Genomic DNA, 277,265 nt, shown 5'->3' with positions numbered 1-277,265 from the left:
CTGATAAGACATTTTCAATGGATTTTAACAAATGCTTCGGTATAGAGACTGGTTTTAGAGTTACTCGACCCGGATGGTGCTTCGGCTTAAATTTGAGATGGTCAATTTCGCTAGGGATACTGGAATCAAGTTGAACCACTGGTCTCACTGCTGCAAACTAGAAATCAATGGATACAATATTTACACATAAAAATAGACTGAACTGATAATTACCTGTCTGATCAGTTTAATACTGATATTCTTAATTTTACTCTTAAACATCTTTAGAACATTTCCAATTACTTAACCTTAAAAACTAAAAAACATAACCTTTAAAATCAAACCAAAATAAATTTCAATTGTCATACATGGCACTTTTTTCATACTACAAACTGCATTGCGTATACACCTTAACGTTACTCGTCAAGGTACCAAAAAATGTAGCTAAGGCTCTAGTCCTGCCTCTAAAATTCATAGAAAGTCGACTTATGTAAGATCGAAAAATAATTAATTTACAAATAGCGGTTTATAAACATTTATTCTTGCAGGTTTTTAAGTGAAATTGTCCTAATTTGAAAGCGAATTGTTTTTACCTTGCCGTTTTAAAGACAGGAACTCGAGGCTGTCTTGCTTGAATTAGCTTGAACGCGCAATTAACTTATTTTTCTAATTACAAATAAAGATCACAATTTATCATTCTAGTGCACTCATACAAATTTAAAACAACTTACCGATATTCTCACTGTGTGTTAATCTGAATCGCGAGTAATGGCACAAAGAAATATGATACTTTAAAGGTTCTAACGTTTAGCACTGTGGCCCTGAGGTAAGCAGGTTATGCGTCTAGAGGGCACTCTATACTGAACTTTCTTTGACTTGATGCCATTAAACTATTAAACCCTCTCAGAATCCACCCATTTTTTTCTTGGTCTTACCCTGCTGCATCAGAGCATCCCAAACGTGAAACGAGCCTCCTTTTTTAGTCCTTGCATTTCACTTTCTCCTGTTATGGAAAAGTTTTACGAGGTGCTGTCGTGCCATCAAAGTCTAACAACCACTTTAATCGCGCTGCTCTCGGCAACACTTCACCCCCTGCTTTTTTACAATCCAATAAACCTACTTGTCGATTTTAAATGCTAAATTTTGTTCTGCATCAGTATTAATCGACATTTACCTCAACATTTCTTAATGTAAACAAAAAAATTCAAGAATACCCTCGATCTCCCCTTCAACGCATTTCTTTTACTTGATTACTGAAATGTTGCACCCTGTATATTATATGGTACTAAAGCCACAGATATTCAACTCGTGTTTTAAACCCGCCAACTTCAAGTAAAAAAGCTAACCTCTAAAGTTTAAATGTTTGGTAATCGGTAAATTTAAATATTTTCATAAAATTTCTTCAAAATCATGCAAAAGCTAAGGTAAAATTAACTTAATCATGGCACCAATTTAGTATTGTTAATTTTCAGGCATTTGAACACATCGAAATTACAGTTCCCATATAAAAAGGATGTTGTAGTGAATTCTAACTGCGAAAAGTTGAAATACTGCATATTTTGGGGTTCTGTTAATGTAGTTCTGGTAGCAATAATCTCATTTCATATGTAAGTAGTACTACTCTGGGTTTTGGATCAATTAAATTGTTTTTAGATGGAATACGATTCCTAATTATGTTCCGGCAATTTTGTATGCAGAATGTGTATTACTTCTAATTTTTTTATTAAATTTACTTTGTTACATTAAGCGTTATGTAAGTGTTATTGATGAAACGTCCAAGATAGAAAGTAAAAAAGTTGAGTTATCTTCATCGCGGGAAAGAGAAAGTAAGTGTTGTCATGTTTGCCATACCTATTTATAACCACAGCTTCGTAGGTGACCTGTCTTTTCCATCGTATAATGTAGTTAAGCACACCCATTTTAGTAAAACACTACCGACATCCAGTACACCAATAGACCGATCTGCTCGGCATTGGACATCAACTAGTAAGTTTATCAAATTTGATTTATTGTAACCGTTTGAATTTACAGATGTAAATACGTCACTCGACTTTATCCGCAGCTCTCCGAACAATTCCGCATCGAAATTATTTTTTAACTCTTCAGAATCGAACTTAATCAGAGATGAAAACTCCTTAAATCATTATTTGAAGAGATATGAAACCCATATCGTAGCCCCCAAGGCAAATTTTTCAAATGAACAATCCTCAAATTTATTAACTACATTTTGGAGCGATTCCTCGTCAAAAGCCTTAGAAGGGTCACCTATTCTAACAAAATGTAGTTATCATTTATCCTCACTACCACCAGCGAATTTGAGTAGTCAGTCCGATAGCAAACTCATTTCATCCCCCGATAATTGCATATCCGATCCATGGAAAAGGTATGATATAAACAACGAGACACTCACACAATGGAACGCAAATATTCGAAAGGTAACTATAATCGCCTGTTATTCCAAACCAACGTTATGTTTCAGTGGCTTTCACAAAACATACTAGACTGTTTATCAAAAGAAATGGACGAAATCGATAGTTCTTTACAAAAACACGGAGTGTCTGATGTACAAATGGGGTACGTTGGTCTGGATCGCCTTCGCCAAACGGCACAGTCTAATATGATTCTTCAATTTTTACCCAATTTGTCAATACTGGTACCGTTTTTAGAAGTGACAACGAATCAAGAGTATTTAGTGAATCGAATAAGGCAACTTGCCCGAGGTGGTTGTATGAGTGATTTTAAATGGAATGGAGGTGGCAGATTTAATGATAAAGAATGGAACAATACTCTACCATCTGATAGTCAGGTTTGTTAGGAATCAGCGATACCAATTTTCAGTATCTCTTACAGATAATGATGCATTTGTTCATTACATACATGGACACACAGCTATTGCCGGTCCCGAATCATCCCGAAATAAAGCCCTTCAGTGGTCATTATTACATTAAATTGAACGAAGAAGTTCCTTCTGGAGTCAAATTTGCTATCCAGCATTGTCGTGAGAATCCCCCACATTTTCGAGTGCATGCAGGAGGAGAAGTTTACGAAATAGCTCAGGTTTGTATGCAAGATCTTTCGCAATGATCTTACTGAATAACATTTTTAGGGTTATAATAACCTATTCCATACCATTTTATTTTTTTTGCATCGCGTGAATGAAATCGAATATGGAATGTTGGGCGGCATTAATTTAGGCAGGTCTGGGGTGAACATACTGTGGGTTATTGATAACTAATTTGCCATTTGTTCTTCATTGTGATAACTGATCAATAAATTGAAGACTGTTCGGACTTTATTTTTTGTTCATACATTTCCCTTTCCCTTATGTACCTACTTATAAGTGCTGATGTAGGTTGACCTTAAGTAAAAAGTAGATGTGACCTGTGTTAATAAAATCTGCATTGGTTTTATTTGTGAATAGTTGATGAAAAGTCCTGCTGTATGTATTTCTACACATGTAATTACAATTTCTTAATTTATAGCAGATTAAATGACATTATAATAGGTTTGAATGAGTAGGTTAAGTCATCCTTTTAAGTGTAGATAAAGTGAAACCGATGATTGTGCATTCTTGGGACGCGGAGCACGAAATAAAATAAAGTTACCTTTACCTTCTATATCTTCAACTCCTAAGACCAATACTTTTGCAACGAAACGCCAACTTAAAACGCTTCTAGATACCGGGTGTTCACATACAGAGTGATCACTAAAACTTTAAGGCGGAAAATAGATGCTTCGTTACATCAAGAAAAATAGATGCAGATGACTGATGAAGCAGCAAAATCCCTCTCCAATCTCCTGGTGTGAGTACTCTAAATGTTGATATATGATAAAAAGCTTTAAACCAGTGGGGAACCATAGTAGATATACATTGGCTAAATTTTTTGTAACTACCTATTCTAACCACATCTAGATATACAGCTGAAAAATGACCACGTTTCCATAACAAACAACAAAGTAGGTATAAAAACTGTACATTTGTGTTTAACTTTCTTATACTGTAATCATCCGTCCGTTTATCGTCTTGTATAATAAATAACTATTAATGTTATTTGAAATCTTTAAAATGCTAATGATGTGACATTTCCTTTGTTGAGAATGCCTTGACATAACAGTGGTGGCAGCACACTACAGGCCCTGCCTTCAAAAGGGAATAGAGAGCACCGAAAGGCAGTTATAAACTATGCTCTAAATCCTTCTATAATTCAAGGGTATGGAAAGTATTTAGCGCACAATGGCAAATGTACTATTGCATAACAAATGCTCAAATACACAGTGTCGTGTATGTAAAATATACAAATTACTTAAACTTCATGTGATATTAATGTCTTAATTTCATTGTTGGGAAGGTAAGTACAATAAAGTGTCATTCATCACACATGTCAATATCCATCAACAATAAATTACACCTTTCAAACCGCGACTTGTTACACAAAAATTACACATATTGACATACCTACAGGAAATAAATTTTTTTTCTTAATGGTAGACATATTAAGTGATTTGCACATACAGATGGAAAAGTCGTTAGAACTAAGCAGTGGTAATTAACCGTTTGTTTGCCTTACTTAGTATCTCATACGGATATTCTTCTTCATCACAATCCATAGGCGACGTTTCATCTACAACATAACTACAAAACAACAATTTCATAGATACATGTAGGTACAATTCAATACATACTTAATATTCTTAAAAAATATGCTATGTTCGTTATTCTTTAATACAGTTAATACGACTTTCTTCATGGTGTTCGTAAATGCCACTAACTCCAGTATTTGCATCATAAATTTGCCTAGGCCTTTACGTTGCACTTCAGGTTCTAATTGCAATTCGTAACTAAAATTATATCTCACAAATGCGAGTATAACCACGCGATAAGTATTACCAATACAGAACTTCAATACCCTCATCCAAATCAAACCGGAAATGCGAAAATCCTAGCAATTTGCCATTTGTTAATTGTGAAACTAAATACCAAGCGGATTCGTCCATTAGTTCCTCATATTTCTTCTTATCATTCCAACCCCACGAACAGCTTTCGTAGTTCTCCTTCATATTTCTCTTAGTCAAGTCGTATATCCAGTCCTTTACGTCTTTGTCTAAATGTGTCACGCGTTTAACGTACAGCGTGGCGTCAATACCGTTCTTCGAAAATCGCTGAAATACGGGAAAGCTTTCTAACGGATCGTTTAGCGAATTTGCGCAGTCTACGACTTGCATCGCCAACTTTATCCTGTGCTGTTCCTCCTTACGTTTTTGGCGTTTCTCTTTATTGCTCGGGTTCGATTTTTTCTATAATAGTTTTTCGAATTAAATGAAGATACAATTTATTTACTTACATTCATTTTCGTGGGGCTATCCGTGACAAACTCAAAGACCAAGAAATCTTTAAGCAGATCACAAACACAAAGTTCCCTCCAATTTCACAAATCAGCTGTGATACCGGGTTTTTAGACACAACCGCTGCTTCAGTGTGGTTAATTATTGTCTTAAGGCGAATTTACACTGTCTGTACACGCGTCAAAGGCTTAAAGTGGGTTCATAGCTTTGTTACTATTGTTGAGGATATGTGTTTGAACGATTTAAAGATTAGGCAACCATTTCTGCAACATTAAGAATTCATGACAATCAGATAACAAAGTGTTCTTACTTTCATACATTTCTACAAGAGTGGGTTGATGAGTGCAGTACAAAATAAAATTATTAGAATATGATTATACCATTTTAGACCATACGATACATGGACTGCAAATTGCAAATAAAATATGGCCAAGTACACTGTCAGATTAAATTTCAATTTAGCTTTACCCATTTACCAAACTTTAATCAAATTGATTATAATTTATAAATCACAAAAATTGCCAGGATTGAGTCCTGCTATTAGCTCTGTGCTTTCCATACAAAATAAGTGATCACGAACGGGAGGCACTGTAACAATGGATATATTATGTAATCTGTAATCAAAGGGTATATGAGGTTCAGGGTAAAACAAGTCTGTCCGAAGTTATCCGATGATTCACGATTTGAGACTGTCAAGTTTAAACTAACAAACGTCAATTAATTAATCACATATATTGAAAAAAGCAAAAACTATTGTTATATACTTATGTAATCTACATCAAATTCTCTACACAACAGAATCTATGCACTTTTTCGCTGTGATCAATATTTAAAAAGATATTTAAAGGGGGGAAAGTTAATTATAATAATTTAACGCATAATGAATATAATTATACATGGTAGGTACGCATTATGTATAGAATATATAGTATATATTTCGGTAAATATCGACTGTGTACAATATTTTTCTATATGAAAGTTGTTTAACATTTTATTTCACATAATAAGGCGGAATTCAGTTGTTTTTATTTCAGAAAACACATGAATAACGAAAAACAATTGATTTTTTTAAAATAGCAAGGCACACTTTTATTCGGCTCATTTGATAGAGATTTTTTCCCTGTTCATGCATTTGTGCATTTCTGCATCTTTAAAAGACCTGTTGTCCCTGTTCAAAGCTATTTTCATGAAGTCTTGCTATTTTACATGAGGTTGCACCTTACGACGCCGAAGTATGTTTATTTATTTTTGAATACAGGTGCTGTTCTGGAAAATTGGTTCACTTAAGCCACAAAACACGAATAGCTTGAAGACGTTTCAAGCAGGCAAAGTAACTCTTATCTTGTTCGTTGATCTATTCTAAATGCATTTGCCCCCCAAGAAATTCTTTGAAAAAGTACTGGTTTGAAAAGAGCTAGAATGAAGTTACTTTTCGTTTTCGAACAAGAAAATTCCTCCATATACCTACATATAATTGCGTACAAAAGAAGAGCGCATGAAGAGCCAACGCCAGTAGTGAAATTTGCATTCTTGCATTTATAGTTTTTCACATTCGTGGAAATTTTACATTACAACATGAAAGTAGTTACTACAGCTACTGCCGTTTTAAATTTATCCAAAAAGTTTAAATTAAAAAAACAACCGACGAGGATGGGATTCGAACCCACGCGGGCAGAGCCCATTGGATTAGCAGTCCAACGCCTTAACCACTCGGCCACCTCGTCTCATGCACATCTCTTTTCTACTGCCGACTATTAAATATGACATTGTTCATTGAATTTATGTAGTTAAAACTAATTTTCAATATAATATTACAAACAAAAATAAAGATAGATTATTAAGCAACTATCCTTTAATGCAATACAAATAACAAAATGTATATCACCTCATAATTAGGCAACCCATCATGCTTGCATTTGAAAAAGAAACCAACCACAGATAATATAGTTACTTATTTGAGACTAGAGAAGAAAGTGGAGTTTTTCAACTTGAGTTCAAAGTCAATTTCAATTGAATGACAGTTGAAAAACCCTTTTCTCAAGTTTTACACATTTTTTCTGAAACTACAAATTGAAAAATTTATGCAATAATAAAGTTTGACACATAGCAATCTAGATACAAAATAATGTTTCAATTTTAAATGTCATTTGTTTTTTACTTTCCTCACTAGAGAGGAAAATGACATTCTCTCCACTCTTTTTAAAGACGAAAGTATTTGTTTAACTAGTTTTAGAAAGAGGATAATTTTATCTGTGTAGTGATTACCTCGACTACCTAATGGTAAAGATAGATAAACTCTACGAAAAAGAGAATTACTTAGTTATATTACAAAATAAAAACACACCAAGCTCATTCCTCGTCTCCTAGACCTGATAAACAATTTCAGAAATTACTCAGTAACGGAAGCACCCAACTTAAAACGCTTCTAGATACTAAGACACCGGATGTTCAGTAAAGATGTTCGACCTTACAAAAATGGGGTGCGGTTATAACTTCGGGTATGAACTTCAAGGCGGAAAACGGGTACTTCGTTACAAAGAAACTGCAAAAACAAAACACTTAAAACTCTTTTTTTAAGCATTGTTGTTTGGTATTAATGGCAAATAAATGACATCACTATCTTTTCATCGTCATATGCTAGCATTTAGGTTGTATAAATTACAGGTGCATACATTCAATCTCTAGGCAAAAAAGGGCCGCTTACAATTCAATATTCAATACGTACGTAGTTAATAATTAAATGTTCATTTTCCACTCAGTGTGAACGTAATGATGGTAACATTCATAAATTTTTCATTGATTATTGCATTAAGTCAATAATGATAGAAATGATGATAATGAAATATTCATGAATACAGTGTACTTTTATTCAAAGTTGACCATATCAGACGAGAAATTTTTATATCCGTTGTCCATAATGACTATCTTAAAAGAAATAAGCATATTAATTGCTATTGGACAACACTTAAACATAGAATTTTGCACGTTTAATGAAAATGCACAAATATTCCAAAGTAATTTCGGAATAATGGCCAAAATACGAATTTTAATTGGTGTAATTTTCTCTACTTCGTTGGTTTATATGGTCTTACCAACGTCGACAAATATTTTATTGCAAGTTTCCCAAATTGCCTTTTGGATCAAAATGGTGACTGTGGAGTTTACAATCGTAATTTACTTGATAGTAACTTATACACATCAAGACGCCCAAGTGGAAGTTTACAATGGTATACTGGACATTGATGAAACACTGAAGAGATTCATTACAATTGGCGAAGGTACAACAAGAAAGCGATTAGTTTTAATAACGATTTTATACAGTTCCATCCTTACTGTACTTTACCTGATTGCTTGTTACGATGGTTGCGGTGCAGATTTCGCCATAATTACTTATTTTATTCCGTCCGTCTTTTCTATTTACAAAGTCGTGTCTACATCGTGGACAACGCTTGTATTACAAGAACGGTTTGCCGCTCTAAACAAAATTATGGAAAATTTGGGTGCAGAAAATGTTTTAAATGTTGGCAAGTGCAACAGACTTAGGATAAATACTTCTCATGAAGGTTTTGCAGACGTACCGTACACCACCAACGTCCAATCACCAATGTCCATACACGGACAAGATGTAATAAAGTTTGTAATCTTGAACGAGGGGTTAAAGATGGAGATAAATCTGTAGGTATTTCAGGTGTATTCGTCCAATATACGAAAAAATCTTAGCCACCTGCGCAAGTTTAAGAAACTCTTCCAAGTATGTCCAATCAGCTCATTTGTGTTGGGCATTCACCGTGGTTTTGCACGAATGTCTAATTTGGTACGAAATCCTAAATAATCACACTGTAGCACACAACCGCAAAATGGTTCTGAATATTTTTGGGGTTATCAGTACACTATCTACCACGTACATACTTGTGCAAGCAAATAATTGGACCATTGATGAGGTTTTGAGGTAAATATCTACCGGCTTTTATTAATTTCTCAAACTGCAGAGTGGAAAAATGAAAACCATCGTATATAGATGTTATCGCAACTCGAAAAACAAGACGCGTCTTAGGGAAGATGTCAAGTCAATGTTGCTGCACACGATTCACAGAAAGTCGCCATTTGACGATTCTGGAAACAATTTTGTGTCGTATAATCTACTGGTTGACGCTGTTAGCGCATTGGTGACTATTTTTGTATTTGGAATACAGTACAGCTTACCTAAAAGTGAAGGAATGACAAACGTCAAAAATTGAACTAATTTTCGTTTCGCAGTAGATTAAATCGGCATCATTATATTTGGGCAGTAGAGACACACTCAGTCTGGAGTTCAAAAATAAAATATGCACTAAAAAGAAACTCTTTAATTTAGTAAAAATCTGGAAAAAATAAGAATCCCAAAAATATTTGGTTCAAATGAATGTATAGCCAAAAGTAAAGTTCGGAGATTTGATAGTGGAATTGTAAAAATAAATAAGCGAGCAGTAGTGGAAAAGAAACCCGTCTTTTCTGCGTCATTGCTCTTTTAATGGATTGCGGATGTCAGGAGATTAAAATAGATTAGCTTCGATGTCGGAAATTTGGATCATATTCAGTTATCTTAATTAGGTCTATTTGGTTACAACTGCGAATTCGGTATGAGATCATTCGGTAGCGGGAACGAAAGAAGCGAATAAACGATTAAAGATGTCCGTCTCCGTTAATAAGTCGTCATGTCGCAGGAGTTAATTAGTTAAAATAAATTGAGAAGGGGATAGAGGAAGAATTTTGTTGGACAAATTCTTGCTTGGACAACAAGATAAAATCTTAATTCGAGCATAAAAAGAAATCCGGTAGTGAATAGGGGTATTTTGGGTTTTATCGTAACAAAAAAATGGAAAGCGCAAGTTCCGCTAGTTACAGTTCAAAGAGAAAAAAAAAACTTCAAAATGAATTAATACACAATACGGATTATAGCGAAATTAAGAGTATGTAGGTAATAAATGGTTAACGTCGACTAAAAATTCCTCCGTAGGGAGCTAAAAATAGCCGTCCTCGACTAAGGACAAACTAATTAAGCGCGCTTGTACAATTTTATCTACCATAAGGCAAAGAAGCAATTCAGTATAGCGGTTTGTTGCCCAGGAAACCAAAGAAGGTGGTTGAATCCTGTCGTCGGAATCGTAAAATAATTATAGTAATCGCAGTAAAAGAAACAATAGTAAAAATTCAAGGTGTAAAACTGTTTCTTAGCGAAATTTCTTCCTATTGCATTAATATCAGAAAAATTTGGAAATTTGATAAAACTTGCACGCTCGCGATCCAAAAAACTACCGGGATTTAACAATAGACATAGAACAATTGAGTTATTTAAAAATTCACCGTCCGCAAGGTTCCAAGTCTACAGTTCCGTTGCCTATTTTTACCGAATCATTGTCGCTGTAAGGGGAATTGTCCCCAGCCTAATTTTGTATCAACATCGTGACCTGCAGAAGGGCAGTCTTGTATGACGTGCCTTTTTTTCCATTTATGTAAAATTAAAGGTCGTTTGGTTTAAATAAGTCATCAAAAATTTGATTGAAGTAAAAAACTTATTAAATAGAATTAGAAAATACTGTAACATTACAAGTCCAAAGCAACAAGCTTAGGTTCTTCCGTCGTTTCCATAGAAACAATATTGTATTCTGTTCTGATCTTCATTTTATATCGTGCTCTGCGTCCCATTTTTAATAAGAATGACATGTCATTGCAATGCACAATGATTTGTTGTACTTTATCTACCCTTATCCTGCTCATTCAAACCTATTAAAATGTCAATTTAACATGTACTATAATATAAAATAACTTACTAATACGGTTAGAATAGGTGTTTTTTCTGCAAGGAAATTAATTGTTTTATTTATTGTGATCTAAAAGTTGGTATTTTATGTAACTGTAAGGAATTAGCAATACAGAGTAATAAACGCGGTTAGAAATGCAATTTTATTTCAGATATAAATAGAATAAGATAGTAAAAACTGCCTTACGTATGTATATTCGGAATGAGGTAAATGAAGTGAGGCATTGTAATTAAAATGAAAGGAGAGGGGAGGAGTCATTAAATACGTCTGTTCAGTACTGAGATCGAACTAACAAAAGCTGGTGAAAATGTTGCGCTAACATTGTGTGTGTCCCAGGTTGAACGCACCATACGCAAACAGAATTAATGTATTATTTTGCGAAGGATCCACGATGCCTTTTATATTACCTATTTGAAGTTCAATTGAAGCGTTCAAAGTACGTTATTGCTAGAAAGAGATTAGAGTAGTACGTTGAATTCCATTTTCAAAGGCCTCGTGAATTCGTCGCGCAAAATAAATTGCCGTATCTCTATGGTGCGTTCTAGCTCCGACACACTGTATACAAATCTGTACAGTACAATAGGCGCAAATGAATGACGGTAGATAAACTGTGGTACGTATAAAAGTGTAAACAGCAAGAAGTAAACAAAGATACTTGAACTCGACGGAACATAACCAGCGGATTCTGTGACCGGTCCGTGCAGATTGCAGAGCACATCTGAGAAGCCAACTTCAATTGGATCATCGAAGAAACAATCAAGGAGAAACCGCGTTACAAACCATATCCAATATTTTATTCCCACGATATAAGTTATGTATACCTATAAATACCTGAAAATTATATCTTACAAATTTTTCCATTTTTTTTTTCTGGAAAACAAACATCTACAATTTATCTTCTATACATTTTTTCGTATCTATTTCGGTTTGCAATCTTTTTCTTACGCTGTACAACCCCTCGAAACATTTGAAGGAGTAGTTCATACCTGTACACCGCAATCCATTTTGCGTTAATGTCCAAAATCGCAAACTATTTAAACTAAAAATGCTAAAACAGAGAGAACAGACACTGAAATTGAATGGACCAATAGTATAAAAATATTTTTAATCAAATTTTGTACAAAACTTCCATAATATTACAGCGGTCACAACTAAAAGTAAAGTACTAACACAAACTATGGCTATAATAATACCTACATTTAACACTCCTTTCTCTACCGGGAGCGCAGTCGCAGCTGCTATATCCTCCTGAAGTGCATCCAGGCCATACATTCTGCCATATATGCCAAATGTGACGAGAGAGTCTTGAGGAGATGTTATCGCCATTTTGATCTTCATTTTCGATTCGCTAATCATTGTTTCACAATAAACGTAATCTGAAACGGGCGTTAAATCCGCTTTCAGTGTGGAAGGTTGATTGTGGGTATCGTTAGTTATGTCGACGACCGCTTGTATTTCGATACTTTTAAATTTGGCTGATTTGTGTGATGTATTAGTTCTAAATCCGCAGGACTCTTCCGTTTCGTTCAGGCAAGCAACTAGGGCACACACTCTAATGCCACCGAGAATTTTACTTCCATAAGAGGTGAGCCCTTTGTAAATTGTTATTCTGTAATAAATTTCGTGTACTTATTTATTAGCTTTAGACCATCTAACCTGTGTCCATAGTCTGGTTTTGGAACTGAAGAATTATCCACGGTTATATTGAAAATGCAGCAGAAGTCTTCGTTATCTGTACAAACACGTGTCAATGTCTTTCCACGTTTCCCAAGCGATTCGTAAATATAACCAGTTGTAGTATCTCGCTTTAATGGAAAATTGTCGATATCTCTAAATTCCTCCTTCTGTGAGGATTTCTTAATTGTTTTATTGAATGTCTGTAAAGTCATCATGTGCAATTAGTATTTGCGCTGAATTTTTACCTCGCATGTACTAGGCGCTCGTGTCTTAACTATAGGCACATCATGAATCAATACTCTGCTTTCGCGCTTATTTGTAATAAATGCTTCGGCGATACTGCCATCGCTCAGGTAAATGGCGCTACCTCCGTCCGAATTGTCAGGTTCTTGTAATGCAGAAACTAACATATTTACACCTTTCGATTTGGCATATCCGTGCTGAATGCTCAATCCTACAATTATTTTGTTAGGGTAAAAAAAAGTTACGACATTTTGCAGTGGCCAAGACGAAAGATATTGGGTAGTTTTTTTTTGCACGGAAATACCAACGAAACGATTGTAACGGTCTTTATAGAACATTTTTGAAGCGCCATCGCGTCGATAAAAGATAAGTCATCGGCGATAAGCAATGAAAGCGAGTGTTTCTCATAAACAACTTGTTTAACCTTAGTCTCAGCATCAATGTCAAAGTGATAAATATTAAATAATTCGTGCTTGTGTTATAAATGTCACGGAACGGTGTACTACTGACTAAACTATTAAGTCCAGTACTTTACTATCGCAAATTCCGTTGGTAATAAGTTCAGGATGCTGTTAATCGTTGATATTTCCGACTGTACAAAAACAGCAATTTTCGTTTTCGAATGGTGGTAACTTCTGTTCCAGCCACTACAAAATGTAACGCGAGATCCTAATGGATTGGTGTATGTCGCAGTTCCTTACACTCAGAAAAAATGTACTTTCTTACCCTGTATGAATGGCGTTTTGGAATACCAAGCTGTTGGAAAGATGATGTCGGTGACATTCGTACCGGACAATATATCTAGTGCCGGATACTGAAAAAGTAAATCAAAGCACGTGAATATGCCAAACGTTACATTAAAATCTGTCGTAAAAGTAACTATCTCTGTGCCAGGTTCAAAAAAAGGTTCTTCCGAGAGGTTTATTTTACGAAATCTACAACGTAACTGGATACAGTACCTAGATACGAAATAGTTACCTACTTTGCTATCACAGTTCCCGATTTATCCAAAATGGCATTCGTGTTATAAAACTCCATTTCACCAGTATCCTTATTAATCGCCTTTTCTGGAAGATTAATTACAGTGTAAATGGCGTGAATACGTGCCGCACAAGAAATCTCCACCAATTGCTGAAAACATATACGTTCAGCTCTCGAAAAACAGCATCACCCTAACCGTCCGTGTACCTGCTCATACTTTTGGTACTTTGAATCTTCGCAAGGAACGACTTTTTCCGACGGTTCAGGTATATAAGAACTGTATTTTTCCAATTCCGTAATATTTTTATCTACCGCCGAGTATATCGTGTACAAGTCGACCAATCCATATTCTGGGAAAACTATAATATCAGCGTACTACAAAGATAAATACTGCGTGTAAGTGTGTATCTGGATGTTTTTAAAACTATGCTATAATTATTGGAACACATCACTAAATTATGCGAAGTACATGCTACTAGTCTCTATACATAGATACACTGTGTCCGAGATAAGGGTAAGAGATACAAGAAGTTGGTTAAATGAGAGAAAAGTTGCGCAATCAAGTGTCTAAGAAGATAACGTGCAGAAATACCTGAGAATTTTTTTGGTTTTTGAAATATTTTGAAAAAATCGGATTTTAATCTTTGACCTAGAACAAACCCCTGCTTCACAGCATCTTTTAGTGCTCTTTGAAGTGGAGTTTGAATCAAACTTTCGTCTTTGCTGAACTATCACCAACTTCATTTTTTAAATACGATTCTGGCATTCCCTTATCATATTCTTAAAGCTGTTTTTATTCTAAATTCAATTGCGATTGAGCTTTTAGCCTTGTATGGCGTTCCCAGAACTTTTTAAGTCCTTTCCCAAAAACATAGTAACTTTATAAGCGCACCGAAAGTTCCGATTAGGCTCCCACTGCCTAAAAGAAACCGATCATTATAAATTGGGTGTAATTACAAAAGTCCTTATTTCTTTTTGGAAGATCTAATGTAGTTTTCTTTTATCGTTTTATGGATGGTTTAAGTTACTGTTGTTATTTCTTGTGCGTTCCTATATAAAATTTACTTTACTCACTAATCTTCGTCACCAAATGTTAGTTCTTGCAGTTCGAAGAAGAAATGCAAAGTTATGTTTGTTTAATATCGAACACTAATTAACATGGAGTTTGTGAGATGACTCTAGAACTAAACCTAATTGGTAGATATTAAACGAATCAGAACAAATGGCCGATTTCATTACTAAAGCGCCATTTTGGAGCGCTAATTAATTAGGATAGACAGGTAGAAGTTTTTCGAGATTCTGTTTTTGGCCGTCGGTCGCACAGTGGTTCCCAATCCCAAAAAGCTGGACAAAAAATGAAGGTATTTAGCGATTTTTCTAAAACTGTATATATCGGGATTTTTGGGTGCGCTGATTAAGAATCTGATGTTGGATTTTCAAAAAACAAAATGGCGGATCCAATATGGCGGATGAAATCAAGAAAAATTGTCGTTTTCAAATGAACGTTTATGTAGTTGGGGTTTTGGGTGCTCTGATTACGAATCTGATGGTAGGCTTCCGAAAAACAAAATGGCGGATCCAATATAGCGGACAAAAATTACGAAATTTTTTTAATAAAAGTCGGTATGGTGGGGGTTTTTGGAACCCGCCAATTAAGAATCTGATGTTAAATTTTTAAGAAACAAAATTGCGAATTCAATATGGCGGATAAAATTAAGAAACAGTCAGAGTCAGAATTTGATGGTAGATTTTCAAAAAACAAAATGACGGATGCAATATGGCGGACAAAATTGACGAAAATTTGTTATTTTCAAATGAAAGTCCGTATAGTGAGGTTTTTGGACGCGCTAATTAAGAATTTGATGTTAAATTTTTAAGAAACATAATGGCGGATCCAGTATGGCGGATGTAATCAAGAAAAATTGTTGTTTTCAAATGAAAGTTTATGTAGTTGGGTTTTTGGGTGCTCTGATTACGAATCTGATGATAGGCTTCCGAAAAACAAATGGCGGATCCAATATGGCGGGCAAAAATGACGAAAAATGGTTTTTAATGAAAGTCGGTATGGTGGGGGTTTTTGGACCCGCCAATTAAGAATCTGATGTTAAATTTTTAAGAAACAAAATTGCGAATTCAATATGGCGGATAAAATTAAGAAAAATTGTTGTTTTCAAATGAAAGTTGGTGTAGTGAGGTTTTTAGACGCTCTGAGTAAGAATCTGATGGTAGATTTTTGAAAAACAAAATGACGGATGCAATATGGCAGACAAAGTCCGTATAGCGAGGTTTTTGGACGCGCTAATTAAGAATCTGATGTTAAATTTTTAATAAACAAAATGGCGGATCCAGCATGGTGATAAAAATTTCGCAAAATTTTGTACTTAAATGAAAGGTGGTGTAGTGGGTTTTTGGGTGCTCTGATTAAGAATCTGATGTTACATTTTCTAAAAATAAAATACCAAGTTGAATATAGTGCTAATTAAAAACGGTGAAAGACTTTCTATTTAGAAATAAAGAGCGGGTTTGAAGTAGTAGGAAAAATATCGTCTGATGCTGATAATAAATACCGAACGTTCAATGCCCGTGGAATTACTCCAAGCTTGTCAATTACCCATTGAAGGCAACAGTCATCTCTCAGAGGACCGATTTGCCGTCATACCTAGGTCAATTCAGTCTCATCAAGTGGCCCACCTACTCTGGACGACCTGTTCGTCCGTTGCTCGTCCATAAAAGCGTGTGTGTTCAACAGCGATGAGAAGGACGGATGAAGTTCTTATCATAGTTATTAGTAATTAAATTTCTATAGGTAATATAAGTACATAGACCAATGCCTACGTCGAATGTTGGTAAAGAAAGCCGTAGAAGACGGTACAAACTATATCTACTAAGCCATGCAGCATAAAAATGTAAAAATTTTCAAATTTAAATACTTTCTGCGATTTTGACTTCAAAATTAACTATAGTGGTAGGGTGCAAAGCCAACTAAATTGTCTATACATACAGGATGGTGACGTTCGTAACGCATCATAGGGATTTTAATGTAAAATTCATAACATGCGATTATTGGCTCCCCAAATTACTTTAGAGCAAAAATGTATTAAAGTTTTTTGTAGAAAAATTTTTTTTACGCCAATGAACCGTATTAGTTTTCAATTTTTTTCATATACAGACGGAAAAATGTAAAATAAAACCCGCATCTTTTTCAATAATCTGCCATGCTATGGAATTTTCTAAAAAAAAAAAGATATCCAGTTATCAATTAGCAGCAGTTCGAAATGGATTTTATGATCGACTTGGTTACTGTATTGCAGTTGATTCGAACATTTATTGTAAATTGTTATATTAGGAAACCGCTTTTAGTAATTTGGTCTTTCTTTATGTTGAATGCGCTGTTCTAAATATAATACTTTTTGATAGAATTTGATTTGTTTCATAGCAGACATTCCATGGCATGACGGATATTGGCGTAGTTTTTGTATTATAAAATTCCATGGCATCACAGATTATTGAAAAAGATGCGTGTTTTATTTTTTCAATGTTCGGTCTTTATTATGCAAAAAATTGAAAACTAATACGGTTGATTGGCGTAAATAGTTATTTACATATGAGTATGGTAAATCAAGGTTTACGTTAACGAGTGAGATGTTTACTGCCGAAGCGTAGCTGAGGCAGGAATTTCGAAACGAGTAACGTTAACTGATTTAACATACAAATAATGTAAAACATTTTATTTCATACTGCTCTTTTTTCTATTAAAATGCCATACAATTTTTGATTAGAACGTGTACGCGTTCAATTGAAAGCAAAAGTCGATCACTTGATTTGTTTGATCTGACAGTAGTTTGACACATTAATACATAGGTTTAGATGGATGTCAATTGATGTTGCTGGGCAACATTTCCAGTCTGGTAAAAATTTTCAGTCTGGTAAAATACGATTTACCAGACTCAAATCAGTCTGGGAAAGCGGCGATTACTAGATAGTATGAAATAAAAAATTTTTCCACAAAAAACCTTAATACACAATTTGCTTATATACTAGAGCAAAGTTCTTTAATGTTCGATTATCCCTGTAACTGCTTATGCTATACCTACCTATGTTAAAAATGCGTGGTTTCCACGACCAGTTCCCTTAAATAAATCAGCTGTTTATAGGGGAGCAGCTAATTATAAATAAGTTTACCACAGGAATTTTTTTTACAAACTATTTTGAACTAATAAAAACCCCTACTCTCTATTACACAATGATTATATTTATCCAAAGACATAATGAAACGGTGGATTTACCAGTAAAGTCGCGATCAAGTAAAAAATTAGTTCTTCCAAAAATAATATTTAATGTGACTATTGCTCTGCATAATTATTTTCTGCATATTTTGGGGTCGATGGCTAAAGGCATTATTTATGTCTATGGAAGCCCAGGTGCATGGCTCCTCTCATGGTAGCATTTTATTCGCAAGGAAATGAACACAAAATCCAAGGGTTAAGTACAGTTTAACCTAGGCCACCTTTGATCTGGTTAACGTTAAATGTTAATTGCATTTATAGTTCAAAAAAATTGATAGATACCTCTCTGGAAGCGTTTCGCATCAAATTAACGTACTGTTCCACATTTTCCTTAAATAATTCTTTGGGATAATCGGCGTATATGTGTAAATAATTGACGACTGCGGCGGTATAAGAACTCTAAAACATATCATTTAATTAGATATTAACAAGCAAATATCCGCGCGTAAATTGAATTAAATTACGTAAAAGGAAATCGTTAACATTTTCAAAAATTATAAAAATGAGGTCAGTAATGTCTGATGAGTTTAAATTAGATCGCCAATTCTATTTAAAGAGCATTTTAGTTTGAAATCCTAAAGTGTGAAGTATATAACAATATTTACCCTTAAACTGTAGCATCGGCTAATGAATACGATAAATACAAAACAACTAAAACCGGCCATATTTTCGCACGTTACCCACTACGAATTTAAACGGCACAAAAAGCGTCTCGCTAAAAATATTTAAGGTTGATTTGGAGAGGGGCATTCACTTCGCCCGACGCAATATTCTATAATTATAACATTATTAAATTTGAATTTCTCTATCATTGTTTTTTGATTCAAACGCTGGTGCACGGCAATCATAGAACATTTGCTTACGTTAGTCAAATAATTTATTCTCGCGTTAACAATTTCAGATTAGATTATGTCAATTTATTAAGTGATGTTGGCCTCCCATTTGAGGGTTTCCTGGGTCGATTTTGAACGCTGTATAGCTATAGACCCTCTTAATCGATCTTATAAAAGTCGAAAATTACAGACTTTTTGTATTCTTTATTCTTCATATTTTGCAAAATTTGAAGAATCCGGAAATCCCTACGATTTTTACTCAGCTTAGGCATAACAAAAACGTAGACTAGGAGCATTATACCAATGCCCAAGATATGAATTTGATGCATTTTTGACGACCACGTGGATTTTGATCAAAACATGTCAAAATCGTTATTCTTGCACCAAGAACATTGTGAACAAGATTAAGAGCATTATCTCAATGCCCAAGACATGAATTTGATACATTTTTGTTAACTATAAAATGTACTTTGTAAGATTGAAATAAATTGTCGTTAAAAGTGATTGTAATACTGATGATGCTTCGATATTTCGTTGTATCGGTTTATTAATTTGAATATTGTTGCTTTGGCTTCACAGAAACTCTTAAGCTCCTTTAACTGTTACCGGCACTATTATAAGAATTGGAAATATCAACTTTTTCTTTAGTTGAATACATCGCACACGAATGACAATTAGAAGTCAAAGCGATAATATTCAAATTAATTAATATGAAAGGCAGATCTTCATTTGTTGTACGTAGTTATTTTGGTTGCATAAAGCTAGGCGTCCTTCAGAAGACTTTTTATCATTTAAAAGTAGACATAGGAAATTCCTATGTGATGAATATTAAGAAAATAATTTAGTTAATGTATAAACACTCTTTCTTCCCAACACCGGGATAGGTTTCTTCTGTTCAATTTTATAATTTATAGAAGTATGTATAATATTACTTTACTAGTTTGTACAGAAGTAGGGAATACATTATTATTATTAATACACTTCTATATTCTGTGGTCGTTAGGCTAACGCTCGGCAACCGAATGCAAGCTCGGCCCGCTCGCCTGGCTCACAACTGCTTAAAGCGCAGTGGTCAATTTGAAAGGAAATATGGCATTAAAATCGTCGACGTGTCTGAAAGGCGTATTTAATTTTGAAGAATGAATTTAAGATTATTGTTAATTTTATGTATTACTTTGTCGCTTAATAAGAGATATGTAATGTTTAATTTATACCTTTCAATTATATGAAGAAGCGGGTTCGGGCCCCTCGAACGGCCGCTTTTTTTAACATTGAAAATACAATACCTACAATTTTGTATATGGGTATAAAGTTACCAGTTTCGTTCAACCAGAAAAGACAGTGGTGTCAAATCCAGTACTCACTCGGCCGCAACCAGTAGGTTAAGAAACAGTTGCGGATACGGTCGATACGGTACTTATTTAATAGTGCGCAATTGTTTTGTTAATTGCAATCTAAAATTCGCGCACATCTCCTTTATTTATTTATTGTCCCTCTTGTTCTAGACCCCCAATAGGCTTACGCCCAATTACAGAGTGACCCGTATAATGCATTTTAGAGGTGCCCCTGCAGAAGTTGTTCTATACTACTCCGGTATTTACCTTACGAATTAGGAAAACTGCAGGAAAACCTAATTCAGAGTAGCCGGCAGAATGCTCGAAACTGATCTAAGGAAATTCCCATTTCTGCCACAGATGAAAAATTCCTACCGCAGCCCAGGTTCGAATACCCGACCCCCAGGTTCGTAGCCCAACGCTCTACCACTGAGCTATAAAGCCGTTCTAATCTTTCATGGTACTTTAATGAAAGGTCTCAACGGAAGGAATCAATTTCTACCAATCATAGTCCTCCTCCTCGACCCCTTAATCGTGGTCGTTTATAATTCCTTATACTCGTATTTCAAGAGCGGCGGAACGTACTTACAAAGGGCGATTGTCGGAGGGGAGTACTTTAGTGAAAATATCTGCAGAACGGAGTATCGAAGGAGGAGGGTGAAAAGATCCAGTGACGATGTGAAAACTTAATATGAATAACTCGAAAATGTTGGAGGAAGGCACCTACACCTACTCTCTAATTCTCCTAACTCCCCTAAGTTGCGGCGGCATCCTCGTAGGTCTTAAGATTTTCGAGTTACACATTATTTACGGCAAAAAAAAACAAGAAAACGGAGGTTTAACTAAAGTTTTTTTTTTAATTTTTCAAGAATTTTCGTCTACTCCACATTGCCATCTATTTAGCAAATTTTTAAACAAGTATAAATTGTGCAAAACCCTTGTGCAGATAAGGCCCATTTTTTAACAACCGAAGTAGCTTAGTAAATAGTTGGGTTACAAGGTGCTATATTTACCCAAAATCGTCTTGAAACCTTCATTTTCATGCCTACTTTCTGTCAGGAAATTTTAGTTTCCATGACAGAGGCAGAGCAGACTAAGTTTCCTGCCGCTTGTCACTTTACTGGCCGCACCTGTCACTTTACCGGCCGCACCGTCACTGTACCGGCCGCATTTGTGACATTTCCAAATGTCTATAATGACTCCTGTCATCACTGACAGATTGACATTAATCAAAATTGAAATTTTATATTCAAAGACGATTTCGGGTAAAATTTAATACAAAACTCGTCAGTAAAATGTTATTACCTGACTAGGAAATTACAGTACTCGGCCTCAAAGGAGCCTCGCACTTCAATATTTTCTCGCCAGTAATGTATCATTTTCCTGACTTTTATGTAAATAACTATTACCTACCTTATTGGCAGAGTATGAGAAGGATCTTTACACATACACATTTAAAGGGCCGCCTGGCAGACATTCTCTACGCTATACAGGGTCAGTCTTGACGAGCGTCAGTTAGAAAGATATGGAAAACCTTTGAAAATTAAGCTCAACTGATAAGCCCTTTAAGGGTTTTGGCACATGTTCAATTGAACTAACATATTTTCAAAATGGCACCACTTCCGGAAATACCGGAAGTAGCCATCAACTTTGTTATTTTAAATAGGGACCCCCTATTTTTTCTACATTTTCGGATTCTACGTCGAATTTGGAGTACAACGATACCCATAGTTGACCCTTTGCTCCAAGGGCTTCGCCGATATTCAAGTTTTTGTGTCAAAAATTGAATTTGCAGGGGTAACTTTAAAAATTTATTATTCGAAAACGGTGAGAGATATTGCAAAACAGTTTTCAATGCTTTATTAAGGAAAGATCGAATTTTCTTATGGTATGCGTAACAGTCTAAAAAAGTGAGACTACGTCACTTTTTCAAAGCTCTCAACTTTTAAACTTTTAAATATCCGTAACTCCATTTTTTCAAATGGCACCCCCCATTTTGTTCTTCACCCTTGTTTTCCTTTTTCCCAGACCTTTAATTTGATGCAAAATTTCAAAAGCTGCTTCAAACGGTTTCCGAGATATTCCATGTTTTAGTTACTTCTTGTGGAAAGTTGATAAAAAAATTAAATCGCTTGATGTTATTCTTTTGTTTTTATTATGATAATGTTTAAACGTCAAATTTTCGCTGCTTGAACTTATACTTCTCGTCAATAATGGCTTGTTTGGGTTACACTAATGAAGATTTTTTGAATTTAATATTAATACACGGTGAATGTAATCGAATAGCTGCCAGGAAAAGCAGCGAAAATTTGACGTTTAAACATATCATAATAAAAACAAAAGAATAACATCAAGCGATTTAATTTTTTTATCAACTTTCCACAAGAAGTAACTAAAACATGGAATATCTCGGAAACCGTTTGAAGCAGCTTTTGAAATTTTGCATCAAATTAAAGGTCTGGGAAAAAGGAAAACAAGGGTGAAGAACAAAATGGGGGGTGCCATTTGAAAAAATGGAGTTACGGATGTTTAAAAGTTTAAAAGTTGAGAGCTTTGAAAAAGTGACGTAGTCTCACTTTTTTAGACGGTTACGCATACCATAAGAAAATTTGATCTTTCCTTAATAAAGCATTGAAAACTGTTTTGCAATATCTCTCACCGTTTTCGAATAATAAATTTTTAAAGTTACCCCTGCAAATTCAATTTTTGACACAAAAACTTGAATATCGGCGAAGCCCTTGGAGCAAAGAGTCAACTATGGGGTATCGTTGTACTCCAAATTCGACGTAGAATCCGAAAATGTAGAAAAAATAGGGGGTCCCTATTTAAAATAACAAAGTTGATGGCTACTTCCGGTATTTCCGGAAGTGGTGCCATTTTGAAAATATTTTAGTTCAATTCATCATGTGCCAAAACCCTTAAAGAACTTATCAGTTTATATTCATTTTCAAAGGTTTTCCATATCTTTCTAACTGACGCTCGTCAAGAATGACCCTGTATAATGCAAGAAGAATCACGACCTTAGAGAAATTCTTAGAAATATTGCATTTTCTCTTTGTACTTGCCTTCCTCCAACATTTTCGAGATATTCACAATTAAGTTTTCGCATGGACAGTAGAGGTGTCTCGTCTAAAAGATCTTTTCACCCCTTGAGAATATAACCTCCTCCGCCACTCCGTTCTGCAGATATTTGCAATGAAAGTCCGCCCTTTGTGAGTACCCTCCTCCGACAATCCGCTCTTGAAATATAAGGAACTATAACCGATCGCAATTTCTTTTGTTGAGACCTTTCATTAGAGTACCATGAAGGATATAAAACCAGCCCCCCCCCTCCGATAAAATCAATTTCCCCCACCCTCACCCTCTTCATCCGTTATCCCACTCGAAAAGAAATCGCGCATGAAACCTATAGTAGAAACCAATTCGTTTCAATGAGACCCTTCTACAATACCATGAAAGGTGGAACGTGCCCGCCCTCCCGCCCGCCTCCCCCATTTTAAAAGTTTATTTGGAACGACTAAAAGCATGCGAGATCAATTAACTGTCGCATGCAATAGTTATGTATGCACGTTTTACTTTCAAAAACAGCATCTAAGGAAATAATTCATTGGAGGAGGGGGGGGGGCGTAAGATAACCGAATGTGATGTCTGCCTGCCACACCTTCAAAGTAGGTATAGCCTACCTATTGCAAAAAATTCCAGGACTCTAGGATCATTATCATTCTTCTAAAAGTACATAGTTCAAAACCGCATACGGACAGACGGACCGACAAAACGCAAACAATAGCTCATTTTTTTTAATTCTTAAAAAATGCGCTAAAAAGTTAAAATTGCACATAAGTGCGACAGATTTTGGTCTTTCCATAAAAAGATCCTGGCATACATTCAAAATCCTCAGACACTCCATTCTGCCGATATTTGCACTGAAAGCTTTGACATCGCCAAGATATATCTCGTCCTGCCGTTCCACTTGCCTTTTATGAGTATCCTCTTCCAATACTTCGTTGTGTGGGTATTTGCTTCCACCTCACGAATAGGTATGTCTCGTCCGATCGATTCATTTTGCCTTTGAGAGTGCTTTCCTCTGACAATACGTTTTCGAGATATTCGCTCTTAAAGTTTGATATGGGCCAACTGTCTCGAAAGCAAGTCCCATAAATATACAATCTTTCTCTAGATCTTGGTTTTTTGTGCCTCTTCTGTCGTTAAAGCTAACTTTATAAGAAAAAAGATTATGGACAGCCACAGGACCATTACAGAATTGAAATATCTATTGTACACGTACGACATGGTTACATACTGTTCCTTAAAGTTTGGAACGTCCAGGGTTGCCATATAACAACCCTTACAGTACCAGTCTGCTATATTTCATTTACATACTCGTACTATTCAGTTTGCTAGTGATCTATCTGAAGTTACAAGTATACAGTCATAATTGCTTGTGGTGATCATGAGCTTTGATCGCCTACAGTTTTGTTAATTGGCGGCTTAAAAGGTTACTTTAATGTCTGGTATCAACGTTTCCAATTGTAAACACCACGACACTTATCAATAAATTTCGTCGAATATAATTGGTTCAAAGATTAAATTATAAATGCGTAATTTGTTTGTGTATTAATTAGTATTCAGTACGCGGAAATACGTTTTGTACTAATACTATACTATAAATGCAAATAAACTGGTTTATAAAATATGTTTGAGAGGCGCGTGGAACATGGTACCAAAAAATTTTGCTATTGTTGCTAATTGAAGCGTGTTGGATTGTTGTTCACTTCAATCGGGCACAGGAGTTCTGTAGTAGTTTTGCGATAGGTATAGCTATTTGTTTGATATGTTCGTATTGCTTCATGTCTATTATTTTCTCTAGGGTTTCCATTGGTGTTCTCTTTGTCGTGGATTTTCAAATTTTTGGAAAGAGGTTGGCCGTGACGGTCCACAACATTTATCAAATATCCCATACTTGTAGGCAATACCTAGGATATTACGCAAGTAGGCGTAAATTTCCCCTCTCCGCACTACGTTAAATATTTTTGGAGACACGCATTAAAAACACCTTTAATTTATAACTAAACGCGAAGATGATCAGTTGTGACTATTTTGTATTTATAATTACATTATCGTCTGCCACTTTATGTTACTCTTTCAGGGTAGGTAAATGTACATTTTTAATTAACATTTATCTACTAACCCATTCCGTTAATCTTAAAATAGGACTGAGAATCTAAATTAATGTAATGATTTTGTTAATGACCTGTTAAAATATAAATATTTTAGAATTCCTACACCGCTGCGGTTGTTGACTACTTACACATTTATGAGGACAACCCTGAAGATTTGCTCAAGAAGAATGTGGACCAGTACCTACAGTTCATGCGTAATGCATCCAGTCAGGTATTTTGATTCCAGTTATTTATCGAACATCTTTACCTGTCATGAATGAAAAATTTACTTTTTTGAAATTTATTCAAAAGTGTATTTGTGGTACAAAAACTGTCACAAGGTTAATTAGAGGCATATGTTCCAGCTTTCACCATAATAGATGAATGAGAAATTTGACAGATGTTCATTGTAAACATGCAGTTTCTAATTATAAATCTCTTTTAATTAACCTATTGTAAGTACTGAAAATAATGGGTTAGACCACTTACCACCATTAGTATCTACCTATCGCGGACACTAGGTAAACACCAAAGTCCTTTAGCTCTTACGTAGCCCACGCATCATGCAATTTTCTTTGAAAATCTAAAGGGGCCATAAGAAATGCATTTCTACTCATTTCCAATCTATTCCTGAATAGCAATCAGCAGATCCGCGCGGGGATAAATGGCTTGGGGCCCATGCGTATCCAAGGAATCCGACTCCTTGATTTTCAAATTGTTTTCTCTTTATAATAAATTGCGGTACGTGTATGAAAATTATTCATGTGTGATGAATTTGTAATCAGAGGAACGGTAAACAAATATTTCCGGGGCTTATGGAGGCTAATCGCTCGCCTGTAAGTTAACTAAATCTTTCTAGTTATGTCTGACCTATTCGATGGTTTTTTAATTTAAAAAAATGATCCAGTATAAGCGTTTCTGTATATAAGTGTGTTTAAAAGCAATCTTTAAAAGAATTTCTTTTACACGAAGTACCTTTTTTGTAATCCTTGCAGTTCTTTAAACACTTTGGAAAACATTAGCATCCACCCGCTATTACGTTAACAAAATGTACAATTTTATATTCGAAAATGATTTATCTTTAATTTATAACGTGCTTTTTTCTGCTTAAACATTTTTATTAATTTTAGTATTCTTGCGTCATCTATGTATTTCCTTTGTAATCCGTTTAGAATAGATGTTAGTTCTGTATTAAATTGGTTATTACCTTAGTTCTTTGGTTCGCCGCTAGAGAGTGTTATAGGTTTCATTGACCTTACTTTTTTCTCTTGTCGCTAGAGTTCACGGTTTGTCCCTTGCTGCACAATCCTACCCCTTCTTTAATTTGGTCTTGCGTACAGTTGAATTTTTCCGCGCAGAGAATATAATAATAATAATATTATAATGTCACTTGTTGATTATTACGTAATAAAAAGGATAAGATTCGGCAAATCCGGTTTTCAATTCTGCCTAAAAACCTGCCATTTTTCCTGGACACACTAGACAACTGTATGATTTTGTTTATACATGCAAAACTAAATTAAATATAGTCACAATAAAATATAGGAACCTATCTATACATAAACAGCAAACAACGACAATGGAGCCTTGTAAATTAGTTTTTGAAACCGATATCTACGATTTTTTAGCCACACTTAATTTGTGAATCAATTTCAGACAAGTTATTTTATCGATTTTGCACACTTGATAGATGTTACAGTGTTTTAGCCGTATGTCTGAAATTGATTTACAAACCAATCACGCAGGGCCACAGACATTTCAAGTGTACGTTATTTGTGTCACTCCGAAGAATTTGTTCATAGTATTTGTGCATCGTAAAGTAGTTTTCTTAAAGTTAACGTCACGTTTATAACTGACTGTACAGACGATTCGTTGGCGAGTCAAAATTTTGCTAATGTAAAGTCAATCAAATTATTGATTCTTGTTTGTTTGTTTGTTTGTGTTGTTATCTGTTAGAGATAAGGGAAAAAATCGCTCTTCTGAGCTCAAAAGGTCGTTACAACTAGAGCTCTAAAATAATTTTTATTTTCGACGACTCCTTAATATAACGTTTGATTACATACTGGTTTTAGATATAACCGATTGGTAATTAGTCATTTAACAATTATAGCTCCATTGTTTTCGGCGGAAGCCTGTTTTGTTATTGACCCAACTACGAATTGATCCCCTTTTTGTTAACCATTTAGTTTTCTTCTTTGAGTGATTCGTTATTCGTGCCCACGAAAAAAAACAATTAATTAAATCCGACTAAATAATAGAACTCATTGTATCGCTCGTGTACAATTACGCTGGCCAAATTCAAGGATAAATTCGTACCGTCCTCTTTGAAGAAACTTTTTCCTTTTATACAGTGTTAGTTAAATTATCAGTGAAATCTGATAGCGTTCTGACGCTTTGACTGAATAACCAGTTGCGTAGCTATATAATAGACACTAAAAAAGACGACTCCCGAATCATTGTCCGAAAAAATCATCTTAGGGAGATATTGTTTAAACAAGTATAAAGGTTTTCGCCCTAAGGCGAGTAACTTCAGCGCATTTTCCATAAATTGAAAAAAAGAACAAACTAAATATCTTGAAAACTGTAGGAGTTAATTCCTTGGACAGACGGACGGACAGAGAAAGTGGCTGCAATAGCGCACCCAACATCGTTGGAAAATGCGCTAAAAAAGTGTATTGTTCATTTTTCACGTCCTTATTGTGAACATTTCATTGATTCTGTCCGTCCGTTCATCTGTGTACCTCATAACTCGTGAACGGTTTCAAATGTTCCAATTCTGTTTGCAGTATAGATAGACAATGGTCAAGGGACTAACTATTGAAATTTTGGTTAAAGCTCATCACCCGGAAGTAACTTTGTCGCTCGTTGTCTATATTGGTTCAACTTATTATTAGTTCAAGGATATTAATCGAGATAATACGAAGAAAAAATGACTTGACTTGGATTGTGGATTGAAGTTTAAAGTCGTTGAAATCAGTATTATTAGAAAAGCAGTAACCAAATTCAGAGAAATATAAGTTTCCAGTAAAAAAGAGAAACGACCAGTTTCTCCACTAAGAGTCTTTAGTTGTATAACATCATTCCATTTAACGCTATCCGGGAATTAATCAATCAGTTCAATTAGACCAAAAATTAGATACAAAGTAGGAAGCCCATTACACTATCAAGGCAAGGTTTCGACCAAGTCATACGAAAATCGATAAGTACTGTGGTGTAAATAACGTCATGTAGACGATATTTCGGTGAACACACCAAATATAATAACAAGACACCCTATATATGATAATATTTTAATTTATTAAATGTAAATCTGGCGGATTATTTACGAAATAAGCACATAGTTGATTTACTGTATTTGAATTTGTTATCTCAGTGTTATTTTTCCTTTTTGGAATTGTTTGTAATTGCGTAATTTTTGTTTTTATCGCTCTTGTAAGTTGTTTATTTAGATTTGTGCTCTAGTCGTTGTTACAAGGTGCAGGTGTTTTACGATGTGCGACTTATTTCGACGTAAGTGGGGACGCTAGACGCGTTTCTTCGAAGATTGACATTGCCGGTTAATTTGAAGCCGAAGAAGTGTATCTTATGGTGGAATATGGAATATGTCCAAACAAGTTTTGTTTCATGTATTTCGGAATAAATTATTGTCATTATCAATTAATGCATTGTGTGTTTATTCGAATCCCTTGTGCGACCCAGATAGAGTGTTCATTTCAGATTTTTCTATTCATGTCCAAGATTTGTTTCAGGTGACGCCATTTCACACAGCGATACTTATACGAAAAACTCTCTGAGATAATTTTGAGTGCGCCATAATCATCATTAGTTTCACTACCATCATGCCCATTACTATCCTATATAATTAACAGTTTTATGCTTTCAGAATGCTGACATAATAGTTTTCCCCGAATATGGAATAGTAGGTCTAGATGCAATGTATATTGCCGAAGAAAAAAATTCATCGGAATTAACGAAATATGGTACTTACGTGCCTGATCCTACCCAAAACATCGCCCCATGCGATTATTTAAAATGCGAAATGTGCAAAGAGGTAACGCATGTCGATGTACCTACCATACGATCCACTAAAGTAGTTTCTTTTAGCATTTAGTAAATCTATCATGTGCTGCGCGAGCTAATGCCATTTATACAGTGGTGAACCTGCCGGAAATGGAATTTAATAATGACACTGGGGAGACAGACTTTCATAATACTAATGTGGTGTTCGATAGATCTGGAGCAGTTATAGCAAAGTAGGAGTATGTACAGAGCCATAAACAGGTTTTTAGTGTATTTGTAGATTTCGAAAAATAAACCTGTCGCAAGAGCCGTTTCTAAAGGCAGGCAGGAAAATAGTTACTTTTGTAACAGATTTCAACGTAACGTTTGGTATTTTTACTTGCTTTGATTTGCTGTTCCGATACCCTGCAATGGAAGTATTGTCAAATCCTGAGGTGACCGACGTTATATTTCCAACGGCTTGGTATTCAGAAACCCCCTTTCTGCAAGGTGTGACTTGAACGTGCTTGAACAAATTAAAGCTAATTATTCTAGGATTAAGTATTCAGCATGGCTATGCTAAATCAAAGGGAGTCAACATGTTAGCGTCGGCCTTACAAGAACCTTACTATTCCGATGGCGGTAGTGCGATTTATCTAAGCGATGGGAGTATTGCTGAAGCATTTATAACGAATAAACGTGAAAGCAGAATGCTAGTTAACGATGTTCCAATAATCCAGAAAAGAGCGATAGGCGCATGTGAGGTAAGCTAGGAAAGCTAATAGACCGCTTGCGCATACATTAAACTTATAGAACTTGAACAAAGGGATTAAGAAACCGTTACAGAAGGGGGAATATACAGATATTGACAATTTTCCATTAAATCGCGACGGTACCAAAGGTTACATTTACGAACCACTTGGAAAACAAGGGAAAACACAAACGCGCATCTGCACCGATAACGAAGACTTCTGCTGCTTTTTCAATATAACTGTCGACAGTTCTTCAGTAACCACGGCAGACTATGGACACAGGTGGGTTCAGTTAAAACAACTAAAAATAACGTGTACAGAATTTCAGAATAGCGATTTACAAGGGCTTGAGTCCCTTTGGAAGTAACGTGCTTGGAGCCATCAGAACGTGTGCCTTAATTGCTTGTCTCAATGAAACTGAGGAATCCTGCGGATTTCGAACTAATACATCACAGAAATCTACCAAATTTGAAAGTATTGAAATACAAACCATTGTCGATATAACAAATGACACGCATAATCAACCCTCAACATTAAAAGCGGACTTAACACCAATTTCTGATTATGTTTATTGCGAAACGAAGATTTCAGATTCTAAAGTGAAGATTAAAATGGCCTTAACGTCTCCAGAAGATTCTTTGCTTACTTTTGGAATATATGGCAGAATGTATAGTATGGACGCAATGGAGGAAGGCACGAAGACATCTCCACTTCCTCCCGTCGTTAAAGCTGAGTCAAATGCAGGAATCCTAGTAGCTGTAGTGTGCGTAAGTGCCGTACTGTTACTCGGTACTGCTTTCATATTATGGAAATTTTTTACAAAAATTGAATAAAAAAAGTATTTGCAAGTGTTTTTCCATCCTCATCTCGACATACAACTTCAGTCTAAGGTTACCGTATCCAGGACCTCCAGATACCTTCTGAATTGAAGAATCTTATTTTTCACAAATGGGAAAGTAGTGGAATTGCTTTTAAATCTATTTGAGTTGGCTACTTTTGTGAGCATACCAAATTTTGTATTAGATTAGTCAGATTTAGATTATTCAAATTCAAGAGTTATTTCCTCGGATTGTTAATTTTTGTACATTGCAGATATTGCGCCAAATTTTCCACCTATATTTACCCTCCGTGAACAATTGATTCAGAATTTTTTTTGGACTGTAATTGTAAACTGTAAAAAAGCAGGTGCATGGCCCTTCGTAAAACATTAGCCAGCATTTGCATTGCGCTTTTTACGTTTTATCTCTTCCTTTAGTAACGAATTGCAATTTGTTTAACAGATAAGCAATCGGTTCTCTATACCTACGAGTGAATTCAAAGGTTTTCATGTCAGGTTTTAACTATCCTCATCTGACGGCATTTGAATTTTTTGTATCATATATTGATAATATTAATATCTGGTGCAAATTACGATTTCTTGCGTTTCCTCTCACCTAAGGGGGGAGATGTAACGGTACTTTCCAGTATTGTCCTGACTTTTTAATTGTTCGTTGAAAGGTTAAGGCGCACGGCATTAGAGTCGTAGGATACGACGTGATTGGCTAAGGTTACAAGAAAATTTCAGTTTACGGCGCAAGCGCTGTTATCTGGTTGTTGCGCTATAATTAAGTGTGTGGGATTCTGCTGAATGGGGGAATTTTTTGATTCGTAGAAAAGGGTTCGTATCATAAGGGTTGTCGATTTAGAAACATGAAAGGAGAGGGAAATTGATGTTCTCGGAGAAAATCCGAAGATATACTTTCGCGGGAACAAGTGGAAGGTGCCGGATGATTTTTCTTGTGCTACTTTGGCGGAGGTGGAGTACAGTACAGAACCCGTACAAATTGGCAGCGCAAGGTGTTATTTTGTTTTTGAAACACTCTGATAAATTCTGGTGTACTCAAGCAAGTTTTGTGTAGAAATAGTCAATCGCGGCGTTCTAAGCTATAGAAACTATAGCAAAGTATACACGGTGTCCATTTTTCGAGTGCCACTATGGGGATCCCACTTTAAGAGATAGAAAGTTAGTTAAATGGGGGCAAAGTTGCAAATTTCCGTGCTGAATAAGAATCTGAAAAGAAATTTGAAATATCTTGAATAGTTTTGAAGATATCGCAAAACAACGAAAATTTCTGATTTTCGTTTTTAATTTTTTATGATAAACTAATCGTCGTAAACATTCCTAATGAACACATTATTCGGACACTTTTTAATGGAGATGACGGAGAAACACGTTGCAACTTGAGTTTTTCTTATGGGCACCATTTCGAATTTTCCCATTTTGAGATTACGTCTTTTTTTCTCTTTACAACGATATATCACACATGGTGGTTCAGTATCACATTTTTCCTGAAAATACATTTTTTAATTTTTTGGGAAGAGTGCGTTGGAAAAACAAAATGTGAAAATTCAAAATGGCGCCCATAAGAAAAACTAAAGTTGCCACTCCGTCATCGTGAAAGTTATTAAAACCACGATGCCATATTTGAAATCTCCATTAAAAAGTGTCCCAATAATGTGTTAATTAGAAATGTCTACTACGATTAGTTTATCATAAAAAAATTAAAAACGGAAATCAGAAATTTTCGGTTTTTTGCGATCGTCAAAACTATTGAAGATATTCCAAATTTCTTTTCAGATTCTTATTCAGCACGAAAATTGGTAACTTTGCCCCCATTTAACCAACTTTCTATCTCTTAAGATAAGTGAGATCCCCATAGTGGCACTCGAAATATGGACACCGTCGAGTTTAGAAGAGTTAAACAAGGTCAGTGTTTGGGAATTCCAGTGTAGACTGGATTTTTGAATTATTGACATTACAATTGAGATTTTATTTAACCTGTTTCAATCGAGAGCTTGTAGCGTGGCATTTGTCGCTGGTACTGTTTCCGATTTTTATTACAGCAATTTTAGAGTAAAGTTGTGTTTTGTGTAAAAGACCAGTTTCGTATTAGAATGAGTTCAAGTGACGATCCTGGAATCCTGGATTTTAAGAGTTTCATGTTAATTGTTTTTTGTGAGTAATTGAAATTAATTGAGTTAGCTGGTGTTTTGTGGGTGGCTTAGTGACGTTTGCAATTGCACACAGTAATATGTTATTTCATATTTAGTTACAAAAAATAGTTATATTATTCATATTTAGACACATATCCATCCTACCTGACGACAAACCAATCAGAGTAGTAATAAGAAATCTGCACCACTCCACAGATAAAAGGATATAAAGGAAGTTCTTGAGGCATTGGATCACCAAGTACCTAATGAATATCACTGGAGCTGAGCATCGCAAGAAGACCCCACTAAACCTATTCTTTATCGATCTCAAACAACAAACTGATAAAAACAAAGAAATCTACGAAATTACCACTCTACTAAATACTATCATTACTACCAATCATAAAAAAATGGCACAAAGTAAAAGATGTCAGTGTCAGAGTCACCCAAAACTACTGCACAAGACGATACCCATGTGTAAAATGTGCTAGAAACCATGACTACAGAATATGTTCCAAGAAGAAAGGGGACGGAAGCAAAGCAAAATGTGCACTTTGCCTAGGAGAACACCCTGGGAACTATCGGGGATGTTCAGTCTACACAGAAATTAGAAATAGACGGTTTCCTCCACTCAGGGATTGCTGAGTTATACCACCACAGACCCATATATACCAACAATACAACTAGAGGGAGCTCAGCAATATTAATTAAAAACCCATATAACACATGAAATGCCAGAACTCACTTTTTCGCCTGTCAAAGGGTCTGACAGCGTCTCTCAGAAAACTACTACTAAATATAGGTAGTGCTTTTATGAAAAAAAAATATATCGATACAGAATCATACAATAAAAGAGAAATATTTTTAACGTATGTAGGTTATTATCATTAGAAATAATGACATGTAAAAGATAAATCATACATTGATAAGTACTATAAATACGTAGGGATACTATCATGCGATCAAAAATGAGTTGCTGTCGAGTCGCCTTTGGAATTTTTGTTTACATGGGAAATCGTACTTAACTTGAACTTCCAAAGGCGACTCGACAGCAACTCATTTTTGATCGCCCGTTATTAGTGGTACCAAAAAATACTAAAGAGACTCAACACTATACTGATAATATGGGAAAATACTCGTTTTGAAAATTGATAGCCGGTACCTATACTGTCCTCTATTATGCTAGTGTTGGTTTCAGTATATTTATGTTTAGTACCCTTTTATGTTTTACCTTTTGGTAAGTCATTCATTAATTGGTCATCATCAATATCAACATTCTCTTTGACATTACCTAAAGCGCCACCGCAAAGTTTCAATAACATCTATGCACAGCCATAATGGATTAATAATCTAAATAAAATAGTAGGTAGATGTTAAAAATTCCAATCATAGTTATGGCGATTATGATAATTGTGTTTCCCACTCTGTTTCCCTAAGTATGCAGCAATCATGACAATAATTAAAAAGAATACACAAAATCCGTATGCGGCATATTTTTTCCGAACTGAAGTTGCCACCTAAAAGCCCTCCGTTAAAATGGCAAATTACGTAGGTACGTACTCACCGGAAGAACGTTTGGTGATGCAGAATTGAAAGGCATCCCAGATTGAGTGACTTTTCCAATTTGCGAAGGGCACGGGCTATAAGGTGGTGGATCCGGAATCGGACACGCACCGTAATTAGTTGAATTTTGTACGAAGGTATTATGATGCGAAATTGGTTTCATGTTAATCGCTTCATGGTAAGAAGGAGGACTATCAGGTTCGTCCTCAACTTGGAAAAATGTAGTTTCACTAGAAGGAGCACTAGGAGGTAACATTATTTAGGCCCCTTTATTACGTAGAGGTATCAAGAGTCACTGATGAAAATGCATCGTCTAATTGATTTAATTAACTATGTAAATTACGTACGTCCCCATAATTAGCTATCGTTATTGATAACCTACTGAACTGACCTACAGATATAAACATTATAAAAATTGCCTTTATCATAAATGTATTACATTGAAAATACACACAATACGCGAAAGGTTTGCGCAAACTTACAAAAATAATGAAACCAGGTAAAAGAAATAGATACCCTAATAAAGACAAGTCAGAGTAGAAACACACTATCCAAAAGCAATTGGTAGGTTATTAAAACAATTAGTGAAGTACCTATTTAGTAAACATTTTAAATAAACGCAAAATGGTAAATTTTTTTTATTATTTGCAACAATCTGTCAAAAGATGTCAATTTTGTTGATCGCATTTCTTTCCAATGGCGCTCTATCGGTATGGGCAATTTTCAAGCGAATTTCCTCCAAATTTTTCAGCATAGGTATGCAAATAAACATGGTACGTAGTATCATTGAATATGGAGGGGGGATGAGGGAAGGATGAAATCTCTTACATTCATCCCCTCAACAACTGCATAACTAAAGGGAGCAGCGCCCTCTGCGTACCAAGATGGAAAGTTATGGGGACAAGCATATTAGTATGGCCACCTACCTACTAAAACTGTTGCAGGTAAATAGTCCTATAGTTTTACCAAGTCGAAAAATGCCACTATAGGGTGTTTGATTATTAAAGCAAGCCACCGTACACAACAATTGTATATTGGACCAAAAGAAACATTTTTAGAAGAGGAGCCATCCGCCCCCCTCTGGCAGGGGAGGGTACCACCAAAAGTGCATTTTTTTAGTTTTTGGCATTTTACAGGAAAACTGTTCTTTTTCACCTTGCTACACCGCAGTCGCTACTATGAAGTTTTTCCAGAGCAAGTTCCAGGGGCACGTTGTGTCAAAAAAGGTACCTTCACTCAAGGGTGTAACATGGGTGATTTCTGTCCCCGGGTCAAGGCCAGCGCTTCTTAGCTGGGTACGGGTACCTATAGTAGGTGGCGTCCTTGGATACAGGCTTTTTCTTACAGTGTTACGATCCTCATTAGTGGGTGCGGGTGCGAATTTAATTTGATCTAGTAAGTTAATGCGAGTTATGGGAAGCTTCTTCCGAGTTAGGTTTTCAATATTAAAAGCCTTTTGGGCTTAGGCTACTGTGTGAAATAGGTTCATGTACGAATTAAAGGGTAGAATTATCCTTGTCTGTGTTTTTTCTTCTTAATAATGAGTTTAAGATTCCGGCATGACCGATTAAAATTTAATATGTACCGCTTCATACAAATAGGGATCGCGAGTGGGTTCATTAGCGATAACAAAGTATTTTCAAAAACGGGGGTTGAACAGAGATACCAATGAATCGTCCAGTTTCGTTGGTTCCATTTTGCATAGCGCTGCGGCAACAGATTAGATGAGAATGGCAGCTTCTGGTTGGCGGTAAAGTGCTGCCGATCGCATGATGGCGGTGGTTCCCTTTTGGTATAGTATAGCAGCAGGGGCGGCGACTTATGGGGGGCAACGGGGCCCATGTCCCCATGCAAGGTGATCTTAAGGATCCATTGCCCCCATGCAAATTATTTACATCATATTCACAATCATCGCCCTAATCTAATACCTATAGCACCGAGGCAAAGATGTTGGACCCGCCGCCCCTGTAAGCAGTACCGCAATATGGGCAATTGGAAGAGGACATACGGGGATCATAGTTATTAACTAGCAGTCTACAAAAAAATTCCAATCGCAGAAAAAGCAAACCTAGTTTATTTATTTTTTATTTTTGCCTTTATTTTTAAGTGGGCGGGGTTTCAGCCGAGGCTGCTCTACCAACCCAACCCACTATACATTTACAAATAACCATGCCCGAACCCGGATTCGAACCAGGGACCCTGTACCGCAGTCGAGCTTCCACTGAACTACGCTACACGGGCCGCCGTAAAAATTAGCCCAAAAAACGATCACGTCGAATTTCAAAGAGAATAGGGGGCGATTTTGAGGGGCCCACACGCGCAAAATATGTAGATCCGGCCCTGCACATATGTATAGTTATCTCGCTCACACTCAATAAGCGCACGTATAGTGATCTTTCGCTCTTACTCACGGCCGATGGCACTATAAATACGATTAGGCCCCTACGATTGGTCTGGCAGCTTACAAAACATAGTAAAATAGCCCCCTAAATATCATACATAAAAAAATCAAGTCTAAGACTGTCAGTATAAGGTTGTGTTTTTGGCCTTCGATTTAGTGTCTGGCCTGGCAGTATTAATTTCTAATTGTTTACAATATTCTCTACCTACAACATACCCTGGGAACTAGGACTATTTAGGCCTAATCGACGTTGGATAATGTTTCAACAATTTTTAACATAATAGGGAGCGTTAGGACATAGGTTCCCACATCAAATTTAAAGCTCATTCTAAAACCAAGCTTTATTTATAGCAATAACAAACTGCTTGCTAAATTGTCTAGAATATTCACAATAGCTTACTTTAACTAGTAAAAAGGTGGAATGGAAAGGGTACAGGACTACAGGTGCATTTATATGTACCTTCTTGTACCTTACATAGGTATATCTTTGGTGGACTGATTCACGGGCCAATTGAAATTTGGAAGTATCTAATTATACACATAATTAATTATTAAAGATAGCCGAAATCCTGTAGTACTTATTAATAGGTAGCTTGCACTAGAATGTTTTTTAACTTTAGTCTAATATTGCCCCAAAAAAGTCAACAAATAAGACTCACCTTGTAAAGTATTTTCAATCGCCGCCACGCGGGAAGGGGAGGGTGCCATCACAGGACCCATCGCGCACGTTGTACAGGAGTATGAATAAGAAACCTGCGCCTGCTATGCCGAAATAGGAACACCCGGCTTTCAGCGCAGTGAGTACCAAGGGCCCAAAAAGAAGACCTATGGGTGTGTAGACGTGAATTAGCCCTTTGCTCGAAATCCAGAAGTGTACTTACCTACATCTGTCTGTTGGTCTGTTGTGTTTTTGGCGCCTGGAGTAGTGGAGTCCCTCGGAACCAGGACCCTAAACTAAACCTTCGTGCCCATGCCTGCAGCAGTGTCCTGCATACAGAATTCTATTACACTTCTAGGTGTAGGTACAGCTTGCATATTTTTCTATCCCTCAATTACTCTGAAAACATAGATTCACCTATAAATAGGTACAACAATAGGATTCACTCATAATTACCTATCAAAATCAACTTGTGTGATGGATGCGTGCCACCTGACTGTTATGCAAGCCACAAAACACTAGTGTAGTGCAGACCCACATTTGCATATAATCCCTGTGTCAATATAAATGTTTACAAAGAGTATTGTTTACTTTGATGTTTATCAAGATTTCATTACTAAATTCCGCTTCAAAATATAAGCATTTTACAAATTGCTTGGGTATAATCCATTTTTCTTCAATGAGACAAACCACCATCCACAGTACATAACCTGTACATTGGTAAACAAAACACATTTGCAATTAGAGAGCAATTTTTCAAAATTTTCACATGGATCCCAACAGTATTCGAGACTTAATAAAAAGTACAACAAAGCCCCTACTTATAAGGAATCTTTTAAATTGGGAGATACTGCAGTGGGATCTACATCGATGGAAAGAAATCCTAGGAACCCAACCTTTACAATTTCGACAGGGCATCTACACTCACACAGATGTAAAATCAATTCCGACAGATCAAAAACTGAACCATTTGTTTCAGTGGCCGCAATTCGAAAACAGTACAAAGACTGTACAACTATCGTTTGACGAATTTCTGACATTCGTTCAGGAGACTCCTAATAAATGGTTATATTTCGATTACAAGTACCTTAAGGATTGGTTTCGAAACGTTAATGAGCTTCGTAAGGTAGAGATAGCTCCTGGATGTGAGTTTTAAGCAATTCAACTTTTGCAGCATATTTCATGGGACAAGTTTGGCTTTCCGGAGCGTGGCGTTGAGGATAGCACCTTTTGGTTGGGTTCAAAGGGTGCACATACGCCCATGCACATTGATACCTACGGTTGCAACATTGTCGCACAAATTTATGGGAGGTACCACAAACCTATTAAGTGTATAAATCAACTTGCAAGCAAACAATTAATGCTATCTGATCCTACTTCTTTCGTTATTATTTTAACTATGCATGTAACCAATAGGTGTAGTAGTGGCATATTCTAATTGAAAATTGGGATGTAACAAATTCCATATTTAACAAGTATATAGTCAGAATACTCTCTAGTGTTTATAGAGCCAAGAGAATGTCGGTACTTTCAAATTGTATTGCTGGTCTATACCAGCAGAGGGGGAGGGGTTACTGGGCGTGAACAAATAAATGCTACGACCACAATAAACCTTCCATTAAACTTGACCCTAGCCATCTAGGGACGTGTTTTTCTACAATTTTTGTTTTTTGTCAAAATTACAAATTACATGGAAGACCAGGGGGCCTGTAACCCAAACTACAATTGTAACAAGTTACACTCTGCCTGTAACTCTGAGTTGTAATTGTAAAATATATTCTATATGGCTTGTGTTACAGGCTCCTGGTCCCATATCAATGTCATTTTATTTTAATTCACTAGTTGCTTATTTCAGAAAACGCTGGCTTTTGTTCCCTTCCGGCGAAAATTTACAAAGAACTAGAATTCCATACGAAGAATCCAGCATCTACTCCAAGATTAATATGTTTAGCCCTCGCGGCGATGAATTTGACAGTAATACGAGCAATGGGTGCGCTGATGTAACGTCTTAGGTGTTTCTGATTGTAGATCTATCACCTTAAATCCTGGCGACGTACTAATCGTACCTCATAGATGGTGGCATTTTGTAGAGAATCTTGAAATTGCAATTAGCATAAATATGTGGGTGGACTTGGTAAGGAAAAAAGAACTAAAACTGTAATGCATTAATCGTTTGTAGCCTATAGATAATGAAGAACGTGTAAGTGAAGCAATTGTGCAAATGCTCGTGTCACAATTCGTGAATTCAATTGAACCTGAAAAACGTTTGCTAATTATAAATCCGCAGGTAAGGTTACACTGCAGGAGTGTTGTATGTGGTTTGATTGATTCACATCGACATCGACACATACAGTAAACAGGCACTCTACTTTTACTGTGTGAAAATACCCTTGGGGTTCTAATTTTTGGTTTTACCTTTTTTCTCCCTCTAACTGAGCAATTTAATTTGCATTAGCAAATTGGAATATCAGCAAGTAAGCACTCATTACCGGACCAGAGGATATGCATGAAAACATGTCAAAAATGCACAAAAATTAAATAATGCCTAAAAAAATTAATTTAATTCAAACTATTTAAACAGCTTGCATTTACATTAATGCTGAATTGAACACCGCTGACGTTTTATAATTTGACAAACGGGGGCGCCATATTTTTTTTGTATGTTATTTATTTTTTTATTCTTTGTTTTTTTTTATTTTTTTTTGTTTTCTTTTTTTCTGTTTCTATTTTATAATTTTTATTTTATTTGATTTATTATTTGTTTATCTTTATAATTTATAAATAAAAATATAATTGTTGCAATTACTACCACTGGAAACTTGTTTTGTAATAAAAATGGTTTAAAAAGTTAATAAAATGCTAATCTATCGTAGAACAAAAACCCCAAAATATGCACTATTTTCTTTCATCCCTCCAAAATGTATATGGGCCTTGACTCATGAAAATATCACCACTCAATTCGAAATTTATTTACTGGTTTAGAAATTAGAAATTTCAATTATAATTTGATTTTGATTAGTTTTTATATGAAAGTCTTAATTTAGAATTTAGGTCAAAAAAAATTCAAGATGGCTACTTTTGAGGAACATTTACAAACTTCCTAAAGTTAAATAGACGCCATATTGGATATTTAGATTACTTAATAGATTTTTTAATTCTCTTTTTAACGAGCTATCATTGCATAACATTGAAAATAATATAAAATAATTGTACTATTACAGTAGAACCTCGATATTTTGGATCTCTTTAACTTGTGTTTGTTGACGCGATGGGCGCTGGCCTACATCAAACTGCACCAACTGTACAGTTCCCATACCAAGGTCATCACCATGCCAAGTCGGTTCTCTGGTCTCAATTAGACCGAATTATCGAGGTTCGACTATTTTTGTATTTGAAAAGACTATTTTGTTTTAACAAACCAAGGATTCACAACATTCATTTCAGGTGCCACTACAACAAAACTTGATGGAAGCAATTTCCCTAACTGAAGTGTGTAAAAAGTACTGCAAGCAACAAGAGAAAGTAGCGAGTATCGATTGTGACAAGATAATTAAGAAGTCGAAATATATTACTGTTGTTGAATGTTTATCCAGTGAACAGTTCAAAGAAGTAATTGCAGATCAACGAAAAGAAGCTGCAGAAATCAAAGAAGTTGTGTGTCTGAATAACGATCAAAAATTACTTCAGGATTATGTGGATTCAATTTTGGATGAAGATGTAATTGCTATTATTAAAAGGAAAATATGGAAACTTTGAGTTGCAATACGTGGATCGGAACGGTTTAACAATTGTATTTATATACAAAACGTGACACCGTTTAATTTAAATTGTTTGTCCGCAAATTACAAAGCATTAAAAATTCACATAAAAAACAGTCTTTTACATCAAATTTAAAGTTTATCCATAAGACACCCTGTTGTGGTTGGTTGCGCTTTTTCAAAGCATGTGTCACATGTGTAGAGTGCACGACCTTACTATTTGGTTACAGAACTATTGACTATTTACAAACAGGATCCATATGTAAATATCCTACTTATTAACACCAAACTACAAGGTAATCGATATTTACAAATCACGATATGTGTTTACTTTAATATCACAAACAAAACTAGTGAGCTTAAGCTTAATTATTGTTAATCTATATCGTGATTAACTAATTTGTACTAAAAAATCACAAACAAAAAATTGTGATTCATTAATTAGTAATGAGAGCGTCTATTTTGGTACGAACAGAATTACTGTGTTTGCTACCATTATCAAATTAAGCTTCAAAAATCAGATCAACAATTAAATTAACTTAACAGTAACCGTGTGGAAAAAATGAGAAGATTTAGCATTTCACCTATCCAGAACATATGCTTGAATATCCATCGGACACATTTCTATGTCGCTATTTAATAATATTTTACTGCCAATATTTAAAAATGACAGAAGAGATTTATGCAACGCCACACCCTCAGGAAGTGGGGGAAGTAACGATTTGAGATTCACCTAAAAAACTGAATAAGATCAGAGTTTCCCTATAAGAAAAATCTTACCGTTCCGTGACTTAAAGGAAATTGCTGCAGTAGTACCCTATCACTAAAACAAACGTCCAAATGTTGACGCTGGACAATGACACCCACATATTCCTTCCCGTTCACTTCAATGCCCGTTCTTAAGCTGGGCACTGTGAAATCTACACCAAAATCGTGAGTAACTGGGAGATACGCAGGTGTCGGATCCGTTTCATCCTCATCATTTTTCAACATACGAATCAAAGGATTTAAGAGCGACTGCGACGCGACGTGCGCCGACAGCGATGGAAAACCTGAGGGATGATTATCGGCAGTCGTTTCACATTTATGAGTCTTCTTCTCCAAAATAATTCTAAAAATGTGTTCCGTCGGATGGTTATCCGTGACACCTTGTCCTAAACCTAAATGATCGTCTTGATTCAGTTTACGATCCATCATAACCTCAATCTGCCCTTCACGCAGGGACCCACAACCTAACGGTGTACCCGTTACCACTGTCAATCTGACATTTTTGTCCTCGATGTACGCCATTGCTGGCATCGGATAATAATTTGCTTGTAATGGGAGTTTTGAGAAACGTATGCGGCGGAGAATCTACAAATGTTAAGTATTTTTAAAATGGAAAATTATAATTAGTACAAAAATTTAAAAATTGACTATCATGTTTGTGAGTCGTGAATTTCTTGCTATTGTTATATTTCAGTTGTTCAGATTTGATTGTTCTTATAGCAGTAAGGTAAAATAATTTTTCAGGCAAAATTGTTTTTAGGTTTCTATTGGCTCTCAAAAATGGCAATTTTTAAAGAAATATTCTTATTTTTGGCTTTTGAAGCAATCGTTTTATTTGGAATGTCCTTCGAATCAAATGTGAAACAATGTTATTTTAGTGTTCAAATTATCTCGTCCAATTTTCACTATATGGGTCATTATCCACTTTGTGTTGTTTTTGATTTGTTTATTATTTATGCCAATAACTCAAAAACTACCGAATATAGGCATACAGAATGTTAATAAAAGGGCCCTAAAATTTAACTCTACATTCATTTCTGGCATTAGAAATTTGGGTTTTTGACATTTTTTGATTGCTAACTTTGAAAAATCGCAGCAACCTTGGACACTTTTTCAAGACTTTTGACAGTCACTGAAAAAAATCCTAAGAGATATGAATTTTTGAATGGACCCTTGCAATTTTTTTGACAAAAATCTAAATCCTAAAAACAACATGGCGCTAATTCCGGAATTTATGGAAGCGGTGCCACTTCCGGTATTGCATGCGCACATCTGATTTTTACGATATGCGATATGTTTGCCTTTACTAGACGCATTTATAGTAAAAATATTTCAAGAAGAAAGTTGACATTCCGCAGTCTGTGCATGCAGGGCCGTAACTAGATATGACCACGCCTTGGCGGCACTTCAAGTTTGCGCCCCCCCCCCCCACCTGCGCGTGGGGGTATGAAATACCCCCCAACAAAAACCTCCGAAAATTTTCTCAAGTTCAAGGTTTGAATCTTTTTCATCCGAGAATTTCGCTTCTTTAAAACATGGAGAAAAGATTACAAAATACAGTGTGTCCAAGATAAGAATGAACATCATGGACACATCGGAAACCATAAGAAGTACACAGTCGGTTAAATTAGAAAGAGTTGCGCATTTTAGGACTTAATAAAACGATGTTTTAAAAATGCGGAAATTCCGATCAGTTTCGAAGACATAAAAAAAAACCAAAAGTAACTTTTTAAGCTCACCATTTTACAAGATTTTCGCTGTGACGTTTCGTCTTTGACAAACCATCATCAACTTCCTATTTTTATATGGATCGGAAAAAAGTACATAATGTATTGAGTAGCATTTTTGATTACGGATACAATTATGTATGGTACAATATGTCATTTAGAAGAACAAATTATTTTGACATTTTGTCAACGTCTACTAAACCAAAAATGTTAAAAATTTAGTAACAAGCCATTTTTCTGAGCTAAATAATAAATAATTTTTAACATTTTACTGTAGTAGGCGTTGACAAAATATCAAAATAATTCATTGATTGTTCCTTTAAATGATATAGGTTATAAAAAATCTTATTGTGCCATACATTGTTGTTGATGGTTTCTCAAAGACGCCAATTGTACAGCTTAAAAAGTTCCTATGAGGAAGTGTTATTTGTTTTTTGGTATATTTTCAAACAGGGCCGCCAAAAAATAAAACCGAATATGATTAATTTCGTTTTTTTTCGGAACTGATCGGAATTTACAAATTTTGAAAATATCATTTGACTTGCTTGTCCTTCTTAAATTGGACACACTGTATATATTACATTGCCATAAGGAGGCAAAAGGGGGGAAGGGCAGAGATGAAGGTAATATCACTTTGTAACGACCCAGCTATTCACAGTCGCAGTATGTACAGTATTAACAATCTGGAATAACATTTGTTTAAATAAACTGATTTTTTTCCTAATAGGTACACTAATGTTAAAAGAAATTTTTTCATGATCAATTTTGCGCCTCCCCGGTAGCTGCGCCCTTGGCGGGCGCCCACTTCGCCACCGCCTAGATACGGCCCTGTGTGCATGCGCACATTAATCATCAAGATTTTTCATGACACAGGTGACAGAGCTACCAAATGCCAAAAACTAAATGTACTGAAAACCTGTGAAGTCTTTGGACGGACAGAAAAAGTGACTGCAATAGCACACCCAACTTCCTTGGAAAATGCACTAAAAAAATGTTGGTGGAAAAAAATCAGTAACAAATAAATGAAGGCTGGATTATACACAATAATATTTAAAACTTGAAATTTAAATTTAAAATTTCACCTTCAAAATTAAATACTTAAAAGGTTATTACTGTTAATTTATCTGATAATTAATTTCCACAGGAACAAACCTTTCAGGAAAATATCCGGAGAAAGCTAACATAGAAATGACCAGCCATAAACTATTAATCAGGTCAATTTTTACTGACTAATCAATTCGTTCAGATTTCAAAGTTCAATTTTCAATTTAAGTGAGACACCTCGCATGAGTTACCTGATATCCATTTAAGTCTGTAAAGTATTCATTTGTACTGTTAATATTTGTGGATAATCGCATTGCGATTTCAAAATTGGAAGTCCGTTCTATGTCAACTAAATTTTGAATCTCCAGACCAAGACCATCGGCTCCTAAAAACTAAGAATTAATTTCAACAGTCAATTGTCAATGACATACCTGGCGTGTTGTAAAGAGTGGTGGTGTGGTGAACATTAGGCAGCTGTACACTAACAAACGAAACTAATGGACCTTCGACAACTTTTACAACGGTATTTTCAATCGCTATTGGAGATGCGTCACGATCGGGAAGGAATAGATAAGCCCCACTCCTCTCTTCGCCGTACCTGGCGCCGTATCTGTTTAAATTTATGAAAACTTAAAGGAATTTCAAATATATACACTTACTTGACAAAATCTAAATGTACAGGTGTAGTAACTGTGGCTACCTTTATAGCTTTCAAAAGTCCCAAACTACTGAATGCGGCTGATATTCGAGCATTCTGCAAGACAAACTCACTGGCACTGGGAGAGACTTGTATTTTCGGGAAGCCCGTTGGAGACTTCACCTCAGCGTATTGATTAAAAATCTTAATTGTGGAATGTACGGTTTCCCTGCAATTGCTACTGTAGAAAGCATAATTTTATAACAATCGCCTTACTTTGGAACCTCATGTTCCATGATCGCATTAATTGTGTAAGAAACTAAAGCAAATGCGGGAATATTTGCGATAAAGAACAACTTATACTTTGAATTTGACATGGAACCATACTCGAATACTGGAGAAATTTGACATTTAATTTTTTTGCCTTTGAAATTTAGTACCTAAAACCAACTTTGTACGCACATATTATCGTGCAAGTGAATAGTTTACCTCTAGAAATGGTGTGGATACCAGGAATGAGACAATTTCGCGTCTTGCGTACGGTAATGGGTTAAAAATTACCAGTTTTTTAATGCTAAGTTCTGGTCCTATTGTGATAGTGTGCCGTTCACTTAACTTATCATGGCTATGCCGAACATCATCAACATTGTAGTGTATCACGTCATTTTTAGTAATGTCGCTCCGACTTCCCGTGAGTAAGAAATTGGTAGAGTGCTGTAGTATCTTTTGACAGTCCTGAATCGCTTTCAACATTCTGCAAGACAGTCACCATGAAGATGGAAAGAACCTAGGGGGAAACAAGTACCATTTTTTGTGTACACCAAAAATTCAAATTTAAATTAATTCACCTTAATTCAAATTAATTCACGTTAATTCAAATAAATTCACATTAATTCACGTTAATTCAAATCAAATTAATTCACGTTATTTCAAATGAATGCACGTTAATTCAAATTAATACACGTTAATTCAAATTAATTCGCGTTAATTCAAATTAATTCGCGTTAATTCCAATTAATTCACATTAATTCACGTTAATTCAAATTAATTCATGTTAATTCAAATTAATACACGTTAATTCAAATTAATTCGCGTTAATTCAAATTAATTCACGTTAATTCAAATTAATTCACGTTTAATTCAAATTAATTCAAAGGGGTGTACACCAAAAATTCAAAGTTGATTCCCCCTAGGAAAGAACTCACCTCGTGCCATAATCGACGACAACATAGTCTTTTGCTGTACCCGTTATACCATCATGATGCTGAAACAAAGCGAGTTCTCTCCGGGCATTTGACATGATTTTACCAAAACCACCCTGCTCGCTTGCGATTCCATTACTGCTAGGTTGTTCACTTAAGTGCGCCAATGTTAGTATAATTTCGGCAGCTCTAAATGGGTAAAAAATTAATATCAAAATGCAGCAAGTTAGTTTTACCTAATGTAAGATAATAACACTCTGTCCATTCGTTTATAAAATGGTCTGGAAGTGAAATAACCGCTCCAATAATGGTCGCCTCGATCTGCATATGTGAAGAAATCGCCGGACAGCGACGGAAAGTGATCATAACCCTTCTCTGCATGTACAGCATTGAAATAGTCAGTTAATGTGCCGAATTGTATCTATAGTCATTATTATAATACAAAATAAAGAATTGGTAGTTCAGTACCTGCACGAACATTTTGGGATTAGAATTCATGTGATCGAACAACTTTTGATAGTTTTCATACTGAACGTCCCATTCTGTTAAGTGACTGAAACGGAAATCATCACCCAACGGTATCAGCAGTACGTTGGATTTGTACAGCATGGACTTTTTACGATACTGATCCAACAGTAGCTCAGCTCTAAAAGTGAACATTTAGTGAGGACACAAACTGTATGGATGATTACTTTTGTGCTACATTATTGTCGGTTATTTGTTGAGGAGCTATCTTCCAAGGGCAGTGTAGCCCGTGTCCGGGTAGACGTTTGAAATCAAACTGACAACAAATTTTCGGGTCAGGCCCGCATGTATGCGGAACGTCGTATGAATAAAATGGCATCAATTGGGTAAATATTTCAGTTGTTCCCAGATTATCTGTAATGCAGAAACGACTGATTTTTACTGTTACAATATTAACAGAATACATCATGTAAGTACATCAAGCGCTTGGTAATCCGGCGCCCCCCCCCCCTGGTAAACCGGCATTTAGCTGTAGGAATCTACTTATTTTGCACATAGTACATGTAGGATGTAAAAAATATAAAAAATGATATTCCATACAAATCCCCTAATCCGGCATAGGAGAAAAAATGTGGGTGCCAGATTACCAAGCGCCTACTGTATACGGACTATAACAAGTATGCCAAAATATTTGGACAGTAGAGAGGACGAAAACCTGAACACTTTTTTGTACTTGCCAAAACTGATTACCCATAATCGTCTTAAAATTGTTCCCTCCAGATCAAGATTCCTTTAAAAACCCCTCAAAATTTTCTCATGATTCTATTAAAATTTTCTAAAAATTCAAGTTTCTTTAATTCTTTTAAGATTTTCAAAATTCCTTCAAGAGAATGTAAATTATTGTCAAGAGCATTTCAAGAAGATCTCAATTTCTGAAGTCCATCCTAAGATCTTCTCACAATAGTCTTAAGATCCGCTTAGGATATCTATAAGATTTTTCAAGATCATTTTAAGATTCTTGCAAGACTCTCACATACAGTGTATTCCTAAATACGATGTCAATACTGATACAAATACTAATTTTTTGGCTAAAAGTTCACATAAACATACGTACATAGGTCCGCAAACGCTTCATCATTATTGATCTACAGATTTTTAAATTTTTTTTCTTAATATCTCCCCAGTTTTTGAGGAATTTGTTTCCGTAATAAGTGTAATTGGACCCTGTACGTAGCATATTATAGTTTGAAACTCTCCACTACCATATTTTTAATTTTTTTGCAATACTTACCTGTAACATACTATTATATGATATACATAGGGTACAAACATATTTGATTGGAGTGTAATCCGGAATTTAGAATTGAGAGATGTGATTGGTTAATACCTTTGTTACCCAATCATGGTATAAACACACCCACTATACAACCAATCAAATGCCTTAATACTCAGATCAAAAATAATCGTGTCTTAACAACCAACTGTTTTTTGGTTTGTGCAACTGGATCATAAAGTCTTGCATTCTTTACAAATGCTTCTTTGACCAGAAAAAGGATCTTTTTTCCTATGAATTGTCTGGTCACATTGTTTACTCTCCAACAAATCCCACAACTCTAGCTCAAGTTGTGCCACTGCTAGTAATACTTGAGTTACTATTTGTAGTGATTTTTGTTAGTTATAGTCAATAGACATGTCAATCACAGTCAAAAATATTATCCGAAGTAATATCCCTCGATTATGTCTTGAGCTTTGTTTCAAAATGGGATTGAACTAAATCATGGAGGAACAGATATCAGTAGTTAGGTAACTGAGGACATTACTTTTGACCATGATTGTACTAATAATGAAACAAGAGCATACCCCACACTTGCTTCCACCGAAATTCTAAATTTGTATCACGAGCCAACTGCTTTTTAACTGAGTAATGTACTCTTTGTATTAGCATATTTTGCAATCCCATTTCTTTTAGTAAAAATGGTTGCGTGGCACTCATTCCAAATGGATCAATTGACCAATGACTTTTGGGTGTGTAGTTTAGATTCCGTTCCAACCACTGATGTCCCTCTGTTATTTGATGCAAAATTGAAATCCAATGAGAATTTGCCTCATCGTTCATAACCCATCCGCCGGTAACAATTTCCAATTGGTTATTATGAATAAGCCTAGAAGAACTGTAATCAGTATACACTCTAACATTGAAGAATTAATACTTTTTAACATTCTCGCGATCTGCGAGTTCTAAATCGTCCCACCACATTGAAAAATATGATATCTCAGCCCATATGAATTTTCTCCTAAGATCGCCGGTAAGTTTGGTAATCATGTTGTTGAGAATATGTTTTGTTTGTGATAGATAGTATTCGTCAACTGTTTTAATCCAACCTGGATCATTGTGCGAATGGGGTACAACAAACACTTTAAGTTTGTGCTGCTTATTCCAATCTGACGGATTAATTTCTATGTTCCATCCCTGTTTCCAAACCCCTCCATCTGGATTATCAAAGGATAATTTCTTATATAATTCTAACATCTGCAAAGTACACAAGTAATAACAAAACACTCTAGTCTGTAAATTCATACCTGAATGTCAGTTTTTGGATTAGTATTCACTTGGAATGGACAAGTCGCATCAAAAATAATCTCCGAAGACGGGATCTTACTAACCAAATGCTCTACTTTGAAACCGTCTTTTTTAACTAACTTTGGAGTGGTATTGGTTGCCGGAACCAAAACTTTTATGGCTTCCTTAATTTCCCCCACTTCTTCGTGGTGTTTGTTTAAATCGCTTTCCAACTGCTTTAGACGATCTTCAAAGTGTAACCATTTATTCTGAAATAATACGTCCGGGTATTTTGAGGAGATAGGATGACGAGTTTTACCTCTTGGTATTCTTCGTGTATGGAAGTTCTGCGATTGGGAAATACAGTCATGTCCATTGCTACGTAAATCATAAAACATGCCAAAAAAATTAGAAAAACACCTACTAAGGCTATGGCCCTTCGCACCCTCATTTTTGTTTAATTATTATATTTGATAAGTTCTAATATTTACATATTAAACGTTCACCGTTTACTTTACGGTTTGGAGTTTACTTAATACGTATTTGACCACATAATTACAAATAAACACAACTCAGAACACAATACGTGTAATAAATATTGATAAGTGTTATCTGACATGAGTGACAGTACCATATATATGGACATTGCGATTGCTGTCCGAAGCACATCCAGAAGTGACTAACATGGCTACCACTGTACAGGGTTATCCAAATTTACATCATTGTAAGCCAATATCCTGCAATCCAGGATCCGTGTTCAACATGAAAACCGCAATCCACTATTTGAGTATTTATTAGAATAAAATAATTGAAACAATATCTTTAGGTAACTTGAAATGAACTTAAATTCAAAGAATAAATTAACTCAACTAAGACAATAGGGTAGATTTAACGAACTAATAAACCTGGTTAGATTTTCGAAATAACTGAGATTAATTAAACATCTTAAAAGGATTAGCTCCTGCATTTGTAAACAGGGAAATTGGTCCGGATTGAGAATTGGTACTTGGTTGATTAGGGTTAGCCATAAATGACGGTATGTTATTAAAATCTGCACTGACATTAAAAGAAGGCATTTCCATATCTACACTACCACTAGGGGACATCATCATGAATTGATCTAAAAAAAAACTTACGTTAGGTTTCCTTTGAGTTTCAAGTGCCTACCGTCATTAAATGGAGAGTTCATGCACGGAGTGGCTGTGGGTTCCATAGGCATCGCTAAACAATTAAATTTATTATTGGATTGATGTTTATGATCAACGTGACCTCACCAAACAAATTGCTGGTTTCCGGCATTAAGTTGTGAGTTGGCGGTATTAAGTTTCCCGTTGGTGGCATTAAATTACCCATTGGCGGCATTAAGTTTCCTGTTGGCGGCAGTAAGTTTCCCGTTGGTGGGGCTAAATTACCAATTGGCGGCATTAAGTTTCCTGTTGGCGGCAGTAAGTTTCCCGTTGGTGGGGCTAAATTACCAATTGGCGGTATTAAGTTGCCGTTTGTCGGCATTAAGTTACCAGTTGACGGCAATGACTTGCCGCTGTTTGTTTGAAAAGCAATTCTATTCCTTATATTGGCAGCGGGTGTTTTTGGTTTATTAAAGAAAGTGGAAGTTACGACCGGGGAAAAACTTGAGTTTTTCGATTCTACCTAAAAGGTGTTAATTATATTTGCAAACCGTGTAAGATGTAGTACAAGATACAACCATATTGGGTTTGGGTATGTTTTGTGGCTCTACAAAGCGATCTATCAGTTGAGAAGGTGGCGATTCCGGTCCCTTTTTTGGGGACGTGCCAACTGGCGGTAGAGTAGCTGTCTTAATTTTTTTAACGCTAATGATATTTATTTTTTCATCTGCGCCCACTAATGATCGTTTTACATTCTGTGCGTTTGAAGCGTCTGGTATTGTTGAAAAAGATGAGCTTAATGATTGCCTCCATCCTTTCATCGTTTGCGTCATACGTAAAGTCATTTCGCCCCAGTTTATCCGTGGGAGCTCTGCAAGGGTAGAGGTGTGATTCCAATCCTGATCGTATTTGTACTTTGGTATTGCACGAGAAGCGGCCAATTCCTAAAAATTAATAACCATTTTGAAATTTTTATTTAAATAAATGGGAGTACCTCCAATTCAGCTACTCTACTCATTATGTGACCCTTGGCCGGTTCGTTACCTGCAAAATGTAATTAATACAATAGGTACCTACCTATTCAAATCATATACTAACGTGAATCGGTTAGATTGATAATTGGTTTTGGAATGCTTCGATCTCTCTTATTCGTCCACTTATAATAATTCAAACTTTCCCGAGCGAAACTCACAATTTTTTGGTTGTGTAAGCGATTATTTAGTTTTTTGCGCAACATCTCCTTTTCCTTCTCTTCTTCGAGCTTCTTTACCTGTATTTTCAAACGGATTGATGATTCAAAACACACCATGTTCGTTTTCTGATATTCTGCATGTAGGGGCGTAATATTTGCATGCTGCTTCCTTGTGTCTTCATGTTGGCGCATAAATTCCTTGATCGACTTATCACATTTTGCTTTCCATTCATCCATTTCATTGTGTTTGTAATGAATAAGTTGCCTCATACTTGTGTTTAGTTTTGGTAATATTTCCACTGTTTGAATAATTCTAAAATAATTTAACGATGTAATCAAACGCGCAGTACAATAAAAGTTACACAAATCAATAGCAGACAAACAATTGTTGTATTTCCTTGTGTTTTTTAAGTCGGTAGAGGTCCGGTAGACTTACCCCGACCCACTATACACAGTTACAAAAATCCATTACTAAACCCGGATTCGAACCAAGAATCCTCTGTGTCTAGGTTTATCCAAAGCTCTTATTTTAGGACTTTCTTTTCGTGAACGGTTTCAATTACATTTTGGGGCGATGTCAATTAGACATTCCTACATTTTAAACATGAAACCCCCCTTTCCAGAAAATCCCATCTTGCAAAGCGACCTTTTTCGCAGTTCCTCAGCACCTGAGGCCCCTGAGGGACGTTGAGCCCTCAAGATAACACTCCCAAGAAGGGAGGGCGGTTAATAACTGATGTACAGCGCACTCACCCTCAGCAAGGCAAGTAGAACTAGTAACAGAGTTTACTTTTCCATTGTTTATTAGAGTTGGAACGTTAGAATTTTGTAATTTGATAGGAAGCGAAAGGAGAGCATAATTTTGCATGGAAATAAGGAAGCCTCCTGTTTCCAGTACGTAAAATACTGATGAAACTGACGTGAAAATGCTAGTTGTCAGTGTCTGGCACTTACCTGTCGTGATCTTCCTTGAGTTGCTGAAGAATCATCACCAAAGTCTCAATCTCCTTCTCCTTTTCTTCTTTACCTTTCTTCTGCTTTTCTATATCTTGCTGTAACTCTAAGGTTTGCTTTTGCCCATCTGCAAATTGCAAATGTATCCTATTTACCTGCTATTAAATTATGCAGTGTCTAAATCAAACTAAGCTCACCCTCATAGCGATGCGAAAATAAAATTTTAGTGTGTAACACTATGCTTAACAAGATACGAAGAATCGCATACTTTTTGACACTCGGTTCTCATACGGAAACATGACTTTTAATCCGGCACTGATCCTCTCTCTTTTCATTTTCGAGTTAGACGACGAACAGACGGACGGATAAAACCATCACATAAGGGGATTTTTTTCTTTCGAAAAATTCCCTTGAAAATGGATTGAATACTATATAAATAGTAGCTTTTCTGTCACTTCCGGTTTGACTGCAAGAGACTATACGTTTCAAAATTTCATTGACACATCGTGTATAATTTAACTTTTCTGGATTCTACAGATAATTTTACACCTGATACATTGTTTTCGATAATTTGTACGAGGTTGATCAATAAAATAATTATATACGACATGCGAATAACAAAATAAAAAAATTATTTACTCAACATATTACCAAATGATTGTAGTAATTTGAAAGATATACAGGGCGGTTTCAAAGCACCAAAATTAAATACTTTTCCCGCCAACTCAAAAATGTAAAAATGTTCAGGGTGTGCCATTTAAATTTCGAAATTTAGGATCATATCCGCTTAAGTCGGAAGTGACAGGAAATAATAGCAATTTAAAATTTTATGTTCGCATAGCGTTGGGTGAACCTAATTTGATTTACACAGGCTATGTACTATACACACAGTATATGAAGGCTTCATCCTGCACCTGAGTAGTGTCTAAATCATTAATATACGCAGTAATATTTCGCAGCGGATCGAAGTCGTCAGCTTGGTCGATATTTGCCATCCTCAAAATCTGTTTAAAAAAAATTACGTTAGTCGCGTTATTGTGTGAATTATTTTTGATTATGTATATCTATGTTTATCAGGGACATGTTTGCACATCGCTAATCTCTAGATAAGGGAGAAATTGTCACTTTAGTCGACCGCGAGACTTTTCGAAGACTATTTCCTCGCACGGAAATGGACGATAAAACGTTTGTGGTGTAATTTTCTTTTAATTATTGCAAATGAGGAAAGTGTGAACAGAATGTCCTCAGTTTTGCAGCGTATGTTTAGAGATGATATCGATCGAAATGGTAGACCACGTATTCAAAGGCAAAGAAGTAATACATGGACGTCGAGTCAAATCGAAACTGTCTTAAGTCGTTCGCACAATAATACGGGGGGGTCCTTAAATGCACTTAGTAGGGTGAGTTTCCATTTCCCGTTTGTTGATACGCCACTGCGATCGTATCCAGGAAAGGATTAAAATTTCAAAAAACTAAAATGTGATGGATCTCTTGTAGTTTTTTGCTTAATCTGTTGTTATTTTAACGCAATTAGAGTCGTATAGATTTGTAGTACAATATAATAATTATTAGAGAGGTTAAGTACAAGTACAGAATTTTGACGTTTATCAGCAATCAGCTGTCGTCATACACCCTGTCGTTTTAAGTGTCTTTAATTTTGATTTTTAAATGGCTCGTTTTGGCCTTTAGAGAAGGTTGTAGATACATATTTTATTTTTTTTGATGGCATCTGATCAAATATACGGATATCTGCCACCTGTAGAAGATGGATTCGTAAGTTTCAACCGCTACCCATCTTTTGGAATAATGTTTGTTATCATAATTCTAAATTTTTGCCTGTTTTAGGGCGAGGAACCTACAAGTAAATTGCGTTTGAGGGTGATTAACGGGCATCAACTTGCCAAAAAGGATATCTTCGGAGCAAGGTAATTTATTGGTCGTTATTATGACTACCTACAACTTGTGTAATTGCAGTGATCCTTATGTTAGAGTGGATTTAAGTACAATTAATGGTGACGAAACAGTTGATTCGGTTCTTACAAAAACCCATCTTTTGGAATAATGTTTGTTATCATAATTCTAAATTTTTGCCTGTTTTAGGGCGAGGAACCTACAAGTAAATTGCGTTTGAGGGTGATTAACGGGCATCAACTTGCCAAAAAGGATATCTTCGGAGCAAGGTAATTTATTGGTCGTTATTATGACTACCTACAACTTGTGTAATTGCAGTGATCCTTATGTTAGAGTGGATTTAAGTACAATTAATGGTGACGAAACAGTTGATTCGGTTCTTACAAAAACGAAGAAGAAGGTAAAGTAAAACTATACAATTGGGTATGTTTTTAATAGTAGGTACCTTTTCAGACGCTTAATCCGGTGTGGGATGAGGAGTTTATCTTTCGGGTAACATTTGCCATTAATCCCAATTTACTAGTAACATTTAATGCAGGTTAAACCGGCAGAACACAAATTAGTTCTTCAGGTATTTGACGAAAATAGGCTGACACGTGATGATTTCCTGGGCATGGTGGAGTTGACACTCATTAATCTCCCAAAAGAACAAGAAGGCAGAGTAATACCGCCAAAGAAATATATTTTAAGACCTCGCAGGTAAGTTAAAATTCTAATGCAAGTGTTTCTTTCTTATTTATGTCTTTATCTACTTTTTTTTTAATACTTCATCTACATCTACGCTTATGTTGCTGTTTTGCATGCTAACTTTACATTATGGTTGCACCTGTGGTGCTGACGCAGTGGTTACAGTGCTAGGTCGAGGGTGCGTGGCCACTTAGAAATCTATCATGCCTACATTCGGGACGGGGGTTCAGATGTTAGCTCCGCCGAAGATCCCACGGACGAACGCGACTGGGAGGTACTCTCTAATTACACGACGGAATCAGCAAGTCAAGTACGTTAATCTGAAACATAAATGTCTTTCATTCGTACATACTTTTAGTCATTTGCGAGTCCTGCCGATACTCAAAGTGTTCCATTACCACCGGGCTGGGAGGAAAGACAGGACGCGAATGGACGCACATATTATGTTAATCATCTAGCAAGGACGACGCAGTGGGAGAGGCCCACATTCAGGTAAAAATGTGTTTTCCAACAATTATTTTTATAAAGCCAAACAAATTATCTGGAATCTTGCTACATGGTAGTTTACTTTGGGAAATCTTACAAAAAGTGATCATGAAATAAATTTGTGTGTTTCTGAGCAAAACTGCTAGTGTGGAATTGTTTTGTTATGAGTCATTACGCGGTAGATCGAAGTGTGTGAAGAGGCATGTGAGACCAATGTTTGTAAACTCGCATGAATCCGTCGTCTCCAAGCTCTACTGACGCGCATCCAACAGCTCTTAACAAAATAACTTCAACTGAATTGTCCTGGGTCTACATGTACAGGGTGCTCCTAAATACGATGTAAATTCGGAAGGAGTTAATTCTTTGGCTTATTTTATGCATAAAAATTTATATGAACATAAGTCCTTCGTTGCAAATCTACAGGGTGTTACCTACAATTTCTCCATACACTTTACACTTAAACCTTTAATTCATAAACATGCAAACACAATACACATACAATACAATTTAAAATGTGAACAGTCCAAACCTTAGACCATATAGTACATGGACTGCTATTAGCCCTATGCTTTCAATACAAAATGGGTGGTCACGGATAGAGGGCACTGTTGTCGTGGGTATGTGAATCTCAGGGTAAACTAAAGTCGTGTAAACACCACTCGAATCGCGTAAAGAGTAGCTTTTATGGTAACCGCGTAGTACAGGAAGCTTTAAATACTCTTGAGTATCTTCTATACGTCCACAAATTAGAATAGGTTTGCTTTTTTTGCCATATCTGGGCAATTAATTAATTGACGTTTGTTAATTTATAGGTTGACAGCCACAAATCGTGTCTCATCGGACAACTTCTGACAGACTCGTTTACCCTAAAACACACATACCCAGGCGATGTCCTTGACCATATTTTAGTTAGAATTAGCAGTCCATGTACTATATGGTCTAAGGTCCCAACTAATAAAAACAAGCGATTATCCAAGTAAAGCCAAGGCCTACTGACCAATTTTAAAAATTTTACTTTCATTTAGCCAACTACAGAAAATAAATTTTAATTTTTTTTCTCGATAAAAACTTAAAAAATCCCTTCTGCTACTCTAGTGAATTTTAAACAGTGTTTTATTTAATTGTTGTAATTAATTTTTTTCGTCGTGAGGGTACATCTTACTTAATTATCTTTCGTCATAGTATAACATTTAGAAAATGCCCTCTGCGCCTTTATTTTGAACCTGACGCAAAAAGTGTAGAAGGCTTTTTATAGATCTCATCAAGATACATATTGTTTGTAATTAACATTTTTCACTCTGATGCTTACTTGTAGAGAAAAATGCAAATTTAGAAAAATAAAATAAATAGTTTAACTTTTCAATCCAAAACTTCTCAAAAACAAAAGAACTCACAAAAAAATGGTAATGAACTTTTTTGTACAGTTTTTAAAACCATTTTGTCAATGTATGCAAAAAAAAATTTTCAAGCCGTTATGGCTCTTTTAATTTGACATCCTCAACAACCATGAAGATGGTTACGGATTAAAACTAATATAGGACGTTTTCGATTGCCCATATCAACCTGTATGCACCCCAAATTTCGTCCAAATCGGTTCAGGGGTTTTTTAGTTATCGTGATCACAAAAAGCGAACCACATACACACACACCCACTGACACACAGACGTCAAGCTAAAAATTGGGAGTCTGTGTGCTTCAAAACGTCCAGAAAACGCAATTTTAGCATATCGAAAATTTATCACGATAACAATACTTTCCCTTATACAATACTTCGTATGTAGTCGGAAAGTAAAAGGGAAGGCTTAACCTGGCTATTTATTTCAGTCAGGAGAAAACGGTCCATATTTTATGAATAACACTTTTTTAGTAAATTAAAGAAAACAAAATTCTGCGCCGATAAAAAAAAAACAAACAAAATTGGTCCAATAGAAAAATTTTTACAAGCGATCAAGAAACGCCCATTTTTTCCAACTTTTCTAAATAACTGAGTTAACCTTTTTTTAATGTGTTGTGGCTCCTAAAGGAACGATAAAATCCACTACCCCCCCTCCCTAAAGATTGTAGAACATCAATCAGAGAGTTCAAAAAGTACCAACAATTTAAAATTGGACTAATTTTTGAAATTCGTTGGAAAAAATGGGCGCTTTTTGATCGCTTGTAAAAAATTTTGTATTGAATCGATTTTGTTTGATTTTTGATAGACGCAGAATTTTGTTTTCTTTAATTTACTAAAGCAGTGTTATTCATAAAATATGGACTGTTTTCGAGTTTTAAGCGAAAAACTGAAAATTTTGGCTGCCAAAAGTTGTGGCGGGAAAAAATTTGTGTGCACTCTTCAAATACATGTTGTTTGGACCCAAATGGACCATTTAAAACAATAAAATCTTTACACCGTCTTTTGCAGGTCAAAATTATCTGCATGCTGGACTATATTGCTTAATCTTAAACTCGGCTTACATTCGGCGATGCAAACTGCCATAAATCTCGCTGCACCGTTTGTAATCAGCATTTTGGGCATGACATATTGTTGATATCTCCGTAAATTGTTTTTATTAAAATTTAATTTACTATCCCGATACAACTAAGGGACTCGAGAACAATGAAATTATAAAATCAACCAACAAATATAAATCTAATTTATGTAAATAAAGGTACAAGCATTGAAATTATTCATACAGACGGAAAATTTCGCATTGTGCAGTACTATTATGGAACTGTAGACATAAAAATTTGATAAATTTGTAATTTTGGTATGGAATTTGTATCTTATAGTGTTGCCAAGGTTATCGTCAGTGGTTGCTGAGGAGCCATTTTGATTGAATGCTATATTAGCGCTCACTGGTTTAAAACCATGTTATTGTTCCGAAAGTAAGGATTGTTTATTCCAAAATAATCACCTGCCTCTTTGGAGGTCAAAACTAGTAATTAGGAGTTTCCACTTTCCACATGGAATATTCAAAAACTCACTATTAAATGGGGAATTTGTCAATATGATTCATTAATAGGGATAGGTATTTTCGAGCTTTCAAATAGAAACCTTGAATGGTTTGAGAATGTATGAAAAATTCGTAATTTTTAAAACTTTGAGTTTTGCAACTTAACCTTTTTGAAATTTAAAATGAACTTTTTCTTCTACCATTTGAGCAAGATTGTTGTCAAAATCTCAATCGCAATATTCCAATTATAATCATTCTTCCAAATTGATAGGTACAATCTGACATAGATATTTTGAATGTACCAGATGACCTAATAAGACTGTTCCTCGGCCATATCTCGGGAACCGTTCGTCGTATGACTTAGGGGTAAAAACAATTGGGTAAATCGGTCAGGAAGAATCGCTGAAAAATATTTTCCAGTTCTAAAAATGACCACCAGAGGGCATCACTGCCATCTTAAATTTTAAAATTGCATTTTCTTTAAATTTCGCATAATAAACTAAACATTCTTTTTTCACATTTTTAAAGAGAACCAGTTTATCTATCATTTTCCTAAAAACAAAAATTCAGTTATTTCAAAAACAAAGATGGTGTGGCGGTGTTGTTTTCGCAATAACCTACTTTAACCTCTTAACCGTTTGACCGATTTTAACAAATTTGGTATCGTTGAAAAGAGCTTTCCTTGGGCAATAAGAATCAACCAAATACAGTTAATTTAGTTGAATCAGTTTATCTATCATTTTCCTAAAAACAAAAATTCAGTTATTTCAAAATCAAAGATGGCGTGGGGCGTTCAATTGTTTTTGCAATAACCTGCTTTAACTTCTTAACGGTGTGACCGATTTTAACAAATTTGGTATCGTTAAAACGAGCATTGCTTGGGCAATAAGGATCCCCTGGCGGAGAAGGATTCAACTAAATTAACTGTATTTGGTTGATTCTTATTGCCCAAGGAAAGCTCTTTTCAACGATACCAAATTTGTTAAAATCGGTCAAACGGTTAAGAGGTTAAAGTAGGTTATTGCGAAAACAACACCGCCACACCATCTTTGTTTTTGAAATAACTGAGTTTTTGTTTTTACGAAAATGATAGATAAACTGGTTCTCTTAAAAAATGTGAAAAAATTAAAGAAAATGCAATTTTAAAATTTAAAATGGCAGTTACGCCCTCTGGTGATCATTTTTAGAACTTGAAATAATTTTCCAACGATTCTTCCTGACCGATTTACCCAATAATTTTTTTTACCCCTAAGTCATGCGACGAACGGCTCTCGAGATATGGCCGAGGAACAGTCTTATTGGGTCACCCGGTACTGTTGTCATTTCAAAATTTTTTCGTGATTTTTGGGGCATTCCGAAAATGATTTTTGGAAAATGCAAGGAAGCAATCCAATAACAGGCCAATGTTACATGACGAAACATTTGTATTTATTTCGGTCCAATAGATTTTTTATAAATTTCAAAACAAAACAAGTATTAATTTGTTGAATCTAAAAGCCTCCCAACAATACAGAAGGTTGAAGGGTAGTAAATTCAATCATGTAATTTCAGTAACACATCTAACAGTGTTGAAGTGCAAGAACAACGAGTTTTAGACCAAGCTGCCGACTTCGAACGTAGATTTCACATCAGTGCAGATGACGAAACAAATAGTAGACGTGACTCTTTAGCGAGTGCCGGGCCGGTATGTATAAATTTTGTGTTTCTTGTAACCTCTAACTTATACCTACTGGTGAAATTGGTACTTGTGAGACTTTTGGCATGAATCATTAATTTCATTGTGTGACTATAAAAATTTTGCTCACACACTAACTCTAAGTTAACATCATAAGCATTGCATGTCGATGTATTTGCATGCTGGGCAGGGTGAAAGTGTAAGATCTGACGGATTTGAATTGGATCAACAAGGCGATAGTGACGGACATCAGCAATTAGAATCCACTCAAAACAATTTAAATGTGATTTCTAATCGCCAAAGTTTACTCTCTGATGCCAATTCTGAACGATACGACTCTGACTACAATGCATCGATTGAGAGCAATGCTAGTAGTCACAGAGCTTCGATCGGGTCTCACGATTCCGAAGATGAATGTGAAGAATGCCAGCATCGGTTGCAGGGGGTGCTGGGTTCACCTGTAGGTGGGCCAAACAATTCCAATCCCGAATTACTTATCGTTTTAAGAAGAAATGAGGTTGGTATTTTTGTGAACGTGTGCGCTTATTGGGTAGTTTTTCTTTTGTTTTCTTGTGTTTCATTCATTACGCTATGTGTGCGCTTCATTGTAGTGCATAGTTTTAATATGTATTTTAGAACGAAGACTTGACAGATAACAGCTCAACAACTGATTCTCGTAGAAATTCTGTAACATCCACCAATAGCGTTAGCCAAAGCAATGCGCAGGAAGGTCTACCGTCAGGTTGGTCGATGCAGTTGGCGCCCAACGGGCGATGGTTTTTTATTGATCACAACGAACGGACAACTTCTTGGATAGATCCGAGAACCGGGCGACCTAGCGCCCCCGCGGTTCCTAGTAGAAAGCTCGATGACGATTTGGGAGCTTTGCCCGAAGGATGGGAAGAACGGGTACATTCCGACGGACGTATATTCTTCATCGATCACAGTGCGTACAGTCTCACTTTTTGTAGTTGGAATAAACGCAGCGCATGTTTAACTAGACACACGGACTACACAATGGGAGGATCCTCGACTATCGAATCCCCAGATTGCTGGACCCGCGGTGCCGTATTCGAGAGACTACAAGAGGAAATATGAATTTATGAAAACGCAACTCAAAAAACCGGTAGGTAGAAATAGAAAGAAGCTTCTCTTCACATTGATTTTTGTGAATAAAATTTACTCAACTTTAGCGGTTTTTGACACGAAGTACAATCGAAATAAGATGAATCGTTCCCTCATGGAAACCACAAAGTTTCAACAAAATTTATTTCTCTACAATAGAAAATAATGAGGCGTATACAGTGCGTTGGAGATAATAGGGTCACCTCAATATCTCTTTTATTTGGCAAAATTTGAAAAATTGGTCAAATCTAATTTCCGAAAATCGATGAAACTTTTGTTTTTTAAAATAATGCAGTGCACAAACAAGTACGATACAACTGCATATTGAACGATCCTCGAGATCGTTTTTGGGCTGTAACTTTTAGGTTTGTTGGTCTACGTAGCTGAAAAACAATAGCGACCTTGCTTATATCCTTAAGAACATGTCTACTAATTTACAAAGTGATCGGACGTTGCTAAACATAGTGATCGTGCACATGAACAGAGCAAGGCTAGATAAAGTGGAACAGATGATTGTGCATTCTAATGACATCTGTCATTCTTTTAAAAAATGGGACACAGAGCACGAAATAGAATGAAGTTCAGGATCGAAAACCATATTGTTCCCTTGGAAACGATGGGAGAAGCTATAAGCTTACTATTATTGAGATCTAAATTAACTTCAGAATTTTTGAAAAGTTTTATAATAATTTATATGGCTTCTGCATAAATAAAGTTTTGTATTATTCACAACGATAAAGAAGAACTAACCATCTGGTAAAACATCCCTTTATAAGCTTTGTGCAATAAATAATTATTCGGGTAGCAAACTTGCTCATGTATCTTTTTCTGACGCACTTGAAAATCATATGTACTTACCACTTGTTTGTTAGGGAATTTTCTTAACTTGTTTTTGAATGTTCTTCCAACTCTTGAAAAGTAAGACTCTGCTTTCTTATGTTTTAGACAAACGTGCCCAACAAATTCGAAATAAAAATAAGAAGAAAATCAATATTGGAGGACTCCTACCGCGCAATAACGACAGTGCCTAGAGTAGATTTGTTAAAGACGAAGTTATGGATAGAGTTTGAGAGCGAGGTCGGTTTGGACTACGGCGGACTGGCGCGAGAATGGTTTTATCTACTTTCCAAGGAAATGTTTAATCCATACTACGGACTTTTCGAATATTCCGCGATGTAAGTTGTACTTGTTACAAACCGTAGTGTACTCGCTCGTTTTAGGGACAACTACACGTTACAAATCAATCCGTTTTCTGGCATGTGCAACGAAGAACACTTGAATTATTTTAAGTTTATTGGACGCATTGCAGGCATGGCAGTCTATCATGGAAAATTGCTTGATGGTAAATTGTGTTTAAAAACGCCGCAAAGTGATTGTTTCGGTTGTAGCTTTCTTCATTCGTCCGTTTTATAAAATGATGTTAGGTAAACCGATTGATTTAAAAGACATGGAAGCGGTTGATAGCGAATATTACAAATCACTACTGTGGATTAAGGAGAATGATCCGCAAGGCCTAGATTTGACTTTTGCTGTCGACGAAGATTCATTCGGTCATACGATGCAGTACGAATTAAAACCGGACGGTGTAAACATTCCAGTTGACAACCATAACAAAGACGAATATATTAAGTAATTTGAGTTGTTAATACGATAATTATGTAATCGGTTAATTTTTAGTTGTGTGATTAAGTGGAGGTTCGTTGAAAGGGTGCAAGATCAAATGAACGGTTTCCTAGAGGGCTTTAGTGATTTAGTGCCGTTGAACGTTATAAAAATTTTTGACGAAAATGAATTGGAACTGTTAATGTGCGGAATACAAAATGTAGACGTGAAAGATTGGAAACAGAACACCCTTTACAAGGGGGACTATCATGGCAATCATATCGTAATACAGTGGTTTTGGAGAGTTGTCCTTTCATTCTCAAACGAAATGCGATCGCGCTTATTGCAATTTGTTACGGGCACATCTCGTGTACCGATGAACGGTTTTAAAGAATTATATGGTAGTAACGGTCCCCAGCTGTTTACAATCGAGAAATGGGGTTCGCCTGATAACTATCCACGAGCACATACTTGGTACGTTTTCAGCGCAGATGTAAATATGCTACAGGTAGTTCATGACCTAGGGCCGTCTTACGGAGATTGAGAAATGTAAAACTTGTTGCTATTATAATTTTTTTTTAGTCTACACCCAGATGGCGCACACCTAAATAAGGGTGCGAAATATAATTCCAAAATTTAGATCTAAGTGTCTTTGAAGATGAAAATAACGACATGAAACAAAACTTAGATTTTTAAAAATTGAAAAAAAATTGTAGGCAACTAATCCCTGCCAGCACAATGAAAAAATCGTACGAAAAATACTTCTTCTTCTTCTCAAATCCCGGTCAACTTTGGGAACCACTGATTTAGTGGATCTTCCCCATTGTTGTAGATTTGTGTAGAACTCTGACATTTCTTCCTCTGCTGTTCCTTCGACTGGCCCATATATTTGTACGATGTTAATTGTTTCTTCTATTTTTATACTATTTTTTTAATAACATATAATTTTTTATTAATTATTTTTTAATAATAAATAATTTTTTACTAATTATTTTCTAATAATAAATAATTTTTTACTAATTATTTTCTAATAATAAATAATGTTTTACTAATTATTTTTTAATAATAAATAATTTTTATAATAGCTATTATGCTCGCGTTGATTGCCTTAAAATTCTTTTGTTCATTTCCTGTGTTACTTATTCCTACTCTCGAGTAGTATAGTATGTGTTTGATAAGTACATGCTTCTTTTACCATTTTTCTTAGTTTCACTCAACCCTAACATTTGTATTGTCTGCGCCGTCTATACTTGGGTATGACTCATCGATGTATATTGTAATAAATCACTTACTGTTCACTTTGTCTCTTACAGTCTGACCCATACTGCAGCTTGTTAGAAAAGGATGGCAATTCAACTTGAGTCTGCTGTGCAATTCTTATTGCCGGTTCAAAGTGTACATCATGCATTTGCATTCATTTTTCATCAATAAATGTTCTTTTCGCGGTTTTTTAAAATATTTTTTAAGCGTACTATCAACGTTTTCATTTAGTGCAATTTATAATAAAAAAAAGCATTTAGAATTCGTACCGCCAAGGGTACCGCAGCCTTAAATACAAAAACATTTAATGAACATACTTTAAAAAGATTCGGATTGCGCATGCGTAACTTTTTTTTTTAAAAAAAAAAGCTTGAATATGTTTGATTATTTTTGGGGGGTTTAATAAAATTAGTAACTTTCTTTGAAAAGTCGTGTGAAAAACTGTTCAAAAGTATTGTTAAGTACATGTATCCTGAGAGAGTAAAAAAACTGAGGGTGGTGTTTGTTAAATAATTGGAATTGCACTCCTGAATTCCTTGGAAATCACGCACGATGTCCTTGGTCATGTGCCTTCTCGCTCTCGTGGTGTAAATAAACCTACCTTACCGAACCCTAATAAAACATGATGTTTTCATATTGTACGAAACTCGGCCCGCATGCATAACAAGGTGTATTTACCAAAAGAATTCCTTATTTTCATCTCTCAAATACCAAATTTTGTTGTTGTTGGTTTCGTAACCCTGTTCAGGTGGTGTCAGTAAAAAAGTGCCCCCATTTTCAGGCATTTATATCAGTACATCCTTCAGTTTTACATTTGTCAAGATCGTCGCAATTTTTTAATGTCTACCTCTCATGATATTTTGAGTGGACTACTTTTTGTTAACTTTGATAAATTGCTCTTACATGTAGTATTGTTATAAGCGGGTTTGTAGCTGACTTCATACCACAGACTAACCAATTTACAACATGAAATGAGCTATTTGTAGTATATTTACATCATGTGCCTCTAACAAGTCGCAATTGCGAAATGTCGTTAATTATAAAATTTCAGTTTCAATCGGCTAGATTTACCCCCATACGACAGCTACCAGCGTTTACGCGAGAAGTTAATCCAAGCAATAGAAGGATCGCAAGGTTTCGCGGGTGTCGATTAAACGCGGGCGATTTTATTATTTTCAACTCTAAAAGTGTTGTTATTTATTCTGTCCATTTTACTTAGAAGTATTTTTGCCTTTTCGACATTCTTTAACCATTTAAGAAAATTTTTATCGCACTTTATAGAGTGACTAATAATATTGTACCTATCTAAGAAATATTTGTAAATATGTACGTGTTTTTTAGACTTGTTATGCTGTTCAAGAAGTTCACACTTGTATTTAAGAAAAAAAAGAAGATGCGCTTATGTAGTTAAGACAAACTATTGACTTTTTTCATAAGTTGTTGCTTAATTGAAAATGGTTAATGAAAAGTTCGCGTGTTACTTTTAAATCTTGCACGAATCTTTGACTCCTTATGTATGTATATATTTTTATTTGACGGTTAATTGGATGCAAACAAAAGCAGAGGTATAAAAATGGTTACGGTTTTTTTAGTATTTCGAGACAATGGACCAATATCCAAAATTTAGGTTAGATTCTTTTCGCAACAACTTTCTTGTTTAAAAATTAACCATTACGTGATATATGTTTTAGTTTTTAAAAGATACAAATCTATTTTAATAATTGGAGTAACTTGTATTACATATTAAACAATTTACGCAGTTGTCTGTGTGGAATACATATTAAAATTATATTTAAAACTACCTATTCTTATTCCTCATTGAAGAGTTTGTTTTCGCCATGGTTACAAAAATTGGAATTTCTGGATGATTCTTTTTACTTTTGTTTATTATTAACATTACAGAATCCTTATCCACAATAGTACCTATTTATTATTTATATAGTAAAGAAAGATGTGATGCCTTGCTGTGTAAGTCTTATGTAGCGTTGAATGATCGCACATCCGCTCCACATTAGGAGCTTGGTTGATGTCATCACACACAACTTCTACTGTTTTGCATCACATTTTACCACGATTACAATTGAAAAAACGTCTCTCCCACGAAGAGATTGACAAATGGAAATGCGCCCAAAAAGATTGTGCGACTGTGACTTCGTCAACAAATGAGAAGACGAATTTTCAGATTCACAGTGAATACTTATACATAATGATGTTTGAAAGGGTAATGTGGATGCATTTCCACACAGTTGCGCTACAGATCCCCGGTTTGAAATAGGGTTACCGGTGCAGTAATCTGACGGTATACATGCGAGTAATCTTAAATAAACTATTCCAATATGCGATTTATAAAAGGGATTTTAAACATTTGATTTAGCTTAGCAAGGTGGGAGAAAAGTTTGAAATTATAACAACAAAATGGCTTCCAGTTGCTATGATGTACGTTATACGTAAAATTGAACCTGTAGTAATCCACTATAGTTTAACGCTATTGATTTTCAATACGAGAACATAATTTATTCTCGTTTTCGTTTTATTACTACAACCGTTAATAAATAAATAAAGAAAAATTAATAAAAAACTTACCGTTGCTTTCGAAACGCCGAACCGGAAAAATAAAAGGAGTTATGGGAAATTCAACTAGGCGCAGTGTTGCCAGGTCCATAATTAATTTGACTACAAGGTGATTAAAAAGTTTGATCAAGACTGTTAATCTGTATAATCAAAAACAAAGAGCTTCTCGACCTTAAAGACTATGAAAGAAAGGGGACTGATAATATCCTTTCAAGGGCAATGCTGCGCGTCGAAGAAACATGTGGCGGAGCTAGTTTGTTTTTGCATTTTCGTGTTTATGCGATCATTAAGTCTCGAAGAGTGCGATTAAAAACATTATTAGACAATGGTACATTGTAGTGCACGGAAGGGATAGCCATAAAACACACGAAGGGATATCGTTTCACAGGTTATATACAGTTATATTATATTATAGGTTACTTTTGGGTGAAATAACAAACTAATTTGGGCTTCACTTTACGATCCTTATTGTCACTCCTCACTCTTTCTTTCTCAAAGTTTTGATTCAGACAGGGAGACAATATTGTGAAAAAGAGAGGAGATGTCTATGGTGATAATGAGCTTAATAATTAATAATAATAATAATATTTATTGACGGCCAAGCCAATTTATACATGCATTTTTAACAATTAACAAAAGTATTTTAATAAGTATAACAAGATATAAATATTAATAAATAATACAATAATAAATTACATAATAACAATGATATAAATAATACAATAATAAATTACACAATAGCAATGAAAAACCAACAATTAGTAAATATAATTTGTATAGCTTAGATTAGAATAATTTATGACTACCTATAATATATTTAGTTTATATTTATAATAGAAATTTAGATTTTAAAGTAGATAATTATCGCACCATTAAAACGGTGGAACACCTCATAGGGAAACGGTAATGTATTTTTTCGCGAACGTACGTTGAACGCTAACTTCATCCAATACATATATCAAAGGGCTCCTTGATTCTTCGCGAAAAAATATATTAACGCTGTTTCCCTGTATGGTGCGTTCTCATTGGGACACACGGTATATTATATTATAAGTGAGTGCTATGGACTGCGGGCTTAGTGTGTGGGATAGTTTTGCTTAGCTATCAAATAATTTCAAAATGGCTACTGTTAACGACGTTTTTCATCATTTTGTTGCTAGATTCCACCGATAGCTAACTCATCTGCAGACGATCCGGATGCATGTGACGATATTTCTCCATGCCGCTTCTTTAATTTCGTTATTTTTTTAATCTTCTTACACTCTCTATGATGCCATTTTTAAAAGCAAGTGACATTTGGTAGTTATATTATACTTAAATTAAAAGATACACCATTTTTAATTTCATTTTTAAAACCATCGCTTCGCAGTGGCACGGGATTATTGGCTAAAAAGCTTGTTTAGTCCTGTCTATCATCCAAGTTGCATTAGCGGCTCGTGGGTTCTGAAAAATGGTGGGCACAAGTAAAATCTTACCTACTATTTTTTGTATATAGGCAATTTGTTTGACAATTGTACAATAATTTGTTATGAGTGCGAACGTAGCTGAAAGTTGTTTTGGCAACGTTGCGCAAAACATCTACAAACAACTTTACAGCTGGTTTGTCTTTGACATAACCTTACATTACAATATATATAAAATTACGTTTACAAAAGATGGAAATAAATTTATTTAAAACATCGGCATTAACAAAGTCGCGGGTAATTAATTGTTATGTCACCAACACAACAATAGGACCTTCAATAAATATAACTGATAATCTTGAGGACTGCAGGACGTTTAAAGATGCCTGCACACAAACCATCATTCCTCTAATGGATCAAAAACCAAATTTGTCAACAGTACTCAAGTCAATACGACAAGAATACGAAAAAAATCGGCAGAGAGAAGTTCAAGAATCTGTTAAAGCTCGTATAAACTCCATGGCCGAATTTTCAAAGCGGAACCAGCTAGACACGTACAAGATTCTACAAGAAAAACAAAAAATTATTCTTAATGAGAGACATCAACAGGAATTACGTATCATACAAAAGCTGGAACAGCATGATAAGGATAGCGTTTCGTTACAACAACAACACCTGTTGCGATATTATGAGGAGATGAACGAACGTAAAAAGAAATTAGATAAGGAAGTAAAGGAGTATGAAAGGCATAAGAAGGTTAAAGCAATCATAGACAAAATCAAAACTGATCAAATCGAGTTTCGTCAAGTTTACCAAGAGATTAACGAAACTTTTCAACAGTGTAAATATCCTCACGAGCTGAAGATTGTGTTGGGCGACATTACTAAACAGTTAAATTTGTTACCTGATGCCATGGAAGAAATTATTAAACAGTGTAAAACTTACAAAGTTAGTGAACGCGAGAGTGTAACTTCCGGGCAGTTAGTGCAACGCTTAAAAGGTGGGTAAAGTTTCTTTTATCAGTGTAATTAAATTTGACCATTGCAGCTGTCTTAGAAGATTTAAAACGAAAAATTTCCGAAGTACAGCAGGCGAAAGAAACACGGAAGAAAGAGGAGCAAAAATCCAAAGTTATTGATACACAAAGTCGGACTGAAGTTTTACACACAAATATTAAACCAACCGAAATGGATAAAATTATAAGTAAAAATTCTTTGCACACCTATATGAATTTGCAAAAATTTTTAGTTACTTTTACAAGCTCGTATGACGGTCTTGTAAAAGATGAGCGATTAAAAAACTTCAAAAGAGATTGTAAAAATGCCGTTAATATACCTGTAAATGCAATCTCCGCCGTTACTTCTCAACATTTGCTCGATAAGTATTTGAAGTTATCACATTTGTTAGAAGGAAAAAGGGTGGAAGTTGGTGATACGTATATAACCGCAACGCAACATCCTCAAGGCATTGCGTATTGCACAAACCTACTTGCAAATAAATTCGTTTTGCAAGGGGATGTTATGATATCTAGCAAGCCCGATGCTGCTTTCGCTTACGGTGCAACCATAACAGCTCTGTGGTATGCTAACGAAAACTTTGGAAAATTACTTTTGGCACACTTCCATAAGCAGTGTCCATATTTGGTTCCGTTCTATCCTCCACAAACAGTCGGACAAGACGATAAAGATTATTACGTCACTTTAGGATATCAATACAAAAATAATGTGATTGAGAAACAAGACAAGTTTTTAAAACGTATGGCCGGTATAATGCGTTTGTACGCGGCTATTATAATTACTAGACCGAAAAAGGGACAGCGAAATTTACATGGAATATCGGAGGGTTGGAGGTGGTTGTCGGCGATATTAAATTTGGAACCGAAACCCGACATTACGGCAACTTTATTGCTCGAATTCTTCGAGACTGCAGGATCCACCATGGGAATCGCGTACGGCACTTCTTTTAGAAAGTTAATGAAGTTTGTGTGTAGTGTCTATTTCCCGTCGATCCAAAAGATCGACAAAGGTGGACCAGTTAGTCGGTTAGAGCTTCTTTTGCAAGATTATGTTAAACTAGGACGATTTGAGGAGCCTCAAGGTATTCTCCCCAATAATTTTTGGTAGTTTATTTAATTTTTTTACAGATATATATGTATATTTATTTACAATACCTAATGTCATTTAATTATAGATCGCCTTTAACTAAAAGTCTTTTACTTGTATCATTAGCGAGTTGTAATTCGATTCGGTTTACACTCCACTTGTCCAGCTCACTTTCCCGCTCTGCCCAAAAGTATAACGTTCCTTTCTGTTTTGCTCCTTTGACTGGTACTTCGTAGTGAGCAGACAGTGTTTTTGTCCAATTATTTTCAGTGTCAGTCACATCAATTTTACCCACTTTCAGGGGTTTCCCTAACAAGTAGACGACGCCAGGATGATTGTGTGTTATTTGCATTGCCTCTTTAAAATACTCGGTGTGAGATATGTTCTCATTTATTTTTGAACGGAGAGCATAACCCATTGCTGCTGTTGCGAATCCACCCAATGCAGCTATTTTCATTAATGTCCTATTACTTACCGGCATTTTATAAGTAATGGTAGAAATTAATTAATTGATGGGCTTTTGGAAAGTACGAATATTGTAAACATTGAAGTGTTGAGGTTATGTTGTATTTTGTTTAGCGCATATTTAACGTTCTCTCTTTCTATGGTAGGAGAGAACAACAATAAGAATTGTTTAACAGTTTATAAGTATAACTTTTTGGTTTACAGCTCTAGATCTACATTACTAATCATTTCATAATAGATATGATAGTTTCTAATAGATAGTTCCGAGGATAGTTCGATGCAACTTGGGGGGACAAACAATGCGAGATGGACACTGGTACAGTAAAGTAAATAATTAACATTACCATTGAATTTATAATAGAATAGTTTATAAATTCAATGACATTACCTACAATTTTTGTGGCTAATTAAACACTTCTTTTAGTATTGGTTGAAACGAAATACGGACTCAGAAGTAGTATCACTGATCTAATCACAAGAAACGCACAGGACTATTGAAGACTGGAGTTGACAACACAGGTGCGTATATCTTTACTTTGTGTTATTCGTATAATCTATACCTACCACTCGACCTACCAGTACCAGTTTGGTTGACCATGCCATGCCAGTTTGTATATCGTCCCGGTTAGAATTTATTTAACAACAAAAAATTTCATTTTGTGTGTTTTATATGCTGGTATTTGTGTTACACATGGAGTACTTGTATAACATGACGTTTTTAAGTTTTAGTGGTATTTAAAAATGTTAAAAATAAAACAAAAAAGTTAAATATTCTGAGAAACATTTGCCACTTTGGACTAAACATTTTCAAATTTTTTGAGAAGAGATCTGCAATTGTAATTATAATTCTGAAATGCATTTTTTAGCAATCTTAATATGTAAACAAACACATTGGAGATGGGTTGCCTGAAGAAATTAAGTCCAGAGTACCCTTAATTTAAATTAATGTCTCTCTCACTTCGATTCATACACCACGATCAACTGTTACCCTGCGTCCTTCTCTATCACACGAAACAGTGCGGTTGTCGCAATACTAAGTAGCGCGTGAGAGAGAAGCATGTGTATTGTTCCTTGTGAGAGAGAGAAATTTCTTATCGCAACAACCGGATTTTAATGAGATAACTATAACAAAACATTATTTCCAAATGTCCTTAATCTTTCTAAGTGAACAATCATAAGATACAATCAAAATACTAAGCGATTATTTAAACAAAATTGAGTAACAAATAATTCTTAAACAATATCACATTGACTTCAAATACCATGATCTCAAATTAACTACCACATTTACGTTTAAAGAAAATTGAAATTCACATACGGCTGTGATGGAACCGAATTAGCCCGCTAAAATTCGATTTAAATATTCCCGAAACCGACCCTGCCGCGACGTAAAGGTCATGATTGCCTTGACGGTTAACATTTTTGTTCGTGTAGGATTTGCCTACAAAAGGGGAAATTTAAACAGAAGTATTTGTGCTTTTGTTGAGACCAGAAGTAAATCTTTACGTTGCGAATACTCTGCGTGCAGCTTCGACAATTACAAAGGTGATGTACTCGTTTTTTATCTTTACGTCTATTGCATCCCTCTAATAATTATATGATCGTGTTCAATTATTTGCCGTTTCCCGTACCGCATGATTATCGCCATTTATAACACATTCTAGATACCAATTGCTCTTTTAATTATACTGGTTCTACTATGAATTACTGACCGATTTACGTGTTTTTATTTATATTTAGATACTGTATGTTCCCTTAGGGGCTATATTCAATACAAGTATGCAGAACTACATTTTAATTTATAATTGAATTTATTGCAGCACATTTAGCTTTTGTTTACCTGAATATGTTACTGTGTATTTACAGGGTGCCTTCATCTGGGGGCGAGTGACGTATGTTAGGTGGTTGATTGTTACATATTGCACTTGGCATTGTGAATTAATTACTTGATACTAAAGTTTACCACGACATGTTTCTTTGTGTTTGTTGTAATGTGATACTATCGTTATACTTCTGCTATTTGCGCAGGGATCTGCTAAAAGCGTACGGCGTGTTCCCGTTGTGCCCTTTGTTTTTTTGTATCCCTTGGGGTATCCTTCCTGTGTGAAATGCTCTTCTGAGAGGCCAACTCCTAGCGATTTCATACAATGTTGACATGTCATAACCAGAGCAACTAAAGACTACTCGGTGTGGGATTTGGACTGATCACCCAATATCCAAACTTATTATGTGAATTCATTGTACTGTTTTAATGATTGATTTTATGTTATGTACGTGAAATATTGATTCTTTAGGAATTCCAGCGGAGCCTGTGATTCAACATTGTATCGATTTACTTGACAACCATCATAATATGCATTCATGCCATTACAGACGACTAATTTTGCTATAAAGTTCAATATTAATTTGTTGGCTGGGTTTTTTCTTGGTCAGTTCTTTTTCCCAGCCTATTTTTTTTTTATTTGTTCTCGGTGAAATACCATTTTCTAAATTTAATCTTGCAATGCGACTTATTTGGATTAATTCTCCGTTTTTAAAGCATGTACTTGTTTTATTTGTATTCTTTACTTGATCCCCACTTCGACAAGCAACACATATCTTGTTGCGACTCTTAAAAATACAACGTAGTAAGTGGTCCTTTGTCTAGACGATCACGTGCCATGGGGGTCAGTTAGTTTGGGAGGGAAAGTTTTGAATTTTAAATCTCGAGTTGCGCAGTCCCTCGGGGCTGGCCTGGGTACTTCACACGGCATACAATATGTACCTTACTTGTGAAATATTGCACATCAGTAATTAGCAATACAAAATAGCTACAATCATTATTTATTTTATAATTCATTACAGGTCCCGTCAGATATCAATTCTTAAACAATGCATCAAGATTACAAGATTCACAAAATGAAAAATGGTGCCCATAGTGTACATCCTATAATTGGATTTATATTCATTCTAAGCATCTTTTGTTTATACGGAGTTGTTTACTTAATTGACGGTTGGTTACCAAAACCATTAACTGTTGCAGATGAGGTACGTGAAGGATTTATTACTTGCACTTTATTCTCTTACCCGACAATGTTATAGAAATATTACCCGTCGGATTTCATAACAGAAAGAGCCCAACAGCATTTGAAAGCATTAACATCCATAGGTCCTCGAGTAGTAGGATCTCGTGAAAATGAAATTCAAGCCGTAGAATATTTGACTGGAGCTATAAGAACTATCTGGCAGTTTGCACATACAAGTCATAATATTGAGCTGGATTTGCAACTTGTATCAGGTTCCTACTTCATTGAGTTTATGCCTTATGGAGTTATCAACGCCTACTCAAATGTGCAAAATGTTGTTGTAAAATTACATGCAAGACATGCTACGAACAATAGTCTTCTTGTAAACGCACATTTTGATTCTGTTTCAACCAGTCCAGGTAGGCAATTTGCTGTAGTTTTATTGAGAGCAGGACGTTTTCTAATGACAATTCAACTCATGTATAAAAAATCGCATAAGCCGCAGTGCAATTGTCACTTTGACAGCGGCAAAAGTTACCTGCTACTTTTCCAGCGACAAATGCACTATTATAGTGGTTTTTTCACTTATTCATTTTCGAATCAATTATCACATTATCATTTCCCATATGACTAGTTTGACGTCTGTCAATAATTGACTAGTTTGGTGAATTTCTTGTTCGTTAAATTGTCCTGCCGAATTACACTCGAGGTTTGTATTTAAACCGAGTAAATTTGGGTTGTTGCAATTCAAATTTGTTTCCTTTTAGCAATTGAACTCGAAAAACTGTCAACCTAAAAATGCTCCACCTTTGGTGTCCCATTTTTATTATAACTCTCGCCAGGAAAGATTGCCGGTCACAGCACACCTTGTGTCGATTTACAATCTTTGTTTTTATTAAGATGCTAATGTTGAACAAAAAGTCTTTTCGTTCAACACGATACTATCCCGGAAGTCGCTAGCACCTTACGAAAAACAGAGATTGTAGATCGGGATCAAGTGTTCTGTGACCGGCAATCTTTCCTGGCGAGAGTTATAGTTGACAGTTTTTCTCGTCTAATTGCTAGGCAACAGATTTTCATTACCTTAACAACCCAAATTTACTCGGTAAAATACAAACCTCTTGTGCAATTATAAGTGAGAAAATGCTACATGCACAACTAAAATTGCTATGAAAAACTGCATTACTTATTATGAAAATGTTTCATTCAAATAAGTACAGTAGGTACAGTTTAATTTAAATTTTAGGAGGAAGTGACGATGGAATTAATTGTGCAATCATGTTAGAAGTGCTCCAGAAACATACTCAAACGGTTAACAATTTACAACACAATATCATTTTCCTTTTCAATGGCGCGGAAGAAACAGGGCTACAAGCATCCCATGGTTTTATAACGCAACATAAATGGGCGAAAGAAGTTCGAGTTGTGATCAACTTGGAAGCGGCAGGTGCTGGTGGCAAAGAAATTTTGTTTCAATCCGGTCCGAAATCACCATGGCTAATAGATTATTATAAAAAGGTACCGCGCCCAAACGGACAGGTTGCTGGTGAGGAATTTTTCCAAAGTGGCGCCATTCCTTCCGATACTGATTTTAGGATATTTCGAGATTTCGGGGGGGCCGTCGGTAAATATGTCTTAATGTTTTCGTATGTGAAAACTTATAATTTAGGTTTGGATTTTGCGTATGATCGTAATGGCTACAGGTATCATACGAGCTTTGACGATTTTGAAAATATACCAATGGCTCGTACCAACATGGTGGGGATAACGCCCTTGCTCTAATCAGATATTTGGCAAATGCGCCAGAATTGGCTAACATTCATGGGCAGATTCGAGAAAGCGTGGTTTATTATGATTTTATGGGATTATTCATGGTCTCATATTCGGGTTCGACAATAATCATCCTCAATGTTCTTGTTTCTATCTTGTCATTGGCAGTGGCACTCAAAAGCTTCTACGACTTTAATCTAGGTACGTATGGTAATGGTATGACTATATGCCACAGTGATTATTTGTTTACAGCATTATCTTATGAATCATTCAAATATATCGGTCTATGCGTTCTTGTTATGCTGTCTAGCATTATCTTTGCTCTACTTTTTGTGCTTGGTGTTGCTGTTGTGATTGATTCCTTAAAATTTAGTATGAGTTGGTATGGTAATACGTGGATTATCTTGGGTTTATACAATGTCCCCGTTATTGTGGTATCATTTGGAATTGTTGCACTGTATAACAACTATAATACAAAGGTATGTACATATATAGGTACCATATCTACTTACTGCATGCTAAAGAGAGCAACAGAGAAAAAAGGTTTCACTGTATAGCTTTGTTTTTTATTATTTGTTACATTCGCATTTATATTCCTCTGAATTCATAAATGTTGTTTTTTGGCGCCGTTACTTCAGTAGTCATGGTTACTACCAATAACTGTATTATATTAGACACTAATGTATGTAGTCATATCTGAAGAATCATTTATGTTATCATCTAGAAATTTGGCATATCTACTGCTATTTCAAAACATAAATCATTGCTTGAAACCATAATCATAAAGAACATCATACAATTTTTAATCTCAGAGATAACATATGGGCTTATTATTCTGTGGAGAGATAATTGTTTTATTCCCATTTAAAGAGTAAGTACAATTTAATGCGAAAGTTGATAGTTGCAAAAAATCTGTTGTTTGCAACCATTTTCCGATAATTTGTGGTCATATTCAATATGCTCATTCAGTAGAAATGGCGGCCATTCTCTATAGGTTATAATTTATTATTATTATTTTTATTTTTGCAAGCTGAGTGATGAGAGTTGTAGGTCAACCTGGGAATAAGCATTCATGCTCAACTTCAAGCTCATATTTTACGTTTAATATGGACGCTTTTAGTTCTTATTGGAACCTGCTGTGGAATTAGATCTACATATGCTATACTAGTAATAGTACTTTTTCAAACAGCATCATTTCTTGTGATACATATATTTCGTCTACAATATTCTGGTAAGTATAAGATATTATAATAGTAATATATTTTCAAAAATGTCGAATTCGTTCGCCGTTGACACTTCCCTTTCTGTCTTTATCTTTCAACAAAATTGATACATGGAATCCCTCTTTAAACAACTGCTTTCTATTCAAAGTGTTGCAACTAAAATTTGCGCTCTAATAGATCACTGTTGGAACGACAAGTTTGTGTTGAAATACGATCAAATTATAAAGACGCGTGCCATGTGTGTCTTTTTGGTGTCTTCAGATTTCATGCATTAGCTGACGCAACTGAATTCTTGTGGCTCTTATCTAGTGAAGTTGAACTGTTGGATCGGCGAATGTAACTATATCCATTCTTGTCAGTTTTACTGCTTGTTTCTGCGGTGACAAGAAATTCGCGTAGCAATTACTGTGCAAGAAAAAGCAAGATCTATAGATACGGTGCGGTAAACTTAATGTAAAAGAAATGAAAACGGTCTGAATGCAAAAATAAATTCGCGGAAATCTAAATTTAACGTACTTACGACAAACAAAAATAGTAAAACGATCAAGATTTAAATGCGGTACAGTTTCGCAAAAATTATCTCGATAAATTAACGTTCTTACGGCAAGTAAAATGGCAAAAGATCCCCTCTAAATTAAGCGTTTACCTTATATAACGGCCGGCAGGAGTATCCTTGCCATAACGTTCGAAAATTAAAGCTATTTTTAATTAATTGCGTCCTTCCCAGACGTCTTAAAAATACGGGAGTGGTGTCGAAATACAAGTTAATTAAGAGCGCTTCTTTTGAGAGAGGCCCAGATCAATCAGACAGGTTTCTCCAACTCATTTAAATGCCATGGAATTTTATAATACAATAACTACGCCAATATCCGCCATGCCATGGAATGTCAGCTATAAAACAAATCAATTTCTATCAAAAAGTAATATATTTAGAACAGCGAATTTAACAAGGCCAAGACCAAATTACTAAAAACGGTTTCCTAATATAACAATTTACCATAAATGTTCAAATAAGTCACCATTAACTGCAAGACAGTAACCAAGTCGATCATAAAATCCATTTCGAACTGCTGCTAATTGATAACTGGATATCTTTTTGTTTTAGAAAATTCCATGGCATCGCAGATATCTTGAAAAAGATGCGGGTTTTATTTTTCCAATTTTCCGTCTGTATTAAGGTGGGTTCATAGCTCTCCGTTCATCCGTTGCGTTGATCCGTCAAACGGATAGTACATTTTGTTAAGGTTCATAGCAATCCGTCCACATTGTACATTTGCAACGTATAACCATAACCTAAATTTTATTTTGTACTGTACCCTTCGTGATTTTCAGTATGTAAAAATGGTACGAAAGTATGAACACGTTGCTATCTGATTATTACCGTGAAGAATGAACAGGCGAACACTGTTAACGTACCAAACATAACCTCACTCTTGTTAAAAACGGACCAACGGAAACGTAAATGTTCAACTTCAACCAACTTTTCCGTCGTAAACGGACGACGTACGATTTAAAAATTTGCTGTCTTCTGATGGCTAACGGACAAACGGAAACGTATGAACGGAGAGCTATGAACTTACCTTTATGCAAAAAATTGAAAACTAATACGGTTGATGGACGTAAAAAAATTTTTTCTACAAAAAACTTTAATACATTTTTGCTCTAAAATAATTTGGGGAGCCAATAATCGCATGTTATGAATTTTACATTGAAACCCTATGATGCGTTACGCAAGTCACCACCCTGTATATGTATATTTCTTACAACGCAACAAAAAAATGTCTTACTGGGAATTTCAATTTTTTTATATACCGTGTTCGGCTTTCAACACAATGGAACGAAATACTTACGTTCGGAGAGATCGTGGCAACTGCGCTCACTTTCTCCAATATGGTTCTTGTGATTGCCAGGCATACTTTTGTTCATGTTCGCATGAAGCGGTATATGTGTAAATTTTCTTATGTTAACAAAATACAAAATAATAATAATAATAAAAGTCTTGATTTCAGAAAAGACGCAGTTCGCTCTGTCACTTAACCTGATTATAGTGACATTTGCGACAAAAAAATAAAGTAATTATAAAAATATATTAAAATTAAAAAATAAACTAAAATCAATTCCAAATTTTTCAAACACCAAAGCGGCTACCAGTTACATCTGTACCATCTTGTATCACATAAGATACCTAACCATAGCAACGTATCTTTCGAAACTTTTTTTACGTGCTGAACGCTTACATATCTCTCACACGGATGTTTCTGATTATCCTCTGCGTCTTTATCTCGCTTGCTGTGCGGATCCCTAGGAAAAGAGTACCTACACTCCCTCTATCAGAGAATCGTTGATCGTTGTTTGTATTCTTCAGTTGTGTGAGCTACGGGATTTTGCGCGAATTTCTTGCCACTTTCGTCAGACACGTTGCGCGTCACACATAGCACGCGTCTTTATCTTGAGACACGCGCGACTCCGTTCTCATAGTTCCATTGCGCCTGCGCCTGCGCGAACATCGTCTAGCTTCATTTTTCCGAACTACTTCCTCTATTTCGACTAGTGGACCAGTCTTGATTACATCCCCTGAAATCGGTGCCACCCCCTTACCAATTTTGAATGGGGACATGTAATATATGCTATTTTGAATTTGAATAGTTGCATTTCCTGAGGATGTTCTCTGTATCTTCCCTTCCATATGTGTTAATCTGCAAAAATAACCTATGCAAGTACAGTAGGAGTTACCGTACTCGCAAAAGGCTTGCACTCTTACTGACTTTATATTACTACAACTAATTCTACATTAAAGTTTAATTTTAGTACATAAGTGGGCCATGGTATATGTTGTATTCACATTAATACCAAATATTTTTCTGATGAAGAGTGGTTTGGAGTTTGTCTCTCTGATGGTGCCTATATGTGGCCGTATTGGCTCTGAGAAAAATCCTGAAATTATTGTTGGAGTCGCCGTTCTAGTATTAACAATTCCAATTTCATCGTCTTACGTAAGTTGGTATTTAGGGGAAGGTTGTGCGTCTTGTTGTACACCTAAATATGTGTGTGTATCATAATTGTTGTGCACAATATTGTACAATACTGCTCGACTTTCTCCTACTGCTGTAACTGAGTGTATTTAAGCTTGATGTATTATAGGCACCACTTTTAGTACTACTTCGTAAACCCCACCTACTTCTGGCCACTTTGTCCGCTGTTTTTGTTATATTTTTCATTATCGTTTTTACACCTTTGGGATTTCCTTACAGCGGCACCGAAAACTCTCCCGCGCCTCAACGATATTGGATTTATGTATGTAGTACTGTTGTATTTCGCATCAATATTAAATTGTGACGTTTAGCATTTACAAAAACAAATACATTATGACAACAGCGGAACAAAGAACAAATCTGGCTTTTTCCTTTTCAATTTAGATCGCAACTCTCCAAATAGTATTAAGCAGTATGTCTCCGAAATGAAGAGTATGACTGAAATTGAAGACTGTGATGCAATTTTTTGTGGTCTTCCTTTAGCAAGCCCAAGAATGGTATCCACTTTGTATGTATCCACATAATTTAACATATTTCAATTGTATATACTTGCAGGTACCGAAGTACCTGGATACCTGCAGATCCTCCGATTTTACCTACCGATATTGATTTAGCACTTAATTCAAAAACTGTCGAAGATGGTATAATCGTCTTTAACTTCACCATATTAGGTATTCGGCTCATAGTTTACAAACGTCATAATTGTTATTATTCAGGTGCGGACTCTATGAGCATTTATTTATCACCAAAGAATGGTGCAAAGTTGGATGCGATTAGTCTAGTAGAAAATTTACCAGATCCAATTGTATGGGAAAAACGGTCTGTGTATCTGATTATGTACACCAGTGGGAAGGGGAAACCGCAATTGACATTTACAGTTTCCATTAAGAAACCAGATGTTTGGAATGCGTCTGTAGTAGATGTTGCAGTGGCTGGGAAATTTATGAACGATAAATACTTTGTTAAAACAAAAGCGTATGAATATTTTCTCGCTCAGTTTCCTAAATGGACGACACTGTATCCATGGTTGGGTATCTATAAGTCTTGGACTTTTTAGAAATATTTTATACAGTTATGGTGATTGGGAAATAAATAAACCATATTTTTCATTATCTCTTTTATTTAAGTTTAATTTTGTCTTTAAATAGATTGATTTATTACAGTTCGTTTATATAGCTTTATAGCTTATAATTCTCTTATAAGGGCCGCGCAAGGTGTTTGTTTAAGTGATGTACAATAAAGATACATATTTCAATAGGTAAGTGCATTTAATTAGCACGTCAAATCTTATCTTTTGATTTATTTGTATCTCTAACCTTGTTTAGAATAATACAGTATACAAGTGTAGATACCTAATCAGGATACTCACCTACAGTTGCGACAGTGCCAAATGATTATTAACCACGTATATAGTTTATTTACTTGAATACAATCTGATGACTATCATATACCAAATGTAGAACTTCCAACCATGGAGTGCAATAAGTTTAAAAAAATGAAAAATGGAGCTCATAGTGTATCACCTATAATTGGATTAATATTCATTATAAGCATTTTCGGTTTATACGGAGTTGTGTATTTAATTGATGGTATATTACCAAAATCGCTAACTATTGCGGATGAGGTAAAAAGTGAACATCGTGTAAATTGATTACTCAACTTTACTGTAGAAAGACTATCCATTACATTTCATAACGGAAAGAGCGCAACAGCATCTGAAAGCGTTAACATCGATTGGTCCTAGAGTAGTGGGATATGCAGAAAACGAAATTCAGGCCGTCGCGTACTTGACAGAAGCGATAAATAGTATTCGGCAGCTTGCTCATGCAAGTCATACGATTGACTTCGATTTACAGCTTGTATCAGGTTCTTTCATATACAGCACTATTAGTGCCTACTCAAATGTTCAAAACATTGTTGTAAAATTACATGCAAAAAATAGTACAAACAATAGTCTCCTTGTAAATGCACACTTTGATTCTGCTCCAACTAGTCCAGGTAGGTAGTTATTAAGTTTAAACGAGTGATACAAATCATTTCTAGGTGGAAGTGATGATGGAATTCATTGTGCAATCATGTTAGAAGTGCTCCAGAAACTTACCCAAACGGTTAACAATTTACAGCACAATATCATTTTCCTTTTCAATGGCGCCGAAGAAACAGGGCTACAAGCATCCCACGGTTTTATAACGCAACATAAATGGGCGAAAGAAGTTCGAGTTGTGATCAACTTGGAAGCGACAGGCGTCGGCGGTAAAGAAATTTTATTTCAGTCCGGTCCAAACTCGCCATGGTTAATTCGTTACTACAAGAAAGTACCGCATCCAAACGGACAGGTTTTTGGTGAAGAAATTTTCCAAAGCGGTATCATTCCTTCTGACACCGATTTTAGAATATTTCGAGATTTCGGGGGAGCCATTGGTAAATGTGTTTTGTGTAGTACGTATAAAAATCTTTGAATTAGGCTTTGATTTTGCGTACGATCGTAATGGTTACGGATATCATACAAAGTTCGATGATATCGAATATATTCCCAATGGCACCTATCAACATACCGGGAATAACATCCTAGCACTAATCAGATATTTGGCAAATGCGCCAGAATTGGCTAACATGCATGAGCAGGTTCGAGAAAGCGTGGTTTATTATGATTTTATGGGATTATTCATGGTCTCATATTCGGGTTTGACAATAACCATTGTTAATGTTCTTGTTTCTATCTTCTCGTTGGCAGTGGCACTTAAAAGCTTCTATGACTTTAATTTAGGTATGGTAATGAGTACGACTATGCCATAGTGACTTATTTGTTTACAGCATTATCTTATGAATCATTCAAATATATCGGTTTATGTATTCTTGTTATGCTGTCTAGTATTATCTTTGCTCTACTCTTTGTGCTTGGTGTTGCTGTTGTGATTGATTCCTTAAAATTTAGTATGAGTTGGTATAATAATACATGGATTATCTTGGGTTTATACAGTGTCCCCATTGTTGTTGTATCCTCTGGTGTGGTTGCACTGTATAACAAATATAATACAAAAGTAAGTACCACTTGTCGTTTCAAAATAAGGGTGCGCGTTAAATCTTTTTTTTCACTACTAGCGTCTGATGACATGATTATTAACCTTTTTTCCACTTGTAAAGTAGGCTTTCTCGGCATTTGTTCAAAGTGGTTAATAATGTGGACATTATTAACTCGTAGTCAATAATGAGAACTGTCACGCTGTCACTTTTAGAAAACACAACCCGAAATTTCGCTCAATAAACGTTTAGGCAAGTTCCCTAAAATGAATAATTGCCACCATCCGCCATTTCCACAGAAATTACATACCTAAAATTATCACATTTTGAAAAAATTCGAACGAAATTACTCTTTGAAAATATCTCAATGACAGAACAAAATACGTCCTGTTTGACTTGTACTTCTACGTACTTGATTGACATGTTAAATTAATAAACAAAAAATTCTGTCTAACCGTACACTTTCTTATCAATATAATATATTAATTTAGAGGATTTCAAGTGCTAGTAGTGAAAAAAATAGTATATATACCACGGTAGAGAAGTCTATTATTGCCTTCGCACCTTACACCCCTCGGCGCAAGCGCCTCGAGATGTAATCTTGGTGCTCAGGCAATAATACTGTACTTCTCTACCTTGATATATAATGTACTATTTAATATGCGTTAGCGCCTTTGATGAAATTATGCAAGTTGAATGTATTAGATATCCATACATCCTTATCTTGGACGCTTTTTTAAACATTTCCCTAGCAAACTGTACCTACTTATGCTTATAATTGTAGGTCAGTTTAGGAATAAGCATTCATGCTCAACTTCAAGCACATATTTTACGCTTGATATGGACTATTATTGTTATTATTGGAACTTGTTATGGAATTAAAAGTACATATATAATACTGATGATTGTGCTTTTCCAGACCGCATCATTTCTTGTAATACATATATTTCGTTTACAATATTCTGGTAAGTAATAATTAAACATCTAACTACGCACTAGGCTTATATTGTGCTTACTCTGGCAACCTTGTTCTTTTACTTTTTGTACATATTTCACAAACATCACTATTCCAGTGCATACATGGGCGATAATACACGTTATATTTACCTTAATACCAAATATTTTTCTAATGAAATGTGGTTTAGAGTTAATCTCTCTGGTCGTGCCTTTAAGTGGTCGTATAGGTTCTGAGCAAAATCCTGAAATTATTATTGGAGGACTAGTTTTAGCTTTAACAATTCTAATTTCGTCGTCTTACGTAAGTTGTAACGCTTATGTGGGTGTATGTCACATTAATCTTGCAGATCCCATTTCTGGCACTACTTCGAAAACCCCACCTAGTTCTGGTCAGCCTATTATTAGTTTTTCTGGTCTTTTTCATTATTGTTTTTACACCTCTTGGATTTCCTTACAGTGATAGCAAGGCGTCTCCAGCCCCTCAACGTTTTTGGATTTACGTATGGTACTATTATAGACATTTTATAGATCTTAACTGTTACTTTTAGCATTACCAGAAAGAACTGGATTATAAAAATGGAACACGCAACAAATCTGGCTTTCTCATTTTCAGTTTAGACCGAAACGCGATCAATAGCATTAAAAATTACGTGCCCGAGTTGAGTAACATGACGGAAATTGAAGATTGCGATGCTTTTTTTTGTGGTATTCCCCCTTCATTGTATATTTCGGTTATTATGCACGGGATATTCTTACGAAGAGGCTCTTCCTTTTATTGAAGTTCACAGGAGGTTTGAGTTTGAGTAATGAAACGATAAGATAATTATGCACGAGTTATTTATAGAAATGTTTTTAGCGGTACACTGTATATTTTGCATGGTTAATAATTATTTATTGTACAAGACGATAAAGGGATATTTTAACCATTGAGTGAAACTTTCACCAGATGGTTAGTTTCCCTTTATCGTCGTGTATAATACAAAACTTTATTTTATAACAGAAGACATATAAATCATTGTAAAGCTTCTGACAATTCTGAATTTAATTTAGAGACGTCAAAAATAGCAAGCTTAGGTTCTGCAGGAGCGATCGTTTCCGTAGAAACAGAATTGTCAAAGGTTTGGACTTATATCCTGCATTTGAAATAAGAATGACAGATGTCATTAGAATGCACAGTCATCTGTTTCACTGTATCTATCCTTATGGTTAAAAAACGGCGTAGCCTACTCGTTCAAACCTATTAAAATGCTAATTTAACATATGCTATAAAATAAAGTGTATAGTTCAACAACGATCAATATCTGTTGCCTCGTCCCTCTTTTAGAACCAAAGCAAAATATGCACTTCACTAATGACGTCTTTGTAAATATGATGCACGATTATTTCAGTCTTCTGCATCGTAAGCGATGAAAAAATAGCTACTCTACCTAAACTAATTTAAAAAAAGAGTAGCCTCTTTGTAAGAATAGCCTACGTAACGTGGACGTTATTGTTTGATATTTTTAGTCAACAACCTACATGGATACCCGGAGACCAGCCAATTTTACCAAGAAGTATTGGTTTAAGACTTAATTCACAAGTTGTTGAAGGCAGTATGATTACGTTTAACTTCACCGCATTCGGTACGTTTTTCATTTACACTTTAAAAAAATTCCTAACGTTATACTAAATAGGTGCGCACTCTATGGACATTTATGTATCTCCGAGGGATGGTATTGAGTTACAAAGAATTAGTGTTATAGAACATTTACCGCGTGCAATTGTATATCGAAGACGACTGGTGTATGTGATTCAGCACCATTGTGGTAAAGGGAAGAAGGAGTTAACATTTACAGTTTCGATTAAGAAGCATGATATTCGGAGCTTATATGTGTTGGATGTTGCAGTAGTGGGTCAATTTCTGAACGACAAATACTTTAAAAAAACAAAATCTTATGAACATTTTCTGGAGCAATTTCCGAGTTGGACAATAATTCAACCATGCTTGGGCAGCTATAAATCTTGGAAGTTCTAGATTAATAAATAAATCATTTTGTCAGGTGTTTTCATCATCCTCTATTCAGCTAGTATCCACTGCTTCGTATGAGGAAGAGTAGACGCCCAGATACATACACTGAAAAATGTATCTAGTTACAGATATCACATACATTTTTTCAAAAGTATCTTGGTACTTACAAGCTTTAAACAATGCTACAAGTATGTAAATAATGAAAATTGTGCCTAGGCGCTTTCTTTCGGTGATCCAAATACGTTTGGATTGTCAAATCATGTTCATTCGAAGTACGATCTTATGATAAGATTGCTAAAATCGTGAACAAATTGATCGTAAAAAGTTTTATGATTAGTTTACTGATTACGAATTTCTAACCTATACATATAAGGGTGTTTTCGCTCAAATATGTTAGTCATAAGCCATATAACCATGAATTCTGATAGAATATTTAATTATTTTTCATAAATCCACAAAAAATAGGTAATTCGAATGCAAATGTGTACTCCGAAAACTTAACTATATACTGTGATTTAAATTCAATAAATTCGCGAGAATCACGATTACAATAAGAAATAAATGACCCCTTCCATTCGAAATACGCCTATGACTTATAAAATGGATACGCCAATGGGAGGACTTGCAGATGTGTTGCATATTGACTCCCTCGGTACTGCGCAAACGCAAGCGCGCTGTAAATTTGAATTTGCTTTAACGCGCTCTAATTAATAAAGCCTTCGGTCATCACTGTGAATTCCAGTTACATTATAGCCCCAACGTCATGATCCTTTACAGCATAATATGGAATAAACAACAAGAATTGTAACGTTATTATTTATTATAATCAAAACCCTTCTACCATCATGGTGTACGGAAAATAAATTAATATATTCTACCAGATAAATCACTATAAACTATTGTGCTCCATTTTTTATAGATGTGATGATGATAGATGTATATGAGTGTTGGGAAACAAGGAGTAGCTTTTTGCAATAGTTTACTCACCCTGGTGCCACAGTGTTGATCAACCTCATAATCACATGTTATGTTAGTATCTTTCATTTCTTTCTAATTATCCAATATAAACAATATTTTTTTTTCGAAAACTACCCGAGACGTGAGATTGTAATTTCTATTCAAGTGAGATCTCGACTCAAGATTGCATTCATTAGATGGTAGTAGGCGAGGTAGCGAATTGAAATTTGTATATGGCCTGTGTTATTTATTTTATTGGACTGCAAGTGGTAGAAGTCTAGAGCAGCTACAATAGGTCTTGGTCAGCTTAAAGTAGAACTTGTGTGTACTTTCGTTTCGGTGTACATACCTAGAGTACTGAGGTAGCAGTATGTTGGTTTATTGCGGGAGTGATGGAAAAAATGTTTCTTAAAGAGCCCTTTACCACATTTTGTAACCCTGTGTTGGAATCGGTCTCTGGGTAGCTTAGGAGTCGCCCTTATACATGAACGCAGACGTTCAATTGTCCTTTTAGAATTCAACCCTACGGCATCTGTTCCAAACTGTGGGACCTTTATAGTAACTATTTTCATTTTTTCCTGAAGGCTCTGGATCCCCTGGCGGCTACACCATTGCAAATAACGCGTTATAATTTCCTTCTTTTTTTTTAAATCTGATGCCCAAATTTAATAACTAAATCATAAACAAATTATCTTTTTTTACTATGAATCATCATGCCCCTAAAATTTGTGGGGGTTACTTTTAAGACGGCAATTTCCGTCAACGGAATTTATAATTTGTTCTGTGCATTTCATTATAAGAATCACTGATTAGTTTTTCACAAAAGAAAAGTAGTTTTCTCCTAAATTGAAATCCGTGATAAATAAACAATGCCAAATTTTGTTTTAAAAGCGCTGTGATTTGACCATCTTTTTAAATCAGTCACGTGCGATGACGTCGTACCTACTACGTCATCGCGTAATGTCACGTGACCCAGTTTTTAGTTTATCGTTGAAGCCGCTTACGCGTCCTATGCAGCTTTTTTCCGTTTTCTTTGAAAATAAGAACGATCATAACAAAATAAACGCGAGAAAATTAAAACTAAACACTTGGAAAATTGTGGCACGTCGTTATTTTCGGCCCGTCGTTACATAAATCGGTGTTTTCAAACGTTTCAATGTTTGTGGTTATGATGGCGTCCCCTTTGAATTTAAACTCGCGATTGCGTGTTAGGTACCTCGATGTTTCTTGCATTGTTTTTCAAATTATAAAGTGTCGTGATATTAAAAATCAACTCTTTAAAGTAATAAAGCGAATTCGGAAAGCACATTGCTCGTTTCGGTGCCGTGTATAATTTCTTACCTAAAACTGGTGTTGTCTTGTGCAATTACGTGGGTTACTGTTTCTTGTTTTGGATCAAGAGGTCTATGATACGATTTCAAGAATATAGGTGTCGACTTGAGGTAAATTTTCAAACCTTTTAAAGTTCCATCATACTTCTTACCGTACGGCCTTAACCTCGAAATGCTACCACCTCCATCTCTTAGTTTGCGATATTCTACAATAAAAAAGCATGTTCAAAAGTTCAATATTTAATTTTCATTTTGGTGTAAATGATATAATAACGAAATATATAGTCTGACTGATCAATGTACGTATCTTTCGGTGAATTAAGATGGATGGCGATATGCTTGTTGATGTGCAGACCATATGGAAGATAAAACGGTAATTACATTGTACACAATGCGGTGGTCAAACACACTCATTTTACTACCTTCCTCGTAAATATAACAACATCCGCATCGTAGACTTTTGGAGTATAAGGTAGATTTTTATTACCGTCCAATGCCAATAATCGGTAGCAGATGTAAAAATTCTTTACGTTCACAACCTGTTGGAACGATCCGGATCAATTTATCTTGTAATACTAGTTCGGACTCGACGCTGCATTATGTACCGTTACTTTTAAAGTACTCCGCTCGAAATGAATGATAAGATCATACATTTATTTTATTTTGGTAGGTGTTTCTTAAATGGAGGAAATTCACAAACATGGGAAACCTGCTCGGAATTGTGAGTTTGTATCTCAATCTCCTTTCGGGTTTTCTCCCATTCTTTCAAGTACTATTGACAGTGCAATCTAAAATGCATTGCTGTCAAGTCACTTGTTTTGTTTACATGGGAAATCGTACTTAAATTGAACTTCCAAAGGCGACTCGACAGCACCTCATTTTTGATCGTCCGATATTTCTGTACTTGCAAATTCAAACCACTTTAGTTGTTGAATAATGTCAACGATAATATAAATTTTATTCGCATATTTACACTTAAAGTAAGTTCGTAAAAATTATAAATAGTAGACTTCTTTTCTTTCTAGTCTAGAGCCTCCTCCCATTCTATGCTTTGATGTTGAAGTATTCTTGCTACTTGGGTGCATATCCCATATTGTCTTTATGCTTCCCCTTTTCTTCCTATTTTGAATTCCGGTATTCCATATGTACGGTTTAGCAAGCTGACTGTTTTCCATTCCTCCAAGGCGTGCAAATAAGCGTCTCTATCAGAGCATCCACTTCTTTTTTATAATCTTACTAGGAATTCCACCAACTCCCCTTACCCTTCGCAAGTACTTCATTTCAGTAGCTTGTAGTCTGGTTTTTTGTGATTCGTTCAGCACCCAACTCTCTCTACCGTAGGTCAATAATTGGTCTGTAACGTTATTGCTGTAAGTACATTTCATTAACTATTTCTAAATAACTGTTACAGTACTTACCGAAACAGTTTCTTCCTATCGCCTTTGGCATACTCTAGGAATTCCTCGAGAAATTCGTAGCCATTTACTTGAAATGTAGATAACCAAATTCATCTTGATAATACCTACTACACCTACTTACAATAGGTAAGCAGGTAAACTAAATTTTCTTCAATTATAGCGTTTGGAGGTTATGTTTATTATTTACACTCTTTATTCATTGATTGACACCAATGAATAATCTTTATTCATGATTTACACATTAAACTTGACATTTTTACGCAAATTCAAATTTAAGCGCGCTTGCGTTTGCGCAGTACCGAGGGAGTCATGTGCAAAGTGCAACACATCTGCAAGTCAATGGAAGGTAAGGTTATGTTGGAATTTTAACCTCAAAATTTAAAACGATTGCGGTCTTCTTTTGGTCCCGAATTTAAGCAGAGAACAGCGTAGATATGACAATAAACGTAATAAAATGCTTATCTCAAATAGCTTCGTATTTAAAAGTCAATCCGGGAAAAATCACCTTGGAATCGAGTACCGTACGTCTTATGTTAAGAGAAAATCTGTTGAATGATATTTTCTAGGCACCCACACGTTCATTTAATTCCACAGTCATTACAGGCTTTACCTCTATAATATTTCAGTTTTTGAAAGAATCTAATTGCGATATAACGGGCTTAACAGGAGCAGAAATTCGTCAGTGGTTAGAGTATTGTGCAGTTTACATATTAAATGCGGATAGTGCACAGAGTGTGGAACAAATATTAAAGGTAGTTAAGTGATAGAATTACTAAATGTTGTAATATTTGTATTTCAGGAATTGAACGACTTATTGAGTTCCAAGACTTACCTTGTGGCATTTCAACCCAGTATTGCCGATGTTACACTGTTCTACTGTTTACATAACATTATGGTAAGTATTGTAACACTCACGATTGGTAAAATTTTTGCTGTATAATTTATAATGGTGGATGTGGCACTAGGTTTACTAGTCAACTGATTTCATATTACAGGCAAACTTGTCATATTTGGATAAGGAGAAGTATTTAAATGTGTCACGCTGGTTCGATAACATGCAGCAAGATGTCTCGGTCAGACAAAAAAATAAGGCGGTTGACTTCAGTACAAATTACTTAACTTGTGTAGCACCTGCACGTCATTAATAAACAATATACTCATACATATTTTTTATTATATAACTAATTTCGCTAAATTTGTTTTAATGTGAATTTCTGGTAAAGTTTCTGTAATAATTCCAGTAGCTACTGTGACATTATTCTCCCGAACTGTAAAAGGTTGCCCATTTAACATAACCATTTTCCACATCAAGGTAATGTACACATCTGCGTGCTCTCCAGGCATAACCATTTCAACATTATCGCCTGTAGAAAGACGTTATATTACAAACTATTAATGATGGACAAACCTAAGTCGATCCTAGCAGGGACATTCCATGTTTTACTAAACAACGGCTGTGTATACTTTGATTTAATTGGCTTTGCACGACCTCCCTCACTGCGCGATAGGAAGTAAATGTTTGCTTTGAAACGATTACTCATAACCTCGCTACCATAAGCGCATAATAACATTCCTCGTTCTACATTTTTAATTTTAACACCTCGTAAAAGTACCCCTATATTTTCACCAGCAGAAGCCTACAACAAAGAAATTCACATTAAATTCTATAAATCCCCGTGCATTAGTAGTGGACTTATTGATCACACAAAAAATCAATTAAGATCTATGCAATATTTCAAAAATCCCATAAACTATTTAGGATTTCAGTTTTGTTCTGCCATGACCTTACCTTTGAAACACTTTTTTTAAACACCTGTATATCGCCTACGCTAGTTTTTAATTTTGTATCAAAACCCAGCAATTCTGAATCATCATTTTTACGTATTGTTCCTTTTAATAGCGTCCCCACTACTACAGTACCACGTCCGGGAACTGTAAAAGTATTGTCAATTGGAAGCATAAATGGTGAATGTACATCTCGTTGCGGTGGGGATAAATATTCATCCAGCGTGTTTAAGAGGTTCTGTATTGAAGGTTCACCTATATTAGAAGTATCACCCTCCAGTGCTTTTAAAGCCGAACCATTAATCATGGGCGTGTTTTCACCATCATACCCAAAGTCTGTTAATAACTCGCGCATCTCTATCTCGACCAGTTCAAGTACCTACGAGGATATTGTTTAAATTAAGGCATTTAATGTTTAAAACCTGTAACCTCATTATCCACTTTATCCGCTTTATTAATATAAACGATAATTTTTTTGACACCAACTTGTTTAGCCAAAAGTATATGCTCGCGTGTCTGTGGCATTTGGCCATCGGTGGCGGCGACAACCAGAATTGCACCGTCCATTTGTGAAGCTCCAGATATCATGTTTTTTATATAATCGGCATGACCAGGGCAATCGGTATGAGCATAATCACGTTTCTTAGTACTGTAATGAATATGGGCCGCATTTATCGTTATTCCTACAGTGAAGAGTTATTTATTTTTAAAACACTCTCAAACGTACACCTCGTGCCTTTTCCTCCGGAGCTCTATCAATTTCATCGTACGACATATATTTGGTAAGACCTTCTTTTTGTAGCACTTTCGTTATAGCCGCAGTGAGGGTAGTTTTCCCATGATCGACGTGACCAATGGTCCCTACGTTGACATGTAACTTTTCGGCTTTCGTTGAGTATTTGCTCGAAATGAATGCAATGTCGTTCTTTATACATCCTGTTACTTTTCTAATTAATCCATAATGAGAAAAATTAATTAATTTATTGAAATTGTAGAAATTATGGAATATAAGCATCATAAATGTTAGGTTAGATTACAATAGGGGCATTGTGTACAGGGTGTTTTGTATGTCCTGTCCAGTATCTGGACGCACTCAAAACTCGATCCCACTGTATAATCTACTATGTGAAAAAAAAATAACTTGAGTCAACTTTGGAATTACACAATGAATGGGAAATCGTACTTGAGCTTCCAAAGGCGACTCTACAACAACTCATCTTTGATCGCCCGTTATGTAGTCTAGTAACATTGAATAATAATGCAGATTTATTATTCAATGCTAGTAACTACAACACTAACATCTCTGCCTAAAACACTGTACTATGTAGGTTTTGGCTTATTCCCAGTTGCAATTCATTGATTTCCACATATTCCTCCAAACAATCATAACAAACTTCACAAACGGTTCTTATTTCAAATGAAATTCGTGATGTGATTAATTATTATTCTTTGCTCAAAGTTGAGAGAAGACTTGAGGGTGTTCCATTAAAAAATGCAATATTGGTGTGCCACGCCTTTATGACCAACTCTGTATAATTAAAATTAGTACTGCATAGTAGAAATTAAAGAACCTCAAATCTTTTGTATAACACTTTTTTTTGATACCTTGTATATTTTCCCCGATAATCGACCGTTTACAAACTTTTCAGCGACCCTGTATTAATACCCTGTATATTTTCGAATTGAAGTAAACCCACCCCTGTAGTTTTATTGAATTTGTTTAAATTTAAAAGAAATTGGCTTGAATTGTGATGAAATGTAATTGTGCATGAAAAGATAAATTCGAAAATCTTTTAATCCATTTGAATTGCTTTGCCTGATTCGCACAACAATTTTTGTAGTTACGGTCCTGTCGAAGTTGATCGTAACGTAAGGACACCCGGTGGAAGGTTAGTCAAGTTACTCCAGAAAGGGCCTTATTTTAATTTGTATAACTTCGTGAACTTAGTGAATTAGTGTAATTTAAAGTATTTAACCGTAGGGTAGATATCATCTTATTTTTTTATTCACCTAACCTAAAATATTATTACATAATCTAATTTCTCATTTTTGCCATTTGCTTAACTTTTCAGTCAGTATGTTGGGCCGTGTTGGAAATCTTGCTCTTCTGGTGTGCCAAAATGGCCCTCAGTTACAACAACAATGTGGAATGGCCACCTTAAAAGCAATTTCGATCCGATTGAAATCGGTCAAGAACATCCAAAAGATTACTCAATCCATGAAGATGGTGTCAGCCGCAAAGTATTCACGTGCTGAGCGCGATTTAAAACAAGCACGGCCTGTAGGCGAGGGAGCAAAGATGTTTTACGAAAGAGCAGAGGTCGAACCTCTGGCTGAAAAGCCTCAAAAACTGTACATCGCCATTACATCAGATCGTGGTCTATGCGGAGCTGTTCATACTAACATTTGTCGTCAGATTAGAACAATTTTGAACGGACCAGATGCAGAGAACATTAAAATCGTCTGCGTGGGAGACAAATCTAAGGCAATTTTGCAGCGAACTTTTGGCAAGCACATAATCTTGTCAGTTAATGACATCGGTCGTTTGCCACCAACTTTTGCTGATGCGTCTAGGCTAGCGGCTGCCATTCTACAGTCGGGTTATGAATTTAGTTCCGGAAAAATTTTTTATAATCGTTTTAAATCTGTTGTATCATACGCTACCACTGATTTACCCGTCTTTAGTTTGGCTACAATCCAAGTAAGTTTGAATTGCTCATTGAGGTGTCTTAACTATTTATTTTGCAGGCTGCTCCAAAGCTGTCAATCTATGACTCATTGGATGACGAAGTTATCCAAAGTTATTTGGAGTTTTCGCTTGCGGCGCTATTATATTACACTCTAAAAGAAAGCGCTTGCAGTGAACAATCGTCACGCATGACTGCCATGGATAACGCGAGTAAGAACGCCGGTGAAATGATTGACAAACTTACGTTAACTTTCAATCGTACTCGACAAGCTGTAATTACTAGAGAATTGATTGAAATTATTTCTGGTGCTTCGGCTCTGTAAATACTTTATCAGTAATGTGTTGCAAGAATTTGGTTGATGTACGAAATAAGTAGCCACAGTATGTTTGTAGAATTCTTGTAATGCATTTGTAGTATCAACTGCAGTATGTAAGAAAGAAATAAGTTCAAAGTTTTCCAATTTCAAACATTGTTTTCTCATTGTTAATATAATATAAATTGTCTCACTGCGTACTTTCAATAAATCCGCATGTATTGGTTTACTTTTTTTTTAAACAGGAATTAGTCATGCCATGTTAATTCATTAATGTGGGGTGTACCAGATAGGCAAACACAAAAGAGTTATTGCTGAATGCTAGTGGAGATCATTTCGAGCAATACATTCGTTAATTTCAACCTTTTTGTACTTTTAAGTTTTATTAGCACGGAATTGGCCCCCTTGACAAATATGTTCCGGTTGTCAATTTTTGTCAAAATATTTTTTAGGGGTTACAAATTTTTTTTGGGACCCCTTGTATATAGTTAGTAAGTTAGGTTAAGTTTTCTGCAAAAAATGTAAATGTGTACAGTGTAATTGTTTCATGTACGTTGACCTCTTATCTCTCCATTTAGTTAATTTTTCTTTTATAGTCATTTTGCTTGTAGAAATCCCTATCCAGAAAAGTCTCAGTTGGGTACTAATGCTTAAACATTGAAAATGAGAAAGCGAATTACTACACAGAATGAATCTTCAATAAATGAATCTTTATTTAAGGAATATGATAGTAGTGACAAGTACAAAATTGGGGCGCATAAAATGCCATGGAGTTTTGGAATTATATTCATACTTGTCGCTTTTGCCTTATTTGGTTTAGTTTACATTCAAGACGGAAGGTTACCAACACCGTTGACTCTTCATGATGAAGTAGCTTGCTTCTATTACAATAGATATCTAACTCTCTTTTGTTTCAGAAAAACAATCCTGATTCATTCATAACAGACAGAGCAAAACACGACTTAAAATTACTAACAAGTTTGGGGTCACGCGTAACTGGTAGCTACGAAAATGAAGCATTGGCAGTAAGCTTTTTCCAACGAGAACTCGCTTTCATTCAACAGCAAGCACATCGTAATCAAAAAATTGAGGTAGATGTTCAGAAAGTATCCGGTGCCTTTTTCATGGACTTTCAACCGCACGGTGCGATTAGTACATATTCACAAATTCAGAATATTGTTGTGAAACTACACGGAAGCAATGATGAGAAACAACAACGCAGCTTGTTACTAAATTCTCATTTTGACACAGTTCCAACCAGCCCTGGTGCGTATATTCAGGTTTAATCTATTACTTTTAACGAGATTCGAGAACTGAAAGGTTCAATTTTGCGATAGTTAAGGGTGAGGCATGATATGTATTGGGATTTTAAACAAAATTTCTAAAGCTCTCATTTCATTCACTAAAACAGTTACCTATAATTTGTTGATATTTTGTTAGCAGTCATTTATACAGAAAAAAAATGATCAAAATTTTAACTGTAACAGCCAAGGTAACGGCTAACAGTGGGTTACTGTAATAATTCCCCGATCACATCACTATAATCTGTTCACCCAACAGATGCAGTTAAGCCACTCCCAATAAATTCTGGCCAATGTAATAACAGATGCCTTTCACAGTCACAAAATTATAAAAACCGGGAAATTTAAAATGTCACACTGTATGTTATAAAGTGTTATGTTTTTAATATTGACATATTGACCTTTAAACACACAGCAGTACATAGTTACAAATTGTTTATTAAGTTCAAAAAGATTAGTTTGTTCGTATAAATCAAATTAACGGCAAATTGAGGCAAGGCAAATACAAAACGCAGTGACAGGTTTGAAAGGATGTCAATTTAGATACGGCAATTATAATTCGAAGCAAATAGTTGCGTGTGTTACAGGTTTTGAAAATTCGGCCAATTAAAAATGTTCATTTAAATTTGCCGGGAATTTTTTGGGAGGAGCTTAACTGCATCTGTTGGGTGAACAGATAATAGTAGAAAACCAAATTTCATTATGCATAGAACAATATCCAGATAACATTGAAATATTCTCGGAAATATTGCTGTAATATACCAGGAATATTCAAAAAGGTATATTTGAACATGCATTAAAATATACCTAGAATATAATAATACTTTTGATATTTTGTTACCTATTGCTATGCAATTTCACTTTGTAGGTGGAACTGACGATGGAATTAATTGTGTTGTGATGCTGGAGATTTTGCGAAAGATCTCTCGTTCACCATATCGATTAGGTCACAATGTGATTTTTCTATTTAACGGTGCCGAAGAAACCGGATTAAGGGGAGCGCACGGTTTTATCACTCGGCATAAATGGGCGAAAGAAATTAGAGCCCTTATTAATTTGGAGGGGGCTGGAGCGGGAGGTAAGGAACTATTATTTCAAACCGGTATACCTTGGATGATTGATTATTACAAATATGTACCACATCCAACGGGGCTGGTACTGTCGGAGGAAATATTTCAAAGCGGACAGATTCCGTCCGACACAGACTTTAGGATTTTTCGTGATTATGGAAATGTATCAGGTAATTATTTAACGAAGGAAAAATGTTACATTGAAATTGTAGGGATGGACTTTGCGTTTGTCGAAAATGGCTATAGGTACCATACTAAGTATGACAATTTTGAAAGTATACCGGACGGTTCCTATCAGCATGTGGGCGATAATATATTAATGCTAACTAAACTAATTGGGAATGCCACCGAAATGGGGGATTCCCAGAAATCTGCGCTCAAGACTGTGTTTTTTAACTTTTTGGGATTTTTTATTGTTTATGATGAAAATCTGGCCACTTACATCAATATTTCCGTATCACTACTTTCATTCTTGGTTACTCTGTGCAGTTTCCGTAAATTTGGATTAGGTGAATGGTTACTCAATGCAATTGTAATACATAACAAATATTATCTAGGGTTTACTCGTCAATCGGCTGTGCATGTAGGTTTAACAGCTGTGTCGTTTGTAGCAGGTTGGATTTTATCTGGAATTTTCGTATTTTGCACTGCTTTCTCTCTGGATTTATTTAAATCGGCTCTGAGTTGGTACGGCACCCAATGGCTTCTGCTTGGTCTTTACACTGTACCAAGCATCGCATGCTGTTGCATCAGCAACATTCTACTCAACAACTACAACGAAAAAGTAAAATCAACGCAAAAAACACTAGAACAGTTACATTATTATTTTTTAGATGAACTTGAATGTTAACCTTCAATCGCTCTTACAAATTCACGTTGTTAATTTACTGTGGACTTCTCTTTTATTAGTTGGAACATTTTTGAAAATCCGAAGTGTATATCTCATCATGCTGCCTGTTTTATTCCAAACGGCTTCGTGTATAGTGGTTCAGTTGTTACAGCTACAGCATTCTGGTAACTATTGATAATCCTGGCAAACTTCAACATAGTTTGTTGTATCTTTGGGCTTTGCAGCTATTTTTTAATTTTTTTTTATTCCACCTTTATACCGTTTGTATTGTACGGACGATCAGAATTGCAAAATTTGTATGAAATTTAGTGATATGCATGGTTTATAAAAATTAATAAAATAAAATAGCAAGTGTCAAATAGGTACCGGGTGACCCAATAAGACTGTTCCTCGCCCATATCTCGAGAACTGTTCGTCATATGACTTAGGGGTAAAAACAAATTATTGGGTAAATTGGTCATGAAGAATGTCTGAAAATATTTTCAAGTTCTAAAAATGACCAACAGAGGGCGTAACTGCCATCTTAAATTTTAAAATTGCATTTTTTTTAAATTTCGCATAATAAACTAAACAATTCTTTTCACATTTTTAAAGAGAACCAGTTTATTTATCATGTTCGTAAAAACAAAAACTCAGTTATTTCAAAAACAGGTGGTGTGGGGGGTTCAATTGTTTTTACAATAACCTGCTTTATTGACCGATTTTAACAAATTTGGTATGGATGAATAGAGCAACGAGAGTCAACCAAAAGATAGCTGGTTTTTGTTAAGTTTTGATACTATGACCCAAAGTCCTAAAAAAATCAAATGGAATGATAACTTTTTCTTTATGATAAAGTAGCCAAATAACATCCAAAGCGGCCAGTGAAAACCGTTTTTTAAAATCTCGTTTTTAACCTCAAATATTGGGAAAATGAGATTAATTAATTAATAAAAATGCTTAAATTGTATCTTAAATTTACTTTTTACATATTTCCGGTATTTGTCGATGGTGCGAAAGAAAAGCACACTACACTTTTAGGTAGACCTTAGAAAATTAACAAATGAAACATGATGCATTATAAAATAATAACAGCCGTAATTTGTAAATTATTCTGCTGTGTTTACATTCAGAAAGTGCAGTTTTTTGAATTTGTAATCTTTTCTAAAACGCTGATTTCTAACCAAGAAGCATTTAATATGCTGGCTATATATTTTGAGTATTTTCAAAATGCAACCATCTCTACCCACATCTTCTATTTGGGTTATCCGAATCGACTACGAACCATCGCCGCCAGCATATTCAATCCTGTCATATCATTCCATTAGTTTTTGTTTTTACGAAAATGATAGATAAACTGGATTTCTTTAAAAATGTGAAAAAAGAATGTTTAGTTTACTATGCGAAATTTAAAGAAAATGCAATTTTAAAATTTAAAATGGCAGTTACGCCCTCTGTTGGTCATTATTTGGAAATTGAAAATATTTTCCAGCGATTCTTCATAACCGATTTATCCCATATTTTTTTATCCCTAAGTCATTCGATGAACGGTTCTCGAGATATGGCCGAGGAACAGTCTTATTGGACCACCCGGTACAGTGATGCATACATATGTAGATGTTTCTAGCATTGAGCAACAACAGCAACACTGGTCATAAAAGTACCAAGAAAATTTCAAATTGACATTTTGATATTCTGAAAAAATGCTTGTGTAGTTTCTATATGCTACCACTCCAAATATAGCAAAATTTATGGCTTCTAAAAGACGAAATATCGGACTTAAAATCTGAGCTTGGTGGGGAGTAAAAGATGCATTTGTTTTCAAAACTCACAAGAAATAAGCGAACTTCCATATTTGCCAGTTACCACTGAAAGTATTCGGAATTCCTTAAATTTTGTTTCACATTAGCGTTAGATTCGTGCCCTAAAATGTGCAACTTTGCCTCCATTTAACCGACACGTCGTATCTCTTACGATTTCCCAGATTCCAATGGTTACCCTCTAATTTGATTTGATTTACACGTCACAATTTTGTAATGGCGATAAACGGTATAAAAAAGGAAATAAAAAGCTTTGAAAAATAGCGAGGGGTGGATTATTGAAAACTACACTACAAATTGTTTTAGTTAAAACATGGCAACTGGTATACGTAATGACCCTAGTCATTCCAACTGTCTTTTTAATGCAGGTATTTGGGCTGTCGGCGCGAATTTTAATTCCAATGTGTGGACGGATTGGTCCCGAACGAAATCCTGAACTTATAATGGGCACCTTTACACTGCTTACTACAGTCTTACTTTCATCATTCTATGTATATACTTCGTAATGTTTATGCGAATGTTTAGTTTAAATTCTGATTCAGATACCGTTAATGACGTTAGTTCAGAAGCCGTGGAATGTGGTCAAAATTTTGTTTGTTGTGTTTATTATATTCTTTATAAGTGCGCTTACGCCTATTGCATTTCCGTACAGCGGTAATCCAGAGGCACCAACGCCACAACGATATTGGACTTTTGTAAGTAACCGTCTACGCCAAACTAATTTTGCAATTGCTGTTGCTTAGCACACAAGTCGAACGTTTCGAAATGACACCAACCATGTTCATAAGAAGAATGCGGGATTCTTTGTGATGAATTGGGATCGGAACGCACCTCGCAGCGTTCAAAATTTGGTAAAGGATTTTAAGAACGCAAAGCCGATTACTGACGATTGCGATACCAATCTTCTTTGTGGACTGCCGCTGATGTCCAGCAGGATTATATCAATTATGTAAGGGTTTAACTTTCATGGATTACAATTGGAATAAATTAATCGCATTCAACAGCCAAGACAGCACATGGATACCAGCAGGCCAACCAATCGTGCATGAACAGATCAATTTTAAAATGCTTGCAAAGACGCAGATATCGCCTACTGTAGTGCAGTTTAATTTTTCTGTTGCAGGTATGCGGGCATTTGTTTAAAATCTAATCGGGCAAATGTAATTTTAGGTCCGTCTCGTATGCACATTGCCATTTCCCCAAGATCAAATGCCACATTGTTGAAAACTAATCTTGTACCCGAAATTCCGAAACCGTTAATCTGGAACAAACGTTCGATATATCTTATTTTGCATGCATGGGGACTAGAGATGGATCCTTTGTTCATCTCATTAAACTTTCAAGTGTCCCCTGAATGGAAAGGACCCACCTTTGATATTTCCATAAGCGGGAAATGTGTACATGACCGTACAAATTTAAAAACGCCGCAGTATGTGCAATTTCTAAATAGCTTTCCAAAATGGGCGGATGTTGTGCCACATTTAGCAACGTATGATACTTGGGTTTACTAATAACTAATGTTGAATAACAAAAGTGTACCTTCAACTTTGTATTTTGATATATGCATATGCCAAAGAATTATATTTTGTAATTCAGTTTGACTGTATTGATTGATGAAGAGCTTAACCGTATCATTTTAGTCTACGCCTTTCACCACCCGCAGCGAATCGCCCCAGGAGAGCCTAGAAACAATACGTACTGTCAATGTATGATTCAGTATTGTTTGTGACCAGTTATGGATAACGCCCCATGGGATAGCGGAGTCTCAAACCTACAAAACCTGCCCTGTGGATCACACATATTTGACTAGCCTACTTGGGCGTTTCGCCCTACGGCATTGATTTTGTGAATCAAGTTCAGACAAGTTTTCTATACACTAGAATACAGAATTAGGAATCATGAACGGTTCAAAACTTACCTGAAATCGATTCACAATTAAGTCAATATCGCAGCGCCAAAAACTCCAGGCGAGAATATTTACAAATATATCTACGGCCAAACCGCTGAAGACATTTGGCTGAGGGGAAATGCCAAAATTATTAATGCCGAGTATTTTGTCAAGAGATGGACGTACAGGATGTAGCGTCAGCAACAAAAATCGACCGATAAGAGGGGATCAAGACAATTTTTCTGCAGCCAGCGCTAGAGGGATTTCGAGATCCATTCCATAACAGTTTCATATAACATACAAATTAAAATATTCAGTAAAAATAATCACATTTGGTAATATCACGGAAAAATATCACTGCAAACAAATAGGTACATTACCCCCCATATAAAACAAATAAAATCCCGACTCATCGTAATTGAATTTTTGTAACATACTGTAGCGAATATTCCAGAAATCCCAATAGACTTCGAGGCGCCATGAAAGATTTAGTCATAGGTGATAAAAAAACAAGGCGGATATGACGCAATCTTTCCGGGAAATACGAAGTGTTTGTGCTAGAACATTATGAAACGTCCTTGGCCACTCGAGAATATTCTAGAAAGATATTTTGCCACTTAATCTGACTCATATTCAATAACAAAGCAAGATGCGCACCCCCTCGCGAATCTTCGTCCTTGTGCAATTTGATTTATCTAAGATTCGCGCTAAAACATTTCTAGTGACGTACTTGCGTCTTTCTCCAGGTATGTTACATCACAATTTTGTTTTTCTTTTTTCGACATCGTGTGATGTAGTTTAACAAATTTAATGCCCTGAAATTTGAAATTTTCAATTAAAATTTCAAACATTTTACCGACCCTCTCTCTCTCTCACTGTCTTACCATTGTATATTTGTTAGTATAATGGGCGTGGAAGTTCAAGTTAAGTATGTTTCCCATGTAAACAAAAATTCCAAAGGTGACTTGACAGCAACTCTTTTTTGATCACATTGTATACAATGGTCTCGCCCTAAGAGGTACTAGCTATAACCTCTTTTTTACATTACTTACACCCTCCATGTGATTAATACCCCCACTCAAGCATAGTTGCATAGATGCTTTATTTCATAGCGGAACCTTTTTTATGTAAACCTTAATTGCCTTATTATTGTTAATTTTAGGACGGTAGAACTTCAGAACTATGCAGAATGACGAGCTGGTTTAAAATAAAAACTACAGGTTCGTATTAGAAAAATTAGGTAGATGGCCCAAAAAAATCAGAACGTCGGACTAGTAGGGGAAAAAAAGTTGCAATGAGGAAAATTACATTTGTTTTAATTGCCTATGTTCGGTTTTGGAATATTCACAAACCAACATGGAGTTCTCAGTCAAAATGAGAAATTAGTCACACCCAAAGCTGAGTCACCCGTACCAAAACTCCAGGAGATTACTTCACTGGAAGCCTACCTCCATCGTCCAGGCGAGATTTCAGCACTTGGAAGCGCTACCGTCCATCTCATCAAGGAACTATGAAATCTGTCACCATTCAAGAACCCTTGTAATTTATCTCTTTATGGACACCGTTCTAAGACGTTGCTGGGGTTTAACTGTCTCCACGATTTACGCCTTTAGAATCCAAATCGCCCAGGAAATTGAAAATCAAATCTGTGGATCACAAGTTAAAGCTTTTTCTGATTTTCTTCACTCGGTAACGCGACGGAGCGACTTAAGGTACGTTTCCTATGAAGCGTCTGACGCGGTGCGGCTGACGCAATCCACCGCCCCAATAATTTTTTTGAAGTTGCGAAAGAGAAACGGAAATTGCCCCGGCTTATGATCGGCTTATGGTTTTAGAAAATTCAAAAAAGGAATAAGTTGTGGAAAAAATCGTACCGGCCTTGGATTTAGTAAATCAAACTGGATCAACCTGCTTTTCTTGCGACAAAACGCACGTCAGTGCTTCATGTTCCATGGCTCCGAGAAAATTTTCATTAACATAAAACTAGCGCGTTTAGCATGGCGTCTACTTTTTAAACTAACGCGCGAGTACTTGGGTAAGCTCTCAGCTTTAATTTACGGATTCGTCTACTTGAACCTCTGGACGCGTCCCCACTCTTTTTTAATTTCTAACACGCCTACGAAATGGTGCTAGCAGGTTAAATCTGTTTAGTTGGTTCGTAACCAGATTTTAAGATCGCTTATATAGTTCTCGCGGAAGTTATGAAACTTTGCAGGTTTGGATGTCCAGAACTAAAATTCACAAAATGCACAATCTGAGACATGCCGCCTGCGCCGCCATCTTGCCAGGATGGCGCCCAAAAACGGTTTTTTGCAAATATCTTCAAAACTATGCGTTTTTCGAAAAAGTATTTATTTATTATCCCTCTCTTGTTCTCTAGTATGTTGAGAGCAAAATTGAATAGGCAGAAATTTCCTACAAGAAATGTTCTTAGCATATTTTTGCTAAAATAATTTACTAATCGGTACAGTCCTAGCATAAGTGCAGATGCCGATGTGCACACCTGCAATAAAGCGCCACCAGTGGGCGCCTCGAAGCAGATCGTTTGTCCGTGTCGCTTAACAGTTGTACTGATTCGGTAAAGTAGGTAACCATTTTCCTCGTTGAAGATATGGAAATCAACGAGCAAGATCCGTCTGGCCTTTGCCAAGTACCTAAGTGGATTAGGCCTACAGGGGAAACCACGTTAAAAAAAACGCGCCGTGTACTTTACCTCTTGGGTGGTGTGGAAACAAGTATAGCATTTTAAATCGAAATTAATTGAACATAAATTATTAACATTGATTAATTAATGAATTAATCAATTAATTGAATAAAAGATATGCCATTATTTCGTGTTGTTTACTAGGAACATATTTTATAGGAAACTTCCTCCTCGTTAATTTTGCGGTCTACATACTTTTTCGAAAAACGCATAGTTTTAGAGATATTTGCAAAAAACCGTTTTTGGGCGCCATCTTGGCGGAATGGCGCGCCGGCGGCATACCTCGGATTCTGCATTTTGTGAATTTTAGTTCTAGATCTCAAAAGTTTCAAAACTTCCGGACTTATTTCCTGGTAAAAATCCCCAATTACTGGCCTAAGCGGTTTGGTGAATCATGGAAAGATTTTATATGCCTATCTATACTTTTCCCCTTCTTGTCATTTCTAAATATGATTTCCGCGATTACCACTAGCTTCATGGCATTTATGATTAGAAAAGAGTTTTGTAAATAGGTACTTAGGTATATGATCCGAGTTATTTTGACAAGGGCTTCCTAGGAGAGCTATTTTGACAAGGCGGTATGGTTATGAGCCATTTTGTCGGGACTGTTGTGTTGGGATTCTTTTGTCGGGGTCTACGCGTCACGGCTTTTCACACCTGTTTCTATATTTTCTGGGTTAGATTGGCTTTGGTCTACTGGATTCTGGATTATGATAGGAGGGTGGACAGAGTCCACGCGTACCTAGGCCTCAAATTCGGGCCCTTTTTGTATGTTGGCTGTGTAGCATCCTCTACAAGATGGGTGATTCTATAGACCTATCTATCTATGGTCCTTTGAAGGCTTCTCTTGCATGGCGACAATCATGTTCCATTTAGCCCCCTGTGTTGGGTTATTGTTCTAATTCAGTTTTTGGTCAAGTAAGATTCCTAGATATTTTACCGACTGAAAATTGGAGGTGTTTTTGCTTCTTGGAATAGCATGGGAGTTCGAAGACCCTCCACTTTTCTTGTGAAGAGAACCAGCTCCATTTTTGTCGGGGTGATGGACTAGGAGTATTCCCTACACCATTCTTCGGTTAATCTAAGAGCTGATTGCATCAGTCTGCATAGAGTACAAGAGTAACCTCAAATTTGTCAGTTGTTAGTATGGATATATATCGTCCGCATACCCCAGGGGCGGTATGCTTTAGGCGGAATCGCAGCTTTGGGGTTATATAAAGACCCTCCATTGTTTGATACAGAGGAGAGGGGGATTCTATAGAGCTGCAAAAACTCTTCCATGCCTTATATAGCCTTTGGTTTATCTTATAGGCCTCCCAATCGCCTGAGCTTTGCTCTTCTTTGCCTTACTGAACAGTTTGCCCAACCGAGTTTTCTGCTTTCGAGCGCCCTGCACCATCAGGGACCATCCCTGGCAGTCTTCGGAGGAAATGGCTGCATAATGAAGTTGGTAAGGAGATCTACTTTCTTAGCAAGGTATTATAATCATTAGAAAACCCGAAGGTTTCAGATTGGCAAGCAGTCAAGAGTACCTAAAAGGATCTACGAGCATGGGTATTGTGTACAAACCAAGGTACAAAGCTGGTGAACTAGAGGCGTACCATGGAATCCGAATATATTGCTGCAGGTAAATGTGAAAGAAATGCAATCAAGCAATTACTAAGCGAGGTTACAGAACTCCAAGGCGCTCCATGCCTCAAAATCGACGCCAGTGCACTGCAACTACTGAAAAACCCAGAATTCCATAAACGGTAAAACTAGCACTCATCTTCGCTACTGCGTTGACGTCACAACTAACGGCGGCCGTCATCTCGAGTGCATGGAGTGATGCACTGTTCCCTACAGGGTCTTTAATTTAAGGTAAGTTTAACTTCTTGTTTTAATGTTGTATTAACTGTATTCAAACAGAAGAACTAAGAATATGCCAAACACGTGCAGCGTCCTTGGTTGCAAAACCAATTATAATACAACAGATAAAGTTACGGTTTTTGCAATGTATACACCGGGTTGGTAGACCAGCCTTGTCTGAAACCCCGCCCACTCAGGTAAAAATAAAAATTAAATAATAAAAAAAACTTTCGTGATTACTAGTTACTCCAGGGTTTTTATAAAACATTTCTCCTACAACTTATTATTCGGGTAGACCTTTAATTACGGTCTTGGTGGCAACTCGGGTCGAACAAACTGTTGCATTTGTTGCACATTTCGCTCACAACAATTGTTTTATTGCAGTAATAGCATTTTCAAATTAGGAGTAACTAGCTGCTCCCATGTTAGGATCACATAGTTCATAGAATATAACAATACTGATAAATTGAGTGAACTGTTTTACCTCACTCTGCCCTTTTAGGCCGGATAGGTATAAAAGTGACAAAAAAAAGAGTGGTAAGAGCTAAAACAACAAACATGCAAATTAAAAACGGGTTACAATTAAAAAACTGTATTTATATGAAGAGAGTACATTGAAATGTATGTAGGTATGTATTTTGATTACAAGATATTACACAGCAGTAGCTCATAAATATGAAAATTTTCGTAAATATTTTCCTTAAGCTTAAATCCCTACAATAACAAAGTTAACCTTAGCATATAATGATTGAATTTTCGAACAGTACAAGAGAGCATCGATTGAGAATTAATTAAGTTCTAATAAGAAGATTGATTCGAGCAACTTTTAATACTAAGACTATATGAATTACCCAATCACTCAATACACCCACGACTCGTATGTTGCTAACGCCGCAACGACATCAGTCCACTTAGGAAATTCTTCTAAAAATTGAGTAAACTTGGAAATCTTTACAAACGTCTTATCATTTATATATCTCGCAGTTAGAGCTACATCAAAAGTAGGGTTAGTCCAATTCGACGGTGTCTCGAAATCTATATAAAAGTTCAACGATGACCTTGATTTTAACCAAGAAAACAATATTATATAAGCGGGCCGTCCGTTCCAAAAGATCGGCTCCATTTGCGTTTTTGGAAATAGACGTATCTCGAATACATTAATGTTTCGTTTTGGTGAAATGTACACACCGACGTGATTGGGACCTAAATCACGAATTGCGTATAAAAATATACAAACATTTAGAATTACCTGAAAGAGTAAAATTATAACGAATAGATGTATCTGACAGATATGTTTTGGAGATAAGCTGCAAACTGATCGGTTCCGGAATCTTCGGCTCATCACTCGGTATCCATGTACTATCCCGTCTAAAAACATAAAGAGTGCTTATTCGCTCCTGGCAATATACATCAAATTTAAATACTGACTGTCTTTATAAAATTTCAGTTTATAAAATGGGATATTTAGTTTTTATTTTTAAGTCATACTAGATCCATTCGCTTCATTTATTTTATATTTAAGCGTTTCTTATTAATTTTAATCTTCATTAGTGAAACCATGCCTTACAACTTCAAACTCACAATGTAGGAATTAATTTAGTGTTCACTAACGGAAGTCCACAAAATAGACTACGATCACAATCCTCACTTAATGACTTAATGTCACTCAACTCTGTTATGTATTTCTTCAAATTATTCGGCGAATTGCGGTCTGAGTTGAGTAGGTAAAATCCGGAATCGTTTTTAAAAATTTCGTTTGAATCGTTACGAAATATCCTTTTGGTATGCTGTAATAGAGCGTTTATTACCAAATCGAGCAAAGTATCCAGACTTACATAGATATAATACCTCTGGGGTGCCGGACTTTCCGGATTGCCGCTATATGGGAAACCAAATGGAGTCATTAAGATTATAATGTATATTACGAATATTAATGTTAATGTCATCACTAATGCCATTGGTTTCCGCACTAAAGTAATTAGCGGCATCTATAATAATATTATTACGTTTTGCGCCTATACAGGGTGGTGACTTGCGTAGGGATTTCAATGTAAAATTCATAACATGCGATTATTGGCTCCCCAAATTAATTTAGAGGAAAAATGTATTAAAGTTTTTTGTAGAAACCATTTTTCTACGCCAATCAACCGTATTAGTTTTCAATTTTTTTCATACAAAGACGGAAAATTGGAAATCATCTTTTTTCGATAATCTGCGATGCCATGGAATTTTCTAAAACAAAAAGATATCCAGTTATCAATTAGCAGCAGTTCGAAATGGATTTTATGATCGACTTGGTTACTGTCTTGCAGATAATGGTGACTTATTCGAACATTTATTGTAAATTGTTATATTAGGAAACCGTTTTTACTTTTTTGGTCTTTCTTTATGTTGAATTTGCTGTTCTAAATATAATACTTTTTAATAGAATTTGATTTGTTTTATAGCAGACATTCCATGGCATGACGGATATTCGCGTAGTTTTTCTATTCAGTCGTAGCCTTTATCACTGAAAAAAAAAAAAAATTCCATGGCATCACAGATTATTATTATTCCAATTTTCCGTCTTTATTATGCAAAAAGTTGAAAACCAATACGGTTGATTGACGTAAAAAATTTTTTTCTACAAAAAACCTCAATACATTTTTGCTCTAAAATAATTTGGGGAGCCAATAATCGCATGTTATGAATTTTACATTGAAATCCCTATGATGCGTTACGCAAGTCACCACCCTGTATACTTGTCGTTCACTTACATAATATGATATGGTTAGAATTGTTAAGACAACTATAAGAATGCCCAAATGAACTTCAGAATTTTTATCTGGTCCCGAACGACCATAAACCGAGATTAAAATTATGACTATCTGTAAGGTGTGCTGCATTAAAAACATCGTTGGCAACACCATACCCAAAATGTATAAAATCAGCCACTTTTTCACTGAAAATAAACGTTTTATCTTACAATTAAATACGGATTATGCTCACTTGTATGACGTACTCCAAACATTTCGATCAACCCAAATGTAAATATTTGAAAAGTAATCGGAATAAGTATCACATAGATGAATCTAAATTGTGCCATAGTCCCTACTAATAACACCATTGTCCATATCAGTCTTAAAAGATGCAATTGAATTTGTGTGCGAGCTCCAATACTGAATGTGTTCTGTTGGCAGAATACTATAATCCGTGCCTGTAAATTGGTGCGCATACCTTATCATTAAAATAATTGAAAATCAAAGTAATAGAAAAAATACAGATGTTTGTCGGAATTACGTACAATCCAAAAATTATTAATCGATTGTTGTACCAGCTTAAATTATATTCAAATCCGTCAATTAGTAATGCTATAAACGCTATGAATATTGCGGCAGTGAACCAACCAGTTATAATCGCTGTAGACATTAATCCCAGGTAAATTAATGATTGTCGACATAATCCTAAAAATATATTTGAAATGGGCTCTAGTGATGTCCATGTAGTTAGCAGAGAAATATCATGCAGAATTAAAACAATTTAATAAATTGTTATAACTCAAGTGACTATCCAAAAAATCTTCCTTGAAACTTTCTTATCCTTTTTAAAAACTAAAAGATATAGGGAAATGTTATATTATATAGGATCCTTGGGGAAATGTTCATTTTTTTGCTTAACCCTGTATTAAAGTCGGCCCGTGTGGCGCAGTTCAATTAAAGCTCAACTGTGGTGCTAAGGGTCCCTGGTTCGAATCCGGGTTCGGGCATGGATATTTGTAAATGTATAGTAGGTTGGGTTGGTTGAGCAGCCTTGGCTGAAACCCCGCCCACTCAAAAATAAAGGCAAAATAAAAAAAAATGGATTGTGGTATGTGAGATATAAATCAAAATTTTGTGAAGTATGGACTATTTGATAGTTTTTTCTGCATTATTTTCTAATTGAGCACTGAAAGAGATAAGAATAAGCTTTCTAATGACGTCTTACACGACCTATGATGCTGTTTAAAAAAATTCAAGATGGTGACCGAACCCAAAAACCATGTGTTCAAAAAAATTTTAACCTCAGGATACCGTAAACTGGAGTTACTTTGACCAGAGGGGTAACTTTGAAAAAAAGTTGAATTTTGTTTTTTTGTTTTAACTGAAAATTCTTTTAGGAACGCTATACAATCATTGTAAAAATAAACGTACTAGAAAAATAGGACACCCAAACGCACTGAGTGATGCAGAGGAATTGAGTATTATGGAGAACGCGTTTTATCATCATGGGGATTTCCACTTGACACTATTGACGTTAGAAAATTAGTGGAAAAAACTGTTACGGCATTTAAAAATAATTATTATCCGTCTAATGACTGGACTCGCGGCTTTTTACAAAGACATAAAGATGAAATCACTCTACAGCCCTGTCAAAATATAAAAAGAAATAGAGCAGCTGTATCTACCAAAATGATTGAGGATTACTTTAAAAATTTACAAGTCTCTCTCCAAGGAATACCAGCCTCAAATATATTTAATTTTGATCTGATAACTCAGGATCAAAAAAATGCATATTTTAGAAGGGGGTTAAATATCCCGAAAACCAATCAAAAAGTGCCATTTCTATCATATTCTGTGGCAGAAAAGTCAATAATAAGTTCTTGTGGCCTCAGGTTTTAGACCAGGGGATAATACCAGGAATGAATTAATGAAGGAACTCACTGAACCAACTGCAGGTAGAAGAGATGCCTTACTGTTTAACCTTGTAGAAATTAAACCATATTTAAAATATTTGCAGTACGTTCACATGTAACCTTATGGACACTTTATTGATTTATGAAAACAATTTATTCTTCATATTTTTTGCTTGCTTTGAAAGTACCAATAACGTTTTGATAATCTAAAGTTTATTTATAGAAATCTGGAAAAATAATAAATTTAATTTTTTTAATTGAAAGTTATCATTCTACATTATAATCAAGATTGCGTATTGCTATCAATCCACAAACAATCGAAACGTTTTTGGTACTTTCAAAGCAAGCAAAAAATATCATGAAGAATAAATTTTTTTCATAAATCAACATTTAAAAAAAATTCTCTCTTGTATACCCCATCGCTTTACACACTGTATTTATTGTTTATTTGTGTTGGTGAGCACCCTGTATCTAGTTAGGTACATGTACCCTTACCCTTTTCAAAGAATTTTATTTTTGTTACCTAGGTACTTCTTGCCGTTAATGGAATTAGTACAGTTAAATTAAATACAATTTCCACGAATAGCGGAAGTAATTGAAAGAAAGCTGAAAATTGATATAGAGGTACATTAGGGCTTGTATTCGAACATACTAAAAGTCGGGACCGAAACTCCTAGGGCTCAAGCCGCCATCTTGGAAAAAAGGTACTCCAAATCACTTTTTCGTTTTTCATTTAAAAAAAATTCTCGTGCATTCTAGCAAGTAAAGTTTCATATAAAAAAGAAAACAACATTTTGTATAAAAAAGATGGTATGCACTTTTTTGTATTTTCGTTATTTACGACGATATTCCACATTGAATATAGAGCATAATACTTTTTTCAGATGTAAGTGCATTACTTTCAGCGCTCGCGTGCTTTAGACATGAATATGTTTAAAAAATTGATGTAGCTGACATTTGGGGGCCTGTTGACCAGTGAAGAGAAGGGCAGTTTTATCTAAAATTAAACACTTACAACATATTGTCACTCATCAGATGCGTGTTTTGTATTTCTTGTTAATCCAATCACTGTTAATGTATGGAATTATTGGCTGGGGATATTTTATGCTAGTGAATCCTTATACAGCGTTATACAGGGTGGATTTCAACGGTAATTTCTTTATAGTCAATTACTAGCTCCCCTAATTATTTTAGAGCAAAGCGCTAAAGAAGTTTTTTTTAGACAAAAAAATACTGCATCTGCATTTTTATTTTTATAAATCAGTGATGATTGGGAATCTTTTAACAAACTACAAACGCATCGCATCTACTATTAAGTTATTGTTGTTTGACGTCTAACGATTTTTATATTTAATTCTGTATTCTTGTACTGCTTGGAATCGGCCAATTGGGGTACCTAACACTAAATACACACGTTACTTGGCGGGCATTATTTCCAGCATAAAACAACTTTAACATTTCTCGTCAGTTAAATACGAGGTTAAATACATGATAAACAAGTAAGTGACAATAAGGAAATTACCATTGAAATTCCTATGCTGCGTGGCGCTAGACACCTCCCTGTATAAGGAATCAAATGTAATGAATTTACGCCAACTTTACTCCTCCAGGTCACAAAAAAATCCAAAATTACTGCCCAACATGCATAATATACTTTTCCCAAGGTCTGAAAAAACAATCTGTAAACGATGTGCTCAGTACATTGCTCCAAGGCTTTATTCCATTCTACGCGAAATGAAAAACAATACAAGCCCTCATGTACCTCTACACCAACTTTTCCGATTAGACTTCTCAATCAAAAGCTATGGACTACCAATTTCGAAAGAAAATTCAAAGGGTTGTAACTATTGATCTAGTAGCCCAATCTTGGAACTGTTTGAAATTATGGATTCTACAGGCCACATTCTATAAGAAAATTTTTTTTCCGGGTCGATCTGAGACAATTTTTTTTCGGGGCTCAAAAAAAGGCAGTGTATAACCTTCCTTTTTTACCAAAAATCGACTACACCAAAATTTCTCGGGAAAACACTTCTTCTTATTAATTTTGGTGCGTAGAATCCAAAACAATTCATACTTTTTCGATTAGACTTCTCAATCAAAAGTTATGGACTAGAAACCAATTTCAAAAGAAAATTCAAAGAGCTGTAACTTTTGATCTAGTAGCCCAATCTTGGAACTGTTTGAAATTATGGATTCTACAGGCCACATTCTATAAGAAAATTTTTTTTCCGGGTCGATCTGAGACAATTTTTTCTTCGAGCCTCAAAAAAAGGCAGTGTATAACCTTCCTTTTTTACCAAAAATCGACTACACCACAATTTCTCGGGAAAAAACTTTTTCTTATTAATTTTGGTGCGTAGAATCCAAAACAATTCGTACTTTTTCGATTAGACTTCTCAATCAAAAGCTATGGACTACCAATTTTGAAAGAAAATTCAAAGGGCTGTAACTTTTGGTCCAGTAGCCCAATCTTGGAACTGTTTGAAATTATGGATTCTACAGGCCACATTCTATAAGAAAATTTTTTTCCGGGTCGATCTGAGACAATCATCTTTCTTTCAATTATTTCCGCTATTTTTCCTACTTTGACTGGCCTAAATATACCTCATAGTGTTCAGGTCTCGGTTCAGGCTTTCTTTATTTCGCATGAGTGACTGACTTTTTTCGGAAACGATCCTGGTGTTTTTGAAAGAGTTCATTAGTCAGAACGGGGGGTAGTCATTTTGAAAAGTTCATGTAGATTAAGAAACATTACCTGCAATTTTTTTGGGCAATAAATTGTTATTGTCGAAATTCTTTTGCGCCCTGTATATTCGAAACAAAGCGCTCTATCAAAAATCATCGAAGGACAAAATATCCTTAGAATAGTCCAAGAAATAGCCCCTTAAATTTTTGCCGCATTTTTAATAAACACCCTGTATAATTTAGTTATTAAAAATAGATATTTTTCAAATCTACTAAGGCCCCACCTCCCCCGATACAGAAACGATCCTGGTGTTTTTGAAAGAGTTCGTGAGTCAGAGCGGGGGGTAGTCATTTTGAACAGTTCATGTAGATTAAGAAACATTACCTGCAATTTTTTTGGGTAATAAATTGTTCTTGTCAAAATTCTTTTTCGCCCTGTATATTTGAAACAAAGCGCCCTATCAAAAATCATCGAAGGACAAAATATCCTTAGAATAGTCCAAGAAATAGCCCCTTAAATTTTTGCCGCATTTTTAATAACACCCTGTATAATTTAGTTATTAAAAATAGATATTTTTCAAATCTACTAAGGCCCCACCTCCCCCGATACAGAAACGATCCTGGTGTTTTTGAACGAGTTCGTGAGTCAGAGCGGGGGGTAGTCATTTTGAACAGTTCATGTAGATTAAGAAACATTACCTGCAATTTTTTTGGGTAATAAATTGTTCTTGTCAAAATTCTTTTTCGCCCTGTATATTCGAAACAAAGCGCCCTATCAAAAATCATCGAAGGACAAAATATCCTTAGAATAGTCCAAGAAATAGCCCCTTAAATTTTTGCCGCATTTTTAATAAACACCCTGTATAATTTAGTTATTAAAAATAGATATTTTTCAAATCTACTAAGGCCCCACCTCCCCCGATACAGAAACGATCCTGGTGTTTTTGAAAGAGTTCGTGAGTCAGAGCGGGGGGTAGTCATTTTGAACAGTTCATGTAGATTAAGAAACATTACCTGCAATTTTTTTGGGTAATAAATTGTTCTTGTCAAAATTCTTTTTCGCCCTGTATATTTGAAACAAAGCGCCCTATCAAAAATCATCGAAGGACAAAATATCCTTAGAATAGTCCAAGAAATAGCCCTTTATATTTTTGCCGCATGTTTAATAAACACCCTGTATAATTTATAATTATTAAAAATACATATTTTTCAAATCTATTAAGGCCCCACCTCCCCCGATAATGGATAAATAATCATTTCCAAAACAGACGTGCTAATAAAAATATCAGCAGTTCAAGTCCAAAATTTTGCAAAGTAACCTCAGTTTACGGGATATTTCAAACAGTTTGAGCGTGAGGGCTTTGGTTCCATCTTTAATAGCAAACCTGTATAACTTATGTTATACAAATGGGAACTCCACCACTCATTATCAAAAATGTGTTTTTTTAAAACAATGTTTATACTTAGCTGTTCATTTTGCAAAAGTAAGCTACGATTCAGTATAAGAAAATTATGTTTACATCATTATATTATAATGTAATAGATACATGAAAAAGGAGTATTTTGATAATCTGTTGACACTATAATATTCCTAAATGGTCACATGTATCGATGGCATGCAAGCAAACTAACAAGAATTCAAAAAAATAACATACATTTTTCATGTGTGCAAAATTATACAAAAGCTTGCCCCCTTGAAACTTTTTGGAAACCTTTTTGTTAACTTTAAGAATATTTTTAAAATTCCTTTTCCTAGAGCTTATTTGTAAATGTTTGGGGAAAATTTTAATCAATCTTTTTAGGGATCTTCCTAGAGATATTGATCAGCTTAGAGGTCTTTAATAAAATATCTTCATAAAAAGCTTATTCTATTTGACATATTCATTGGGTTTGAGTTTTGAGACACCTGACAAATATTTTTAGAAACCTTGTGCGAAATATTCTAATTGTCTTGCAAATAGAATCTGTCCCTTTTGTAAATAACACCCCCATATGATATCTACTTCATCATAGCTTAGCTTGTATTGTTCTGCTAGTTACATGGACATAAAATTACGCAATTGACTTACTCAGACCAAAACTGTGGAGATTCCTAAGTGCCACGATTATAGATAAAGATGAGACGGCGATGTGGATTAATGAAGCAATTGCAACCGTGTAATGAATCACAAATAATTCAAAAAAATCGTAAAATATAACCTTGTCTACTGTTTGGCCTAAAGGCTTCAACTCCTGCGCGTCGGCTAACCCTTGAACTAGTGTTAAAAGATTATCTCCTACATGCTGAATTGACTCTATCGGTACACTAGCATAATCGTCAAACCTAGTGTGAAATTTATAACCGTTACGAAAAAACGTGAACTCCACACCGACTGTATTTCCATAATCTTTCATCATGTTAAAATCGGCACCTAGAGGTACAAAGCCGAACTGCAGCAATTCTTCGACACACGCTAAGGTGCGAGGGCGCGGTACCTTCTGATAGTAATACAAGAACCACGGACGATTTGGTCCAACACGAACGAGCGTCTCTTTTCCACCTACGCCCACCGAGTCCAAATTGATGAAAGCACTGACCTCTTTTGCCCATTTGTGTTGCGTTACAAAACCGTGCACCGCATGTGACCACATTTCGCCAGCACCATTGAAAAGAAACACTATGTTGTGCTCGTAAAGTTTTGTGGATCAGGATAATTTTCGTAGAAGCTCCAACATGGTTGCACAATTTACGCCATTGTCACCAGCACCTACATTTAGAAAGTGAGCGGTGGTCGCTACCACAAGAAATAGCTTACCGGATGTACCCGGAGCAGAGTCAAAATGTGCATTAATCAGAAGCGTATGTCGCGAGTGGTTTGAAGAGTGCAACTTTACAAGCACATTTTGCACTTTGTCGTAAACGCTCACAAATCCCTTGTCTACAAGATAAGAACCGGAAGCTACCTGTTCGTCCACCTCCATTTTCTGAACGGCATTTGCCTCTTGCTTAACCTCTTGTATTTTTTGCCGTAAATAGTCCACAGCCGTCACTTCATTCTCATAGCTACCGATAATACGCGGGCCAATCTCTGTAAACTCTTTAAGATCTTGTTGCACGCGTTCCGCAATGAACGCAGCGGGATTGTCTTTCTGTAATTGCCTTCGTGTGAGTTTGGAAAGGGGGCGAAACATACATTTACCTCGTCAATAATATATAATGGGTTGGGAAAAATACCATCAATCAAATAAACGATTCCATACAAACTAAATATAAACATGATAAAGATGATTGCAATTACAGGTGGAACTGTATGGCGGTTTGCGGCGTAATGTTCGGAAGGATCATCACCACCACCGTGCATTTTATTTAAAAATTTATAAAGGTACTTATATAAAAACTACTGTAAACGTTAATTTATTGGAAGAGGGAGCTCGGAAACTGGGCCTGGGAAGAACAAGATTGGCAGAAATCAGATAACAGCCGATGCAGTGACGCTCAACATTTTGGGATGTTCCATTAGGAAGACTCTCAATCAATGGGGTATACAGGGAATAAAAAATTTTCTGTGGCTGGCACACCCTCACCCTCAGACTTGTGCATGCGCGTTCTGCCCAAAAGGGTTCAGCTCGTGCCTCGTTCTTTTACTAGTGCAGCTGCAGGGTAATTAGACATAGACCCCGATATTAATAAAGAGCTAAATTATTGATTGATAATCCAAAATTCACAAAAAAATAATCTTGGAGAGAATGCGCCATTTTGAAAAAATCATTGCAATCTTGGATATGTCAAGTACGGCTAAAGCTGGATGGTCAATAGTTTGAAATGTCAAGCACATTTCAAATTATTGACCAATCATAAGCATTTCGGATGACCGTATCGTCGGATTTCGTATTCATGTGAATCCAGCTTAAACCGATAATCGGATTCATCGAGATAATCGGATTATATTCGTTTTTGCGCCAAATTGCTTCATTGCGCAAACCCCTCGACCAATGACGTTATCCGTGAATCCAATTACAAATACCGCGAATTCGGTTGAAGAAGATGGCCCATTATTGAGGTTATCAACGGTCCCAAATACCAAACGATTACCTATATTGCGAAAAAAGAAAAAGAAAGAGCTTTCTATGTGCATAGAAACGATATCTTGTTTTCCGAAGATACAGAGTGAACACTCCAAAAAAGGGCAATCTTTATAACTTTAAATGGTAATTTGATGTTACAGAATTGGGAAAGGTAAAAAAAAAGAAAGGGCATTCTCGCCTGAATACAGTTTTCCTATTTATATAAAACCCTTTACTTCCACAGGTATTTCCATTTCATTCTTGGAATAGTTATGTAATAATACCATTGAATTATAATACATTAATTAGTTGTGTTAATGCTTTAATTAGTGAACTTTATAGAAAATTTGCCATTAATGACGTAAGTATAGATTGCGTAAATAATTCTGTCTTAATTTTCGAAGCACGGTATTCCATAATGACTAATGAGACAAGGTATGCACAAAACGCAAAATTTTAGTAGCACCATGTACTTTGTTTACTACTTTATCTTATGACATCATCCTATATAAAACTGAACCTAACCTAGAAAATTCACGTTGGTTATTTTTACTTAACCTCAAATACTGTGTTTTGATCGCTTTAATTTTGTCGCCGCGAAATGAACGCAAATAAGCTATATTGCATATACGCCGGAACTGTTCGAGGAGCTGTAGCACGTAAGTGTGTCGTACGTAATTTCGGCACTATCTCGGGCTTTTCCAGATGTTGAATCTCGACCCGATTCCGATATTAACTTTCAACTCAACGATGTGGAGAAATCCGAAATTAAGTCTATGCACTGGGGCCGATCTGAGACGGAGATTATCATAGGCCATCAAAATGGTTCTGTGAGACTTTACAACACTTTAACAAACAATTTTGTACAATCGTTAAGTAATCTGGACGGGGATGGTGGTGTTTGCGGTTTAGGTGTTTTAGACAATTCAGTATTAGTGGCACGAAATAGTGGTGTCATTAATATATGGTCTAAGAATAATGTTGAAAGTTTTAAACTGAACTTACCTGATGATAGCACGTTAGATTGCATGGCTCAAAATTTTAATAACTACAATGTGATCGCAACTGGTGGGGAACGGAACGATTTAAAGTTATGGGACATTGAAACTAAATCATCTATATTCAAAGCGAAATCGGCAAGTAACTGCAGTTAATTAAACTTTGAAAAAAACTTGGTTGTTCTAGATGGGACATGACGAATTGAACTTACCTATACCTACCTCAGTTCGAGGTATTTGTTTCTTCAACAACGAAAATAATTTAGTCAGTTGTGCAACAAAGGAAGGCCATGTTTTGTTGTACGATGGTCGGGTTCAAAGGAGACCTATTGTTAAGTTCTTGGAGGTAAAGGCGAGCTACTCGGCAATTGCTTGCACATATCGTGATAGGTACGGATGTATTAGTTAATTGATATTAATTGGCACATTGTAGACAAATTGTGGCCGGAACTACAAGAGGTTATATACAGTTACTGGATTTAAGGGCTTCAAAGCGTTGTCTTCGTACTTATAAATCGTTTACTGGCGGAGTTACAAGTTTAGTATGTGACATATCGTCGCCTGTCGTTATAAGTACAAGTTTAGACCGATTTGTGCGCATTCACGATTTGGACACAAAGAATTTGCTGTACAAGGTACGGGTGTTAGCCAAATATTTAAATGTAATATTATCCCCCTTGTAGAAGTACATGAAGCAGAGTTTAACGCAAATTGTTATTAAGCCCATCTTTAAGGAGGAACCGAAGGAAGAAGAAAAGGATAGTAAATTTAATAATGAAAATGTAGATGCAGAATTTGAGGAGATGTTTGATCAAATGGAAACAATAACTGAGAAATCGGTAAAGAAACGAAAAAAAATAACAGAAAGTCAAGTCAAGCACACAAAGTTGAAGAGAATTAGCAATTAGTTATATAATTGACATGATAAGAAGTAAAAATTTATAATATGACTGTGGAAGATTTATTAACGATCCTCAGATCCTTTATAGTTTTGTATGGTTGTCCGCCTATTCGTCTGTGTTTGCTATAACCCTTAGTTAAGATCCTTAAATACTTTTTATAACATTTAATTTTTCTCCGTCTGTTTCTATGCGCTATAACTCTTGTTAAAAATGGCTGAAATTGATGTACGGGTACCTTTGACTTTAAGGTAGGAGGCTATTAATTTTCAGAAAGCCAACAGAAACATTAATTATAGGATTTTGAGTGAATCGGAAACACGAAAAGCTGTGGGATCAGTATAATAGAAATCTACATACATGGTGGTGACTTGTGTAACGCATCATAGGGATTTCATTGTAAAATTCATAATCATGCGATTATTGGCTCCCCAAATTATTTTAAAGCAAAAATGAATTAGTTTTTTGTAGAAATAGTTATTTGTTTCATTAGTACAAAAAATGTCAGTTTTCGGGACGAGGAAGATAGTTGCTGGACGACGCGTTAGCGGAGTCCAGCAACCTTCCGAGTTCCGAAAACGCATTTTTTGTACGAATAAAACATAAAATTTTTTCTCCAACCCCCTTTACTTCAAATTATATTCAAATTTAGATTCATTCACAGTTTCACTACTAGTATAAGAACTTCTGCTTTCTTGTCCTCACGTGTCATGCCACTCTATGCTTTTAGGTTAACTTATAACCTATTCGTTCTTACTTCTGACTTCTCACCTCTCGCGACTTTGTAGGGAGCAAATCTTGAGGTAGCATGTTCTGCCGTTTCTAAAATCTCTGGCGAAGTGCAATCCATGTCGCTATCAGTTTCAGTCATTTCTATTGTATACACAATTAATATTGTTATATTTTGTATTGAAATAAAAAACTTACCATACAGTTTTTTAATTAAAATTAAATGCAATTAACTTTTTCAAATTTTGAATTCAAAATGACAGATAATAGTGCAATGGGTCTGAAGTAGATGGCGTTACGCGCGACGGCGGGTTGTATACGTATTAAAATTACGTTCATCCAATAGCCAGGTTGCGGACAGCATTTTCCGTTATGTTAGACGGCCATTTTCCCTTATAATATAAGTTTATAAGTATAAAACATTTTTATAGCAAAGTTAAGTTGCGGTGTGTGCTGGGCGTGTTCAATTTTACTTATAAGTTTGAAGGAGTCTTAACCTCACTTTTATTTTACATTGTGTTAAAATGTCCAAAGTTCACTACTATGCTCTTAGACAAAAAGAAAAGAACTACCGCCAACATAAACACTGCACAATTGTAGGTTAGCAGGAAAATGTTATTTATGAGTGATTATGTACTGCGCAGTGACACATTATAAGAACTTCATTTTCATTGGTTCCGCTATTTATAAATATATCGTACAAAAAGCCCTCATACCGTAAATTATTTCTACAAAAATTTATATTTCTTATGTTATAAGAAAAAATGGCCGTCTAACATAACGGAAAATGCTGTCCGCAACCTGGCTAATATGTAAATTACATTACACATGGTTTAAATAAAAATAGCGAGCGTAAATCATTTTCAATACATGTACATACGTATAGGTAACATCATTATTTGCATTGAATAAGCAAAAATATTTGATTTGTATGTATAGAAATATCTTACAACCTGCAATGTAAAACGATGTCAATGTGACATATCTCCGTGATTGTAATTTTTTAATTGGCCAACTTTCAAGGTCAATTTCTTTTTGGTACTAGGACCAAAAGTATCCACTTTTTGTACAGTTGCCATGGTGAAAGCGATTAATCCGCAAAACGTCAATTTTACGTACCGAACACTGTCACAAAATAGCGTCTTATTCAGGTGGTTGGAGAAAAAAATTTTTTTACACCACTCAACCGTATTAGTTTTCAATTCAACCCGCATCTTTTTCAATAATCTGCAATGCCATGGAATTTTCTAAAACAAAAAGATATCCAGTTATCAATTAGCCGCAGTTCGAAATGGATTTTAGAATCGACTTGGTTACTGCCTTGCTGTTAATGGTGGTGGTGACTTTTGATTTGTTTTATAGCAGATATTCCATGGCATGACATATTGGCGTAGTTTTTGTATTATAAAATTCCATGGCATCACAGATTATTGAAAAAGATGGGGGGTTTTATTTTTCCAATTTTCTGTTTTTATTATGCAAAAAATTGAGAACTAAAATAGGGTTGATTGACGTAAAAGAATTTTTTTCTACAAAAAACCTTAATACATTTTTGCTCTAAAATAATTTGGGGAGCCAATAATCGCATGTTATGAATTTTACATTGAAATCCCTATGATGTGTTATGCAAGTCACCACTCTGTATATCATCGTATTATAGGTCATGTTATTGAGTTCAGACTTTTGCTCGATTATGACTAAGATATGTAACAATTCAATATCACTATTCTCTGTGGTCTAGGTCAAAAGTGTTAGAGAAAAATGTACCCAAAATAATTATTCTTTACACATGAATTTGGAGATATAAAAGCTTTCAAATGCATTATCTTGATGCTGAAAGAATACACTGCATGCACATTTGATTAAATTCTTTTTCTGACAACGTATTTTGATCAAAACATGCCAAAATCGTTATTCATGCACCAAGATGGTTGGGAAGAAAACTAAAGAGCATTATATCAATGCCTCAGACATGAATTTTGGTTGACCATATGTGTTTTGATAGGAAAATGGCAAAATCTTTATTGGGCATCATTGGAAAAAAAACCATAAGAGCATTATTTCCAGCTTTTTGCCAAAATGTTGGCACCTTTTTAAGTTTTTAGAAAGCAAGTGTTTTTTCAATCAGCCCATTCTATACAAAATGAAAATAGACCAAATCTCTTACATTTTTCATATATATCGTTTTTTTAAGACTAACATTTACATTTCCGCCGTGAGAGCGCACTAAAGAAAAACATATTCGCATATCTAGTCAAAAATACCGTTTTCGCGGAAATCGCCCATGGTATGATACTTAACTGTTAAGTTATACTAGTTTTTTATATTAATTTACCTTCTTTCTTGATATGGACTGTGGATGAATCAAAGAGTGTCGCAATACCTTAATTCTTTCGGTAACATTCTAAATGTACATTTGTTCATTATATTGTTATTAATATAGTTACCTATATCCTCACTATATTCACAAAAATTTACCAAAACCCCCACCTTGCCGATGTTCTAAGTCTGTTAAAAAACCTGTGGCCACCCCAAAAACCATTACAGCAGCCAGGAAGAGTTTACTGGTCAACGTTGGGTTGATTCTGTTCCAGCAATCAGCATAGCTTGTAAACAGGGGCGGACTGACCCAGGGGGGGGGGGCGGGGGGCGGTTGCCACCTGGCCTGTTGGAAATTTATAAGTATGTGCTGTACTTAGTTTCTTGCACTATTAATAAATTATTAACACGTTTCTCTAATATTGGGTTTGATGTTAGGTTCTTAAAAAATTCTGTTTTAATTGAAGTGTTTTACAATGAATTTATCATTTTTTGTCGTAGCATGAAAGTGCTCAAATACAATGATAAGCGACGCACCTCGTATGGATTGTATATTTTGTTACTTTTAATTATCAGCTGCAATTTAAAAAAAAACTGTATGGTAATTTTCTATAAGAAAACTTTTTTTCCGGGTCGATCTGAGACAATTTTTTCTTGGGGGCTCAAAAAAACGCAGTGTATAACCTTCCTTTTTTTACCAAAAATCGACTACACCAAAATTTCTCGGGAAAACACTTTCTTATTAATTTGGGTGCGTATAGAATCCAAATCAATTCGTACTTTTTCGATCAGACTTCTCGAGGATCTTTAATAAATCAGCGATATTTTTGATTTTGCGGTCTCGGATCATGACTTTAATCTAATAATAGGATTATTGATTGAAAATTGAAATTCAATGTTCCAAGCTTGATTATCCGTAGGTGTATCGTTTTCGTTGGATGGCATGGAGGCATTTGTGGGAAAAGTAGTGTGCATTTGTGCAACACATGGTGCAAGGTGTACTGTAAGGTAAACGTGACAACGTTACACTGGTCTCGAACACCGGAAGCGGAAACACAGTCACGACGACGGAAGTCACGTGGATGCACGCGACAAGAGGTAGGTGCAAATTACCTAGTATACACAAAGGCTCCATTTATTGGCATCCTAATTTGAACAAGAGTATTTCCCGTTTTTTAGCGCATTTTTTTTAAGAATTAAAAATAAAGCATTTAAACGATGCCAGACGGTCCTCATAAATTGTTGTTGAAAAGGGACCTCCAGCTCCCGATATCTGTATAAGTTTTACATGAGACAACCAGTTTGCCTCAGTTTGCATACGCATGCCTTCACGACTTCTTTTCGAAATCAGAGGGAGATTGGGGGGGGGGGGGGCATATCCATTGGTGAAGTCAAAAGGAATTATGTCGACGTTTTTAGATTAAATGTCTCATCTCCAGGTGGGGCCACTTCACTTAATTCTTTTAAATGGAAACGGAATTTATAACATATTGTTGTGAAAACTTCCTAAGACTGAAACTACCCAGACAACTTACCCTTGCTAGCTCAATCTTACAAAAACTCTAAAACACAAATCTCAGGGCCCGTAAAATGAGTCCGACTACCCCTTTTCTTCGTCCGGACCAGGTCGGTGGCTAATACCTCCCTTAAATTCCAAATAAAATAATCCCTTGTTAACTGACTTCTGGAATGAAATTTAAGTCCCACCGATGATCCAAACCTTTTTACGTTACCAAACTCGTTTCACACTCGGGATAAAAAAAAGAAAACTTAAAATTTGAGAAACTCGAATCCTTGACCTTTACTTTGACACACTAAATAATAAATGACAAAAAAAATTTACAAAGCTAAATTTACAAAATCTGAAAAAAAATAACTTACACGAATTTAACAATAACAAGACAAAATTTATTACATTTAAAATTTACACTAATTACGGATTCGATTTTCCCAGACTTAAGTTTCTTAATTAACTCCGGCCGAGCATTAATTGAACTAAAACAATGATCCTCTGCATAAAAATGGGAAATAAACTTCTTTCCAGAGTAAATAAATGCCTTCCAACTGCGGCCTAATAAAAAAACACAACAATATATTTCTTATAATTTTACTTATAAGTGCTACCAACATACTCATCTCTTTTATTTTTCGAGAAAATAAAATTTTTTATAAGTTTAACATGTGCCTAGGTGCCTCCGTAAGTGCTTAAGAAATTCGAATGAATGAAAATAAACCTGATAAATTTTATATCATGCAATGATAAAATATTGTACTCTGTGGATATAATACATGCATTCGAATTTTCTAAGCATTTATGTACGCATACGTGTTATACATGTTAATTTATAGAAATTATTTTCCCGATAAGTAAATATGAATTCCAAAATATAATAAAAAAGTTATGTAGCGCCACCTGGTGGTGACGCTTTAATTTAATTAAAATTATCAAAAAATATATGGCTCTAACGTCCACGCTGAACGGCAGCTGTACCTGTAGCGTACATTTTGAATGTGTTCCAGGCGGCCTTTTTATATGTTTATTTCTAAAGAACCCCCCCACCCCCACCCCTTAATCATCTACCAAGAAGGTAAACATCGATTAATAAAAATCTGAATTATTATTCAATGGTTGTACTTAGTACGTACAATACAAGGTGTAAATTTTGAATGTGTTACAAAATTTAAGGACGAAATTATACTACCTATACCCCCTTTTTGTAATGATCCACAAGCCTAAGGTAACATGGTGAGAAGGAAAAGATAAATTATGCTTAAGTACGTTTATTTTCGTATTTGCGATCATTTAAAAAGACCAGGCGTCGTTTATTACCAGCTTTGCGTCAACATTTGTCCATATCGGAAATGATTTTAGATATTTATCATAATACGGAATTGAAATGTTGCTTGAAGAGTAATGATAACTACCTCTCAGTCGAAACTGTAAAGCTTTTGCGTTGTGATCCACTAAATGTACTTTAAGTACAAATCTTAAGGGTAAACTCTCCTTCCCCCTAATGTAGTCTATATAATAGTCGGTTACGTTGCTTTGCAAGATTACGGACTCGTTACTCATGTAGATTTTTGCACTTCTGATGATTGCATTATTCATTGTTTCGATGACGAGAGACATTGTGCTGGGACCTGTAAATTAAACTATTAGAAATATCGAATTTTGACAGAATTTCATATTTTTTACTGCACATAATTTCACACATATACATTTTGAAAATTTGGTCCATTGGTTTTTCTGCTCTTTAAAACTAATCCTATTTGATCTTTTATTGGAAAACTTAAGAATTCTTCATAGTCCTTCAGCTGGATTCTACTTAATAGGCCGTGTTGAGATTTACCCATTTCGTCCATTATGCATAATACGTGAACCATTTAAATTTGTTTAAATTTGATGCATTGGCGCGAAGAAATTACCAAGAACCAAATGATCCAGGAATTCAGCGTGTCCCGTGTCGTGTGGAAAATGTTTAGTTCACATAACTCACATACCTTCTATCGTAAAGTTGTATTGAACCGTGGATGGGTTTAGATATATTCTTGAATCTAATTGTAGTTGTACGGTTTTATCAAGCGGTATGAGATCACTATCTTCGTCAAACTTCGGTTCCCTGACATACTTATATAGTGTCTTTTCTGCATTGTAATCTCCACTACAATGTAGCTGCTTTTCTCTTGCAATCACACTATGTGTCATCTCATTTCGAAACACTTGGTTGGAATACTAGACAAAGTTTGATAAGTTCTACTTCCAAACCCTTTGGTTTGTTACCTACGTAACACACGAAACGCTGAGGCGAAGCTGCATTGTCAGTTGCACTATAAGGGAAAGCTATCGGCGTGAATATCAGTACGAAAAATATCACAAAAATGCCCAATGCAGATCCTATGGTAATATACCATCTCCTTAGTAACGTGACAAATGGCACCTAAAAGTGATCATGCATTTTGCCATATTTCCAATTCTATACTTACGTAGATGGAGCCCGCAAATAATGTCAAGAGTAAGTATAATAACGCAATGAAGAGTTCTGGGTGCAGGTATGGGTTAACAGCTGAAGCCGTGACAGTAGGCGTAAGAAGTAACATTAGGTAAATGATGAACATGGTAGCTGGAATTGTGAAAATGAAATACAGAATTTGCCAAACTCTAACTACAAAGAGAGAATTAGTGTTTTTTTTAGTAAACCAAGGTACGATCTAACCAGTGTATTGAGAGCAAGTTAGGTGTATTAATAGAAACGCGCCCGTTTGAAAGACCACCGGGACTAAGACAATGTAAGTACTTCGAATACCCATGCAAGTTCCAACCAGTAGCACGACGGTCCATATCAGTCTTAACATGTGTAACTGCAGTTGCGTGTGCATGTTATACGTCAAATCCTGAAAGTAGGAAATTGAATTGATGGATGCTGATACATTAGCGAAAAGGTTACTTTTGCTACAAATTGTTTAAACAATGCAACCGGGACACAAGACATCGCCGATATAGGAATGACATATAATCCACAGATCATCCATGGATTTCCGTACCAAATCATGTTGTAGTCTTGTGCTCTGAGAATGAAAGATACTGTTACGGCGAAAGCTGCTGCCAAGGCCCATCCCAACATTAATCCTAGGAAAGTCACCAAAGCGTATGCAAAAAATGTCTTGCATTCTAGAAATGTTCAGTGGCCATCAACACAAAATCTGAACTGTTTACTCACTTTTTCGAAAATCGTAAAAAGCCTTTAGCGCAATGAGAACCGATAAAATTACAGTAATAGAGTTTATGAAAACTCCAATGGTTTTAGTGTAGTATATCAGAAATAATCCCAAAAAATCATAATAAACATGTTCAGTTTCCTCCTGCGTTTGACTAATGTCCAGTATTTCAGATGCGTTCGCCAAGTTTTTGACTAATTTTAATAGTAAATCGCCGGTATGCTGATAAGAACCCAAAGGTATATTGAGATCATCAAATCGGGTGTGGTATCTTTGTTGATTTCTAACAAAAGCGAAATCGTATCCGCTGTATTCGTCCATACTGTTGAAGATAGTATAATCAGTACCAAAAGGGAGAAATGTGTAAAGCTCTTCGGCAATCACTTGGGCGTGAGGCAATGTTACCGCACCAAAGTAGTTTAAAAGCCATGGCTGTTTGGAGCCGACTTGAAAAAGCAAAATTTTACCACCAACTCCATTTGCTTCCAAATTAACAAAAACCCTAATTTCGTGTGCCCAACGGTGGTGTGCCACAAAGCCATTACTTCCCAGTAATCCAATCTCTTCCGCGCCATTGAAAAGAAAAACTATGTTATGAACGTATTGGGTTGGCGAATTTGCAAGTTTGCGCAAAATTTCTAATGCAACGGCACAGTTAATTCCGTCATCGCTTCCACCTAAAAGTGAGAGTGACTCCAGACCTTCACCAGACATGGAGCCTTACCTGGACTCGTGGGGGCTGTATCAAAGTGCACGTTCACAAGAATTGAGTACTTTGACTGACCATGCACTTTCACTACTAAATTTTGAACGTTTTCAAAGATTCGAAGATGGTCAGATACTTGACCAGAGACCACTTGTTGATCAAACTCGATTTTTTTATTTTCATTAGCGTTTGCGATAATTTCCGCAATTTCTAATGTTAATGTCTTCACTGCTTGTACATCATTCGCGTCAGTACCAGTAATCCGCTCGCCGATGTCGACTAATTTCTTCAAACTGATCTGCGCTCGTTCCGCAATAAATCGTTCAGGATTGAGGATCTAAGGGTGTCATGTTTATCGCACATTCAAAGGTGGTGAGTATACCTACCTCGTCTTCAATGTGTAAAGGAGTTGGACGTATATCGTCAATTAAGTAAACAACTCCGCACAACCCCGATACAAATATTATAAAAATTATACCGGCAATTGTCGGTATTTCGCCACTTTGTCTATGTCTTTGGAGGTCCTTTGATGGTTCTTCATTCGCGTATTCTTCCTCCATTTCCAAATTGTAACTAATTATCATAATCGCATTAAATTGCAATGCGTAATATGTTATAATTGGAAATGATAACTGATGGTGTAATGCGAGATATTGACAATGACCTGAATTAACATTTCCACATATGTGGAATGATGTGTTGTCAATATTATAACAACATTGGCATTCTAGGGAACGTTTTAAAATATTTTACATTTTCGCTTTAACCTAATAACTGCATTGTACCAGGGGGTGCTGCGTAAGAAGTGTAAAATACGCGAAAAAACGCACTTTCGGACCTGGAAGGGAAGATATACCCTACTTATGTAAAACAAGTTAAAAAGTAATCGTAAACGATTTACAAAAAGCGCATTTCCACTTGTATTCATTTCCCATTTGTAAGATGCAGCTTCTGTTAAAATCGTAAAAATCCGGCCACAAATATGAAAGATAGCGTTGCACATGTACAATCCATTTTTGACGTGCTACTTCAATTTCTGTTTATGAGAAGAATTTCATTTCAATGCTTTTCTAAATAAGAAAGTTGGAACTGCGCATGCGCAAATCTAAATTTTGAAACTAACGTTAGATTTTCCTTTATTCCAAGCGCTTATGTATCAAATTTCATTTAAATACTTCCATAAATAAACAAGTTAAAAAGTAATCGTAAACGATTTACATAAAGCGCATTTCCACTTGCATTCATTTCCCATTTGTAAGATGCAACTTCTATTAAAATCGTAAAAATACGGCCACAAATATGAAAGATAGCGTTGCACATGGGCAATCCATTTTTGCCGTGCTTCTTCAAGTTCAGTTTATGAGAAGAATTTCATTTCAATGCAAAACTAAATAAGAAAGTTGGAGCTGCGCCTGCGCAAACCTAAATTTTGAAACTAATGTTAGATTTTCCTTTGTTCCAAGCGCCTAAATATCAAATTTCACTTAAATGCTTCCATAGATAAAAAAGTTTGCACTGCGCATGCGTAAAACCAAATGTTGAAATTGGCGTTTGATTTTCCTTTATTACATGTGCCTATGTATCAAATTTCGCTTAAATTCTTCCATAAATAAAAAAGTTGCCACTGCGCATGCGCAAAACCAAATTTTGAAATTGGCATTTGATTTTCCTTTATTCCATGTGCCTATGTATCAAATTTCGCTTAAATTCTTCCATAAATAAAAAAGTTGCCACTGCGCATGCGCAAAACCAAATTTTGAAATTGGCGTTTGATTTTCCTTTATCCCAAGTGCCTATGTATCAATTTTCGTTTAAATTCTTCCATAAATAAAAAAGTTGCACTGCGCATGCGCAAAACCAAATTTTGAAATTGGCGTTTGATTTTCCTTTATTACATGTGCCTATGTATCAAATTTCGCTTAAATTCTTCCATAAATAAAAAAGTTGCCACTGCGCATGCGCAAAACCAAATTTTGAAATTGGCATTTGATTTTCCTTTATTCCATGTGCCTATGTATCAAATTTCGCTTAAATTCTTCCATAAATAAAAAAGTTGCCACTGCGCATGCGCAAAACCAAATTTTGAAACTGGCGTTTGATTTTCCTTTATTCCATTTATTTATTTATTTATTTATGTATCAAATTTCATTTAAATACTTTTATAATTAAAAAAGTTTGCAATTCGGTTTATAAATGGTCGAGATGCGAAAAGGGCACTGTGAATTTTGAATCGATTCGATTCAACTTTTGGCATTGCGTATTATATGGTTAAAGCTATGCCCATATTGAATTTCATGCAATTCAGTTCATAACTATCGGAGATGTAAAAGCGATCGAACATTTCTAAACAAAGTTATCGTTCACACGGACAGATAAATGGACAGACAGACAAAGGAACAGACGGACAGACCAACCGGCAGGCGACAGATAGCAATGCAAAATTATAAACGATCTCTAGGATCGTTAATAAACGGCAAAAGTGTAAAATTATGGAACATGTAAAAAACGGTTTTTTTGTTTTTTTACAATAACTTTTTTTGTAAGCGGTACAGAAAAAATTCCTTCCTTGGTACAAGACTCGACACCATAACGAACCAAATAGCGAAAAAAGTAGAACAATTAGCTCTTAAGATAAAGAACTAGTAGCGTCTCAACGCACTAGCGGGCGGACGGACAAAGTGGCCACAATAGCGCATTTATTTTTTATTTTTGTGGAAATGGAATTTACTGGGACCGGAACACATAATTTGTTACAAAATTTAACAGAATTCAAACCTATACACCCTTTTTAGGTTTTGTCCGTCTGTCTATTCCTCTTCTTACACTTCTTACACCTAGTAGCTACATGGGTGGGGGGGGGGGGGGGGGGGAGTCACCATTTTCAATAATATATTACAAAATTTAACAGAACTCAACCTATACGCCCTTTTTAGGGGAATTCCCCTTATATGATGGTTTTGTCCGTCTGTCTATTCCTCTTCTAACTCCAGACCGAAAAGAGATAGCGATGTCAAACCTTCGCCAATCGATTTCTACGAGTTCAATTATCAATGCTATTGAATATGAGCCGGTTTCTGAATACGAGCCGAGTGGAAAAAATTCCCCTACCGAAAATCGTATGCGATTCTTCGTCTCTTGTTTTTTAAGATCCACACGTTGGTATTCACCTGTAAGTGGTGAGAAGAGAAAAGACAAGTCATGATGGTTAAGTACATTTATTTTCATATTTGCAATAACTTAAAAAGACCAGGCGTCGTTTATTGCCAGCCTTGCGTCAACATTTGTCCATACTGGAAATGATTTTAGGTATTTATCATAATACGGAATTGAAATGTTGCTTGAAGAATAGTGATAAATACCAGTCAGTCGAAACTGTAAAGCTTTTGCGTTGTGCTCCACTAAATGCACTTTAAGTACAATTCTTAAGGGTAAACTCTCCTTCCCTCTAATGTAGTCAATATAATAGTCGGTTACGTTGCTTTGCAAAATTACGGACTCGTTACTCATGTAGATTTTTGCACTTCTGATGATTGCATGATTCATTGTTTCGATGGCGAGAGCCATTGTACTAGGAGCTGTAATTTAAACTATTAAAGATATGCTCGAATTTTGGTCCAATTTCATATTTTATAGTGTACATAATTTCACACATGGTTCATTGGTTTTTGCTTTCCGAATACATATAAAGTATGTATAAAGGAAAGTATTGTAATCGTGATAAATTTTCGACACGCCAATATTTCGTTTTTTGAACGTTTTGAATGTGGTTCGTTTTTTGTGAACACGATAGCTAAAAAACGCCTGAACCGATTTGGACGAAATTTGGGGTGCATATGCGTATGGGGAATCGAAAACGTCCTATTTTGGTTTTGATCCGTAGCCATCTTCATGGTTATTGACGGTGTCGAAAGTTTAAAAGAGCCATGACCGCGTAATAGTTATTTATTATTCAAGACCATAAAGGGATATTTTAACCATTGAGTGAAAGATGTTAATTCACGAGTGGCGCAGTGGTTTCCTTTTATCGTCGTGTATAATACAAAACTTTATTTTTTAGCAGAAGCCATACCTATAAATCATTGTAAAGCTTCTGACAATTCTAAATTTAATTTAGAGACGTCAAAAATAGCAAGCTTAGGTTCTGCCGTCGCGATCGTTTCCATAGAAACAGATTTGCATATGTTCTGAACGTCATTTTATAGCGTGCATTTGAAATAAGAATTACAGATGTCATTAGAATTCACAATCATTTGTTTCACTTTATCTATCCTTACGGTTAAATAACGGCTTAGCCTACTCATTCAAACGTATTAAAATGTCATTTTAACATATATGCTATAATAATTAAAAAAAGTGTTTCCACTGGCCAAAGTTGCTTAAAAAACTCTACTACAAAAAAGTCCATTACAGTTTTTTTGTGAGTTTCTTAGATTTTGAGAAGTTTTGAATTGGGAAGTTAAACTTTTTGTTTTATTTTTTAAAATATGCATTTTTCTCAAAAAGTAAGCAACAGATTGAAGAATGTTATTTACAAAAAAGGTGTGTATTGGTGAGAACTACAAACAACTCCTATATACTTTTTGCGCAGGATTCAATATAAAGGCGCCAGAGGGCATTTTCTAAATGTTAAATACTATGACCAACGATAATTGCAATGACTCTATTAAAAGTAGTTGGAAAATCAAGTCTGAAGTTTACCTGACGACTAGTTTTGTTCCTCAAAACTACTTTCAGTCAATTGGAAACTCTGTAAAAGGTGCCTTCGGATTATAACATATCATTTACGTCTGTCGCGTTTGATCTGTTATTGGAAAACTTAAGAAATTAATTCCTTTTTCATAGTCCTTCAGCTAGTGTCTAGGTCCAGAGAGGTTAGCAACCAATAGAAAAGTACTATAATAGACAAGGGGCACTTATTTTACGAGTTCTTAATAATGAAAGCAGTAATTTTCTGAAATTTTGAAGATTATGTGAAATGGGTTGGAGTCGATGAAGCCTCAGGATGTCCTAAGCTTAGTAGGTATCAGGGTACCGTGTTGAAATTTGAAATAGAATATGAATCATTTAAATTTGTTTAAATCAGATGCATTGGCGCGCAGAGATTACCAAGAACCAAATGATCCACGAAATCAGCGTGTCGTGTGGAAAACGTTTAGTTCACATAACTCACATACCTTCTATCGTAAAGTTGTATTGAACCGTGGATGGGTTTAGATATATTCTTGAATCTAATTGTAGTTTTACGGTTTTATCAAGAGGTATTAGATCACTACTTTCGTCAAACTTCGGTTCCCTGACATACTTAGATAGTGTTTTTTCTGCATTGTAATCTCCACTACACTGGAGCTGCTTTTCTCTTGCAATCACACTATGTGTCATCTCATTTCGAAACACTTGGTTGGAATACTAAATCAAATTTGATAAGTTCTACTTCCAAACCATTTGGTTTGTTACCTACGTAGCACACGAAACGTTGAGGCGAAACTGCATTGTCAGTTGAACTATAAGGGAAAGCTATTGGTGTGAATATCAGTACGAAAAATATCACAAAAATGCCCAATGTAGATCCTATGGTAATATACCATCTCCTTAGTAACGTGACAAATGGCACCTAAAAGTGATGATGCATTTGGCCATATTTCCAATTCTATACTTACGTAGATGGAACCCGCAAATAATGTCAAGAGTAAGTATAATAACGCAATGAAGAGTTCTGGGTGCATGTATGGGTTAACAGCTGAAGCCGTGACAGTAGGCGTAAGAAGCAAAATTAGGTAAATGATGAACATGGTAGCTGGAATTGTGAAAATGAAATACAGAATTTGCCAAACTCTAACTACAAAGAGAGAATTAGTGTTTTTTTAGTAAACCAAAGTACGATCTAACCAGTGTATTGAGAGCAAGTTAGGTGTATCAGTAGAAACGCGCCCGTTTGAAAGACCACCGGGACTAAGACAATGTAAGTACTTCGAATACCCATGCAAGTTCCAACCAGTAGCACGACGGTCCATATCAGTCTTAACATGTGCAACTGCAGTTGCGTGTGCATGTTATACGTCAAATCCTGAAAATAGGAAATTAAATTGATTGATGCTGATATATTAGCGAAAAGGTTACTTTTGCTACAAATTCTTTAAACAATGCAACCGGGACACAAGACATCGCCGATATAGGAATGACGTATAATCCACAGATCATCCATGGGTTTCCGTACCAAATCATATTATAGCCTTGTGCTCTGAGAATGAAAGATACTGTTACGGCGAAAGCTGCTGCCAAGGCCCATCCCAACATTAATCCTAGGAAGGTCACCAAAGCGTATGTAAAAAATTTCTTGCATTCTGGAAATGATCACTGGTTTTAAATCAACACAAAGTGTGAAATAACTCACTTATTTTAAAATCGTAAAAAGCCTTCAACGCAATGAGAACAGACAAAATTACAGTCAACACATTTATGATGGCTCCAATGGTTTTAGTGTAGTATATCAGAAACAGCCCCAAAAAATCATAATAAATATGATCACTTTCCTCCTTCGTTTGATTAATATCCAATATTTCAGATGCGTTCGCCAAGTTCTTGATTAATTCGAGAACCAAATCGCCAACATGCTGATAAGAACCTAGAGGTATATTCAGGTTATCAAAACTGGTGTGGTACCTTTGTTGATTCTTGTGGAAAGCGAAATCGAATCCGTTATACACTTTGTTAAGAATGTTACTGGCAGCGAAAGGGAAAGATTCGCCCATCTCTTCGGCGGTCACTTGTGCGTGTGGTAATGCTACCTTGCTAAAGTAGTGCAACAATCTGGACTGTTTTGGACCAGTGTGGAATAGCAAAATTTTTCCAGCAGCTCCTTTAGCTGCCAAGTTAATATAAACCTCAACCTCTCGGGCCCAGCGTTGTTGGGTCATAAAGCCATGTAGTCCCAGAAACCCAGCCTCCTCCGCACCGTTAAAAAGGAAAAGTATGTTGTGAAGATAAACGACGGGCGAATTCGCAAGTGTGCGTAAGATTTCCAATGCAACTGCGCAGTTAATACCATCATCGCTTCCGCCTGAAAATGATCGTCTTCACTTTACCATACCTTGCACAAATAGTTGCGCCAACCTGAACTCGTGGGCGCTGTGTCAAAGTACACATTAACAAGAACGGAATGTTCCGAATATTTTTGACCATGCACTTTAACGACCAAATTTTGAACGTTTTCAAAAATGCGAAGGTTGTTTGAAGATTCTACTTTCCCGGAGACCACTTGCTGATCAAACTCAATTTTTTGATTCTTGTGAGCGTTTTCGATGATTTTCGCAATTTCCAATCTCAATATTTTCACCGCTTGCACATCATTTGCTTCAGTACCCGTAATGCGCTCACCAATCTTGGCCAACTTCTTCAAACTATTCTGTGCCCGCTCCGCTATAAATCGTTCTGGATTGTGAATCTAAATTTTACAGTTTAGCCAACAATCCATGACATGGTAAGTAGAAGTACATACCTCATCTTCAATGTATAAAGGTGTTGGCAGAATATCGTCTATTAAATAAACCACCCCGCACAGCGCCGATACAAACATTATAAAAATGATACCAACAATCCCCGGTAATTTACCACTTTGTCTTTTTAATTGTTCTGTACTCCCGTATTGTTTGCCTTCCATTTTTGCGTTCCTAGTTAATTGGCATCATCGCTTTAAATTGCTGCGTTTAATTCGCAGTGTTATAACTGGCACAGATAACCTTGCCCTAATGCGGGATGTTGATAATGGCCATGAATTAACATTTCCAGATACGATGATACGAAGCAACGTGTTTTTTATTATCTAACATTGTAAGCTTGAATTTTAACAAGATACGAAAGTACGAAGTAGGGGAATTGTTTGCCACTCAGCTCACATTCGCAAACTGGACTTTTAATCCGGCTCATATTCAATAGCAATCCTTGAATTCGTAGAAATCGATTGGCGAAAGTTTGAAATCGTTCTTGAGTTAGACGAGGAGCAGACGGGCCAAACCATTACACATCAGGGGGAATTTTTTTTCTTTCGAAAAATTCGGCTAAAAATTGTTTTGGAATGCAATGGAAATTTTAATTATTAATCACCATGCACTGTACACAAATAAGGACGGAAATTGTCGCGATTATACAATTATCTACCTACATCCGTACATGGATCATCAGACGTGGCTATGTGAACCGGCTAAATGGCAAGTTTTAATCCAAAAGGAAATGTAAGGGTAGGTCTGATTCTTTTATGGTGGTGGGGGATCTAAAATTCAATTTTTGGACTCTGTGCGGCTTGGTGCTCCACATCGTTTGAACAATTGGTCTGTTTGTCTATTGCTACTGATCTTCTTCATCTAGCTGAAGTTCTACTTTTTTGTTAAAAAAACCTTTCAACTCGTCTCCCAAGATTCTTTCTTATACACATTTTGTCTCATTAAATGATTATTACGCATATACAAAGTTTGACATTTTATCAATATGATTATTATTTTTGCTGCCCCTTTCACAGTGCCGCCCGGGGCGGACCGCCCCTCCGCCCCCCTGTCGGTACGCCACTGCTTGAGCTATCATTCTACATTTTTCACATTTGGATTGTTATGGTGATATCGTGGCTTGCACCAAGGGAGGAACTTTTTCTTAGTTTGTTACTCAAAAAAGTTATAGTAAAAAATCAATTTTTTCATATGTGCCATAATTTTACACTTTTGCCGTTTACAATTTTGTACTATCTATCTGTCTGTCTGTTGTCAGTGCGTCGCGTGCGTTGTCTATTGTTTGTCTGTCTGTCGGTCTGTCTGTTGGTGCGCACGATAACTTTGGGCCGAAACGTCGGATCGCTTTGAAAATTGGTACGCATGTTCATAAGACAGGTCGATATTGTTTTTCTGCTAACGGGCCAAAAAGTTACAGCCCAAAAACCCACCAAACCTCCAAAAAATTGGTTTCTTGGATCATTTTTGTTACAAAGAATATATGAATGTCCGGGTATTTTGTGTTAGTACATTCCTTAAACCTTAAGCAACTATGCAGACGAGACGAATTAAAAAATTTGCGCATGCGCAACCCAGCTTTGAGAATCCTACTGTGTGCGCATCACAAAGAATAGGTTGTGCATGCGCAGTGTTAACTTTAGTATTTGTGGACGGATTTTATTAGTTGAAAAAGAATTTGAGCAAAGAGTATTAGTGTGGAAATGAGCTTTTGGTAAATCGTTAACGATTACCTTCTTTTACTTGTTTCTTCTACTTCTTCTCACGCTTCCGGATTGTTGTGAATCTTATTATTTCTTTCTTAGCTTAGCCAGCAGTTCCAGAAGCTTCGTTTTGCTTACGACACACAGAGCATCGACTGCATGCAAGATGGCATTTACTATCCTGTTGAGTTTTCCAAGAGTGTTTGCGCGCACCTGATAGGTTGTTCGCATAAAATACGATTGTTATCCCCTTTGGATGACGTCATCATATAATATGTTCCGTAGGGTCGGTCTAAGGACTGACCCCTGTAGAATCCCTGGTACACCTCCCTTTCTGTGTCTTTATTAATTTTGTAAGTAATACTCTAATACATTCAGCAGTAAAGAGTAAGGAGCACTTGTCTCTCTCTTTTTTGTATGTCTTGGAAAATTTGTTTGATTTCTTCCGGGTCGGTCGTGTTCCTCGTCTGGTTCCACCCCGTTTTTAGGGAGTTGCTATTGCTACTATCAGATCTTTTTTGCAATATGCATTTATATGTTCCCTATTCTCATTTATCGGCGGCATGTATTTTGATGGATATTATATTTATGTTTAATGTTAAAAAGGCAAGCGCGAATAGTTGGAATAGTAGACTTGTAATGTTCTGTCAGTTTGAAAATAAAAAAAATACTCAAAAACCCTTGAGTTCAACATGCATTGTGGCAACTAAATATATTTTGACGTTTGATTTTTAAAATCTGTCGATTCGTTTTCGAGAAAATTAGAATAGTATATTTTTTATTATACCTGCAATATAATTTACAAATAAGGGAAATACAATGAAATCATATTGACGTTATACTTGAATACATGTTTAATTAAGTGGGCTGTGTGTTCGTAATTCCATGATTGCCATGGAAATGTCACTTATAAAAATCACCGCCTTTGTGTCAATAAAACGATTTCGGTTGAAAAAGATAATACACCGTCCATTAAATGACTTGTTGTAAAATCTAAAGAAGCATTTATTCAAAACTTCAAACAATACTGCGATTTAAAAGTGGAGCAGATACGGAAGCATACCCTAAATTACGCGCGTTTGTGAAAGCTTCGACCTAAGAGGATTTTTTATTTCAACCCCAGATGACAGTTTCAAAAGTCATACTTGAAGTATCATTACCTAGCAACTTTAAAGCACGTGTGTTTTAAAGGCCTTTTTTCGCACGCATTTGAGCGTTCAAAACGGAGATTGTGATTCAGGATAATAAAAAAATCTTTATTTAATTTATTTAATCGACCTATCTTAATTTGTTCAGAGAGAAAACAAAAACAAACGAAAATGTCACTTATTTGTTGCTATGGGAAAGAAAGAATTTAATTTGTTGTCAGTTACCTTTGTAACAATCTTGGGATAGTGAAAATTATTTTTTTCTGAAACTACTTTCGTGTATAAAATGGGTGAAGAAAATGTGACTTTCCTCTCTAGTGAGGAAAGTAAAAAACAATTGCTGCATTAGTTTTAATAATGACATTTAAAATTGAAACATACCCGTATCTAGATTGCTGTGTCAAACTTCATTATTGCATACGATAATGTTTCGATTTTGATTGTAGTTTCAGAAAAAATTATGTGTAAAACTTGAGAAGAAAGTAGAGTTTTTCAACTCTCGTTCTTTGAACTCGCGTTGAAAAACTCTACTTTCTTCCCTAGTTGTACAAATAACTATTATTGATTCAGATTTTACTCCAAAATGGTTTACACACTATAGCCGAACGAGTGGAAATTATTCTAATTTTCCCAAAAATGAAAAATCAAACGTCAAAATAAAGGACTTCGAAAGATCTTTCAAACAAGCCAGTGGCGTATTTACGGGGGGGGGGGGGGGGGGATGAAGGGGATATAACCCCCCCCCCCCCCCCCAAGAAGAATTGAGTTATCATCATAGCTATCTTTAAAATAAAGGCAATAATATATAGGTATATATAGAGAGCAATTTTGGTTTTGGTTAAAGTCTAAAGTCACTAAAATTTAAATATTCTGTAGTATTCAGTATTCACTATTCAGTGAGTGATCAGTGTTGGCAGTCAACGATTTGGCTATTCGGCATCGATCGGCAATTCGCTACATTGATGCCCAAAATAACAAATAGGTATCAGGTACTTAGTACTGCTACTGAGGTGAGGTACCTGCGTCCTGCCTTTCACGAAATGACGAAAATAAGAATTTTAAATTTTAAAAACAGGAATTTTTTTGCCCATAACTTTTGATTGAGACGTCTAATAGAAAAAGTACGAATCGTTTTGGATTCTACGCACCCAAATTAATAAGAAAAAGTTTTTTCCCGAGAAATTTTGGTGCAGTCGATTTTTGGTAAAAAAGGAAGGTAATAACTGCCTTTTTTTTGCCCAGAAAAAAAAATTGTCTCAGATCGACCGGAAAAAAATATTTTCTTATAGAATGTGGCCTGTAGAATCCATAATTCCAAACAGTTCCAAGATCGGACTACTAGATCAAAAGTTACAGCCCTTTGAATTTTTTGTCGAAATTGGTTTTTTGCCCATAAATATACCTATTATTCAAAATTTTCGTTTAAAGCAAAAGCAATAAAGGGGCCTGTCAGCAGTAAGAAATAAAATACCGTTCTAATCTAATCTTTTTCGTCTGCTGTGCAACCCAATTTCTATTTCTGCCTCCCCCCCCCCCTTCTAGTACGCACTGGGTGACTGTATGTGCCACGAACTTGTTTAATCCCCCCCCCCCCCCCCCAATAAATTTTTACGTACGCCACTGAAACAAGCTATTATTCCATACCACTTGTTATTTAAAACTTTTAAGGGAATGATCCTCCGTGACCAACAATTTTCCTACTCCTTCACGTTTCTAAATCGATACCTCCTGATGAAGCGAATCGTTTTCTACAAAAAAAAATGTCCCCACTCCATATCAGCCCATTTGAAAGCTATAAATTTAGTTGATCGTTTTTCAGCTAAATCCCACTGTCTTATTTATAGGGCAAAGGCTAAGACAGCAGCAAACTTTTGTGTAGGTATGTACCCTTAGTCAATTACGTCGTATCTCACGACTTTAAGACGCCTTAACCTTTCAACGCACAATTAAAAAGTCAGGACCGTACCTACTTATATTTACAAAAATTTGGGACCATAATGTAAAACAACCTTACACCACTCAAGTTGACGTCTTTTTAACTGAACGTTGGGATTTTGTAAATTGCAAATTGTAAAAATGATATGTTCTAGTCTAGTCTAAGAAAAACTTATCTACTGTAGGTTTATTTTTAAAAGAAATGTTAAGAACTTCCAAAAAATGTAAAATTATACAGGGAATTCCAAACAAAAAAAAGGTTCACGAATCGTCGTACATTAAAATAAAGTCCATCAACTTGTTACTTGTTCAACACCAAAGACTGTTTAATGTTTATGACGATTGTTTTGATGTGGTGGAACGAAAATCGTCATCTAGAAACGCGTTATTATAGGAAAATCAGTATCTAATTTCGTTTGGTCACATTCTAAGTGGGCACTAATTATCGACAATAAGCTCTCGAACTACCCCCATCAGACTACAATATGATTGCTCCTAGAAATTGTAACATTATACTGTTTTTATTCAAAGCTAAAAGACATTTGTTTGGAATTACGTTGACAAGTATCGCTTTAGGGCTGTGGGGATGGTAGTAACAATTATTAGACAACATGACAAAGCGATCAGAAAGACAGCATGCGGAGTATCGAAGCTCACTTCTTCTGTAAAGTGATGCCGTTGTTCACGTAATCCATTATTGTCCAAAACACTCCATTATTTATTGTAAAGGCTAAGAACTTTGGCGCATGATCCAGAGCGTCGCGTCGACTCCGACGGAGCTATAAATGATGTAGGTGCTTTTAGCATTTTAATTACTTGTTCGTTTTAAAACAAATAGAGGTCAAAGTAATTATTTATTGTACCGCATATAAATATCGTTTGAAATCGTGATAATTATTTGAGATATGCCATAAATTATACATAGGTAGGTCAAGCCATATTACTGGTTATCACTTTCTATTGCATGATTCTTCCCCTAAAGAGTAGGAATAATGATTAGTACCTACACTTATTGCGCACCTAAACTCGAACAATTGAGATCGACGGAAATGGTCATTCCACTCTTCGCCTCATTGTAGGTCGTGTTCTATTTCAAAAAGCGCACACTCTCTCTCAATCAAAACGGGTATTGATTGTAAGAAAAACACAATCCAAACAAAACGACAACAAACCGCGGGTGTCGGTTCGATTTGATTAAATTGCGAAAAACATAAGAAATATGGACCAGGTTGACGCCGATCATGATGATGATCACCACCACGATCATCCATACAGGATATACATCATCATCGCCGTAGTCGTCGGTGCTATAATTTTACAAATTGTAGGTGTTCTGATATGCTGCAAAGACAGATGGAAAACGAAACGAAAAGCGAAAAAGGCAGCCTCTCTGCGCGAAAGCAATACGGGGGAGATAACGAAGGTTGTTTCGATCGTGAAGGAAACAAAGAAGGGAAAAACGTTGGTGGAGACTGCCGACGAAGAAGCTCAAGTAGCGCTTTTAGCTTCACCGCTTGAAGGCGGCAATAGAAGATCGGCGTCGATTGAAGAAGATCCTGAAAGTGAAATTCACATTCATACAAATATAATTAAGGTTAAGCACATTATTCCGTAGTTTGTTCTTCGTCCTGTTACCGCTTTGCTCATTAAATCGCTTGTGTTACGTGTTTTTTGCATTAAGCGATTGAGTAGGCACCTACCTTCCCACCAATGGAAAAGAGCGGGAAATTTTGGCGCCATTTACAGGTCGCATGAAGCATACAGTAAATAATTTACTCTATGTATCAAGTAACCTGGAAATGCCATTTGCAATAGGTAATTTAATGGAGCGGTAGGTAGCTTTGTCGTTTACTCATAACGAAATATTGAAAATAAGTATTGTTTTTCGGTATACAAAGTATTACATTGCTGCCATCTATGAATTAATGTACTTTCGCGCGTTTTAGCAAAGATAAAATGGACATGAAACCGTTTCGCTTACTGATCAATATTTTGTACAATACTTCCCTTTACTTTCTCCAGAGCCCAATATTAGGCCCCCGGCTGCGTATTGGCATTCTGTACTATTATTCAGAGCAGCTCTGGTCTGATTCGCAGTATACTATGGCTTCACGTTATGCGCAATTTGATAATACATTATATACTGTGATTCAGAGCACCGATATGGTTTAAACTTTAGAGTTCTGAAACACTGTATTTATAATGGGTTTCTATAAAGCGCGTCATACACTTACAAGAAGTGTGTTTTTATTGTTAGCTTTGCAAGAAAAGTATATTTTTTGTTGTTTGTGTGTAATCAAGGTTCTCAAACTGCACTAAAATGATCTATAAACAGGTATTGGTTGAGATGTGCAACGAGAATACGTTTTCAATGATCGGATATTTGGAACTAGTAGAACATGGATTTAAAGCGAAATTTAAAAAAAACGGGTGAAGATATTAACAGTGTTTGGGGCGACCAGTGGTTAGCTGACCTTAGTAATAAAACAAACACTAAACCACATCAGTGCTCTGAATCGCAGTATATAATGTATTATCAAATTGCGCATAACGTGAAGCCATAGTATACTGCGAATCAGACCCAGAGCTGCTCTGAATAATAGTACAGAATGCCAATACGCCCCCCGGCTAGGACAGTCTGTGCTCCCTTCGCCATCATGGGTTTAGATAATATTGTAACGAATGTTTTAGAGATCCATAGAGACATCGGGGTGCCATCAAGTCGATAAACGATAAAAGATTAGTCACCGGCTATAAAGAACGATAAGCGAACGCGACGCATTCTTTCTATGAAATGTAATATGCCGACTATTATTTCTAGAAGTGATTCTTAGTGAAGTTTGCGCTCGGATGTTATAAATGTGAAAATGTGAGAAAGGAATCTTTGTCTAATTTTTGTTCTACACGGTCCTTTATTAAACGCCTTATATCTTTAAATTTAAATAAAACAAAGTGTGTGTGTGAGATAACGTCGACATTTTTTATTTGGCCTATAGATGCCATTATCTATGGATTTTATCATCGTGCAAATGTCTGCCGCGGTTTCACTGGGTCACGCGCATCCGAAATGTTCAATTTCTTATTACTCTAGCTCTAACAGTGACTTTTTCGGGATAAATTGGAAGTTTCTTATCGTCCCAACTTCGATAATTTTGTTTGTTAACGTACCTATCCATCCAGAAATAGGCTTCATCGCTCAACATAATTTTTCGATGATTATTACGATCAGTTTCCAACTGCTCCAGGGCATATTCAGCAAAAACACGTCGTTGTTTATGGCCGTTGTACTTCAGTTCCTGGATCAGTGGAATTTTGTACGAGTGCAGGCCCAAGTCACGACGCAAAATTCGTCATCATGTGGTCTACGAAAACTGAGTTCTAGTGACCCGTTATATGACGATTTTGAAAATGTTTGCTTTTTGGCCACCCCTCATACGTTTACTTATGCCTAAACTTATCGGAAAGGTAAAAACTGAATTCCTTTAAAATAAACATGAACAATATACTTTTGAAAAATCAAATCGTGCTCTTCATATAATAATAATAATATTTGAGGTGTTCCGATAAATTTAGGCATAACCGAAATACGAGGGGTGGCCAAAAACTAACCATTTTTTTAAATCGTTCTTTGGAACACAAACTAAGGTAGTCATGATAAATTTAACATTGGAATTTTTTGTTTCGCCAAAAAATAGGAATACAGTAATGCGAAAACCGCAATATCTGTAGTAATAACGACACGGCTTTCACAACCTATAAATGAAAATGTTTGGCGCATTTGGCTCCTAAACTGTGAACCTGGATCACAGAGATGTGTTATCAATTTTATTCATCCAAGGTTCATAGGGAATAATTTAGCGAAAGTCCGAATTACATGATTGTATACAATATATTGGTGGCGAATATTCCAGAAATTCCGATAGACATCGCGGCACTATGAAAGATTAGTAATCGGCAACGTAGAACGAAGGCGGAGGTGGAGCAATCTTTCCGGGAAATATGACGTGTTTTTTTTAGAACATTCGCAAACATTCACAAACACTAGTTTGCTATGTAAGTAAATCGAATTGCTTTCCAATTTCAACCCCGTAGTAATTATTTATTTATTTATTGGTCTTTATTTTTAAGTGGGCGGTGTTTCAGCCATGAACTGCTCTACCAACCAGAGTTGGACTGGGTCACTGGGTCACTGGGTCAACTGGGTCACCTGGGTCACTAAATTAAACTGGGTCACTGGGTCGCTGGGTCACGTCATACTCTTTTCAGTTAGACCCAGTGACCCAGTTGACCCAGTGACCCAGTTTGACCCAGTGACCCACTTGACCCAGTTTGACCCAGTTTGACCCAGTGACCCAGTGACCCAGTTTGACCCAGTGACCCAGTTTGACCCAGCGACGCAATTTCACCCGGGGACCCAATTCGACCCAGTCACCTAGTTTGATTGAATAACGCAGTTAAGTCAGTGCCCTCGGTTCAAGTGTACAGATTATGCAATAAATGAAATGCTGGTTTGTTGAAAATAATACTCGATTGCTTGACAACTGCCATTTCTGTGATGTTTGCTTTAATACTGCCGTAAAAAACTTTCCATGTCCCGAATTGTATTAGAATAAGTTATTTCTTTGCTTCAGGGCTTTCCAGTTTGCTTACAGGTGTTCATTCACATTTAATTTTTTTTCTACTAGTTAGCTTAATCCAAATAAATCTTTTCTCTAAATACTTTCATTGACTACTTGACTACAAACTATAAACAAATGCATTTGATTTTTTTATGTATTAGTTCTCTTGAATGAAATTGGGCTACGTGCTTGTTGCCGAATATTATTGAGGAAGTTTTTTTTAAATTAAAAGTTACTTGAAATTGTTTTGGATGATAACTAACAATAATTTAATTACTGAGCTACCGGGTCAGGACGGGTCACTGAGTAAAGCTGGGTCAGGATGGGTCACTGGGTCAAGCTGGGTCACCGGGTCAAGCTGGGTCACCGGGTCAAACTGGGTCAAGCTAGGTCACCGGGTCAAGCTGGGTCACTGGGTCAAGCTGGGTCACCGGGTCAAACTGGGTCAAGCTGGGTCACCGGGTCAAACTGGGTCAAGCTGGGTCACCGGGTCAAGCTGGGTCACCGGGTGAAACTGGGTCACCGGGTCAACTGGGTCACCGGGTCACTGGGTCACCGGGTCACTGGGTCAGTAAACTAACTGGGTCACCGGGTCACTGGGTCACTCTATGCTTGACCCAGTCCAACTCTGCTACCAACCCACCCCACTATTCATTTACAAATATCCATGCCCCAACCCGGATTCGAACCAGGGACCCTTAGCACTGCAGTCCAGATTCAACTAAACTGTGCAAAAAAGACTTCCTTTTGCACCTGGCGAGCAGCATTTTACAAGTGGTCGTCATTCTATTTTCTCGCTGCCGTTCAGTGAGTTCATGTGTCTTCCGATCTTCAGGATCATCCCCATGGGGTTCATCTTCATCGAGTTTGCTCCTGAGATACAGAGTGAAAACGAAAAGTTTCATTTTTTGGAACGTACCTACTACCAATGTAAACATAGCAAATGGTAAAACTGACTATTTTAGGTATTATTACGTAGAATCCAGTGACGTGGTCAACAAAAATTTTGGACCAACGTTTTTGATATTTGGCGCAATATTTTAAATGCAACACCCTGTAAATTTTTGCGTTCATTTTCCTGATTATATTGTATATCACGTAAACGTAATTCAATCGGAGATGCATTATCTGGGTACTATACAGCCCAAAGTTAAGTAATTTTTCAAATTTTCGCAAAATATCATTAAAGGAGAAGCAGATAACATTTGCTTCAAATTGAGGAACAATGGAGCGCAATTACTTTCGTATAGTGAAAATAAATCTGATCGAATTTGAATTCCAAGTGAAAAATAGTCAGGGAGCCTAGGTAAAGGGGTAGATCTCATTGGGGTTTAGGCTAGTCACATTTATCGTTCATTTTTCTTCATCATCACATACACGTATAGTGTTCTCCAGGAGTAATGTTCTGTACTAAGATCTGAGCTCCAATAACACCCTACACCCCATCCCTAAAATTTACAGTACACCAAAATAAAACTCATTTGCAAACATGGGAAATTAGGGTTTGATAAAATGCGTGTTAATTTCACTGCATTTAATTATACATTTAACTAATTACATTCAGGGGTCTCTCTTGATCTCCTGTAATAATGGATCGGTAGCAGATTCGATTTCGTCATCCTTTTTCTTCAATTTGGCATTACACCTTTTTATCGGTAGTTGATCTTTCAAGCACAATGCTATGCCAACGATTAGTATAAGTATTATCGCAGCCACTACCAAGTATATTACAAAAGGTTGTAACTCATGGTCATCCTTGTCTTGGTTTAAGCTGGAAGCGGTTGAGATTTCCATTTTCCTGTAATGCAGATTAATTACTTAGTTATACTTTAAGGAATCATTGTTAGCAAACACTCAAACAGCAACTTGGACCAAGATTCAAAGTGACATAGGTACTGTTGTATTTAGGGCAACACGTAGGTACTACAAAGCCTTGAAAAGCAATAGTTTCAACTTAGAAACTTGGAATGTATTTAAAAATTAATGCATTTCCTTATAACGGGCGATCAAAAATGAGTTGCTGTCGAGTCGCCTTTGGAAGTTCAAGTTAAGTACGATTTCCCATGTAAACAAAAATTCCAAAGGTCACTCGACAGCAACTCATTTTTGATCGCACAGTACTTATCCACAATGCAGTATCCACTATTTAGGCACTCATGGCATTTGGTGTGTGAAAATGGTTTGTTCTTGCTCTGGATTGTTGACCCGCATTTAGCAATGGTTGAAGACCATTCAATTTACGTTATAAACTCAATGGTGAATCCAAGTAAACTTACCCCTTGTTATGTATTCAGGAAAATTGACCTCTAATATATTCTCAGATCAGATTCCTTATTTCAACCACTAACATATCCACCAGCTACTAGTCTTCCACGGGGCATGCTTTTAAATTTGTTTTGAATCCTCTTCTTTTTAGATGGTACAACCTTTTTCTTTCTGTTTCAATGTAGCAGCTTTAGGTTCAAATTCACACAAAATCGGTCTATATACTATACTGATGATAACATGAATGCTAAAATTGCAGGAAATTGGGGTAAGATAAAATGTGTTAGATATAAAAATTAACGTTGATAGTTGACGGAATTTAATTAAACATTTAACATAAATGTTAATATCTAATTGCATTCAATATTCTCGTCCGTCCTGGGCAATAAAGGATCAGTTGCCGATTTGGCTGCATTACTTTTTTTCTGCGATTTAACATTACGCTTTCTCATTAGACGCCGTCCATCTAAGAAGCACAATGCCAGGCAAATTATGACTATAATTATTACAGCTCCAACTACCAAATAGACTACGTAAGGTTCTACGTCTACCTCGTGCTGCTCCGTGTCTTGGTGTGGACTTGAAGCCGTGGAGTTTGCCATTTTTCTGCAATGTACTTCAATTAATTATTCACATTCTTGGTGGTGCAGAAATCGTTTTTAATGAAAAGCAATATATATCAAATTTTTGAAATTAACGTAAATACACATATTTACAAAAAATGTGTGATTAGAAGGGACAAAATTCCTTTCAAAGCAATGCCCCCAAACGTCTCAGAATGCGTTTCTTGTAAAAGACCCGGCGAACTTCGTACCACATCAGCCAATGTCCTACTCCCGGGGGTCCGTTAACTTGGCCCCCCCACTGAGAGATTTGATAGTCGTATTATTTTAAAATGAATGCGCTCGTTATGCGCTCATATGCGCCACCGATAATAACTCTTGCGCCATTATCGTTTTTTAGAAATCCGAAAAAACATTTGGGGGGGCCAAGTGAACGTAGCCCCCCCCCCCAGTACGTATTTTGTCCCTTGTAACTAGGTCACCTGATACATTTGGTTATGCGCTCAATTGCGCCACTTGAATTAAAGCTAGCGCCATTACGGTTAAGCCATAAAAAAATTTTAAAAATGGGGGGAGGGCTAACTTAACGTTTTCAAAAGTTACGCTTTTTAACATGTTTTTTCTACTTCATGCGCTAAAATGCGCCGTAAACAAAAATCTTGGCGCCATTATAGTGTTTCAGAAACACTATACAGGGTGTTTTTTTGGGAGCTTTAGTTAAACGATTCTGAGAAAGTAAAATAGGTAGGTTTTTAAAAATTTGTACTTAGGAGTTACTCCGAAGGCCGAATCGATGTAAAATATTTTCAAAATGGACGCACTTCCGGAAATACCGGAAGTGGCTAGTAACTTCGTTATTTTAAATGGCAACCCCTATTTTTTATTACATTTTTGGATTCTACGTGAAATTTCAGCTCTTTTGATATCAACATGTCGATATCTACCATCTATGGTTTTGATGGCACTTTGATAATTGATTACTTACTTGAAAACGGTTGTAGTCATGGCAACCCATTTTTATCAGTGCATAGAGAATGAATAGGGCTTTCATTTAGTGTACTTTAAAAAAAGTTAAGTTGCGGACAACCGCACCTATGGAGATCCAAAGTTATGAAACTTCAACGACTAAAAACTCAGGTTTTTTTTACTTGAATGGCCATTTTCTTACTATTACTATTACTACTATTAACAGACGATCAAATCAAATAGCACTAACATCCATCGTCTTATTAGTATCTTTGACTTCTCCGCATTCCCATTAGCATTACTTTTACTTTTACTCGAGGTGCGTACATACAATTTCATTTAAATATCTTAACAATTACAAAAATTAGATTGCGCATGCGCAATATTATTTTGTCATCTTCAAAATTTTTGAGGTTTAATGAATATTTACTGACACAGTAAACCGGGCATTTATATGTTCTTTGTAACAAGAATTTATTATAAAAGATACCATTCTTTGAAGGTTCAAGCAGTTTTTGGGGTGTAACTGTTTGGCCCATTAGTCTACGTAACTAAAAAACAATAGCGACGTTTCTTATATCCTTAAGAACATGTGTACCAATTTTCAAAGCGACCGGACGTTTCTAAACAAAGTTATCGTGCACAGGCAGACGGGCAGACATACAGCAGTACAAAATTATAAACTATCTCGAGGATCGTTAATACATGAACTACATTACGACATAATGCATCAACTCCAAACCAAGTAAGATAATACCTATGAGTTGTTGGCGATTATTGCAAACCGAGTTAAAATTGCACAATTAGAACATAACTTCACCGCATACCCATATATATGTATACTGTATTCATTATAAGAAGGTAGATGGCGATGTGTTTGAAGATCGACACATACAGGCAAAATATAAAACGGCACAAAATTTGAAGAATATAAATATAAATTTAACGATATCACGCTTGGATCTTTGAAATTGACAGCTAATGACAGTTCGACAGTTTAGTTCGTAATTGAAACTTCTAAAGGCCGGTCCAGACGCTACGTTTTGCACAACGTTTTGTCTGCACAGTTCAACACGTTGCAGATAAAACGTTGCGTGTGGATAGGAAAAATGCGCAGTTTTGAAATCAGCGCGAAGACGGTACAGTTGCAGCGATAACTGAGCTAGAGAGCATAGATATCCATATCCTTAAACTGCGCGGACAAGTCGGCGCAGTGTAGACGGTAGCTCCGTTTTCCGATTCATTTTGTTGACAGCATGCAAAAATTGACCAGAGTAGTACCTCCTCAATGACGATGCCAAAAACTGGGCGAAATATACAGATATCTCTGCACCATGTGGACGCTCTATAATTGCAACGTTTTCATTCCGTCTTAAGACTGCGCAGAACAAAACGTTGTGCAAAACGTAGCGTCTGGACCGACCTTAACAGACAGAATTCGTCACTCGTTTTATTTTTCAGGGTAATAGTGACTCGTGTTTAACCAATCACAGTGAAGGTTAAGCTGTCCCTATGCTTTCTACCGCTACCTTCTTAAAATGAATAGCGTTATAGTTCTATAGGTACTTAAAAAGGTTCTCAAAAACTATAATGCGGAAAGATTTATGTTTACGGCTCATTTTAGCGCATGATGAAAGGTACGCGTAGTAGAAAAAACATGTTAAAAAACGTAACTTTTGAAAACGTTAAGTTAGCCCCCCCCCACTTTTTAAAAATTTTTTATGGCTTAACAGTAATGGCGCTAGCTTTAATTCAAGTGGCGCAATTGAGCGCATAACCAGATGTATCGAGTGGCACAAATACCGGTAGCAAAATGCGTTATGGGGGGTTCCGTTCACTTGCCCCCCCCCCCCAAATATATTTAAGGATAACCAAAAAACAAGAATGGCGCAATATTTTTACGGCGCATTTCAGCGCATACCTGAGAGTACAATTTCGTATGAACAGATGTTAAAAAAAAGTAACTTTTAAAAACGTTCAGTTGGCCCCCCCGCTTTTTGAAAATTTGTCACGGCTTAACCGTAATGGCGCTAGCTTTAATTCAAGTGGCGCAATTGAGCGCATAACCAAATGTATCAGGTGACCTAGTTACAAGGGACAAAATACGTACTGGGGGGGGGGGGCTACGTTCACTTGGCCCCCCCAAATGTTTTTTCGGATTTCTAAAAAACGATAATGGCGCAAGAGTTATTATCGGTGGCGCATATGAGCGCATAACGAGGGCATTCATTTTAAAATAATACGACTATTAAATCTCTCAGTGGGGGGGGGCCAAGTTAACGGACCCTACTCCCGGATAGGACATAAGCTCACCACCCGCGATTTTGCTAAATCAGAGCTCTTTTCGGAACGGTTTAGGTAGGCATAGATGCATACAAACGTTCATTTCTGGCTATAACGGGCGATTAAAAATAAGTTGCTGTCGAGTCGCCTTTGGAAGTACGATTTCCCATGTTAACAAAAATTCCAAAGGTGACTCGACAGCAACTCATTTTTGATTGCATAGTATAAATAAACTTAACAAATATAGAAAACGAGCACCTGGGTATGACTATAGCATGTGCAAAACCAAATTTTAAACCTGATGTTAATTTTGCTTTTATTTAAAGTGTATATGTACGAAATTTCATTTAATTGCCTCCATAAATAAGAAACTTGGCACTGCGCATGCGCAAAACCAAATTTTGAAACTGGCGTTAAATGTTTTTTTATTCCAAGTGGCTATGTATCAAATTTCATTTAAATAATTTTAAATACCTTCCTTATTTTTTGGCCTACATTGCCAGTTCACGAACTCCGATCTACAAATTTGATAAAGAATCCATCTACTAAATTTTATCGCAATCGGTCCATTCGTTATCGAGATATCGCGCTAACGGACGGACAGACACCGCAAAATTATAAACTCGCTAGGAGCTCGTTAATAAATAATGTAACAGTTTTTGTGAGTATTATTATACGAGTTAAGGAAAACATACAATATGAAAAGGCAAAGATAAAAGGGAGGGCGAGTTCACACTTTCACAGTCAGGCATATGCCGTTTTTGACCGCGCGAGGGGCGGGGGGGGGGGGGATGAACATCCGTCGCGTCGCTCCGTTCTAATAACTTTCGCGTTTGAAGTAGAAACACAAAAAGATTCTGTTTTTTCAATGCGAGGATTCATTTTAAAGCAAGGAAACTTTCAAGTCTCTCCTCCTTCCCCTCCAAGACGGAAATATAATACGTAGCTCCTGTGATCTGTAACTTATTCGGTCGAAGTTTTCGAAATTTAAAGAGCCTCCAGGTCCCCAATATTTCAGTTTTTTTCGAATCACGCGAATTTGCTTTATTTTACTGTAGATATGGGAGAGCGAAGTGACCGTTACTTTTTGCGAACCGTAACAGGTGTGAAACAAAATTACAATTGCGGAAAAATGCACCAGTAGGTAGTGCAAGCCATCCCTCCTCTTTTTCTGACGTCACATGACATCACAGTGCTACGCTGTGATTGGTCATTTTATGGCGGTAAGTTTGACATTTTGAATTTCCGGATGTCGACCATTTTGTTGCCGTAAATTTCAAATTGTGCGGGAGATTTGCATTTTTTAATTTCCGCATGTCTGCCATTTTGTTGTGGTAAATTTGAATTTTTTACTGTAATTGGTTGTACCAGTTTAAATATACAGATTGTACAGGTGTTTTTATACTGCTGCCAATAGGTCGCTAACTGGTAGACCATTTTAACCCGATGAAACCATATTGAATCGTGATGTGTCGGTATATTTGAAATGAAATATACAGGGTGTAATGATAGTTATACACAGGTTGTTTGTTCGGTCATTTTGCTGCGGGCACTAATCTGCCAGCCATTCAGTTCTGTTGCAGACATTTTGAAGCCGGTAACAATTTTAATTTATCTATGTGACGTAGACGGTGAATTTCCTTTGGAATGCTTCTGTTTGTAATAATATGTCGCCCCGAGAGCATTGTGAAAGTTGTCCTTCATTTGACTCCGTCTTTAACTAAACGATTAGTTACATAATATTCGTAAGTACCTACGTAACATACCGTAGAGCGGTAAATTTCATAGTCTCGATTCATTGTCTGTAGTACATGATAACAGAGCAGACGACATTGAAATCGCAGTGCTATCAGGGCACATATGATAATCATCAAGATTTTCGAACTTGTGCGATACGTTATAATGGTATAACGACACAAGAATATGCCGATCGGCTTTAGATATTCATCACCGTAACAATTTATCACAGCCGACAATCAGTGTAAGTCAAACAGTTTGTAATTAAAGCACTTAGTTTGTTTTTTCGTTCGTGTAAAATTATACCTACGCGCCGTTTTGAACTAGTGACAGTAGCTTGTTCTTCCATATTTTTGTCTTGAAATTAGAATATCATATTATGTTATTCTATACGCATCCGTTACAATGACACAATTCTCCAAGAGCCGAAATAATTACAGTATTATTTAATAGCGGCAAAAATGGCCGACTAGGGCCCTATTAGCCCCAGAAACAAGATCAACACAAAATGGTAGACATCCGGAAATTCAAAAATTCAAATCCCCGCACAAATTCAAATTTACCGCTGCAAAATGGCCGACATCCGGAAGTTCAAAAATTCAAATCTCCCGCACAATTGCAAATTTACCGTACGAAAATGGCCGACATCCAGAAATTCAAAATTTCAAACTTACCGCCACAAAATGGGCGAGCCAATCACACTGCAGCACTGGGGAAGGGGGAGTTGGGCTTACACTACTTTCACCAGAGTTTCTTCTTTCCGAAGAAGTGCAAACGGTTAACGTGGGACATACGGGGACCGTGCTATAAGTTTTTTTTTTACCAAAAGTTACCACCAGAATTTGACGAGTGCGGGTTACACCTTTTGTTCCGTGTCCGAAGTGCCCTCCAAAATGTTCATATAAAGGTGGAAAAAGTGAAAACTGCTGTCTACGATTTCGTTTGATCTGTTGGACATTGCAAAGAACACGTTACAGAAGATTTAGTCGAAAATCGAACCTACCTACAAAGTTAGACGGAAATAATCAAAATCGTAAAATGTCTTGCCCCAGTCAAAAAATTTTTGAAAATCGTTTTTTTTTAAATGTTGTATCCATTATAAAAAATAATAATTTAGGTAATAGTAAAGTGTTTGAAAGAGAAAACATGTGGTTATCCAATGACATGGGCGTCATAAAAAATTCAAAAGCTTCTTCACAAAACGTTGCTTCCGTAAAAGAAAAAGCTTACCGAAATTGGCGTAAAATGGATACTTGTCGGTCAAATTCCGTCGTATTTTCGCTACTAAGCATCTATACTTGGGAGACGCTTTTCATCCGCACAGTAAGCTCGCAAGCCGTCCCAAAGAACACGTCACAGAAGGTTTCGTCGAAATTCGAGAACTACGGACAAACTTAGGTATATGAACCAAACCGAAATCGTAAACAACTCAAGATACCCTACTTTAAAAAAAATATGTCATGAATGAAGGAGCTATGGATCATTATACGTATCGAGCGAGGCGAGTCAGTGTAGTGTAACATTTCTTCTACTACCAAACCACACCAAAACCTAATTTATAAAGTTGTCTGAGCCCACGCTAGCACAGTCTTAGACTGCGAAGCATTTTAACAACTATGAGAATTACTAGAAACGAACGCTTCAAGGTATTGGCCCTTTGAGCCGAATCAAATTTCTACGTCTAAAACAACTCGAATATGTTCACAACGGTTAGCATGTAACACTAAATTGTTCCCAACGGTAAAACAATAAAAAAGGCGGTATGTGGGGCGAAAACGCCTATTTGTTCATTGGTAGGTAGTAAATATCTTACGAACTGTACCTTGCAATGTTAGAATAATCTGAAACCTTTGGTATTTCTACCCTTTCGTGTTATGGTTGCACAAATTTTGTATTTTTGAAATGATTTAGGCTCGGATTTAGGTATTGGGAAATAATTTATCTCGTTCCACTCAATTTTTCTACATACATACTTATAATAATACATCCTGTATAATCTTATTTGTTTCAGGTTTCGGAATATTGTTTTTTTTTGTTCGAAATAAGATAAGAGTCCAATTGGTGTTAGATCTAGGGTTGCGGTTGTACTATCATACACAATGTTTGTTAAAAATAATTATTGCTAGCGCTGTTCGTTATTAGTTTTACCGTTTTACCCAATTCGGTGACGTTGACCGTAGACAAACTCTTTAAGTACTACCTACAATCGGTTGATATGGGTATCTCATATTTTTACGTGTGTCACTCGATAACAAAGTGAACAAATAATACAATTTTATACGGTAGGTACACATACAAATACATACACTGTTAAATTCAATTTATTGTAGTGCAACCAAAGGTGCTTGAGGTCCATTCGGCAAAATATCTTCGATTTTATTCCATATATGTATTAATTGTCCATAATTATGTTTCTAAACGGCATGTATGTTTCGGTGCCGCTAGTTCTAAATTTGGATTTATTTTTTCGAATTTTGTAGAGATAGGTTGAAATTGTTTGAGATTTTAAGGGTTAGAGTGATTTAGGCACCACATATCATACATTAACAGGGTGTCACAATTGAAGAGTAAATTTTTACCATAAATATTTGGTGGAATTGTAAACAATGATTGGTAAGTGTGTAGGAATTAACAACCGTCCTTTCTGCGTATTTTGATTTCTATGGAGTATTGTTTTCTTAATGGGTTCCGGAACTCTTAGGCGGCGTTCATACTGAGGATAAACATGTATCGTAGGATATACACGATACGCTACTACGATGTATCGCTATCGCTTATCTTATATCGCATCAGTATGAACGGCGCCTTAAAGACAAATGGTTGATTTAATTAGCAAACGTCAAGGGCGAAAGAAATCGTTGCTTAATTACGTTAGAAGAAAGTGTCGTATTCTAAGTGGCAACACGGAAATTACATATTGTGGGAACCAGTTTAATATTGCTTTGACTGTATGTACAGTACCTACAACGTGATTACAAATATTAACTAGGTATTACATCTGATTGAGTTTGTTTTGTTGGTTTGGTCTGGTCAATAAAGGAATAGTTGACCTTGTTGCACAACTTTGGTTTTGTGACGAGGATCTCGTATTTTGCCTATTTATTAAACGTCCATCCTTCAAACACAGCACCACACCGACAATTTGTAAAAGTATTATGCCGCCTATTACCATATAGAATACGTACTGTTCCAAATCGTCGTCTTCTGTGCTTTGGTTAGCACTCGAGTGGGTTGAGTTTTCCATTTTTCTGAAAAAATAAGCACATTGTAGAACATTATTACTGTTACAGAAGAGAAAATTATAGGTAGATAATAACAATCCAACTTCACAGTTCACATTCTGACGATCAAAATATTGTAAAGGGACCCCGCTGGGCCGTTTAGATTTTTCGAATTTTAGATAGTGTAAAATTTGCATATGTGCACATTTAGAATGTGTGGGTTTTTAAGCAGAGATAGCAGTGAACCTTTCACTTTCCTGGGCACAACCGATATAACGGAAATGGGGGTAAAAAGGGGACGTTGGTCGCGATGTGTGCGGTTGTGTTTTGGCCCTGCAATTACAGCTTACGAATAGTCGCCTTGTTATCAACTTGTTCTTAATTAACTCATTACATCTGACTAGAACTTACTATTACTACTAAAGAATTACTAATTAAAAATACCGATTATTCTCGGTTAAAGACATGCATTGGCCTTTGGATATAAAAAGTGCACAAGCGCTAAATGACAATTTGTACATAATTATTAGCATATGAAATGACTAATTATTTCTCGATAGGTAGGTACCAAATTACCAACTGTAAATCTCGTGTCCATCACAGCCTGTGACAATTTTTAATCCCGAAGCGAAGTTACAGTAAAAAGTTGTAGGGTGCATCTATACCGTTTAAACCTAAAGAATGTGCATGTAAATAATTAATTTTGCGTACGCGATTCTCGATTCTGAAAAGAGATAAGCGCCCTATAATTCATCGTGTCCAGAGTATTGTTTGATTTCGGAAGTACCCAAGTATAGGTATATATTTGTGTTAGTGGATGAGTGCACGTAAATAGTTTATTGCGGTTTGCACGCTAATTATTCGAACTTTCTTATTTGGGGATATTCATACCAACATTTCGACGACGGTAAAACTAAATTCTATTGCCATTGTAAGAACGATAAACGATAAAGTTTGCTGAACCGTGGATTTAAAATTATTTAATCTGGGTCCAACTAAGAGCACTCAATTATCATCATGTATTGGGGTTTCTTTATTTTTTTTGTAAGGGAACTGCACATACCAAATAACTCTGACCTTGTCCTAGGGCAACACGAATTTCTGATCTTGACGATGTTTCCAAATAATACGGACTAGAAACGTATTATGAATTTATTTTTTGTATTCAGTTTATGAGCTTATTCCCATTTAAGTCTACCAATGTATGAGATGAGATTATTAAAATTAGTCTTTAGCATTTCTATCAAATTTTATTTTGATTAAGAAGTCACCCCAAATAATGATAAGGGGGTTAGCATTCTGGTATATGTAAACCAGCCAACGAAGAAATTTCAATATATTCACTGAACCGAGAGTGTGGCTTGGGCAGGCTATGTATATTTTTGGGGTTTATTTATACGTGCTAATTTTTGTTGTGATCCTCTTTGCATCGGTGGGTAGCTCAAAAAACAAATTCTAATACCATTTCCTTACGGAAATTTACTAATTTTGCAAATTTAAGAGTGAAGGAGTGAACAGATCAAATTTTGAGCATATGAATGTTTTCACGGAGGACTCGATTCCGCCGAGAAACATGACGGATCACTAAACATGCCGTGATCTTCCAGGTTGTTTTACCATTTTATTTATATTGAAAAATTTTAAATGAAGCGATAACTTTTGCTTTAGATTAGAGTTATTATTAATCTAGCTTACTCTGATACTCTTTTATGCGCGAGAAAAGTCCATCCGTACTTTTATAATTTTTAGACAGTTCTGAATACGAATTTGCACATACAGTATCTTCACGAAGACAGTTTATGGTAGTCTCTTCTGAACTTGGTACCAGAACATCCGGTTAATTCAGCTGCTAACCAAACTTTTATTTTCACGATATTACTACAAGTTAAATATCGCTCTCGCAATGTTTATTTTACAAGGCGTAACGCACTTGAACCACATTTGGACTGGGTCACTGGGTCACTGAATTGAACTGGGTCGCTGGGTCACGTCATACTCTCTTCAGTTAGACCCAGTTTGACCCAGACCCAGTGACCCAGTTTGACCCAGTGACCCGGTTTGACCCAGCGACCCAATTTCACCCGGGGACCCAATTTGACCCAGTAACCTAGTTTGATCGAATAACGCAGTTAAGTCAGACCTCGGTTCAAGTGTATAGATTATGAAATAAATGAAACTTGATGCTGGTTTGCTGAAAATAATACTCGATTGCTTGACAACTGCTATTTCTGTGATGTTTGCTTTAATACTGCCGTAAAAAACTTTCCATGTCCCGAATTGTATTATGGTAATGTTATTTCTGAACAGTTCCCTCCTTCATTTCTTTGCTTCAGGGCTTACCAGTTGCTTACTGGTGTTCATTCGCATTTAATTTTATTCTACCAGTTAGATTAATCCAAATAAATCTTTTCTCTAAATACTTTCATTGACTACTTGAGTACAAACTATAAACAAATGCATTTGATTTTTTAGGTATTAGTTCTCTTGAATGAAATTGGGGTACGTGCTTGTTGGCGAATATTATTGAGGAAGTTTTTTTTTAAATTAAAAGTTACTTGAAATTGTTTTGGATGCCAAAATGTAAATACCAATACAAACCTAATGCTATAAATTTGAATAAAAATTAACCTTAAGACCTAGGGGTCAACGGTTTAAACTCGGCCACCGGGTCAAACTGGGTCACCGGGTCAACTGTGTCGCCCGGTCACTGGGTCAGTAAACTAACTGGGTCACTGGGTCACTCTATGCTTGACCCAGTCCAACTCTGACTTGAACTACAACCCTTCGAATTTGGCGGACTTATGGTCGGTTTTGCGCTATTTGTATCATGATTCTTGTACTTGAAAACCAAGAAGACTCAAAACGTATTTTTTTCTAATTACTTGCTCTCTTCGACGGCTCGACGCAAATTAATTTTTTATTTTCTGTGATCTTTTACAATAAGCTAACTACCTCTACTACAGCTCGGAATAATTAATTCCCTCTCTCTTAGAACTATCTAATTTCCCAGACAGTCGCCTATAATTGCTCCAGGGGGTCTCAGGTACTGATTTTTAAGGAGTTTAGTTCGACCTCCCTATTGTTCCTTCCACTATGTATAACCTACTACCTCTAACTCGACAAATTAATAAATGAGAGAGGGCGTTTGTTTAGAACTAAGAAACTTCCGTAAATTATTATTCAAGGACTAGTCAATGTGTTTAATAATGCATTCGTGCGCAATATCTATATTTGTTTGACTGAAAATAAGTACTATCTGATGAACTTCAGTGAGAAGTGAAATTTTGTTCGATAAGGTCAAAAAGTAGGTACTTGACGCAATCTGTAATGATAAGATTGCAACGGAAGATCTCCCAAGTATTTTTCAGAACGTTAATATGTCATAACATACAATTTAATCAGCGATGCCCACTTATTGATTAGATTAGGCACGTTATAAGAAGTTAAGGGTAATTTGTTATTGGTACATATCTAAGCTCCCATATTCACAAGTTGAAGATGAAATGCCTAGTACTGCTATTGATTTTCCTTCACTTAACAAAAACGCAGTAAGTTATTGTTTCTTTGAAAATTTATATTAATTTGTATGTAACTTGCACGTGCTTTGTTTAAATGCGATTAAAAAACAAAATTTATGTAGCGATTACCTACCGATTTGTCTTATCGTAAATATGTTTTTCGCAGATTATTTGATTTTAGAAGCACTGATTCTGTCTGGACTTGGACATGCAAGAATAATACCTGCCAGAAGGATCGTGTTCAACCAGCAGGTAAACCTCTCAGTTTGGCGGCATGCAAAATATTATGCGACCCTTATGGAGGGTTATGGCCAAAACCCACAGGTCGGGTAGAGATCGGCAAACGCTTAATCCCCATTGTCAAGGGAAAGCTAGATAAAAATACGAAAAATAAATTAGTGCGAGCCGCCTATAGAAATTTTTGGAATAATTTGCAAAAACTGGGAAAACTTGGGCATTTAAAAGAGAATGTCTCAAAGTTAATTGTTTCAGTATACATCACGGATCCTAGTCAAAACCAACTTAAGTTGAGTACCGATGAAAGTTATAGTTTGAAAATATCGAAACTATCGTCTCGCGATATTAGTGCAAATATTACCGCAGCGACTTACTTTGGGGCACGGCACGGATTTGAAACGCTGGGTCAGTTGATAATTTATGACGATTTTGAGAACAGTCTCAAAATTATTAGTGATGCAAATATAACGGACGGACCTGCGTATCCATACCGGGGAGTCATGTTAGATACGGCGCGCAATTTCATTTCAGTCGAGACAATTAAGCGTACGATAGACGGACTCGCAGCCTCCAAATTGAACACTTTCCATTGGCACCTTACCGACAGTCAAAGCTTTCCGTTTGTTTCCAAGTCAAATCCAAGCTTGTCTAAACTGGGCGCATACTCTCCTAAAGACGTCTACGCCCCCAAAGACGTGGCGGATATTGTGGAATACGCCCTCGAGCGTGGTGTAAGGGTACTACCTGAATTTGACGCACCTGCACATGTCGGTGAGGGGTGGCAGGACACCGACTTCGTCGCTTGTTTTAATCACCAACCTTGGAGGGAAAAGTGTGCGGAACCACCTTGTGGGCAATTTGATCCGACGAAACCAAAACTGTATGATGCTTTAGAAGGTACCAAGCTCAATTTGTGCTTTACACGAATAAAGTTCATTCTCCTTAGGTTTATACAAGGATATAAGTCAACAATATAATCTGGACATGTTTCATATGGGAGGTGATGAAGTCTCTGTAGCTTGTTGGAATTCTACGCCTAGTATTGTTGAATGGATGGGAAAACAGGGGTGGGGTAGAAGCGAAGATGACTTCATCAAGTTATGGAGTTATTTCCAAAGTAATGCATTGGAAAGGTTCGATAGGCATTCCCACGAAAAGTTGCCCATCATAATGTGGACAAGTGCATTAACCAGTTCGAAGCACGTGGAGCAGTTTCTGCCTAAGGATAGATACATTATTCAAGTATGGACATCTAAGACCGATCCGCACGTTACTCACTTGCTGAGAAAAGGATACAGAATGATACTGAGCAACAGCGATGCCTTATATTTAGACTGTGGCTATTCCGGTTGGGTGACTGGTGGTAATAATTGGTGTAGTCCATATAAAGGATGGCAACAGATATACGATAACAGTCCAGCGCTGTACGGAAGTGCGTATACCAATGTCTCCAACTGATTTTTTTAAACACATTTTACAGAGACCAATCAATTTTTGGGTGGCGAAGCAGCTCTATGGACCGAACAAGTTGACGATACTGCGGTTGATAGTCGCATATGGCCACGAGCGGCAGCTTTAGCGGAACGTCTCTGGGCAGAACCTGCTAATTCATGGAGAGCCGCAGAAAATCGCATGTTAACCCACCGCGAAAGATTAGTTAATCGCGGTATTAAAGCAGACGCTTTAGAACCTCGCTGGTGTCGGCAACATGAAAATAATTGCCCGTTGTAATTTAATGCTAATTATATTTTAATTTTTTTATATTTATTAATTTATTAACGAGCTCCTACCGAGTTTATAATTTTGCGGTGTCTGTCCGCCCGTCCGTTAACACGATATCTCGATAACGAATGGACGGATTATTATGAAATTTTGCAGCTGGATACTCTATCAAATTTTTAGATCAGAGTTCGTGAATTAGCAGTGTAGGTCAAAAAATAAGGAAGGTCCGTTTGCTATATTTTTCACACGTTTCTTCTTACTACTGATGGTTTTGTATCAAGTGCCGCTTTAATTTTGCAATGGAACAGAATTCGCCCGCTAAAATTCGAGTTAAATATTCCCGATGCCACCCCCGGCGCGACGAAATTCAAGATTGCGCTTTGTTTCGTTTCCATGGAACACGTGTTTTTTTTCTTCTCTGCCCTACATTCAAATGGACCATAATTTACAATAAAAGTGTCAAACAACGCAAGACGAGGAAAGTTAATGATCCATAGCGACCGGACGACTCGATATTAACAATTTTCGTCTACAATTTACTTACAGGAGGAAATTTGGGCAGACGTATGTGTGCTTTAGTGAAATGCAGTCGTAATTTAGTTTGTCGAATAGTTACTGTGGCTGTTTCGATTGCAGTTACTCTGGTGACGTATTCTTTATCTTTACATTTATTGCATCCATCTAGTAATTTTATGATCGTGTTAGATTATTTGTCAAATTAACGGCATTCCCTTACAGCATGGGTATTGTCAGTTATAACTCATTCTAAATATAAATTGCCCTTTTATAATTATACTGATCATACTTTGAATTAAATGCAAGATTTCATTATGTTTTCTACGTAAATATGTTGTTTTTCAATTTACAGTATCCCTTTGTTCCTAGTGCTGGTTTTAACTGCCAACCCGCAATATGAATTTCTGGCCGATTTAGGTGTTTTTATTTATATTTAGATACAGTATGTTCTCTTAGGGATGATATTCAATACGAGTATGCAGAATTAAACGATGTAATAAATAATATAGCGATTCGTGGATAATGCTGTATTTGGAAACATCGATACTACATTCCTAGTTTTTAATTGAATTTTTTGCAGCACGTTTCCTTTCTTTTGCATGAATATGTTACTGTTTATTTACAAGGTGCTTCATCTGGAGGCGAGTGAAGTATGTTAGGTTGTTGATTGTTGCGTATTGCACTTGGCATTGAGAATTAATTAGGTACTTTATACCAATGTTTTGCCACGACATGTTCCTTTGTTTAGTTGTAAACTATTTATTTGAACCGGGTGAAAGATTAATATTGACTTGTTTCGAATATGTACTGTGCTATATTTCATTCCGATATTTAATCTATCTCGAATTGACGTAGCAGGGGCTGGCTAAAATTCAGAACTGACATACGCAGAGATATATGTTTTATGTACTGTTTTTAGCGCATTTTTTAAGAAATAAAAAAAATGTGCTATTGTGTGCGTTTTGTCCGTCCGTCAGTTCGGATTCTGCCGTTTCAAACTACTTCTAGGGGAATGGTCCTAGAGTCCTGGAATTTTTGCAGTAGGTAGCCTATACTTTGAAGGTGTGCCAGACGGCCATCAAATTTCGCTGTCTAAAAGCCCCCCCCTCCACGAATTATTTCCTGAGATGCTGTTTTTGAAAGTAAAACGTGCAAAACTTTTACATACGACAACCAATTGGTCTCAGATTATGCATACGCATGCCTTTAGTGGTGCCAAGTTAAACTTTAGAAAATTGGGGGGAGGGTAAACACATGTTCTACCCTCCATAGTATTCTAATGAAAGGTCTCATCGAAATAAATTGGTTTGTACAAACTATAACTTTCCCGTGCGACTCTTTTTCGAGATCAGTGAGCGACGGGGCCTGAGGGGGGGGGGGGGTTAAACATTAATTGTATCTCTCATTGTATTCCAATTAAAGGTTTACAAGAAAGAAACCGTTTTCTACCAACTACTGCCCTTCTTTCTGTCCTCTTATCAAAGTACGGAGGGAGGGGACAACTTCTTCCCGGTTTTCTGGTAAAAGGTCGATTGCCACTTGCTAACACAGGCGAGTAAAGCTTCGAGAAATCGAACTCGACCATAACTTGTCAACGGTGATAAAGATATCGACACAAGTACTCAGGGTTGTGGGAAGGCCCAGGCACTGACCATCCCTGCCCACTTAAAAGGGTTTGGATTCTGGGGGGTCGTAAAAGTAACTTGATAGTAGGGCAAAGAAAATAATTTGTGCGTATTATTTTCCTAGGCAAATTTTTCATGATCCTGCTGGACCGTCGGCGGCCGAATCCCATGCCCACGTGAGGCATCCGGCGGGGCTGATTGAGTAACGGCCAAGTACGATCACGTGGAGATTCTGTTTCGGTTAGAACCAGGATCTCGTACAGAAACTTTCCAGTACCTGTGCCATACTATCCGTAATGCGCACAACGTCTTTATCTTAACACAAGTGGAGCCATATAAGGTAACCAGCCGCAATAAAGCCAGCATTTTTCGTCAAAAGGCGAAGATCCTTTGAATATACTTTCAAGTTGTACTTCGTCCATTTACTTGATGTAAGTTAAACTCTTTATTATTATTATTATCGCCTCCCACCCCCCCCCCTCGTGCTCTGGTAATTCACCCATCCCAAAAGTGTGAACTAGGTGTTTGTTTCTTTTTTCCCATTGTTTGATATAAAAAATATCTTCCTTTGATGCTCTGGAATACCGCAGTATTTATAACAGATAAACAAAACAAGTTGTAAATCAGCATATGCATGATTAAAGCGCATTTTTGGTAATGCAGGTCAGTATTTTATTAGCGAAGTTTAAAATTATCGATCTCACGAGTAATTTTGGCTGCGTTAAATAATTAATTTTATTTAATTTCAATTGAGGGTACGTCTTCATTTTGTAAAACAAATCACAAAGTTAATAATAAGTTTTTATACTGGTAGCGCTATCTAACGGTAAAATTATAGCATCTCCGAAACCCATATCGAAATTATTTTCTTCAATTATCGATCTCACAAGTAATCTAACTCAAAATAGACGAGTGCCTCCACATCTACACAGAAAGCTTTTAGTGAGAATTTGAATTCTCTAGCTATTGTAGTTGTGGAGATCTCACGCGGACAACCGGCCTGCCAGCCATAACGAATATAATAGCGTATTTTTTTCAAAAATGCGCTAAAAAATATGGGAAATTCACCTTGTAATTATTATCGATAATAGAGGTAATTGGATCAAAAAATTAACAACTGTAATTATTATCTATCTGTTTCATTGAGTTTCTCTTGCTCACATCTTTTCTTAAGAGTGAAATGTGACATTCTTGTTGAATTGGGTAGTTCGTCAAAAAATTTTCTGTGTGTAGGTCTTTTCGACAATCAACCAGACGATGTTAAAAAAAGTCTATAGTACGATCAATAGATTATAGTTAGTTAATCTGTATAGGTAGATACGGGTGTGCACTTTCTATTTCTTCAATAATTTATTATTACCGTTATCGCTTTGGTATAGTGAAATTGTAGAGTAAGTGCATTCCGATATTGCTTAGGTAATCAACATATGGACTACCTAAATATCAGAAAATTATTGTGTAATGCATTTTTAACAACTCGCATTTATATGTTATCGACCTTTTAGATGACAATTGAGTGGACAATGCCCCTTAACTACGTCGCTGATTGTCGAAAAAATACGTTTAGGTACTAAAGTACCCATATTGCTGTAAGTAGGTGAAAGATTCTAATTATTGTTACACGCGCTTTTTTATAACTTTTATCGCACATTATATGTACCTAGGTGGGGGCCGCCAGATCATTTGGAAAATTTATATGCACATAAGGACAGAGATAGGTACCAGTTTATAAAAAGATACGGCTTGACCGGTGGGTATGTTAATGAGAGATGACCAGAATATTTTTAGACGTTTGTAGGTACGTAGGTTTCACTTTAGACTAAAATTAACAACGGATGCAACCATATTACAAGTACATTCTGCAGATACCTACCTACTTATCTTTTTACAGTGTAAGTAATCGCATGTTATACCACCTGCCCATAAAATTTATTTCTACAGATTTATGATGAACTGTCTACCGTTCCTTTTAGTAATCCTTCATTTAACAAAGACACAGTGAGTGTACCTACTTGAATTATCTTTTGATTGTTGCTAGTTTTAAAAATTGGGTTTACCAAAATCTCCTTTTAGAAACACTAACCCTGCGTGGACATGGACCTGCAAAAATAACAACTGTGAAAAGACTCGTGCCCAACCAGCCAGCAAACCTATTAGCTTGGCGGCTTGTAAAATATCATGCGATCCGTATGGAACACTGTGGCCGAAGCCCACGGGAAGGGTTGAACTTGGAGGGCAACTAGTGCCGATTAATCCGAACGACATCGAGGTAATCGAAAATGGGAACGAAAATCAATTGGTTCGAGCGGGATATAGACATTTTCAAATGAACTTGCAAAAACTGGTGGAGCCCGAAAACGAAAACGGGGAGAGCGCGCATTTAATTGTGACGCTTTTCATCAAACGTCCTCATGAAACGCAACTTAAATTAACTACCGATGAAAGTTACAGTTTGAAGATCTCAGAATTGCCCTCTGGCGAAATTAGTGCAAACATCACTGCACCGACATACTTCGGGGGGCGGCATGGATTGGAAACGCTCGGACAACTGATCATTTTTGACGACATCGAAAACAGTTTGCGAATCCCCAGCGATGTCTATATCACTGATAAACCCGTATATCCGTATCGAGGAATACTGTTAGATACGAGCCGAAATTATATCTCCGTCGACACCATTAAGCGCACAATTGACGGAATGTCCGCCTCCAAGCTGAACACATTCCATTGGCACATCACCGACAGCCATAGTTTTCCTTATGTTTCACAATCAAACCCGAATTTATCAAAATTAGGCGCCTACTCGCCGAAACACGTCTACACTCCAGAAGACGTGGAAGAAGTCATGGAATACGCTCACGAGCGAGGTGTAAGAGTTTTGCCCGAATTTGACGCACCTGCACATGTAGGTGAAGGATGGCAGGATACAGATTTCGTCACCTGTTTTAATTACCAACCGTGGAATAAGTATTGTGTAGAACCTCCATGCGGACAGTTTGATCCGACGAAACCTAAACTGTACGATGCCTTGGAAGGTAAAGTAGTCAAATTTTCAATGGAACAAATGCGCGACCAATTTTTAGGTATCTACAAGGATATGATTCGGCAGTTTAATCCAGATATCTTTCACATGGGAGGAGACGAAGTTTCCATAGCCTGTTGGAATTCGACACCTAGCATCGTACAATGGATGGAAAAGCAAGGATGGGGTAGAGAAGAGGAAGATTTTATGAAATTGTGGAATTATTTTCAAACCAACGCGTTGGAAAGATTCGACATGCAATCCAAAGAAAAAATGCCCATTATAATGTGGACGAGCGGATTGACCAAAGCGAAGTTTGTGGAACAATATTTGCCTAAGGATCGTTATATTATTCAAATTTGGACGGCGGGAAACGATCCGGAAGTCTCTCAGTTATTGGACAAAGGATATAGACTAATATTGAGCAACTACGACGCCCTGTATTTAGACTGTGGTTATGCCAGTTGGGTAGGCGACGGTGACAATTGGTGTTCTCCGTACAAGGGATGGCAACAGATATACAATAATAGTCCAGCTTCTTACGGAAGTACATACACTTTGAGAGTATCAGTGTTTTCATAGCCACTTTTTAGATACGAACCAATTCCTAGGCGCCGAGGCAGCTTTGTGGACTGAACAAGCTGACGATACCTCCGTTGACAATCGTTTATGGCCAAGGGCGGCAGCTTTAGCAGAACGCCTTTGGGCAGAACCTGCTAGTTCATGGAGAGCGGCGGAAAATCGCATGTTAATCCAACGCGAAAGGCTAGTGAACCGCGGGATAGCGGCAGATGCTTTGCAACCTCGCTGGTGTAGTCAAAATGAAAATAATTGCCCATCATAAAACATTTTGCTTTAATTATAGCCTCTCTCAACCGCGTAATAATCGTTGTTCTCATTCCCTTTTGTTGCAGTCATCGTGATTACATTGGTTTTACACTACAAGCTGCTTGGAGTATAATGTGCATGTTCTAGCTACCTAATTATACGTTACTTATATTTGACTACGATTTTTAAACCAACTACATGCCAATAGTCAAACGTTTTGGTCATTTGTCATAATGTTCTTTTTAGCGCATTTTCCAACGAAGTTGGGTGCGCTATTGCAGCCACTTTCTCTGTCTGTCCGTCTGTCCGAGGCCTTAACTACTCCCACAGTTTTCATGATATTTAGTACGTTCTTTTTACATTCGGTAGCGTATCGCTTTGGCACCTGAGTCAAGGAAAATCTTGACGATTGAACTGCGCATGCGCAGACTGCGCAATGTTAACTTTTTTATTTATTAATCTATTTTGTTGAAATTTTAATCACAGCTACTTGTAGTAAAGGAAAATATATCGCATATAGTAAAAATCAGATGTGCGCATGCGCAGACTGCGCAAAGCCAACTTTCTTGTTTATGGAGATATTTCTTTGAAATTTTAACCAAAGATGCTTATAGTAAAAGCAAACGTATTGCATATTGTAAATATCAGATTAATAATCGCATGCGCGGGACGCGCAATATCAACTGCGCAGTAAGTGTCAACTTCCTTAATTATGAAGATATTTCTTTAAAATTTTAACCATATATGCCTCTAGTAATGAAAAACATAGCGTACATAGGTATGGCCTTTGGGGAGGTACCTATTGATCAATTTATGGAAAATGCGCTGAAGTTACTCGCCTTAGGGCGAAAACCTTTTTACTTGTTTTCCTTCCAACCTACTTTCTGTATATTCTATATGGTCATTCGGATTAGATCTCAAACCCTATGATGGACTGTTGAATGGAATTTACGCCAAAAATTAAATAACAGTGATTATACTACATATTTAGTCGGGGGTTACGATTATTGGTTGGTGTTAATATGAAACTTTCTTACGGTAATTGCGACGTTCGTAAAGCAATTTACAGACTACTTTTTGTATTTTTTTATGTGCGTATAGAAGTCGGAAAAAATAACATCCGTACATTAGTTCCGTACGTATGGCGTAAAAACATTGTGTGTATATATGGGGAAATGGCGAATATTTTACCATTCCAATAATTCTAGATTTCCCACGACATATTCTCCCATTATTTCGTTATCGAGATATTCGCACTTACTCCCACCAGCAGATGCCTACGTTCCAGTCATCGTTTGTATATAGACACTCTCTTCCATTGTTGAGAAAGAGATGAGATGGGAGTTGATAGAATACAATTTTTTTGGATGGAATGGAAACATTTTTTTCCCCCCCCCCCCCCCCTATGTCCACTTTTACATGATAAAAAGGCTCCTGAAAGACGCCTAATTTTATGCAACCAAAATAACTTCTTGAAACAAATAAAGATCTGGCTGCCATATTAATTATTAATTTGAATATTGTTGCTTTAGCTTCACAGAAAATAAATCTCTTAAGCTCCTTTAACTGTTATCGGCACTATACCAATTGGAAATTGGAAAAAGACTTTTTATCATGTAAAAGTAGACATAAGAAATTCCTATAGGAAATCCCTATGTCTACTTCTACATGAATATCACTGTATGTGTTTTTGCCCAAAAGTCGGTATATTATTTAACGTAAGGAAGCAAAAAGGGAATTAGAAAAATAAAGTAATAATCGCGGTTAGAAATGCAATCTTATTTCAGATGTAAATATAGGATCATAAATACTGCATTACGTGTGTATATTCGGAATTAGATAAATGCGTGAATCGAATCATTGTAATAAAATGAAAGCGAGATCGAACTGACGTAACTTTATAAACGACTCGTCAATGTGCAGTAAACGTAAATTAATTACAGTAGGTACCGAGTGGAGGGGTATAAATCTAAGTGAAAAGTCGTGTGAGAAGTTAAGTTAGTCCATAGAATTGTTCTGGGGTTAGTCCACGAGCAATCTCAGACGCCGAACCTGCGCTAGTTGTCTCGTCGAACCGTGCATTTTTTAAACTAGTCTTCTTTGAGGCGTCTGAGGGGCGGAACCAGATCATTACTGACCGAAGCAGCGATCCAAGAGCGTATAGAGAACTCCTAGTGCATAAACAATCAAGGTATTTATAAACATTATCAAAATATAAGTGATTTTCGTTTAGTACCTGACGGTGATTCATTTGCCATTGAGTTAATAATAATAATGACTTTATTTGGACACACTATGACAAATATATAAACAATACCAATATTATACATTCAACTTGACGTCCAAAAGGCGAAATTCACTAAGAGGCATGCAGCCCTCTGTGCTCTTCCACTTAACCCGTTTTAGTTAGTCTCATACATGATTATAAATAATGTTTAAATATTTCCTATCAATGCGAAGTATATTTTTGAAAATGAATGTGGTTTAACCGTTTAGTTTACAGGATTATTCCCCCTAATCCCATTGTAGGTACTTATATATGTGTTCCCTTACAGCAAAGGCGATACTTTAAGAAAATAAGAACCGATCTTAACTTTAATAAAGATTATTGGGCTATTATTTATCACTTTTGGCTCTTATCCTTATGGCCAAAATGCCGTTATTAACCGACGAACAGCCGAGATGTATATTTTGACAGGTGAACCTGACAGTTCAGCTGCGACAGGAGAACTTGACAGGTGAACCTGTGGGTGTGTACGTATAGGTAAACCTTTACATACCGTGCGTGAGAATTAACAATATGAATATAAAATGCAGCAATTTCATATACAAGAGACATTCTATGCCAATTTTACATTAGGTATACTTTTTCTACGTCTCCATAATGATTTGTCTGACTAAACCAAATAAATGGAAAAAGAAACGGTTTTATTAATTAAGAAAATTGAATGTACAATCATTAAATATCACAATTGGTCAGTTCTTTTTAAAAGAAACACTTTTATTGCTTTCAAAAGTTTGAATTTTTGAAGTAGACGCACAACTTGCCGATTATACTCGATTGAATTCATGATTTTATTTGCAACATGGTTTTTAGGGGAATTTTTCGAAAGAAAAAAATTATCCCCTTAGGTGATGGTTTTGTCCGTCTATCGGTCCGTCTGTTCCTACCCATCTATAGTCCGAGAACGAAAAGAGAAATCAAATTTTCGTTAAATCAGTTACTTGCATTCTGAACATTTCATCCGGCGGCAAGCACCGATATAATTCCCATAATTAACACAACCTACAGGATTTATTTGTGAATATTTAGGCTAAAATGTGTAATTTAGGTGCATTTGCCAGTAATTATTCTTTATTAGGAGCTTCTTTTGAATTTGTTAGTCTTCTGCAGCAAAAATGGTTGATTTCTCGCGACTGGTGCCCAAAATACCTACCGCTGCGATTTTGTCACACGCTTTAAAATTTTTTAAAGCTCGAATCGCCTCAAAAATGGAGTAGTATTTTGTGGAGGGAGCGGAGTCCACCAAAATAGCGCATTTATATGGGGCTTCGGACCGACAAAGGCATTATGGTAGCCTCTGACTGATGCTGAGGTCAACTTTAAACATGGATTGTGGGTAAATGGGACGTCTGAAGTGGGTACCGACAATGAGTATGTGGTAAACCGTCGACGAGGTCTTATTGATAGTGGAGTCAAAACTGGCTGACATACCACACAAAAATGCTCTGAAGTCCCTTTGATCTCACACGAGGACTTTTGAAAGTTTGTTCATATATGGCGGATTGCCTATGGAGGTAAGTAACCTGTTAAATCATACAAGTTATCCGTTTGTCTGTATTCCTTAGAAAATCAACAAACACTAAATTTGATTAATTTGAAAACTATTGTTATTTACAAGTAGGTACGTACCCCTTTCTGGGGTTCAATCGTACACGTGCCATCGGCATCAATGCCATTTAAAGCAAGAAATATCAAACTCCGTGAGTGTAAGAAAAGTTGCCTATTTTTAGGTGAATATATATAATTAACTACCATCCAAATAGCACTTACAAATCCAGTGATATTCAAAGCAAGAACTCAAGAAGTAACTTATAAATAATTACCCTGCAGTCCGGTGGATGAGTATCCCTAACCATGTACCATGCATTGATCCATTCCAGTGAATAAAATACGTAGATAAAAAGCATACAATTCCAATCACAGAAAATCCCTTGCACTGTTAATTAAAAGAGCTAAACTATTCAACCATTGTGCAGTTGCAGACATACAAATTGCCAATTATTTTGAAATTTAAGTATTTTACTTACAGCGTGTCTGGCAAAGTGTTACTCGAGCACAAACAACCTTTCACAATAGGATGTGGTCGATCGCTCTTGATAAATAAAATCCAGATAAATCGAAATATTGTTTATTTTAAACTTAAATTAGGGCATTACGTTCAAAGATTTAAAACTATTTGCAACTGATTTTGAAAGGTCACAATTGGCCTTGTATATACAGTATTACAATGTGACTAAATGGTAAATTAACGAAAGCAACAACACCGACAATAAATACTCAAAGTCATCACATTGTGAGTTCCATGATGGCGTTAACTATATCGTTTTGATTATTTTTCAAAGCTTTAATGGCTTTGCTACGACTAACATTCGCCTGCGTCATAACAAGTTCGACATCTTTGTCTTCAACCCCCGTCTCGTCCACTTCTTCGTCTTCAGACTCTTCCGCGATCGGTGCTACCGATGTGGTAGGATTGCCGGACGCTCCGTCACCTGCCGGATTTACTTCCTTGAACTTTTCGGCTGCCGCAACCTGCGCTTGCTGAGACAGATCTTCTATTTTCGCCTCCCCAAACACTATATAAGTATCGCTAACTGGGTTTTTATAAACATCGGGTTTGTTTATAACGAACAGGATATTCTTAGATTTGCGAATGGTGACCCGGTTTACGCCTTGTACCTGCAAAAAAGAGTCACTTACAACAAGCACTTACGAGATCGAAAATACTCAAAAGTTGGTATAAACAAATCAGACAGCCAAGACTATCAGCACAAATTTCAGTAAATAGATTGCGAAACCTTAGCCATTTTATCATCATATTTAATTTACTTACGATCTACTACCACTAATAAGATTGAAGTGTTTACCTGTTTAAGGCCAAGTTTAGACATAATCTTCCTCGCCTTCTTTTCTCCCCTCGATTGCTTTGCCTTTGACACCATGTCAATTGGAAGACCGGCGGCGGCGGCAGCTCCCGGAAAGGCCCCCGTACCCGCCGCACCTCCGGCACCTGCATCCTCCAACTCCGGAATTTCATCATCGGTATCGCTGTCAGTTGAGGAATGACTGTGATCGGATTTTGCTTCTGCAACTGTTGCTTTCTCTATTTCGGTTAATTCGGGCATCGTAGCTACAAACAATTTGAAATTGAAAGTAATTTACACAATGCAAAACTAGTGGTAAAAAATTTTCGCACCGGCAAAATATTAAAGAGTTACTTTCGCTTTCATGCAAAATTTATCTGAAATTAAGTACGGATGACACGAATAAATAAGAATAATTACCTTAATGTTAAATAAATGGAGGTTGTAAATGCAAAAAGAGGATTGCCGGTAAAGAAAATTTACAGATTTCTGCAATACCAATAAAAATAACTCTTGGCGAGTGCACCAACCTAAAGATAAAAAACTCAAAATAAAGATACCATTACTAAAGACGTGTTTACCAAATGCCGTACACATCGTTTAGCTAAAAAGTTCGCATGGGCGAAACAGCTTGAATAAAAATTATAGAAATTAATTCTAAAAAATAGTCAAAACTCAAACATTGTCCAATTAAGTTTCTTAATTCTTTCAGTGAGTTAAACTGACTGTTGTATCTGGAACAAATTCGATGGACGCAGTGGGTCTAGCTCCGCTCTATAGCCGCCTATTATTATCAATCCAGTAGACCACAGCTCTGTCCGTTGTACTTACTATAATTCAATAAAACCCCAAAATAATCAAAATTCATTCAAATGAATCGGAATAACCTCTAATGAGTGAGAAATCCCAAGAGTTCGGAGACTCCGAAGAATCGAAAGAATGTAAGGAATCTTACAAATTTGATAGGTTTGAGACCAATTAGAAAAAATTGATTTCAGAAAATCCGAATTATCGAGAGGATCTGAAAAATTCAAAGAACGAAATAATACTAAGAACGAAAGAGTGGGAAAAAAACCAAAGAATCAATCGAGAAAGGACTTATCTGCCTGAAGAACCGGATCAATATCACATTTTAGGAACAGACTTGTGGTCGAAATCGCAATCTTTGATTCCAATGCCGCCCTAAACAAACAAGAATAGAAAATGATGTGCCGCTTCTTAGCTATAGAAGTAGGAAGATATTTATTTGTGATGCGAACTTCATGCCGAATATCTAACCTATAAGTTCTGTTTTTGTTCCACGTATTTGAAAATAAATTAAGGCAAACCGAGTCATTTGCAATGGACAGTTCTCTTTTGGTAAATGAAACGATATCATACAATTAACATACATATTCTTTCCCCACAGCAACCCACCCTGTACACAGTTAAAGGAATTGTAATAATGGATAACGATGGCAACAGAATATTGGCCAAGTATTACGATCGCAACGTATTTCCCACGTCCAAAGAGCAGCGCGCCTTCGAAAAGAACTTATTTAATAAAACACATCGAGCTAATGCCGAAATAATCATGCTAGACGGTCTTACCTGCGTTTATCGTAGTAACGTGGACTTGTTCTTTTATGTAATGGGTAGTTCGCACGAGAACGAGGTACTTGTATTTCTCTATATTCTGTATTTCCCTAATACTGACACTTGCAGCTCATACTGATGAGTGTATTGAATTGTTTATACGATTCTATCAGTCAAATACTTCGGAAGAATGTTGAGAAACGATCCGTATTAGAGTCGTTAGATATTGTGATGTTGGCAATGGATGAAATTTGTGATGGAGGGTAAGTACAGAGTTAAGGTGCTTGTAGAAAGGTGAAAGCTGGGTTCGTTTCTGCTGATTTAAAAACAGAAATGAACACTATTACGAAGTTCAGTGGTGTTCTGAATGAAACAAAACTCACTGTAGAGCATATTCAAATATACAACAAACAACATAAAACAGATAAGTAAGACGGTGACTATGTTCTGAGCCAACCTTCTCTCTCAGGTGGTTTTGGTTAGTTAAATTGATTGTCAGCAGAAACAAACAGGAATAAGTAAGCCTTGCTTTCTTTTGTTTCTGTAAATAAAATGTTTAAAAGCAAGGGGGGAAATTTTCTTGCCATTTTAATTAACTCCTGACTTTTATAGAATTATTATTGATGCGGATTCAAGTTCGGTTGTCTCACGAGTGGCATTACGAACAGATGACATTCCATTAGGTGAACAAACTGTAGCTCAGGTAACAAATGCTTTACATTCATTATTTTGGTGACTGTAATTAAATTAGGTAAATATGATTTTGTTTATTTCAAACTGCATACCTTCCATTCAGTTTCAAACGCTTATCGATGAATGTTTGCCTGATTGCTTTATGAAGTCTACATTTGTATTTGTTTCAGGTGCTGCAATCAGCAAAGGATCAATTGAAATGGTCCCTGTTAAAGTAAAAGCTTGTAAAAGAAATTTATTTTTATTTTATGTGTGTACAATGTAAGAAATAATAAGTCTAAATCAGACCGCTGTTTCCTAAATTTATTGCTATAATAATATCTTTAATATCGTTAAAAACTAATTTCACGTTGCTGGTATCGGTTGCGACAGTGAAATGTACAAACAGTAATTCCGATTTCACATTTTGCTTTATTTCAACATCTGGAAAAAAATCCACCATTTCGGGTTTTGGTGGCCTGCTCGCAATTTTCTATAGAAAAAACCAATTAATGTATTGGTCACATATCCAAATTTACTTACCAGCACTTGATCGCGAATAAAAAATTTAGCACGATGATATTGATTAGGTTCGGCCTTTTCGTAATTTGCAAATTCGGGGAAATAGTTTTCTAACTGTTTTCCACTTTCAACTTTAGCTTTTAAAATATCCTGCTTGTTTAAGAATACAATTTTACCAGCATTTCGCACGAATCTAAAACTTTCTTCTAAATAAAGTGTCCTTCACTGGGCCACAACTACCTGCTCCAAAATATGTCTTTGAACACCTTAAATCCTTCGTTTAATCGATTTGTTACGCCGTCCTCTCTTAGTGTTTGATCGAAATCACTTGCAGCTATTAAGAACAAAATTGCGCCTATGCCTTCAAACACCTGCAATGAGGTTGAAAACGTTGATGTGGATGGAAGAAGCTTACCGATATCCACTTTTTTCTTTCTCCGCGTTGTCCGCCAACGTCATACATACAAAAGTCCACATTTTGTCCTTTGTAAGGGATGGTGAATTCGATTTTTGATATTGCTACCGTCCTTGTGCGGCAGTACAACATATCTTGTACAGTAGGCACATAATTTGGATCTCTTATGCTATCTATTCGATCTAAAAAGCTTGCTGGAAATATATTAGGATATCAAAACGATCTACTATACTAACTGTGCAGCACTGTCAATGAGTTGAAACTCATTCGAGCGTTGAAACGTGTTCTTTACACCCGAGTCCGCCCACAAAGCGGTTACGGTATTGTAATACTCCTAAAAAATTCATTTATCAAGCGATGCTTTTCACTTATACCAGTTGTTACATCAGTAAATTCCCGTGGCGTTGCCTCACCTATTTGAAGTATGTATTCTCCTAACGCGCAGTTTTTAGCTTCTAAACTGGTCCGTGGATCAATTTTGCTCATATTATAAATAAGAGCGTAAATTGACTCGTGTATGTTTTGCTTGATATTGGCCACCTTGTCCCGTTTCTCCCTAAGTAACTTTGTCTCAAGAAGATCCAATTAATATATCACTTACTGTTCAGAAAATCCGTTAATGTGAATAATTTTCATCTGCTTAATAATTGTCGTTTTACCGGCTTCTCCCGTTCCCAAAAGCAGTATTCGTTGTATCCTGTCTAATTTTTTCTTCTCGCTCTTGAGCGCGTTATCGATAACGTTAGATCTTTTTGTTTCTTCGTTAATTTTCTTCTTCCTGCATAACATTTTTATTCACAAATTCGGTAACCGGTTAGAAATCAAGTAAAGATGTAAGTTCAAGCTCGATATCTAATCTTAAAAGTAGATAAAGGTATTAAACAGTTGTAATACTCCAATGTAGGGAAAGGTGCTTATCATTGCCTCTGATTGTCGCCTTTTCATTCTTTTTTAGGGCTTGTCTAGCAGTTTGTAGCCAATAATTTTAAAAATTTACAAAACGCGCTCCTCAAATAAAAAAGGGGGTTTTGCGCATGCGTGCACTTGACGTTCACCACACTTCAATGTTACTTTTTAAAAATGTTTTGTAAACGAGGAGTTCTTCTTATTGAAAGAAAAATTTGTCTTATCTTTTGAATGCGTTTACATTTTGTTCACAAACGCGCAATTAAAATGTTTTGTAATAAAATATAATAAAGAACAAAATATGTGTATAAAGTGTAACTATCAGATTTCCGAATATGCTTTAAACACTTCTAAACAAACATTAACTTACTGTATTGATTCAAAAGAACACTATAATTTTGGTACTATTCTTAGCCTTAGCTTGTTCAAAATTGTGACAGTCAAGCCCCAATTAACACATTCACAATGGGCATACGTTAATATATGAATATTAATGGTATAAACGTGCCACTTCGTTTTTATTTTTGTTTAGTAATTTGTACAGATACAAACAAATAAAAAACACTTTCTCATTGACACTTTTTGAGCTTTACAAGATAGCGTTGAGCGATTTGTAATACAATGTTTCATTTTGGAGAATTCATCATCACCTTTCAACAGGATGGTGCACCCGCGCACACCGCCCCTATTCGTGCGAGACAGCACAAATTTTCTATTTTCCAAGAAATTTGTACGAGGATTCTTACGCGATTTCCAAAATGCACAACTTTTTTTAAAGTCATACCTATTCATTCGACATGATTGTTTAACACATTTTATTTCCCATAATAAGGCAGCATTCAGTTGTTTAGATTTCAGAAAACAAATGAGTTATGAAAAACAATAAATTGAATTTTTTTAAATGGCAATATTTACACCTTTTCATTGGGCTCATTTGATAGAGATTTTTTCTCTTTTCGTACCCTAATTCAAAAACACAGACAGACAGACAGAAATAATGAGCGCAAAAGTGCACTTTTTATTTATTTAAAGTCAAAGTACACTAAAAATCTATCAAATGAGCCATAATGAAAGTGTGATTTGCTATTTAAAAAAATTGTATTGTTTTTCGTTATCCATTTGTTGTTTTCAAATGTTGTATGCAGTCGATTTTTACCGAAATATATACTGTATTCGATACATAATGGGCACCCTGTAGGTATATACCTAGAATCAAATTTGAATTGAAATTGATAATGAAGGGAGCTGAGAGGTATAAGGTTCTGTTTTATAAGTCAAGTCGACATAACTGACCAGCGCAAAGGAAGTAATATGACGACGGCGCGTGTTATGCTTTTTCCCACCACCGTTATATTCTGTCTTATTTTTTACTTGTAGCCTGAAGTACGGTTGGGAACGAAAGTAAAAAAAAACACTGAAACTGTTCAAATTTGGAAATTTAATCGAAATAAATTACATTGCAAGAATAAACTTTGAAAATGGTAGGTAGTTGACTGAGTAAAAATAACAAGTTAAAAAGTAATTGTAACCGATTTACAAAAAGCCCATTTCCACTTGTATTCATTTCCCATTTATAAGATGCTACTTATGTTAAAATCGTAAAAATCCGACCACAAATATGAAAGATAGCGTTGCAAATGTGCAATCCATTTTTGACGTGCTACTTCAATTTCAGTTTATAATAATAATAATGTATTTCTGTCAGTAGATCACAAACAATGATATAGACAACGTCAAGGGTTTACAAACAAGATAAACACAAACAAATAAGGTACCTATAATAATAGTTGCATGGACTATGCCGATCTCATGTACATTTCGTTGAGCTATAATAAGCTCTCCCCGTTAGATATTGTTTTAATCTTTTTTTAAATAAAGATGGCGTCTTGGCCATGTGAATGTTGGGAGGCAATTCATTGAAGATTCTGATACCATTGTAAAGTATGGGCTATGTTTGAATTTGCTAGATCTATGTTTATAAGAAGAATTTCATTTCAATGCTTTTCTAAATAAGAAAGATGGAACTGCGCATACGCAAACATAAATTTTGCAACTAATGTTAGATTTTCCTTTGTTCCAAGCGCCTATGTATCAAATTTCATTTAAATGCTTCCATAGATAAAAAAGTTAGCACTGCGCATGCGCAAAACCAAATTTTGAAACTGGCGTTAGATTTTCATTTATTCCAAGTGCCTATGTATCAAATTTCATTCAAATACTTTTATAAATAAAAAAGTTAGCAATTCGGTTTATAAATGGTCGAGATGCGAAAAGGGCACTTTGTGATTTTGAATGAATCGATTTGACTCAACTTTTGGCATTGCGTATTATATGGCTGAAGCTATGCCCATATTGAATTTCATACAATTCAGTTCATAACTTAACGGAGATCTAAAAGCGATCGGACATTTCTAAACAAAGTTATCGTTCACACGGACAAATAAAGGGACAGACAGACAAAGGAACAGACGGACAGCAATATAAAATTATAAACGATCTCTAGGATCGTTAATAAACGGCAAAAGTGTAAAATGGAACATGTAAAAAACGGTTTTTTGGTTTTTTTACAATAACTTTTTTAGCAATAGACGCAGAAAAATTCCTTCCTTGGTGCAAGTCTCGACACCATAACGAACCAAATAGCGAAAAAAGTAGAACAATAGCTCTTAAGATAAAGAACTAGTAGCGTCGCAAAGCGAGCGGACGGACGGACGGACAAAGTGGCCACAATAGCGCATTTTTTTTTAAATTTTTGTGGAAATGCGCTAAAAATAGGCTGAGCAAAAAAAGAACTTACCAAGAAAAAAACCAGCCGGCAAATTAATATGAAATTGGTGTAGTAAAATTAATTGTTTGAAATAATAAGAATGCATAACATAAAGTTATATAATTTATAATATCAATATAGGTTAAAAACAAGTTTTGGGAACAATGGGTTAGTCGACAGTTGTTTTTTTTTAAGCGTAAGTTTACAATTACGGACGACATTGCGGAGATTAGATAAGGAGGGCGCGCGACGCTGACCTCTCTCTCTACCTGTTATCGCTTCGCCTAACAATGTTTCCGAAGTCAGTAGTTGGCAAAAGTTCAAGCCATGCGGTGTAGTGTAGTGTAGTGTCACTCCAATGGTAAATGGGGTAAACGGCTAAGGGTGAGTTTTTATTTTTGTTTAAAAATCGCTTCTACATTTGAACAGTAATCGAAAATTATTAGATGGACAGGTTTGTTTTGTTTTGATTCGCGACCCTGATTGTAGCACCATTTATAACACTTTAGAATCTGAATCTATGACTAATGAGGTTGAGATTATAATTATTTCAAGAGAGGATGACGTAAAAACCCAAAGAAGGGTAATTATTGACCATATAATTAAACTCCCATCGTAAATATACTGTGATTTTGTACTTTTCAATTTAGATAAATCAATTCGTTAAATTATTATACAGGGTGTCGATTTTAAAATTTTCCAAACTAAAGAAGATATTGAAAATCGCGCAAAACCGTTTCGGGGGTATCGAGGGGGAACCAGAATGACGTTATGAGTGACAACCCCCCAGCCACCCCTCTTCAAAAATCCTAAATGGCAACCCCATACTTGTGACACATCGTTGGAAAGCTACTGAAAAATGCTTTCCAGTGGTACCCATAAAGTCAATATTCATTAAGACAATTAAACAAAAATTTAATAATTACTAAAAAAAAAAGTAAATGTAGACATTGAGGGATTTATGGCAAATTGCTCAAGAACTTCAACCTGAGTTGCTTCATTAAGCAATCTTGGTTGCTTTCTTTTTTTATTGATAATAGATCCCGTTTCTTCGAATTTAACGACCAAATCTTGAACATAGGCATGGCTTACATTTATTTCTCCCGGGATGTCTCTCATTAAACGTTCTAGCTGTTCTAAAAGATGATTGATTTTCGGAGCCATAAATGAATACTATTTCCACACGTTCAGCTGTACTGTAAGTCAATAAAATGTGCTATTATACTCCAGCATCGCCTACCATTCATTTAACATGAAAAGTACAAGTAGGTATTCATGTTAAAGTCGATCATCTCACAAACAGCCCCCATATTCTATATGGAAGAAAAGTTAATTAGAGGGCTCCCCTTCTGGCATTGCTAAAACACGCAAGAGCTGGAGTCCGCACGAGATAAAGCAGCAACATAAATCATAATACAGCGAAGAATAAACGGTGAATCAAACATACAGGGGAACCACACAATAATAATAATCTACTTCCATGTGAATACTACGAATAGGTACATAAATACGTAATAAAATAATACAGGTTTGTGATTTAATAACGGATAATAAGAATGAAAAGGGCGTGCTAGGAAATACGCTTGGATCACTGAACTATAGTTGTATCAAACCATGGTCGTGGTTGTTCCCTTTAATTACGAAATGCATTCCCGCGAAACCTATAAAAGTATGAGGTGCAATGAAGGGCGCAATAACTGCACTTAACATCGTTATATGATCATTATAAAACATTGATATAATTAATGTTACTCCTTACTCTTGCATTGTCTCAGGTTTTTGTCTTAACATAACCTCTACTTTAATTTCCCATTTCTCCTAGGACACCCTGTACAGATACCTTTGAAATCTGTTTTGAAATTTTTAGTGGCCTATGGATCGACAAGGACTTTGACATTTTGTTTAAATCCATAAAATCAAGGGTTTTTTTAAAGTAATAATAATACTTTATTATCCTGGCGGAGACCAGCTGTAAGCTGTTTTTCCCAACCAGCAGAATTACAATTTTCTAGAAAATACTGATTGAAAATAACAAAAATTTAAAAAAGATATACCTACTATTTCAATAACTTGAGTTGTACGAGACTACATGAAAAGAAAATAAATGAAATCTTAGAAGAAGACGACAGATTGACAAAAATGACAAAATTTCTCCACGTGTGTACATATCTAAAAGAAGTATATAGAAGAATACATATAGAAAGATTAGGTAACAGAAACTTGGTATACTTAAAGGTCTAATTATTGTTCATTGTAAATCATACTTTTTACTTTGCGTCTAAATTGATAGATATTCAATGATTTGTATTCATCAGGCAGCCTATTGTACAAAAATGCAGACATGTAGGTAAACGAAGATTTGTAGCTTTGCAATCGATGTGCAGGTATTTGAATATCATTTGTATTTCTAAGGTGAATAATAATAATAATAATAATAAATAGTCTTTATTGCATTAAGAATATATAAAAAAAAATTATGAAAATTAAATGCGGGGCGAGAATACTTCTTTAATTTTCCTGAACTACCTACTGGTTTTCTAACAGTATCAATTTTTGCTGTAGTTTGCTTATTTTATCCTCGAGATCTTCACGCATACATATTTTTTACAACACACCTTAAGGGGTTGATTTTGTTCCACCAGATCAGCATAGCTTGTAAAACAAATTTTTTGATTCGCCATTAGTTTTACTTTTTATTACTTTTATTTGGGGTGCCTACTTAATTTAAATATCTTAACAAATTAAAAAACCGACTGCGCAGGCACAAAACAAATTTTTTTTTATTCGCCCATCGTGCACAGGGACTCGATCCATTAATAAACATGAACAATACCTTTCTAAAGATTGAGAGAATAAGACAACTTATGCTTTTAAAATATAATATGATATAAAATATGTAATAAAATATATTCTTTTCATAACAATCACAATTTACTCAAAATGTGCCTATACAAAATAAATTGATAATGATTACTTTGAGAAATTAAAATGTAATAAATCTCGCACTGCTCCCGGTCCATTCCATTTCCCATTTAACATAAGATGCCAATACAAAGGAGGCATAAAATCTTTTTTCATAGTATACATAAGCCACATCTCCTTATCTTGGCTTATTGGGAATGTTTCAAGGGGATTTAAATCGTAATCGAACTCTGCCAAAATACATTTTCCATATCCGGTTACCAAAGGACATGAGGCGTAACCGTTGTATTTGCCTTTTAACGGTTGGTTTTCCATTACTGCCTTCATATTTTCATATACAATGTTCGATTGAGCAGCTAAAAATGAAAAATTATTCTCCGATTGTAAATTGACGAGGAAAACGTACCAACAGATGCGGCGGTTTTAGAATTTGGAGTTGCACTGCAATCACCTATAGCAAATACGTTGGGATATTTGAAGTGTTGCAGTGTGTCTTTATTAACATTGACAAATCCCAGGTCGTTTACCAGATCCGTACACTTTTTCAACGAGTCAGGTGTACTCATTGGTGGAGTAACGTGCAGCATGGAATACTGGAATAAACAGAAATAAGTTGCAGGAACATTAATCAATTCTCTACCTCCATTTCGGTAAGTTGTTCTGGAACGTCTAAATTTTGAAAGACTGCAACTTTTTCTTTATGCTTAACCTCGACCAAATTGCAACGTAGATTTACATTTATATTACGCTTTTCTACAACCTTCCAAAGTGCGTCGGCATATTTTTTTACGCCAAACAAAACCGGTAACGAAGTGTTGTATGTGATATTAACTTTGTCCCGAATCCCATTCTAGAAAATCAAGATAGGTATATTGCAAATAAACCAAAGAAGTGCTAACTCTTGTAAAAAAGTCCTCGGCAATGTAGCAAATTTTTTGGGGAGCACCTGGACATTTAACTGGCGAGTTTGGATAAGTAAAAATTGCATTTCCAGATTTAAACTGTTTTAGAATCTCATATGTTCGATTCACATACTTGTATGAATAATTTGAACAGACCCCTGTATTTGGCACGTTTAATGCCTCGACTAAACCTGGAATCTACAGTAAAACACTAAATAACTCTTCTTATGTCTCGGTCATTACTTTGTCATAATTTAGTTGCAAGCCTGTTGCCACTATCATGAAGTCGTACGTTATTTCATCGCCGCGTGAGACAGTAACAGAATTCCTTTGTGGATTAAACTCGGTTACGCTATCTTTAATCCACTTTGCCGTATCGGGAAGGACAGATTTCATGGGTTTACCACAATCGGCTAATTTCTTAATTCCACCACCTACAAGCGTAAACAAGGGTTGGTAGTAGTGAGTGTCGCTTGGCTCTACAATGAATATCTCTCCCTTATTGAAATGTTTGCCAAATTTCGCTGCCATGGTGCAACCCCCCGATCCTCCGCCGACGACTAACAATCTGCATCTACAGCGAAAGGTTTATTAAATTGGCTACAAAAGATAGCAGTACTTTCGATTTTCGACGGGAGCTGAGGATGTTGAAAGACATCTCAGTATTGCAGTTTTGAGATTGGTGGTTCTTCGGAGAATCAGCATTTTGATATGTTCACTGTAGGGACAGTTAATCGACAAATTCACTCGGGACGACCACCTGTTAATTTTTTACGGAAAAGTGCGGAATCATGTCACTAATTACACTCACTAGAGATAACAACCGCAAATAGTATGTTTGTGATAAATTTGATAGGATCACTGCATGTCAGGGTTATGTCACTGTCAGGTGTCATGGCCAAATACTGTACAGGGTGATCAAAAAGATCGTCCTGTAGAGTTACGCTTATATCCTTATACCCAATGTTCCTCTTATTATGACACATTAAAAACTGCAAAGACATTTGTAGCCCATGCAAATTAGTGGTCTAGCCCCTAAAAATTGCTCGAGAACTGGAAATAGTTTTAACTCCTTTATTAAGGGGTCCTGAATCACGGGTAGGGGTATATGAGTTTGCGACGGTTTCTAGGTTGTGCGTCAGATTTGAGAGTAAAAAGCGCAAAATGTTTGCACTTTTTTTAACATTTCGCTTATAACTCGAAAAGCACAGAACATTTTGCCCTCTTCTTTTCTAAAGAGCATTATATTATGCGTCGATTGGCGTTTGAAACATTTAAAATTTAACCCTTCAGCCGTCAAAGATGGGCGATTTTTACAAACTTAGCTCAAAAGTTGACAACCCTTTGAGAGGCAGAGGCTTCCAAAAAAAGCATCAAGTCAGCTGAACGAGCCCGTAGAGGTCAAATTCTTCCAAACTTGCCAAAAATCCTGGCCTCCTATGTGTTGTCTCGATTTTCCTCGATCACAAACCCACTCCTGGGCCAGGTTGCTGATCTTGGAGTGAAATTCACTACAACAGTTTACTCAGGCACCAGAGGGCAGTCTCTCAACCAACTGAGATGTCCCTCTCAAACACCACTTTCAACTTGGCGTCGTTGCCCCTCACCACCAACATTCCTTCAGGGCGTTTCTGGAGGTGCACATGTGGAGAAACCGAAAGATGAATGCAGAGCAATGGGGATGGAAATCCGCCCCAGATGGTTTGATGCCTGTCCAAACCACTCGGCCTCCAGCACCCGAGGCATTATTAAACTCCATTTCCTGCCCCTGCAAAATGTGATGCAAAAATGCATGTTTCTGCCGAAGTCGCCGGGCTCAAGTGGTCATAGCCATTTGCGCCCACTGCAAGGGGCAAGCATGCCTCAATTCAGTCAGTGAGCAGCATGAAATAACCATCGACTGCTCTGAACTCCAAAGTGCTTCCGAAGACGAAGTTGATCCGGAGACAGTAGAAGGATCAGCCGTAGAAGAGGAGGAAGAGCAGCAAGAACTGCAGTATGAAGAAGAGTTGCCTAAACAAGGGGGACGCTCTAAAAGAAGGCGAACCCACTAGACATCATATTTGATAAATTATTGCAATTATGTTTGTTTGTGGTATAGCAATTCCTTCCATTCCTGGTAATCGGTCCTTTTCGACCTACAGGCGTTAGAAGTTGAGAGTTGTCAACTTTTGAGCTAAGTTTGTAAAAATCGCCTATCTTTGACGGGTGATTACGGCTGAACGGCTAAACTTATTTCAATGTTTCAAACGCCAATCGACGCATAATTTAATGCTCTTTAGAAAAGAAGAGACTAAAATTGTCTGTAGGATAAGTAGGTACTTTTCGAGTTATAAGCGAAATGTTTAAAAAAAGGGCAAAAATTTTGCGCTTTTAAACTCTCAAACCTGACGCACAACCTAGAAACCGTCGCAAACTCATATACCCGTTATTCAGGGCCCCTTAGAGGGGTTAAAACGATTTCCAGCTTTCGAGCAATTTTTAGGGGCTAAACCTCTTTTTAGCACTTATATTATGTCTCATGCCTGGGAAGGCTATTGGGGCCACTTCAAAATTTTGGAAAAAAAATTCTTAAAATCGTAGCTAACGATCGTTCTGTAGAGTTACGCGCATATCCTGGCGACTTGAAATTTTTACCCAATGTTCCTCTTATTATGACACATTAAAAACCGCAAAGACATTTGGGACCACTAGTCTCCTAGAGCATATAAGTAAATTCTGAAAGTACAATTTTTAGTAACGAAGCGGCAAGCTTAACGTGCTTCTAGGTACAGGATGTTCAGCAATGCTGGTCGATTCCACAAATATACGGTGTGGTCATAACTTCGGGTAGGAAGTTTCAGGGTGGAAAACGGGTGAACACTCCCCACCTAATTTCTTAGTGACATATAGTCTCTATAACCAGGACCCGACAAAACAAAGGAAACTTCCACTAATCTCATCTCAGAAGAGGAAGTCTTGACAAATTTGTTTCATTTCATGCCGCCTGCAAACAAGGGGTTTCATTTGATAAGAGTTCCATGTAAGAAATCTCCAGGATTTTACACAGCCAGCCCCTAAAAGACTTCACAGACATACATAGTGACTTTGCTGAAACTTCACATTAGAGACCAACAATGGCCCTAGGCCTTTTTCAAGACCTGTCACTAAAAAAATATTTGTTGTTATTTCTTTCTAAATGAGAAAGAATATGGTAAAATGAAAAACCATGCACATCAATTTATTGTTCACAAAATAGCTACAGCTTAAAGAATTTATCAATTTTCTTGGCAGCTTCCACAAACCTAGTATGACTATTATTAAATTATTATTAAAATGTGAATGTACCTTCCAATATCCGTCGACGGCTTTGGTTGGTAGGAACGTTTCTTGTACCAGTCTGCATCTTGTAACTCGGGATCATTAGTCCAGAAACTTGTTTCCATTGCTGTTGTTAACGGGTGACTATACATCTCATTTGGAGCTAACAAGTAAAATATAGTTTTGAACTGCACTATTATCTGTTCACCCAACAGATGCAGTTAAGCTCCTCCCGCCAAACTTAAATCAACATTTTTAATTGGTCGAATTTTCAAAACCTTAACACACGCAACTATTTGCTTCCAATTATAATTGCCGTATCTAAATTGACATCCTTAACGTCAAATCTGTCATTGCGTTTTGTATTTGCCTTGCCTCAATTTGCCGTTAATTTCATTTATACGAACAAACTAATCTTTTTGAACAATTTGAAACTATGTACTGCCGTGTGTTTAACGGTCAATATTCAAAACATAACACTTTATAACTTAGCCCCAGTTGCACTAACAAAATTAAGCCGTGCTTAAAGTTAAGTCGAACTTAAAATCTATGGCAACGATTATTAAGACAATTGTTGCTATGGTATTTAAGTTATGCTTAACTTTAGGGATACTTAATTATGACGGTGCAATTGGCCCTTAGTCATACAAATGTGACATACGATTTTAAATTTCCTTGTTTTTATAATTTTGTGACTGTGAAACGGGTCTGTTATTAACATTGGCCAAAATTTATTGGGAGTGGCTTAACTGCATCTGTTGGGTGAACAGATTATAGGTATACCTTACCTACAGGTTTCGGCACACCTCGTCTCTTCATTCTTTTGTACCTATCGATCGATTTGTATGAATAGCCATCAGCCCTCCCAATATAAACATCAATTGTTGCCAAGAGATCCGCAAACTGTTTCTTGGTACCTACATTTAACCTTTAGAACACTCACTTCAGGAAATATATACGTCTACCTTTTGCCAACTGTTCATAAACTGTCGGTTGTACTTCGGGTTCTACGTAATCATCCCTCATGTATGCTTTTAGTGGATCTGGATATCCGTACATAGTTATACCAAACCATTCCATTTTGTTAAAGCTATAAATGTCAAAAGTTTCATATTTTCTATGCACACTTTCTTAATTGACAATTATCGTATCTTGTAATTGGCCATTCACTCAGCAAGTGCAGAAGATCCTATTACTACCTAGAGGGTTTCTGCTTTGAATCCATCTGGGCATGGAAGTTCTTACTTATATACTGGGTTAAATTGCGAGAGCAATCTCTGATTAAACTCGACCAATGTAATCTAAAAGATCATCGCAATACTAAGGCAAATAAATATCTATGGGAAGTGTCAAATTACAAAATAAAATAAATTACGTGTTTATTAATTACGTACAATTAAAAACTTCAGTGAGAGCCGGTTTTTCCACCCAGAATAAAAGAAATATCTTAAGTTTTAGTATCTACAATAAAATCAATTATCCACAATAATAGTTCATAAAATTACTAATTAATGGACGGTAAAAAAACCAGCGCTACAGACACAAATTAAGCTAAATTAAGTTACACAATGTGCCCATAAACAATAATTGTCACACCATAAGCTTAAAAAAATTGACACTACTACACCATAAAATCTATGTATAATATATTAATATATAAATGTAAATTTTAAAATGTTTGTATAAATAGTTAAAATCGCGCCAATTTCCGCCCTAACTACGATGACTTATGTATAAAAACAAGACAAAAAGTAATTAAAATTTGGCATTTTGTTTATTCCCAGCCTCCTTGATCGCGTACTCCAACACCCAAAATAGGTCGACCTAATCGTTTCGTATCCGTCGGCGGTAGGCTATTATTTTGCGAGTTGGTTTGCTCGAACGACGACGACTCGGAGGGCTTCACTTGCAAGACGTTCACAGAACTTTTATAACTGTCGAACGCTTTGTTTGGTTGCAAGATCTCTATGCTTAAACTACTGTGGGTGTTCTAAAACAAAAAGAAAAGGTCATTATAATTCATATGTTTCACACTCGATTACAATGTACGGGCAAGGGAATGGTTTTACCGGTTAATAACTTGGGAATTGTGGACGGGTGCTTATACTAAACAAAATTATAGATTCATATTCACTGATATGCATCTAGCTAGAAGGTGCAGTATTGGAACTGATATACTTTGTTTGTAATAATTTTTTGTTTAATTTTTAACAAGTGCACTAAAAATGTACAGAGTATTCCGTTTAAAAAATACAAATTTCAGCATTTATTATTTGGGGTAATACAGGGCCGCTATTAAAGATGGAATGGAAGCTATTAGGCTCAAATAGACATGAAAATGAAACCATTTGAAATTATTTCACATATTTTGAGGGTAAAAAAAATTTTTTTATACAGGGTGTTTAAGTGCAACCGCCATCTTGAATTCTTTGAAATGGCAACATAAGTCTTGTGATAAGTCATTAAAACCTTATTTTTGTTCTCTTTCTTACTACCATGTATGAAAAATAATGCAAAAAATTAGAAAAACCTTGCCATACACTTGACCGACTAATGTATAGGTATTTCATGTTCAATTTAGATACCTTTAAAATAATAGAATGTCAAAAATTAACAAAAAAGCAATGAGCAAACACACTTTATATAATTGTTTTTATTTGTTCATTATTGATTATAGATTAAAAAATTGGATTGTAGGTCATTTCAAAATTTGCGTTTTTTTTTTAAATTTTGTGTTATTTTTTTGGGGATTTCCTATGTCTACTTTTAAATGATAAAAACTCTTCTAAAGGACGCCCAACTTTATGCAACCAAAATAACTACCTACAACAAATGAAGATCTGCCTGTCATATTAATTAATTTGAATATTATGGCTTTGACTTCCATATTTTAATTTTCATTCGTGTGCGATGTATTCAACTAAAGAAAAAGTTGACACTTTCAATTGATATAGGGCCGGTAACAATTAAAGGAGCTTAAGAGATTTATTTTCTGGAAGCCAAAGCAACAATCTTCAAATTAATAATTAATATGATAGTCAGATCTTTATTTGTTTCAAGAAGTTATTTTGGTTGCATAAAATTAGGCGTCTTTCAGAAGACTTTTTATCATTTGAAAGTAATAGGAAATCCCTATGTCTACTTCTACATAAATATCACTGTATGAAAAACCGGCATCTGGGACAGTGCAATTAATTCCGCATCAATCCTGACCATGTGGCAACCATACCCATTTATGGGGGTTCCAGTTTAAAGTTAATTTCATTAAAAAAAATTCTGCCAAATGGGCAGATAAATTCCACACTACACCAATAAATAGACATTCTACCTAGTATGTGCAATTACATTTAACAAAATTTAATGGTAGTGCTTAACCGACATAGAGTACCTTGATGGTTGATGGCAATTTATACCTACCTGGAAATTAATCATCTCATTTTCACCTAGTTTGTCTTCATAAAATTTATGAATCTCCTTCGGTAATGGTCCAAATCGACTGTTGGCAATATCTATAGCTAAAAGTAACCAAGCTTTGGAGATCAGCGTCAATTTTGTATCCAATATTAGTACATCACGTACTTGAGATAAAAGAGATGATACTGTTTTTGTGTCAGACGATTCAAATAATGCACCATTCCTGTGTAACTAAATTGTACCCAATTAAAGTTTGCTCCTAATAAAGATCAAGCTAAGAATTAACAACCAACAAGTTTTAGAGATAATTTACTGGCACTGTGCATATTGAATATTTAATAACGTAAGAAAATTAGAAACATTGCAAGTTGTTCATTCTAAGCTAGTTTTAACTTACTAGTTTAGTAAATAAGGACAAGTCGGGCTCTTGCCCCTTTGTTAGTAGCATTTCTAAACAAACTAAGTTAGGTTCTTTCAGTAATTTATCTATAGAATTTGAGGGCCCTTTCGCCTTGTGAAAGAATTCGCCCATCATTTGGACAAAATTGCGAAATGCTTCAGGGTGATCCGTTTGAAAGGCGGTGCGTGCTAAAACTCGTGTTAAAGTCGCTTGGATAGCAGTCACACTTACCATCATAGTGAGACTGTAGACATTGAACGAGAAGAATTACCAACTTTTTACCGTGCAAATCAGTGTCGAAAGGTGGTAATGCGATAACTGTAACGAATTTTGTTGCCAAATTTGTATTTAGCAAGCACTTGGAATATAAGTAATAGAAACTGTCGCTGGAAACAACACGGTGAGTTTACATTACACTTTAAGTGCATCTCTTTACCTGATTTCATCGCCATTCTGACAAAGTTCAACCCACAATTGTCTAACGTGCTTCACTTTCCTACTCAAGACAATCGAATCGTCTTTATCATCGATCAGTTCAATTAGTTCTATTAGTTTTGCGTATTGTAAGCCTTCTTGATCATTTAGGCTCAGGTAGGAGGTGATCTTGTCCATAAAACTTACAATATCAGCGGGAACACCTCCGGGACGTGGTACACTGTTTAATTTCATCCAGCTTCGTCCCCTACCTGAACCTCTACCTGTGCGTCTACCTCCCATTTTGCCCTTTTCCATTCAGATTCCCTTTTTTGGTTACAAAATTGTTACATCTATAAAGCGATGTAACGAAATACGTTACAGATAAAGTGGACTAAAGAAACACATTCTGGAAAAGATACTAAATATTATTGTATAATTCGTGTTTTACTGCTTTTTTACCTTTATAAAAAAAAATACCAACAAACAAACGCCGACCATACAAACGAACTACCACACACCAAAGTGGCTCGTCAATGCGAACTACTATTCTTATTTGGTTAACTTGGAACTACTAATTTAGTACTGTGGCTATGTTGCCACATAACAAGATTCGGGTACAGCGTGAATCCGAATTTGTTACAATTTCAAATACACGCGGACATGCATATTATTATTCGTTAATTGTTGTAACAACACATTAGCTAAAAAAGAAAATGTCTACACATATGCCTTCTAGATCTTTCTGGTATATGATAACACATTGTAACAAAAGTTTTCCAAAGAGATAGGTTCAATTTCTTTTCATTCTTGTAGAGATGAAAAGTAAATTTGGCTAGGGGTACGCATGGTTATAAGCTGGGAAATAGAAAGTATACAGAGTGGTTAAATTATAGGGGTAAGTAAAAAAATACAGTAGCGTAGGTAATGATCTTAGGGGTCCCTCAAGCGGCACTGCAATCTTGACTCTGAGCAAAGATAATACTACATTATTATTTTTGTTCTGAGGGAAAACTACGAGCAAAGCTTTTAAATCTTGGTAGCCGTCGCGGCTAGGACCGGATAGCACGAATATGTCCTACGTTGTGTATACTAGCGCTTCTTTTATGTGTTGGAACTTAAGACCATCATAAGACATAATCGTGTGTCTGCGTAAACTACTACTGAACTTATGTGACTGTTGTAGTTGTGTTTTTTTTTGTAACCTGAAACTTGGGAGTGTGTTTTCAAATGCGATTTCGTGCTAATTAATAAATGTGCATCTTCATTCTTCACAGACCACGAATTTTATGTTATTGCTCGTCATCCCGAATCCCAGACAATTTCATCGAAATGGCAACACCGTAGCACCGAGGCCTACCCACAGTGTTTTACGTAAAAAGTAGTGTACTACTATTGCGAAAATCCCTAATCTTGCGGTTGTGCTATCGACACGGCGTCATTTAGGTAGTTTGTTTTTATAATTCATGTATAGAGTGCACACTTATATACAAAAAAATAGTGCGACAGCGTGGTAGGTCATTATAACGTTGGTACGTAAATATAAATTAATTTCAAATTGCGGCCATTTTCTAGATTTATCTCTGCTTCGTATTAATTCTGCTTCTGGTTAATATTTTTCTATTCATTTTCCCGCATATTACCTGCATTCTTTTTAAACGATTTTTTTAAATTAAAAATGCACTGCATGATTTATTACACTATTATGTTGGATATTTATTTGCCTTTTATAACAATGTTAAGTACAATGTATTTGCAGTATTGTTAATTGGTTTGTATGTATCCATACTATACTACTGTATAGTACCTAATTATAAACACATAGTAAGTTGATTTATAATTGATAGTTGATACAATGCACTTCCTTAAATGGCCCTTTAAACATTTTATTTGTGTTTGAGAAAATGTGTCTTACTATTTTTGGTTCTTATGCTTATCAGTTCTATACTATAAAGAATTAATGAATGAAAGCATTGTAGGTGAGCATCATCAAAAGTATAATATTGAAACAATGACTCATTTAAAATCCATCAAGATATGAATCAAAGTGATGATAAGTACCACAATCACTCATTATGACAAAAGTATAAATAACTACATAATACAATTAATCTAAAGTACCTATGTAATTGTTATTGAAAACCATAAAATATAAACTTTAGTATCAAGCATGCTAATATAAAATAAAACCCAGGACTTTTTGTTTTATATAACTTGATAATTGATATTAAGCAAAAATAATAAGCGTTGCTATTAGTTGTAGAAAATAATTAGGGTTTTGCAAGAGGGTAAGCAGTCATCTATCAAGTGTTTACATGTGAATAGTGACAAATAAATGACAAAAATGTTGCAATTATTCAAACTAATCTAGATTTATGCTTGGCTTGCATGGAAATGTAAATTGCACATATTTTTACAATTGAGTAGGCCTACCTACAAAGAACACTTGCAATTTCGAGACCCACGCAAAGTGCAATAAAGATTTGCGGGACTGAAAAATAATTTTTTTATTTATGCAATTGTTATTATAACGGTTTCAAAATGTTCAATTGTTTCGATTATTATATGGTTTCTCTCATAAAATTTGTATTAAAAATTACTTAATATTACAATAGTGAGTTGGTTAAATCTCCTAAAGGCTATTAATTTAACGGTAGTTACAAGGGGAAAACCTGATTTGTCTGGTGTATAGTCCTTGTGAAGTTTCCGGGAAGTCCCATGAAGTCTCATGAATCTTGTGAAATCCTGTAAGTTACACAGAAATCTTAGTGATGTGCCTTAAGTTTCAAAGTGAAACCGCGCATGTGAAGTTAGCCACTCATTAATTTTGGAGGTCCCTCCATCCACCCCATTGTGTCAAAAGTTCTTTTATTCACGATCATATTGAAATCAGTCTCATAATTGTCATTTTGAAGGATGCGGAAGTTGTCTTTTACAACACTTATGTTTCCAGGAGGGAGGAAAGTAGATTCTCGAGGTTAGTAATATTCGATTCGAGGTTAGTAATATTCATTACCTACCTCGATTTAGTTGCTAGTATCCTAATGGATGGCGCTCTCATTGTAAGTATCTGACACTGATGACAGCTGATTTAGATGCCAATTATTCAAAACCGCATTTTAAAAACAATTCTTAATCTTACTATGACTAATATGGATTATTTTAAGTTTTGTGCTTTTTTTTTGTAAATTGCAAATGAACGACCAAACGCGAAAAAGTAAAATAAGTAAAGCTGAATTTATAGTTCCGTACCCGCAACGCTGTACCGTAACGTTTGGAAATAAACCCTACTTGTGGCGCGTGAACATTTATAATTCGCGTTAACGTTGCGTTAGAACGGTTACGGTACGTAGGAAATGCCCAAATCTTATTTCTTACGGTCAATCGTGCTAACGCGCTTGTCTTCGGCAGAACTCGGATAATTCAAACAGTTGAGTTTATCCTGACGTTCGTTTCGTTTATTTACAATAATTATTGACACTTTGTTGGTTATTATTATTTTGAAATGTACGTTACTCTTACTGACAGATGACATACAATGACAGAATTCGTTACGCGCTAATGTGGAAGCTCATCACTTACCACTACGGTAACTATAAATCGTATTATTTTCGTTAACGTAAGATTTTACGGTTCCGTTCTTACGGCTACGGAACTATAAATCCGGCTTTAATTCGGACCGAAGCAAACACAAGTAGGAGTTGTGATTAACTTTAGCCAGACTGCGGGAGATAGTGTTTTGTTTCACGTAACCTAAAACTAAACGAGTGCGGTGCTAAATGGTTAAGTAAGAACAAAAGGAAAAATAAACCGTTAATTATTAAAGGATCGGTACTTGAGTTTAATGAAATTGATTGTTACTTTAGAGAGACCATTACTGTTTAGATTTCTGGGTGGAAAAGTTCAATTCTTGTCTAGACTTTAGACATGGAAACATTGGGTTGCGAATTATTTTATTTTTGATAATGGAATGATTATAATGATGATCGTGAATAAAATCGTATACGAACCTCGACGAAAGGTTATTTTTCTTAGAATATAACATTCTTCGAAAAATAACCTACTTTCGCACTCGGTGCGTAATATACTAATTTTCGGGTTCTGAAAAGATCAGTAGTTCTAAAGTTGCTAATAGTTAGGTCATTAAATTAGTTCCGTGAAAAATAGATGCAAAAGACCTCGTCTAGTGTTTTGAAATAAAAACTCCCAATATTATGAAATATACATTTTAGGGCAAAATCTCGTAATGAATCATCCTATTTATATTTGCCATTTCTACAGAAAGTTTCAGAACTGTTGAGGAACTCTCCAGCTCGACCAGAACCTCAACCCGTGTAACGGTACTTCCCAGTACAGTCCTAAACTTTTTCATTTTTTTATATAATTATGTATTCTCCCTTGTAGAATAGCAAGTCGGCCGCAACCCTCGCTGAAGTTTGGTGGGTTAAAGGTGGTTGTGGATTTTTGACTTCTATTTTTTAACGATTGACTTATTTTTTTATTGAAACGTTTTTAGTTACGTATATATTATGGTTTCATTATTTGGCATGTTACATGGGCAAGTTGCCCTAAAGTACGGTCCTGACTTTGCAAATGCGGTTTTTATCCAAATCGTCCACGCCGTTCCATACACTGCGCATGCGAAACAAGCACGATGTAACGTATGATATGATATAATAACGTATGTCTTAGTTTGCCCCGGGGCGGCCTTGTATGAATTCAGAAATTATTTGTTTAACAAAAATGTGGAAGGAACAGCGTGGACGTTTTAGACTAACATTAAATGCGGTTGAAAGCTGCGCACGCCAGTGAGTCATGGGATACGGCGTGGTTGGTTCGGTTTACAGGGATGTTTTGTTTATTTTGCAGTCGAAGGTACTACGTAGCGTGAGAATTACTTCACGTTGAGTTCAGTTATTGATGTCGAGAAATCTAATTTGCCAAAAAAATTAGTTGTTATTGGTGGAAAAAGTGTGCGTCACTCAAAAAGGAAAAGTAGTGGAAAGTTTGATTGTTCACGTCGATCCGCGAGGCATTACGCTTTTAACCGTGAGCGAGGTTGGGTCAAGCACCTGTAAAATTATCGCAGGGTGGTTTGATACAACTATTGGTGATCAAGACCGTGTATTTCTTGCGGAGAAATTTCGTGCTAATACGATAGCGAAATTAAATACGTGTAAAATAAACGCGTAAGTTAAAGTTTGGTGGTCTTCAATTTCAAGGGATCTTTTACTGTTGCTATTACGAGGTTAAATACAAACAATAACGACATTTTTAACATGCGAAATTAAGTTCTGTGACCCTGAAAACTAGAAGAATGAACTTAATACTTCGTCGTAATTCTAAAGCGGCTGATTGACATGGACGCTTTCGGTCGGATTATCTAATTTTTTTGAGTGACCTTGTTTCAACTTCAAATCAAAGAAGCCATCCATTATGCGAAACCTAGGATTTAGTATCGACCGTCCTTTTCAGCCATTTGGATCAACGTATTAGATCCAATCAGTACTTCGAGTTTAAACATCCAAGGCGAGTATTTTATTTGTATTTAAAACAGTTTGTCTAGAGAAAAGTAAAGTTTTCCATTAGGGATCGACCGATACGGCATTTTTGCCGATACCGTTATCGGACGACTTTGATATGCCGCAAAGCCGATCCCGATAAAATATCGGCGTATCGGCTATTTTTTTTAAATTTAATATTTTGAAGATGTCAATTTTGTTTTTTTAAGTTGTGAGAAATTGTGACACCGTCAAATGTTTCCATGTTTATTATTTCACGACTTGGAACACTTTTTGGGTATCGAACAATCGAGTTTGGTCTTTTTCTAAGAAAATTGATGCATAAATAATGATTTTGAAAATCCGAAGTCGATATGATATTTCTTATCGTCCAAGGGTTTTAAGCGATCTCCAACAGTTTAAGCTTACTCATTGATCGTGTAGATTGTAATCTCACATACGAGGTCACATACAAAATATAAGATAAATATAAGAATAAAAGAGATATTGAGGTGACCCTCATATCTCGAACGCACTGTATATTAATAATAAATCCTGTTAGAGATGGAATATAGCGTTCAGAACACAACGTCGAATTTTCATGATAATACTATTTCGAAAGTACCAGTCGATTAGATGTTAATAGAGAGCAAAGGTCATCGCAAGGCTTCCATTGCAAATATTTAAGTATTATTACAAATGTTGCTATCAGATTTCTCGAGCAGGCAAGGTAAGATTTGAATTGTCTCATCTACAAAAAGCCATTAGTTAGAAGGTACCAATTAAAGTCTAACCTGTGAACCTTTTTAAAATATTTAGGGTAATTTAAATGGGGAAGGGGGTAATAGCAAGTTATTAGCTGGTTAGAAAATTTACATTATAACAGTAGACGATTCATTTTCTATTGGCAGATATTTCCCCAACAATTCTGAAAATTCCGTTTTTTTTTCAGCAACTGTAAAACACAAAAGGATGGAGCTATTAGATTCACCAATGGTTTTGAATTGATCCATTCCAATTATGTAAGAATATTTTTCAGAAAAACCCTCTGCCGAGTCCCTGCAATCTTTAGTGGTAAAGTGGAAATAGAAAATTCGTTAGTCCCAATAGTAGTGTTTTACCCAACCATGGTTTTACACGTCATTCAAAATGTGGTTGGTTTTTTGTTCAGTTTCATCTGATTTTAAGTCTGAACCCAACAGTAATTTCTTCTTCTTTTGTTAGAAATAGTTTTTTTTCAGCAGGGTACAGATTACTCTATCCTCGCTTAACCCGTGATTAGTTTGGACGCGCTCGGTTCTTTTGATCTGTTTTGAAATTTAATTATGAATAGATTTTGTGGTTAGAAGTGTAGATTACCAAGGCCCTACACTTGCTCAAGACCATAAAAATGGGAAAGTTTGTTTTTAATTATTATTTAATGACAGACATCTACATGTTAGACTGTTCATTAAGAATAAATCTCTATGGTTTTTTAAACAGGTTTATAAGTTTTTATATTTATTCCTTGCCTAATTTGGTAAACATGTCAGAAATAATTGATTAGCGTTGTACCTACAGCCGTTAGAAATTCCAAAAGCTGGACACCGCTAACAGGATTTATCAAACGCTTTGTTTGGTCTTATTTTACTTACGCTTTCAAAAATATTGGATACCATAGAACTTGATTTGTATTTGTTGTGTTGTCTTATTTCTTTTTTTCTGAGAATTCATTGAGTTGGTTTATTATGTACCATGTGGGAGTTGATATTACATGTAATCACAATTCAATAATTATATGTTTGCCCTTGTAGAATTGACTATTTAAACGCAGAATTTGAGTGTGTGTGGGTTAATAATAATTATTTGCTTGTTCGTATTTGCCAATGGTTTGTGTTATATTTTAATTAATATATTTATTACTCGATTTATTGATTTGCTCTTCTTGTGGTATGTATGTAATTTTCTTTTCCTATGTTGCCAACTCAAAAAATTGATCCTTATGACTCATACTTTGGGAATAGCCCATAGGGATTTACTTTTAGTACAGTAAAGGCCTTCCCTGAAAGTTTTTGAATATTACTCTTATTAGTAAAAAAAATTGTATTGTGTGTAAATTAAATGCGAAAAAATTTGTGCAGCGAGTTGTCCAAAATGGCCATAAAATTATGTAAATTCATTCGCATAACCAATTAGGATCTTGGTAAACAATTTGTTTAATTAACCTGTGTGTTTTAGTCCATTGTCAGTCTATTGTGTTGTTCCCGTCTCGCAAAACCTTCCTGTCTTAAAAGCACTTTTTGCTTTCTTCAAACTACATTTTTAGTTTAACGTTTTGGAGTGACAGGTGGCAAGATGAGTGATTTACGGTGTCTTTCAATGCGCATGCCAAGAGGTTTGTTAAATTTGATTAAATTTTAAACTTATTATAGTTAGCTACAAAAAACCGAGGGCTTTAATTTTTCATTGTTCTGCGTCAAAAAGCCGACCTGCACCTAATTTGAAATTTAATAATAATAATAATAATAATCATCATCATCATCATTAAATGGTATTTAGATTTTAGTCATTACATTAAGTTGTGAGAAATAATTTTTTGCCCAGGTAGTCGGTGATACACCCGCAATACATCTAATAATTTGTTTTTGGAGATACAAATCCTGAGACCTGGAGCCCCAAAACATAATACCGTAAAAGTAGGAGAGACTGAAGTAAAACATTCATATCGTATCAATAGATATTTGTTTTTTTTAAGTGTCTGATTAGGTAACATATTGAGCATAATTTTTTTCGCAATTGAATGCAATAACTACTCCACTTCAATCGATTATCCAATGTGACACCAAGGTAACCTTAGTCTTTTTGTTGAGGAATAGATTTGTTTCCTGACCGAACTTACAATGACTAATCGAGTGTATTATCAAATACAATTGCGCTCGTTTCCTTATTTAAAGTTTTAAAATTTTGCACATCTGTAGACGCTATATAGACAATAATTCTGGAAAATTTGAGGCTGAAACAATGCAAGATGTATTGTCAGCGAATTGGTACCTATGGTATTGATAGAAAGAGTAGTGGTCCCATTATTGATCCTTTTGGTACCCCTTGGTTTATATGTGACTACATTGATTTTATCAGGCTGCTATCATTATGGCGATCGGTGATACACTATTACCCCTAAATCCATAGCGCTCTAGCTTCCGCAATAGTTATTTACATAAAAGTCAGGAAAATGACACATTACTGGAGAGCAAATATTGAAGTGTGAAGCCCCTTTGGGGCGAGTACTTTAATTTCCGAGTCAGGTAATGTGATTTTACTGACGAGTTTTGTATTAAATTTTACACGAAATCGTATTTTAATATAAAATTTCAATTTTCGTTTAGAACTTTTAATTAATGTCAATCTGTCAGTTATGACAGGAGTCATAGACATTTAGTAATGTCGCAAATGCGGCCGGTAAAGTGACAGGTGCGGCCAGTAAAGTGACAAGCGGCAGGAAACGTAGTCTGCTCTGCCTCTGTCATGGAATCTAAAATCTCCCAACAGAAAGTAGGCGTGAAATAGTTATTATTTACATAAAAGTTCGGAAAGTGACACATTACTGGCGAGGAAATATTAAAGTACGAGGCCCCTTTGGGGCAGAGTACTTTAATTTCCGAGTCAAGTAATGTTATTTTACTGACGAGTTTTGTATTAAATTTTACCCAAAATCGTATTTCAATATAAAATTTTATATAGAACTTATTAATGCCAATCTGTCAATGATGACAGGAGTCATTATAGACATTTAGCAATGTGACAGGTGCGGCCGGTAAAATGACAGGTGCGGCCGGTAAAGTGACAGGCGGCAGGAAAAGTATACTGGCCTGCCTCCGTTATGGATACTAAAATTTTCCTGACATAAAGTAGGCATGAAAATGAAGGTTTCATGCCGATTTTGGGTAAAAGTATATTCTGGTTTATGGTGTTGAATGCTTTCGACAAATCAAAATAAACACCAGTAGTATTTATATGATATTTGGTAATGGCAATGATGGAATTGTTTACGTTTAAATTGCGTGGTCTTTTGATTTCCATATTGTTTAATTACTGGATAATTTATAAAAAAACATTTCCGCGATTTTTATTTTTAGATATTAAACCAAGCGTTCCAAGAAAACCATGTTATCATAGGGTTTCCATGTTAAGAATAAATTTTGATGATTTCATTGAACGCCATTCATTTGTTAATTACAAAAAAAACACTTGAAAGTGAGAATAAATGCACACAAAGGGGTTTTGTTTTATATTTCAAATACATTGTGTTTACCATATGTGCGTTACGCTTTTTTAGGGAGTTTTCGAAAGAAAAAAATTTTTCGTATGTGATGGTTTTGTCCGTCCGTCTGTTCCTCGTCTCACTCGAGAACGAAACATCAGCGATGTCAAACCTTCGCCAATCGATTTCTGAGTTCAAGGATCAGTGCTGTTGAATATGAGCCGGATTAAAAGTCTGGTTTCAATGCGAGCTGAGTGGCAAAAAATTCCCCTACTGGCCGGCTCGTGTGGCGCAGTTCAGTTAAAGCTGAACTGTGGTGCTAAGGGTCCCGGGTTCGGGCATGGATATTTGTAAATGTATAGTGGGTTGGGTTGGTAGAGCAGCCTTGGCTGAAACCCCGCCCACTCAAAAATAAAGGCAAAATAAAAAATAAAAAATCGTATGCGATACTTCGTATCTTGTTTTAAGTTAATTAAGCATTTTCTTTACAAAGTGATGTCAATATATTTGTCACCGACAAAACAATTCATAATGTATGCGTAGAAGGTGTGAAATCCCATGCTATGAAGTATAAAGATCATATTAAAAAATTCTAAGGATTTCACGCACCACAGATCAATAGACGTATGCGACATACAAAATTCCAGGGACAAATCCATGACAATTGATGTAGTTTTCAATTTTTTTGGGAAATTCGTTTCATTCCCTCTGTCTACTGTATTGTTTATATACTTATACTTATTCCAAAACCGTAATAAATAATAATAAGACTTGGCTAGTTAGAGGAAGTTACCATACGTATAAATCTAAAGGTGGAGTTCGCGAAAGATTGCTATCTTACCCGCTCTTCCACTAAACCCTCTCATATACCTACTTATAATTACATAATTATGAGAAATGGAGGTGTAACATGTAGATAAAAATTAGCAGACGAAGAGCCGGAAATTGCGCTTGTAAAGTATCATTTGCAAACCATTCCCTGTAGCAGGAAATTTTACACAGATTTCTGAAAGGGAGTTAATGACAATTATACTGATTATGTAAGTAAAAGACCCTTCTTCATTTTTGGTTCATGAACAGGAATGTCTAATAACATTAGACGCAGACACGTGTTTTGAATCAGTTGCACCCTTCTTGATAACAACGCCCATAGATCTCTGAGCAATAAAATACCATAGTACAAGAAGGCCTTTGAATGTTAAACAGGACTACTGGAATAAAACCAATTATTGTACATTAATATTTTAGGAATATTTATCATAATGGTACATTGTGTAGAATTTAATTAGTGTTTATAATTATTATGAGTGCCATTTAATTATTTTTCATAATTATGTTAGTGGAACCATAACACACAATTATAAATTGTCCTGATACTTGATGAGAGGCAGTAGATTTTGAATCGTGACTGGTTGAGTAGATCTCTATTTGCATTTGTGTCAAATGGCAATGGCCTGAAGATTAAAAAGACAACAATAGCGTACAATTGTAAACTATTATTTTGGTAGATTTCCCATTAATACCAGGTCGTATAGATAAGAGATATCTTTTAATGACTCGTCGTTTAGGTAAGAAACATAAACAATATTGTAACTTATTACTATCATAATCCTGAACGTACACCTAAGTTATTGTCTTGGCTTATTTTTTATGATTCATAAATTAAGACATTTCTTTCCGAAAGTTTGTAGTTGCTAAAAACGTTCTCTTTTACAGTATTGATAATGGCGAAGCATTTCATATCAGTCTGTGTCGTATGCATTCTATGTGCAACCCACTTTCCATGTGAGTCGCACGCCGAAGTAATGCACGCCAACAGCACGAATCATAAATCGGATGTACCATTTGCGGAATCGGATTTGCCGCCAGACGATCGTACGAATGGACCGCCAACGAAGAATTCCAGTCGTGACCAAAGCCAAAGGAGTGGGGATGATGTTACCGACAATAGTATTACTAATGATAAGAGTCAGTACATTAGAAAGATCTTTTCCATTTACGGAGATGGAAATACCATAACCATGCAAGGTTTTGAGCAACTCTTAAACCACTTTGATCTTGTAGCTCAAAGTTTGCACGGTAAAACAAATCCCACACTATCCTTTAACAATATAGCTAACTTAATTTCTTATGAGACTGAAAACACGACTGATAATAATAATAATAATAATACTGTAAGTATATAAATACGATTTGAGGACACTTAATCTTGGGGTCTTATTTTTTAGTGTATAAAACGGAAAAGCATAATCGACACTGTTTTTCCTTCTAAAGATACATCAAACAATACGCTTAATTATAGTTTAGATAGTAAATTATTCGAAAAGGTGTGTCCTGTTGTAATATATAGTATGATTGTTGGAATGTGTAATAGTGAAACGGAAATGGCGCACGTACACATGGTCGAGAGCCGGGCCGATATTCACTACACGGTATGGCTGTATTCGACCGTTTCGGTGATTGTGATCAGCGTCTGCGGGTTGCTGGGTCTGGGAGTGGTCCCAATGATGCAGAATAGGTGTTACAAGCAGTTGTTACAGTTTTTAGTTGCACTTGCCGTCGGTACTTTGGCGGGTGACGCTCTTATACATTTATTACCGCACGCTATGAGTTCGAATGGGCACGAACATAACGAAAGCAGCCATGACGAAATTATGTGGAAAGGATTTGTCGCAATGTTTTCCATCATTTTCTTTTTCGTCGTGGAGAGAACCTTTAACATTTGCGCGAAATGGCGGAAAGAACGGCATCTTAATGATAAGGTGATATACCCTCGAAGTCCTATATTTTTGATGAATCGTATGATTTTCCAGATTCCGAAAATGAAAGTTATGAAAGAAGGCCTACAACCATCATCGACGAGCGAGAAGCAATGCAAACATAAATATAGTTCAATTCCTTATTGTTATGATGCGATAGCAATGATTGACAAAAATCGTAAGTATATATCATTAATAAATTACTTATTGTATTTGTAATTACCAATTGACCATTCACAAAAGAACTTTCTCTGCCTCTTTTTCGCTTCTCTGCTCCTATTATGATGTTATATGAAATTGATGAAAAGGCTACATCAAAAAACAAAGGCTGCCAGAGAACTACCAAAGAATATCACTTTGATATGTACCTAACCAACCTAACCTTCAGTTGACATATCTATTTTTATGATGCAAGTTGCAATATCTAAATGAATTGGATTGTTACACATTTCAGATTTGCATATGGTAAGTATATAACTAAGTACTAAGTTTGGATCTCCGTAACGGTAGGGGAAAATGTCTCATTTTTTTTTGTGAGTAAAAAACGCATTTGAAATTTCTGAAAAATCTTAGAAAATAAGTGAGATGTTACCGAAACACTGAAAATGTCAAATTTCGTTTTCATTTGTCCTAGCTTAAACGGTCGGAAATGGACTGTTCCTGTTACCACCTTCTATTTTGGGAATTTGAATCTGTTATCAGCATTTCCATTACACGTTAGGTATAGAAGCTACAGGCTACTATTTTCTTATTTCGCCATATTGGCTTTTTACCATGTTGATTTAGCAAGATCTAGTTACCCATGGATGTTTTGTTTAGTAATGAATGTGAAACATTTGATTTTGAATTTCTCGTAAAAGTGTGCCGTGTGACACGTCATTATTTTTATTTTTCTACCCTCTATTTCATTTCGTAAAAATCGCGCCCATAAGAAAGTAGTAGTCTGTAGCTTCTACATCTAGCTTGTTATGGAAATTCCGATAACAGATTCAGAATCTCCGCAAAAGGTGCCCACAGAAGGTGCCAACGGAAACCGTCCATTTCTGACTGTTTAAGTTAGGAAAAGTGAAAATGAAATTGACATTTTTCGGTGACATCTCACTTATTTTCGAAGATTTGTTTAAAAATTTCGAACGCGTTTTTGGTCACAAAAAGGGGCAACTTTGCCCTTATTTAACCTACACTGTATCTCTCACGAATTTAAACCACCCTGTATAATTTCTCTAAATCATATATCGTGTTCAATTTACTATTCTGAACTGTATCCATCGTTTAATTTACTACCTACATCAAAGTAATAGACATTTTTTCAACATGAGTAGGTACATCCCTACAGTGTGAATGTAAAGTCTGAAACTATCACAATAAATCTTTAGTCTTAGTAAACGTTTTCGAAAAAATCTTTGCGCCACGTCAATTTTTATTTTATATGAGACATATTTGATTGTAATTGTCACTTTAAGATCGTCTTCTGTTTTTGAGATATGACGTCAGCGATAATTTTTTTAAATGAAATCCCTATTTTTTTTATGCGGAACATTGAAAGAGCATGACATTGTAATGTATATAAATTGTATTTAATTAAACTTTTTTTTGTTGGAACGGGCGTTTTATAGTTTATCAAAATTTGAGAACTTGAATTTTAAGAAAATGTAGCAATTAATTCTTTCTTAATTTTGACTTCTGTTAATGTGTTGTTTTTCGTCACAATGGCAGTAATAAATGTTATTCTGTTCTATTCTATCGATCTGAACATTTAAATTTAAACTAATTTTTTGTAAAAAGGAGTGCAACACGTAGTAAAGAGTAAATATTAATAATCAAAACAGGCTTCCGAACAATCGTGCTATAATCATTAAATGAATATCAAGCAAATGTAGTAATTAAATTCGATTGTATCTAAAACCAGTATGTAATCAAATATATCGAGTCGACGAGAATAAAAAAATTACCTTTGATCTTCAGGTCGCAACCTTGTGCGCTCAAAAGGGCGCGTTCTCCCTTCTCTGTAACAGACAACACAAACAAACAAATACCAAGGCTAACGTCTGACACTTATCAGGTTAATCGTATACTAAAACTGTAATTAACACTCAATAAGAATCAATAATTAGAATGACTTTACACTAGTAAAAGTAAAATTTTGATCGACCACGGATTTATCCTTACAAAATCTATATAAAAGCATAAATGTGACGTTAACTTCAAGAAAACTACTTTACGATGCACAAATAGCTAAATTTCTATACAACAGCAATGCAATCTAATTAATTCGAAATGTAAATCAGGCAGTATGAACAAATTTTTCAGGGTAAAACAAATAACGTAACTAAGTATTGTATCGAATACAGTGTCATACTTTTTTAGCGTATTTGGTCTTAAAATTGTATGCTCATTCCAAATGTTTGTAAGCTAAATCTTAAACCATTGCCCAATTTATTGTACATACCAATTAAATTGAGCTGCGCGCCTGGCCTAAAAATGATCAAAAATCCGACATAACCCCAATACAAATTCGCTTATTTGTTGAGATATATAGACTGTTTTTGGACAGAATAGAGGAATAGAGCAAGTAGTGTAAAAATATGGGTCACTTGGGGCTTCCGGTCTTGGAATAGCCCTACCCAACACTTGAGGGTTTCACACTACACGCTCTCATCCTTGTATAGCACACTGGTGTACTATGTATGTACATAACATGTACCTATGTTACTGAAATAACCCATGTACATGTTATGTTCATAATATAGACGTACATCTTAAGTACTTTTGCCACAACGATAGCTCAATGGTGTATGTACATTCTTTATGTCCAAAGTATGTACTGTATCTAACAGTTACACTTACAAAATACTTCTAATGGAATTGTATGTCTACCCACAGATCCAGTATATGTACCTAATATGGTACTACATATATTTAACTGCATTTCTCACTATATGGTAGTACCATAACCTATTTTGTTTTAAAAGTACTTGCTGAAATTTTAAGAAGTAATAAAGATGCAGAAGTACAAATATTAATCACTAACATATACGTAGAAGTACTTAAAGAAGTAATGAAAATACGAAAATCTTGCATTTTCGATTTGTTTATATGAATGTCATATAAAATTTAAAATATTTGTAAAATGTACTAGCAATGTACATGAAAATTCCACCTACAATTTTTGTACTGTAATGTATGCTATATGTACGTCGATTTTTAACACAAATCCGAACATACATAAAGTGTACATTGTGTACAAGAATTTTAAATCCACTGTTAGTATGTCCTGAGAAGTACGTCCATTTTTAGTACATGGCCGAACAAACTTAAACTGGACATAACATGTACGTCCGATGTACAGAGTGTCCCTCTTTTGTCGAAACCAAAAATTCGCAAGTGGTTTGGAGGGGGGGGGGGCATGTTGGTTTTTTTTTACTTTTTTAGGCTGTACAGGCCAGAACACGATTCTGTGGGCATTTTTGTATTCGACGCATCCGATCTACGTACTATAGCTAGCAACTCCTGTATGATTTTGACAAAATTTCCGAATTTTCATTTTTACATTGGGAAGATGAACATTGTCTAAAACTATCTGAAAATGACAAAAACTTGTTTTTTTACTAAATCAGGGGCGTAGAATCAAAATTCGAGTCGGTTTTGAGCTGAAGGACCACTTTGGGTCTGTAAAAAACGAACATGACCCCAATAAAAAATTCCCAGCTCCCTAACTGATTTTGGTATCGACTTTGCGGTTTTTTGTTGGCTAGAGGAAGGATTAGAGTGTATAGTGTACAAATATGGGCCAGTTAGTACTTCCGGTTCCGCCAGCCCTACCCCAAAGTTAAGATTTCTCATTAGTCGCAGATAGCGGACATTTTCACACTACAGGCTCCCATACTTCCTCCGTCGAACGCAAAAAACCGCAATTGGATATCTCAAAAAATGAGGAAATTGGAACGTTCGGAAGGTTTTTTTTTTTTACTTTTTGAGTACGATGATTATTTTTTCTTTCTTCCATTTTAGCATCACCTAAATTCTCAATCGTGGTCCATTTGAAAGAATCCATAGGTGAATTGTATGGGCCTCTCACTCTTTTATAATTTGTTTCTCCTGCTTGCACTAGAATAAGCAGTTATTTTATGAAGATTTACTACTATGCGATCAAAAATGAGCTGCTGTCTAGTCACCTTTGGAATTTTTGTTTATATGGTAAATCGTATTTAACTTGAACTTCCAAAGGCGACTCGACAGCAACTCATTTTTGATCGCCCAGTATAAATGTCAAAAAAAACTCTTAGGGGAACAAAATAAAGGTGCTGGGTGTGTGGATTTGTTTCCATTTACAGTAACGAGGGGCGAATCTACCTCTATTACAATGGACTCTTCCAATAATGCCTATGTAAACATTTTTAGAAATCTATTATCGATTCAGTTTATCTTTGGACACCTTGTATTAATAAATTGTAAAAAGGATTCCGAAGATACATTGCCAATAGGCAACCGGGGAGTACACACAGTGTATTAAAAAAACATTATTGCTGCTTTTTGGCTTTCTAAACGAGTAATTACATCGAAATTTTGGGAAAATGCACTAAATGTCAATAAATGTGATTTTTCTCCTAGTTCTTACATTGTTTTAAAAATGGAAGATCTCATAATGTTAGAAATCACACAATTTTGATGTTTGTAAAATAAACTATTCCCTGGCTTCCATGGGAAACCACAATTAGTTTAAATTGTGTGATAAAACGAGGCGTTTATTATCATCACGATTAAATAAAATGCGAACTTGTTTTGTAACTTAAAAAAGATTTGATAGGTTTCAGTGACGTAGAAAGGTGGGGGTAGGGTTAAGTGGTAGAGCTCTATTTCAATGATTTCATTTTTTTGTATTTATTGTATATGGCATATTTTTCTTTCGTAGGTGAAGCAGATGGTACAAATTCTCATAATGACACCTCAACAAACTTATTTGATCTCGATTCGTGCTCGGACATACAGCATTCGACCTGCAACAATCACGAAACGAATCAGAATATGACCGAATGTCCGAGCGAATTGACCGCGTCCAACTGTACGGAAGTTAACAAAATGCTGGACACCGAAAAAGAGGACGCGAACAGTACGGAGTACACTGTCATTTTACGAGAGCACGAAAATCGCCACCACGGTCATTCGCACGCGCACGGACATGTACACGCAGCTCCAAAAGATCTATCCTCGGTCGCGTGGATGGTCATCCTGGGTGATGGTATACACAATTTTACAGATGGTATGGCGATAGGAGCTGCATTTTCCGGAAGCATCGCCGGAGGACTGTCCACTACTGTTGCAGTATTTTGTCACGAATTGCCTCACGAATTAGGCGATTTTGCCATGCTTTTAAAGGCAGGGATGACAACTAGACAGGCATTGTTTTACAATGTTTTATCGAGTTTTTTATGTTTATTCGGAAACATATTCGGAGTATGGTTGGGAACAACCGAATTGGCAAGCTCGTGGGTTTTTGCAGTCGCTGCCGGCTCATTTATCTACATAGCACTTGTCGATATGTTACCAGAGTTATCGAATAGCCACGAGGATGAAGGGATGCCCTACCAGTGTTTATTACAATTTGGCGGGCTGTTTCTTGGTGTCGCAATAATGACTATTATAGCCGTTTATGAACACGATTTGAAGCATATCTTTTATGAAACGTAAGTGTCATTTAGGCCATTGGGCTGCTGGAACTGGATCGATTGTAGCAAATAGTTGCAGGGTGTCTGTTTTAAGTTTTTATTGTGATTACGATGATTATCAGATGAAAAATATGTCGATGTTTGTATAGTGCTTGCATGATCAAAGAAACATACAAAGCCGAAGAATTTTCGCTCCTTGGGCCGAACGGTACTAATACTAATTTCCTTATAGCCTTTGCTACATGAATGTTCCTTTTAAAATAAGTGTAACGTTTTCTTATGTGAAGAAACTAATATTTAACTTGAATGTATTATTAAATGTGCTTTTGCATATCGTTAGTTCACTTAAAAACTATGTTTAAGTAATTTTTACCGCACTTGTTACTTTTATTTGCACGATTTGAATGGTAGAAAAGTTTTCCTTTGTAATTTTTAATACTTGACCATTCTTTAAGTAAAACTAAAAATATGCTAATTTTGTATAATTATATTTCCTATGAGTAGCTGGATTGAATATAAAATATACAAAGCAAACCATGTATTTCATTGCTATTGATCTTAACTTACTAAAAGAAACGAATATGTGCTAATATAGGTAATTGGGAATAATGGCCGCTAGCATTAACAAGTGATATGTTTGTATCAACTACTTTTAGGACATCAGAAATCCAAAAATCAAGTCTAGAAATTAGAATTTATAGTACTATTTTACTGATAATCAAAATGGTCCTATTATTCATAGTTTATCTGTTAAGGCGGCTCAACTATCCGCAAAACTGAACCATTTCTTTAAGATTTTGATTTTATAATCGCATTTAAAAAAAGGACCAACGTCAAATATTGTAGGTATTAACCAACAGAATGATTGTGCCTAAACCGATTTTGAAGTTTGCCATAATTTTGGAAATGACTAGTACAATTGATAAAACTTGTCTGTAAGATAACGGCGCCTCTATAAAACATACAGACATGGGTTTTGGCGATTTACAACCAGCTAACAAAATTGTATGATTGTACATAGATATCTCTTTTTCATCCCTTAAATTCTTTAAAAAAAAAATTGGGAAAAATATTTTGATGACATCATGAAGTATTTCACCAATTGAAAGCACAGTTTGGCAACTTAAATTACACCATACTCCCACCTTTGGAATTAATCCTATTTATTTTTCTAACAATAGCATTAGAGATTAGGCTATTCATTGTTATCTGTACCTAATGAAATTTACCTCTTTGGGCTTTATCGGGCGTCATTAACACCTTCCCATAATTAGCTAATAATGTAATTTAATTTATTTCTTTGCTGGTTTCATTGATTAGAAGTTTGTAATGGTAAGATTTTTGTGGATACCTACTTCCGTCATTACACCAAGTATTACAGGCTGTGTTACGCAAACCGATAACGAAAAGTATTCAGGCTTTCATTGATCAATTAAATCTGACAATTTGCATACCAACATAGTTTTTCTTGATCTATCGAAAGAAAATATTATCATGTTCGATAGCAACTTCTTATTTTAAATAAAACACCCTGTATTTTCGAAATCTACATGAAAATCTACGCCGTTTGATACCAATTTTCCTATACCCAGCATCAAAGATTTACAAGTTATTCAAGATTTTGAAAATTTTTGATGTTTGTTTTGAGTCCTGTATCTTAAAGAGAACATTTTAATTTAAGCACTTAATGGCCACGTCCGACTCAATTTTCCTTAAAGGGCAGTTGAAAATGTGCAATTTCATGTAGGATTTGTAGAGCAATTGCACTTCAATGATACAGTATCTGGAATTGTCTTTTGTGTATGCAATTGGTACATTTGCGCCATCCCTTTGGTAATTCCTATACTTTTCCAAATTAATTTCTTGCAATAGTTGAACCAGTTCCAATGAGATGTCGCCACGTACGTAACTACATACAATCCTTTTTTTTACGAAAAATCGACTGCACCAAAATTTCTCGGGAAAACACTTTTTCTTATTAATTTTGGGGCGTAGAATCCAAAACAATTCGTACTTTTTCGATTAGACTTCTCAATCAAAAGTTATACACTAGAAACCAAATTCGAAAGAAAATTTAAAGGGCTGTAACTTTTGAACTAGTAGCCCAATCTTGGAACTGTTTGAAATTATGGATTCTACAGGCCACATTCTATAAGAAAATTTTTTTCCGGGTCTATCTGAGACAATTTTTTTTCGGGGCTCAAAAAAAGGCAGTGTATAACCTTCCTTTTTTACCAAAAATCGACTGCACCAAAATTTCTCGGGAAAACACTTTTCTTATTAATTTTGGTGCGTAGAATCCAAAACAATTCGTACTTTTTCGATCAGACTTCTCAATCAAAAGTTATAGACTAGAAACCAATTTCGAAAGAAATTTCAAAGGGCTGTAACTTTTGAACTAGTAGCCCAATCTTGGAACTGTTTGAAATTATGGATTCTACAGGCCACATTCTATAAGAAAATTTTTTTCCTGGTCGATCTGAGACAATTTTTTTTTCGGGGCTCAAAAAAAGGCAGTGTATAACCTTCCTTTTTTACCAAAAATGGACTACACCAAAATTTCTCGGGAAAACACTTTTTCTTATTAATTTTGGTGCGTAGAATCCAAAACAATTCGTACTTTTTCGATTAGACTTCTCTATCAAAAGTTATGGACTAGAAACCAATTTCGAAAGAAAATTCAAAGGGCTGTAACTTTTGAACTAGTAGCCCAATCTTGGAACTGTTTGAAATTATGGATTCTACGGGCCACATTCTATAAGAAAATTTTTTTTCCGGGTCGATCTGACAATTTTTTTTCGGGCCTCAAAAAAAGGCAGTGTATAACCTTCCTTTTTTACCAAAAATCGACTACACCAAAATCTCGGGAAAACACTTTTCCTTATTAATTTTCTTGTAATAGTTGAACCAGTTCCAATGAGATGGCGCCACGTACGTAACTACCTTCATAAGAACATTATAATTTATGCACTTAATAACCACGCCCGACTCAATTTTCCTTAAAGGGCAGTTGAAAGTGTACAATTTCATGTAGGATTTGTAGAGCAATACTTCAATGATTTAGTATCTGGAATTGTCTTTTGTGTATGCAATTGTTACATTTGCGCCATCTCTTTGGTAATCCCTATACTTTTCCAAAATAATTTCTTGTAATAGTTGAACCAGTTCCAAATTACAAGTTTATCGATGTAATCATTTTGGCACCATACAATATTTTAAAAACGCTCTATTCTTCGCTTTTACTTCAGCATCATCATTGTCATTATTAAATTCTTCCATACTTGTGGTATAAGTTCATAAAGCTTACTTGTTCATTACAAAACAAAAGTCTATTTCCAATACAAATCTTTCCCATTCGTTATTTAGCAAAATTAACTGGTTGGGAAAAAATAAGACAGTAATGCATGTATTGCTCAATAAATAACAATTATTAATTAGAATGCAAAAGTACAACAAATATCAATAATCTGGAATCATCTGGATTCTACAACATCACTTTCTAGGACGTTTCCTCCTTCGTCACCATTGCTTCGTCGGGTATTGTTGGTTGCGGTTCCTGTTTGGGAGACAATTCTTGTGTAATGTCCATCGGTTCAACTACACCTAAATCCTTTACAAGATTTCCGTCACCAAAAATGGGTGTTGCTGAGACCATATTTGTGTCATCAGTAATACTGGGTTTTGGCTCTTCTACTTCCGTTTTGATAGAAGGTTGGGTAACCGTTGGCGCGTCCAAAGATTCATCATAGTCGGATTCGGAGTCTTTCTGCAATAAAACACGTTTTAATTTCACTTCAAAATTGACCCTTATTTGTTATACTTACTAAGTTTTTTATCATCTTTAGCATATTAAATAATAAGTGTTAAATGGCATCATTAGCACTTCATAGACTTACCCTTGCATTTGCATATGAACGAACCTCGGGAATGTCAGTGTGTAATCTGCACGTGGTGTTGTCAAAAATCCCTTCGACTGCAGTTTGGCATTCAATTTCGTTTTGAATCTTTCCACACGACCGGAATAAAATTTGATTTGTGTCCTTGAAACATTCAGTAAATTGTAATATTAGAAAGTACTCAAATATTCCAACCAAACTTAATTACTTTTCGTGATTGTGTATTTAGCATCACATCTCTAACAATAGTCCCTCAAAATTTAAATATCATTCACAATATTTGAGTATTGTTGAAATTATTTTAATATAAATTTAAATGCCTTAAAAAATTGGTATTAAGGGGCTAGCAAGTTTTTTCATATTTTGTAAAAGTGTTGCTCTAACCTCGAGAATGTGTTTGCGACAATGTCTGGTGACAGGAAGTGCTCGTGAACCACATTTGACACCACCTTCAGTATAAACACATTTAGTAAACACGTGAGTTTTTGGTGTGACACCTTCCGTAATCTAAAATCGAGGGTACAGTTTCAATGAAAAAGAAAATTGATTAGTCTAACCTTGAGCCTACGTTCGTTTAACCGTTTGTTGCAAATAGCATCACTTCCATGTCTTTTATGATAGCTATTATATGCCTTTAACTTCTTATATAATCGACGTTCTTTGGTAGTCTCGTGCACTTGATTTGCGATGTTACCTAAAGCAATAAAACATTATACTTATCTATGTCTAGTTGTAGCCACTTACAATGAGATTCTTTTTCTCGCTTTACCGCATGGAGATATCGCCGCCTTCTCTCTCGAAGTGAATGATGTAAGTATCGGTACTGTTCGGAATAAAGATTTTGTAGTCGCATTAACTTATCCCTCGTAATCAAACAAATCTCTTCGGCAGTATACAACCTCGCGTGTCTACAACATTAACTTTAAACGCAATTCATTAAAACAGGATCATACTTCAAGACGTCTTCCTGCTCGGAATCGATACTGTCATTATCCGAACTTTCCGCTTGTATGTCGTGCCAAATCGAGCCGAAAGATGTCGCGTCCACGTCACTTTCGGAATCACTGCACATGTCCAAAATTTGGCTGCCCGAAGATAAAATTCCATTAACGTTTATGTCAGTGAACGGGTTTAAACTTTTTGTTGTTCTACTATCGACGTCATCGACGATTATGGTATCTTCATTTGTGGACGAAGTGTGGGCCTTCGGTTTGTGAATGTAATGTACTAATGAATGGAGTAATACTTCGGCGGTACGAGGTGGCTGATTATGACTGTTCCGTTTCCAGTTTTGCAGTTGAGTTTTTAAGGCATGTTCATTGCAGTAGCTGATTAACATATAATAATATTTGATAATAATAATAATGTCTTTTATTAAGTTACATTACATACATACATATATTAATTAGATTCAAACACCATGGTATGATTAAATCTAAAAGGTTACAGTAGTGCAAGATAGGGAAATAAATGGAGCAAAAGGTTTGGTGTATGGGTAGAGATTTTGATATCACATTTCTAATTCACTAACCACTGGGTAGTGGCAGCACATTGACTAGCTCAAGGTTTTCTGATATCCTTTAGAAGCTATATTCTTCTACTGGCTCCGGCGTCTTCCCCATGTTGGGCTCCATGCTTGGTGGGGAGGTAGAGGAACGAATTTACACGCTCCTGACATGGAGACTGATCAAAATAATTGACCTGAGGGAGCATCCCAGGATATATGTTACAGGTGACGAGCCTCAACAATACACCAAACCAACAACAAATGCATCTACGGCCCTAAGCAGTAAAGGAGAAAGAAGGCCAGGATGAAAAAAAAGCATAGGTAACTATAATGTACAGGGTGAGCCAAATTGGACTTTATTATGGAAACATTGTAAATTACACAGCACTCAATATCACTAATCCTGCCATCTTTTGTTCGCCATGGAAACCTAGATGTCTGCAATAATATTTTAATGTATAAAATGCAATATTGCAAGAGTTAATATTATAAATATAACAAGTACTACTTCAAAATTGAGAAAATTTTCCGCTTTTTTAAAAACTCCATAACATATAGGGTAGCTCGTATAGTTTAGGGTTGTATAGGAAAAACCAAACACTCCATAAAACAGCGTAACACGAAAAAAATGTACAGGGTACCACACGCAATCTCCAACAATCTCGTGCCGAGTTTGAAACCATTTTTTATATCAGAAATAATACAGATGATCTAAGAAAATGGATACTGTCATACAGCCTTATGAAAGATTTTCCCAAAATCAATTATCTATAATAAGGAAGATATGTTATTCGAGAAACGCCCCCTAGCGGCCGAACGATTAAAGATAACTAAATTCTGTTTGTGCCAATGGTTTTCTTTTTGAAACCGAGCTCCAGACACCTAGGTTCATTTTTATTTCTTAAAATTAAGGGCGTTTCCATAAGAAAATGTTCAATTTGGACCACCCTGCACATTAATTGGCACTACTGTAATCTTTTTATTTTAAGCACAATGATGCTTGCTCAAGTTCAGCGGTGAAGTACTTACCCAGGATCTTTTTTATCGCGGGGACAAGGTAGATGACACCGCTTCCCATTTGCGGCATAAATAAACGCACACTGCTTGTACGGTGCATTTTTGTCACTCAGAATGTGTCTCAAGCAATACTCGTATCCTTCGAGTGTGAGATGCGTGCACTCGATCGGCTTGTAACAGCAACGTTTAAGATTTTGCACGGCTACTTCGGCTTTCGCTTTAAGATTCTTGAGATTCTCAGTCACTTGCTTATCGTTGGGCGGCATTTGCCTGACTTTTAACATCTTATCCGCTTGCATACTGAAAGAAAATTTGCCGTTAAACATTTTTGTCGCCTGTCAGCATTTTGGCACGACCTCAAAACAAATTTCGCGGAATGTTGCCATTTGCAAATTGAACGTAGCCATTTTCAGACGAGACGAGTCAAGTCAAATAAGCAACGAAATAATTGAAATTTTCGATTGGTGGAGTATTTGCGAATTATCTATTAATTAATCTCGACAAACAATTACTACAAGATTAAAAGATAATTAGGAAAGATAATTTGAAGGATTAATAACATAAAGTGATTAATTTATAACAAGTACATTGCTTACCGTGGTTGATCGGCCATCATACAGTGAAAAACATCAATTGTTACGACTTTTGTGAAATCATTTTATTGCAGTTTCCAAAATAAGCGAGAAGGTGTAAAAATTATACAAAATCACGTAGCAGACTTTAAAATTTCAGTTAACCTAACGTAACAGTAATAAGAAATTAATAATACCTTAAAATTTGAGGTAAAACCAGCACAAGTCGGAACACTGGTGGAAAGTTTCTCGTTTAGTGAAGTGACGCGTTGCACAATTTTCAGACGTACCCAAAATTTGCCATAATTTCGAAAATAATTATTGTATTTGTAAAACGAGTGACTATGTGTGTGATTTTCTCGGTTTCTCGCTTTTAGTAAAGTAATCAAATGTACGGAAATATTTCATCGATATATAGCGACATCTGCTGTATTGCTTTTGACAAGTACTCTGTCGTTCGTAAATGGCAAACAGTAACAACCACTGGTATTTTACGAAAGATCAATTGGAAAACACACCATCGAAAGAATGTGGGGTTGAGCCAAGTAAGGAATTGTCTTACAGACAACAGGCGGCGAATTTCATCCAGGACATGGGCCAAAAGCTCAAAGTGTATCCTTAATCAGTATGTATGACATGAGGCATGCTTGTTCCTCTGGTCCCTTTAATTTTCTTCACTTCTACATACTCGTCTCGATCTCCTTTCGCACACATGTATGTGAAACCTTAAAGTTCACAAATATTCCACATTTTAGGTTAGATCAATTTACGCCAGCTTCGGGTCAAATTCGTTAGCGTTCATGGTCCGAGGGGTTCCATTTAAAAATCTATTTCTCTTTCATTTCAGGGCGGAGGACAATGATTTTTCTTAGAAATTTACGTTCTGCGTACCTGAAACGTCTCCATTTGCTTGTATTATACATTTTTGTAAACGAAGCAATTTTTCGTAGCTATTTCCTGCTGTATCGCTTTTTTGTCAGTCGTTTGGGAGCGTTTCAATTTGTACCTCTTTATTATTGAATTTTAGTCGAATAAATTCGCAAGTTGATCGATGTGTATTTATTTATTTTGAAGGTTTAGTTTGCGCCAAATTTGTATTTTGGGGCATTTTTTAGCTTTGTTCGTTCGTTAGTTTCATTGAGCTTGCTTCAAATATGCAGCCACTTCAATTAATGACGGACGGCCATGTGTTCATAATAGGCTAATAAACACCAGAAGGCTACTCTCACGTGCTAAAAGCAGCCACTAAGAAACCAACGAACAAATATATGTATATGTTTGTCAGTATTAGTAGTGGAGAAGAGCAAATTTGGGATGTTCATTTGCCAGATAGCTTCCCAATTACGCTAGGTAATTAGTTTTGGAGTCGTCACATTTTAATCAAATAATTTTTTTAGTTACTGAAGATATTGAAGTCTCGTCTAAAAATTCGAGTTGACCATATTTTTAATGCTACACACATTGGTTAAGGAACAACTGATGCGAATTTAGTGTTCTTTTCCAATACTGCGAGACGGTTAGTATCACACATTTTTAGATGCACACAAAGATGGAATAGAAATGGGAATTCATTCTTGCTTTATGAAACAAAAAATCATTTGTATATGGGTTTAAAAAGTTAATAAACTCCCATAAACATAAACCATACATAAAAAGTGGTAGTAATTCCCGTGTAGGTTTAATAGGTACTAACATGTTATATCATCGAAAAGAAAAAAAATCTATCAAATGAGCCTAATGAAAAGGTGCACTGCCATTTAACAAAATTCAATTGTTTTCTGAAATAAAAACAACTGAAGGCTGCCTTATTGTGGAAAATAAAATATTAAACAACACTCATATAGAAACATTTTGTATACAGTCTATATTTACAGAGATATAGACTATATTCCATAATAGTAACAATAATATTTTTATTTTTTTAATAATATTTTATTGTGCTCATGTGATGCTTCACTTACACTTGTCATACACTGAATAGATAATACCAGCAAATAAAAATATCACAGATTACTTTTACAATAAATAACATACTTTTCAAATGAATAAATAGCGTTCATGACTAGCAGGTTTTTTACATAAGACTTAAAAGCACAGAATGGTAGTTGCTGTACGTTTGCTGGCAAATAGTTGAATAAGAAATTCGATTGGTACTGGACACCATCTTGGGATTTGCGTAATCTGTAAAATTCATTTCGAATACTTGTTTTATTTCGGGTGTGATACATAATGGGCACCCTGTATACAAAATATTGCAAGTGCAATTCTTTCAAGTTTTTTTTCTATTTCAGCTCTTTTGTATCACTAAATGAGCACAATACGGTTATACATACCAAACCTTAAAAAAATATACAGGGTGTCCCTGACTCGATGGACATAACGCAACACCATATTATGTCAATTTTAAGTCAAAAGTTCCTTATAGACTTTCTTCTGAAGTTATGGGCAATATTAAATTTATTTATTGTCTCTCTTGTTCTGGGCCCCCAACAGGCTTGCACCCAATTACAGAGTGACCCGCATAATGCTTTTTAGAGATGTCCCTGCAGAAGGTCTTAAGTTGTTCTATACTATTCCGGTATTTACCTTACAAATTAGGAAAACCTAATTCATAGTAGCCGGCGGAATGCTCGAAATCGTTCTAAGAAAATTTCCATCTCTGCCACAGATGAAAAATTCTTACCTCAGCCCAGATTCGAACACCTGACCTCCGGCTATGTAGCCCAATGCTTTGCCACTGTGTATGTAGAATAAAGTAAAAAGCTTGTTAAATAAAGCAACGTAATATTTTTTCAATGAAGAATTTTTTTATTTTTGATACAAATTTAATTAAAGTTTTGGTTCAAAATGTCCCCTTGAGGAGATAGAAAGAAAGTTTCCTATTTGGACCAGATTGTATAGTTAACGCAACATCTGATTGCCTTGCATAATGTATTTGTCATTTATATATGTACGTCTACGATGGATAATCAGATACAGGTATCACAAAATTTACATACACTTTATACCCACCTAACATGGCACATATAAAATTTCAACCTTCTGCCACCGCTTATAAGGGTAGTTGTGTAAGAGTGGAAGGTTACACTTTTTTTTTTATAAATGGCATTTTGTACACATGTGCAAAATAAACAATTATGAAGTCGCCCCTTTTTGTTAAAAAATTTTTTTTTAATTCTGGGACTATCGCAGACCCAAGAGTCCTATTCAAACTTATTTTCGAGTTCAAAATTAGGCAGTCTCATTCGGAATTATGAATTTGACCATGAACGACTTGGTTAAGGTTATCCTCAAGGTCACCACTGATTGGTCCCAGTTGCACAACTTTTGTATGAAACTTTTTTTCGAAAAAAGATGATGCCATCAAGTAATTAAATCGTTTCCTCTTGATAAATGAATTGCATGGTATAATATACAGGGTGTATCCTTTCGATAGGTAAAATCCATCACTCAGTGATTTTGCATTATTTTCTGAGAAAAAAAGTGTTATAGAAATTTTCCTCTAGACGACTCCTTCAGGTAGATATTAACATTTTTAGATTTTTAGCGCATTTTTTAGGAATTAAACATGTTCTACCCTTCATTGTATCTCTCATTGTATTCTAATTAACGGTCTCAACGGCAGGAATCGTTTTCTACCAACTACTGCCCTTCTTTCTGTCCACTTATCAAAGTACAGGGGGAGGGGGGGAGTGGAACTAGTTTTATCCTTCATGGTACTCTAATGAATGGTCTCAACGAAAGAAATTAATTTCTACCAACCATAACCCTCCTCCTCGACCTCTTATCTATTTCGGTAAAAAAATGCGTTTTTATCTGCACAAGAGTTGTGCACAATTTATACTTGTTAAATCTGGTAACATGACAGTTGGTGACTGACTTAGCCGTATTTTTTCAATACAAAATGGGTGGTCACGGATAGGAAGGAGGCACTGAAGTCCTGGGTATGTGAATGTCAGGGTAAACTAAAGTCGTACAAACACCACCCGGATCGCGTAAAGAGCAGCAACCGAGTAGTAGGGGAAGCATTAAATAAATACTCTTTATTATCTCCTATACGGTCTATAGAGCCTGGAATCAAAATTGAAGTAGTAATTTTGACAATAAACTGACACTTGCAAATTCCAATTTTTTGTTATGTCGAATTATCTTTAAAACTACAAGATCTTCGTTAACCATATAATGAAAAAGTCCTACAATTACACTTAAAAGTAAAAAATGCATTCAAATACAGGGGGTTCCATTTTAAAAATGCACCTTTTTAGTGCCATACCTTGTAAACGCACCCTGTATAATTCAAAATATTTTTAAAATGTAGAGAATATTGAACCATATCATAATACAAAAGCACTATTGAAAAATCTTAACATCAAGGCATTAAGTTACTCCGTGCAATTGTTGACCACCCTGTACACCAATGAAGATAGTTGGTTTACTCTTCATTTTACACCATCTTCAAGAAAAATAATACGGTTGTGGTGTGACCGCACTTGTATAGGGTGCTCAAAAGGCAATCCTTCGATGTGTGCTTTTTCTATCATTGCGCACAAACATTATTTTTCACCTGTGGGAAAATACGCACTTTAATGGCATTATGCGATTTTTCCCACAGTGGTGGACTATGCAGGGTGTTCCTAAATATGATGGAAATACGAGAGGAACTAATATTATTTGGCTTATGTTATGATTAACAGTTTATATCAACATAGGTCGGCAAACGCTTATTTACCGATCTGCAGGGTGTTAAAATTTCAAGATTTTTTTTCAAATTTCCTGCAGTTTTTGAGATATTTCGCACAAATTGGTCATGTCAATGGTAGTTTGTTTTTTGTTTTGTTTTTTCAGGGGTCATGTTCTTTTTTCTACCCCTGAACTTTTTTCTGTGCGCCACTGGTGGTTTTTGAAACAAAAAATTTGATTTTTTGATTTGTTTAGAAACTGTTTGGGGATTTTTTTTGTATCTGTGCCCGTTATCAAGAATAAAAATAAAAATCACAATTGCAATTAGATTCTGCTTCTATTCCATCTTCGTTCTTGGGACCTAAATATGCACCATACTAACTGACCCAGTTCAGTCCAGTCTATCTAAAAAGAGTTGTGTTTCAATTGTTCCTTAAGGAACAATCAATCAATTGATTGATGTCAATATTTTTTGGAATGCCTAATTCATTACCTAAAAAATTAATTTCATGAAAATATAGGTATGTACTCCAAGACCAATGACAGCGTCATGAAATACCCCTCTGGCGTACAAGGAATTCCAACTATGTGGTCATTGTATGTGACCCATTTTCAATAGGGTTATTAAGTACATGTGGCAAAGTTTGAACCGAATCAGTTCAAGCGCTTGTCAGTTATCGGATTCACAGACAGACAGATACCATTGACTCCCCTAAAAAGCTTTTATCACTTTGCTCTACCGCTCAATCCTTGGTGGACAAACTTAACCTATTAAACTACACCTGTAGGTACCATCATACAGTTATCCTACCTGCACATAATGAAAAAATCTGTGGTTTTTTCTTAACAACAATATAGATCTCAACTATGTATCAACACTGCAATTGTCTACATGCATCGATTCTATGTGTTCCATTCGTTCACACGGTTCCCATGGAATTCGATAGCTGCGGCGGCTTTATTTCTAGCCGCAAAAGTAGAAGAGCAACCACGTAAATTGGAACACGTGATCAGAGTGGTAACGCCACCGAAAAATCCTCACGACACTAGTATTGATACGACCTCCGAAAGGCAAGACGACAAAACTGCACGATGTTATACTTACGTTTGAGTTTTTGTAGATACATTACGCAAGCTCAAGATTTAGTATTTAACGAAAATATTTTATTGCAAACGTTAGGTTTCGATGTAGCGATCGATCATCCTCATACGCACGTCGTGAGGTGCTGTCATTTAGTTAGGGCTAGTAAAGATTTAGCGCAGACTTCGTATTTTATGGCGAGCAACAGGTATGTTACTACGTTCGGGTGGTGTTAGATAAAGAACGGAGGACGATATTTTAGCTTGCATCTTACAACAATGTGCTTACAATATAAACCTACCGTAGTGGCTTGCTTTTGTATACATTTCGTCTGCAAGTGGTCCAATTGGGAAATACCGCTATCGAACGAAAAGAAGGAGTGGTTTTCTTATGTCGACGAAACTGTCACCTCAGAACTGTTGGAACAATTGACCAAAGAATTTTTATTTATATATGATAGGTGTTCGTCACGTCTCAAAGAGAAAATTATGGCAATAGGCGATGGTCTAGCACTGGCGCATAACTCTGGACATTCATCTTCACCTTTCGTAAGAGGCTACCTCTTCCGCTGTGTTATACTAACGCAACGTTTCAGGAACCTGACAAAAAATTTTTATCTTTTCATTCGATGGACCAAAAAGATGGACATGGACATCGGCCGCACCACGGCGATATCAAAACATGTAAGTATCACAGAATTGAAAATTATGTGGTGTGGGTAGGTATGGAAAGTGTAAGTATTAAGAAGTAGACATAGGGATTTGTTTCCCAATGTCTACTTTTAAAAGACAAAATGTCATCTGAAAGAGCGCCTAATTCTAAAATAACTTTAAAACAAATAAACATCTGGCTGTCATATTAATTAGTTTGAATATTGTTATTTTGCACGAACGAAAATAAAAATACGGAACCCAAAGCAACAATATTCAAATTAATTAATGTTACAGCCAGGTCTTTATTTGTCTTAAGAGGTGAGTTTGGTTGCAACAGTCGCCCTTCAGAAAATATTTTGTCATTTAAAAGTTGACATAGGAGTTTGTATAATCAATGACATAGGGAAAAACAATACACATAAATCCCTATGTCTACTTCTTAATGAATAGCACTGCATATCTCTCCTGATACAAGAATGCTTCTAAATAAAATCTTAATAGAAATATTATCTACCTTTTGGTATTAATTAAATTGTAATATGTACTTGTAAATAATTAGTAACAAAGTGTGATATGGTTATAGGATTTCGATCCTTTTATACGCACTTACTAAATTATTAACGGTAATAATCTAAATTCTTAACAGTTTAATAGTCAATTACGAAGTAATGTCTGGTCATTATTTAATACCATTATTATAAAATAAAATATATATTTATTGCTCAACAGCAAAGCCAGTTACAGAGCAACATCACAATTAATCTCACCTAGTGGGCACGTGCTAGTAAACACATGCATACTAAACTTAAGACATGTAAGAACAAAAAAAAAGGTAACATAAAATAGAAGAGCATCCATTCACAACTGAAATTTAACTTCATACTGTTATGTAATGACACAATTATAACAAAAATATTATTTCAGGTACCTAGAAAGAAATTATAATTATTTGAGAAAAAGCCATATTAGGCTACCAGTTATCTACCATTAGTAAAAATGACATCTGCAGTGTTTGAGTAACAAAGATATTACACTGCTATATCCATAAGTAGCTATCATTGACTGTTCGCGGAATACATTTGATACAGGAATTTTTTTATAACGCTTACTTTATCATTAAAAATATCAATGTCGCTATTTAGGGAATTGTACAGTCTACATAGTCTGATAAGGGGAGAGTTCATATGATGATTTGTATTACATGTCTTATAAGTAAATGTAATATTACTTCATGAAGCAAGTCTAGGTACATTGAATTGTAACAAAGACAGGAAATATTGGTCATCAATCTGGTAATTCACAAGTTTGCTCAAGTAAACTATAGATACTATATTATGACGATTTTCCACTGAAATAAGATTGAAGGCACTGAGCAGATCCGCATTGCTAACGGTTCCATTCGGATAAACGCCCGATTCTCGAAACAGTAGATATCTTATAAATCTTCTCTGCACTCTCTCCAACATATTTATTGAGTGTTTGAACTGAGGCTTCCAAACCACACTACCGTAGGTTAGTTTACTTATCACATATGCATTAAAAAGAGTCACGAGCGTATTAATTTGTAGTAGTTTGCCATTGCTTATTATAAATCCCATTATTTTCGAACACTCGGAAGATAATTGCGATACATGATTATTAAATGACAAAATTTCATCAAACTGCATTCCAAGATCACGCACTACTGAAACCCGGTTTAATGCATTACCATTAATTGAGTAATTAAACACTATTTTGTCCTCAACACGTGCAAAGGTCATACAAGTACATTTTTTAAGGTTTAATTGAAGTTTATTAGTAACACACCATTGGGATACGTTTTCCAAGTAATTTTGGAGAGTATGGCAATCTTCCACACTATGTATAGTGTTGTATAGTTTTAAGTCTTCGGCATAGAGTAAACATGGACCCTTCACAACTGATTGTAGGTCATTAATAAACAATAGGAACAGTGTTGGCCCTAGGTTGGACCCCTGGGGTACCCCACTGCTTGCTACATACGATGTGGACTGGAGACCATTATAAGCCACAATTTGAGGTCTATGATACAAATATGATCTGATAACTTGCGATATGTTGCTAGGGATGTTATACTTCTCTAACTTTTGAATTAAAATGTTGTGATTCAATCGATCGAACGCCTTACTGAAGTCAGTGTAAATGACATCTGTTTGAAACCTTTTATCTAAATTTTCTGATATGAATTGCGTAAAACCAATTAAATTTGTCGTTGTTGAGCGCTGTGGCATAAACCCATGTTGACAATATTTTGTTACGGACAATGGATAAAATGTGTTCACTAATTATGGATTCGAGGATTTTGGAAAAATTGCATATAATTGATATAGGTCGATAGTTTCTTATATCGCTTTTGTCACCAGATTTATGGACTGGGACCACTTTAACGCTTTTCCACATTGTAGGAAACTCGCCAGTTGATAGGATTAGATTGTAGAGATACGTTAATGGTCCCTCCAGCACATTTCGACAATCCTTAATTATAAAGGCCGGTATTAAGTCCAATCCTCGTGTTTGTTTGGCTTTAAGCTTCCCCAGGTGCCGAGAAACAATTTCTTTGGTAATAGATATGTTTCCTAAAGTGTTGTACAATGGTTTTATTGGCAGTGAGTCATTTTTATCGTACACGCTCTTAAAGTATGTTGCAAAAGCATTCACTATATCAGCTGCATTGTGTAGTTCTTCTCCAAGATAATTCATCAAACCTGGTATTCTGGAAACTGATTTTAGTGTGTTAACATATGACCAAAAACTTCTAGAATCTTGGGCATGTTTGCTTCTGATTTTATATATTTTGTACTGCAGTTATCATTACTTTTAGTTGAGACCGTGATTGGATATATAATTCTTTATGGAAATTACTTCGATGCTTTAGGTAGAGGCGTCTATATTTTTCTTTCATCTTAATCTTTTGAATTATGTCCTTGTTGTACCAAGCGGGATATTTTGAAGTGGAGCAGATTCGAGTTTTTGGAATATATATTTATCATTTATAACACACTGCTATTGTGCTTCCTCTAAATTGTTTCACTGCACTCATTTTTGAATCGGTCATCTTTCACCTGTGTTAAAAGTATAGGTATATGTTTATAACATGAAGAATGATATTCACATTTCTACACTTTTATTTTACATTATATTGACACAGATTAAATCATTGATACATGGTATAAAAGAACTTGGCAGTGAAGGGATCCAAGACAAAATGTTTGTTTGGCAATGTCTCCAAAAGATCCAAATTTACTTTTTCTAAAAAAGTACAGATTTACTTAGGTTTTTTATATGGTCCTTCCAATTCATAAAAAATGATTGAAAATTCCTACTTCGAGAAACCAAAAAATTCTGACCTTGAAATTTGGTATCTGGAGATTGAACATTAAAATAACCATTTGGAAAGGGATTATGGAAAACCTAGGTAAATCCGTCCCTATCCTATTCATGAAATTCCTATGTATAATCAAATACCTTTATGTATTAATACGGGAAACTGGTCGCAAATTAGAGCGCCACGACGTTGCGGTAGGGAGTGTCAACAACAAGCTGTCATACTTGGTTTAAACTTTATTGATGGTTTTACGTGCTTTATTATTGTTATTGTTATAGATAAATTGATAACATTAAGGTATTTAGTAATATCACATATCTTAGATGTTAAATAACCTTGGTAGTACAATTAATTTGCTTCTTAATTTTTCGTCATTCTACACCGGGCCGTGTAGATGGCGCTTTTTTTTGTGTCGCAGCTTACGCAAATGCAAACCGTAGCGAGTTTCCTGTATTAATATATTAAGGTATTTGTTATAATCAAATTGATACAGGGTGATTGTGGATAAGCTAAATTTTCCACGCTATAGGTATGTATCCCAGGGCAAAATTTGCCTTTAATACCGAGGTTAGCAGGTCAAGGCTCTGTTGTAGCGGAGCAGGAAAGATTCGATCCATCCCTGGGGAATTTATACTGATGAAAAGTCTTCACTACCCACCTTTGGTTGGATTCACTATGTCCACACTCCTCACTCGCCCGTGTGTTTTGCTCTATTAAAAAGCTTCATTCTTTTTACTTCCAGCGCGCTGCCACAGAGAGTTTTTTAGGCTCTCCAGTACCAGGTGCTCTGGGAGTAGTTTGTTGGGTTTTTTTTCCTGGTCCATATGATTCCCAAGAGTACCGATATATTTAATACATTCGAGTGGCGCATAGTGCTCCAAGGTTGGAGCGGTAGTTCCTGATCCTCTATTCAACCCTTTGTTGTCAATAATGGTATTACAAACACATTAAAGAAAAGATCAGATTACATATCAGGATATTTAATAAAGTAACTGTTTTTTTAATGGAACGCCCTGTATATCTTATTTTGAAAGAATATGAAATTCTGAATGAAAAATGTTAACACGTGATAAAAGTACTAAAACTACATTTAAATTTATTACAAAGATTATATAAAACCGAGTATAAAACGCAGTCGGCCGGTACTTTAAACAAAAGAACAAATAGACGGAAATATGCTAGAAAGTTTAAAGTAATAATAGTTTTAATTCATTTGTTTTGAAATAAAGATATTCAGGGCGTTCCCTTAAAAGAAAAAGGTTCATTGAATATCTTCACAATCTGATGTGGAATTGTTTTTCTGTTTCGATTATTGTAATCGTGAGAAAAGATGATACATATTTGCTATTTAACCAACTCAGTAGTTGCAATAATAGCACAGTTAGTAATAGTGCCGACTTCACTTTGAACACATTGTATGTCTTCCTGGTTCTATTTATATGTTCCTATCGTAAAATATTGCTTAAACCTGTATTGAAGATTGTTTATTACCACCAACTTTTCAAAACAAGTTGTAAATAGCATATGAATGATGAAACCACATTTTTGGTAATTCAGATCAGTATTTCATTAGCAAAGTTTAAAATTATCGATCTCACGAGTAATCTAACTCACAATAGACTAGAGCCTGCACATCTACACTATAGCAGAAAGCTTTTAGTGAAAATTTGAAGTCTCTAGCAATTGTAATTGCTGAGATCTCAGTCGGACAGCCGGCCAGCCATAACGAATATAATATCGTATTTTTTTCCAAAAATGCACTAAAAATTGTTTCTCAAATGCACAAAATAATCAGTTGCTTCTTTTTTTTGTTGTTGTAAGTTGTTGATTATTATTAATTCATTCCTTTTTTTTAAATTTTAAGTAACCATGGAGGACTTCAAACAACGTCCGTTGAGATATCCACATGATGCTGGTTCAAGTAGTCAGCATCGTGATCGTGAACGGGAATATCGAGAGAAGAAAGATAGAGAGCGTTTGGGACATCACTCAAAACCACCACCACCACCAGCTGCACAAAGTAGCAAGCAGGGATTGTTTCAACACGGGCACCACAGCAGCAGTCATGCACCCGGTGTGGATCCTAAATTAAGTAAACATGGCCGACCACAGAGTGTGGGTAGTCACCCGACAAATCCACGTTCCGAACCTAGAGATATACTGCGAGAAGCTACTCGTGATATAGGTTTACCGACAGTGAGTAACAAAGAAACTAATAATTTACAAGTGCGGACAAATGATAAAAGAGAGTATGTGCAACAAAGACCCGAACATAATAAACTTAGTATTAATACTGCAGATGTAAATAATCCTAATTCTAATAGTAATAGTGATAACAAACACAGTGATAGTTCAAGGTCACGACCGCCTATGGATTCTAAACAACCTATACGCCGACGAGAAGACCCTAAACCCCAAATTAAACTAGAAAGTGATATTAAAAAACATTTAAGCGCCGCCATATACGAAAAGAATCCATTTTTAAACAAATCACTCAACGCTACCTCGCAACCTTCGCAAAAGGTCAAATCGCCTTTCAATGCAGACACTTCCAAATCCGTCCCTAATCCGAGTACAAGCCAATCGGCCTCGTTAACAAAAACCGAAACCAAAGTTTTACCTCTGAACGGTGGCAGTAATGTTAATGTACATAATTTACCACTGATCGAAAACGATGTCGTCAAAGTCAAGCCGGAATTTGACGATTCCATAAGTGCAGTTAAAAAACCTAGTTTGTTTTCGCCGGAAAAAAGCCCCCCCACTCCGAAAAAGTGTAAAACCAAAACGCCGCCAAGTTCTGGTAAAAAGTCGGAGGAGTCGCCCGAGCTTCCCGAAGGAAACGGCAAGCGAAATAGGACGTCAAGCACAAACTCTGAACCAGAATTGCGGCCGGTTATCAAAAAAATTGATCAAGTACAAGGTTTTGAAAATATAATGCGAGATTCTTCAATAGGTTTAAAGTTACATCAAGTTCCAGATATTATCACGCCGATTCCCGAAGGAAAGCAAGAAAAGATGACCATTCAAGGTTCAATCGCGAAAGAATTGAAACCTCCCGATTTAATCCCGCCGTTTAGTTCGAACGCCTCAATGATGAATGGTATAGAGACGAATCCTAGTTTAATTAGCAGCTTGTTGAAGGAAACCCCACCCGTGCCACATCTTCCTTCCGTGATTGCGGCCAATGCAGCTTTGCCAGAACCGTCAAAGGAGAAAGAACACCACAAAGAGCACAAAAAGAACAAAAAAGAGAAACATAAACACAAAGATAAAGACAAAGATAGAAATCGCGACGAGAAGGAGAAGAAGAAAAAGCACAAAGACAAGGACAAGGAGAAAAGTAAGCATAAACATGAAAAACATCAGACGGAATCCGAATCAAGCTCTACTCAGCCGATTAGAATTACAATTCCGAAAGACAAAATACAACCTCCAGAGAGTTCGGCACCTAATTTTAATGTAAAAATTAAAATACCAAAAGACAAGATTAAAACTGAAACGATAAGCGAACCTGTAGCTCCGGCAGTTCGTGGTAGCATAAAAATTAAGATATCCAAAGATGTAATAAACAGTTTTAGTAATAATGACACTAATAGTAGAAAACGGGGACGCGAGTCACCTACAAACGGTGCGCCCCCTAATAAAGTCTCCAAATCAAACCACAATCGACCCATAGACACTAAAAGTGCTAAAAATTCCTACAATAAGGTAAGCAACAGTAATGTTAGTGAGCCCGCAATTCATAATGTGCAACAGCAGATGTACAACGGTATCAACCATATGGCTCATCCCAGTTACACAAATCAAAATTATTTTTATAATTATCCCCCTCCAAGTATGCAAATGCCGATGATGCCCCCTCATAGCATGACCGTGCATCCACCACCGCCTCCTCCTCCGCCATTTATGTTTCAACAGTATTACGCACCTCCAGGTTATATGTATCAGTCGGCCGATTTATACGCACCTCCGGCGGTGGGAGGGGCCGGAACTAATGACGCCCTTCCTCCATTACCGCAAGATCCCCCTCCACCTCCTAATAAACCACCGCCACCTCCTCCCGATTTTTAAGACCATTGCGACCTAACCTAAATTTGAATTAGGTTACGGTTAGGTTAAGGGTATAGTGTAACGATGATTTTCGTTGTATGTTAACACAGTCTACCTGTAGTTACCTTCTCTTAATTATGATGACGATGAATAAGCTCTCTGCATGGAATATTAAGGCGCACTCTTGTATGTACATATTTAAGAAATAGTTTTGGTTTGTGTATTTATTTGTTTTACGTGCTTCGCTCCTCATGATACATCTTGCAGAGGTGGAATTAATTTATGATTGTTTGTGTACATATTTATGTTACATTCGTATGTTACTTTAGTAGTAGGTATAAAGATAAATAATTGTAGTTTAAATTTGATTTTGTCAGTTGTACGCTAAGTAGTTGTAATGCACACATTAGTACTTTCTATTAAACACATTTCTTTTTACATATTAGAAAGTTTCTGTAACAGTGACGATCTTCACTTTTGCATGTGCTTCCTTCACTGTGCATGCGCAGCGACTTCCGACTTGTAGCTTTTGACTGTTGAAACCGAATTTGTTAAATGATGTACGGGCAGAAACCAATGGAGTAATGAAATCATTTGTGGCATGTTGTGATAGATTGCCTCGTATTCATATTATGACGGTCTTTGGTGCTTTGCAGGTGGCTCAACTAGGTGATGGCGAGACATCCATACACAGGTTGGCTGAATCTAAGTATATCAACAAGGGGGCGGCCACATAGTACTGTTCCGCAGATTTACTTTGTTGGTTTCATTTACGAAAAGTAGCGAAACTCGTTTTATAAATTAGGAATTTCTGAGAAGACAGTTTATTACGGGAATATGATTTAATTTTGATGTTATTAGAGCTTGTGTAGTTAGTTCCACTGTATAAGTAAATATCTTTTTGTTAGTCAAAAACGAACATACTTAGATATAATGTCATGCCTATTTGTGAATGAGTATTTAGATTATGCCAACTTGGAGTTTCCGCTGTGGTTTGTTTGATCATGTATCGTTAACATCCATTGATCATCATTTTTGCTAAATCATCGATGGCAAGTTACCAGTGTATATTTTAATTTGAAACTGCTTCATTGTGTTTGGCTATAGGTATCGACATTAACTCCCACTTTTGTTTGTTTTTTTTTTAATATAATACAATACTAATCTTGTTTTAGATATTTATTCACAATTAGGGAGGGCACTAATAAAAAATTGAAATGTGTTGTTACCTCTTATTACATATAAGTTAAGTTTTGTATTTTTGTAAGAGTATATTTTAATTAATTCGCCCGCAGGACTGTGATCGTCACCGTGATGATTTGGGCTTTGTACATAGTGAAACAAAACTAAAATTAATTTATTAATTACACTAGCGTAGAATATGTGTTTTGCGAGATATTGTAACTTACAAGAAAAGCAAAAAAACTAAAAGATACTTAAAATTTTCATGAGATATTTTAATGTGATGCATGTCATTTTAATATATTAGGTAGCTTAGATATGAAATTGGAAAATATCGCAATCACTTTAGTAGAATAGTGATTTACGAAATTAGTAAAAAGGTATAATGAAGAAATTGTGTAACCTTATGAAAACATACTTCTAGAAGTATAACGGAAGTAATCTGCACTTATAGGACTGAATTTTATATAAATAAATGTATTTCTACCTTATGTGGCATGTGGCAGTGCATGCCACAACTTTTGCTCTAGGCGTCATTTTATTTCTAATGCGGCAATCGCCGTACTATTGATCACATTGTCTTGTATTATTGAATTTTATAGCTTGGAGCAATTATTTCCCCAATTGAAAATGTGTTAGTTTCCACTTAAACATTGTGGAATTATGCAAATGTAAATAAATCATATTTTGTACTACTATTGTTATATATTTTGTTATAAATTTAATTTTTGAAAACATCAAAATGACTGTGTTTATTAAATATTCATTTTGATAACTGCATAAGTGTACTCGAAAGTCTATCATTGAAACATCGGAGTTTGCAATCTCAAGTGGAAGCTTCCCTATCGAAGTCTGAGAAATTTTATTTTATTTTAACATTTCAATTTACTGCCTGCAATACAGTGCCTAATTGTCATTGTTGTTTGGTTTCCTTTTAAAATCGACTGCTTCGACTTGCTACCAAACTAGTGCTTTCAGTAGTTGGAAGTATTCAATCAATGGAGTACATACCTATATCGGATTAATTTTTGAAATTTATTATGAATTGAATTAAAATAAATGGTTATTAACTTGTTGTACTCCTTTCTTCTAGTTGTTCATATATCTTACATACCTTTTCCTGTGAATGGTAGATATACACTTTTCTAAAAAATTTCATGAATCAAGCCTGCAGGACCGGACTAGACCTACCAAATGGCCCAGTCTATTTTGTTAAACCGGCCCACTAGGTAGGTACCTCACCAAACTTAAACAAATAATTGTTATTTTTACTTGGTGCACACGGAAATCGCACTGCTTTCAAGTTGTGACACGGCCGATACTTGTTGAGGCTGGGGACCGCGGCCCGGATTGGGCTACTTACTACTTTTTACCAAAAATCGACTACACCAAAATTTCTCTGGAAAACACTTTTTCTTATTAATTTTGGTGCGTAGAATCCAAAACAATTCGTACTTTTTCGATCAGACTTCTCAATCAAAAATTATAGACTAGAAACCAATTTCGAAAGAAAATTCAAAGGCCTGTAACTTTTGAAATAGTAGCCCAATCTTGGAACTGTTTGAAATTATGGATTCTACAGGCCACATTCTATAAGAAAATTTTTTTTCCGGGACGATCTGAGACAATTTTTTTTTCGAGCCTCAAAAAAAGGCAGTGTATAACCTTCCTTTTTTACCAAAAATCGACTACACCAAAATTTCTCGGGAAAACACTTTTTCTTATTAATTTTGGTGCGTAGAATCCAAAACAATTCGTACTTTTTCGATCAGACTTCTCAATCAAAAATTATAGACTAGAAACCAATTTCGAAAGAAAATTCAAAGGGCTGTAACTTTTGAACTAGTAGCCCAATCTTGGAACTGTTTGAAATTATGGATTCTACAGGCCACATTCTATAAGAAAATTTTTTTTCCGGGTCGATCTGAGACAATTTTTTTTTCGGGGCTCAAAAAAAGGCAGTGTATAACCTTCCTTTTTTACCAAAAATCGACTACACCAAAATTTCTCGGGAAAACACTTTTCTTATTAATTTTGGTGCGTAGAATCCAAAACAATTCGTACTTTTTCGATCAGACTTCTCAATCAAAAGTTATAGACTAGAAACCAATTTCGAAAGAAAATTCAAAGGGCTGTAACTTTTGAACTAGTAGCCCAATCTTGGAACTGTTTGAAATTATGGATTCTACAGGCCACATTCTATAAGAAAATTTTTTTTCCGGGTCGATCTGAGACAATTTTTTTTTCGGGGCTCAAAAAAGGCAGTGTATAACCTTCCTTTTTTACCAAAAATCGACTGCACCAAAATTTCTCGGGAAAACACTTTTTCTTATTAATTTTGGTGCGTAGAATCCAAAACAATTCGTACTTTTTCGATCAGACTTCTCAATCAAAAGTTATAGACTAGAAACCAATTTCGCAAGAAAATTCAAAGGGCTGTAACTTTTGAACTAGTAGCCCAATCTTGGAACTGTTTGAAATTATGGATCTACAGGCCACATTCTTAAGAAAATTTTTTTTCCGGGTCGATCTGAGACAATTTTTTTTTCGAGCCTCAAAAAAAGGCAGTGTATAACCTTCCTTTTTTACCAAAAATCGATTACACCAAAATTTCTCGGGAAAACACTTTTTCTTATTAATTTTGGTGCGTAGAATCCAAAATAATTCGTACTTTTTCTATTAGACATCCCAATCAAAAGTTATGGACTAAAAATTCAAAGGGCTGTAACTTTTGATCTATTAGACCAATCTTCAAACTGTTTGAAATTATGGTTTATGGGAAAACACTTTTTCTTATTAATCGTTTCGCCGTGATGACAAAGCCTATTCTATAGTTTAGAAGGTTGTTTTGTCAATAGCTCCTCCCATTGTGAACTGTTTATTATAGGTAGTCGTAGTCCAGTGATTTCTCAATCCGCCCGACGACACAGTGCAGGACTGGCTCTGTAGATCTTCCTGAAGATTAAATTATAAAGCTATTCGTCTTCAGGCTCTCATTCATTCTAAGTTTCTTCCAATGTTCTAACCGTACAATCGTTCACATTTGTCCTCCAACGTTTTCTGCATGAAGCATTTAAGTTAAATTAGATGCAGCGAAGGTACGAGTTGGACTAAATGAAAAATTATCTATTTCCCATATACCTACCTAGAGTTGATGGCAGCACTATATATGGCTTTCAGTTGGCTGGTATTGTTTTTTGTTAATTTAGATCTTTGTTTATGGAACATCATTTGATTTATAACTTTTATTTAATTTAAAATTGTGGCTTCTCCATTGATGATACAGAGGCCATTAACTGATAACACCAGATGGTAATATGAATATCAATTATTTATTATTTTTATATACAAAGCAATTATTTTATATACATTTAATCACGGTTTATCAAATACAATGTTTTTACAAAGGAATTAACTGTAATACCTTGAGAGGCCCTCCAAAAATACTAAACAATAGACATGATGTAGGTAATGATGGTCTCAATTATTTTTCAAATTTTAACACCTATGAAAAATACTAAGTTAAATTTATTTCATAACAGATTATACAATAACATATTACAATAGATACAAATGACATTACTTATTACACAAGACCTTTGCTATATTTTCAGTATAATTATCCTAATAAAATAGTGACCCTTTCTATAGTAACAAATAAAAATCCCACTTTAAAGGAAAATTAAACCCAATTTTCTAAAACCAAATTGCAACTGCTATAAATTATAAATATTGCACAACATATCGGAGTAGGTAGATAATAATAAATATAGGCAAAGGCGAGCCGTGAGGTGAGAACATAAGTAAGCCAACATTCGGGTTAAGGACTGGCCGGTAAACTGTCGTCACTTTCTAGATACGTCACATAACTGTCTGTGCTGTCTGGATGTGTCATTCCATCTGAAGGCGGCGCCGATAAAGGCATCGGTGGACCTGGCGGCGTTGGCCCCATGGACGGTGGTGGTAAATCGTAACCGTGCATCTAAAGTTTATTGTATAGTAAGATGGGGTTGAGATATGTCTGGACTGTACTTACTTGATTTACAAGTTGTTGGAAACCTGGTGCGTGTGGAGGCTGCTCGAGATCGCTGTGTAAAGCGAAATCGGATAACGCTTTCCAAGGTGGCTGGTAGGCTTGTACTTCTAAGGGATGGACTCCTATCGGGGAATCGTGGCGGACTGGCGAAGAAGCTACCATTGGAATTCCCTGCATGGCTCCGTATCCGAGTTTCCGCCCATCCTGTATAAAAATCTATTATCAATTAATTTTCGTTTTACAGTTTAACAAAAAAAAGTTAAAGAAGTTTTATTAATACTACGAGTAGGTATATGTATCAGGTACTAAGCATCTATATTTTCAAGGCATTTTTATAATAACATTCCACAATTTGGGGACGTTGGAAAGAATTACAGAGAGTTTTGTCCCTCAGACTCTGACCTCTCCAGGAAACTGTTTTGATTATTGTATATTTCTGATATGTTTCTAGGTAGGGACTCGCTGTCGCTTTTAAAATTGACAATGCATTGTAGGTATACAGTCATATTCATGTAGAAGTAGACATAGGGATTTCCTATAGAAATTTCCTATGTCTACTTTTACATGATAAAAACTCTTCTAAAGGACGCCTAACTTTATGCAACCAAAGTAACTACCTACAACAAATGGGGATCTGCTTGTCATATTAATTAATTTGAATATTATCGCTTTGACTTCCTTATTCTAATTGTCGTTCGTGTGGGATGTATTCAACTAAAGAAAAAGTTGATATTGTCAATTGGTATAGTGCCGATAACAGTTAAAGGAGCTTAAGGGATTTATTTTTTGTGAAGCTAAAGCAACAATAATCAAATTAATAATTAATATGACAGCCAGACCTTTATTTGTTTCAAGAAGTTATTTTGGTTGCATAAAATTAGGCGTCTTTCAGACTTTTTATACTGTAAAAGTAGACATAGGACATTCCTATAGGAAATCCCTATGTCTAATTTCTCTGAGTATTAATGTCCCGTCCGATGCAAACTTTTCCAATACATATTTCAATACTTTACTGGTGGTTATTACTCCTTGAATTTTATTGTAAGTCAATGAGACCTTCAGTAAATTTATCAAATTAGGAAGAAGATTGTTTTGAGTTCCTTTGATGGCTTTCCTTCGTTCTGGTTCAATTATGTTCAGAGGTGGATTCCTCCACGAGTGCACTTGTGAACCTTTGATACTATTCATATTATTTTCTAAGGCTACCTGTTAAAACTTGACTTTGAGGAAAGCTGAAACCACTTTAAAGATCACACAGTTTAGCAGCTGATTAATCTGCTAGTTAATATGTGTTTAAACGTTCATAATTATACACTAAACCCTCTAGAAATATTAACAAGTTAAAAAGGCAATCGTAAACGATTTACAAAAAGCGCATTCCCACTTGCATTCATTTCCCATTTGTAAGATCCAACTTCTGTTAAAATCGTAAAAATCCGGCCACAAATATTGAAAGATAGCGTTGCATAGGTGCAATCCATTTTTGACGTGCTACTTCAATTTCTATTTAATTATAAGAAGAATTTCATTTCAATGCTTCCATAGATAAAAAAGTTGGCACTGCGCATGCGCAAAGCCAAATTTTGAAACTGGCGTTAGATTTTCCTTTATTCCAAGTGCCTACGTATCAAATTTCATTCCAATACTTTTATAAGTAAAAAAGTTTGCAATTCGGTTTATAAATGGTCGAGATGCGAAAAGGGCACTGTGAATTTTGAATCGATTCGACTCAACTTTTGGCATTGCGTATTATATGGCTAAAGCTATGCCCATATTGAATTTCATGCAATTCAGTTCATAACTAACGGAGATGTCAAAGCGATCGGACATTTCTAAACAAAGTTATCGTTCACACGGACAGATAGAGGGACAGACAGACAAAGGAACAGACGGACAGACCAACAGACAGACGACAGACAGCAATACAAAATTATAAACGATCTCTAGGATCGTTAATAAACGGCAAAAGTGTAAAATTATGGAACATGTAAAAAACGGTTTTTTGTTTTTTTTACAATAACTTTTTTTAGTAAACCAGAAAAAATTCCTTCCTTGGTACAAGACTCGACACCATAACGAACCAAATAGCGAAAAAAGTAGAACAATAGCTCTTAAGATAAAGAGCTAGTAGCATCTCAACGAACGAGCGGACGGACGGACGGACAGTGGCCACAATAGCGCATTTTTTTAAATTTTTGTGGAAATGCGCTAAAAATGTAAGATTATTTAACCTACCTAGGTACTAGATACGCCGAGTAAGAAATCATTTGTTTATTCGTTCCCTTACTTACAAGTATATGTGCCAGTGTCCATTAGAGTAAGTCCCTATTTTGATTATACTCCTCAAAGGTACCAATATTCCCTACACCGGGTGTCACCGAAACTACTATTCAGACGTGCATTTTAAAACGGCTTCAGGTGAAAAATTCGTATCGACGATAGGATTGAAAAATGTGCATATTATAAACAAAAAAAAAACAATTGACAGTCACTTCCGGTTTCACCGGAAAACAATCAGAATTTAGTAATTCAGAATGGCAACCCTAATATACAGCGTGCAACATCTAAGACCCCACCGATCATAATTCCTTTTCCATAAAGGTCATAACATAAAGGATAAATGTTGAAGCAAATTGTGCAGATTTACCATCACCATTGTTTCAAAAATATTTCTGGTCACAACTGGCGTGGTGTACCTACCTATTTCCAGATGGCAAATCAAACTTACGTTTTTTTTGTAAATGGAACATCCCATACTTTATTGAGGAATTGGAAACTACTTGAACAGTACTTATTAAGCGACAGAACAAAGCGATGTAAGCTTTATAGGGGAGTCGATGGTGTCCGTCCCGTCTGTGCGTCCGTGAACACGATAACTGTCAAACGCTTGGACCGATTCGGTTCAAACTTTGCACAATTGACCTAGGTATAGGCCACAAGTAATAAGCCTATTGAAAATGGGTCAAATCCAATGACCCCTTGGAGTCACGCCTCTCTGTCTCTGCCAAACGCTTGAACCTATTCGGTTGAAACTTTGCACAGCAGACTTATATGCCACATGTAACAAGTCTTTTGAAATTGGGTCAAATCCAATGACCCCGTAGGTCACACCGAGGTGCTCTGTCGCTTTTTTAGATGCTCGTGAACAGTGGCGTCTCTTCATTTTAGGAGCCCGTCTTCAAAAATATTTGAGGGCCCTTTCCCTTACGCTTAATTTAACCCCTTGGATTTCTAATGGTAACCATCTCACAACTATAAATGAAAATTCACTACAAATCCACCCCAGAAGATTTAGATTCTTTAACAAAGATAGCACCCTCATATCTAACTTCTGACGTTACTCGACTCAGACCTTTTAAAAAAAATTGATGGTTAGTGCTAGCTACAGGAATTGCTTGTGAAGGCTTCAGGAGTTGATTATTTTAAACAATTTATTTCTTCGCTGTTCAGCGTTTTTTTTTTGCTTTTCTCTTAGAGATCCCATTTTGACATTTTCGTCCACTCTGAGATGTTTGTTTAAAAAAAAAACCGTTGGTGTAGGTATATAAAGACACCGCTGGAGATACATTAACCTTTAAATACAATGCTGTCATTTTACAACAGTGTCACAATTCTTATATCAACCATTTTTAAACAATGTTAGTCTGTATATGCAGGAAATATTGTCTTGATTTAGCTTTGCTGATTTTGCATTATGAAGTTCCTACAGGCCCATTGTAAAATTTAGTGTCACTTTGTTTTCTACGTTCAATGAGAGTCCAGTTGATTTTGTTCGAACTTTAATTGTCAATATTTGTGCATTACAAAAGGTAATGCTCTTAATTGTAATTGTAATTCTTCATTTTATTGTGAATTGTATTGCCTTCACCTACTTGTAACTAGCGGTAGGTGACCCTTGAATTTGTTTGTTATTTGCTTGTTTCACTTTAAATGTTATTCTCATTTTTATTTATTTAAGATTGGCCAGTTAATGTTTTTTTGATGTTTAAACTCCTTTAGTTTGATTGGCGACTTCAATTCTTTGTGTATGAATCTGCGTTTTTTGACGTGCATGCTGGAGTGTTTACATTCTCGAAATACAACTTCTCGTAGCCGGGACCTTCGGATACCTTCTGGATTGAAGAAGGTCCCGCTAATTAACAAAGTATTTCATGTACTTTATGTAAGAAACTTCGGAATGTTATTTTTCACAACTGGGAATGGAGTGGAGTTGCTTTTCAATCTATTTGAGCTGGCTACTTTTGAGCATATCAAATTTTGTATTAGATTAGAGTCAAATTTAAATTATTCAAATTCAAGAGTTACTTCTTCGGCCCTTTTTATGTTGGGGCCCGTCCTCACTGCGTACCTTTGAAGCATTGTAGTTACGCCACTGCTCGTGAAAAGGAATGTAAATTGGTTTAGAAATTAATGTTTTATCTATCATTCCTATTTTAATTAATCAAAAAAATAAGATATCCTCAGATTAGGGGTTTATTTTTTGTGTAAGCCTTCGCCTTCGCTGTTATAACCTTCTTTCGCCTTAAAAGTTAAGTGTTTTTTGAATGTTTTTTAGAGAAACTAAATCGCACAGGCATCTTCCACTTTTACATAATTTTGTTAGGTCCTTTATTGAAAATTGAAAATATTAGAACGCTTTCAGTCGAAAATTCTAAGAACAATAACTAATGCTCCGTGGTTTATACCGAACAGAGAAATCTTAGAAGACTTAAAAGTGAAATCAGTCAAAGAGGAAGTGAGTAACTATAGCGAAAAGTATGCGTAACTAAACTTGAAGTACATCCAAATCCACTTGGCCTAAATTTGTTAGATAATAGTGAGGACACGCACAGGTTAAAAAGACAAAAAAACTCTCGACTTGCCCTCGAGATTTAAGTAAATGTAACTAAATAAATAATTAGTAATAACCATAGCCTTAGTATATGTACCTATATATGTAGAGTAATTAACCAAGTTGTTGTCATTGGACAAAACTTTCGTGTCCACTGCAACGCATAGGTACCTACACATTGCAACATATTTGCTTATAGTAATGTAAATTATACTGATTGCAAATAGAAATATAAAAAAAAAATTATTGAAAAAAGAAAATGTTTCATTGCGACCTTCGCCAATAAATGCCAATAGAAATATTTTAGAAACATGCCGACGGTATACCTAATTTCTCATATATTTTTTGTTATCTTTTATGGTAGGTAAAGGAATTATGATTCAGGGGTCTTAGAAGGTATACACCCTGTATTATTGCATAAGTTTTTTTTTTTTATGTAGGTACTAGGTATACCTAACCATGCGCCTTAATATTATTATTAGGCAAACTTATAATACTTTTGGACCTGTGATTTGTACTTTAATCATGATCCCGACCTATAACCCTCCAATGGCACAATAAGAAAAAGGATTTAAACATTTTAAAAAAATCCATATTTTTTAAGTACGAGAGCATAGTGAAAACGCAGCAACCGTTTTACTCGCCCGCCAGGTGCGAAATGCGGTTAGTGATTCGATTTTTGAATGCAAAAAAGGTTTATCTGATAGACATTCATCGCCAGTTAGGGGAAGTGTACGGTGAGAAGTGTATAGACATAAAAACGTGCGGAAGACGAAGAGGTGCCGAGAAAACGTCCACGATAAGCAGCAGTCGGGACAGAGAACCGGAGAATAAACCTTCATGAGATAGTGTGGCTAATTTTTTATTAAAAAATAGGAGACCTTATACTTTTCAATACGCCCTCGTAAGTATATCGTACATCAAGTTTAAACTTTGATCGATGTGCATTTGAAATGACATACTATACGCAATCCTATAGTTTTAACGAGCATACTTACAGCGAGAGCAACTGCTTTCGTGTGGGCATGTGTCTTCCCCTTAAAATGGTGAAATGTAAGTAAACTTAGTTCAGTCACGTGTTAATTCATTTAATGTGTGCCATAATGGTCCAGTGACTAAAATACTCGGCTTGCACCCTGACGACTCGGGTTCGCTTCTTTGACGCGAACACTTTTTATTTCAGAAAAATGCCTACCCAATGCAGGGAGACATTAAGTTAAGTAAGTATTTGTAGGTTTAGATTATCTTCTAAAATTTTTTGAAAAGCAAACTACACCAAATGCCCAGGAGGAAGCTGTAACTCTCTGTAAGCGCTCGTCTAGTTTTATCGTACATCCATTTATAAATAGGATATCCACATTCCACATTTTTCATTTCCTGTTCTTTCCGTTACTGAAATTAACTGTATGTAGGTACATAGATCTCAGATGAGTGGATTTAATGTTATGCTTTTTGTACCTTTTGCATATGTGAGATTAGGTACAATAAAATAGGTATCAATAGGTACCTGTAGGAGCTGTAGCTAAGTATTTAATTAAAATGGATTGTCTAATGCTTTGAATATATACATATATAAATAACTATCGCAATTTTGATCTCGCAAATTTGCGTCTTGTGTAGAAGAAGGACCATTCCAAGCAAAATCAAAATTTTGAACAGAAACGTAACAAACGGCCAAAAAAAGGCAGAGAGAGACACGTTTTAAACTGCCAAAAAAACAAGTTGAACAGGAGTTTGTAATTTTTTTAATAAACCAGCAAAAAATCAATGCCTTTTATATGGATACGTTTTGAGTATGCGTTGCATTATTGGTCACACCGTTTGGGCGTGACCTGGCGGAATTTAACACGCCTTCTGAGATTTCCCGATATGGGAGAGTGGTGGGGGTAGTAACATAAAAGAGCAGGTCAGGATTCGATCAAATTCACTAAATAGAACTAACCTTTTCTTGTTGCATTTGCTGCTTCATCAGTATCGTTTTTTTCTTATCCTTGCATCGCTTATTTTGAAACCAGACCCGTATTACGCGCGGCGAAAGCCCGGTCATTTCGACTAATTGTTCTTTCATAAGGGCGTCCGGTCGAGGGTTGGCCGCGTAACAAGTTCGTAGCGTGTGTAATTGTTTTTCGTTTAGTACAGTTCGCACCCTTGTCGGTTTACCGTCACTGCCGCTATTTGCTTTTCTAGGTCCTCCTCCCTTGTGTGAACCACTTTCCGAGCCAGAATCTGAAAAAAAGATTGATGATATAAGTAACAAAATCACTGCAATGAAAGAGAAGTTTACGAGCAAAAACACATTACATTCAATCCCTAAATGGAAGCCCTTTATTTAATCCCGAGCGAGTTCTGATCCCGGTGATCCCGAGGGGTTTGTTTACTTTATACTACCCTGTACACTTGACCACTAACTTATTCAGCATTATTTCATTCCGCAATGTCGAGGCTGGATCCAGTTTTTATTTACCTACTTTTGTTGGGGTTCTTTATATGAAGAAAAATTTTGCCTAAAGATTGTAGAAGTATACCTATATGTAATGTAAAGGATACTGGATATTTATATCAAAATGTTTCCAGCGGAATACGGGAAATTAAACCGATCCGGTAACATTTATAGTTTATATTCTCATCGCCTGCCTCTTCAAAAAATTACATCGACTGCAATAACGCAAATTGATATATATATAATACGGGGGGTTTTTATATTCCCGACCTGAGCTTTTTTTAACAAAACAATTGCAACATCCTATATAGGTATTACCTAATTTTGTTAGGTATATGTCAGTTTGTGCCGTCGGGTGTTGTATAGGTATGTAGGGGAGGTATTGAAATGAATATAAAATCGAGTACCGGGTTATACAAAACAAGGGCAATCTCTAAAAATTATACTTGGAGAAATGTTGGCTGATGTATAGGTATACGGTACGGGGATGATTGTCTTTCTAAGTCAACTACTTGCGAGTGGTCAAAGTTTAAATTTTTTAAGCTGAATTTTACTTTGAATACCACCCCCACTCGCCCTTTCTCTTATATACAAGGTGTTCCTAAATATGATGTAGGTAATTCTCCGCTCTAATTCTTTGCTTATTTTATGACTAAAAGTTCATATAAATATACCTACGTACGTAAACGTGTGGTTACGGATGTACAATACAAGGTGTTAAAATTTCAAGATTTTCGAGTTTTTTCTTTACCTAGGTATGTCTCTTGCAGTTACGCTAGAGGACTTACATCATTGGTCCTGTCAGTGGTAGTGAGAATCTACAGGGTGTTGTTTTTTAGGGATCACGTTCCATTTTCTTCAATTGTTTTTCCATGAGCCACTGGTAGATACCTATACTTAAATTATAAAATAATAATTCGATTTTATAGTTTATTTAGAAACTTTTTGGTCTCTTGTAATTTTTTCGTATTTGCAACCGTTATCGAGTAAAAAAATAAAAATCATTTTCGGATTTCGGTAGTTAGCTAAATGACAGTAAGTAAATTGTTAAAATGGTCCAGTAGGCCCTGGTTTTATTTGGATAATCTCTTGTTTTTATTAGCCTTGACAGTTCGCAATTGTATCTTGTATCTTGTGTTTGCTTATGTTTATAAATTAAAGATTTAATTTGTAAAGTATACGTACGGTGAAATTATAACACCCTGTAGATCGGTAAAGAAGCGTTTGGACCTATGCTTATATGAACCTTTAGTCATAAAATAATCCAATCGAAATTTAAATCATTATAATGTAGCATTAAGTCAGTATTGTTGATTTTGGAAGACTTTTTGGAACTAAAATCAACGGAGTCAGGTTTAAAAGAAAAATAGTCTAACGTAAAAACTAAAAAAATTTGAAAAATCTTGAACAAAACCTTTGATGTTAGGTATAGGGAAATGTAGGTATCAGATGACGTAGATTTTCATGTAGATTTCGAAAATGCAATAAAATACAGGGTGTTCTATTTAAAATAAGAAAGTTGCTATCCACATCCGGTATAAAACCAGAAGTGAAACGATCATGATATCTAATATTTTCTTTCTATAGAACATGAAACATTATGTTGGGAGTGCAAATTTTTAGGTTTAAATTATTAATGAGAGCCTGGACTAAACGTTACGTTGCGACCGCATTTTTAACTTTTTTGAACAAGCAAACTTTCGCCTTACGGTGCTCGTGCTAAAAAACAACAATACTATGGTGCCTATTCCAATTTAATTACACGATATCCTCCCTCTCCCAATATCCGCGTTACACAAAAAGAAAGAGAGATGATTGCCTTTAACTTTTTCGGATCTCAAATATAATGCACAGAAGGGGTTGTAGGAAAACCCGGAAAAACCACCCCAGAGGATTCACCCAAAGATATTTCGCACAGGTAGGTACCTATACCTAACGTGTCCCATTTTAGTTGACACTGCAATTTTCAAAGATAGAGGTTTTCGCGACCCTGTGCCACTTTTTTTGTGAGCCACACATAGAATCAATCTCGCTACGTTTGTTTCGGATGTACAGGGTGAAACGAAAAAGTTTGACTTTTTTGGATGTTATCACATCTTGAAAAAAGGTAAAAACGTTTAAAGTAGAATCCAGTGGCGTAGTAAAAAAAATGTTTGTCCTCCGTTTCTGACATTTGACCCAAAGTTGGTATTTTTAAATGTAACACCCAGTACCTATGTCTTAACGTAAATTTGTTTGCATTATTTTTCCTGATTACATTGATGTATCACAACCTATATTTTTTTTTAAATTTTAGCCATGAACCAAAAATAAAAACCTTATTTTTTACGGTTTTTAAATAGTAGGCCATGGAGTTATTGAGATTTTGTTTTGTTTATTAGGTATATCCATGGCAGCCGAAACAAATCAATAAAAATGGCTGACAGTAGAAACATACCATTTCAAAATTTTGAAAAATATGATAATTATAATATATAGGTTTAATGTACCTATATAAAAAAATATAGGTCGTGATACATCAATGTAATCAGAAAAACGAATACAAAAAATTGACGTTAAGATATACAGGATGGTGCATTTAAAAATACCAACATTAGGCCAAATCTCAAATATGGTGGTCCAAACTAAAAACCAAAGTTTCATAAAAATTTGGCATAGGTCCGCGAAAACCGCAACTCTCTATCTTTAAAAATAGCTGAGATACACTGCAGTGTCAACCAAAATAAGACACACGGTACATTGAAACAAATGCAACCAAACAAATGCAAACAAATTTTCTGTGGCTAGTATAGATACCTCAATGCAATACTAATGTGCGGGAGGTAAAAACCGTATATACCCACCAGACGGGACTGAAGTGCGTCCTAATCTCTCAGGTGCTTCTTGGTGTACAACAATTTGCACCCCCGAGATTGAAACAGGCACTTTATGTCCCTTGGTATAATTACATATTATACTATTCAGCATCTTATATATTTCATCAGGACTATATGCGGTAAATTATTCCCTGGAAACTGACCTGGTAAATTCACCCTCGAAGGTTGCACCAGATTATTCGTCACCTGAGTCCTCAACGATCACTCGCGTATCATTTTCCCCAAATAAATTCAGGTCATGGAAAATTCATTCCTATAGACTCAACCCAGATATATTTTTAGTTAAGTACGCCTAGTATCGCAAACCTTTCCCGACAAGATTATTTGGATTAAGTACCTATTAAGAAAAAAAACTGTAGGTAACTTGAGATTTTCTTAATTTTAATTGTCCAGCGCCTGCGTGCGGGACAATATATCTAAACAGGCTTTGTAAACCCTTCTTTCTTACAGGGATTTTGTTTTAATTCCCTCATGTTTTTCGGAAAAAATATTTGCCACTGTCAATCAATTAATTGTGTGGTTATTCAAATCCAAAGTGCGACCCCGATACAGTTTTCGTGCCAGATTTTTCTATTCGTGCCGAAGATTTATTTCAAATGTTGATCAAAATTTGTGTAATAAATTCTTTAGAATTGTCGGAAGTTCATAGAGGCCACCGAGTCTCTCAAATTGCAGCACCTATAAAATGAGTATCTGGAGGATATAGGCGTAGTGCTTGCAAATCTTTATAAAAGCGGGTCTATTATTATTATATACAATAAAACTGATTTTTTTTGTTTAGTTGATACGCATTGACTAGAATAAAGAAATAAGTTAAACACAAAACTAATACTAAATAATAAGTATATAGTAAAGTTTTTGTATAATTATCATTACCATGTAAAAAAACATTTCGAGGAATGTTTACGAGGTGTAACAAATTAAACCAAAATTGTCTACAGTGTTAACGATACAACTTAATTAATCAAATAATAGCAAGGTCCAAAATTAACTAATGTGGGCACATAAACATTTTCATTTTTTAAATTCAAGGTTTGAGATTAAACATTTAATGAATATTTACACAATTACCTAGCTGGGTACTTATGTAATGTAAACAATTTCTTAATGTAATTTTATTGTTAATTGTGCGAACACTTAGATCCCGATGCCAATGTAGATACATATTAAATTACTTTACAGTTACGGAACAAGCGTATTGTAAAAATTTTGAATGTGATTATTATGCAAAAATATAGTTCCTTACATCATTTCCAACGTTATTTCGTACTTTCCGCTATTTAGGTCGCTGAGACTTCATTTTTTGTTTATTTAGAAAAAAGTACCTACTGCTTAATTTCACAGTGTTTAGGTTTATAGAATATACAATGCAAACTAAGCTCATGTACACCCTCTATAGAGGTGTCACTACTATTTGAAAGTTCCATAACACTTGTTTCTTATACGTTTACGGGGGATCAGAGCCGGATTTATAATGACGCACAGTAATGAGGCCCGTGCCTTTTTCCATAGACGCGCTAAAAGTACGAAAAATTCGCTTTTTGTGGAAGAGTAGAATAGAGGCGGTGTTCATCGGCTGAGCTGCTCTTCCACTCAACCTCTATATTGTAGTAATAAATAGAAAATCAACAAAAAAATTATATAATAAGAGAACAAGTGAATGTACTGCTTGAAACAAAGAAAAATGATGCTTAAGGCTCATTTTAGGAGGCATTTTTTGTATATCCCATCCATTGCAATTTGTAATACATAGGTATGGTATGAATATCTATTAGTCAACAGTTATTGTTAACTTCATACGCAAATCGATTGCTGCCTGCTGGCCACGCTATTGCTAACTTCACGTGAGTATAGAGCTTTGGAAGAGGACAAGGTAATATATGAGTACCTACGATTTAATGTAGTTTTAATCAGATAGTAATGTTTCGAGATTAAATTAATCCAATGAAGTTCAATCGCCTTGGGATTTCATACTAGAAACTGGATTGATTCTCTGAGTGCGAGATTTTGCGTTTATCCTTATACTATAGATCACACAGTGCTCTCATTTTGTCCTACGGGAATAAAATGCGCCAAACTCTAAATCTAGATATACATGCAAGCGAATTTCAAATTATTACAAATGATAGATTAATACCGAGGTATTATAAACTAAAATGCATTCAATGCAAAGATGTAAAGGATGATTCACCCTTGAGTAATCAAAAATTTATAGAGGGTGAAAATGTAGCTTTGTAATGGTCAGTAGTTCACGCCTAATATAATCCTTTCCAAATCATCGCGTGGACTAAATTATAATCCCTTAAAACCGACCCCATCCGTTTCGCTAATGGACATCAATAAAGAATAATTTAGGTGGAGGAACTTACCGGACATGCATCCCAATTCCGTGCTTGTACTACTATGGTTGTTATTACTAAGGCTTGTGTTATTGTTACTTTCTGTTCCCGGATGTGGCGTCGACGGCGCCGACGTCTTTTCCATGACGTCGTGGTCTTCTTTACAATACAGGGCTCCGCCATCTCTAAGTGCAAACTCGTCGCCCGGCACAAGCTGTCGCGCACACGCCGAACACCGAAAGCACTCTATGTGATATATTTTACTTTTCGCACGCATCACAAAGTCATTTTTACTAAACGAGGAACCGCACTTGTCGCACTTTGTACCAAATAACCTAAAACAATGAAAAAATCTATAAGCATTAGAGTTTAAACATTTGAATGTTTGAAAAATGAAAATGGACACTTCTACGTTAGCTGTTTATTTCAAATTCACTATAGCAAAACCTTTATTTGTGTCATTTCACCATTAACATTTTCGATAGTTTGTGTTTTAATGGCAAGCACGTAAAAATTTAAAAAAAGACACAAAGCATCGCATACGTACGATTTTCAGTAGGGGAATTTTTTGTCATGCAGCTGGTATTTGGAAACCAGACTTTTAATTCGGCTCATGAATAATTGAATAATAGCACTGATCCTTGAACTCGTAGAAATCGATTCTTTTTTCTTTTCGTTCTCTTAGTTAGACGAGGAACAGACGGGCAGACGGACAAAACTATAATCACATAGGGAATTTTTTTTCTTTCGAAAAACTGACTGCTTCAATTTCACATTTGTCATAGATCTGCATTAACGAAATTTTTTTAAAAAGAAAAATGTGCGCTACGCTGAGCGTTTTGTCCGTCCGTCCGTTAATTCCTTCTATATCGAGACAGAAAACAGCTATCGAGCTTGAAACTTTAACAAATTGATTTTTACGAGTTTCAGGTTCGAACCAAAATTGGCTTGACGAAGTACTTATAAAATGCTAAATAAAAATAAAATGCATCCTTTTTTTAGTAGCTAAACTGTCCTGTCCACCAAGATGTTTGACTGGGGAATAGCTCCTGGATTATTCCATTGAATAAAAACACTTTTTATTCAATGATTATTCTTTGTTGTAACATAGTACCACAAAGAATGGATGGTGATTGTTTGAATCTTTTGTACTCGATTGGCCAAGAATGGTTCCAGTAATTCTGGCCCAGTGCTTATCCAATGCAACTTGAGAATCACACCAATAAAATAATTCAGCATCTCGATTGATTTCTTTTTGGACACGTTGTATTAGCTCTTCCGCTTAATTCCAACTGCGGGATTGATTGTTGCTTTGAGAGAAGAGATTTTGAAGATACCAAACTCACGAAATGAATGTCGATGCATCTGGTATAGATACATGCACCATAAGCGCGTGGTGATTAGTGGCAAAATTCATGATTAGCCTCATATCGTTGCAAAAAATTCTTCTTGGTATCTTGATAGAGTTCAAATATGGCAATTCTGTGTAGAATTTACGCCATTCTTCAATTATATCGTGTTGTAGGTCCTCGTGCCGTTCAATATTCATAATCCATAACTTTTACATTAACTCCTTGCACCAAACAATTACAAACCTTGAACCGAGAGGGATTTTGCATGTATCATATGCCCCAAGCCAAGGCTTTGGGTGCCGATAGACAACGGTATTCCCCACTTTGAATTCCCGGTATGACACTCCTAAAGTGTAGCTTTTACAGGGGGGGGGGGGGGATTTCAAACGTGTCACTTAAGGCCCGCCATACTGACAGGAACGTGCAGTTTTTACACTGAGGACATGAATTATGGGCCTCGCGCTGTTGTTTCGTGATTTTTGTTAACAATGAACTGAAGAACAAAGATTTTAAAACGCCATACCTCTGGAGCGTCGAAAAGTAGCCGCCATAATGGGGCAGACATGTCATTTTTCGCAATGAACATGTATAAAATAGATACCGGTATGGTGTTTTGGTTTTAAAATATTCTGTTGTACCATTAAAATAAAATACTAAGGAAGGATGGTTACATACATATAACGTACGCTTGTTGGGATCCAATTAGGCTTTACAATATGGACGACTTTGGCAATTAGGTGACACTTACGGTAAAGTAAAACATAATAGAAGAAACGAAAATTATAGATCATAGGTGGTAACCATGTTATATTTCTTAAAATGGTTCTCTTTCATGATACCTAGGTAATTTGATTCATTTTATAGGTTGTCATATCGATCCATTAGCGTAGCTATAGGTAGTATGTAAAACAACATTTTGAAATAGGTACATCTATTTTTCAGATTTCCTTTAGACAGTGAATAACGAGATCAATGGATTTCGTTTATAGGAAGAAATCTGTTTGTAGTAAAATGTGTAATTTCAGTATTACCCGCAAAAAAATAAAATATATATGTAAATGTATGTATACGCCACTGCACGTATGAACGTCCGCCATATTTAGAAGCATATAGGATCCTATAGCTAAAAATATACCGGGTGAATATTTTAAAACCGAACATAGGCAATTAACATGGGAAAAAACGTTTTTTGCAGATCCACGTTAACTTAGGGTTTTTAATGACACCAATCAAAAGAAGATTTTTTTTCTCCAACCACCTGAATAAGACGCTATTTTGTGACAGTGTTCGGTACGTAAAATTGACGTTTTGCGGATTAATCGCTTTCACCATGGCAACTGTACAAAAAGTGGATACTTTTGGTCCTAGTACCAAAAAGAAATTGACCTTGAAAGTTGGCCAATTAAAAAATTACAATCACGGAGATATGTCACATTGACATCGTTTTACATTGCAGGTTGTAAGATATTTCTATACATACAAATCAAATATTTTTGCAGATTCAATGCAAATAATGATGTTACCTATACGTATGTACATGTATTGAAAATGATTTACGCTCGCTATTTTTATTTAAACCATGTGTAACGTCGTAATTTACATATTCGGTGAACGTAATTTTAATACGTATACAACCCGGCGTCGCGCGTAACGCCATCTACTTCAGACCCATTGCACTATTATCTGTCGTTTTGAATTCAAAATTTGAAAAAGTTAATTGCAATTAATTTTAATTAAAAAACTGTATGGTAAGTTCTTTATTTCAATACAAAATATAACAATATTAATTTTGTATACCTACAATAGAAATGACTGAAACTGATAGCGACATGGATTGCACTCCGCCAGAGACTATAGAAACGGCAGAACATGCTACCTCAAGATTTGCTCCCTACAAAGTCGCGAGAGGTGAGAAGTAAGAACGAATAGGTTATAAGTTCACCTAAAAACTAGAGTGGCATGACACGTGAGGACAAGAAAGCAGAAATTCTTATACTAGTAGTGAAACTGACTGAATCTAAATTCGAATATAATTTGAAGTAAAGGGGGTTGGAGAAAAAATTTTATGTTTTATTCGTACAAAAAATGCGTTTTCGGGACTCGGAAGGTTGCTGGACTCCGCTGACGCGTCGTCCAGCAACTATCTTCCTCGTCCCGAAAACTGACATTTTTTGTACTAATGAAACAAATAACTATTTTCTCATCTAATGATATACGAGTTAGTTTATTTTCAGGTGTATTTCTCATTATTTTATCAAAAATTCAAATTAAATTCAATTAGCAAAATCATGTTAAGCCATGGAAATTTCCTAAAGAATTGAAATAGGTTTTCACACAGACGGAATGGGACGCTCATTAAAATGCACGGAAAACAAATATCGCGTACTAGAGTAAGTAAATATTTCCGCTGTAAACATTGTTTCTTCTAAGTACTTTTTCCTCATGTCAACCGCATTTTACAAAAAAATTAATGCCAGTTGTCATAAACTGATATTGATTTCGACGTTTGAATCTGCTTTTTGCCCTACTATTACTAGTCATAGCTTAACATGATTTTGGTAAGTGGATTTATTGCCGAATTTTTGATAAAATAATGAGAAATACACCTGAAAATGAACTACTATAATTCGTATATCATTAGACAAGGAAAAAAATCTTCTTTCGATTGGAGTCATTATAAACCCTCTCAGTTAACATGATGAGCAACTTATCTACAAAAAACCTTTTTCCCATGTTAATTCCCGATGTTCGGTTTGAGAATATTCACCCGGTATAAGCTTCTTCCTTAGTCTTTTATTTCAATGGTTGTATCACATTTAGCGGGGATTACAATGCCATACCGAAAGCGTGTCGCTAAAGGGGTGACATACCGAAAAAACTATTTTTTTAGCGACACTCTGGAATGGCCGGGAAGATTTGCTTCCAAGAGGCAAATTTTAGGGGGCGGCAAATTTGGCCCAAACTGTTTTATCTTACACTTTTTTTTCATTTTGACTATGAGGTTTTTCTAAACCGTAAGAGGTACGAAGTCGCTTGAAAGGGCAAAGTTATGCAGAATTTTATGTGGTTAATTTTCCCTTCAAACTCCTTATACGTTTATAGCGAAATTATGGCCAAAAAAAAAACCGAAAAATGTAATTTCCGAGAAAATATGAAAAATAAACCCCTAAAGCAGATCTAAAAAAGCGACAGAGCACCTCGGTTTGACCCTACGGGGTGATTGGATTTGACCCATTTTCAATAGGCTTGTTACATGTGGCGTGTAGGTCAACTGTGCAAAGTTTGAACCGGATCGGTCCAAGCGTTTGGCAGTTATCGTGTTCACGGACGGACAGACGGACACCATCGACTCCCCTATTACATCGATTAGGTATGTTGCTTAATAATGTTAACCACACTCAGTGAGATTAATTACCGAATGAAATACTAATTATTTGGTATCTCCGATTTTGTAATTTTTTTCTCTACCTAGTGTAATCAAATATGGCGTCTATAAGGAATAATAAAGTTGATGTAAAAAGATGGGAAAAAATCACTAAGGGTTTGTTAAACCATTTTGAAATCTTTGAAAATAAGTGAAACCCAGGTCGCCAACGCAATCTCGAAATAGTATATTTCATTACCTACCAGTCCAGAAAGTCATGCAAACACGGGAAAAGCCTTTCTGGAAGTGCAATGAACGATATTTTTCGGTTTTTTGGCCAGACTACGTAATTTGTTAGTTATAAGAAATTTCGAAACGAAAATTAATTAGCATAAATTTCTGCATAACTTTGCCTACTTAAGTGACTTTGTGTCTCTTCCGGTTTGCGAGATTGACAGTCTTACATATTTTATGTCTAATGAACACTGCCATGCATAGTGATTTTTCTAAGGTTTCTAACGATGCCAAAATCAAATTTTTATGAGTGGTGGGTTTCGAGTAAATTCTTCTTCCTTATGGACGCCATATTGGATTTTTACATTAGGTAGAGCAACAAATTACAAAATCGGAGATACCAAATACTTGGTACCAAAACCTATTAGCTCGACTGCACTTCCTGTGTGTTTTTTAACCTCACTTGGTACCTATTTCATTCGGAAATTAATCTTTAATTTTTGCATTGAAGTTTACAATGTATTTCTTATGGCCATAACCCCATGGCCATGCTGATGGACACTATGCCTGACAATAAACGAAAAATGTTAAATAATTTTACGCAAGCCATGGAATTATTGCTATAAGAAACACATTATAAACTTCAATGCGAAAATTGAAGATTAATTTACGAATGAAAAATTCTGCATAACTTTGCCTGCTTATTTAAGTGACTTCTCTTCCGGTTTACGAGATCCCACACAGTGAAAATGAAAATCAGATGCCAAATTCCTGATAGAACAGCTTCCTAGCTCAAACCATATATTAAACAAAAAATTGTCAACAGTCTTACATCCTTTATGCCTAATGAACACTGCTAAAATTTTAACGGAATCAAAATAACCGTTTTGCTTTTTTAACTTAGAAATTTCGTTCTTCGTTTTTTTTTGTAATAAATCCTACCATAATTTTTGTAGGTTGTACACAGGACAAGAAAGTCTTTCGAATAGTTTAACAGACATTTTGCATTGCTATTTGGAAAATAAAGTTCGATGCCTTTACGGCGCTCCAAAAATTTTTTTTCAAAAAAAAGGTGAGCGCAATCGCCACCGAGCGCAAGCTAGGAAGCTGAAAAACTCACCCTGTATAACTAAAGAAAACGAGTCTCTAAAATTTAACAAAAACCTCAATTTTTTAGACTGTAGTGCAGTATACTGGAAGACTCTAACGTCTATAGGTACCTATATGAAAAATTACTAAAAGCTCTGTAAAGTATACTTTTGAGATCATGAATTTTTAAAATATTCCAATAGCGTTCCAATATTACAATTTAAATTAGGAGTTTCGTGTAAAGTGTGTTTATATTGGTATAAGAATTTTTAAAGCATACCTTACTGCACCTTATAATAAACCCATAAAGAGCGTCTAAAAAAGTGGCAGAGCACCTCGGTGTGACCCCACGGAGTCAATGGATTTGACCCATTTTCAATAGGCTTATTACTTGTGGCATATAGGTCAACTGTGCAAAGTTTGAACCAAATCGGTCCAAGCGTTTGATAGTTATCGTGTTCACGGGCGGACAGACGGACATCCATCGACTCCCCATAAAGCTTGCATTGCTTTGCTCTGCCGCTTAATAATCACTACCTACACGATTGAGCTTTTTTTATCTCAGAAGTTCCCAAAAAAAAAACTGACACAACGATCCCCTAGTTCACAATAATCATGCGGGAAAAAGCTATTGTAATGAAGACCATAGAGCACAAATCAAAGTTGCAATTTCTTTGTCAAGAATAAATGTAATTAATATTGCGAACTAGGGTATCGATTTTCAATTATAGTCAGTAGGAGCGGAAAAAATGGAATAGTCTACTGGCGGTAAATTTGTAAATCCGCGCCACTGGGTATAGCAGTGGGGCCTTTAATACACTTAACGTATAAAAATGTGACAACTTTGGTCTTTGGAAGCCAATATCTGACGTTGGCAACATCCCATCGTAATGGCACTTTTAGAACTTTGTTCAGGACAAAAAGTGAGAACAAAGGAAACACATTTTCATGGTGGAGCGTATTATACATGTTCATTGCTAAAAATGACACGTTTTCCCCATTATGGCGATGCCCCAGAGGTAGGTATGGCGTTTTTAATTCTTTGTCTATTACTGAGCCGGGATGCAACAGACGCAATGGATCGAAAATTTTTGCTATTGCTGACGATATACGTCTTTTGGTTGTCACAATGTTGTTTTGAAAAAGATCTTAGTTCAGTGACAAGAAGAATCTGCTGCGACACCATGAGACTTCCAACAGCATCGTATCTTCACTTTCAATCACCAACTTCGGTTCGTTCGGCGTACTGGCTACGATGGAGGTAATCAGCTGAGTGCTATTATTTAGATGTCCATTTTCGTAGTCGAAATTCGGCTTCAAGAAGAATAGCATTAATTTCCTGCTGGATACTGAAGAGCTTTTCCAAGCCGCCGTTGCCTGTTGGAAGATCATCTACGCGTATATGTCTTCGCGAATTGATCGTGCAGCCTCTAGTTGTCGTTTTGCAATTGTCTGAGACACCTTGTACCTAAGTAGGGTGCAGAGAATGTTCAAAAGGTAACTGTTCTTAGCTCATACTGATGAAGTATCGAATCTCCATAGTATGCGCCGGAATTTTCTATCTTCCAGATGGACGCAGACTTGGAGATAGGTACCTACATCTGAGTGATCAGCTGACATGAGGAACTTGTGAAGACGGAATCGCTAAAGAATGGAAACTGCTTCCTGTTGAACTACGGGTCCGGTTGCTCGAATATCGTGTCATGACTTTATTGTTGAGCCGTCAAACACAATTCTTAACTTCGTTGTTAGACTATTATGGAGTATCACACCATGGTGAAACAGAAAGTCATCTCTCTGCCAACGGCAATAGCATATAACCTCTTCCTGGTAATTGAATATGTTGAAACCAGTTCGCTAGGAGATATTTTGAATGGAATCTTTATCATGAATCGTTCGCTGGAAGTTCTAGAGTAATTGGCCAAAAAAATGTTGTTAACAAACGAAAAGTTTATACCCGGCGACGACCTATCCCGGCGACTATTGCTTTCTCTGCATCCGTTATTCCGGCAATGCACACTTTCCTAACGGCGTTTATTTAACCTCATTTGTATTTTGTTTTTTTACATAAATAATGATATACCTACATTAGAACAAGTGGTCAAAGTAGGTACCGAAATAGGTGTATTATTGACGTATTGTAATTAATTCTTAGAAATATAGGAAACCGAATATACCACAATTGCCCTAGGTGCAAAGGACACATTTTTAGAAAATTACCTATTGATCTACGCGAGTAGCTACTTGAAAACTTTACCTACCTATAAATGGCATAATTTCAATTTGATAATTATAGTCCCTATTCAGATTGTATTATATCTAGAAAGAAAAAATCCCAGTCTATAAAAATAAGAAAACTTAATTCCGGTGAATTGTTTCAATGTAATAAACATGAATATGATTCATGTGTTTAGCGCGTCTTAAATATTTTCCATCCCTCACGATCTCAGAGTTCAAATTACCGAGACTATCGAAGCCGGGAAGGAAATGGTCGCCGGGATGGCTTGTCGCCTGAAAATCAGTGCCCGGATGGTTATCGCCGGGATGGGAATCGCCGGGATGACCGTGGCCCGCTCCAAATGTTATGTACAAGGTTATCATAAAGTAAGGGATATATTTCAGACTATTACGTATTTTTAACAAACTAAGTTAACAACAGAATAAGAAACGTAACCTGGGCTGTGGTGAATTTTTCATCTGTGGCAGAGATGGGAATGTCCTTAGATCAGTTTAGAGCATTTTGCCAGCTACTCCGAATTAGGTTTTCCTGCAGTTTTCCTACTTCGTAATGTAAATACCGGCGTAGTATAGAACGTTATTGTATACCCCTTACTATTGACCCCATATATCACACTCTGCTCATTTTCTCTCAGGTTTTCCCGAAGTTTTCCTGTCGAACGCATCTCACGTTCTGAATCTACTTTCAAACTCTTCTAAAGCTCCCCATCCAACTCCTTGTCATTTTATTTTTAAATATCTGGTAAAGTTCTCCTTAAACTTATCCGAAGTTCCCAAAAAATTCTTTTCCAGTTCTTCTTAAATTACTTTCACGTTCACTTCTTAATTTCTTCTTCGATCTTTTCTCAAGCCAAGTTCATTACATTCTTCCCAAGTTCTTCTCAAGTTCTTATGTGCTCTTAAGTTTCTGCTCAAATTCTTTTCAAGGGATTTTTATGTATCGTCCATCTTTTCTTAAGCGTCCCGTTCTGTTTTCAAGTTACTTTCGGGTTCTCTAATTTCCCTTCTCGTCAAATGCTTCTCCGACGTTTTAGGATCGTATCCAATTCCCCTAAAGTTCTATGTTCTTCTATAAGCTTCTCTCTCTATTTCCTAGGTATTCAAATTTAAATTCTTGATAACTCCACAAACGCCCGGGTGCATATTTGTAAACGACAGACGCGCGCGAAAATTTACCCTTCCCCACAGCGATTTCGGAATGGGAACTCACTTTAATTATGATTGAATGTGTGCCACATTGGTCTAGTGGAAAGGATACTCGGCTTGCAACCGAATCGGATTCGATTCCTAGCATGAAAATTTTTTAAAATCTTTTTCAAAAATGCGTGGACATTAGGTTGGATAATTTTTGGGGTACTTACGAAGACTGAGTGTTGGAAAGGCAGGTATACCTAAGCAAAAATGAACACTAAGTCCAATCGAAAGAAATCTGATTAAGTAAGGCACCCAATAAACAACTAGCTATCGATACAGCAAAATTATACAGAAATCAAAAGTAGTGGCGATGGACTCGAATACCAATAAAATACAGGAATGGAGGAAACTCATTATTTCGACTAGAATTAATGCAAATATGTGGTTGGATCTAATTATCGGCACCGAATTTTGTAGGTGACAGGGGCCGAACGACTTGCACAACGTTGGCAATTATAAACCTGGCAGTTGTTTTATTTAGGCAAACGCAGAAGCTCTCAGTTTTTGAATTTAGTGATGTCGTACATCTTGAACATCTTGTGTGGTTTGGTTTGTTGACGGTAACTTGAGAAGTCGAGTTGATTTAGCGGGACCGCGATTATGCAGGCCAAACGTTAGGTTAAAATTTTAACACATCTCATCTGGCCCTACCACTGCGCGCGGTACACTTTTAGACGAAAAGCAAATATACTATAAATGCTACCGAAAAGACGTTCTTTGTATTATTAACCGAATGAAAGGAATACACTAATTGAAATTTACTTTGAAAGTAAACGTGGTCGTTTAAAAAGCCTCCACAATTTAAAGTTTGCTCAAATAGTATACCGTCGTACCCGATGAGAGTAATGGATTTAAAAATCTTACCTAACGTAATCTCTTTTGCAATACGTCTTTCCATCTCTTACGAAACACGTGCAGGACTCGTCAAGAAACTGCTGACATTCTTGACACCTTAGACATGCTGCGTGCCATTCGAGGTCGGGGGCCACACGTAGGATGTACTGATCGTGAATTTGACCACCGCACCCTACGCAATGACTTAACCTTCGTGGTTTTTCTGAAAAAAATTTCAAAAATCTTCAACGAAAAATAACAACTCTGCCTAAGATTAATAAAAAGGAGATATAGATATACTTTATCTAAAATAACAACTGATCATTTGTGGTTAGGGATGGTTTGCACATTCTTCGTAGGTAAATCTCAAGGAATTGTTTTCATTTTTTAGCAAAAAAATAGACAAAACTGAGGTTGTGCTTTAGACCCGATTCGTTATGTACCTGGTAGTATTGTCATAAACGCAAAAAAGCATATATTCTTTTGACCTCCACGCATTAGAGAATTTAATACAAATAAGATTCGAATAAGAAATAATTTTGTGTTTGAAGTTATTCTTATTGCATATCTTTTTATCTACATCTATACATACTTTAAATTTGTACTCAGTGGCGTAGTTCTGCATCATCAAAGGGGGCATGTTTTGTCTTAATGGCAACTGCTATGGTTATGCTATTAAAAAAATATTGTTGACGTATTTCGGTCCGAATACCAAAAAAAGTGACGGGACACTGTATACGACCGTATTTGAATTTTAATATGGGAGATTATTTACGAACAAAGTTGATTTATTGTACTTAAATTTGTTATCTCGGTGTCTATTTTTCCTTTTAGAATTGTTTAAATTACGTATTATTTCCTTATTAAAATGTTATCGCTTTTGTAAATTGTTTATTTAGATTTGTGTATTAAAACGTGAAATTGGGTATTAAAATGTAGGGACATCTGGTCGTTTGCAATAAAGAGTTTTTATCAGACGAAATTTAATTAACGCACGTGCTCTTATCGCTGTTAGAAGAAGGTGTGAGTGCGGAGGCGTTCCTTCGAAGCCGGCGTTATGAAGTCTAATTGTGATTGGCGGTGTTTTTGAGTGCAGCAGTAAAAATTTGTGGAAAGTTTTCAAAACTGTTTGACCCTATTCCGAAAGAGTTAGTTCGAGTGTGAGTAAACAAAACAGTTGTCAGCTTAGTAAAACTTTTTTAAAAGGTTTGTCTTTCATTAAAAGTTTCTACCTTCCGAGAAGTCACCAACTATTTCTCATCTTTTTTTATTAAGTGAAGTTTCCTGAACCTGTCAACGAATGATTTTGCGTTTTTGCTAATCGCGCTTGAGTATCGCATGCCTTTCACAAGCAGATTATTTGGATTCCTAAAAGAAGAAATTAAGATTTTTTTAAATTATCGACCGCTTGCGTACGGGGTATTACGTCAAAACAAACTTTGTAACCTTTTCTTTCCTTGAGCGATTTTGTTCTAATTGTTTCACGTGTTTCGGAATAAATTCTATGGACTTTTCGAGAGTTGATCCAGGTCACCGGGTCTACCAAGTTGTAGAGTCCATATTAGGATATAGCAGATGCTGACTGTGTACTAGGAGAAAGGAGAGTATAAAAGTTTCAGTTTTGATTTGTTTTGAGCTAGCTGGACAGGTGGTTTGTGGATGGCGTTGGGACAGCACACAGCAATATGTCGCCTTTAAAAGTGTGGTGAGTGGTGTACTTCTGCAGAATCAAGGCCATTGACTCTGCAGAAGTACGCCACTCACCACAATCAAGACGCGCAGCTTCCGAGCATGAACAATTCGAACCTCCATCATCGTACAAGTCCACTCCAGCTCTTTTAGAGTCACTCCATTATCCACCACCTATAGAGCCGCTGTGTCATACATAGAGAGAATTTATGCGCACTCAACCATCCATGTATAACATCGCCCAATACAGTCGTGTTTATAAATAGAATTAGACTACAAACGCATAATATATACAGTGATATTTATTTGGAAGTAGACATAGGGATATACATGTACCTATGTCTACTATTAAATGACAAAATCTCTTCTGAAGGGCGCCTAATTATATGCATCCAAAATAACTTATTAAAACAACTAAACATCTGGTTGTCATGTTAATTCGTTTGAATAATTGTTGCTTTGGCTTAATAGAAAATAAATCTCTTACTCTTCTTAAACTGTTAGCGACACTATACCAATTGCCAATATCAACTTTTTCTTCAGTTGAATACATCGTGTACGAACGAAATTAAAAATAAGGAACCCAAAGCAATGGACGTCGTAGTCGTAGTATAGATGGTATCTTAAAGACATCATCTCAAAATCGGCTGGAGATGAGGGGAACTGCTATAACTAAACTTTGAAACTTTATGCTCGACGATAAAGTACTCCCAGAAGTTTTGCCAATACCTTACGGAGCAACACTTATCGGTGATGACAACACGTTCAGACGCCTAGTTGGGCATGTGTGAAATTAAATGAAAAAATTCAAAAGCGCCTGGTCCCACACCAACTTGGATTGGAGTAACAGCAAAGCGTGGATGTGAAAGCACAGTTCATTCTACCTATTTCTTACGCACATGCGCAGTGTGGAATTTTCCACAAATGTTGATCACGATCTCCTAAGAAGCTCCTTGTAACGGCTGGATGCGACCTAAAGTATAGTAAAGATTTTTGGTTACGTAGGAGTCTTGCCTGTCGATGGTCTTGGCGTAGTACGATTATTGATTCGTAAATTTCCGGAGTTGCACGATTCGAGACCTTCTTCTGTGGCGATGAATTAATTGTTCATGAGCATTTGAAGATGTTGCTAATGTAAATCGGTCAGATATCGGGACATCCATTTTGGTTGGTTTGCAGAAACCAGGGATTGTCCGGATGCCGTTTATCGGGAGATTGACTTTTACTACATAAGTGGTTTAATTGGATATACACATATCTAGCAAAGAAAGACATTCGCAACACTCGGAGCTGAAGCACATCTTTCAGAGAGCTCTTGCTTGAATTCTGGAGCCGGTAAGTTTGTCAAACGACGGAAAACGACCAGATGGCGTCACTCTAGCACCATGGCGCAAAGGACAACGCCTTGTTTGGGATGTGGTCACTGTTACGGCATTATACAAAGAGTAAACATCAATAACCTCCGGGGCAGCTAGTGTAACTCAAGGGAAGAAGGAGCACGAAAAATATTCCGGCCTAAAATCTACCAATTTTTTTCTTTGTGACTAGATTGTGAAACCTTTGACCCGTGAAGTTCGGAAATATCATCATTTTTGATGATATTTCCGAACTTCACGGAGACATCCCTGCTAAAAGTTTCCTATATCCTTTGCCATCCAACGTGGGATCGCATCCAGCATCAGGGGCACCCTCCCAGATCGTCCAGGAATGGATGAAATATTCTCATTGTAATTTAATTATTTTTATGGCAATGTTAACTATCACGTTTAAATTAATCAGACATTATATTCCGTCAAGGTGAACTGCCATGACCGATAATGAACAAAAATGCTTAACATTTGTGGGGACGGACATTTAAATGACATGTTATCATGACACACATGCACCTAGTTTTTAGAATTGTTTTGTACTCACATATAAGCCAAAATGGATAAATAAATTATAATAAAAAAAATTGCAAATATAATACCAAAACCTTTCCACTTTATAAGAATATTAGGTGACAAAAGATTAGCATTTGGCCCTAATAATAATTAAAACATCAACAATTTATTTATGTCGCTCTAGATCTCTGGCATTTCTTCTTAGAAGCATATACCACATTCTGTCGAGTAGCATAAATAATTATTACCCCGGAAAACAATTACATAGCGTGACTCATAGGCGGAATAATCTAGAATCATTTCGCTTCCATTAGAATCTCACAATTTTTACAATACAAACAGCGTCTTTGAAGATTAACTTGACCATAGATTCGATGCAGAGTCCCTCCGTTATTGCGACCTACTAACTAATGAGTTAAGGGTAGCCAAATACAAGTAGTACAAATACCTATTAGAAGTCGTTAGTGTCTAAAGTAAACGAATTTCGAGTGCATTTAAATAAAATTTATTAATCACTTCAGAAGAGCCGTAACTTTTGGTTATGAAGTGGGGTTTAAAATTGAAATTGTCTATATAGATCGGTATTTATTTGTACGGACGCCGCGTCAATAAATTTTGTCTGGTCTTTTATAAACGCCAGAGCGATTTTTTGTTATTATTATAACAACACTCGCGTAAAATGATCTATTAGGCGGCGTTGATGAGGAATTTCACACACTCCCGGCATGTTTATATGGCGCGAATGTAATGCATTTAGATTGTTGACAGCTACAGACTTAGAAGTAAACATTTATATCTTAGATTTAATGCATACTGAGTGCTTTAGGCATTTACTTTTAACGTATAAATATTGATGTGAACCCGTTTCAACAAACATATGTTTTATGAGTAATATTTTTAAGTTCGAGTTCATTTCGTGCGTATTTTTAGTCACTGCCACGGGATTTATATATATTTTTTCAATTTTGTGTTTGCACACCGTGTCATTTAAGCATGTGTACGGTGCAAATTGTCTGCATTATAAAATACATCAGGCCTACTACAATAATGAATTTTTGTTGTTACCACTCAGTATACTTTATTGTTTGAACTTTGAAGGAAGTTACTTTTTGATACCAAATACCATACCTCCACACTCAAACGAATCATGTGCAAAAGACGCGATGTCAATAGCTAATTACCTTTTTCGAAACATGAACCATAAATCACGAAAAGTAGCCAGTTTTTTTTTGTAAAAGTTAGTTAAAATCACTGAATTGTATTATACTAACATAGTGGTTAAAATTCAATATTCTATTTAAGTTGCGGGTTTCACCCCATTGTATAAAAATAACAATCTCACCGGCTATACCTACTTGCGTTTTACATAAAACGTTGCTAAATTCTAGATCTAATTCAAGATTCAAATTTTCTGGCAATTTTCGTACCTATTTATTATATACGAGTTTCATAAATGCAAATTCTTATCACACGAAAATGCAATTAAAACGTTAGAAAAAATAAAATCTTATTTTAAATATTCAAATTTCTCCTGTATTAAAATTTCGACACGTTTATAATTTTTATTATTATTCATGTACTTTCGGCCGTCGAGTTGAGTACCTACACTAAAAGGCCTAATTACTTAATCAAGATATCTTCCAAGCTGTAAATCATAATATGAAACGGTTTATTTATTAAAGTAATTTATACGTTAGAAATAGTGAAAATATGTCATAGCGTGACGGCCGAGTTCGTTATGCTGCGAAGTTTCCTGCAAAAATTAAAGCACTTTTTGTGCTGCTATTTATTGGTGATTTTAATATTAAATAGATGCGAAACTAGGAGCGTAACTACATTTATAATTAGGCAAACTGCCCTGTAGAGAAAATGCTGGTAGTATCCGACACCGACACCTATAAGAATGCCAAACTTATGCACCCGTGAAGTTAGCACTAAACAGATAAAGCCCAATCAAAGTATTCAATGACATTGTTCGGTTTTTGTATGTCAATCCAGTACTCAATTGAGTGAAGAAACTGAAACTTTGCATACACGTGTCTTTGACTACAGTTTTCGCGTCCCACTTAAAATAAAAAGATATTTCAGTCTATTTTTTTGCCCGAAGATTGTTTAATTCTGTTTTCTCTTGTTTCTTTTCTCTTCTATTACCTACTACTTATTCGCCTATTCCCACAAAAGGTGAGCATATACTATTCGTTAACAGTCAGTTTTAATTAAATGGGCGAAGTTATAGGCACGAAAAAAGCTCATTTCAAAACTACCAAACACCTACCCTATCTACCCCTCGATGGTAGCTATTGTATTGTATAGTGTGTGTGAAGGTAAGGCAGTGTAGCCTTTAAGCACCTAATCCTCTGACTAAAGATTTTTGTTTCAGAGTAGTTTTAGCCGATTGAAGAAGCTAATTACTGCTCTGGGGTGTAATTCCCCTATCTCGTTCGATTTCAGCTTGGCCCCGTCGAGATCGTTTAGCTTGTGAGGGCTGAAGCTTCGTTAGCTTTTTGTGACGTGGCCTTAATGAATAATTTAACCTGTTGTTGTCCTGGTACCCTCTGCCTGTGATGAATTCTATTCCTCCAATTGGTTTATTAGGGCTTCTTGTATGTCCGATAGGGATTCGGCCACCTCTTTGATACAACCTTTCTCAGGAATTGCTAGATGTCCTACTGTGGGTTTTCCGGGTTTACAATTACAAGTTACAATTAAGTGGAGAGTCGAAAAGCCTAGCACTATCTCCATAACGTCTGTAGGACAGGTGCTTATGGCTCTTGCTAACCGTTGTATACAGGGTGTAGCACCTAAGATCCCTCGGATCATAACTCATTTACCATAAAAGATACCGAAAAAAATCTTAGGGCAAAATTGTACACAATTACCGTCGCCATATTTCTAAAATATTTTTGTTCACCCGAGGCGTGCTGTATTCCAGTGGCGTATCAAACTTGCATTTTTTTAAATGGAACGCCCTATATTTTATTATTGATTTGGAATCTATTTAAAAAATACTTACTACATCGCGTAGGCGGCTAAGTTTTGGACTGAGGCATAGGTTACAGTCACATAGTTTTTTAGGTCCTTTATCGAAAAAATAAAATTTTTGATTGACCTTCGCCAAATGTCATATTTTTTAAAATTTCAAATAGCACCCCTCTAAACAAATTATACCTCTGGGCGGCCAAAGCTATAAATTTTCCACTGATATAATCAAAACCACACATTCCATAGGAAAATTTTAGAGAAAAACCAAGTCGAAACGTCAATTTGTAAAAAAAGTGTAATGTGCTCTTCCGCGCGACAACTCAGTGGGTAGGGGTGGGTTACAATAAACTAATGAAATCTATACAATATATAACATGTTAAATAAAAAATAAGTATTTTTAAGTAGAATCCAAATCAGTAATGAAATATAAGGTGTTCCATTTAAAAAAATGCAAGTTTGATACGCCACTGGAATATAGCACGCCCCTGATGATCAAAAATATTTTAAAAACACAACAAAGTGGTGTATGCGTTTAATGGTTTAGTTCAAATTGTGTATCACTTCTGTATAATAGTAGAACCTGTATTAGGTTATCAAAACCACCCCATGATATAAATAATTCACATTCGAAACAGGTTTGCGTATACGCCACTGACACAACCGGAAATAAAAACAAACCTTTTCAAGGAGAAGGGCCTTCTTTGAAAAAAATCGCGCACTTCTGCTTTAGACTGTTTGATCGCAAATAAAACAAAAACCTAAATTTCAAAATAGGTATATAAAAAAACTAAAATTCACTTTAAATAAAATGAACTGAGCTGAAGGATTCTCATTATCTAGTAACAAATTCAATGAAAAACTTATTTTCCTCAAACTTGGTCTGCGCATTTATACAATTTAATACAATTTGTAAACCGATTAAAGTCAATGGCCGAGTTTTAAAGATTCAAATTCAACTTTATTTAAGGGTTCAAATGTGCACTACTGTTCATATTTAACGTGATAGTTTTCTAAGTCGTAAGTCGTAACCCTAGCAACACAGTTCCGTATAAAAAGCGTTTATTGTAGACTAAACCCTACGAATATAATATGCGTATTATATGTCCGGTGGAAAACGTCATCCCGACTATAAAACAAATCTGCGTTTGACCCAACTTCGCTCACGGTTCAACGCGCCCCAAACTTTCAAACGCATTTACAAAGTCAGAACCGTATTAAGGACCCACGTAATACAAAGCAAATATTTAAGAAATTCTGCCAAATAATGAATCATCTCTTTATATCCCTGTAGCGTTTTTTAGTTCGGGGAATAAAGACAAAAATAGATCAAACTTTGGAAAAATTCCGGGAAAGTTGGATTTTGGCAAGAAGCTTCCTTTTGTGGTTCTAAACAACATTGCAAAAAAATTGCTGTGGCTAGCACAGATACCACCCACAACCTGCGCATACGCGTTCTGTCAAAAAGTTTTGCAGCTTTTTCTTTTAAGTCTAAGAATATGAGTAGGTACCAAATTTGGTTCCAATCGATTCAGCCGTTTGGCCAGAAAATGAGAGTACAGACGGACCGACAGACCGACATCATCGAGATTTTGTGTGATTCGAATTCCTGGTGCTCGCAAAACGTGTATTTGCATTAAAAATGTGAGAGTGGTAAAAAACTAAATGTTCGTATCCAGTGAAGAGATAGATTTTTAGTGAATTTATATGCATGCTAATTAAACAAAAAAAATCACCCTTAGCGGTCTGTCCAAGAGCATTCGCCCCATTTACTATTAGAACGACACTACATACACCGCACGGCTTAAACGTTCGTAAACTACTGCGGGGAAATTGTTAGGTGAAGCGATAACAGATAAAGAGGTTAGCGTCGACCCGCCCTCTTGCCCAGTCACCAGGGCCTTAATTGAAAAGTGAATCGTTAAACAAAAACAACTAATAGGCGTTTCGAGGTCAGTTACATCAAAACAATTTTGGGACCACCCAACCCCTTATTTGTAGCGCATTTTTTAAGAATTAAAAAAAAATGTGCTATTGTTTGCGGTTTGTCCGTCCGTCCGTCCGTCCGGACCCACTTCTACCGTTTTGAACTTCTTCTAGGGGAATGGTCCTAGAGTCCTGGAATTTTTTGCAGTAGGTAGCCTATACCGTGGAGGTGTGCCAGACGGCCATCAAATTTCGCTGTCTCCCACCCCACGAATTATTTTCTGAGATGCTGTCTTTGAAAGTAAAACGTGAATAACTTTTACATACGACAATTCTAATGAAAGGTCTCATCGAAATAAATTGGTTTGTACAAACGATAACTTTCTCGCGCGACTCTTTTTTGAGATCAGTGAGCGACGGGGTCTGAGGGGGGGTGTGGGGGGGGGGGGGTTAAAAATTAATTTTATCTCTCATTGTATTCTAATTAAAGGTCTCAACGCAAGAAACCGTTTTCTACCAACTACTGCCCTTCTTTCTGTCCGGGGTGGAGGGGGAGTGGAACTAGTTCTATCCTTCATGATACTCTAATGAAAGGTCTCAACGAAAGAAATGAATTTCTACCAACCATTTATCGTGATTGGATATATTCCCTTATACCTCAAGAACGGATTATCGGAAGAGGGTACTCACAAAGGGCGATTGAGACGTCTGCAAGAAATATGTCCATTGGCGATGTCAAAACAAAAGCTATTTCGGTTAAAAAATGCGCTTTATCTGCACAAGAGTTGTGTACAATTTATACTTGTTTAAATTTGATCATTTTTAATTCTCCAAACGCATTTTTAGCAATAAAGTGTCAACGGCAATCACCGCAAAGTGAAATACTTACTATTATTTGCGTGTTGTACTATTGTTTGTCATGTGTCCAGATTTCCTCCAAGATTTGGTATCTTAATTTCCCTCCCCAATTATTCATTCCTTGAGATGCGCCATTTTAGTCAATACATTTTAAATGGAACGATCGAAATGAGTGAAAGATTGAATAAGTTGACCTACAGTGATGCCAAGTACTACTAAGGGTAGGATGTGGAGGTCAAAATAATTCCTTCCTTCATAGTATTCTAATGAAAGGCCTGGAGTTTCTATCCACTCGTGTACTCGTCCGATATGCCATCTTGCCATTTGGTTTGGAAGAACGGTCAAACTCATCATTTCCAATAACTAAACTCAACTCCTTTACTCTAAATCGAGATTAGTTATACTTTTCGAGAACGGAAGAGAGTGCATATACAGAGCAGTGTTTCCCAAACTGGGGGGAAGGGGGAACTATTTACATGAAAATACTTATATTAGGTATTTTTATGTAAAATTGTATTTGACCAATTTTTACTTAAATAAGAAAGTATCTACAATTCGGTAAATACGCCTTTTTATGCTGATGAAAATGCCGATGTTGCACAATGTTGCCAGATGATAGTCTATGTGCAATATACAGGGTGGCAATTTGAAAACTTACCACCCCCCATGTCTTAGTAAATAAACGAGATATTTAAAAAAAATCAAAATCCGTTTCGGTAATTCGGAGGGGGAATCACAGTGACATAGTTTGCGACGCATCCCCTCCAACCCACTGCGCCCCAGCCGCCCCAATTTTTAAATCTTAAATAATGACCTCCCATGTGTGATACGTCGTTGGAAATCTCTGGAAAAATGCTTTCCAACCATACCAAATAGCATTACCTTTAGGTTAGAAATTATCGTGCAAATCCAAAAATAAACAAGTAATATGATACATTTGAAATCTGTCGTATTTAAAACGCAACTGGCGAACATAGACGAACTAAGACAGAGAATAATTCAAGAATGTCGAAATATTGCAAAACCAACATTAGAAAAGGTTCGACAAGAGTTTGAGAATAGACTATACTACTGTCTTACCAATAACGGAAACCATCTTGAACATTTATTGAAATAAAAGCCAAACTTAAAACTTTAGAAAATGTATCATATTAGTTTATTTTTTGATTTGCACGATGATTACTAACCTAAATGTAATGCTATGTAATTACCGAAACGGATTTTGATTTTTTTTAAATATCTCGTTTATTGACTACGACATGGGGGGTGGTAAGTTTTCAAATTGCCACCCTGTATGATGGTGCTATAAAAGAATGGAATCTCGAATGAACTATAAAAACGACCTCAAAAGCCGTTGATGTTATGGATGCAATATCCGACTTGATTGAAAAACATAATATTTTATGGGTCATAACAACTTTTTTAGCACCGTCAGAAAGTTGATAAAAATTCACCAATGTTTCGTTAAAATGATTTTAAGATATCTATGGACGCACAAGTATTCTCGACAATGACATTTTTCAGTATTTTGGCCATAACTTCGCTATTTGTAGACCCACAAGACTCTTTAAAAGGGAAAATTAACCACCATTGCAGAAGTTTGCCGATACAAACGGCTTTGTAATCTCTATCTCTTACGGTCTCCGAGTCTTCACAATGAGAATGAAATGAAATTTATTTAATAAATACGTTTGAAGTAACAGCAGTTTTTTATTGTTTAATCGTGATATGGGGGGAGGGGGCGTAAGCAATTTTATTTTTATGAAAAGGAACGCCATGGAAAAAAGTTTGGAAACCACTGCTATAGAGCGTCTTAACAAGCAGTCAAAACTGCATGTGCGAAAATCTCAATAACGAATTGGCTGAATACGTGTCTGGAAAGCTTTCGATCAGTCTCATTGAATTGTCTCTATATGAGAGCTAAAATATTCGCTTTTCTTGTATGTGCACAATGTTTTTATCCCCTAGTGCAGAGGTTCCCAAAGTCGGGGTCGTAGGCTGATTTCCTAGGGGGTTAACGACCTGTTTCCGTTGTTATAGAATTATAGGAAAAATAAGTTCATCTTTTTTTACATCATACGGATGACACCCTGTATATTTTATCTACTAAGCAAGTTCATCCGAAATTTGAGCCAATTTTTTTAATATCGCTCAGTAGATGGAGTTTGAGACAAATTTTACAACTTAAAAATTAAAAGGAAACACTTTTCGAGCAAATTACTTCGGAGAAGTCACATAATAAAATAAGTTGTGCGCATAATTTCCGAAAAATAAACTGAATATTAATTTGTAAAACTAAAGGTAACTACGCAATTACATTTCGAAATTAATTCGGACAAAAATGAAAATTTCACATGTAGGCGCTAATTAAATTCTATATAAACTCAGCGGCGTTGATATACATTTAAATTAAAAATGGTAATAATATCCATTTAAATAAAATGTATTATTCATACACTGGTGTTACTCTTATATTTATAATCTGATAACAAATAAGCCCATGAAGAGAATAAGTCATTGTCATATGAAAAGGTGTTTTAGCAAAAAACTTTAAGCTCCGATTATTACGGTTTCGGGATGTGTGTTCTAATATAAATTCTAGATGGGTATGTCGAATACGAAATCAAGATAAAAGCTATTTAAAATAGAATGTTAATTTATGCAAATTCACTTTTATTACTATAATCTAGTTAATTCAATTATGAATTGTGAATAGCGCATGATTTATATTGTGGGTATAGAGACGGATGAGTTGTGCGTGCCTTTTTTTGGGATATTTGCCTGACTTATTGGTGAGACGCCGGCTACGAAAAAACCTATTTAACATGGGGGTGTTAATTGGATACTGTCGTCGCCGACTGCTACCGAACCGTTCTGTGTTTATCTTATTAACGGTTTTAAAGCATCAAGGTTATTTCATCTATCACTATAACTTTTAAAAGACCACACGCTCTTCGATTGAAAAAGGTATACCTACATTACCACTTTTATAATCCTCAAGATTATTATTTAATTAATTACTTTTGCTATGCATAAGAAATCGATACCAACTGAAGCTGAATCCGTTGCAATTGGACATTCAGGATCCGATTAATTCAAGTGACCAACGGTAGGAGTGACTCCGAACTGGATTCGCCGGAAGAACGAAGTATTGGGGTTGGAACGAGAGTTGCAAACATTGGATGATCATATGACTGGAGCTTGATTGCGGCACTTAGGGTGCGCGGTTCTTTAACCAGGTTTGGACATAGACTTTTGTGAGTGCACACTGCACAGTCGGTCGAATTGGTAGAAAAATCTTGACCCCCATAACTTAAAAATAAGGGCAAATAAAATAATTTTATATACATATTTCATTATAACATATACTTTAAAAGTTCCAAAAATGACTACAAAAATTGTGCGCAAGTCGAATAATTATACAGTGTAGGTAATATAAAAGTCGCATTATTTAGCAAACAACCATAAATAGCCGAGAATCAGACACAATTCGAACAAAGTATAGATCAATTTTGATATAACATTCAATGTTAAAAAACGTCACCTAGTTCCTCATGCTTGTGACTTGGGACGTACTGACTATATGGTCTGAATTACTGAAAACAATTCCAGTTAATAAATTGCACCGAAAATTTCAACACGATTTATTTTGCTTCTCTTTCCCATGGTGTCATTACAGACCACCCAGCCAATCTCACCAACCTATTTAAATAATCTAAATTACATAAGAAAGGGTTAAACTGATCGGTGCAGATATAATGACAGTTAAATATGGGATACAATGCAAGCATTATACTTATGTAGCGGCATAAGACACATAAAGGTCCTTTTTGCGTTATCGCCGTAATGATTTTATGCAATACGCGTAAACATAAAAGTTACATTCTTCGAAAAATTGTAATTGAATGACGCCATAAATGAGATTGTGTCCTTTGATGGTAATTAGTTGAATCTGCCACTTGACGGGAATCTTTGCTAAAGTTGATTATATGAAGAGAGAATGCAAATGAGATCCGGATTAAAAGAATTCATTTGCACAATTTTGTCAAAAAGGTAACTTACTAATTAGATTCGCCTGTCGGAATAATTTTATGTTACATCATACGATATGTTTATGGAGGTTTTTTGTTCGTCACAGAAACATGTTTTGGTGTCCACATGAAATTTAAATCCAAAGATCCGAGATCTGATTATAGAGAATAGCATGAGCTTTGAAATTATGCATCATACGACCCATCGTGCCATTACAAACATTTGAGGGGTTGACCAGCCCGCAATTTGAACGTGGAGTTAAATGATGTGTCCATCGATTTTCCGGAATCTGACTTATAAAAGGTGCAACTTTTAATATGGACACCTTTAACGTCAAATTGTTTCTCACATTAAATGGCCCCTCAAACCTCAAAGAATACGACTGAGCTGCGAAAAGAAAAATGTGGTTGCCGGCAACACTTTTGTTGCAGGTAGTGGCGGGGTTATACGCCCCCTGACAGAGCATTAAACGTTGTTGTGGAGAAGTGTCATTGGTTTTGCTCTAAGTTAAATATTAATGCCGGAAAAAATAGTTCGTAAAATCGAAAAATCCCATTTTTCCAAAATATTTCAAAAACATTTTTTGAGGAATTTCTTCTTAGACCTTTGATTGCGCGACTTTTCTCCTTTTTCCCTATTTATCTCGAATAGGATGTAGAGCACCACTACTTTGTCTTTTTTCCTTTGTCGCTTCGTATCTACGTAATCTACTTTGCCATTTGGCGGGAATACTATTAAAAATAGTTTCGTGTAATAAAACCACAACGAATTCCATTTCCTATAATTATTTTCTACTTGAAGGTCATCTTCAGGGCCTCTTCCACCAATTTATAAAATGTGGATGTAGATACCCCTCTTTGGTCCTATACGCTTCTCCTGCAGAAATATATGTTTTTCCCTACGAATTTTAAACTGAATCGCACTCCTAGCGTTTTCTTTCCAAGAATGCAATGAAAGGAGCTTCGACATCAGATGACGTCGGTTCAGGCTCAATGCCACATTTTCCGAACCCACACTTCAACTCACATCGAGTGGCTTTTCTTCATTAAATATTTTGATCTACAACCGTGAGTTACCTTGTACAGTGATAGAATTTTATTCCCTTCCAGAGTTTTTTATTGGTGTGAATAAAGCGCCATCTAGAGGTTGTGCTACGAACGTCAAAATTGCCCTCTATATTAAGGACTTTCCTTCCTTTAATTTGTAGCATTTGGATTGAACGAATCTGCGAAGGTTTGCGATTCAAACCAACCATCATTTCCGTAACGTGTACCGGTTGGACTATTTTCTCTCCAAATGTCTCGAAAAAATACGTGCATTTCTACAAGACAGACGAAGATAGCAGCTGCATATCCCGAAATTATGGAAGAAATTCTGCTCTCTGACGAGTTGCGAATGCGTTCTGGTATTTCACTGCAGGTTCAGTTATTACCCTTTTTTTGTCCAGCGTCGTCCATCAAATTCGTCTCGTGATTATTAAAAATAGCAAGTCGTTCACAAGTGAAAGGTGTTTCTTTTTATGCTGTAACGTTTTCTTACCAATTGATATTTCATTTTAGTAACTTTTAGATTCTTATTTTAGATTTAGATTTAAATAATATTCTTACGCCATCTGGTTTAGCTACGATGTACGTTATTGCGATAGTAGATTGTTATTACTTCAGTTCTTTATTTTCGCCGCTACAGGTCATCCAAGTGTTATAGGTTTCATCGACCTTATTTCATTATCTTGCCGCTAGAGTTCACGCTTTGTACCTTGATGCACAATTCTACCCCATCTTTAATTTGGTCTTGCGTACAGTTGCATTTTTTCCGCGCAGATAATATCGTGCCTGCACAACGGTTACATGTACAGGGTGTCCCACTAACAATGGTCACAAGCCTTATCTATGGAACCGTTAATTGCACAGCTTCGGGAAAAAATTTTGTTAACAAAAGGGGCCAAGATAAATCCACGATACACTTACACACGGTATGCTCATTATTTTTCTCAAACGCGTTTTCTACTGCGCATTACGTCACCTGCGAACGTGTGGCGCCAAAATTCAAATGTTTACGCACGGAAAAATCCAGTACAGATGTCACGCGTGACAGTTTGCACCTTTTCAGTTGTATTTACGAGTTTTATAGCGTTAATTTGTTGATAGCTAAGCATTAATTTGTTGATAGGTAGCTAAGTAATCATTAGTGAAAATTCCAAAATGCCAGGTTGTGTGTGGAAATAAAATAGGTACTTTCGATTTCCGAAAATTGAAGACTTTTCTCTAAAATGGATTGTTGCAAGTCGTCGTAAGGACAAAATTACCTTGAAAAATGGTGTTGCATTATTATTAAGTGGTGTGTTTAAGTCTTTCCATTGCTGTTTAATCCTATATCCTGTATTTGTTATGAACATTTTGAAGCCAGCCGTTTTGAAGCACCGCAAGGGAACGACTCCTTAATTAGACCTACTTTTAAAAACAGCGGATGTTTGAAACCTGATGCTTTACTTACTTTAAAACTACCGCGTAATAATGAAAATCAAAATAAAAGGGACACGGAGGAGCGATTAGATCTTTTGATAATGCATTAATTATATAATTTTTACTGAAACAGCCGCATTTCATGTTTAGGGCCAATGTTTTTGGTTAGAGTTTATTTCATACGATCACGAAATCCCAGAAATAACTTACGCGAGGATCTCTACACAAATCAGTATGATTTGTCAACTAACCTTGTGATTTGTCAATCTAAGCATCGTAATTTTGCTCTTATATTCTGTGGTTTTGTTCGCACGTGACGTCACGCTAGATGCGCAAGAGCATACCGTTGTAAGTGTATCGTGGATAAATCGCTGGAAATTATTTTCAAGTTTCTAGCTTCGCCGCTAGAGGGCGTACGATTCATGGTTTTCTTAAAGTCACTAGATATAGAAAGTACCGCAATCATCCGCCATTTTTGGGCAAATTTGCTGCCAACTTAAAAAATTGACAAATAAAATCTGAATAGCTGTCATTTTTTATAACCTAACTTCATAGTACTGTCATGTTTTATAAAAATATATACAGATATCTCCAAACAGGTCGAACAATCCCTAGCATTAAAGTTACTAGAATCTGGTAACTTCCGCCATTTTTGGGCAAAAATCATGCGTTCTCTCTCTAACACACGAGCCCAATGGATTGCGGTACTTTCTATATTTAGTGACTTTAGGTTTTCTAAGCAGAGATATGGCGAAAATACGAACATTCACAAATTTTAATTGTAATATTTATATCCATCCAAGTTGGATTTGAAACAAATGAACACGTAGCAACCGACAATTATGTCAAAAGTGAATGCGGCGATGGCAGTTCAAAATTAACACTCATAAGTTTTTAAATTATGAGCAACAAAAAAATGATTCAAACTTTAAATCAGAGAAATAGAGAATTAAATAAATAATAAAAGAAATACTAATTATAATTAACGTAAATGTTCAATGTCTGCCATCATTTTCGATACAAAGAAGAGTCTCTGCTGTGTAGAGAGAACTGTTGCTTCAAATTCAGCCATGGCTATGAATTGCATTTCCAATTCTCGCCACCATATCGTCTCTTGTAGTTGGCCTTGTTTGTTGCCTCAGGCAATAATACTGTACTTCTCTACCTTGATATATAATGTACTATTTTACGTGGTATTGTGTTTCTTATGTTTCAAAGCCAACTTGAATGAGCATGAATATTGCAATTAAAATTTGTGAATGTTGGTATCTTCGCCATATCTCTGCTTAGAAAACAGATTTCAAAATGCGGTTTTCACTGATATTCTCACGTTTTCATCTTATTTGATAATATCATATAATAATAATATCGTTCCATTTGAAATTTTCAAAAATAAATGCAAAGTTTATGTTCATGTCACATCGCGCCCTATACCACTCATCACATTTACTATTACTATGAAAATCTCCACCCCTCATATTTTATGAGCTAGAGCAATATGTGCTGCATCAAAATGATGCAAAATTGATACCAGATTGCTATACATGTATTGTTTATGCATGTTTGTTGGGCATATTTTAGGAAAAAGGTCATTTTTCTACTTAACCATGAATCGTACACCCTCTAGCGGCAAAGTTAGAAACTTGAAAATGATTTCCAGAGATTTCCCTTGGCCCCTTTTCTTAACAAAATATTTTTCAATTGGTAGCTATCCATCTTATAACGACTCAAAACGGGGTGAAATTGACTAAGTGGAAATTATAAAAGCACTAAACCTTCCCCATACTTCATTTAATTGTTTCAGATTTTAAATTCAGACATTATGTGACTGCACAGCGACTATAGTTTCGGCCCTGAGGTCATTATCAAGCTGAAAATTTATATAATTTAAATAATTTGAAACAATGACTAAACCTTAAGTGACCTACCTTCAGTTTGAAGGAACATATAAAAGTAGTTGAAAATTACATATTAATTGGTAACATATGGTTGATAATATGCTGTAAAACATGTGTTAGAAGCGAGTCTAGAAAATAGTTCTACTTACGGGAAAAATTACTTATTCGAACATGGAAACAATTACAATTACAATATTAACAACTTTAAGGCTTTTTGCCCTCACATTTTATAAACAATTGTTAAATTAAAATTGAACGAGATGGACGCAGCCATCTTGACAAGCAAAGTGACATGTGCTGACTAAATACGGCAGGTTAAGTAACTAAAGGGAAGGGGCAAAAGCGGGAAACTTGAACAATTTAAAAAATTAAAAGGAAATAGGGCCGGATTGGTTATGGGACGAAAAAAGAAGAAAAGGAGAAAAGAATGTAACATAGCTTACATTAGGCTATTGTTTTTATAAAATATTTAAATTAAATGGGCCAAAATACCCTGTTTCTACTGAAGGTAGTCGTTGGGACTCACGGACTGAATAAACGCCCAAAAAGTAACAACCCTGATCTGCTGAAGGCAGAAAAAGGGCAAAATAAACTTAAACTAAAAAGAAGGGATATCTGGGATATCTGACAAGCGTAACGGGGTCGGAAACTACTTGGTGAGAAAAAGCAAATTTTTATTTAAGTGAAGTATTTCATTAAGGGAGTGTTGAGGATTCGTCCTCGTCGATTTACCTCCACTATAGGACGAATCCTCAACACTCCCTTAATGAAATACTTCACTTAAATAAAAAATTTGCTTTTTCTCACCAAGTAGTTTCCGACCCCGTTACGCTTGTCAGATATCCCTTCTTTTTAGTTTAAGTTTATTTTGCCCTTTTTCTGCCTTCAGCAGATCAGGGTTGTTACTTTTTGGGCGTTTATTCAGTCCGTGAGTCCCAACGACTACCTTCAGTAGAAACAGGGTATTTTGGCCCATTTAATTTAAATATTTTATAAAAACAATAGCCTAATGTAAGCTATGTTACATTCTTTTCTCCTTTTCTTCTTTTTTCGTCCCATAACCAATCCGGCCCTATTTCCTTTTAATTTTTTAAATTGTTCAAGTTTCCCGCTTTTGCCCCTTCCCTTTAGTTACTTAACCTGCCGTATTTAGTCAGCACATGTCACTTTGCTTGTCAAGATGGCTGCGTCCATCTCGTTCAATTTTAATTTAACAATTGTTTATAAAATGTGAGGGCAAAAAGCCTTAAATTTGTTAATATTGTAATTGTTTCCATGTTCGAATAAGTAATTTTTCCCGTAAGTTGAACTATTTTCTAGACTCGCTTCTAACACATGTTTTACAGCATATTATCAACCAAATGTTACCAATTAATATGTAATTTTCAACTACTTTTATATGTTCCTTCAAACTGAAGGTAGGTCACTTAAGGTTAGTCATTGTTTCAA

At 35.8% G+C, this 277,265-nt stretch overlaps 33 protein-coding genes, 2 long non-coding RNA genes, 1 other non-coding gene and 1 pseudogene across 72 annotated transcripts in view; 18 read left to right on the top strand and 19 right to left on the bottom strand.

Annotated features, from left to right (window-relative positions):
* The window catches only part of LOC116170712 (methyltransferase-like protein 17, mitochondrial), a 6,099-nt gene extending 1,560 nt beyond the window's left edge, over positions 1–4,539 (bottom strand). The window contains exons 1-3 of one of the 2 annotated variants that reach the window (XM_031487223.1): positions 4,436–4,539; positions 214–295; positions 1–157 (exon numbers count right to left, since the gene is read on the bottom strand). In XM_031487223.1, coding sequence (XP_031343083.1) covers positions 1–157; positions 214–261 — 205 coding nt within the window. In that variant the 5' untranslated portion in view covers positions 262–295; positions 4,436–4,539. Of the gene's footprint in view, positions 158–213; positions 296–347; positions 367–4,435 lie in introns of those variants that run through there. The other variant, XM_031487218.1, reaches the window with a different exon arrangement.
* On the top strand, positions 1,305–3,274 carry LOC116170706 (transmembrane protein 209). Its single transcript, XM_031487212.1, has 8 exons — positions 1,305–1,403; positions 1,452–1,586; positions 1,633–1,805; positions 1,855–1,965; positions 2,011–2,414; positions 2,459–2,785; positions 2,830–3,036; positions 3,086–3,274. Exons 1-8 carry the CDS (start codon positions 1,390–1,392, stop codon positions 3,212–3,214), a joined length of 1,500 nt encoding a protein of 499 aa, XP_031343072.1. The 5' UTR covers positions 1,305–1,389; the 3' UTR covers positions 3,215–3,274.
* On the bottom strand, positions 4,284–5,471 carry LOC116170734 (N-alpha-acetyltransferase 40). The gene is made up of 4 exons (XM_031487242.1): positions 5,322–5,471; positions 4,868–5,274; positions 4,663–4,818; positions 4,284–4,612 (listed from the first exon to the last, which is right to left on the bottom strand). The coding sequence occupies exons 1-4, from the start codon at positions 5,325–5,327 to the stop codon at positions 4,513–4,515; spliced, it is 669 nt and encodes a 222-aa protein (XP_031343102.1). The 5' UTR covers positions 5,328–5,471; the 3' UTR covers positions 4,284–4,512.
* Positions 5,472–6,964: 1,493 nt separating this feature from the next.
* Positions 6,965–7,046, bottom strand: Trnas-gcu. The gene has a single exon. It is a non-coding gene; the product is annotated as a tRNA-Ser (tRNA).
* Positions 7,047–12,211: 5,165 nt separating this feature from the next.
* LOC116160026 (vanin-like protein 2) lies at positions 12,212–19,154 on the bottom strand. Of its 2 annotated transcripts, XM_031473139.1 has the most exons (9): positions 18,916–19,154; positions 18,593–18,709; positions 14,232–14,399; positions 14,026–14,174; positions 13,770–13,978; positions 13,046–13,254; positions 12,780–13,000; positions 12,321–12,732; positions 12,225–12,274 (listed from the first exon to the last, which is right to left on the bottom strand). In XM_031473139.1, exons 1-9 carry the CDS (start codon positions 18,973–18,975, stop codon positions 12,269–12,271), a joined length of 1,551 nt encoding a protein of 516 aa, XP_031328999.1. In that variant the 5' UTR covers positions 18,976–19,154; the 3' UTR covers positions 12,225–12,268. The 2 variants fall into 2 exon arrangements, with proteins under 2 accessions (XP_031328998.1, XP_031328999.1); XM_031473138.1 differs by having other exon boundaries at positions 12,212–12,732.
* Positions 19,155–25,094: 5,940 nt separating this feature from the next.
* LOC116159180 (vanin-like protein 2) lies at positions 25,095–31,248 on the top strand. 3 transcript variants are annotated; one of them, XM_031472121.1, is made up of 10 exons: positions 25,095–25,289; positions 25,345–25,395; positions 25,444–25,624; positions 25,752–25,868; positions 29,520–29,687; positions 29,741–29,889; positions 29,937–30,145; positions 30,191–30,399; positions 30,449–30,669; positions 30,716–31,248. In XM_031472121.1, exons 3-10 carry the CDS (start codon positions 25,556–25,558, stop codon positions 31,218–31,220), a joined length of 1,647 nt encoding a protein of 548 aa, XP_031327981.1. In that variant the 5' UTR covers positions 25,095–25,289; positions 25,345–25,395; positions 25,444–25,555; the 3' UTR covers positions 31,221–31,248. The 3 variants fall into 3 exon arrangements, with proteins under 3 accessions (XP_031327981.1, XP_031327980.1, XP_031327982.1); XM_031472120.1 differs by having other exon boundaries at positions 25,345–25,624; XM_031472122.1 differs by having other exon boundaries at positions 25,345–25,624; positions 30,708–30,847.
* Positions 31,249–34,157: 2,909 nt separating this feature from the next.
* LOC116160461 lies at positions 34,158–35,264 on the bottom strand. The gene is made up of 2 exons (XM_031473655.1): positions 34,925–35,264; positions 34,158–34,877 (listed from the first exon to the last, which is right to left on the bottom strand). Exons 1-2 carry the CDS (start codon positions 35,177–35,179, stop codon positions 34,734–34,736), a joined length of 399 nt encoding a protein of 132 aa, XP_031329515.1. The 5' UTR covers positions 35,180–35,264; the 3' UTR covers positions 34,158–34,733.
* A 2,725-nt stretch (positions 35,265–37,989) lies between these two features.
* On the bottom strand, positions 37,990–38,559 carry LOC116159274. Its single transcript, XR_004142933.1, has 3 exons — positions 38,439–38,559; positions 38,210–38,381; positions 37,990–38,149 (listed from the first exon to the last, which is right to left on the bottom strand). It is a non-coding gene; the product is annotated as an uncharacterized LOC116159274 (long non-coding RNA).
* Positions 38,540–41,763, top strand: LOC116159272 (HSPB1-associated protein 1). Of its 2 annotated transcripts, XR_004142932.1 has the most exons (8): positions 38,542–38,916; positions 38,962–39,108; positions 39,157–39,293; positions 39,838–39,956; positions 39,995–40,116; positions 40,162–40,269; positions 41,204–41,355; positions 41,427–41,564. XR_004142932.1 is itself a non-coding variant. In XM_031472227.1 (7 exons), exons 1-7 carry the CDS (start codon positions 38,752–38,754, stop codon positions 41,736–41,738), a joined length of 1,110 nt encoding a protein of 369 aa, XP_031328087.1. In that variant the 5' UTR covers positions 38,540–38,751; the 3' UTR covers positions 41,739–41,763. The 2 variants fall into 2 exon arrangements, 1 of the variants encoding a protein (XP_031328087.1); XM_031472227.1 differs by lacking the exon at positions 41,204–41,355 and having other exon boundaries at positions 38,540–38,916; positions 41,427–41,763.
* An 18-nt stretch (positions 41,764–41,781) lies between these two features.
* LOC116159269 (alpha-mannosidase 2) lies at positions 41,782–50,744 on the bottom strand. Its single transcript, XM_031472222.1, has 15 exons — positions 50,463–50,744; positions 50,164–50,412; positions 49,794–50,113; positions 49,444–49,745; positions 47,811–47,997; positions 47,587–47,764; positions 47,355–47,539; positions 47,122–47,307; positions 46,406–46,670; positions 46,193–46,356; positions 45,939–46,145; positions 45,711–45,889; positions 45,531–45,664; positions 42,521–43,093; positions 41,782–42,473 (listed from the first exon to the last, which is right to left on the bottom strand). The coding sequence occupies exons 1-15, from the start codon at positions 50,592–50,594 to the stop codon at positions 42,321–42,323; spliced, it is 3,414 nt and encodes a 1,137-aa protein (XP_031328082.1). The 5' UTR covers positions 50,595–50,744; the 3' UTR covers positions 41,782–42,320.
* A 148-nt stretch (positions 50,745–50,892) lies between these two features.
* LOC116159271 lies at positions 50,893–67,693 on the bottom strand. The gene is made up of 9 exons (XM_031472226.1): positions 67,682–67,693; positions 54,306–54,420; positions 53,417–53,543; positions 52,369–52,775; positions 52,265–52,314; positions 51,849–52,214; positions 51,418–51,793; positions 51,311–51,364; positions 50,893–51,263 (listed from the first exon to the last, which is right to left on the bottom strand). Exons 2-9 carry the CDS (start codon positions 54,409–54,411, stop codon positions 51,076–51,078), a joined length of 1,674 nt encoding a protein of 557 aa, XP_031328086.1. The 5' UTR covers positions 54,412–54,420; positions 67,682–67,693; the 3' UTR covers positions 50,893–51,075.
* Positions 54,579–66,824, top strand: LOC116159270 (E3 ubiquitin-protein ligase Nedd-4). 3 transcript variants are annotated; one of them, XM_031472225.1, is made up of 16 exons: positions 54,579–54,816; positions 55,262–55,341; positions 55,646–55,727; positions 55,781–55,819; positions 55,866–56,026; positions 56,171–56,324; positions 56,373–56,506; positions 60,988–61,120; positions 61,302–61,628; positions 61,748–62,057; positions 62,113–62,237; positions 63,182–63,411; positions 63,457–63,578; positions 63,625–63,865; positions 63,914–64,312; positions 66,150–66,442. In XM_031472225.1, exons 1-16 carry the CDS (start codon positions 54,655–54,657, stop codon positions 66,250–66,252), a joined length of 2,802 nt encoding a protein of 933 aa, XP_031328085.1. In that variant the 5' UTR covers positions 54,579–54,654; the 3' UTR covers positions 66,253–66,442. The 3 variants fall into 3 exon arrangements, with proteins under 3 accessions (XP_031328085.1, XP_031328084.1, XP_031328083.1); XM_031472224.1 differs by lacking the exons at positions 54,579–54,816; positions 55,262–55,341 and adding an exon at positions 55,464–55,596 and having other exon boundaries at positions 56,180–56,324; positions 66,150–66,824; XM_031472223.1 differs by lacking the exons at positions 54,579–54,816; positions 55,262–55,341 and adding an exon at positions 55,464–55,596 and having other exon boundaries at positions 66,150–66,824.
* Positions 67,694–69,257: 1,564 nt separating the features above from the next.
* Positions 69,258–71,279, top strand: LOC116162720 (nucleoporin GLE1). The gene is made up of 2 exons (XM_031476444.1): positions 69,258–70,072; positions 70,120–71,279. The coding sequence occupies exons 1-2, from the start codon at positions 69,325–69,327 to the stop codon at positions 71,193–71,195; spliced, it is 1,824 nt and encodes a 607-aa protein (XP_031332304.1). The 5' UTR covers positions 69,258–69,324; the 3' UTR covers positions 71,196–71,279.
* Positions 71,280–71,363: 84 nt separating this feature from the next.
* LOC116162496 lies at positions 71,364–81,778 on the top strand (annotated as a pseudogene).
* A 133-nt stretch (positions 81,779–81,911) lies between these two features.
* Positions 81,912–86,689, top strand: LOC116162583 (endoplasmic reticulum metallopeptidase 1-like). Of its 3 annotated transcripts, none has more exons than XR_004143585.1 (11): positions 81,912–82,293; positions 82,340–82,667; positions 82,713–83,090; positions 83,134–83,436; positions 83,484–83,710; positions 84,475–84,655; positions 84,764–84,948; positions 84,995–85,147; positions 85,196–85,352; positions 86,154–86,269; positions 86,321–86,463. XR_004143585.1 is itself a non-coding variant. In XM_031476260.1 (11 exons), exons 1-11 carry the CDS (start codon positions 82,141–82,143, stop codon positions 86,659–86,661), a joined length of 2,538 nt encoding a protein of 845 aa, XP_031332120.1. In that variant the 5' UTR covers positions 81,912–82,140; the 3' UTR covers positions 86,662–86,689. The 3 variants fall into 3 exon arrangements, 1 of the variants encoding a protein (XP_031332120.1); XM_031476260.1 differs by having other exon boundaries at positions 85,196–85,368; positions 86,321–86,689; XR_004143578.1 differs by lacking the exons at positions 86,154–86,269; positions 86,321–86,463 and adding an exon at positions 85,608–85,656 and having other exon boundaries at positions 85,196–85,537.
* A 3,967-nt stretch (positions 86,690–90,656) lies between these two features.
* On the top strand, positions 90,657–91,523 carry LOC116168762 (eukaryotic translation elongation factor 1 epsilon-1). Its single transcript, XM_031484746.1, has 4 exons — positions 90,657–90,882; positions 90,928–91,113; positions 91,161–91,256; positions 91,357–91,523. The coding sequence occupies exons 1-4, from the start codon at positions 90,796–90,798 to the stop codon at positions 91,504–91,506; spliced, it is 519 nt and encodes a 172-aa protein (XP_031340606.1). The 5' UTR covers positions 90,657–90,795; the 3' UTR covers positions 91,507–91,523.
* LOC116168743 (elongation factor Tu) lies at positions 91,516–93,210 on the bottom strand. Its single transcript, XM_031484716.1, has 5 exons — positions 92,876–93,210; positions 92,576–92,829; positions 92,151–92,525; positions 91,770–91,998; positions 91,516–91,725 (listed from the first exon to the last, which is right to left on the bottom strand). The coding sequence occupies exons 1-5, from the start codon at positions 93,162–93,164 to the stop codon at positions 91,535–91,537; spliced, it is 1,338 nt and encodes a 445-aa protein (XP_031340576.1). The 5' UTR covers positions 93,165–93,210; the 3' UTR covers positions 91,516–91,534.
* A 671-nt stretch (positions 93,211–93,881) lies between these two features.
* Positions 93,882–95,378, top strand: LOC116168749 (ATP synthase subunit gamma, mitochondrial). 2 transcript variants are annotated; one of them, XM_031484729.1, is made up of 3 exons: positions 93,882–94,035; positions 94,219–94,847; positions 94,895–95,378. In XM_031484729.1, the coding sequence occupies exons 2-3, from the start codon at positions 94,224–94,226 to the stop codon at positions 95,156–95,158; spliced, it is 888 nt and encodes a 295-aa protein (XP_031340589.1). In that variant the 5' UTR covers positions 93,882–94,035; positions 94,219–94,223; the 3' UTR covers positions 95,159–95,378. The 2 variants fall into 2 exon arrangements, with proteins under 2 accessions (XP_031340589.1, XP_031340598.1); XM_031484738.1 differs by having other exon boundaries at positions 93,977–94,128.
* Positions 95,379–95,622: 244 nt separating this feature from the next.
* Positions 95,623–101,765, top strand: LOC116168732 (endoplasmic reticulum metallopeptidase 1-like). 2 transcript variants are annotated; one of them, XM_031484703.1, is made up of 12 exons: positions 95,623–95,698; positions 95,761–96,019; positions 96,067–96,415; positions 97,319–97,690; positions 97,733–98,029; positions 98,078–98,304; positions 98,354–98,534; positions 100,476–100,660; positions 100,712–100,864; positions 100,913–101,118; positions 101,174–101,292; positions 101,340–101,765. In XM_031484703.1, the coding sequence occupies exons 2-12, from the start codon at positions 95,813–95,815 to the stop codon at positions 101,678–101,680; spliced, it is 2,637 nt and encodes an 878-aa protein (XP_031340563.1). In that variant the 5' UTR covers positions 95,623–95,698; positions 95,761–95,812; the 3' UTR covers positions 101,681–101,765. The 2 variants fall into 2 exon arrangements, with proteins under 2 accessions (XP_031340563.1, XP_031340555.1); XM_031484695.1 differs by having other exon boundaries at positions 95,645–95,698; positions 95,746–96,019.
* Positions 101,766–104,769: 3,004 nt separating this feature from the next.
* On the top strand, positions 104,770–119,937 carry LOC116175261 (WD repeat-containing protein 74). Of its 2 annotated transcripts, XM_031493374.1 has the most exons (7): positions 104,770–106,211; positions 106,265–106,388; positions 106,437–106,621; positions 118,695–119,125; positions 119,175–119,377; positions 119,421–119,622; positions 119,671–119,937. In XM_031493374.1, the coding sequence occupies exons 4-7, from the start codon at positions 118,766–118,768 to the stop codon at positions 119,893–119,895; spliced, it is 990 nt and encodes a 329-aa protein (XP_031349234.1). In that variant the 5' UTR covers positions 104,770–106,211; positions 106,265–106,388; positions 106,437–106,621; positions 118,695–118,765; the 3' UTR covers positions 119,896–119,937. The 2 variants fall into 2 exon arrangements, with proteins under 2 accessions (XP_031349234.1, XP_031349233.1); XM_031493373.1 differs by lacking the exons at positions 104,770–106,211; positions 106,265–106,388; positions 106,437–106,621 and adding an exon at positions 118,291–118,648.
* LOC116175181 (endoplasmic reticulum metallopeptidase 1-like) lies at positions 107,186–117,770 on the bottom strand. The gene is made up of 10 exons (XM_031493307.1): positions 117,125–117,770; positions 116,741–117,074; positions 116,015–116,692; positions 109,826–110,052; positions 109,598–109,778; positions 109,366–109,550; positions 108,445–108,597; positions 108,191–108,396; positions 107,859–107,977; positions 107,186–107,812 (listed from the first exon to the last, which is right to left on the bottom strand). The coding sequence occupies exons 3-10, from the start codon at positions 116,574–116,576 to the stop codon at positions 107,469–107,471; spliced, it is 1,977 nt and encodes a 658-aa protein (XP_031349167.1). The 5' UTR covers positions 116,577–116,692; positions 116,741–117,074; positions 117,125–117,770; the 3' UTR covers positions 107,186–107,468.
* Positions 119,938–123,975: 4,038 nt separating the features above from the next.
* On the top strand, positions 123,976–167,933 carry LOC116175192 (chitooligosaccharidolytic beta-N-acetylglucosaminidase-like). Of its 7 annotated transcripts, none has more exons than XM_031493371.1 (7): positions 123,976–124,032; positions 165,572–165,661; positions 165,714–165,797; positions 165,849–165,905; positions 165,981–166,942; positions 166,991–167,476; positions 167,523–167,933. In XM_031493371.1, exons 4-7 carry the CDS (start codon positions 165,853–165,855, stop codon positions 167,771–167,773), a joined length of 1,752 nt encoding a protein of 583 aa, XP_031349231.1. In that variant the 5' UTR covers positions 123,976–124,032; positions 165,572–165,661; positions 165,714–165,797; positions 165,849–165,852; the 3' UTR covers positions 167,774–167,933. The 7 variants fall into 7 exon arrangements, with proteins under 7 accessions (XP_031349231.1, XP_031349214.1, XP_031349223.1 ...); XM_031493370.1 differs by lacking the exon at positions 123,976–124,032 and adding an exon at positions 165,420–165,496; XM_031493338.1 differs by lacking the exon at positions 123,976–124,032 and adding an exon at positions 165,427–165,496 and having other exon boundaries at positions 165,572–165,657; positions 165,706–165,799.
* LOC116175158 (endoplasmic reticulum metallopeptidase 1-like) lies at positions 125,700–128,989 on the bottom strand. Its single transcript, XM_031493276.1, has 9 exons — positions 128,743–128,989; positions 128,375–128,693; positions 127,653–128,327; positions 127,380–127,603; positions 127,149–127,326; positions 126,919–127,097; positions 126,720–126,872; positions 126,436–126,667; positions 125,700–126,075 (listed from the first exon to the last, which is right to left on the bottom strand). Exons 1-9 carry the CDS (start codon positions 128,938–128,940, stop codon positions 125,738–125,740), a joined length of 2,496 nt encoding a protein of 831 aa, XP_031349136.1. The 5' UTR covers positions 128,941–128,989; the 3' UTR covers positions 125,700–125,737.
* Positions 131,556–136,176, bottom strand: LOC116175165 (endoplasmic reticulum metallopeptidase 1-like). Of its 2 annotated transcripts, XM_031493288.1 has the most exons (9): positions 135,852–136,171; positions 135,467–135,797; positions 134,748–135,413; positions 134,474–134,697; positions 134,243–134,420; positions 134,014–134,192; positions 133,815–133,967; positions 133,531–133,762; positions 131,556–131,931 (listed from the first exon to the last, which is right to left on the bottom strand). In XM_031493288.1, exons 1-9 carry the CDS (start codon positions 136,011–136,013, stop codon positions 131,594–131,596), a joined length of 2,463 nt encoding a protein of 820 aa, XP_031349148.1. In that variant the 5' UTR covers positions 136,014–136,171; the 3' UTR covers positions 131,556–131,593. The 2 variants fall into 2 exon arrangements, with proteins under 2 accessions (XP_031349148.1, XP_031349155.1); XM_031493295.1 differs by lacking the exon at positions 131,556–131,931 and having other exon boundaries at positions 133,601–133,762; positions 133,811–133,967; positions 135,852–136,176.
* LOC116175312 lies at positions 141,425–142,298 on the top strand. The gene is made up of 2 exons (XM_031493392.1): positions 141,425–141,560; positions 141,715–142,298. The coding sequence occupies exon 2, from the start codon at positions 141,855–141,857 to the stop codon at positions 142,248–142,250; it is 396 nt and encodes a 131-aa protein (XP_031349252.1). The 5' UTR covers positions 141,425–141,560; positions 141,715–141,854; the 3' UTR covers positions 142,251–142,298.
* Positions 159,544–161,807, top strand: LOC116175187 (chitooligosaccharidolytic beta-N-acetylglucosaminidase-like). Its single transcript, XM_031493322.1, has 4 exons — positions 159,544–159,837; positions 159,974–160,941; positions 160,991–161,476; positions 161,525–161,807. Exons 1-4 carry the CDS (start codon positions 159,788–159,790, stop codon positions 161,773–161,775), a joined length of 1,755 nt encoding a protein of 584 aa, XP_031349182.1. The 5' UTR covers positions 159,544–159,787; the 3' UTR covers positions 161,776–161,807.
* A 4,220-nt stretch (positions 167,934–172,153) lies between the features above and the next one.
* LOC116175287 (nascent polypeptide-associated complex subunit alpha) lies at positions 172,154–173,430 on the bottom strand. The gene is made up of 3 exons (XM_031493375.1): positions 173,326–173,430; positions 172,909–173,171; positions 172,154–172,720 (listed from the first exon to the last, which is right to left on the bottom strand). Exons 2-3 carry the CDS (start codon positions 173,164–173,166, stop codon positions 172,328–172,330), a joined length of 651 nt encoding a protein of 216 aa, XP_031349235.1. The 5' UTR covers positions 173,167–173,171; positions 173,326–173,430; the 3' UTR covers positions 172,154–172,327.
* A 493-nt stretch (positions 173,431–173,923) lies between these two features.
* LOC116175302 (coatomer subunit zeta-1) lies at positions 173,924–175,460 on the top strand. Its single transcript, XM_031493381.1, has 5 exons — positions 173,924–174,264; positions 174,314–174,559; positions 174,610–174,743; positions 175,093–175,183; positions 175,344–175,460. Exons 1-5 carry the CDS (start codon positions 174,247–174,249, stop codon positions 175,389–175,391), a joined length of 537 nt encoding a protein of 178 aa, XP_031349241.1. The 5' UTR covers positions 173,924–174,246; the 3' UTR covers positions 175,392–175,460.
* On the bottom strand, positions 175,396–177,016 carry LOC116175245 (guanine nucleotide-binding protein G(f) subunit alpha-like). The gene is made up of 7 exons (XM_031493372.1): positions 176,691–177,016; positions 176,474–176,645; positions 176,326–176,423; positions 176,090–176,279; positions 175,915–176,045; positions 175,696–175,867; positions 175,396–175,645 (listed from the first exon to the last, which is right to left on the bottom strand). The coding sequence occupies exons 1-7, from the start codon at positions 176,876–176,878 to the stop codon at positions 175,451–175,453; spliced, it is 1,146 nt and encodes a 381-aa protein (XP_031349232.1). The 5' UTR covers positions 176,879–177,016; the 3' UTR covers positions 175,396–175,450.
* A 3,012-nt stretch (positions 177,017–180,028) lies between these two features.
* Positions 180,029–209,751, top strand: LOC116159938 (zinc transporter foi). Of its 11 annotated transcripts, none has more exons than XM_031473046.1 (5): positions 180,029–180,146; positions 202,572–203,029; positions 203,084–203,617; positions 203,669–203,792; positions 208,527–209,751. In XM_031473046.1, the coding sequence occupies exons 2-5, from the start codon at positions 202,580–202,582 to the stop codon at positions 209,300–209,302; spliced, it is 1,884 nt and encodes a 627-aa protein (XP_031328906.1). In that variant the 5' UTR covers positions 180,029–180,146; positions 202,572–202,579; the 3' UTR covers positions 209,303–209,751. The 11 variants fall into 11 exon arrangements, with proteins under 11 accessions (XP_031328906.1, XP_031328903.1, XP_031328901.1 ...); XM_031473043.1 differs by lacking the exon at positions 180,029–180,146 and adding an exon at positions 192,469–192,560; XM_031473041.1 differs by lacking the exon at positions 180,029–180,146 and adding an exon at positions 192,513–192,646.
* On the bottom strand, positions 182,676–184,482 carry LOC116159940 (sulfide:quinone oxidoreductase, mitochondrial). Of its 3 annotated transcripts, XM_031473049.1 has the most exons (7): positions 184,398–184,482; positions 184,206–184,346; positions 183,830–184,160; positions 183,584–183,784; positions 183,325–183,534; positions 183,091–183,277; positions 182,678–183,040 (listed from the first exon to the last, which is right to left on the bottom strand). In XM_031473049.1, exons 2-7 carry the CDS (start codon positions 184,289–184,291, stop codon positions 182,733–182,735), a joined length of 1,323 nt encoding a protein of 440 aa, XP_031328909.1. In that variant the 5' UTR covers positions 184,292–184,346; positions 184,398–184,482; the 3' UTR covers positions 182,678–182,732. The 3 variants fall into 3 exon arrangements, with proteins under 3 accessions (XP_031328910.1, XP_031328909.1, XP_031328908.1); XM_031473050.1 differs by having other exon boundaries at positions 182,676–183,040; positions 183,830–184,154; positions 184,206–184,470; XM_031473048.1 differs by having other exon boundaries at positions 184,206–184,468.
* On the bottom strand, positions 186,794–188,154 carry LOC116159942. The gene is made up of 4 exons (XM_031473052.1): positions 187,852–188,154; positions 187,675–187,803; positions 186,914–187,049; positions 186,794–186,870 (listed from the first exon to the last, which is right to left on the bottom strand). The coding sequence occupies exons 1-4, from the start codon at positions 187,964–187,966 to the stop codon at positions 186,825–186,827; spliced, it is 426 nt and encodes a 141-aa protein (XP_031328912.1). The 5' UTR covers positions 187,967–188,154; the 3' UTR covers positions 186,794–186,824.
* On the bottom strand, positions 188,249–191,676 carry LOC116159941. Its single transcript, XM_031473051.1, has 6 exons — positions 191,577–191,676; positions 191,137–191,523; positions 190,932–191,086; positions 190,698–190,888; positions 190,304–190,531; positions 188,249–188,876 (listed from the first exon to the last, which is right to left on the bottom strand). The coding sequence occupies exons 2-6, from the start codon at positions 191,430–191,432 to the stop codon at positions 188,661–188,663; spliced, it is 1,086 nt and encodes a 361-aa protein (XP_031328911.1). The 5' UTR covers positions 191,433–191,523; positions 191,577–191,676; the 3' UTR covers positions 188,249–188,660.
* A 2,908-nt stretch (positions 209,752–212,659) lies between the features above and the next one.
* Positions 212,660–216,606, bottom strand: LOC116160031 (KAT8 regulatory NSL complex subunit 2). 4 transcript variants are annotated; one of them, XM_031473152.1, is made up of 9 exons: positions 216,057–216,132; positions 215,713–216,000; positions 214,130–214,504; positions 213,921–214,084; positions 213,734–213,870; positions 213,561–213,683; positions 213,177–213,320; positions 213,105–213,119; positions 212,660–213,046 (listed from the first exon to the last, which is right to left on the bottom strand). In XM_031473152.1, the coding sequence occupies exons 2-9, from the start codon at positions 215,997–215,999 to the stop codon at positions 212,780–212,782; spliced, it is 1,512 nt and encodes a 503-aa protein (XP_031329012.1). In that variant the 5' UTR covers position 216,000; positions 216,057–216,132; the 3' UTR covers positions 212,660–212,779. The 4 variants fall into 4 exon arrangements, with proteins under 4 accessions (XP_031329012.1, XP_031329011.1, XP_031329009.1 ...); XM_031473151.1 differs by lacking the exon at positions 216,057–216,132 and adding an exon at positions 216,470–216,606 and having other exon boundaries at positions 212,671–213,046; XM_031473149.1 differs by lacking the exon at positions 216,057–216,132 and adding an exon at positions 216,297–216,416 and having other exon boundaries at positions 212,671–213,046.
* A 104-nt stretch (positions 216,607–216,710) lies between these two features.
* LOC116160030 (cyclin-T2) lies at positions 216,711–232,126 on the top strand. 3 transcript variants are annotated; one of them, XM_031473147.1, is made up of 7 exons: positions 216,711–216,884; positions 221,811–222,023; positions 222,074–222,241; positions 222,296–222,581; positions 222,629–222,716; positions 227,894–228,949; positions 229,001–232,126. In XM_031473147.1, exons 1-7 carry the CDS (start codon positions 216,736–216,738, stop codon positions 230,098–230,100), a joined length of 3,060 nt encoding a protein of 1,019 aa, XP_031329007.1. In that variant the 5' UTR covers positions 216,711–216,735; the 3' UTR covers positions 230,101–232,126. The 3 variants fall into 3 exon arrangements, with proteins under 3 accessions (XP_031329007.1, XP_031329008.1, XP_031329006.1); XM_031473148.1 differs by having other exon boundaries at positions 227,894–229,737; positions 230,736–232,126; XM_031473146.1 differs by having other exon boundaries at positions 227,894–232,126.
* Positions 232,127–234,638: 2,512 nt separating this feature from the next.
* Positions 234,639–258,586, bottom strand: LOC116158840 (insulin gene enhancer protein ISL-1). Its single transcript, XM_031471698.1, has 6 exons — positions 258,532–258,586; positions 258,119–258,311; positions 247,814–248,118; positions 242,071–242,354; positions 235,298–235,501; positions 234,639–235,243 (listed from the first exon to the last, which is right to left on the bottom strand). The coding sequence occupies exons 1-6, from the start codon at positions 258,584–258,586 to the stop codon at positions 235,082–235,084; spliced, it is 1,203 nt and encodes a 400-aa protein (XP_031327558.1). The 3' UTR covers positions 234,639–235,081.
* An 18,492-nt stretch (positions 258,587–277,078) lies between these two features.
* The window catches only part of LOC116159244, a 233-nt gene continuing 46 nt past the window's right edge, over positions 277,079–277,265 (top strand). The window contains exons 1-2 of the long non-coding RNA XR_004142924.1: positions 277,079–277,115; positions 277,163–277,234. This is a non-coding gene — a long non-coding RNA (uncharacterized LOC116159244). The remainder of the gene's footprint in view (positions 277,116–277,162; positions 277,235–277,265) is intronic.

The sequence above is a fragment of the Photinus pyralis genome, unplaced genomic scaffold (genome assembly GCF_008802855.1).
Source record: "Photinus pyralis isolate 1611_PpyrPB1 unplaced genomic scaffold, Ppyr1.3 Ppyr1.4_LG1, whole genome shotgun sequence".
In the NCBI taxonomy this organism is placed as follows: domain Eukaryota; kingdom Metazoa; phylum Arthropoda; class Insecta; order Coleoptera; family Lampyridae; genus Photinus; species Photinus pyralis.
Note: the sequence above shows the minus strand (reverse complement) of the source record. Positions and strands in the feature narration are given on the sequence as shown.

What these genes read in the sequence shown, in the direction of transcription:
- LOC116170706 (XM_031487212.1), top strand. An exon ending in TCGGCATTGGACATCAACTA is followed by an intron (nt 1,966 to 2,010) that starts GTAAGTTTATCA and finishes TTGAATTTACAG; the next exon opens with ATGTAAATACGTCACTCGAC. An exon ending in CTCTACCATCTGATAGTCAG is followed by an intron (nt 2,786 to 2,829) that starts GTTTGTTAGGAA and finishes TATCTCTTACAG; the next exon opens with ATAATGATGCATTTGTTCAT.
- LOC116170734 (XM_031487242.1), bottom strand. An exon ending in GGTATTGAAGTTCTGTATTG is followed by an intron (nt 4,819 to 4,867) that starts GTAATACTTATC and finishes ATATAATTTTAG; the next exon opens with TTACGAATTGCAATTAGAAC. An exon ending in ATATTTTTTAAGAATATTAA is followed by an intron (nt 4,613 to 4,662) that starts GTATGTATTGAA and finishes GTTGTTTTGTAG; the next exon opens with TTATGTTGTAGATGAAACGT.
- LOC116160026 (XM_031473138.1), bottom strand. Translation starts at nt 18,975, where the DNA reads ATGGCCGGTTTTAGTTGTTTTGTATTTATCGTATTCATTAGCCGATGC. An exon ending in TGCGAAACGCTTCCAGAGAG is followed by an intron (nt 14,400 to 18,592) that starts GTATCTATCAAT and finishes TTATCTTTGTAG; the next exon opens with TACGCTGATATTATAGTTTT. An exon ending in AAACCAGACTATGGACACAG is followed by an intron (nt 12,733 to 12,779) that starts GTTAGATGGTCT and finishes AATTTATTACAG; the next exon opens with AATAACAATTTACAAAGGGC.
- LOC116159180 (XM_031472121.1), top strand. Translation starts at nt 25,556, where the DNA reads ATGATCAGTTGTGACTATTTTGTATTTATAATTACATTATCGTCTGCC. An exon ending in CTTTATGTTACTCTTTCAGG is followed by an intron (nt 25,625 to 25,751) that starts GTAGGTAAATGT and finishes TAAATATTTTAG; the next exon opens with AATTCCTACACCGCTGCGGT. An exon ending in TGCGTAATGCATCCAGTCAG is followed by an intron (nt 25,869 to 29,519) that starts GTATTTTGATTC and finishes TTATGCTTTCAG; the next exon opens with AATGCTGACATAATAGTTTT.
- LOC116160461 (XM_031473655.1), bottom strand. Translation starts at nt 35,179, where the DNA reads ATGTTACCTCCTAGTGCTCCTTCTAGTGAAACTACATTTTTCCAAGTT. An exon ending in CATCACCAAACGTTCTTCCG is followed by an intron (nt 34,878 to 34,924) that starts GTGAGTACGTAC and finishes GAGGGCTTTTAG; the next exon opens with GTGGCAACTTCAGTTCGGAA.
- LOC116159272 (XM_031472227.1), top strand. Translation starts at nt 38,752, where the DNA reads ATGGATCCCAACAGTATTCGAGACTTAATAAAAAGTACAACAAAGCCC. An exon ending in GCATCTACACTCACACAGAT is followed by an intron (nt 38,917 to 38,961) that starts GTAAAATCAATT and finishes CATTTGTTTCAG; the next exon opens with TGGCCGCAATTCGAAAACAG. An exon ending in TCGCGGCGATGAATTTGACA is followed by an intron (nt 39,957 to 39,994) that starts GTAATACGAGCA and finishes GTAACGTCTTAG; the next exon opens with GTGTTTCTGATTGTAGATCT.
- LOC116159269 (XM_031472222.1), bottom strand. Translation starts at nt 50,594, where the DNA reads ATGAGGGTGCGAAGGGCCATAGCCTTAGTAGGTGTTTTTCTAATTTTT. An exon ending in TATCCACACCATTTCTAGAG is followed by an intron (nt 46,357 to 46,405) that starts GTAAACTATTCA and finishes AGTTGGTTTTAG; the next exon opens with GTACTAAATTTCAAAGGCAA. An exon ending in GTACATTTAGATTTTGTCAA is followed by an intron (nt 45,890 to 45,938) that starts GTAAGTGTATAT and finishes AAATTTAAACAG; the next exon opens with ATACGGCGCCAGGTACGGCG.
- LOC116159271 (XM_031472226.1), bottom strand. Translation starts at nt 54,411, where the DNA reads ATGGCAAATATCGACCAAGCTGACGACTTCGATCCGCTGCGAAATATT. An exon ending in GGAAACCAGCAATTTGTTTG is followed by an intron (nt 51,365 to 51,417) that starts GTGAGGTCACGT and finishes TTAATTGTTTAG; the next exon opens with CGATGCCTATGGAACCCACA. An exon ending in GAACTCTCCATTTAATGACG is followed by an intron (nt 51,264 to 51,310) that starts GTAGGCACTTGA and finishes GTTTTTTTTTAG; the next exon opens with ATCAATTCATGATGATGTCC.
- LOC116159270 (XM_031472225.1), top strand. Translation starts at nt 54,655, where the DNA reads ATGTCCTCAGTTTTGCAGCGTATGTTTAGAGATGATATCGATCGAAAT. An exon ending in ATGAGGAGTTTATCTTTCGG is followed by an intron (nt 55,820 to 55,865) that starts GTAACATTTGCC and finishes CATTTAATGCAG; the next exon opens with GTTAAACCGGCAGAACACAA. An exon ending in CTTTAGCGAGTGCCGGGCCG is followed by an intron (nt 61,121 to 61,301) that starts GTATGTATAAAT and finishes CATGCTGGGCAG; the next exon opens with GGTGAAAGTGTAAGATCTGA.
- LOC116162720 (XM_031476444.1), top strand. Translation starts at nt 69,325, where the DNA reads ATGGAAATAAATTTATTTAAAACATCGGCATTAACAAAGTCGCGGGTA. An exon ending in GTTAGTGCAACGCTTAAAAG is followed by an intron (nt 70,073 to 70,119) that starts GTGGGTAAAGTT and finishes TGACCATTGCAG; the next exon opens with CTGTCTTAGAAGATTTAAAA.
- LOC116162583 (XM_031476260.1), top strand. Translation starts at nt 82,141, where the DNA reads ATGGAGTGCAATAAGTTTAAAAAAATGAAAAATGGAGCTCATAGTGTA. An exon ending in CGCTAACTATTGCGGATGAG is followed by an intron (nt 82,294 to 82,339) that starts GTAAAAAGTGAA and finishes ACTTTACTGTAG; the next exon opens with AAAGACTATCCATTACATTT. An exon ending in CTTCTATGACTTTAATTTAG is followed by an intron (nt 83,437 to 83,483) that starts GTATGGTAATGA and finishes ATTTGTTTACAG; the next exon opens with CATTATCTTATGAATCATTC.
- LOC116168762 (XM_031484746.1), top strand. Translation starts at nt 90,796, where the DNA reads ATGACAATAAACGTAATAAAATGCTTATCTCAAATAGCTTCGTATTTA. An exon ending in TCACCTTGGAATCGAGTACC is followed by an intron (nt 90,883 to 90,927) that starts GTACGTCTTATG and finishes GATATTTTCTAG; the next exon opens with GCACCCACACGTTCATTTAA. An exon ending in GTGTGGAACAAATATTAAAG is followed by an intron (nt 91,114 to 91,160) that starts GTAGTTAAGTGA and finishes TTTGTATTTCAG; the next exon opens with GAATTGAACGACTTATTGAG.
- LOC116168743 (XM_031484716.1), bottom strand. Translation starts at nt 93,164, where the DNA reads ATGATGCTTATATTCCATAATTTCTACAATTTCAATAAATTAATTAAT. An exon ending in TCCGGAGGAAAAGGCACGAG is followed by an intron (nt 92,830 to 92,875) that starts GTGTACGTTTGA and finishes TCTTCACTGTAG; the next exon opens with GAATAACGATAAATGCGGCC. An exon ending in TTAAAAAAAGTGTTTCAAAG is followed by an intron (nt 91,999 to 92,150) that starts GTAAGGTCATGG and finishes TCTTTGTTGTAG; the next exon opens with GCTTCTGCTGGTGAAAATAT.
- LOC116168749 (XM_031484729.1), top strand. Translation starts at nt 94,224, where the DNA reads ATGTTGGGCCGTGTTGGAAATCTTGCTCTTCTGGTGTGCCAAAATGGC. An exon ending in TTAGTTTGGCTACAATCCAA is followed by an intron (nt 94,848 to 94,894) that starts GTAAGTTTGAAT and finishes TTTATTTTGCAG; the next exon opens with GCTGCTCCAAAGCTGTCAAT.
- LOC116168732 (XM_031484703.1), top strand. Translation starts at nt 95,813, where the DNA reads ATGAGAAAGCGAATTACTACACAGAATGAATCTTCAATAAATGAATCT. An exon ending in TGATTATGGAAATGTATCAG is followed by an intron (nt 97,691 to 97,732) that starts GTAATTATTTAA and finishes TTGAAATTGTAG; the next exon opens with GGATGGACTTTGCGTTTGTC. An exon ending in TCTTACTTTCATCATTCTAT is followed by an intron (nt 100,661 to 100,711) that starts GTATATACTTCG and finishes ATTCTGATTCAG; the next exon opens with ATACCGTTAATGACGTTAGT.
- LOC116175181 (XM_031493307.1), bottom strand. Translation starts at nt 116,576, where the DNA reads ATGTGGTCACATGCGGTGCACGGTTTTGTAACGCAACACAAATGGGCA. An exon ending in GTTTGGAGTACGTCATACAA is followed by an intron (nt 109,551 to 109,597) that starts GTGAGCATAATC and finishes GTTTATTTTCAG; the next exon opens with TGAAAAAGTGGCTGATTTTA. An exon ending in ACTAAATTAATTCCTACATT is followed by an intron (nt 107,978 to 108,190) that starts GTGAGTTTGAAG and finishes TTATGTTTTTAG; the next exon opens with ACGGGATAGTACATGGATAC.
- LOC116175261 (XM_031493373.1), top strand. Translation starts at nt 118,591, where the DNA reads ATGAACGCAAATAAGCTATATTGCATATACGCCGGAACTGTTCGAGGA. An exon ending in TGTTCGAGGAGCTGTAGCAC is followed by an intron (nt 118,649 to 118,694) that starts GTAAGTGTGTCG and finishes GGGCTTTTCCAG; the next exon opens with ATGTTGAATCTCGACCCGAT. An exon ending in CAAAGAATTTGCTGTACAAG is followed by an intron (nt 119,623 to 119,670) that starts GTACGGGTGTTA and finishes TCCCCCTTGTAG; the next exon opens with AAGTACATGAAGCAGAGTTT.
- LOC116175158 (XM_031493276.1), bottom strand. Translation starts at nt 128,940, where the DNA reads ATGATAATTAGTTACAATTTGGAAATGGAGGAAGAATACGCGAATGAA. An exon ending in TACAGCCCCCACGAGTCCAG is followed by an intron (nt 128,328 to 128,374) that starts GTAAGGCTCCAT and finishes TCTCACTTTTAG; the next exon opens with GTGGAAGCGATGACGGAATT. An exon ending in TTTTTACGATTTTCGAAAAA is followed by an intron (nt 127,604 to 127,652) that starts GTGAGTAAACAG and finishes GAACATTTCTAG; the next exon opens with AATGCAAGACATTTTTTGCA.
- LOC116175165 (XM_031493288.1), bottom strand. Translation starts at nt 136,013, where the DNA reads ATGGAAGGCAAACAATACGGGAGTACAGAACAATTAAAAAGACAAAGT. An exon ending in CTTTATACATTGAAGATGAG is followed by an intron (nt 135,798 to 135,851) that starts GTATGTACTTCT and finishes TGTAAAATTTAG; the next exon opens with ATTCACAATCCAGAACGATT. An exon ending in ATACAACTTTACGATAGAAG is followed by an intron (nt 131,932 to 133,530) that starts GTATGTGAGTTA and finishes TTTAAATTACAG; the next exon opens with CTCCTAGTACAATGGCTCTC.
- LOC116175312 (XM_031493392.1), top strand. Translation starts at nt 141,855, where the DNA reads ATGGACCAGGTTGACGCCGATCATGATGATGATCACCACCACGATCAT.
- LOC116175187 (XM_031493322.1), top strand. Translation starts at nt 159,788, where the DNA reads ATGAAATGCCTAGTACTGCTATTGATTTTCCTTCACTTAACAAAAACG. An exon ending in CTTCACTTAACAAAAACGCA is followed by an intron (nt 159,838 to 159,973) that starts GTAAGTTATTGT and finishes TGTTTTTCGCAG; the next exon opens with ATTATTTGATTTTAGAAGCA. An exon ending in ACTGTATGATGCTTTAGAAG is followed by an intron (nt 160,942 to 160,990) that starts GTACCAAGCTCA and finishes CATTCTCCTTAG; the next exon opens with GTTTATACAAGGATATAAGT.
- LOC116175192 (XM_031493371.1), top strand. Translation starts at nt 165,853, where the DNA reads ATGATGAACTGTCTACCGTTCCTTTTAGTAATCCTTCATTTAACAAAG. An exon ending in CTTCATTTAACAAAGACACA is followed by an intron (nt 165,906 to 165,980) that starts GTGAGTGTACCT and finishes ATCTCCTTTTAG; the next exon opens with AAACACTAACCCTGCGTGGA. An exon ending in ACTGTACGATGCCTTGGAAG is followed by an intron (nt 166,943 to 166,990) that starts GTAAAGTAGTCA and finishes ACCAATTTTTAG; the next exon opens with GTATCTACAAGGATATGATT.
- LOC116175287 (XM_031493375.1), bottom strand. Translation starts at nt 173,166, where the DNA reads ATGCCCGAATTAACCGAAATAGAGAAAGCAACAGTTGCAGAAGCAAAA. An exon ending in CTAAACTTGGCCTTAAACAG is followed by an intron (nt 172,721 to 172,908) that starts GTAAACACTTCA and finishes TCTTTTTTGCAG; the next exon opens with GTACAAGGCGTAAACCGGGT.
- LOC116175302 (XM_031493381.1), top strand. An exon ending in GTAGTTCGCACGAGAACGAG is followed by an intron (nt 174,560 to 174,609) that starts GTACTTGTATTT and finishes TGACACTTGCAG; the next exon opens with CTCATACTGATGAGTGTATT. An exon ending in GTGAACAAACTGTAGCTCAG is followed by an intron (nt 175,184 to 175,343) that starts GTAACAAATGCT and finishes TATTTGTTTCAG; the next exon opens with GTGCTGCAATCAGCAAAGGA.
- LOC116175245 (XM_031493372.1), bottom strand. Translation starts at nt 176,878, where the DNA reads ATGTTATGCAGGAAGAAGAAAATTAACGAAGAAACAAAAAGATCTAAC. An exon ending in CGCCACGGGAATTTACTGAT is followed by an intron (nt 176,424 to 176,473) that starts GTAACAACTGGT and finishes TGAATTTTTTAG; the next exon opens with GAGTATTACAATACCGTAAC. An exon ending in CTCATTGACAGTGCTGCACA is followed by an intron (nt 176,280 to 176,325) that starts GTTAGTATAGTA and finishes ATTTCCAGCAAG; the next exon opens with CTTTTTAGATCGAATAGATA.
- LOC116159940 (XM_031473049.1), bottom strand. Translation starts at nt 184,291, where the DNA reads ATGCTGATTCTCCGAAGAACCACCAATCTCAAAACTGCAATACTGAGA. An exon ending in GCTCCCGTCGAAAATCGAAA is followed by an intron (nt 184,161 to 184,205) that starts GTACTGCTATCT and finishes CTTTCGCTGTAG; the next exon opens with ATGCAGATTGTTAGTCGTCG. An exon ending in TGCAACTAAATTATGACAAA is followed by an intron (nt 183,785 to 183,829) that starts GTAATGACCGAG and finishes GTTTTACTGTAG; the next exon opens with ATTCCAGGTTTAGTCGAGGC.
- LOC116159942 (XM_031473052.1), bottom strand. Translation starts at nt 187,966, where the DNA reads ATGGAATGGTTTGGTATAACTATGTACGGATATCCAGATCCACTAAAA. An exon ending in TTATGAACAGTTGGCAAAAG is followed by an intron (nt 187,804 to 187,851) that starts GTAGACGTATAT and finishes GGTTAAATGTAG; the next exon opens with GTACCAAGAAACAGTTTGCG. An exon ending in CCGTCGACGGATATTGGAAG is followed by an intron (nt 186,871 to 186,913) that starts GTACATTCACAT and finishes TAGTCATACTAG; the next exon opens with GTTTGTGGAAGCTGCCAAGA.
- LOC116159941 (XM_031473051.1), bottom strand. Translation starts at nt 191,432, where the DNA reads ATGGAAAAGGGCAAAATGGGAGGTAGACGCACAGGTAGAGGTTCAGGT. An exon ending in CAGAATGGCGATGAAATCAG is followed by an intron (nt 191,087 to 191,136) that starts GTAAAGAGATGC and finishes TGTTGTTTCCAG; the next exon opens with CGACAGTTTCTATTACTTAT. An exon ending in TGTCCTTATTTACTAAACTA is followed by an intron (nt 190,532 to 190,697) that starts GTAAGTTAAAAC and finishes GGTACAATTTAG; the next exon opens with TTACACAGGAATGGTGCATT.
- LOC116159938 (XM_031473036.1), top strand. Translation starts at nt 194,031, where the DNA reads ATGCGGAAGTTGTCTTTTACAACACTTATGTTTCCAGGAGGGAGGAAA. An exon ending in GAGGAAAGTAGATTCTCGAG is followed by an intron (nt 194,092 to 202,571) that starts GTTAGTAATATT and finishes TCTCTTTTACAG; the next exon opens with TATTGATAATGGCGAAGCAT. An exon ending in ATAATAATAATAATAATACT is followed by an intron (nt 203,030 to 203,083) that starts GTAAGTATATAA and finishes CTTATTTTTTAG; the next exon opens with TGTATAAAACGGAAAAGCAT.
- LOC116160031 (XM_031473149.1), bottom strand. Translation starts at nt 216,316, where the DNA reads ATGATGGCCGATCAACCACG. An exon ending in ATGATGGCCGATCAACCACG is followed by an intron (nt 216,001 to 216,296) that starts GTAAGCAATGTA and finishes ATTTTCTTTCAG; the next exon opens with TATGCAAGCGGATAAGATGT. An exon ending in TAAACGAACGTAGGCTCAAG is followed by an intron (nt 213,684 to 213,733) that starts GTTAGACTAATC and finishes CCTCGATTTTAG; the next exon opens with ATTACGGAAGGTGTCACACC.
- LOC116160030 (XM_031473146.1), top strand. Translation starts at nt 216,736, where the DNA reads ATGGCAAACAGTAACAACCACTGGTATTTTACGAAAGATCAATTGGAA. An exon ending in ATGGGCCAAAAGCTCAAAGT is followed by an intron (nt 216,885 to 221,810) that starts GTATCCTTAATC and finishes ACAACAATATAG; the next exon opens with ATCTCAACTATGTATCAACA. An exon ending in GACATTCATCTTCACCTTTC is followed by an intron (nt 222,582 to 222,628) that starts GTAAGAGGCTAC and finishes GCAACGTTTCAG; the next exon opens with GAACCTGACAAAAAATTTTT.
- LOC116158840 (XM_031471698.1), bottom strand. Translation starts at nt 258,586, where the DNA reads ATGCGTGGAGGTCAAAAGAATATATGCTTTTTTGCGTTTATGACAATA. An exon ending in GGAATTGGGATGCATGTCCG is followed by an intron (nt 242,355 to 247,813) that starts GTAAGTTCCTCC and finishes TCTTTTTTTCAG; the next exon opens with ATTCTGGCTCGGAAAGTGGT. An exon ending in TCCAACAACTTGTAAATCAA is followed by an intron (nt 235,244 to 235,297) that starts GTAAGTACAGTC and finishes AATAAACTTTAG; the next exon opens with ATGCACGGTTACGATTTACC.